A 288,358-nucleotide genomic window follows, 5' to 3' on the forward strand; every position below is an offset into this window, starting at 1 on the left:
ATTGAACTTGGAACTATCTGGTGGACTCTATATTTGCCCACATAAAGACCACTACTGAAAATTTAGCTGAAAGAAAGAGAGGAATTATAGTATTATATAACTCATCATTTAAAAATTTTAGTCAACAGAACTATTTAAGAAATTGTTTAAAACCTTAAATTCACTTCTGTTTTAAAATCTTACTTTCACTTTTGTCTTGCTCGGTTATTCCAGGATATCTGTCATTCAAACCTCCAGCCATTGGATGACTCCTTTACTCTGATATTGATAATGTATATTGTAAATCAGAGTACGGGATTGAATCACCCCCTCTACCACCACCACAAATGACACTGGTTAAGTCACTTGAAACTGTAAACCTCAGATTATGATAATTCATTGGGCACCCATGAGGCTCAATGAATAACTTGAAGAAGCTCCATAGGAAACTGTGAGTGCATCCACCCTCTACTCTGGGAACCCTCATTCTACTACAGTACGTTCAATATACTTATAATGGGTTACTTGCATTTATTTATCTGTTGCTTTAAAACAGTCTTACATAAATGAGATGAAGTGTGAGAAAAAATTTATTAAGTTATAAAAGCTAAAAACTTACCATGTAAGAGATAACTATACTGTATTTTCAAAATTAATGTGCTAGGGAGGGTTCATTATTTAAGATAAGGAATATTCTGGAAAGAGCCTGTGTTTTGGATCTGATCATCCTATGGGCAAATCTGGGTTCTGCCATTTCCTAAATGTGACCTTGATCAAATTTATTTGGTCTCTCTGAATTTCAGTCTTCCTAGCTATAAAATGGGGGTCATAATATGAAGGTTTGCTATGATAATGTATTTGGAGTGCTCAAAAATGGTGACCATTATTACTTTACAGTTTTTCTGATTTTATAGCAGTCATATGTTCATGAGGCTACCTTTATTTTCTCTCGGATATCATATACCAATAGTTGTCACATTTTGTATTTAAAAATGAAGTTGCTGAAACCACTATCCCTTCCATCTGAGCTAGGTATCATTTTTGTGTTCTCAGAACTTAACAAATGTGAAACAATTTACTCTGTAGTGCCACTTGGTGCATCACTTCTTCACTTTCAGGGTATTTTTCAGTCTTGTGGATGAGAGGTCTTGACAATAGTCATTAAAGATATGATAGCACTTTCACAAGAACAAGGACAGGTGCCTTATGTCTTTGCTGAGCTTTCGTCTAGGTGGACTACTTTTAACATTTTTCTAGATCTACACTAAGATTTCACTAGAAGTTGCTATCTGCCTAGATTGGATCTGACTAGGTAAATACATAATTTTGAACTTGTAAAGGCCTCAGTTATACTATCTGGTTAATGGGAGGACGTGATGTTGCACAGTTAAAGGTGGATGGAATAGAAGTCAGCTGATTGAGGTTTGCTGCCTGGTGACAGTGGTTACGTCACTTGAAACTGTAAACCTCAGATTATGATAATCTAGTGGAGACACTACATGTTTGTTTAGCTTACTTAAATTAAACCAAACATCACTTTAAAAGTGTGTGTATGAGAGAGAGAATATGAATGAATGAATGAATGAATGAATGAATGATTGAAAAAACATTTAAATGTAAAGTTGCCCTGAATTTCACTCAATGGGCATGAGACACAGAGAAATGAAGCAAAAGTGGCACCAAGTTAGCTATTTCACAGTTACTCTCAGTTCCTTTATGCCTTTTACAGTGTGAGCATCTTGCTATAGAAAATGGGATGGGATCTCAGTCTTTAAATACAACACCCTTATTTTTTGTACAACATGGTGCCTAAATGCAAGCCAGCAATCACATCTAGAGCTGAACCAAAGAGGCATTGACCAGTTTCAACAATGGAGGAAAAGCTGGCTGATAGATTAACAATAGATGCTTGTATATTATAAGGGCAAATTGAAGGGATTTTGTGACTAATTTTTATTATATTTGATTTTTTACCTTACATGTTACTTAAGAATCTAACTGCTGCACAGATGCAATACCCTACTCAAAAAAAAAAAAGAAAAAAAAAAGCAATTCCCATTAACATCTGCCTTACCAGAGTTGTTCTTGGAATCAAATGAGATAATATATGTTAAAGTGTTTTACAAAAAATTCATGGTATTATAAAATGTTTCTGTCCTCTGGACAAGACTTGGCTGCGAATCCATTTAAATGGTTTTACTCTGTGTTTTCACACCGAAAGTGAATTGTAGCTGAGTACTGAACAATAATCACAACAATAGTAATAAGGATAGGAGCTAAGAAGATTAATTGACCACTTACCACATGTCAGGAAATGTGTTTAGTGCTTTAAGTGGATTATCTCAATCAGATACTGCTTTGGGAGGCGTTCTTCCTCTTAGATTTCTATCCTCTAGGCTCTCCTAGGGTTATGTCAGTTTTAAATATTATATATGCTTCCTGGGAAGCCTTCACATTGTGTGTGTGTGTGTGTGTGTGTGTGTGTGTGTGTGTGTGTGTATGTGTAGTCATTTTTTTTCTTATACAGCTGAATTTAATAAGAAGTGCTAGGTGAGAAAATACTTTTTTTCTACCCAACATGTTTCTATGGGGAGGAATTTTCATTGGAGGACTTGTGAACCTTTCTCTTCTACTTCCTCTCCCCTGAGAGAGAGAGAGAGGATGATTTATCCGATTGGTGAGTCTGGAAGAAGAAATGGGGCATGGTTTGGACCTGCCTTTTTGCAGAGAGGATGTATTTTGGTTTTAAGCCTCTGCCATGCCATGACATTAGCAGAACATGATCTGTACTTGTGGTTGAGGTCTGCAACTGTTTATTGCTGCCTGGGACTGGGTAGGTAAGTCTGACTAGTTCAGCAACTATTGGGTGCACATCATTTAATTTGGCTTTCATTAGCCATAAAGCTAATATTGCTTCTATCTGACTCCTGTGTCTACTTCTTAATTGGTTCTAAAGTTAGATGAGAAAGAGAAGGGTTATGAATTAACTACTTAAAACTCTGACAAGAGACAGTATAAAAGAATGGTAAACAGTACTGTTGTGGAAAGGAGATTGTCTAATTTCAAATTCTGGCTGCGTCCCTTATCAGCTGTGTTACCTTATGTAAGTTACTTAAACTCTCTGTGTTTTAGTTACCATGTTTGTAAAATGGGGACAATAATAGTACCTACCTTTGTAGACCTGGTAAGAAGATTAAATGAGTTAATACATGTAAAGTGTTTAAAGTAGTCTTGGGTATATAATAAGTATTCAACAAATGTTACCTTTTCTTATATTAATACTAATCACTCAAGGATACAATCTAAATATTTGCAAATAATTTGCATTCAGCTCCTAACTGCCCTCCTTAAAAATGTTGATTCATTGACTATCAGCGCAGGAAACTTCTACTGTGCTAAGCATAGTAATTTAGTCTTTTTTCTCCCCTTTTCTCTACTTGCAACTATCAATAGGAAAGGGACTCACAGTGACATTCTTTGGGGAGACTTTTACACTTCTTCCATGAGTTTTTTAGGTCAGTCCACTGTAATCACTCTTATTTAAGAATCCCATAGCATTTTGCCTATGCTATACAATTTAGCAAATAAATATGTGCTGTCATATGTAATGGGGTGCTGAATAGGGCAAAATTATTTTTAAAAGATAGAATCACAGAATCACCTGAATGGCTCTCCTTAGGGTGCGAATATGTTGCAGTAATATTTGGGAGACATTTTATTATGAGACATTTCATGCAGAAAAACTGAAAGAATTTTGCAACCAATGCTTGCATTCTCACCAATCTACTATTAATACTTTAGTACACTTGCTTAATCACATATTTGACCCAGCTATCCATCCTCTGATCTATCCGTTTTATCTTATTTTTCTGATGCGTTTCAAAGCAGAGTGTTGCAGTAATCTTTTGAAATGCCACCCTTTGCTTCTTTCCTTGGAATCTCCTGCAACTCCTTTACTTCCTCTCAGAGGCAGAAGCAGTGTGGCCTGGTGAAGAGGGTCTGGAGCCTGACTTCAGGACTGGAAATCCAACCCTGCCATTTACCCGCGATGTGACCTGTGTAACCTTACTGTTATTTAGTGTCCTCATCCGTAACCAGAGGATAATAATAGTACCTACCTCATGGAGTTGTGGGAATGCCTGTAAAGTGCTTACAACAGAGCTTGGGCAGCAAATAATTGTAGAGTACTAACTGGCATTAGGCAATTAATACCTATGAACTCATTTAACTCTCACCAAAATCCCATGAGGTACTACCATTATTATAAAATATAATGTATTCTAGCTGTTATTATTTCTTATAGCCGAAGTTCATAGTGAAAAAAAAAATCTCTGCTTAGTTTTCAGGTTTTAAAACAGACCTTTTGAAGTTCATAGCAAAGAGAATACTTTGGGAAGGAAGGCTGTTTGAAAGAAATTGGGCTCTTTGCCTGTGAAAAGCCTAAGTATTTTGGGGAAAGTTGATGTCATTAACGATTGATTTTGGAACAACCAATGAAGAGTCTCACTTGGCCAAATTCTGGAAAGTCTCCTAGCCTTGGGTAGGGAGAGGAGAAGCCACCAGGGAGAAACTGATGAGGGCATCTGGAGCCCGCCCGAAGCCAGGCTGATTCCCAGAGGTGGGGTAAATGTTCCTCTGGATGGATTTGGGGATTTGAAAGCAGAGAACTGTGCTTCCTGTGAATATTTGTTGTGTTCTTCAATACAATCTTTTATTTGCCCACAAATGGGCACAGTCGCCCAAGCTTTCTTACCCCATCCTGCTTACACGAAGGCACCCGACAACTGAGCAGAACGACCAGGTAGAAAAAGGATCTGACTTCTTGGGCCAGCCCTGCCCCTCATCCACTGAGTGATTTGGGGCAAGTCTTTTAACCTCTTCATGCCTCAGTTTTCTCAGTATAAAATGAGGTGTAGGAGATTAACATATATTTCTTTTGTATAATTGGGTTGAGTTACATGTTTGAATCGGTGCCAGGGCTGAGATGAAGGAGAAGCGACAATATAGAGCAAAGACTGAGAACTTACAAGACAAAGTAGTTGGAGCCAGAAGCAACTGCCATTGAATCTAAGCCCCTAGGTCTTTCCAGAGATGTTGGGAAGGGCACTGGATTTTCCACAGGAGGTGGAGTGAGAGTTTGAGTCACTTTCACTAGGTCTTAAGAGGCAGGGAGTCCTAGCTGCCATCTGGATTACGAAGAGGTTTTGACTAGATGCTCTCAAAATTCTCTTCCAGCTCTTGGATTCTATGACTTATTGACTATAGAGGGTGAGGAAAGGAGCAAAGGGGGCAGCTGAGGACTCACTTATGCTAAAAAATGAAATGAAATACATAATTGGACACCATGTTCCCCTTCATTCCTGCAAGCCACATGGGTCCGTCTTCCTTCTTTCGTGTGTGTATTTCTCTACTTGCCCTTGATATTCATTTTAACTTGATTGGAGTATCTTGTCTGGGTCCTTAGTATTCCCTCAAGTAGACCAGGCTCTATAGGACACTCGAGGCAATGCTATCTCCTTTCACCTTATCTGTCATTCACACTTGCAGGGTGTGTATTAGATTAGGACTAGGCCTCTCAGGCAAACCTTGGATTCAAGCTCTGCCATCCACTACCATGTGCCTTTGAGCAATTTACTTAAGCATTCAATGCTGCCATTTAATTTTTTAAATCTATTAGGTTAAATGAAATACATACCTAATATGTCTGTTGAGAGGATTATATGAGATAGTACTTGTAAACTCCCTCCAAACTTTAAGAACAAGGACCATATCTTTCTTGTTCTCATGCTTAGCATGTAATAGGTGCTCAGGAACTGTTTTTTTGAATGAATAAAAATTGCTTAGCCTGGTGTCTGCAACATAGTAAGTGCTCAAGAAAAGAAAACTCTCTAGTGGTTTTCAGTGGTTTGTTTTTGGCTGCCCCACATCCAGTTCCTCAGGTTTCCTTTGCAAAACTTCCCTCATTCTCCCTTCTCGTGGTTCTGGTGGTGCTGACCCCATAGCTCTCTGTTCCACAAATTGGGATGTGGCCCAGTCTTGGCCCAATTTAGGCCAATGAGAGTCAGGCCAGGTCTTTTTCTGGACCTAAAGAAGAGAGATACTCTCTTTCCATCTAAGTTGCCAAGTTGGTAAAAGGTAAGCCTGAAGCTACTGGTGGCCTTCTTAGTCCATGTGGGAAGAATACACCCAGAAATAAAGCCAACAGGAAGCAAAGCAGACCTGAGGGATGGAGGGAGACTGATCCCTAATGATGTCCGTTAGCATGTGGATCTAGCCAAAAGTAAGGCAAACACAGTCTCTGTCTTGGAGGACCTTGCAAAAGGGAAGAAGACAATATTATTGGGAGGGTCAGGCTGCCACGGAAACACCAAGGCAGGAAACACTAACCAGAATTTTGGTGAGCAGGTTGGTCAAGGAAGACTGCTAGACAGGCAGGGAGAGACAGCTAAGAAAAGATCGAAATACTGAATATGAGTTAGCCAGGTGAGTGGGATTGGCATAGGAGTTGGTGCGTGTGAGAGAGAGTAGAAAGGAAAGGGTGTAGGAAGGAAAAAACGAGGGCTCAAGGACGAATCAGTGTCATGCTTTCAGAGAATTCATTGTGACTGAAGCATACAAAGCACTTTCCCAAACACCGTATCACTTAATCCAACGCGTTAAACCTTGCACAATGAAAGCAATGTACCAGTTAGAATGTGTTCAGCTGCAAGGAAAGGAAAACCTGACTTAAGCGATGAAGACATTTAATTATGTAGAGGCAGGCAATCGAGGGATGGTCCTGTGGCAATGGAATGTCATCAAGTATTTGGGCTCGTCCCATAATTCTGTTTCACCGTCCTCAGCTTTGGGGCATTATGTGTATTATTTTGGTAGAGAGAATAAAGGCCCCTCAAAGAAATTCACATCCAAATCTCAGAACCTATGAATATCTTACCTCACATGGCAAAAGGGGTTTTGTAGACATGATTTAGTTGAGGATTTTGTTTATTTTTAAGTTGAGGTTCTTGAGATGGGGAGATTACCCTGATTTATCCAGGTGGGCATAATGTAATCACAGCATCCTTATAAGGGAGGAAGGAGGCTTAGAGTCAGAGAAGGAAATGCGTTGACAGAAGCAGGGGGTCATAGAAACAGAGATGTGAAGATATGATGCTGCTGGTTTTGAAGAAAAAGCGGCCATAAATGAGGCAGACCTTCAAAGCTGGAAAAGTTCTGACCTTTATTAAAATAAATTTGTTCTTTAAGCCACTAAGTTTGGGGTAATATGGCAATAGGAAACTAATACATCACCCAGGGTTGTAAGATGGCAGTCAGAGCTCCAGGTATTACTTTTATACTTAAAGCTGGAAGAAGGGAGATAGGTTAGAATAGCAGAACATGCTGCATCTATTCTTTTTGTCAAGAAAACAAACTTTCACCGGGGCCCTACCAGTTGATTTTCCCCTACGTATCATATCGTTCACCAGAACTTTGACACAATGGACTCTTCTAGCTGCAAGGGAGGGCAGGAAACGATCTCACTTTCATTTCATTTGTTTTGTAGATAGGTTCCATTCATCATTAATGAACATAAGGGGGTTCATGGCTGAGGTGTAGAACCAGGAGTGTGCGACTAAAGGTGCCTTTTGTCTGGGAGAAAGTTCCATGGGAAAGTCTTGGTCCTGTGTGCTGGTCCTGTCATGCCTGAGGCAGAGTGTTTGCATACCCCGGAAACTGGGCTTCTCATGATCGGGGGTTCAGGTATTTGGGGCAAGTTAGGCTGCATATCCTTTTCTAAAAAGAGCATTTGAGAGACTTTGGACAGGTAGTGCTGGTGTGCGTCTCAAACCAGAGTCTAGGAGGCTTGTGTTCCCTGGAGGTCTACTCCTCCCGTCAGGCATTTGCGGAGAGGGTCAAGCCTGCTCCCAAACTGTGAGGAGTGAAGGCTGGACAATTACACAGAATGGAAGCTGGAGAGTACAAAAGAGGGTGAGTGGAAATGTAATGGCTGTGTGCGATGTCAGAGGGGTAGTAGATGGGGGGAGGGGGTTATCACTGTGCAAGGGATATAAATGATAAATGTCTAACTATTACGTTGTTTTGTACACCTGAAACTAATAACAAAATAATAACCTGGAAAGCACACCAAAAAACATACACAGGGGCCGGCCCAGTGGCTCAGGCGGTTGCTCCTAACTCCGAATGTTGCCGGTTCGATTCCCACATGGGCCAGTGGGCTCTCAACCACAAGGTTGCCAGTTCAATTCCTCGAGTCCCACAAGGGATGGTGGGCTCTGTCCCCTGCAACTAAGATTGAACATGGTACCTTGAGCTGAGCTGCCTCCCTGATGGCTCAGTTGTTGGTTGGAGTGCATCCTCTCAACCACAAGGTTGCCAGCTCGATTCCTCGACTCCTGCAAGGGATGGTGGGCTGCGCCTCCTGCAACTAGCAACGGCAACTGGACCTGGAGCTGAGCTGCGCCCTCCACAACTAAGACTGAAAGGACAACAACTTGACTTGGAAAAAAGTCCTAGAAGTACACGCTGTTCCACAATAAAGTCCTGTTTCCCTTCCCCAATAAAATCTAAAAAAACCCAAAAAAACAAAACAAAAGAGGGTGAGCTGGAGTGGAGGGGAAACAGAAGCGAGTATACTATTAGGGATATAATGCAGAAAAAGATAGGCATTGTTATTATTATTATTATTAATTATTATCAACGTTCACCTGTGTGGTAGCTCTTACCAGGGCCAGGCTTTCCTCTGGGAGAGGCAGCAGGAGATTGGTGATCATAGAAAGTTTGGGTAGATGTCTGGGCCAAGAATACGGCAACAGTAGCTTTTGGCAAGAGCAGCAGCCTGCTGTAGTGTACCAGGAGGAACACACAGCACTGAGCACAGCAAAGAGGGCCTTTGGCAGGGAGATGAAAGTTAAAAACTAAGTTGCCTTCAGTAGGGGTCACTGTCACTGGCATTGGCCGACCCATAGGACTGCCCGGCTAATTCTGCCCACTGGGTAGAAGCTTGTTTTGGGAGTGGACTCTCCACAGATCTGAGTGGGGTTGGGAAGCACCATGCTTGAGGCTCATCCCCACCTCCTATAGATATACTGACATATGTGCATAGATGTCTATGTGCAAGGATGATCACTGCATCAATGTTTGTAAGTAACAAAAAAGCAGAAAGTGCCTAAATGTCCACTGCAAGGGGCCTGGTTAAATACATTGTGCTATATTTATATTATGGAATGCTCCAAGGCCACTGGGTGCTGTTGTCTCTGAGGATGGGGACTGAGGTTTTGAGAGGAAAGAAGATATATTTTTGCTTGTTTGGATTTTATATATTTTTTAACTAGATGTATTATGCCGGTTATTTATTGCTATCTAACAAATCACCTCAAAACTTAGTGGCTAAACAACTATTTTATTTGGTCATAAATTCTAAGGGTCAGCAATTAGGGCTGGGCTTAGCCTGGCAGTTCTCCTGGTCTTCTGTTGGTCATGTGGCTGCAGTCGTCTGGTGACTGGACAAGAGCTGGATGATCTAAGATCACTTTAGTGTCTGGCTGCTGAGGCTGGCTGTCGTCTGAGCCTTCTGTCTCCAGCAGGTGAACCTCAGCTTCTTGATACGAAGCCTGTCTGTGTTCACAGAGAGTGAGAACTGAAGCTGCAAGGCCTCCTGAGGCCTAGACTCTGGAGGAACGCACACACCAACACTTCTGCTGCATTCTGTTAGTCAAAGAAAGTCACAAGGGCAGCCCAGATCCAAGGACCCAGGAAATAGACTCCACCTCTTACTGGGAAGAGCTGCAAAGAATGTGTGGCCATTTTGAATCGACCACATGCATACATTATGTCTTTCCAATAAAAGTCTACTTAATTAAAAAGTAAGTATTAATGCTATTTGTAATACATTTATTGGATTTTAAGAATTGGTAGGACTTTGGAGATTATCTAGTATAAACCCCTCTAGTTTTGTAAGTAAGGAAGCTGAGGTCAGAAGGTAAAGTGTTTTAGAGAAAGTGACACAGTCAGGTCGTAGTAGTAGCACCAGGATTAGAACCAGATGTTCAGACATCTAGTCTTGTGCTCTTAATTCCACAGTAGGATTTCCTTTCGCAGACAAAGCTGATTAGTGCTCTTGGATCAAGAGGACTTGACTTTGTAGTCCGTCTGCCCCTGTAGTTAAGAACTTTAAAGGTTACATCTCAACCAAGCAAAGGAAAAGACTAAAAAAAGAATCCAAGCAATTCTGAGAAAAGTAAAATGGGGATTTGAATTATCTGGTATATCTAGTCTCAGTGCTCCATTTTTAAAAAAAAGAAACCTAGGCTTAGTATGTCTGTGGAATAAAAAATTTACCAAGTCATAAATAACTTAGTTAAAATTGCTTTATAAAATGTTCAGATGGGTCTAGGAGGTTTTTTTCTTTTGGGATATTTTTAAAACCAAATGTACTGTAAGTATATTCAAATTATCCTTTTTGGTATTTGGAAATACTGGGAGTTTAGGAGCACTCTAACAACAACTCTACTTAGTCTATAATAAACATAATCTTGATATTAATTGATTGGTTGATTAATTTCTAAATCAATTCAGCAAATATTTGTTGTGAATCCACTGGTTCAAAGTATGGTGCTGAAAATTGTAAAGAATACAGAAAAGGATAAGGCATTCACTTTCTGATTAAGAAGCTTAACATCTAGCTGCAAGCAAACATGAATATAACTAACTATGACACAAGGAGAAACAATTAGATGCGATAAGGGAGGTATTAGCAAAGTGGAATGAGAGTGTAGAAGAATGATTATAGTAATGCCGAGAGGGCAGAGGGGGACAGGCTATATCCTTATTTGTGGCAGAAAGGAAGAACCAAAGGAGATTTTTTTCTATAGTTAGAGTGGTTAGTAGAATTTCCTCACAGAAAATTAAAGTTGGGGAATTTAAAAGGCTTAAATGCTTAGGACACATGTCCGGGCTATTGGGACGCCTCAGAAGAGCTGGTCTGTTTTCCTCACCTAAGGGGATCGTTTGGTACATATAGTTCTGAATTAAAGAATCCTTTTTAATTGCTACTGTGCACGGATCTGGATCAGATGAGGTCTGCATTAAAATCAAAGTTCCAGTATACCAAGTGATCAAATACATGTAAGTAGTCCCACTAACAGAATTTTCCTTTAACAGACTTACTTCTTTTTGGGTTTGCTAACACAGTACAATAGATTATACCTCTGATGAAAGAGAGGGAGATGCAGAAAAATGATTTCTTGATTTATGTAAGTATATTTATTTTTTAAATTAAAGATATAGCTCAGGTTCATTCATTGACCTTTTCTTTGGTGTTAAAAAACCACCTTTATAAAAAGATGTCCTTAAAAAACAACAATAATTGCTGAAGTTGGCCCAAATTGCAATGAGAATAAATGGTAAAATATCTGTTCTGTTCTTTAGAACACAGGCCTATAAACCGCTCCTTTCAGAGCCTTGAAACCCTGAGGACAGGATGAGTTGATACGAGGATGGAGTTTTAACCAGCTACTGTTGCTCTTTTTGGTTTGAATAAGACTTGAAATATCATTTTATGAGTGCCTGTTATTTTTTCAGCATCTGGTCACCTTATGATATGCAGGTACCGATAGAGCACAGGATGTATACCACTGGATAAATATGAACACTGTATTTTTCTTAAGGGACAACACATATTCTTGGGACTTTTATTAAGTTACGTTTTACTAGTCCTAAAATATTTAGAGTTATGTACTTAAAAGATACAGAGCATAGGTATTACATCCACAGAAAGTATTTTAGTCAGTGAATGTTCAATGTAGCAGGTAGAGATGAACTTAGCACGTCTTGTAGACTGAACTGGGAACAGACTCTTCAGCCATAAAATGCACTTAACAGTCTATTTAATAGTGGTGAGGTCCTTGAAAATGCAATATCCATGCTAATCTTGCCTTTTTCTAAATCACAGATGAAAAATAGGTCAGTTAGGTAGAACCTTCACTTTCTATTTAAAGTGTGACATTTAATCTATTTAAACAACTACCAAAACTTTATTAATTTAATGTAAGATAGGCATGATGAGAAAGTAGAGAACTTTATTGAGAACACAAGGTTTTTCTAAAATTTCATATAGATGCTTTAGATCTCAGGACTCAAGAAAAAATCTCTTCTTGGGGATTTCCATTAAATTAGTAACACTAAGGAAGGACCAGAAAAAAAGCAACTCAGAATGTAATTAAATCCCATACTGTGAAATGGCTTAAAGGACCTGAGTATTTTAGAAAAGGAGCCTCCAGAGAAAGGTTTATCCACTTCCCTGATGCCTCTAGGGAACATTCACTTGGGAAGAGAAGTACATACAGACAGAAAGCTTCCAACAGAGAACAAACCAAGGAGTTACATTAGGACTTAATGTAATTTGGATACCAGTTTTGGTGCGTTTTATTTAAACCACAATGTTCTGTAGAATTCTTTTTTCTTTTTTTTTCTCTAATGTTCTGTAGAATTCTTTGGAGAGGAAAATGCAGGGTACCTGATACATTGTAATTGCATTTCACTGGGGTCTGTTTTAGAGAATAACTGTTCACACTTTCTTTTTGCAGCCCCTTTCATTTATTTGAATAGAATTTAGTAGTTTCTGGCCCCACCCTCACAATCAGCTCACATGTATACCTAGGGTAATGCAATAGTTCCAATCTTTCCCAAGAACAATTATAAAGAACAAGAGCTCCAGTATTTGAAAAGTAAACACAATGATACTCCACTACAGCTTTGGGTAGGGGTTTTGAAGACACTTTAATTTTTTAATTTCTCCTTATCATACATTCTTGGGTTGCAGATTTGGGTGTCATAATTGAAGGGATAAGATGCTTTCCTCCCCTCGCTGTCATCTCTAGATCCTGAAAGAAATCCTGGAGGAGAAAGGGCACCTAGAGGGTATTTCTCCTGCTTAACTGACCACTATGGATTCAAAAACAGTTTACTTCTGTTCAGTCCAGCTCTTAACTCTGGAAAACTCACCCAATCAATTATAGAAAATAACTTTTATAGATAGAGTTTTTTTCCCCAAACCTGTCTTCACTGCATATCCAGGAAGGATTATTTTCCTTTACACCATCAAAGCATCTAAGTTCTTTCCTTCATTTTATGAGAATCATTCAGGTGATATGTAGTAGCTACTACTATTGGGCATATGTGGTATCTCATTTAGATTTTTAAATCCATGTTCCTAGAAGCAGAGTGTTGTTGACAGTATCTGCCATCTCCTTTCTCATTAAAACCAAACCCCAACTCACTGTAAAACAAAATGGTGATAAAACATATTTTTTAGTTTGTGTCCCACCCTCTCGTCAGTGCTTGTTTTTAGTTTGATAATCTTTAAAAAAAATAATAAATTGGTGAGCAAAAGCAAAAAGCCAAGTAGGAAGCAAAGGTATTATTTTGTAACTTACCCTGTTTCTCTGCTATGGAGTTTCATTCTTTACTGTAAATAAAAATTTATTTAAAAATTTGACTTTAAATCTTGATGTATTTACTGTAAAATTTATAAGTTGGAACCTCCTACCATCTTGATTTATATGATTTTAAAATGGAGTTCTTATCATTCTCCTCAGGGAGACTTTTTGGTTTGAATAGTTCTTCCTGGCAGGTTGCCTCCTTTATATTTAGCCCAAATTTTCATTTTCAAAGACCGTTTTAGACAAGTACCATGATAGCTCTAGCCAATGGATCTGTGTGCCACATAATAGAGTGTGACAATCCACTGAGTTGTGAAAGATACTGGAGATAAAGTAATAAAGTAGCATTTGTATTATCACATTGGCTTTACAAATCTACTTAAACACTTACCCAACAGTGTTACTCATTATTGGAAATTATAGATGTTTATAATTCTCCAAAATGTGTTGGGCTAAGTTATATCATATATTGTATATTTAAATTTAAATTCTAAACCCTGGGCTGAGAGAGATGTAGATTTGTTACACTCCTTGGAGGTTTGGGGACCATGAACCAATGAATATATTACATTGACACATTAAAGAACTCGTTTTATCTCTAAAGCTATAAGCACCATCCTATATTTTAATAACTTTTAAAAACAGAGTTTTAAAATCTTATGATTTTTATAGAACTTAGACTTCCACACCAAATTATATCTGTGGACCTTTATAGGTTTACATTATGTCTTATTTGCATCTAGACATAAAAATATAAAAATATGAACGTGTATTCTTAGAATTGTTCCTAGATTCTATTACAATAACACTGTTTGAACTATGTGGCAGGAGTATGTATTATTTCTTTTATGGTCCACATTGACAAAATTATTTTTATATGTATATTATATACATATATATAGTTGAAAAACATGTATTTGTATGAGAGTAATTCCAAGTGACATCTGAAATGACAGAAAAATAACAATGATTTATATTCTCCTTGGCTGTATATGATATTGGTCTAAGAACTTTTTTAGGGCAGGCTATGTATTCCATAAATATTTGTTGAATAAATGAGTATATCCATAGGTAATTATAAATTAACTTGATTAGCTCCATTTAAGCAGTACAGAAATTTAAATCACTCTACTCAGTGATTCTACTCAGAATCACAGTAGGTAACAATGCAGTTTAGGTTGATTTCACTTTGGTCCCATTCAAATATGAGGTTAGTTGCTGAAGTCTCAAAAGCAATTTATCTCATCTATAAGGTTGTTTGGTGGTTTGAAATAAGGACAACTCTGTGTGTGTGTGTGTGTGTGTGTGTGTGTGTGTGTGTGTGTATGTGTATAAAAGAGAGGGAGAGGAAAGGTAAGGGAAAGAGGAAAGCTGAGGGGGAGAGAGAAGGGAAGGGTAGCTGAAATACTCTATAAAGAGAATCCCATATCAACTATATTTGTCCACCCAGTGGAATGATTTATATAACAAAGCAGAATAATCACTTGATTCTTTTTCTTTATTTACCAATTTTCAAAATAATGAATGGTTTACTAGCTTCCTCCATTGATGACCTTTCCTTTTTTTGAAAGTACCTTCATGAGCTAGTGGAGAACACAACAGACAATTCTACAATTTACATTTGATGTGTTTCAATCCACGGTAGTTAATACGCTTACTTATGCTCAATGTGTCCCATTAATGGTCAGCGGGAGTCTCTTCAAGTTGGCTCCTGAGTTGTTTTGACATTGATTCTAGTAGTCTTTGATAGTTTCCTTGATATCTGGTATAACACAATGTTCCAGATTTTTTTTTGTGTGTTTCTTTTCCAAACCTGTAATTAGCTATTTCTACAAGCATCCTTTGTTCCTTTTAATAAGAATGGTATTTCAAGACCACAATCTGTGTGCTAAGGATGCTTATTGTTATTGAGTTGGTCTTTGTTTTTAGTTCTTTCAGTAAAGAGCTAAAATATGTTTTCTTTCTATTCCCTTCCTTCTTTCCTTCCTTCCTTCCTTCCTTCCTTCCTTCCTTCCTTCCTTCCTTCCTTCCTTCCTTCCTTCCTTCTTCTCTTCCTCTCTCTCTCCCTCTTTCCCTCCCTCCCCTTTTCTCTTCCTCACTCCCTTCCATTCAAAAATTCAATAAAATAAATCATGAGTTCATACTGATAGTTAACTTCTGTCTTACACCTCTAACTCATTTTCCCCACACCAAGAATCCTGGTATCAAAACACCAGGTATGACAAAATTTGAATATCACATAAATCTTCATTTTCTTTATCCCACTTTACACATACAGTAGTCTTAGAACAACAACACTAATTTTTTTTTTTAACTGCTTCCATTCCCCCCCTTTCTTCTGCCTCTCCCCCGCCTCCTCCCCGCCTCCAGTTCAAGCTGTTGTTTCTCAGTGTAGTTGTGTAATACAGCTTCCTGGCCTATGCTGGTGTTATGAGCTTTGTGCTCAACAACAATAATCTTAATACCAACATTATGATTACTATTATTTTGTTTTTGTTTAACAGATCTTTTTTCTTAGGGTATACTGCATTAGGAATCTACCATCAAATCACTCTTTTAAAGTTACTTGGAACAGTTATTCTCTGTACATTGAGCCACCAACTGGATACACATTTAAGTCATTTTGTTCCTCTTTATTTCTGATGTTTAGGGATTGATTTTCTCCATTTGATTTTGTTTTTATAATTAACCTACTTTTCAAAATTCATAGTCATACTAAGGACAGTCATGTCAATGTTTTGTATTTCTTGTATGTGCAATTTCTGCACTTTTGAGCTTTTATATATAACTGAAAATGAATGAAAGTAACTAAGATCTGTGTTTAATCATAGTTCTGACATTTGCTGTATCTCTTAGAGAAATTATGCAATGTTTCAAACCAGCATTTCCAATAGTGTGTTTCATGGACCACACTGTACAATGGGAAGTGGGGTGTGTTGTGAGGATAAGATTTCATGGATAAATAAGCCTAAAATTTTATGCAGTTGACCCTTGAACAACATTGGGGTTAGGGGCACCGACCTCCAGACAGGCGAAAATCTGCCCATAACTTTTGACTCCCTAAAAACTTAGTTGCCTCTAAGTTTCCATGGGGGATTGGTTCCAGCTCCCCGCCCCCATACGCAAAATCCCAGCATGCTCAAGTCTTCTATATAAAATGGTGTAGAATACAGAAGGCCCTCTGCATCCATGAACTCCCAACCACAGATTGAAAACAGTATGGATATTTATTGAAAAACAATCCATATATATTTGTAAGTGGACCTGCACAATTCAAACCCACGTTGTTCAAGGGTCCACTGTATTCTCTTGGAGACTTATGATGTATATAACAAATAAAAGGCTTTGAGAAGACCTGGAGTAAAGAATCCTTTTTAGATTTGTATAACCCATTGTTTTCAAATTTATTTGTCTCTGCATCAAGAGACTGTCCTCATATATATTACTGGAGATGCCAAAACAATATATACACATGATTTGTATTCATCTCTTGTTATTGGTATATATTGAGTAGTACAATTTTAATACAGTTTTTTCCTTTCTTAAAATGTGTATACATTTTTTTGGTACCCTTTGTATATACAGTAGTTATTGCCCTGGTAGAGAGTTCTGTGGAACATGCTTTGGAAAACATTCTCAAGTTTTTTTGTATGTCAGAAGGAGATAACAATACCTCCTCTACCATTCTCTCAGAGTTGTTGTGAGGACCAAGTGAATTGGATATGAAAGACTTTTAGTATATAAAAGAGACTACTATTTTGCGAATGGCTATATTGAAACTTGTAAATGTGGAGGTTACCTCTAACTCTATGCTACTTAGGTGGACTTATTCTCTGGGGCAAAGGTATGATGAAACTTGGAGATTTCAGAAGAATGGAAAATGACATACAAGGATCAGTTGAAGAAGACGTACAGACAGGAAAAAGGATTCTATTTCAAAGAACAGCTATGATCAGATAAATGGTTTTCACCTAGATTCAGAGACGTCCTGGGCCTTATATAGAAAAGGGCTTGTTTTCCTGGTGGGTGGAAGTGAACTAGGAAAGGGAGTAGCAACGACTATAAAAGCATGATTTGTGTGAAGAAGTTTGCCTAGCACATTGAGTATTGACAGTAAAGTACTTTTGATAAGATATATATTTGTTAGGGTTGCCATGCAAAACACCACAGACGAAGTGGCTTAAACAACAGAAATTTATCTTCTCACATAGGTGGAGGCTAGAAGTCTGAGATCAAGGTGTCAACAGGGTTAGTTTCTTCTGCGACCTCTCTTCTTGGCTTGAAGATGGCTGTCTGTGTTTTCTTCATATGGTCTTTCCTCTGTGCATGGGCAGGTCTGTGTACAAGTTTCCTCTTCTTATAAGGAGATGAGTCATATTAGATTAGAGACCACCCTAACGACCTCAATCAAAATGCACTTACTGAGTGTTATGCATAGGTACTAGATGTTCAGAGGTGAGAATACCGACTTGAAGAAAAAGCAGGAGTAAGTATGTGGATGCAGTGGTAGGAGCAGTTCAAGTATTGGTTAGAGGCATTGAAATACCTTCTATTATCTATTCAATGAACATTTTAAGCACCAACTTTGTTCTTAATACTGTGCTGGAAGGGAGAGATGGATACCAACTTTCACCATTTGAAGATGTATATTTTCTTATATATTAATGTTTCTGAAATTATATGTGTTCATAACTAATTTAAGTGGTAACATTGTTTTCTTTCTTAGTGGTACATCAAATAATGGTGCTTCTTGCAATTGACAGGGCCAATTTGATTCAATAAAACATGATTTTTGGTTTGCCAAACATGGGTCTTGTTCACAAAATGCTTAATATGCATGATCTTGCAATAGAACTGGAAATCCTCCTATGATTGTAACCATGTAACACCCTTGACCAACTTGCTCTTTTCCTTTTGGCCTTAAATATGTGTTTACTCAAGTATGGTTGTCTATTTTCCCATTGTACTCTCACCCTCATTCTTCAGCCAAATGGAAGACTTTCATATCTGTTTCAGTCCCAACTTCTTTCTTAGGCTCTGATTCATAACTGGCACCTAAATAGTACTACTTTGTTGTCTTGATGTCACCTCAAACTCAATACAATGCATCATTTTCCCCTCTAAGCCAACTTTCCTTCTAGGCTTCCCTAGAATTTTCAGACCTAGTAAGTCAGACTTGAAATGTTGGGAGCTATCCTTGATTTTTCCCTCTTTTGTTCCACTTTTTCTACATATCTAGCATGTCACCAAGACTTATACATTCTTCTCGCACTGATCTCTTCTTTTCCAGTTCCATGATTACCCTCGCAGTCCAGGCCCTTTCCTAACCATGCAAGGACTATAATGATTTCTACCTCTTCCTCTGATTCATCTTATCTATTATCATCTCTTTAAATTTTCTCTAACACTGTACTATACACTTGTTAAAAGTCATTTAATGGCCCCTTACTAATCATTAAATAAATTCCAAACACCAGAGCCTGGTATTCAAGGTTCTCCACAATTATTCCTTTCCAGCTTCATCACCCACCATCTAAACTGGAGGAAGTGTTCTGCACTTTTCAGCTGCCACAAGTGTGGCTTGAACCATTTCCTTTGTCTACAGTCCTATTCCCATACTCTTGGTTTATGTAAGCCCAGGCTTTCCTTCAAAGCTCAGCTGACTCCTCCAGGGAGAGCATTTCCTGATAGTTTTTAGTTCACAGTGAACCCTATTCTCTGAAGTCCTATAGTGCTTAATGCATATACCAACAATCTGCATTTAGCATGTGCTCCCTTCTGTTCCTTTTATGCATGAAAACATCTTCTCAATAAGAATTAAATTTCTGGAGGGCAGGGACTTGGCCATATTTCTCCACGTTTCCAGTACCAATGGTTTTTAAAAATATAGAATAAAATTTTAGATCTGGAAGTTTACCTAGCCCCATTCACTCATTTCACAGATGAAGAAACCAAGATCCAGAGAGTTCAGAACCGCTTAGTATAAAACGATAGCCAAAGCTTTGCTGAAACTTATGGATTATAAATCAGAGGAGTGGGCTTATACAGAATGGCAGGATTTAGAAGGTAGGAAGGAGAGCATTCCCTGAACACAGGAGGGAATGTAGTTATTTTGGCAGGCAGGTTTGGGACTAGGTGATCCAAGCTGCCTGGTGGGGAACGTGCAGTGGCTACTAGCGGCTGCTTTTCTGCATAACCCACAGGCTCTCAAAAATGTCAGACGTTCGACAACGTTTCTTACATGAACTGACTTCTTAGCCTTAATACATTCTTCTTCGTAGGCATGCAGCTTGAAGAAAGCGAAGCATGTTGCCTTTTTGACTCCTTGAGGGCACAGGCCCAGAGGAAGCCCTACTGCCTGGTGGTGGGAACCAGCCAAGGGCTCTCCACTCTGTGCAGCGAGCCAGGACGCGCCCCTGGCAGGAATTTGTAGACTAGGCAGCAGCTCAGGCCTTGGCCACGATCCCGGGAAAGAAGAGCAAGGGGCTTTCCACCTGCCCCAAGCCTAACCCGGGCCGGAGGCCTCTCGGGTTCCAGCCGCTCCTGCCACGCCTCCCGAGTCGGCCGCCTCCTCTGTGCGCTCTCCCCGCCCCTCCCCTCACGCTCGACGGGCTCGCTCCCGCGCCGGGCTCGCGGGCGGCGCGCGAGCGTGTGAAGGCGGAAGACGGGGCGGGAGGGGGCGCTCTGCCGCGTGGGCGCGCGCGCAGGCGCCTTTCTGGGACCCGCTGCCGGCGCGAATCTCAATGTGCTGCAGGCCGCGGGGTAAGAGGCCGCGGTGCTGGGGTTCGGGACCGCTCCGCCACGGTGGGGAGGGGCTGGGGACTTCCGAGCCTGCGCGCAGCTGGTGAATGGGCTCCCGGGATCGGGTTCACTCCTAGGGCGGCCTCGAGGCCTCCACAGTCTGGCCTGCAGGCTCGCTTGGGGGTCGGGTGCAGGACGCGGTGGTGGTGGTGGGCCCCTTGGCAGGAGCGACTTGTTACCCTGTTCCTGTGATCCTGAGGGTCTGGCCTGCTGGAGAAAGTGGGGAGGAAGGTCGGGAGAGATCCCTTTTGCAAGACGTGCTCCCCTGGGACAGCAGCACTCCCTGGGTATGGTGTCCACCTTGGGGGAAGGACCTTTCGGACTAAAAGGAACAAATTACGCCCTGGGAAGTGGACGGCCGACTTTTCTTTTGCTGAATCGCACCCTGAGGGAGAAGTAGGACGGAAAACTGTGGCAACTTCCTGGCCCAGTCGATGGGTTAGAAAGTTACTGTATTTTGCTTTACAGATGGAAAAAATAATAACCCTTTTTACTGTTCAAGGAGAAGAGATAGGTTAAAAAGTCTTACATAATATCTTTAACCACAAAGAATTTGGTAAAATTAGGTACCATCCCTCTTCACACACGGAGATCTCCATTCAGCATACACTGATGCTCATCGACTTGGGATGCGGTTATACATCCAGATAAAACCCATCCTAAGGTGAAAATATCCTAAGTTGAAAATGCGTGTAATGCGCCTAACCTACCCAACATCATAGCTTAGCTTAGTCTACCTTAAACGTGCTCAGAACACTTACATTAGCCTGCAATTAATTGGGCAATGACTCTTGAGTTTCATCTCAAGAGTCATTGCCTTCCCCTTCCTCTCACCAGAAGCAAGAGACAGGCATTTTGTAGACAGAATGGGATGTGAAAACACAATATCCAAAAGAATGCTGGCAACAGTACACTGTAGAGTCTGGGTTGTTTGTTTACCTTTGTGATTCTGTGACTGACAGAGCTGTGGGCTGGCTGGTACCACTGCCCAGCATCAGGACAATCGTAGGGCACGTGGCGAGCCTAGGAAAAGATCAAAATTCGAACTATGGTTTCTACTGAATTCGTATCGATTTTGCACCATCGCAAAGTTGAAAATCCTAGGTCAAACCACGGTAAGTCGGGTTGGTCGGTACTTTATGAATACTTACTGTCAGCATTTTTCCTACGTGCAGAGAACAAAGTAACAGCTAAGACAGGAGGATGCCTGCTTGCAAGGAGCTTTATAGTCTAGTTCACAAATAAATGTAATTTCCTTTTATACTTTTTTATTGGAATATAACATGTACAGTGTAATACTGTACACAAATCATAAGTTGTAACCTGTTGATTTAGCATAAACACATCTTTTATCCACCACTCAAATCAAGAAACAATATTCACAGCACCTTTTCAGAAGGCTTGCCCTGGAGACCTCTCCCAATCGCCATCCCCTCTATCCTCCCCAAAGGTAATCTCCTGATTTCTACTTCCATAGATTAGTTTTGCCTATTTATGAGACTTTCATAAATGGAACCACATGTATTCTTTGGTGTCTAGCTTTTCTTACTTAAAATTGTTTGTGAGATTGCTCCATTATACTTGCTCCATTATACTTGTTTGTGAGATTGCACCAAAGAATACATATAATTTCTGATTAGTGAAAAGAATTAGGAAGAAAAATTACAGAAGTGTTACAGTAAGAGACAGAAACCTTAGTAGGGTGGTCAGGGATGATCTTTCTGAGAGGATGACTTGAAATATAATATGAAGGGTGAAAGATTGGCTAATGAGCTGTGTTAAGAGCGTTGGAAGCAGAGGGAATAGAAGTGAAAAGGAACTGAGGTATGAATGAACCTGACAGTTTCTAGGAAGAGGGGTAAGAACTTGTGGGAAAGTGGGAGGAGATGAAATTGGAGAGATAGGCAGGGTCAGATCAGAGGGTCTTATGGTTGGGGTATTTGGATTTTGTTCTAAATTTAATAGATGTCAGGAAGAGATGTTTTTGATGTCCTTTAGTTTCTAACGTGAGCCACTTGTGGAGGTTGGGAAGGGGAAGGCCTATCCATTTTACTCATTAAAGAAGCCCGAAAAATGTTGCAATACTGGGCAACTACTGGAAATTAGGGGAAACATTAACCAGTTGGGAGACCAAATCTTCTTTTGAATTGTCAGGATTTATATTCAGGCACATAATATGCTTCCAAAATCACATTTAATAGGCACTTTATAAGTTAGTTACCTGTTCTACACTCTATAAAATGATTCTTGTCAAGTAGTTGCTCAGCTTCTGTTGAAACTGTTAAAGAGGAACTCCTTTCTCATGAAGCTCATTTTATTTTTGGAAAGCTCTAAATTGTTAGAGAAATGTTCCTAATAATCAAAATACCTGTAACATTAGTTATCAGTTCTGGGTCCATACAGTACTAATGATTACCATCTGTTATCTACTGACCCCCCCTATCAATACACACATAGTTCAGTTTTTGGTTTGTTTTCTCACGTTTAAGTGCAGGACTTTGAATTTATCCCTGTCATGATTTCTGGAGTTATATTTGGTTCATTATAGATGTTATCCATCTCTTTTTGGATATGATTATTTAATCCATCAGTTAGCTATCCCTTTTACCACTTAAACTTGATCAACATGATACTAGGTAAGCATTATGTTCTTTTTAAGTGCATCATGATTATTAAGTGTAATTGGTAGTTTATTTTTTTTGTTACTTAAGGTTCTTGGGGAAGTACTTAAATATGATTATCTGGAACTGTGGATAATTAACTTGGTCATGTAAGTGATTTAAATTTCCAAGACAATATTGGTTAAGCTATATTTTTAAATCCAGGGATTAGCATTTGTGAAATTAATTTTAAACATGATGTCTCAGCAGAAAGTAGAGTGTTATTTTGCCATTTTGCAATATATAGTGCAGCATGTTGATAAAAGGGGCTTTTCAGGTTAGACTTTGAGAATTTGAATAGTTTATAATGGCTTATAACCTTGTCAAACCCAGACTCAACATCAGAAAGTGATTTAATATTAATTTTTCCTCTTTGCCTCTGTAATAGAACTTCTAGTGAACAATAAAATGATCAAAGGTAGATGCAGTAGGAAGGAGGAAAGAGGGAATTTATATAATCCAAATTTGAATAATGAAGTTACATAGCCTGATTAAATACTTTGTGTCATTCTACCTGATTGTGATGCTAGACTTCATTAGTTTTAGAGTTGGCCTTTGCTATTTTTATTTTAAATAAGAAAATAATTTTTGCCCAATAGGTGTAATTTGCCAGATTCCCTCTAAATTTTTCAGTTAATTTACTAATTTTATTTTTCTGAATATACTTAAAATATAATGTTAAAATGGCCTAGAATTCTTCAAAGCTTTATCCTTTTAAACTCCTCAACCCAAGGGAAAATGTGAAAAAAATGAAACATGTAACTGGTTAATTGAATTTTGTTCCTTCTTGTATTTTCTCTTAAAAGTTGGGGTTATTCTTATTGAATCTTGCAAAAAGGTTCATTCTTTAAGATGGAAAGTTGATGCAAGTATATTTTGGAAGGAAAGACATAAAAAAATCAAACTACATCAGTTACATTAGTGGAAAACTTTCTCAAACTAAATAGAAAGATAAAATTCCTCTTTCTCTTTGTACCAAAGATAAATCACCCCTTTGTTTACCTTCTGGTCTTATTTTTACCTGTGGGTGAACATGCTCTAGGTAGATTGACTCTTCTACTATCTGTATACCTCTGTTTTTCTTCAGATACGTTCCCTTGTTAGAGCAGATCCTTTTTCTATCTTTAGATATCCTGAGTCCCATTTAATAGGGAGATCGACCTCTCAAGGTGTATTTTCCAACTAGAGGACTAGAGCGTAAAGAACTTAAAACTAACCCCTTTCTATCTTTCTACTTGGTTTAATGGGTTTGTTGTTATAGGTACTATTGTCAGCTAAATATTGGTATCTTTCCTTTCTCTCCTCCAGGCCACTTCTTCATAGACTTGAAAATCAGTATTTAACTGTTTGGAAACGAAGCATCACTTAAAAATCCTCTCAAACTCCTAATTCCAAAGAATCGATAACATTCTCTGATCAAGAAAAGAAGTGACTAGGTGTTAAAAGTATTCTGGCACTGGTCCTGTTTTTTTCCCTCCCTAAACTTGAAGAAGAAATATGGAGAAGTGGTACTTGATGACAACTGTGGTCTTAATAGGACTAACAGTACGGTGGACAGTTTCTCTCAATTCTTATTCAGGTAACACATGTTTATTGTTTAAAAGATAGGTAAATATTCCTTTGAATAGTTTTTGTTTGTTTGCTTTTGGTAATAGTTTACAGTTTTCTGAACAGGACAGAAGAATTTCAGGCTTATTTTCTTATATGTATATAAGAAAATACATATAAACATCTAATTCTAACAAAATGCATTTGTATAAGAGCCCAGAATAGTTAAGACACTCCCAAAGCGGAACTACCAGTTGGGAGGACATGCCTCACAACATATCAAGACTTAATGTAAAATTATAGTAATAAAACATGGCAGTATCGAACCAGTGGTTCAAAATGGAGAAACAGAAACAGACCCATGCATATGTGAAAACCCAGTATAGACAGAGCTGGTAATGCAGATTAATGCAATAAATGAAGTAAAACAACTAATTATCCATATGAAAAAATTTTTAAAGTGGAACTCTATCTCACATGTTACACACAAAATTCAATTCTAAGGTGATAAGGACTTAAAAAGGAAAGATAAATCTTTAAATTTTTTAGAAGAAAATTTTAGGAAAATATCTTTGTGATATTTTTCTAGGAGTAGGGAAGGATTTCTTAAGATATAAAAAGCACAAATCATAAAGGAAAAAGATTGATAAATTTCATGACCTTAAAACAAAAAACTTCTGTATAGCATAGGGAATGTAGTCAATGATACTGTAATAACTATGTATGATGCCAGGTGGGTACTAGAATTATCGGGGGGATCACTTTGTAACTTATATAAATCACTGTGCTGTATACCTGGAGCTAATATTATATTGAATGTAAACTGTAATTAAAAAATTAAAAAATAAAAACATCAAAAACCTAAAAAATCAAAAATCAAAAACTCCTGTTCCTCAAAAGACACCTTAAAGTGTGAAAAGATAGGTCAGACACTAGAAGATATTTGCAACTTGTACAAAGGTTAGCTTCCAGAGTATACAAAACATAAGGAAAAAAAACCACACACAACAAAATACAGAATACATAAGAAAAAACCCTATAGAATTATACAAATGATTAAGCAAATATCACAGAAAAGGAAACAAATGGTCAATAAACACAAAAAATATGCTCAATCTTTTAGAAATGAATGAAATTCTAGTTAAATGAATTTAGCAATGAAGGAAATTCAAATTAAAACTACAATGAAATATCATTTCACAGATTCCAGCCTGGCGCAAATTCAAAAGTTTAACATGACCAAATGTTGTGAAGGGTGCAAGTAACTGGAACCCTCCCACTTGGGAACTGCCTCAATATTAGAAAGGCTTAGCATGGATGACCTTGATAAAATTTGCTCCAGGAATTGGCATAAATATTTTCTAGTTCATCTGTTGCCCTTGCTTTGTTCTACATCTGAGGTTCAGTGTGGGCTTAGAAATTGGACACAATAACAAGGACTTGACACTGTTGCTGGTTTGACAATGGAGAGGGCCATGTGAGAAGGAACACGAGTGGCCTCTAGTTGCAGAGAGTACCCCTAGCTGACAGTCATCAGAGAAACCTTGTACCTGTAGCTGAAAGGAACTGAATTGTGCCAATAGCCTGAATAAGCTTGGAAATGGATTGTTTCCCTGTCCCTCCAGATAAGAGTCCAGACAGGCTGATACGTTATTTTGGCCTTGTGATCCCCTGCGCAGAGAACCTATTATAGTTAAGCCCACACAGACTTCTGGACTACAGACTGTGAGATTGTAAAAGAATGTTGTCTGAAGCTACTAAGTTTGTATTAATTGTTAATACAGCAATAGAAAACTAATATACACATATATGTCTTTTTAAAATATCAGATTGTCAAAGTCCAGTGAAAAACCTTGTTGGGATTTTGATTGGAATTAGACATTCTTCAATACTGTTGATTAACTTTGGGGGGAATTGGCAATCATTAACATAGTGGGGCTTCTAATTCGCTAGTTAAGATGGTATGTTTTTCCATTTATTTAAGTCTTCTTTAATGTCTTAACAGAATTTTATAATTTTCTACATAAAAGTCTTACACATCCATTCTTAGATGTATTCTAAGGTATCTTAAATATTTTTTTCCCTACCATTGTGGATGGTATCTTTTTAAAATTTGCTTTTCTAAATGCTTGTTGTTGGGGTATAAAAATATGGCTCATTTTTTCTATTTGACAACCTTTCTAAACTCTTATAATTCTAATAACATATCTGAAGGGTCTTTTTGATTTTCTGTGTAAAAAAAAACGAAATGGTCTGGGACTAATGATATTTTTATTTCTTCCTTTCTACTGCTTACACTTTTAATTTCTTTCTTTTCTTTTTATTGCTGGGACCTATTTCAGTGTTGAATAGATGTGGTGATTCAGGCATCTTTATCTTGTTCCTAATTTTAACTTTTAATTCACAATTGAGTATGTTTTTGTTCTTTCTAGCATTGAGTCAACCTTGCATTCCTAGAATAACCCTATTTGTACATTAGTACCTGTTTTCACTATCTGAAAGAAACCTGAAGATTTTTGCTTTTACAAAAAAAAGCCATTTACTGTACTAATGTAGGTCTTTTGTAAAAGGGGGATACTCTTCACTTTATGCCATTTTAGCTTAGGAAAGTTTTCATAGGAATGATTTGCTTTCAGATAGCAGAGGAAACCAGTGTTATTTATTTATTTATTTATTTATTTATTTATTTATTTATTTAAAATATATTGCTAGATTTGCCTTAATAATATTTAAGATTTTAGCATCTACACTCTTAAATGGTCCCATAAGAAAGTCAACAGAACAAGATTACTTTTGGATTACTATATAAGAAAAGCATTGTTATTATATGTTAGAATATTTGTAGACATCTTTTGTAGGTAGTGATTCTGTCAGAATTCTCAACTCCATCATAAAGAATGTAACACTTAGCATTCACATGTGAAGAACTTCTGTATCATGGGAGGCCGAGAGAATTAATGAATAAATACATCTGTGTTTCCAGTAAGATTTTTTATCTCTATGAATTCAAATACTTTTTTTTTGTTATAATTTGTTTTTAACATTCTTATTTCAGTTTGCTTTTTGTTTTATTTTTGTTTGAAGATTGTGGTTAGGAAGCACAAGAATGAGGAAGTTTAGGTGAGCTTGGTCAGTATTGATCCATTATTTCTTCTTTGGAAATGCATATATTGGATAGGTAAACTCCTTATGTATATTATATTTTAAATTTTTCTCAAATTTATACCCCTTACATATACCCCTTACATAAAAGTGCTGCTTATATAATTATTTTTTTATAGATCTAAGAATATTGACTAAATATTGTTTGTTGCTTTTAAACAAGCCATGGAGAAGAAACAAATTCTGATTTTAGTATTGTTTATCGAATCTTGTAGAGATTCACAGTTCCTCTATACTTGATCCAAAGTGTTACCAATGTTTTTAGAGCAAATAGCAACACTTGAACCAATTTTAATAATCTTTTTTTCTAAGCTGTGTTCGCTGTTTAGGAGGAGAAAGTCATAGAAACTCAGTTTTTGTAACATAGTGTTAAAGTATGACTTGTATTTAGTTGGTTAGTTTCTCTCAGGTTACCTATTACTGTTTGTAATGTTTCTTCTTACCGGTATCATATAAAAGGGGGATTTTATTCTTGAAAATTTTAGCCAAATTAATTTCTCTTAGAATGTTTAAATGTAAAGGCAAGTAGTGTGTATTGTTTTCAAAGAAACTATGTGCTTTTTAAATTCTAATATAATTCTGAATAGTTTAGCCGTTACTAAAATGAATATTTAAGTGGTGCTTAAGCTTATTTTCCTGAGAATGAGACAAAATTGAAGGTTTGTAAATCTACATTAGTGTGTTTTCTTTATGTAATTCTGAATCTCATGTAAATGAATTTGTAGAATTAATCAGTGGAAGGAATCCTTTTTGTCCTTCCCAAGTGAAGCTCCCATAGGTACAGTTGCGCTGTCCTTCTGGGTTGCTTTAAGGGCACTTTAGCAGTTTTAAAAACTTAAGTACTAATTTCATAGCCAGTGTCAGCTGAATTTATTGAAGTAGGTCAGACTCTGGATAGAAACTTGTTTCTCAACCCTAAAGAGAGTCATTATCCATTCTTCTATTTGTTAGAGAATGGTAATAAATTCTTCCATACTGACCACAGTCTAGAGCAATTTCAGAAAATCTAGATAGCCGGATTTTTTTTCAGGTATAGGAAATTACTAAGATCCTCTCTGACTTTTATTGTCCCAGTGGACCAAAAACAAACAAACAAAAACAAAGCGAAGAAAAAATAAAATCAACTCCATTCCCCCTATAGACAATAGTTGTATTTCTAAAAACAGAAACACACACATCTATAAAATGCAGTTATGCATCTATACACATGCAACAATGCGGTTAATTCAATGAGGAATTATTTTCCCTTTTTTTATTGTAGATTATTCTCCCCCTCTTGTTCTGTTCATTGAGGAACTTTTTAATGAAAGCATGTACTATCTTCCTAGCAATATGTTTCTTTTGAACTCTGGAAAATCATAGGAACTAAAATTCTTATTTGGGTAGCAGTTAGGAAATTGTATAGTCATGTGAAAATGTAAGTATTGTGAGAAGTCAATAATTAATGATCAGTATGTTTTTAATTTATAAGGGAAGATGATTCTTGAACGTTGGATATAAGTTGACAGAAGAGATGTATGAATAGCGAGCAGGCAGCATGAACAGAGGCTTGGAATTTTAAAGTGTAAGACAGCAACTTAAAGATGTTTTTGGGCAAGAACCAATATATGGGCATTGTGTTAAAAGTAGCCTTGGCACAATTAATTGGTCTGTCATCACAAATTGCTTAATGTCGCACATTCAGTAAGGGGAAAATCAGGGATTCAAATCTTTTGAACTTAAAATCCTTGCTTTATCACACTGATTATATCAACATCCTTGTTATATCATCATTCACTGAGAATCTACTAGGTGCCATTTCATCCTGAGAATACAAAACTGAACCAGATACGGTACTTTCTGAGAGTGAGACAGAGGTGTGTGTGTGTGTACATGTACTATGGGTAATTCCTTGTGATAATCACGCAGTTCGTATGCTTCAGTGATGTTAATCTGCTTTCCCCATGATTTATCTCATAGTGGGAGTATCTCTTTGGATGGGGATTCTAGCATTTAAAGAATATTGTTATAATATAGCTGTTAAATGCGAAAAAGTCTACTTTGTAGTGTTTCAAAGCTGGACAAAACCTGGGTTGGATTTCAATGAGTGATACTATGTCATTCTCCAATATGGCCACACCTTCCCTAGGGATTAATGAGTATATTGGACTAGATGTGATTTTCTTTTTTTTTAATTATTTTTTTCAGTTACAGTTGACATTCAGTATTATTTTATATTAGTTTCGTGTGTTTAGACATTTATATAATTTATATAGTGACCCCCCCACCCATTAGTCTAGCACCCACCTGGCACTATCCATAGTTGTTGCAACATTACTGATTATATTCCCTATGCTGTTCTTTACATCCCCGTGACTGTTTTGTAACTGCCAATTTGTATTTCTTAATCCCTTCACCTTTTTACCCAGCTCCCTGACCGCCATCCTCTCTGGCAATCATCAGTTTGTTCTCTCTGTCTATGAGTCTATTTCTGTTTTGTTTGTTCATTTATTTTGTTCTTTAGATGGACTATATATGATTTTCATTTGCTGATTAAAAACCTGTGACTGTACTATACCTCTCTGGGCCTTGTCACAATTTTGTAGTCAACTGCTAGTTAAATAGTGGACTTTTACCGATTACTAAATGGAATTACTTTTATGTCATTTTTAAATGATTTAAGGTTAATAACCTACTTAACCAAATTGTGAAGCAATACAGAGTGGGGGCTAAGAGCATGGTTTATGGAGCCAGTCTGCCTGGGTTCAGATCCAGACTCTGCTACTTATTACCTGGGTGACCATTGCCTCCATTTTTCCAGCTGTAAAGTGGGGATGATAATAATGTGTACTTCATTGTTGTGTTTGGCATGTAGTAGGCACTACCAATTGTTAGTTATTAAAGATCCATTATCACTTTATTTGCAATTTTGAAATTAAAAGGAGTATAAATTGCCAGTTTTTTATATAACTCATTTGGCAGCAAAGCCTGACTTAACTGTCTTTGTAATATATAGTTTGTTTTTGGTTCTATACTTGACCTTAAGTTATTTATGTTCGTTTATAAAAACCCCTTTTCAAATACAGATTTGTTATTATTATGGTTTTATGATACTTATTGGACAGTATAGTGTTGTTGTTTTTTAATTGGGGAAGGGGAACAGGACTTTATTGGGGAACAGTGTGTACTTCCAGGACTTTTTCCCAAGTCAAGTTGTTTGTTGTCCTTTCAATCTTAGTTGTGGAGGGTGCCGTTCAGCTTCAAGTTATTGTCCTTTCAGTCTTAGTTGTGGAGGGTGCAGCTCAGCTCCAGGTCCAGTTGCTGTTGCTAGTTGCAGGGGGCGCAGCCCACCATCCCTGGTGGGAGTCGAACTGGCAACCTTGTGGTTGAGAGCCCGCATTCCAACCAACTGAGCCATCCAGGAGGCAGCTCAGCTCAAGGTGCTGTGTTCAATCTTAGTTGCAGGGGGCAGAGCCCACCATCCCTTGCGGGGCTTGAGGAATTGAACTGGCAACCTTGTGGTTGAGAGCCCACTCGCCCATGTGGGAATCGAACCTGCTGCCTTAGGAGCATGGAGCTCTAACCGCCTGAGCCACCGGGCCGGCCCTGGACAATATAGTTGACAGTCTCATGAAATAAAAATAAATTTGGATATCTTATAATTAGTATTTCCAACTAATTAATAACTAACATTAGTAACTAATTAATGTTAACAATATTTATTGAATGTTTACTGTGTGCCAGGTACTAACTATACTGTGCATTTTATATCCATTATCTTCTTTATTCCAATAGTCCTCTGGGTAAGTAGTATCGTTCCTGTTTTTAATGCGCTGACTTAGGGAGGTTAAGTGTCGCCTAAGGTCACACAGTCACTAAGTGTACTAGCTGTGCTAGGATTTACACCTTATTTCTGATTTTTTTGGTAACTTTTGTGTTTTTCTTCCCCTACAACACTTTCCCTACCTCTATAATTTAGGTAATTTTCATAAGGAAATAAAAATCCCTGATACACTAAAGTACTGTTTTTTTGCCATTTTTACTTTTCATCTTAGGTGCTGGGAAACCCCCTATGTTTGGTGATTATGAAGCTCAGAGACACTGGCAAGAAATTACTTTTAATTTACCAATCAAACAATGGTATGGATAATTTTAACTTGATTTTATTGTTTATCATAGTCAATTAATATAGATTTGAAGATATTTAAAAGGAAATAATGCTTTTTCTTTTCATGTTAAGCATCCTCATCTTTCTGTATACTGATGTCATGTACATTAATTACCTTGCATATTGTAGGCCCGTATTGAAATTTCATACTCCTGAAAGTTACCCCTATGCTCATTTACCAGCTGGAATATGGCCCTGAACTAGAACTTTGATTATAGAACACTAAATGCCTTAGAAGCTCCTCTGGACATAAATTGTGGAAGTTTATAGGCTAAACATATTTCCTCGGGAGGTTTTGCAAAGTTTCTCTGTTAGGGACGTATGAAATGTCAGAAAGGGTTAGCTGAGTGGTGAAGAGTATAGGTGCTAGAGTCAGACTGCCTGCATTCAGTTCCTGGCTCTACTATTTATTTACTAGCGATATGACCTTTGGCAGCTTATTTAACTTTCTCTGTTACAGTTTTATCACTTGTAGAATGGAAATAATAGAAAAACATATTTCACTGGGTTATTATGAGGATTGAATAAAATAATACATGTAAAGCACTTAGACCAGCGCCTGCAATGTAATGAGCTCTCAATAAATGTTAGCTATGGTTATGTCTTCACAGAAATTCATTCTTGTGTCATGTTTTTGAACATGTTCTGATAATAATTGATGACATTATTTATGGCCTTTACTGGATGCCTGCTAGATTACTTTATTAGAGATTGCCTATACAAAGTCTTCCTATTCTGTTGATTGCTTTGTTCACTGCTTTATATATAACTCCTTTATGAGAGAGTTTCATAGAACTTCATGTAATGAAGTTAACCCTCTGTTAATGGGTTGGCTTACCCTAGTCAGAGTTTGGAGCATTTAAAATAGAGATTGGCTAAATATTTGGCACTAGCCTTTGTTCTATTTTGAGTATCTTTCAGATCCTCAGACATTGATTTAACCAGTGAATAGTACAGTTCAGATTATTAGTATATTCTTAATGTTTTTGTCTAGCTTGATTGGTAGAATAGGGTAATATTTGCTCAGGTAAACCAGACCACTGCTTTTGAGCTTTATAATTCTTTTCTATTCTTTTGTAAATATTACACAGATAAGATAATTGTGTTTTTAGCTGTTATTTGGTAAGCAGTTTATTCTCAACAAAGATGTTAATAGAAATTAAATGTAATTATTAAGTATTGAAAGGTTAGAGAAAATTGATAAATTGCAGCTTTTTGCTTAGTACTAGGTGGCAATAGCACTGATTCCAGTAGTAAGAATATAATCTTAATCCAGTAAAGTCAGCCTATAAATACTGATCTACCTTAGTTTTCAGTTTTTGGTGCCATTGGCCTCCTACTTTGGCCCAAATAATCAAGAACGGACTATATGTATACATTTTCATTCTTTTGCTTTATTATAATAACTCAGAGAATAATTGTATGATTAGGTTTCTACTATGGTCTATGAGTTTTTAAAAATTATGCAATGCCTGAAATAATCTTGGTGCTAAGTTTCAAAGTGTTGAAAAAAATCAAGGTTGTATAGCATGAGAATTCTGAGTGTCTTTATCCTCCATCATGACAATGCTCCATGTCACACATGGCTTCTAGTACCGCAATTTCTGTCTAAGAAAAATATTATGGTGTGTCCTCATGCACCTTATTCACCGGATCTGGCATCGTGCGATTTCTGGCTCTTCCCCAAAGTCAAAATCACCATGAAAAGAAAACATTTTGAATCAATTCAGGTCATCGAGGCAGCCACGACAGCACAACTAAAGACACTCATAAAAGAGGACTTCCAGAACTGCTTCAGAAAGTGGCAAGAACGATGGGATAAGTGTGTTCGAAGTGGGGGGAGTGTTTTGAGGGGGATTAATGGTAATGTGTCTTTGCCTGACATTAAGAAAATGAATGTGAATAATAGATCACGATGAATGCTAACTTAAAATCTTTTTAAAATTCCATAGAGATTGTGATGCTGAGAAATTGTTACCTATTTCAAAAGGCTTATGAATGATCATTATTTGTGAGTTATAAAGCTTGGTCTCCATTATTGTAAATTCTTCTTAGGACCGAGAAAATAAATGGGTAGAAAAAACTGACTAGTTACAAAAGACATAATTTAGAAACCTGTTTACATAAATTTAATTTTAATTTCTTGAATCATAGTAATTGTCTATAGTTTCTTCCCATTCTGGCCAAATTGAGGATCCTATTAGTTTATGAATATTATATCTAGTTTTCTTCCTTAATTCACAGAATCTTGCAAAGAATAGGCTCTCATCACGTTTGTTGACTTGTTTTCAGTCTTATTAAGTCTGTTTCATGAAATATTTCTTTCCATAAACCTAATCTTTATGTGTTCTTTGATATTCATTTTTTACTTTTTAAGATTTTGATTTCATACTGTTTATCTAATTTGTTAGACTGTCAGAAGCAAATTGTCTTTTTTGTTACATATTTTCTTTTGTATAAGTGTTAGTCATCAATTAAGTCTACTAACAGAGTGATAATAAACTCCAGTTTGCCTTGGACAATCGTTATTTGCATCCGTTGTTGTGGTTAACTATGAATACCTTTCTCTTTCACTCTCAAGAGTACCTTGGTTTAGTCAATAAATTATTTAGGCACTCTACTCAATCACAACTTTTAATTGGGAGTTCACAAAAATTGTTAGAAGAAGGGGAAAAGACAAAAAAGTTTAGATGAACTTTTAAAATTTATCTAACATTTTACAGTTTGCATTTCAAGTCAGTTAAATGAGATGTTAAATAAAAGTCTGTTTCCAGAATATTGATTAATGGAATGGTACTTTATTTCTTTTTCAGGTATTTTAACAGCAGTGATAATGATTTACTGTATTGGGGATTGGATTATCCACCTCTTACAGCTTATCATAGTCTTTTATGTGCATATGTGTAAGTTTTTCTTCTTTAATGTAACTCTAAATATTTATGCTCTTAGCAGATATAGTAAGAAACAGTGTGACCTGACATTGTTGAATAGAGGAGAGATTGTTTGTATCTACTATTGTATTATGGTTTGCAAAGAAAGCACTATACCTTTACAATTGGGTTATAAGAAAGTTAACTATCAGAGTTTGAAATTTCCATAATTCCTTTGGAGGATAGGCCAAACATGCAAAAATCTAGCTTTGTTTTGAAGCAGAATTGTTACCAGTTGTGCATAGATGACTGAGAAATATATGTAAAATGGTTAGTTGTGCATAGGAAAGCTTTTTTCTGGAATGGCCCAGAATGGCCCAAAGTAAATGAAAAACGTAGGTCCAAATGGTATTCTGACTAATCTGTCAAGTTAGAAATTAGAATTACTGTAGTGTTTCACTTATGCTTTAAGATCAGGATTGGAATTCCTTCTTTTACAGAAATGGAACGCTCTGTAGAAGATTAGGAACTTCTATTTGGTAAAAACCCATGTCTACTCTGTTGTAGTATTCCATTGCAGTGGTATTTCCATGTCAGGAGAAATTTGGGGAACTTCTTCACAGTATCTTCTGAACTCATCTTATTTGTTTTATTATTTCATATTTCATAAAAATTAGCTTCCTGGATTTGAAACGTATCCCTAAACTTCATTATCAGTTATACTTTGCAGCATTAAGAGTAATGTAATATGATTGAAAACTTAATTTATCTTTTTTTAATAACAATTATGGTTAGCTTTATGCAGTGATTTATGATTAATAGCTACTTATTTTAGCTGATTATTATGATAACTGAAAAGATTATAAATTATAAAACATGATCCTCTGGTCAATACTAGCATATTGTTCTTTATAAACTGATATATTTAATAAATGAAATGTGATACATCAGATTGTTTTTAACGCTGGAAGAATTGTGAAGGTAGGGCAGTTAGTAACATGTTACATGATTTTGTTGGAAGATGAGCAAGGCAGACTCTTTTATAGCTTAAGTCAGTTTCACATAATTAAATAAAAAGACTAAGCCTTGGCTCTATCGCTTTATAAGAGCAACGGCTACTTCTTAAAATAGAATCAGATGTCCTCAGATGTCCTTATTGCTAAAAGTGATGGGGAATAAAGTGCATGTATATATGCTTTGATTTGCAGGGCGAAGTTTATAAATCCAGACTGGATTGCTCTCCATACATCACGTGGATACGAGAGTCAGGCACATAAGCTCTTTATGCGTACAACAGGTAAAAAAAACAATAGGTATTGAGTGCGAAATTTGATTTTGAAAAAAATTTTGAAAAAACTGGCAAAAGATTCTATTGTTGCTATTGACTTTGAAAATTGTACAACTATACATATACACGTATATGTAGAATGCATGACAAAAATGTATTTGTAAACTCAAATGTATTTGTATCTCACTTGAGGTCAAGTAGCTATAAATTGAAGTTTTAGTTGTTTAGACTGTTGCTTTAATATACCAATTCCAAATCCCTTTCACCTTTTAAACTTTACAGTTGTATCTCATTCATTGTACTGCTCTAGTTGTGGCTCATTCATTGTATTGCTGTGCATTGTAGCTAAATTAAATAATCCACTCAACAAATGTTTATTGAGCATTTATTGTGTGATCAAAGAGTTGAAAGTAATAACCTTAGATTTCTTTAAAAGCTTTACATGACATAGACTTTAATGCTAGCCCCTGCCTTTTCCTTAATTAGTCTAAATTTAGTAGAGTTTGTTCTCTTCACTATTCATCCAGTCATGGAATCTCAGGCCCAAGAGATAATAATCTGTCTGGTCTGTCTTTCCCCCGGTGCTTTAATCCTCTCTGAGCTGCATACGCACCACATGTTTAGCTTCTGAGCCAATACCTATATCTGCGGGGAACTCAAAATCTTTAGAGACAGTCTACTCTATTTTTAGAGAGCCCAATCATTAAAAATTTCCTTCTTGTATTGAACCACCACTAGTTATTTTAGGTTCTGTTTCCTTGGGCTACACAGAATAAGTCTGATCCTTTATATACCTAACACCCTACAGACATTTGAAGTCACCTCTTCCCCAGATTAATAGCTCTGAGTATTTAGCTATTTCTTAGGTGACCAGTTTGTTGAATGGTTTTGAGGTCTCCTTTGAATATGTTTCAGTTCTTCAGTGTCATCTTAAATGTGGCATCTGGAGCTGAAAACAGATAGCATGCATCTAACACTCACAGTTTGCTATCATTTATCTTATTCTAGACACTATGTTTAGTGTAGTACAAGTATTTGTTTTTCTTTTTTCTAAAAAGATTGAACATTCAGAATTATGAATTTTTTTTTTTTAACTTTTTTCAGTTTCCTCCTCACCTGGGTCTCAAGTTCTTTATATGCATTAATTAACAAAAGTTTATGTATTTTAAAATAAATATTAACATTTAAAAAAGATTCTCCTTTGCATCGATCAGCACATTTGAGGTATTCGTCACACCAGAAAAATTGGAGTGTACACTTATTTAAAAATAAAAAAAGTCTTTGCTTTGAGTATTTTTATTTTTAAGTCCAAGTCAGAGCAAAGAGAGAATTAATTTTGGATACATCTAATTGATTTCATGTGTGAATTTGTTAGAGAAAATTAAGAGACTCTGTAGTACCGTATCAATTGAAATTTGGCAGAGGTGAAGGGCCTAGAAAGGGTTCACATGTAAAGAACTTGTCCAGAGTGGGTAGGAAGCTTGTGTTAATAGAATTCCGATTCAAGGTTGGAGGAAGGGAGGCAGTTAATAGGTTATTGCAGATCCTGATGGTCTCACACTTAAAATCATTTGCTTGTTTTTTCAGTGTTAGTTGCTGATTTGCTCATTTACATACCTGCAGTGGTTTTGTACTGCTGTTGTTTAAAAGAAATGTCAACTAAGAAAAAGGTAAGTTTTAAAGCAACCTGACATTTCTTCTCTGAAATGTTTTATTAGCTTAACTATTAAACGTAGTGCTTAAGGAAGCCATGCTTTTGGGAACAGATACTAATAGGGAACAGTATATCTCTGTTACTTTTCATTTAGAAAACATCAAGTTACCTTAATTATTTTAATGCCCAACTATAGTAATAAGATGCACCGAATTTTAGAAGTTATGTACTGCTGAATTACACAGCATGTTGAATTTATTGCTTAACTAGTAGATCTGAATTTTGAGTTGGCTTGTGAGAATGACTAAACTAAAAGGCATTTTGAAAAATTGCTATATATTCTCATAGTCACAGTTAACAAATACTCTTTTTGGTGATTTTATGTTGGTTAATCTTTAGATTAACTTATCTGATTTTTGTATCTAAAAATGCTTTCTCTGACAAATATCTTTTAATGATTTTTCCCTTTTTAATAAAGTATCCTATGTCACCTCCATGAAAACTTTAGTGTTTAAAGAGCTGTTTTATAAAAATTGTATTTTTGATAAGTAGAAGATAAGGGGGGAACATTTTCTACTGTGTTAAATGAAACTACACTTCTACGCTGATTGATTCAAGTAACAGATTGCTTTCTTATTTCACAATATTTTTCTTTACAGATTGCTAATGCATTATGCATATTGCTGTATCCAGGCCTTATTCTTATCGACTATGGACATTTCCAGTATCCTTTACTAATTTAGAAATGAAGTCTGATGCATATTATAAAATCTAGGCTTAATTTGTATAATGTTGACATCTAGTAATCTCTTATTTGATAGGGTACTTGCTTATATAAACTATTTTCACAATGATATGTAAGACTCTCTCCACAAAGCTTTTACTTGAAGGGTAAAGTACAGATTTATTAAAAGTAGAATTGCTTTTTCACACCGGTTTGGCTTGATAACTGATTCTCTTCCAGAGAGTTGGAAAAAGAATGCCAAGTATGATTATGCTCTCCTAATTTGAAAAAGGTGTGACATATCTTCTATCTTTTGTAAATGTTATCTGACACTGACAAAGGAAAAACAATCTTAGATTTTTTGTATTTTAAAACAAGATGTTTCTCTAACAAATAGTGGTAACTGAAAGCTTCAGGAAACTGAAACTGAATAATTAAGATTTACTATGTGTATTTTATGTGTGTAATTTTTGATACCGAAAACAAGGAACATTCAAATAAACAAATCTTAGAGGAAAGTTGATAAAATCTGTACATGACTCTCCAATTTGTCTTCTAATGTATTAAATGTTACTATCTGTTCTCATCTTTCTCAAAGGAAACAAAAGACATAATTCACAGCAACATGATTGCTCAATTAATATCTTTGCCTTTTGATGCCAATCTGTTTTAGTTATAATAAAATCAATATGTGCATCTGTCAAAGGAAGATATTCAAATTTGTCGTTTTTATTATCATATATTTTTAGTCTGTCCACTTTCCTAATTGAGCTCTTTTTTACTTTATTATTTTGGCATTGTGAGATCAGGGCTGTCAGATACTCTGGTAATATCAAAACCACTGATATAAAGAAATGAAAAAAAAAGTTGTTTATAAGATTTAAAAAACTGTATTTACTTCAAAATATATAACAACTATACAGAAAAGTGCACAAAATGTAAATGTGAACCTCAGTGAATTGGCAAGCTTTTACCATGTCAAGAAATAGAACATTGCCAGTATACAAAACTATACTTGCATACTTCTAAGTATTTCTCCGTCCTCCCTTCCCAAAGGTAGCACATACTAAGTGGTAATACTGTAGTTTAGTTTCCCCCTTTTTGAACTTAATGTGAAAGAGACAACACAGTAGGTATTCCTTTGTGTCTTGTGTTTTTGGTTCAACATTTGTTTGTGAGTTACTCATGTAGTTGTATGTAGCTATAGTTTGTTCACTTACATTGCTTCACAATATTCCATTGCACGAATACACATAATTCTATTACTGATAGACATTTGGGTTGCTTCCAGGTTTTGGCTCTGATGAATATGGTACTATGAACATTCTTGTAAATGTCTCATTGTACACATGTAAATATATTTCTTATGAGTGGAACTGCTGAGTTAGAGGTGTGCACATGTTTAATTTTAGATATCTCAAAGGCTTTTAAGCATGGTATACCAATTAGCACTCCCATTAGCAATGGTGTAAAAGTTCTAGGTGCTCATCTTCACCAACTGTCAGTTATTTTTCATTTTAACCTTCTGGTATATTTGTAGTGGTATCGCCTCTGTAATTTGAATCAAATTCTTGAAGCTTTTGGGTTTATGTCATTTATGGGGACACATTTTCTAACCACTAGGTACTTTCCTTTCCTCATTTGTGAAAAGGGGATAATGATAACCCATACTTTGTAGACTTTTTGGAAATGAAATGAGTATTTGTAAAGCACATGAAGCAGTACCTGGGAGATACTAAGCACTGTGTAAGTATTTATTGTTATTATCTGTTACTGCTGCTGCTGCTATTATTACTATTTTTTACTTTTTAGGCTCTGAAATTTTATAATGATTTGTTCAGGTACAGGTGTTTTTGACAATTGTTTTGGACATTCTATGGGTAATTCAGTTTGAAGGCTCATGTTCTTCAGTTCTGGGAAATTCTCTTATTTCTTTGATAATTTTCTCACTTCATTCTTTCTTGAACTTATTAGACAGATGTTAGATCTTTCATCTCCATTTTGGGCATCTTTGTCTTTTTATGGTTTGGAAGATTATCTTGATTTTAACATTTCTATTAAATTTCATTTGTTTTGTTCAGCATATCTTAAATTTCAACTTACTTTTCTTTCCTTATTTCCATTCTTCTTGGGTCAGTATTTTTCCCTGTTTCATTTTGGTCCTTTTTCTGTCTTAGGTTTTTCCTTCAGTGTCTATTTGATACGAGTATATCTAGACCGTATGATCCCATTTATATAATATGTCCAAAAGAGGCAATTCTATAGAAACAGTGTAGATTCATGGCTGCCTGGAACTGGGAGAACGGGGAGTTTAGGGATTGATATCTAATTGATATTTCTTTTTGAGGTGATAAAAATGTTCCAAAATTGATTGTAGTAATGGTTGTGTAATTCTGTGAATATGCTAAAAACCATTAAATTATACACTTTAAATGGGTGTATTTTATGATATGTATTTTATCTCAATAAAACTGTTTAAAAAAAAGAATAAGGGAGAAGAAAAAACTGCATGTGAGCTTTTTTTTTTTTTTTTTTTTTTTGTCTGCTATAGAGTCAGTGGGCAGGGAGCTGGCCAGTACACTTTGGGATCCTTCAATTTCAGAATGTAGAAGGCTTTAGACTATAATGTTAACTTGTACACTAGCTGCCCTTATAGTTTTATTCCAGTTCTTTGGAGAAATATTCCTTCTTTGTTGCCTGGGGGGTAAATGTTTTGGCTGCCAGATAATCTTTGCACAGGAGGGAGGTGGGATTTGACTTCTTCATCTAGGGATTTTCAGTTAATCCTCTTGTTTTCTTTTCAACATGACTAAAGCACTCTAACCGACTTGCTGTTTCCTGAGTTCCCTTGGAGCTTGCTGCGTAAATTGGCCCCTGGCTTGCAGAGGCTTCCTCTAGCCCTGTGTCTTCCATCCTATTTTACTTGTGACCACTTTTCTGTCCTCTTCTGTCTTCTAGAAATGTGTTGAAATCTTTAGATATTGTAACCCATCTTCCTGTTCTCTTTATGGCTGTGAATTTATACTTCTAAAAATTCCCTATCATTTTAAGGGGGTCTCGGGAAGGAGAGGAGGTAAACTCGAGTGCTCAGCTTACCATTTTGAACAGAAAATTTAGTTGTGATGTTGTTATAATAACAATGTTATTAGTTTCTAATCAAGTACATAATTTATATTGATGCATATTATAGAAATTTTGTGGTTTTTTTTTTTTTAACTTTTGAAGCTTTGTCTTATTCTCTAGATTTTGGTATGTTATAATAATAATACTGTGAAATAGTCTAGCAGAAACAAAGCTACGTGTTATCTATTTAGAGCTCTTTTAAACCTAAACAAATCAGTTGCTCTGTTTAATAGTAGATTTAATATATTCGAAGTCATTATATATAATTTGAAATATTTATCACTTCAATTTTTTCAATTTCTATTTAGAAATAGCTTCCATTATATATGTTATTTTAAAATCGTATAATATCTTTATAGTAAAATGCAAGATCTAGCTCTTTTAATTATTGAGATAATTTCCTTAACACAGGAACATATATAATTCTGTGAGTCTTGGCTTTGCTTTGTGGGGTGTTCTTGGAGTATCTTATGACTGGGACCTGCTAGGGTCCCTGGCGTTTTGCTTAGCTATAAATTATAAACAGATGGAACTTTACCACTCCTTGCCTTTTTTTTGCTTTTTACTTGGCAAGTGTTTTAAAAAAGGCCTCAAAGGAAAGGGGTGAGTAACTTCTAAACACCAGAATTAAAAAAATTACTTTAGAGAATTTATTTGGCATACTTACCTGGAGGAAGGTGGTCTTTCCCTTTGCTTTTTGGTGATTTATTATTAATGTGTTGTCCATGGGGTGAGGGGGAAGAGAGATTAAGTCACGTTCATGTTCTATATTCTTTAATTTTAAATCTTCCTTACTAGAAAAATATTTTGATCAATGTACATTTACTGGAGGTAATGTGGGTTGACTTGTTAGAATATTGCTATAGGATGTCATCCTTTTAAGAGCATATTATATACTTATTAGAAATATATCCCAATTTGACGCTTTTCTTCATGGCTACATGGGAATGACATCTAAGTTAAATGTTAATTAGGATGGTGATACCGTGTTTCCCCAAAAATAAGACCGGGTCTTATATTAAGTTTTACTCCAAAAGATGCATTAGGGCTTATGCTCAGGGCTTCTTTTCCAGTTAGTTCTTATTTTCGGGGAAACACGGTAGTCTTTTTGTTGGAGAAGTGCACATCTTAATGGTTGTGAATTTCTTAACTCTGATTTGAGTACACTCCCATTGTAAACCTATATTGGCAGCATAGATTTATCATTATTTTACATTTGCATTTATTATATTTAGTGAGACACAGATTAATTTCCCAGAAGTATTAGCCTCTCCCTGTCTTACTGGTTCCCTTTGTTTCGTTCTAGGTTTATACTGTTAATCAAGCTGGCTTGTACTGTGGTGGCTTCCTTCATTCTCTGCTGGCTGCCATTCTTTACAGAAAGGGAACAAACCCTGCAAGTTCTAAGAAGACTGTTCCCAGTCGATCGTGGATTATTTGAGGCATGTTTAAAAACTCTTTGTCCTTTCTGTTACAATACTTTTCCTGTGATCTCTGGGGATTTCCTGTAGACTACACACAAAGAATAGTAACTTCAGCTGCTCTCCTCTTGCAATCATCCTGCCTTGCCAATTATTTAATCCAGTATATAACCTCTCCTCAGCTGGCGTTTTCTAGTACATTACATGCATAGGTAATATTTATGCCATCATGAGATCCATAATTCAGTTATACACTTTTCTAATGAAGTAGTGTCCTTAATGAAAGACAGCATGAGAAGTTGTAGCTACAAAGTTAACAGCTCTGTAATTTTTTGGTTTAGATTCTCTTTTTAGTCTTAGGAAATTATTTATTAAACTAATAATGATGTTTGCGTCAGAAAGAGCTCATAATTCCTTGAGATATATAACCTTCATCCATAGTAATTTTTAATGAGAATCTTTCATTTCATTTCATTTAATGCTAGCTTAATCACTCTTGTTAAACTTTTATTAAATGGATAATTTGATGATTTAGATTTAGTAATTAAACCATTTTTCTGAAACAAAAAGGCCTTTTAATAAAGTTAGACAGAGACAACATATTTATAGATAATTTGCTTTTGAATAAACATTTCTTTTAAAAAGAATTAGAAAAGCATATATATCTTTCTAAGTTGTGAATATATAAATTGCTATAGAGTGTCTTTCAATGGACCTTTAAGGGGATGGAACCAGCATTTTGAAAGAGACTAAGAGAACTTGGTAATTTGAAGGAACAGGAATGTGTAGCTTGTGATGTCGATGGAGATGCTGCTGCTGCTGCTGCTACTGATAATCATAAATAATCACTATTGTCACCACCACTTACTCACTAGGTACCAGGTACATCACATGTGATTTTATTTGATCCTTACAATAGCTCTGAGGTAGCTGCTATATCCACTTTACAGATCAGAAAACTGAGGTCATATAGCTAGTGCGTGGCAAAGCTGTGATCTGAACTTTGAAAATTGTGCTCCTCACTTCTTTGTTTCCTCTAACCTTAATACTTACCTAAAGAAGAGTTTGACTTTTCCATGTAAGCTGCCTGGTTATTTGCCTTGTCTTCCATTTCAGAAATGGTATTTACCATGATGATTATAAAAAGGAGTATCAGACATGTTTGATGGTGTTGCTGGTCACCTCCATTCACTTGCCCTCAAAATCTGAAGGGCATGTTCTTTGATCTGACAGAGGGAAGTAGGATGGTACAGCTGTCAGTGATAGTTACTCTCTTGATGTTATGCCTACACAGCTGTGAATCCAGCAGCTGTGCAGAGGATGGGTTTCATGAGCAGAGAGCTGTAGTTACAAATTTAATTTTGAAAGTGATCCTAGCACAACTGCTAATGTCTTTAAATTTCTTGATTTATTAGCAATTAATATTGTCATTGCTAGTAGCTTGTCGGTTACACTAGATAATTTCAGATGCAGGATAAAAATGGGTTAAATAATATGTGTTCTACAAATGAGGAAAACAAAAGATTTCTAGAAAAATTTCCAAAGGTGAATAACTTCATTAGTTAGGGATACTGTGCTATTCTTTGAAAAATATTAAGTATTTCTTGGGAATGTCTAGATTATGATTGACTAGTGATTTAGATCAACTCCCATTGCAAAAAATGAAAAGTGTGTGTGTATGTGTGTGTGTGTGTGTGTACTTGGAGAGTTTGATCGACTAAGTTATAAAATTGTGAATAAAAGCTTCACGCCTCAAAAATTTATTTAGAACTTGTGGGTTGTACTTCGTGGAGTTTGATATTTTTTTTCAATTGTATCAGAATATAAAACTAAGAAATCTCTTTTAAGGATAAAGTCGCCAATGTTTGGTGCAGCTTCAGTATCTTTCTGAAAATCAAGGATATTTTGCCACATCACATCCAGATAATAATCAGGTAAGAGACACAAAGTTTGTATATAGTGTTTTATGTGCTTTTCTCTAACAGTGCTGTGGTAATGTCTCATTTACCTGGCATCATTAGGGAAAGGGGTGTTTTTAATGAATTTTCCATGTAACATAAACCTGTCCATCTATACAACAAAACTCTTTTATCTGAAATATTTTATGTGAAAATCTTCCTGAATTGTTACCTTCCTCCTCCTTAAACAGAGAGTATACTAAACATGATTTAACATTATCTTGAAGAGTCATGATTTTCAGTGCTGTATCAGTCAGGGTTCAACTAGAGAAGAAGGAGTAGGAGAAGGGTGTGTGTATATGGATGTGTGATGAGGAATTGGCTTAAACAGTTGTGGGGACGGGCTAAGCAAACTGGAAATCCACAAGGCTGGCATTCAGGAAGGAATAACGAGGGGGAAGGAAGAGCAATTCAGACCCAGCTGCTGTGAAGCATCTCTGAGCTTAGGGAAGACCTGAGCCTTCTTTTAAAGGGCTTCCAACTGATGAAGTCAGGCCCACCCAAGCCTATGTTCCTGTAGATTAACTTAAAATTAACTGTTGAACAGGGACTTTTGTTAGATCTGCAAAATCTCTTCCGAGAGGCACCAAAATTGGTGTGTGAATAACTGAGAGAAGGTGGGTGTGTGTGCGCTACAAAATGGGTACTGCTTGTCTTTGTCCTTGGTTCTTTTGTGACTAGCCCTTACAGCCACCGTGACAAGGAGCTGTAGTTCAGCCGAGCCAAGTTGACACACAAGTGGAAAGACAGTTATTGTATTGCCTTCTATTTGTTCGCAGGGCTTTCAAAACCTGTTTGCCATGGTACTAAATGGCTGCCTGCTCATCAGCCATCACTAGGAGAAGCTCTAGCAGCTTCCTGCTCCCTTTCTAACTTGTTCTGGTTGGTTTACCATGGGATGGAAAATCAGATAATCAACTTTTGTGAAATGAGGGCCAGAGATTCTCTTATGAGTACATTTTAAGAATGCTTGTGTTACAAATAGAGCATTGCCTCTTCATACCTGGTTATATTTTATTTTGAGTGTTTGATAATTAACTTTTAGCTATCTATCTTGGTACCGTTTCTATAAATGATACTCAATAGTAAAATAACATAAGCAACATTTAGTACTATAATGTTTTGTTCTGTATTATATAATCATATTAACGAGTATATATATTTCAATGTATGGATTTTATTGATTAGGTTGGTGCAAAAGTAATTGTGATTTTTGCAATTGGTTTTAACCTGTTAAACCACAATTACTTTTGCACTAGCCTAATGTTATTTGGTCTTTAATTTAAAAAATAACTTTAATTTGAAATCAACTTAAATTGATAAGTAATGTGATCCTTAATTTTTAAAAATGTCTTTAGCGATATACCTCTACAAAGAAAACAAATATTTTATTTTTATTCATTTTTTTAGCTTTTGTTTTACATTTTTGAGCCTGCTTCCTGCATGTATAAAATTAATACTTCAGCCCTCTCCCAAAGCATTCAAATTTACTCTGGTAAGTTTCTCATTACTTTAGACACTTAATTCTTGCTGCAGCTGATCTTTTAAAAATAGAGATAATTATTTTCTTGCTCTGAACAGGATACATTAGATTGTGAAATAAGACATTTATTTGGCAAACATTTATTGAGTGTCTGACATACTTAGTTGCTGTGTTGGGTACTAGGTTGAGCAATCAGAATCTTTCAGTTTAATTCAACAACTGTTTAAGTTCTGCTTTGTATTAGTCAATGGGGGAATACAAAGAAGAAAACAGCGATAATAAGCATATGCCTAAATAATTATGTGATAAAGCAGGTGGTACTAAATTTTATCAGGTACAAATTAAGTGCTATGGTAGTGTGGGAAAAGCAGATATTACCTGGGGGTCAGATATTAGACAGCTTCTCAGAGCAAGTAGGACTGGAGTCAAATTTGTAAAGCTGGGAAAGATCTGGAATAGAAGGTTATATAGCAGGAGAGAATTCAAGATGGAGGAAGGGCTTGAAGGTGCAGAAGTAGGAAAGGATAGGGAATGTCTATTCAACACTGACATTGTGTGACCTGTGTGTGTATGTGTAGAGAGGATATAGTGAGAGGTAAGTCAAAAAGTAGCAAATTGTATAAGAGCTTGAACGTAGCGTTGAACACGTTGGAGTTTGATTTGTGTGCAAGAGGAGCCCAAAGATTTTTGAGAAGGGGAGGGGACAGATCTCTGTCATAGGAAGATGATTTGTCAGTTTGAAGACGGATTGGTTCTGTTTCCTCCAGTTTAGGGTTTCTTTGAGTGAGTTTACAAATTCCTCCTGATTGTACTTCTGTGATACTTAAAATTTTATTCCTGTGTGCCTTGGCCTATAAAATGACATTTAAAATATCTTTAAATATGTGAAGAAAATTTAGTTTACAAAAACAGTAAATCAGTGGACTTTATAAGGGGACATTTTAGAAATTAGGGTTTCATTTCTGGGACTGCCACTTATTTACACTGCATTCTAAACACAAGCCAGAACGTAGCATGATGGTGCAAGATTTCAAAAGTGCATATCAGTACCACAATGCAAAAAAGATAGTTTCATGTTCTTTTCTTTTTTATTACCTTTTTATTGACGATTTCTGTTGTTTCATTCTGTGAATGAACTCGGAGCATACTAAGTCATCTGTGGTTAATATTCTATAGGGCTTTTAGAATAGGAGGGATATGGTTATTAATGCTCTGATGGCTTCAATAGGCCTAACTTGAACCATTTGCAAGCTTGTGTAAGAAGATGTTATTTTTCAGGAAGTAGCATGCTAAATAAAGGTATATTTCAAAGATAATGGAATGGAATTTCAGAGTTTGAGTAACTGGCAGTGCTAGAGACGATTACTTTTAGGATTAGAAGCCAGAAAAAACATTTTCTTTCTCTGAATTTTACTAATTTTATTCTGTTTGCTACGTTTTAATGTAAGCCACCGTGTTTAAAAAAACTTAAAAAACTTATATTAATGACTTTTGTTATTTTACTTTTGTTGATAATGTTTTGAATTCTTATTGAATACTTCTGAGAGCTTTAAAAACATTTCCCATTGTAATTATTTTACAGTGTTTTCTTTTCAATGAAGATTGAATTATTCAGTTCAATTTTCAGTATGTCTATAATTGAGGTAATTGGTAGTATGAATACTAATATACCTATAGCAGCAAAATGATTTCTATTTAATTTATTCAAGTAGTATTTACTGAGTGCTCTCTAATGTGCCAGGTTCTTTTCTAGGTACTGGCATGTAAGTGAATGACAACTAACATTCCTGCTTTCTTAATTGGGGTCTTTCATGCTAGTGGCAGAAGAGGTTATTAGAAAACAAAACAAAATAAATCAGGTAACAAGAAAATATCTGGGAATATTGAGGGCTGTAAAGAAAATAGTGTTATGTGGAAAGATTGCGGGGAGGCTTTGGGTAGGGGTACTGCTTTAGACTGAGTCAGGGACGGCCTTACTAGGAAAGTGACATTTGAGCCTAGAACTGAATGGCTGACCAGAAAGAGCCATTTACAAGAAGATCTGGGCTCTGGCTTGAGAAAAGCACGTTTTTGCTTAAGGTAGGAACACGGTTGGCATGTCCAGGGCACAAAGGGACAGGTATAAGGTGGTGAGTGGGAAGGAATGAGGGAGACAATAACTGATTGGGAGAGGAAGGCAGGGCCCAGATAACGCAGGAGTGTGGATTTTATTCTAAGTGTAATAAGAAGCTATTGGAGGAATTTAAACTGGGAAATTTAGCTGACTGACAGGGTGGCTGAGTGGAGAGGGGACTGTAGGATGTAAGAGTGGTACCAGTTAGGAGGTTACTGCAGTAATCCAAGGGAAAGATTGGGTGGCTCCGACCACCCTTCTGCCATCACAGAGGGGAACGGAGAGAAGTGGGTGGATACTGTATTTAGGAGATGGTGTGGTAGGTAGGCTTTGCTGATGGATTGGATGTGTAGCATGTACAAGGTAGTGATCCAGGCTTTCTGCCTTCACAACTACATTGGACGTATAGATAGCTGTCTCATATGCAGAGTATAAACTTGTGAAAATAGATCTAAGGTATTCAAAACCCCAAATAACAAATAATTATAAAACATTTAATATCTTTCATTGAAATGCACATTTTATTTCTTTCAAAATTAAATTTATTGAGGTAACATTGGTTAATAACACTGTATAAATTTCAGATGTACAAGATTATGATTCGCCTTCTGTGTACTCTATGGCATGCTCACCACCCAACGTCTAGTTTCCTTCTGTCACCCTCTATTTGACCGTCTTTTCCCACTTTTCCCTCCCCCGCCCCCTGGCCCCGCCCCCCCAGTAATCACCATTCTGTTGTCTGTCTATGAGCTTGTTTTGTTAGTTCGTTTGTTACTTTTTGTTTTATATTCCACATGAGTCATATGGATTATAGTCTACATATGAGTGAAATGATTTATAAAACATTTAATATCTTTTAATTGAAGTGCACATTTAAAAACTTAGATTGGTTTTGCCAGGCTTAGATTTTGACCTTGTCCTTCACGCTTTTTAATTTAAACTGTCAGACTTCCAGGTGAGGATGGAGGCATGATTGTTGTGTCTGAAGTATTCAGCAGTTTTGTTTATTAATACCTGAGTCTCAGTGAACTTGTTTTAGATGGTTAAGTACAGTTTTATAATCATTGTTTTTCAAAAAACATTTTGATTAAATTTGAATGAAATATGCATATTAGTGTTGTGTATATATTTTCCTTCTAGATATGTCACATTAACTTTAAAGTTTTACTTGAAATTATTTTTATTCAGATTCATAATTAAATTGCTATTATATTTTGCAAGTTGTTACATCTCATTTTCCCCCCTTTTTCTTTAAAGGTTACTTGTGCACTGTCATTCTTTTTATTTTCTTTCCAAGTACATGAAAAGTCCATTCTCTTGGTATCATTGTAAGTAAAAAAGTGCTTTATTTATTTATTATTATGTGTTTATGATATAAATTTATTACTTACCTATAATCAGCTAAGTGCAAAACAATACTATACAAATGTTATATAGTTGCATATTATTTCATAAATCATACTTTTTTTTCAGAATGATCTTTTACAATTTTACTTCTTTATATTTTAAACTGAAAAAATTTCATAGATTACTGACATGCTTATTTCTTCTGTTTCTTCATATACATTTTCTATATGCTAATTAAAAATGTCTTCCAAAGAGGCTTTCCTCAAATTGTAACCTGTTTTTCATCTTTGCCTTTTTAATTTCTTTCATTTCCATATCTATTCAATAGCTGTGTTCTCTCCACTCACCTCTTTAGAGGCTGTCATGTGTTGCCTTCTATTTCTTTGGTCACAACCTTTGGTTAGCCTGTTGGCAATCTCTAACCAGACTACTTTGTTTTAGGAGCATTACAATTTTTTCCTGGTCTTCACTGAAATTGGGTGACATTTTGGGGTATCTTATCCCAATATTAAAATAGTGTTTACCCAGAACACCTTGGAATACTCGAATCCTGCCTTAGATCAGTCCCAACCCACAACCACTCTACCCTCACCTTGTTTGCTGGGCTCCTGTGGAAGATACATGTACAGAATGACCAATGATGAAGGAAGTAGTGCTTTTATTAAGTGGAGCTTTGCATAGCCTCATAGTAAGCTGGGCGGGCCTATGTGGAAGGCTTCGTTGTCCTAAACAAAATGGTCTCATATCACTGCAGACTGGGAGGACACCTTGATTTCATCCCCCAAAGTCTAAACCTGAGTTACCACTGTTATGTGAGGCTAGGTGGACCAGATGTGAATCCCTAGTGCCAGGGGATAGACCTATGGAGAGGTACTGCTTTCAAACCTGTGTATTCTGCCCAGAATTTCTACCCCATAGAAAGGCAGCCCATTCCATGACCTGTAATCTGACCATTCAGAGTAGCTCTTGGGTCCTGAATTTCTGGGAGTTCATACTCTACAATGGTACCTAGATTATTTATAACCGTGCATGACTTTAACATAATTTTGGTCAAATATTTAAAGTTGGCATTAAAAGTTCCTCCTGACCTGGTCTCAGCTAATCTATCATTAAACTAACATTTCATTCAATAAATGTTTACTGAGTACTGACTATTTGCCAGGTACTGTTCTGAGCACGTGGGACATGTCCGCAAACAAAACAGACAGAAACTCCTACTTTCTTAGTTTTCACTCTAAAGGACAGACACTAATTAGTAAATAAAAATAAGAAGTTAAATAGTGTTTTACAAGGTAATAAAGACCATGAGGGAGAAATAAAACAGGGTAGGGGAAGATGGGGGTACTGGGGGTGGGGGCACAGGAGCAAGTGCAGGTTGCAGTTTTAAATATGGGTGTCAAGGTAGGGCTCACTGAGGAGATGAACTTGAGTGGACTGGAGGAGGTGAGGATGTTAGCTGTGTGGATATCGGGGAGAATAACAGTCTAGACAGAGGGAACAGCCAGGGCCAAGGCCTAAGATGGGACTATGGCTGGTATTGGGAACAAAAGAATGGTCAGTGCGGCCAGCATGGAGTGGGGAGTAATAGGAGGTGAAGTTAAAGAGGTAACGGGTACAAATTATATAGGACTTTGCATGCCATATTAGGAACTTCAGCTTTTATTCTGAAGGAAACGAGTCATGGAAGAGTTTTGAGGAATCTAACTTAAAGACACTCATAGAAACAACTCAGAAACGGAGTAGATTGGTGGTTGCCAGATGTAGGTGGAGAACACGGGTGAAGGTGGTCATCCAGTTATAAGACAAAAAAGTTCTGGGGATCTAATGTACAGCACGTGGTGGCTATAATTAACAATAGTTAACAGGTATTGTATACTTGAAAGTTGCTAAGAGAGTAGATCTTAACAGTTCTCAACACACACACAAAAGGTTAACTGTGAGTTGATGGATGTGTTAATTAATCTTGTGATCATTTCACAGTACATACCTATATCAAATCATCACATTGTACACTTTAAAGTTACACAATATTATAGGTCAATTATATCTTAATAAATCGGGGGGGGAAGGACATGAGGTGATCTGCTGTATTAGATGCTGCTAATAGCTCAAGAGGAGGGCTGAGAATAGACTATTTGCCTTAGGAAAACGGAAGTCACTGGTGACTTGACAAGGTTAGTGTCAGTGGAATGATGCATGGAAAAGCCTTATTAGGGTGGGTTTAAGAAATAATGAGAGACCTGAAGTATAGATAATTCTTTTTTTTTTAAAAAAGAAATTACATATATACGAGGTGTGATCAAACAATATGGTGAATGTTTAAACAAAAAGAATTTATTACAGTAAAAGACACATTGTCATTAATCCCTCTCGCTTTGAACACTTATCCCATCATTCTTGCCACTTTCTGAAGCAGTTCTGGAAGTCCTCTTTTGTGAGTGTCTTTATTTTTTATTTTATTTATTTTATTTTTTATTTTTTTTGGGGGTAGGGGAACAGGACTTTATTGGGGAACAGTGTGTTCCCCAGGACTTTTTCCAAGTCAAGTTGCCGTCCCTTCAGTCTTAGTTGTGGAGGGCACAGCTCAGCTCCAGGTCCAGTTGCTGTTGTTAGTTGCAGGGGGCGCAGCCCACCATCCCTAGCGGGAATCAAACCGGCAACCTTGTGGTTGAGAGGACACCCTCCAACCAACTGAGCCATCCGGGAGGCAGCTCAGCTCAAGGTGCCATGTTCAGTCTTAGTTGCAGGGGGCAGAGCCCACCATCCCTTCCGGGAGTCAAAGAGTTGAACCAGTAACCTTGTGGTTGAGAGCCCACTGGCCCATGTGGGAATCGAACCGGCAGCCTTCGGAGTTAGAAGCACAGAGCTCCCACTGCCTGAGCCACCGGGCCGGACCCTTGTGAGTGTCTTTCGTTGCACTGTCGTGGCTGCCTCGATGTCCTGAATCATTTTGACTTTGGGGAAGCGTCAGAAATCGCACAGTGCCAGATCTGGTGAATAAAGTAGATGAGGACACACCGTAATGTTTTTGACAGAAATTGTCATGTCACAAGTGATGTGTGGCACGGAGCGTTGTCATGATGGAGGATGAAGTAAAGACATGAAGGAGGACTTCCAGAACTGCTTCAGAAAGTGGCAAGAACGATGGGATAAGTGTGTTCGAGCGAGGGGGAGTATTTTGAGGGGAATTAATGGCAGTGTGTCTTACTGTAATACATTTTTTTATTTAAACATTCACCATATTGTTTGATCACACCTTGGTCAGATATATGTATCTTTTAAATTGTAGTAAAATACATCACTAATACATTCATAATGTTGTGTAGTCATCATCGTCTGCTTTCAGAACGTTTCATTATGCAAAAGGAAACCCCATGCCTGTTAAGCAGTCACTCTGGATTCTCCCCTCCTCCAGTCCTTGTGTTAGGCTGCTGCAGAAGTAACTGCGGTTTTTGCAATTATTTTTAACCTTTTAAACCACAATTACTTTTGCACCAACCTAATAACTACTAACCTACCTTCTATCTCTGGATTTGCCTATTCTGGATATTTCATATAAATGCAGTCACACAGTATGTGGCCCTTTGTGCCTGACCTTTCATTTAGCATATTTTCAAGGTTCACACAGGTTGTAGCACGTATCTGTACTTCATTTTTATACCTAAATAATATTGCATTGTATGGGTATACTACATTTTGCTTATCCAGGCATCAGCTGATGGACATTTGGGTTGTTTCCACCTTTTGGCTATTGTGAATAGTGCCACTAGGAACATTCATGTATAAGTTTTTGTTGGAACACTTGTTTTCAATTCTCTTGGGCCTACCGTTTCCCTGAAAATAAGACCTAGCTGGACCATCAGCTCTAATGCGTCTTTTGGAGCAAAAATTAATATAAGACCCGGTCTTATTTTAATATAATTATTTTAATATAATAAGACCAGGTCTTATATAAGACCAGGTATAAGACTGGGTCTTAAATTAATTTTTGCTCCAAAAGATGCATTAGAGCTGATGGTCTGGCTAGGTCTTATTTTCGGGAAAACACGGTATATACCCAGGAGTGGAACTTCTGGGTTATATAGTAATTCTGTATATAACTTATTGAGGAACTGTCAAATTGTTTTCCAGTGCAACTATATCATTTTACATTCCTACCAGTAATGTATGAGGGTTCCAATTTCTCCACATCCTTGCCAGCACTTACATTTTTTTTTTAGTCATCTTAGGGGGTATGAAGTGGTATCTCATTGTGTTTCTCATTTGCATTTCCCAAATGACTAATGATATTGATAATCTTATGTCCTTTGACAATATGTGTATCTTTTTTTTTGGAGAAATGCCTATTGAAATCCTTAGCCCAATTTTTAAGTGGTTGTTTGTGTTTTTGTTGTTCTTTATATATTCTGGATATTAAATCTTTATGAGATGTATGATTTGCAAATATTTTCTCCCATTCTTTGGGTTTTCACCTTCTTGATAGTGTTCTTTGATGCACAAATGTCTTAATTTTGATGAAATCCAATTTATCCTTTCTTTCGTTGCTTGTGCTTTTCGTGTCATATCTAACAAACTATTGCCAAATCCAAGGTAATAAAGATTTACCCTTATGTTTCATCTAAGAATTTGATAGATTGAACTCTTACAGTTAGGTCTTTGATCCATTTTAATTTTTGTATATGGTGTGTGAGAGGCAGATAATTCTTTAGCAGACTTTTGCTGAAAAGGGGAGCAGAGAAATAGGGCAATAATTGGTAGAGAAAGTGGGGTGAAGAGAGGTTTGTTGTTTAAGAGAAGTAATGGCATGGGAGCAGGAGAGAGGAAACATGGATGACATAGGAGAGAGGTAAGAGTTGCTGGAGCAGTGTCCTTCACACAGGGAGATGGGGTAGCATCTAGAGCACAAACGGAAAACTGGCTTGGGACTGGTGCATGAACAGCTCATATTAATAAAAAGAGGGAACAGGCTCTATCAGTACAGATGCCGGGAAGAGAGTAGATGTGATGGTGGCATCTGTGAGAGTTCTCGTTTAATTGCTTCAGTTTTCTTACTGAAGTGGAAGGCAAGGTCATTAAGAAAGAGTGGGTTGGAGCTGTTGGGAATAAGAAAGGAGAAGGTGTGAATTATTTTTCTAAGGTGACGAGTGTGAGCAAGTTAGGGAAACACATGTAATCGGTGGACAATTGAATATCATGATCATGTATTATTTAAAGAGATCAGTTAGTGTGGGTAAAGGTTTTTCTCCAGAGCGGGCACTTAGCATGGTTGCAGGGGTCGAGTTGGGTGTTTCCAGGCTTATGGTTTTGTTTAGTGAGGATCACTCACTGGCTCAGGGCTTGACGCTTGAGAATGAATGCATGGGGGTGATTATAATGATTGACCTTAGAGTTTGAGCTGGATAAGAAGGGAAAAGGACACTAAAGCAGTGGGGGAAATTGAAAGAGTGTCAGGAACAACGGATTGAAGGTCTTGGTGGGGTTAAAAGATTGTTGGGATACCAAAAAGGTAGGAAAAGTGTTCAGAATGCAGTTGATGAGTTGTGATTATGGAGGGGTGTGCCCTCCGTAATCTAGCGTGTGACCTAAGGCGGAGGATTGGTGATGAGATCAGGAGAGAGGAGTTCTAGCAAATGAGAGGTCAGGGTGTTCGAGGATCATCTATGTATGTATTAAAATTGCAGAATGAAGACACAGGGCTGTAGAGTGACAGAAAGGAGTTGAAGTCATTGAGTAATGAGGGAAGTGACCCTTGTGGCTGGTGGATGATAAAGATGAGGAGTAATAGGGGACAGAGCCTGAGGACCTGAGATTCAGAGCTGGAGGCTGTGAGGCCAGGCAGGGCGCCCTGGTGGAAGTTGTGATGAAGAGCAAGGTTATCTCCCGCCTACAGGCCAAGCTATTAGGTTGGCGCAAAAGTAGTTGCAGTTTAAAAGGTTAAAAATAATTGCAAAAAACGCAATTACTTTTGCACCAACCTAATATTTGAAGGCTATGGAAACTACAACAGCGACAAAACAGGCACAGCTGAGAGGGCAGAGGGGCAGCATGTTCCTGAGAGAGAGAAAGCCAGGGTTTGTTTTGAACGAGGTGGTGAAGGGAAAGGTTCAGAGAAGAGGTTGATGATGTAGGGGATTCGGGTGCTTGGTTATAAATATTTATCTTTGTATACTTTTTAGAGCAGTTCTTTTACATGGTAAGTTTTCAGTAAATGCTTGTGTTCAGTAAATGAACACTGAATGAATAAATGAGAAAGAATGAAGTCCCAGAGATAGGTGTGCTTGTTATTAACATGAATACGTTCTGATATAAAAAGCATCTAGCAATGAAATTGCAAGTCCTCTAGTATTTTTCTTTTAGTGCAGCTTTCAGTTTATAATCCCAGGCCCCATATCCCAAATGCTCGTTTACAAGGGGAAAAGTCATCCTTCCAAGAAAGGAGGATAATGCTCAGACCTTTTAAAGTAAGGAGACCTAAAGTAATAATAACAATAAAAATCAATTAACAACCACCATCATTATTAAATATTTCAGTTATTTTTATTTAAAAAAAATTAGAAAAAAAATGTTGGATAATACTTGTAAAAGAGTTTTTCCAATTACTTAACAAAGAAGGTGTTATTATTTACATTTACATGTAAGAAGTTCAAGGCAATCATTTGTTCAAGGTCATACAGTAAGTAGCAGAGACGGGACTAACACTCAGGAGTTCTGACTGCCCCCCCCCCCCACCCCCTTGAGCATTGCCACAGTTGAATCCAGAAGGTAATGGGATTAAGGGTTGGTGAAGGTCACGGAGTTTGCACTTATGACCTTAACCAGCTGTTTGGTGAAGCCAAGGGCTCCATTATTGACTTTACTCTTCCTGTTCCTATGCTAGTGCTCTTCCTATCGGTGTTTCCTCTTTCCTTTTATTCTACCATCATTAACTTGTTTCCTTTCATGATTCTTCTTTGCCTCTCTTGTGCTCTCTTCGGTGACAGATGATAATCCTGTCTGTTATAACTTTAGTTTTTAATTTAGCTGAATAATATGTAACATGGAGGATCATAAAAAAGAAGTTTGAAAACCACTGTGCCGGGAATTCATTTCATATTTATCAAGTAGGATGAAACATGTGAAAAAGCTCTTTCTCTGAGTGTTCAGATTTGTTTATCTGATCCTTTCTGTAAGCTGCTGTTTGTATGACAGAGAAAAAAATATTCCATCAATGGAATACTGGAAAAAGCACTTTTCCAGTTATTATGAGGAGTTAGTTGACACCTTCTCTGTGTTTAGACTCATTTAGTTTGGATTGATAGTTATAAAAAAATGAATCAATAGTCCACACGGAGACCTTACTGGCTGTTTTTTTGTTTTGTTTTTTTTTAGCTACACTGAAAATCAGATAAAATGTGTTTATAATTTTTTACAAGAGTTGAAATTATATTCTGTAAGATTCAAATATTTTTTTCTTTATCATTTTAGACCTGTCTGCTTAGTTTTAAGTGAAATTCCTTTAATGTCAACTTGGTTTTTACTTGTATCAACATTTAGGTGAGTAAAACCAACTTCCACATAATGTTTTCAGTATAGTTCTTATACTCATTTGAAACGTTTTTACAAAGTGATTATGGTTGGAATTGACAGTTCTCTTTTGATATTTTTTCCTACTTACCCTTATAGTATGCTGCCTCTTCTATTGAAGGATGAACTCCTAATGCCCTCAGTTGTGACAATGGTGGCATTTTTTATAGCCTGTGCAACTTCCTTTTCAATATTTGAAAAGACTTCGGAAGAAGAACTGCAGTTGAAATCCTTTTCCATTTCTGTTAGGAAATACCTTCCATATTTTACATTTCTTCCCAGGATTATACAACATTTGGTAAGTTGTTCAGTTTTTAAGGAATGGCATTTGGCATGGCACTATTAAAAAAATTATTGTAGCATCTTTTTTCTTTTATAATTCTTTTGTGATATAATTCACATAAACCCATCCATAAATTCTACCCATTTAAAGTGTGTAATTCAATGGTTTTAAGTATGTACACAGAGTTTACAACTATCCCCATAATCAAACTTTAGATTATTTTCATCACCCTCCAAAAAAACTCCGTACTCATTAGCAGTCATTTCCCATTCTACCCTCACTCCTAACCACCAGCCTTGGACAGCCACTAATCTACTTCCTGTCTCTAGATGTGCCTATTTGGACATTTCATATAAATGAATGCATCAGTCCACTAGGGCTGCCTTAGCAAAATACCACAGACCAGGTGGCTCAAGCAACAGAAATTTACTCTCAGTCTGGAGGATAGAAGTCCAAGATCAAGGTGCCATCAGTGTTGGTTTCTGGTGAGGCCTCTTTTCCTTGTAGGCGATATATCCTTGATATGGCCTCTTTGTGTGCGTGTATTTGGTGTTGCTTCTTCTTCTAAGGACACCAGCCTTACCTTATTAGGGCCCCACCCTTAATTTAACCTCCCTAAAGTTCTGATCTCCAAATGTAGTCATATTTGGGATTAGAGCTTCAACATGTGAATTTTGTGGGGACACAATTCAGTCCAAAACATGGGCTCTAACAAAATGTGGTCTTTTGTGAGTAGCTTCTTTCACTTAGCATGTTTTTGAAGTTCCTTTGTGTTGTAGCATGTATGAATACTTCATTCCTTTTTATTGCCAAACCACATTTTGTTTATCCATTCATCAGTTGATGGACGTTAGGTTGCTTCCACTTTCTGGTTGTTATGAATATGCTGCTGAGATTTATGTAAAAGTTCATCAGTGCATATGTTTTCATTTCCCTTGGGTATATACCTAGGCATGGTAATTCTATGTTGAGCGTTTTGAGAAACTGCCAGACTGTTTTCCAAAGTGCTGCATGATTCTGTGTTCACACCAGCAATATATGAGGGTTCTAATTTGTCCACATCCTTCAGAGCACTTGTTATTGTCTTTTTTATTATGGCTATTCTAGTGGGTATGAAATGGTATTTCATTGTGGCTTTGATTTGCATCTGCTACTTACTAAGCTGTTGAGCATCTTTTTGTGTGCTTTGTGACCATTTGCATATCTTCTTTGGAGAAAAAGCCTTTTCAAATCCTTTGCCCATTTTAAATTGGGTTGTCTTCTTATTTTTGAGTTGTAAGAGTTCTTTATACATTTTCAATATGGGTCCCTTACTAGATGTGTGACTTGCAAATATATTCTTTCATTCTCTGGGTTGCTATTTCATTTCATGATGGTATCATTTGCAGCTCAGAGTTTTGATTTTTGTTAAGTCTAATATATCTCTCTTTCCTTTTGTGGTTTGTGCTCTTGGTGGCATATCTAAGAGAACATATGTAACCAAAGGTCATGAAGATTTCTTTTTATGTTTTCTTTTAGTTGAGAGTTTTGTAGTTTTAATTCCTATCTTTAGGTCATTGACTCATTTTGAGTTAATTTTTGTGTATGGTGTGAGGTAGGAATCCAACTTTATTCAGTTGGTCCAGCACCAATGAATTATGTTGGCACCCTTGTTGAAAATCAACTGATCCTAAATATAAGGATTTATTTCTGGACTCTGAATTCTGTTCCACTGATCTATGTCTAAGCTTATGCTGGTACCACACTGTCTCGATTACTGTAGCTTTCTTTGTAGTTAGTTTTGAAATTGGAAATATGAGTCTCCAACTTTGTTCTTTTTCACGATTGTTTTAGCTATTCTTTGTCCGTTTCCATATTATTTTTAGGATCAGCTAGTTACTGTCTCTAAAAATCCAGCTGAGATTTTGATAGGGATTGCTTTGAATCTATGTATCAGTTTGTGGAGTATTACCACTTTAAGATTTTGTCATCCAAACCCAGGAACACAGGATGTATTTCCACTTATTTAATTTCCTTCAACAATGTTCTCTAGTTTTGAGTCTACAAGCCATGCACTTCTTTTGTTAGATTTATTTCTAAATATTTTATTCTTGATGATGCATTTATAAATGAATTATTTTCTTAATTTCATTTTCATAATGTTCATTGCTGCTGTATACAAATATAACAGATTTTTTAATATTAAACTTGTATTCTGTGCTATAAGTTTTTAGTGGTTTTTTATATACAAGATCATGTCATTTGCAAATCATGAATTTTATTTCTTCTTTCCCAATATGCATGCTTTTTATTTTCATTGACTGATTACTCTGGCTAGAATCTCTAGTACAAAGTAGCAAGAGTGGACATTTTCTCCTTGATTTTTGGGGGAAAGCCTCCAGTCTTTCACTATTAACTGTGATGTTAGCTGTGGGTTTTTTATAGATGGCCTCTATTTGGTTAGAAGTTCTATTCCTAGTTTATCTAGTGTTTTTATCATGGAAGGGTGTTGGATGTTGTCAAATGCTTTTCAAATATCTAACAATATGGTCATGTGGTTTTCCCCCCCTTTATTTTATTAATATGGTATATTACATTGATTGCTTTTTGTATGTTGAACTAACCTTGCATGCTTGGGATATCGCACTCGATCATGTGTAATCCTTTTTATATGCCACTGGTTTGAGTTTGCCAACATTTTGTAGACTTTTGCCATCTATATTTATAAGGGATATTGGTCTGTGGTTTTCTTTTCTTGTGATATTTGTCTGGTTTGGTGTAAGGGTTAATACTTGGCATCATGGAAGGAGTTGGGAAGTGTTCCATTTCTACTTTTTGGAATAGTTTCTGAAGGATTGGTATTAATTCTTCTATAAACATTTGGTATAATTCACCCGTCGAGCCATCTGTGCTTGGGCCTTTCTTTGTGAGACTTTCAAAATGATTAATTTAGTCTATTTACTTGTTATAGGTCTGTTCAGAGTTTCTGTGTATCTTGAGAGAGTTTCAGTGTGTCTTTCTAAGAATTTGTCCATTTCATCTGTTATCTAATTTGTTGCTTACAGTTGTTCATAATAGTCTTTTATTCTTTTTGATTTTTATGAATGGTAAAGAATGATGTCCATTATTCATTCCTGATTTTGGTATTTGTATCTTCTCTTTTTTCCTTGGCTAGCTAAAGTTTTTTGGTTTCACTGATCTTTTTACAGAATCAACTTTTGGTCATTGATTTTCTCTATTTTTCTATGTCATTGGTTTTGGTTCTAATTTTATTATACCCTTTCTCATACTTGCTTTGGATTTGGTTTACTCTTCTTTATTTAGTATCTTAACAGGTGATTGATTTTGAGACCTTTCTTCCATTTTTATATAGACATTCAAACCTATAAATTCCCCCATGCCATTCCATACATTATGATATATATGTGTGTGTGTGTGTGTATATATATATATATATATATATATATATATATTCTAGTTTAATTTTGATGTATTTGGAGAACATACTTTGTATTATTTCAGTATTTCCAAGTGTATTGACTGTTTTGTGTTAATGTCTCCTTCATTTTTGAAGGGTATTTTTGCAAGGAATGGAATGATTCTTTTTTTTTTAGAAATTTGAATGACACCCATCCCATTGCCTTGGGACCTCCATGTTTTCTGATGAGAAGTCAGCTTTTAATCTTTTTGAAGATAGTTTATAAGTGTATTTTTAGTTTGAGATGCTTATTAGCTATCCAAATGGAGATATTAAGGAGCACTTAGATACATGCATCTGGAGTTTAGGGGAATGGTCTAGGTTGGAGACAGCAATGTGAGTCATTGGCATATAGATAATAATTAAAGTCATATCACTCAATGAGCTCACCAAAAGATGAGTATAGATTAAGAAGACCAAGTACTGAGCCCTGGGATACTGCAATGATAAAGGTGGGGACATGAGAAGGAACCAGCAAAGTTGTCTGAGGAGTTGCTGTGGAAAGAAACCATTAATATGGTGTCATGGAAGCCAAGTGAAGGAAGTGTTTCAAGGAGATGGGAACGTTGTGCTATTTCAGATGCTGCAGAGAGATCAAATAAGGCACTAAGAATTGAATATTGGATTTATTACAGTAGAGGTTATTGTGGATCTTTGACCAGGGCAGTTTCATTATAGTGATTGGGGTGAAAGCCTAATTGGTGTGTGTTCACTAGTGAATGGGGGGAGAATTGGATGCAGCAAGTTATAGGCAACTCTTTTGGGGGAACTTTGCTGTGAGATAGGAGCAGACAATGGGCTAATAGCTGGAAGAGTTTGTTAAAATGGGAGGGATTTTAGCATGTCTTTTAACACTGGTTCAGGATCACAGTATCGTGACATTTCAACCATTCCTGTATTTCTTAATTTGATGATTTCACTTCAGAAATTTTCCCTCCCCACTAAGGTTGACTCAGGGATTTTCCCTTTGGAGGAGACTTGCAGCCTGTTTATACCTATTTATAAGCCTTTTTTGGCTCTTCCCACTCTTCCATCTGGAATGATCACTACATTACTTTCTATTCAGGTCTTACAATCCTGTCATAATATAGCCATTAAAGCATCTTTCAGGGTTCCATTTATGTCTCATTTCCTTCATGAAAGCTACTTACTACCTATTTCTTACTGTATGCTTTCTACACTTAAGCAGCTTCTGTGTACTTATGTGCTATGCTAGGGATAAAATAAATAAGATCTGGCTGGTCCTTGTCTTAAAGGAGTTCAGTGTAGAGCTAAACTGTCCATTAGGCACATGTGGAAATTTAAACTTAGTAAAATTAAATACAATAAAAAATAGCTCCTCACTTGCAGTAGGCACATTTCAAATGCTCAGTAGCCACATGTGGTCAGCACCTACTTGTCTGGAGTACACATTTCCATCTCTGCAGAAAGGTCTGTTGTATACTGCACTGAAACTGACTGCTACAGTTACAATAAATGCAATAATTATTTTTACTCCTCATTTTGGCATTTAATAAAATGTGACCCTATGATTTTATTTAACTAGTTTATGCATTCCCCTAATTAAATAAAAAACTCTTTGAGGCCAGAGGACATTTTCTTTCATATGCCCCACCATGCTTTACTGCAGCACTAACTCACTGAAAGTGTACAGTGAACATGAAATATGATTTCCCATTTGTCACGGATAACTTTTCCATAGATGGACTCAGGGCTCTGGAGCATGCTGTGGATTTAACCCCGATGAATAATATTATCTGTTCCAGATAACTTTCTTCAGTGCCTTGGTGGTATGAAGTGTAAGATGGGGGTTCTCAGGCTTTCGTTATGCATGGGAATCATTTGGAGAACTTTAACACTGAGGCCTACCCAGAAACTCTGATTTAATCACCCTTGGCTATGGCATGGGCATATTTAGAACCTCCCAGCCAATTCTAACTGCAGCCTACATTGAGATCCACCAACAGAAGAGACTGTACCCACAACCCTCACCTTCAGTTCTGCTCATTGACAGCTATAAATCAGTGTTACTAGTACATTAAATTTTCTTTTATGTTACTTAATAATACTTCTTTTTCCTCCTTACAGTTTCTTATCTCAATAATTATGATGGTCCTTCTGACACTGATGACTGTCACACTGGATCCTCCTCAGAAATTACCGGACCTGTTTTCTGTATTGGTGTGTTTTGTATCCTGCTTGAACTTCTTGTTCTTCTTGATTTACTTTAACATTATAATCATGTGGGATTCCAAAAGTAGAAGAAGTCAGAAGAAAATCAGCTAGCTATATCCCCAAACGTGAAAATGTTAACAGTGCTAAAAGATTTTGTGAATTTTTTGCTATGTATAAATAAAATTATCATTTTGAGAATTACGGAATTACAGGAAAGGAAATGGTGAAGTCATTGTTCTCTACACAAATGAATGTCTATGGGGACCAAAAGCTTTTATTTTCTAATTATTGAGTGGCCAAGACTTATTGTAGTTTTATTAATATTCAGGTATTCAAGCAGGAAAATAAGAAAATTGTCCTTAATCCCAGTGTTTACTTAGGAAATCTATAATTTGTTGTCTTGAAAACAATCTGCAAATACAGTGAGCTTAATGGGAGAATTTATCCCCTTCTTTTTAAAAGAAATTACTAATTTTGGTATTTAAATGTAGTGTTCCTAACTAACATTTTAGAATGCAGTAATGTGTACTTCATTCTTTAGAAATTATATCTCAGGGATTAAATTTGTGATAATCTTTTAAATTACTACAAGAAGGCAATTTAAACTGCTTGAAGTTTGAACATGCCTTATTACATATACAAACTTGAAATTTCTTTTTAACAGGGCATAGAGATTAAACCATATTCTTATTTATTTCCAAGAATGCTGATTTACTTGAATGTAATTAAACAATGATTTTTCCTGAATTTAAATCTAAGTGGTTTGAGTGAAGTCTTTTTATTACTCATGATCACTAGGTTGTAAACTTCCAGGATCATTTTGTTTAAGTTAAATGGCTTAATGAAGGATTTCTTCCTTCTGTTCTTTTCTGTGAGGACATGGTTCAAGGTAAGCACTGCCCTAAAGCATTGACTCCTATCATGCTTCATGTTAACTTGGCCCTGTTAATACTGTATCACTATATTAGCAGAAGCCCATCTTTACTATAGTATGCAATTGGTAAAAAGAATGTATTCTAGCCAAGTTGCAGTTTCTCATGTAAAGATGTATTCTCTTTAGTTTCTGTGATAAACATAAAACCATTCTTGTCCCATCAACATATATTTTTCATGCATATATTTCGTAAGACAACTATTAAAGCACACTAAGTGACGGTATATTTTTAAAACAATGCAAGCCAAACACATATACAGAGAAAATCTCGTTCTAGACATGGACAACCACAGGCTGATGCAAGACGTTATGTATTTCTCAGTCTGATAAAGGAAGTGGGTTTGGACAAAGCGAAAATCAAGAAGTATTTCTTTCTCACAGTAAATGTGCATAAAGACTCAAAGGGCAGGGCAGCAGAGAAAAGCAGCCTTGAATCACTGCCGAATCAGCAGGAACATTGCTTTCCACGGCCACCATCTGTAATCAGCGCACCCACATGTCAGCATCTTGGCTGGCGAGTGGAGCCTTATTTTTTGTAATAGCATACTTGTGTTTAACACAGGGTGTTGATTTAAACCAGTGATGAGGAAATTCTAATTACTGAACAATTGGAATAGACAAATGTTATTACTTGAAAAGTATTATATAAACATCAGTAAAATAGAATGCACCCATATTCAAGGTAGCTTATAGGTAAATTCCATAAATACATATTTTCTAGATGATTTAATCTAATCTTACTGAGTTATAGTGTAGTTTTTATGGAGTCTTGTAGCAATTATAAGTCAAGTATCTCATATCTATTATAGAAACCAGTTTAAGAAGAGTCCATTTTGAACTTTGAGGGATTAAGTGCCAAAATACCAAAAATGCCCAGTGATGAATTAAGATCACAGAAATAGGCAATTCTAAAGCTCTTCTCTCAGCGACACCCAGGATTATAGGGAGGTTTTAATATAAAGATATCAGGTTATGCAAAAATATTAATTTCTTACTTTCTTTACTAATATACGTGTCAAAAACAACCCTTCTGGGGCGGCCCAATGGCTCAGTGGGTTAGAGCGCGAGCTCTTAACAACAAGGTTGCTGGTTCAATTCCCACATGGGCCAGTGAGCTACACCCCCTGCAACTAAAGACTGGAAATGGCAACTGGACTTGGAGCTGAGCTGCGTCCTCCACAACTAGATTGAAGGACGACTTGGAGCTGATGGGCCCTGGAGAAACACACTGTTCCCCAATATTCCCCAATAAAAATTTTTTTTAAAAAATGTCCCTTCTAAGTTATTTTCAAGTTCACTTTAGAGGGAAGGGCCCTTTCTGAGAAATGCCATTTTCTCTGTTGCCAATAAACTTAGGTTTGCTTCTTAAAATGAAGAGAATAGGGTGTATGTTCATGTATCAAATATGAGACACGCAGAAGTCATTTTCCCTTGAGGTCTGAGGGAGGGGAGAAAAATCCCCGATGTAGCATTCTGTCCAAATGATAAACCACAACTAACTGAGTGAAACATTTACAAAAGTCAAGGCAGCCAAAGGAGCCTCTCTGTTCAATAGAAAGAGTAAGAGATGGATCGGATGTAACTAAAAAATGGTCGTCGTAACACAATGGTTTCAAGTCTCAATTGGTCTCCTGTTATGTTCATTGGAAAATCAGGGCCAAGTGTATCCCCCACCCCGCCCCCATATAAACATTAGTTTTGTGTGTGGATCTTTCTGCTTTGTCCTTCATGTGGCCTCCAAGGGTGATAAAGCGAGAGTCATCTGATCTACAATGAAGAGAACTGAGAAATGATTCTTAGCAGACCCAGCTGTTCTGAAAGGCAAAAGCTTAGTATATATCTAGAGGTCAAATATACAGTAACTGATTTAATAGCAGTAAGCACATACCTACATAACTTGGGTTACATATGAAACCAATCTCCTCCTTGACCCTTTATTTCCTTATTAATACAGGTTTCTTTGTATGTTTTGCCTTATATTCTAAGGTTTTCAATGCTAGAACACAAAGGAATTATCCTTTTTGATATATTTTAGGTAATGTCCTATTATAAGGGCTGTATCACAGTGTTCTTAATATTTACCAGACAGATTATATCTTAAAAACCTTATTTATATAGTACCAATAAAATCATTAGTGAAGGCAATTAGTTTTAATAAGTTAATTGGGCTACTGTTTAGTATCTGTGTCATTTAAATTAAGTTTTTAAATAACTCATTTTCATCTTAGGTAAACCTGAATTTTTCTAAATGGCAAATTAGTTACTTCCAACCTTAATTAAATTTTGTTTCAGATTTTCATATAGTATTTTTATTTTCATGATACACTGAATTAAATAACATGATTAAGTCTTAGGGCAAGTGCCAAGGAATAGCATTTTTTACCCTGCAGAAATGGTCAAAGTGTAGAAGTTTAAAAAAATCATGTTACTAAGTTATAACACATTCTGTCATTCCCTCTTCCCCTTTATTTTGTGACGATGATGATACAAAACACCACCATAGAAATTTAAATTAATGTTTCAAAATAATTTGGAGGGAATCACATATTGCCCCGAAGAAAGCTTTTCTTTAAATTTAGTAGTCTGTATAGTTCAGTTGAAAAACAACTTCATATTTAAATGTCTACTGAAAAGTGCACTCCAGTATTTTATAAAAGGTGTGAAAATTTTAAAACTTTGAAAATACTTTTTTTCTCTACAAGAATAAGAATAATGAGTATAATAAAAATTCATCCCTGAGATAGTGGCTAGCTATAGAATAAATTTGTACATAAATTTTTAAGGTTTTAAAAGGGATCTAATTATTAATACACCTATGGGGCTTTATGGGAAAGCCCCTGATACCTAATTCCACTCACCATTAGACTTACTCTGAGTTTTAAAATATATAGCTCTACCAAAGGTGCCATTTTCGTAAGTGCTTTATTAAGTTTGTCTACAAATGCAACACGTATATAGAAGTGTACATGATACAGAATATAAGTCAAGATCCTCGTCTACATGTTGGCTGACTCATTAAAGGGTCAAGAAGAAATGTATTATTTACATTGAGATTATGTACTGGTGTGTGTAGAAAGTTTAAATTAGCCGCAAGAAATTTTATCTAGACACGCACCTGCTGAGTGCTATGATCTGGTATTTACTGGGCAGATTAATTACAAACGTGTCTTCTGTTCCTTTAAATATGACCAGGCAGATGCAGAACTTGGTGTTCATAGTGAGTGCATTTCTTCTAAATGCCTGCAGGATATAAAGGGTGATTACTATCAAATCATCAAGAATTACTTTCCAAATTAACATGCATCTCATGCATGACATAAATGATTTAAACACCCACTTACCACCATGTTACTTCATCCCTAGTTTAGTTAGGTATTGGTAATCTCTCAATTGCTTATTTTTGAGTGTTCGAAGCAAGATTCACCTTCACAGATATTTGTCAACATGACTACTCTGACGTCGCACTCTGCACTTTATGTGAATATGGATTATGACGTACTTCTGAGAGGGTTCTAAAACTCCAACATGACCCACTGAAAACACCAAAATCTACATGCCTTTTGTCTGTAAGCCTTAAGGGCCTTTCAGCAGGTGTTTCCTCCAACAGCTGCCCCCCCAGAAAAAGACAGTATTTACAGACATTCCTATCCATAGTGTGTCCCTCTGGGGACTCCTAGTGGTGGTTAGCAGTTCTTGTCTATTTGGCCTTAGGACCCTTGTATGAAAGGAAGCCTTTGAAGAAAGCAGCCATTGGCAATTGATGGAATATATTCCCATAGGGCACGTGGACCATTCACTCCCGAAATACCCCTTCTTTCATAACATCTGTAGCTATGAAGTAATGCATGGTAGGCTACTATTCTTCAGAGTGCACATATGTTCTTATTGTCCTATAAGAGGACAGGTTGACAATGCTGGCAACCGACTTTTGCCAACTCTTGCTTAATTAAATCTGGTCTTTATTCTATAGCTTTTAAGCTATCTAGTGTTCACTTAATATCCTTATAGGTTATTGATACACAATTATGAGAACTAATGATAATACTAGAGGAAAGGAAGACTATCATTTATTAAATAGTTACCATAGGGGAGGTACTAATTAAGCTAATTATTTTGTACAATCTCACAGGCAAATGTTATCAGTCCTATATTATAATTAAGATTTAGGGGAACCAAGTTATCTGGTTTAAGGCCACACAGCTAAGCAGGAAACAGAACTGGTGCTAAACATCTAATCCAAATCCTCTTCTCTATTACAATGCCAAGCCCTGCAAAGACATTTCATCAATTGATCATGGTTGCTAGGAGACTTGTGTTGATAAAGATTCTGAGGCCAAATTCAGGACCCGGCAAAATGCTTTGATCAATAGTCTGGTTAGAGATTGCCAACGTGCTATGAGGTGTCTAGCACGAGAGCAGGGACTAACAGTATGTTTGTTATCTCTACACTGCCATACTGGTTCTGGAGATAATAGAACACAAATGAAAAGCAATTTAGATACAATGATGCAGTTTATGAGCAGCATTTCGACAGGACTCATCCTTCATGCAGTAATTATATTCTTTCTAAAATATATTTTGGAGTTTTACTTCTCTAATAATCTTCATGGTCTACTTCTGCCTAATGAATGAAGTCTGAACTTAGTGGCCTGGAGATCACAACTGTCAATGATGGGGCTGGAATCTACTGTTCAATCAGTCTGCTTCTCTGCCTTTTTTTGTTCATGTTCTCTGCCTAGTATGTTTATACAGCCCATTAAAACCACCCATTTTTCAAATTCCAGCTTCCCAGTAAAGTACAAAGTTTCCTATACTACGGTCTGGATGGCCCTCTGTCAGAAATAATGTAGAGTGGAATAACTGGAGCTGATTTTAAAATCATAAACCCTTAAGTAATGACCTAATCACCCTAGAGGTGATCTACGTCTGTTGTGTATTCCTATACTGACTACTCCTTGTTCTTCATTTGGTACTTAGAGAGGAATGTTTATATTCCTCAGGCTGAAGAGGAAGGAACTTCTGTCAACTCTCTTGCTCGCTATACCCTATGGAAGAGTGACACATTTGACTGGTCTACACCTTACTACTATGACATGTCACTACTCTTACATAACACTCTTCCCCACAATTCAGTTTGCCGTTCACTATCTACTCTCAAGACCAACGGGTGTTTGTGCTTCCTAATTTCATACTGTAAGGAGACCAGCCCATCCTGTCTCCCATCTATATCCAAGCACAGAAGACAGGCCCGTGGTCTTCACTGGTGTAGAGGCACATGGATGTGGGGGTCTATTTCAAAGATCCAGCTTTCTCCTCAGATTCAGGACAGCACACAGGGCTCAGATTTAGATTTCACTTCTGCCTTGGCCACAAATCCACATTAGTTACCCCACGCTTCTACCAGAGGGCCTGCCGTATTAGAGGGTATCAATTCCTCCACTAATCAAGTTGATCCTCTGATCCTCTTTGGACTCAATCCTTTTTTGTATCTGCTATTGCCCAGAACCCTGGAAAGAAGGGTCTGAACGTGTATCACTAATCATAGCTGGCCTTATATTATTAGTTCATGTATATAATATAAATCTTGTATCCTGAGCTTGATTACGAGGTTTCAGAAAGTTGGTATTACACAGTGCTGTGTTAACACTAAGCCTCATACTTTTGTTAATCAAGTGATCTATCCACATTGTTTCTAGGTAAAGTATCTCAGTATCCCCTGTTAACATTAACCAGAACCATGCATTTTCTCCCTCCCCACCCACTCTTTTGCTTGTCTTTGTACTACCTGTGGCCTATGGGTTCCTGATCCCCTTACAGTCTCCCTTATTCTAACATTATTTTATAAAGCCGCCTTTTTTTAAAGGCGCTGGGCGTGAACTGGTACGGGGGTGGTTCTCCTGACGGAACAACAGAGGTCAGCAGGAATAATCGCTAAGTGTGGGTGAGGGCAGGAGCAGATGTGCAGACAGGGAAGCTGGCCACAGTGGTGTCGAGAGTCCATGACCGTTTCTGGGCACAGGACAAAACCAGGGAGTCTGATACCCTCCCTCAGTTATGTCAATTGGGCAGCTATGACAAATGCACAAAAGAACAACAATGAGAAAACATGGAAGAGAGGAAACGGAGGTAGCCTACCATAAGGTGAGCTATCAACAGGTTTTGAAAGATGGGCAAAATTTTGACAATGATGGGGGAGAATGTACGCCAAGCAGAGGAGACAAAAACAAAGGTAAAGAAATGAGACAGGCACTGTCTGAGGAATGTGTCTGGAGAAGGGTAATTTGGGGTGACTGAGATACAGGGACAAATTGGAAAGGAAAACTGGTCAGATCAGGAAGGGTTCTAAAGATCAGTATAAATTTGGATTTTACTATGAATATGGTGGAGTAATACCTTCTAAAGCATACTTTGTCCAGAAGCAGGACAGGCTGTAGAGGAAGGGACGAAAGGGGAGAGAGGTAGGTTACGACGGGCGATGATGATAACCTAGATGACAGGTAATGAAGGAATAAACGAGTGCAGTGGGCATGGAAAGGAGAAGTAAACATTTTTGGAAGTGATATGACCCAGCAGGAGTTTGTATGTGGGGACAAAAAGAGAGACACAATTTTGCGGTTTTGAGCCTTATTATTAGATAAACGTAATCCCCAGAAAGGCAGAATGAAGAACAATTGGGGGGGGGGGGGGATGATGAAATCAGCATACTTGCGGGGACAATGTATAGCAGCTGAGATGTGGGTTTACAACTCAGGAGGGTCACGGATAGATTTGGAAACAATATACACTAAGGTGAGAGCTCAAGTGAAGCGAATGGATGAGATCATGAAGAAATTGCCCAAAGTGAGAAAACAGTCAAAAGAACCCAGGGAAATACCTCATAGGTAAATCAAGTTTCATTTCAGTGCTATTTCTCTCTGTTGCTTCCCACTAAAAGGGAAGTCGACTGGTAGGTTAACCTTAATTCTTTAAAGCTTTCAAGCTTTTTGAAAGTACTACTCAAAGACTCAGAAGAACACCCCTAACATGTGATCTTTGCTAGAATTGATGAACACAGAGCTCCTCTCAGTACTCTTAAGTTTCCCCAAAAGTTCACTAATGAGACTGTCGTATACTAAATGTGGACTTTCATTTGCCCAATGTGTAACTGTGAATATGTATTTATGATCACCATCTAATAGTTCTTTGTTGGATTTTCATGGGTCAGAAATTTTATAAAATACTTAACCCAAAACGAATGAATATGTAGATACATGTGTAAACATACTATATCCTACCTAGTTCATAGGATCTAAAACCCGTGACCAGTAGGGAAACCTGACATTCATAGATTACTGCTATGTAGAGGGCAAGAGCACAGACTCTGGCACCAAGCTACTCAGGTTAGTATCCTGGCTATCTCTTAGGTGATTCTGGAATAAGGTACTTAATCTCTTTGTGCCTCATTTTCCTTACCTATAAAGATAACAACTATACCTATTTCACATAAGTGGTTGTGAAGGTTAAATGGCTTGTGTATAAAGTGCTTATAGCAGTACCTGGCACATTGAAAGTGCTCAATAGATGTTAGCTACCAGGATAAGCTATTATTTGTTGTGTGCAGCAGAATGAACATTTTAATGAATGAAAGTGACAATTTTCTATATAAGATACTTTGCAAATATTTTAAGAAGAGCTGGTTTGTTAGAAAGCTAATATTAACCACTTGAGATACCATTTTCAAAGAACCCTATTTTCAGGATAGAAGTCTTTCATTTTGCATTAATTTTTTCCTAAGAGATAGCAGGCAGCATCTGGTTAGCTTCTAATAAAATTAGTACTGATACCACTAAGTCTGGGATAAAGCTAGTTCTTAATGTGAACCTTCAGTTACAGGTATACTAAACACTAGTATCATATGACTCATTGCTTTTAGCTAAGTTATAATAAGCTATTTATAAATAAATCTTTTTTTTGCCTGTATTGTTGAATCCACAGGAACTGTTCTGAAGAAAAGGTACAACTAATTAACATGTAATTATTTAATCAATGCACCACATTTCCATCATAGACTTGTTATACCTTGTTCAGTCAGGCATGCCCTATAGAAACTATAATCCACCTGTCAGTATCTAGTCAGCTATTTATACTAAAGGTGCTCAATTATGGGCCCTCTTTATACTCACTTAAAAATATGCCCTCTCGGGGGGGCCCAGGTGGTTGGAGCGCTGTGCTCCTAATGCCGAGATTGCCGGTTCGATTCCCACATGGGCCAGTGAGCTGCGCCTTCTACAGCTAAGATTGTGAACAACGATGCGACATTGAGCTGGGCTGTGGAAAGCGGCTCACCAACTGCTTCAGCCAGATGGAGCACAAGGCTCATAATACCAACATGGGCCAGGGAGCTGCGTCCTACACATCTAGACTGAGAAACAACGGCTTGAACTGGTGTGTGTGTGTGTGTGTGTGTGTGTGTGTGTAGACTATTGAATAAACTTTAAAACCAACAACAAGCTCCCCCCGCCCCAAAAATATGCCCTCTCTGACTTTTAACGCTAGCCTAGACAGCTCAACAGCGCTCTTTTCCAATCAGCCTCTAATTGTCATATCTTGTCACACTGCCCTCCTATTGTTTGTTTATAAAAATAGATTACATACAATTTCAAATAAAGCTCCAAAGCACATGGCCCTATTTTCTTTGTGGGCAGACAGTACCAAATTTGATAATATAAATAAAATGTTTCCACCTGAACAAAACAGAGAACTTCAACAAGGCTAAACGTAATTAGAAAGGTGAAACAGTACCTCAATTTAGAATGGCTTTAAGGAATTCATAGCTGTCGAGATGATGTAACTCTATACAAAAGAAAAAAATATATATTTTTTCAGAAAACAGTTCAAAGTAAGTTGTCACAGTATATGACGCAGAATAGTGAATTAAAATGAAATTAAAGAACCCAAACATAAAGTTTTATTTTACATTATAAATAGCAGCTTTGGGGGCTATAAAGTCTCATTTCAACATCCTACTGATTTGCCTGATTCTGTTTCAGAATGTACATTTAAACAATTAGGATAAGAAATGTATTACTATAATGTATGCTTATGGTTTATTATGATTACTTGTCTCTTGTGCTGGATTCTATAATCCAGAGGATAGGGTCGTGTCCGTCTTGTTCATTAGTGTATCCCCAATGCTAGAACAGTGCCTGGCTCATAGTAGGTATTCAATAAATATTAAGTGAATGAGGCCTGGAAGGAGATAGCAATTTGTAAGTATTTGACAATATTAAGATAACTCCTTTAAAATATTCTGAGAGTGGACATTTGTTTTTATTCATTTACTGAGCATGCATTGTGGACGTTCTATTTGAGTTCTACACAAGGCTCTGGGGTTCCAGCACAGAGATAGGACTTTTATTTGCCTGGGAGGAGCCCAGAAAGAGCCCTGTACCCAGACAATCACAATACACTACAACATGATACATTTATAAACATTCAGACAAGTGTTGTAGAAGCCTAGAAGATGAAGCAATTTAGCTTTACTTAGGCGAGCTGGGGAGAGCTTCACAGAGGATGTGACCTCTGAGGCTGACCTTAAAAAACGAGAAGTTTGCCAGACAGAGAAGAAAGAAAGAACAATCCAGGTAGAGAGAAGCAGTACAGAGGCCTGGAGTCCCAAAAGAGAGAAATTCTAGAGGGCTAAAACATATGGTACAAATGGTGTGAATTAAAATGACTATTTTCCCCCTATGTGAGGTCTGAACTGGAGGAAAAAATCACCTAACATTTACTTATTACACAAGTCCTGCTTTAAACTATGCAATTAGCTATATAACACTATAAATATCTACTTTATTATTACAGATATGTGTTTAAAATACATAAACCACTTATAGAATTTATCTAACTCTTTTTTGAGGAGCTTTTCTGACTGCTGTAAGTTAACATGAAAAAAAAAAATTCACCTGTCAGGTGACATAAAACCAATTTCTACTAAATGTGCCAGAATAATTTTTCTCCACCTCAAGAACAGTTATCTTCAGTCTGTTCATTACTGTCTTTTTATAGTATTTTTATTTAATAAAACCTATTAAGACTACCATACAAATCTCTTTACTTATGCTTTTATCTTTTAGCTGATCAATTTTTATATTGCTGACATCCCTTCTTCACCATTTGCTCATTTAAAAATTCATAGTATGTGTGATATGTCTCTGGAGAAAATGTCTATAAAATTTGTTACAGCTGGCAAATGTGTATGAGTCAGTGATAGCACATGACTAAATGCTTCACAGAAAATAAAATTTGTTTCTGTAGTAAGCAGAACTGTTTAAATGTTATTTATTTTTATGTTTCGAAGAAAATATATTGTGAAGTGCTGCATTGATTTAATACGCAACTATGTCTGTGTACACGCTGTAGAAGGAAAATTTATGAAACCTTTGCACAACTCCTTTAATTGAATTTTCCAAATCTCTCACCACACACAAATAATCAATATCTTCTGCAGAGAAAACCAGTCAGAATTATTACAGTCTTTCGTTTCAATTTTGTTGTCATCAGCACATACAGAGCACCTGGATATTTGTAATGTCGGATAGCAAGTTATTTATACCTCTTAAACACATAATTGCTATTAAATGAGTTCAAATCTATAGTTTTAAATTTTTTTCCTGACTACTTAAAAAATAAAAATTATCATACTTCTAATAAAGTGTAAGACAATTTAAATCATGGACAAAATTATTTAAAAGGCTTTGAAAAGCAATAAAGCAGTTTGTTTTCCCTTAAATCCTAGACAAATCTCAAGTGAGCAGTTGAAATGTGTCCCCAAACCAGTGATGGATGATGTAAAACAACAGCATTAACATTATTGACAGGAAAGGTATGAGCCACGTACAGCAGCCATGACAGCTGAATCCTTATCAAGAGCTGATGACTACAGTTGTACATGAATGCATATTTGTGTCACCCAAACTAATATCTCCATTATTTATCTCCAGATAAACTAAGAATGTTAAAGCATTGGGAGAATTTTTGTTGTTTCTCCTAAAACTCATCATGTCTAAACTTCAAACCTCAGTGCTTTTAAAACCGAAGTATTTGTTTGAAAAAAGATACTGTTTAATGTTAAGATAGAATAGAAAAAAAATAAAACAGTAGTCTTCTAGGAGTAAAATTATTTAGCTGATATGATGAATACTTTTTCAAGACTGAGTGGGGGAAAGAACAACATATTTTTAAGTTGAAAAATACTTCAGTGGGTGGTAAGAATGAAAAGGCAGTGTCAAACTATTTTATTGTCTTAGAACAGAAGTTTAAAATTTGTCCTGTAGTCCAAAAATTTGAAAACTTTAAAATCTTACAACCAAGATGAATTTTACAATGTTAGAAGATAGTATGTTAGCTAAGGAAAACAGAAATATTATAGTCTGTGCCTTTCTTTTTAAGGCTAGAGCTAGAAATTCTGAAATATTTTGTATTACAAACAGCTGAAACAATCAACTTTTTTTGAACAATGTAAAGTTCAGATGGTTAACATTTCACTTAAAATATGCATACTACAACCTACACAATTATTCTCAAAAATGATAAAATATGTTTTGGACTGAAGCTAAATGTCTAGATTTCACATCTTGGCAACTGCTCTACAACTTGCTTATTCTTTCCAAAAACATTTTGTTTACTGAAAGTACTAGTCACAGACAAACAATGATGGTATTTTCTAATAGCTCTAGAAAAAATGAAAATACTAAGTACTAGATAATGCCATCTATTGACTTAGGAATATTTGTATCAAGTTGTTTTAAGTTGAGGTTCATTATGTAAAGTAAATAAATTTCATGCCTTACCATGTGATGATAATGTGACATTCCATTTGTATCAACCCATTAAATGGTCATATGTTTCAAATCTTCAGCATAACAAATTAAAGATAATTTTGAAAATTCACATCCAAGTGTAATAGAAAAAGAACCTTTCATTGCATTACTTTTCTAATAGTCATGAAGCCAATATTATTAAGGAAAGTGAAGTTAGGCTTACTTCCTAAGTAACTGAAAAAGAAAGAAGCCTTCCTTTGTTTAAGAAATTTGTATTTAGCAGAGGAGATCCTCTTTTATTTATATACTCTATCAAGGCATTCCCTGATTTCTAAGCTCTGGTTCTTCTGAAAACTATGAAAATCTCAGTGTACCTTTCAATGTTATTGTATATGTTTTAATTAAAAAAAAAATAAGTTATATAAAGCTTTATGTCAGATATCTTTATTTAAAATAATGGAGTGTTATTTTTACAATTATACTCCTCTGTCTATAATAAAAACTGCAACTGATACTAAACAAACTAGCACTGAAACACAGAAAAATAAATAGAACTAAGAGACCAATTTGAAGGGACAATGACAGCGTAAATGTTGGACTTCTCCTGGTATTGTTTACTTTAACTATTCTAGGAAAAATTTATAAGAATCTGAAGGACATTCTTTTGATAGTAAAACAAGTAGTTTGTTTATCCTCATTTTCATATTTACCTAATAAAACAAATCCAATACATAGTATAGGGATGATTTTATATTACATAATTTCTAACTATATAATTTCTAATATTATGAAGATTCTAAAACATTTTAAAATTTAGCCAATTCTTGGTAATAGCATAGTAAAAGAAGAGTCAACTAGAAATTTCTACATAAAGTTGAAGGCTATATCCCCAAATAAAAAGTTGAGGACTACAGTAACATGAAAGGAACATATAAAGCAAATTAGTTTGAGGTGTTAAAAAAAAACTAATGAAGTCCTCTTTAAAGGAATGTATGAATAGAAGGGGATGAAAGTTATTAACTTAGTAAAACAATTTACATACATATGTGCATGTGTTGAACATTATCTTTAACCAAAAAACAAACAAAACAAAAAAACCCCACCAATATAAAAAATACACATATTAGGAACCAGAGAAAGAGGAGGGAAAAGCACTCAGTAAAAATATATAACTCAAACAAATATATATTATAAAGAAAATAAGCTTCAATCTATTTTCAGGCATTACTTCAAAACAGTTAAAAAGCTAATGAAGATTTGAATACCTCAGGAAATATGAGAGCTAAATGTAGCTCTTGCCAGGACACAGAAATGGAAGATGGCTTATATATTCTAATATATACTATATACTTACATATAATATATTATATATCTTAACTCAGTGTTCATTTAAACCACAACAAATAATCAATGCTTATTAGAAATTTTAAAACACGATTTAGTGATACAATCCTCCTGAACAAAAATACTCAGTCCTTAGGGAAAACCTGGTAATGGGCAAGTCAGTTTTGATGCCTAAAATATTAGAAAACAGTTTTAAGGCTGATCATGCATAAACACACAAAGAATCAGTACATACTGGGTAACTGAGAGAACTGTTTTAACACATGGAAATAACCTTAATGTCTTAATGCATGTTTAGCGAAGGAAATAATACCTTTGGAAAAATTTTTCCCATTAAGTTTTAACAATAAGAATTCTCTTATTTGTTCTACAATTTTTCCTTCCTCATTTTTCAAAACATAGTTTTGAAAATAGCCTACTATGTAAAACCTAATTATCATGTTTTAGGAAATTACAGATTAAAAAAAAAAATTCACACAATTGTCATAGAATATATAGACTCAAGATTTTCTCTAACTGGTTAATAATAAACATTCCAATTTCCCATCATGATCCTCTAAAACTTGTCAAGTTAGGAGAGATGAAAACCGCTGAAACTCAGTTATGCATTATAATTAAGTTATACAGCATGGGAAAGATCTCAAAAACCTTTTCTAAGAAAGAGCCCACCTTTATGTTCTTAAATTCTTGGGATCACAATGGAAGTTAGCTGTTCAACTAAATGGCTCAGGAAGCCTGCTCAGCTCCCTTTCCACATGAGTTTTGGTCTTGCTATGGATGCTGACTTGCCATGAACTGGTTGGCTTTGAGAACTGACCAGCAGGGGATCTCAGCACTTTCCACTGCAAACTCATCACCAGCTTGTTAAAGAACCTAACCAGTCTAACATACTAGATTGGTTGAACCAGTTTCAGTTATGCCTCATGTTTTAATATGAAAGCTGGAATGACTGGAAGATTATTTATTTTAGGATGAGGCAACATGGAATACTGAAAAGACGATGCTTTTTGAGGCCATACTGGTCTTTAGTTGGAATCCCTGCTGTAACTCTTAAATAGAGTGTCTTTGGCAACTTATGTAAGATTTTCCCTGTCATTGTTTCTTATCTATAATGACAATCATAATAGCTATCTGGCAGGATTGCTGTAAAGATCTGCTGATCCTAGTGTTGGGAACATCGTAATTATTGGTCCTCAATAAGTGGTAGTCATTGGTACTCAAAAATGATAGACTAAAAACATGGCTTCCCATTTCAAGGACAACCTCTGTAGAGACTGCTAAAGGGCATTCATGTCAGTAATATTTAAATGATCCCTCTTAAGTTGGTCTAAAGGTTTTAATATTTTACAATCCATGATTATTTCACTTACTGAAGTGTGGATGTGTATGTGTTATGGGAACTTAAAACCTGCTTATTTAGTTTCCCATGCTGTGAAATGCTCAGAGGCATAAGAGTTAACAGTAGATCAAATGTCATTAATGATCTGAAAGTTTTTAGAAAACTGGTTACAAAGTAACTTTTTATGCTTCGTGTATCCTTCTAATTCACCATTAAGAGCTGCTGTATATTAACTCATTGTTGTCCCATTTGTCTGTATTCTCAAAAAGAACTTTTAATAAAAATGAAAAATTTAAATCTTAAACTGAAACATTTTTCAAAAGATATTTAAAAAGTTCAATCATCAGAGAAGTTGATCTCATCAGACACGGTCTGCTAAATGCCATATAAGGTTTTTCAAATGAGATTTGTGTTCTCTTAGAAGAGTACACTAAAAGACCATGAGGACTGATTTTAACTGATGAGATGAAAGGATCTCTTTATGTTATAAATTAAAAGACAACTTTTTACCTTTGCTAGGAAGTCTTGAACTCTTCTTTTCAAACAGTTTTTGTTTTGTTACTTTTGTCACTAGAAGAGAAAAGAATGCCTTGTTAAGAATTAACATGGAATATGAGTAATTTCTCATCTTGGAAGAAACTTCATTAAAAAAATTTGCGTTAATATATATGTATAGGTATCAAGTACAAAATGCAGTACCTTATCATACCTTATTTAAAGAATGAGCACTACATAAAAAAAAGCCTAATACCAGTCTCCAAGGTACATTCTTTCCCTTCATATTTAAGACCAATCCTTGAAATAACATATCCCAGTAAAAGATATGTGGCTTATTTTTAAAATAGTATTTCTATCATATGTCCAGCCGGTAGTAATATATATAAAGAACTCTATCAAATTTAAATTTGGGAAAAATGAATAGGTTTATGTCTGCAATTGAAAATATTAAAATACATATCTAAGTGTGCAAATAAGGAATGTTGAGACACCATTGTAAACTCATAAAATTTTCTTACTTAGTTCTTTCGTTTTCTGCATTTCTCTTTTTAAGAAACATGATGCACAGGAAACACCAATGAGATTTTCAAGCTCTCTACTGCCCTCCAAAGCCTAAAAGAAAGTCATTTGAAATGAATTAAGTTAGTTCTCCTCAAAGATAACATTACTGACAATTCTAGTGAAAATACAGCATACTGCTTCCTTCATCTGAAAAACTTAAATTCTATGGTGGGAAACTTAACATTTTCTGGCAGATCAACCATTACAAGTCTTAAATGCCTGTATGAAAACAATTTATTAACTAAAAAGACTAAACATAATTTACAAATTTACTTTTAAATGTGAACAAGCTATTATGGTTAATTAATGTTAATGTAAGAAAAGAAATTCCCATAAAAAGTAAATAAACATATCTCCTGCAAACTCTTTCCTGGATTGGATTCTCCAACCTGGGGCTTCTCTCCTATTCTCCTTTCTCAAATGAGGTAGTAGAAATATGAAATTACATTAAAAAAAAAAAGAAGAAAAAAAAAAAGGCGAACCTGTACAATACTTAAACTTTGCATTATTTCCATGATTTCTTCTGACGATTTCTCAACTTTAGACAGCAACACCATGAATCTACGAATAATAAAAAAATATTTAGCAAGATCAAGCATTTATTCACAAGTCATTTTCAGAGCTTTAAATCTCTATAAATGGTCCCCCTCCATTCTTTCATTCCTTTACAAACAAAATATGTATTCTCAACCATCCTGTCCTTTGGAGTTTCACTTTCTCTCATTCCCATTGAGCAGTGGGAGAGAAGATTATAGATGTAAATGTCCAAATCTGTGGAGAAGTTTATGAGTTCATTTGAGCCAAAATGACCAGATTTGGGGAAGCATGATCCCAGATGCTCCGGGGAGAATAACAGTTTTTGCAGCTTCTTTTAGACGTTTGGAATTAAGGAGGAGGGAATGTAAGGAAGATTACATGAAGGTGGGAGAAAGCAAAATACAGAACAGTTAACAAGATTATGTGCTTGCTTCCAGGGGTCTGGAAAAGAGGATTATTTTTGGCAGTTCAAAGGTTTGTTAACCTAGATGCACAACAATAATGGACAGGGTCAGCCTAAAAACCTCTTACTAAACAAGTTATAGGCCTGAGGTGTGACAACCCACCATGATCTGCCCAGTTAGGAATTTATGATCAGATCACCCTTGAGGTTACTTGCAGTCAGATTTAGTACAGAGTACTTTTCGTTGACAAGATGTAGTTGGCTTATTCCTTTCTCCACCATATCACTTTGCGAACACTAATAGACCACCATGTCCTTATTTACTTACGTAGATTTAAGTCTATGAATCAGTGTTACCCAGTGAGTTTTCTTTAAATAAAATAATAGGTTTTATGGCTTTAATATATTTATGTGAAAAAGATGCAAAGTCACACTCTTAAATTTGAAAACAAAACTTCAGTTGTAATCTTACCTCCTGAACATACTTCTACTTAGCATTCTGGAAAAATTATTTTTTTTAACATTTCTCTAACTTTATATCATACTTTCTTTCCCTGGTATAACATTACATATATTCTGGAGGGCTTCATTGTCCATGTCTGTAATTTCAAGGCTGCACAATACTGTACCTAGTAAACATAGCAATTTCAAATGAATAACTCATTCTTCAAGTGAAGAACTAGACCAAGCACTTTTTAAAAAAATTTTTAATTATTATTTTTTTAAGGAGGGCGCAGCTCACCGTGGCCCATGCGGGGATCGAACTGGCAGCCTAGGTGTTATTAACACCTCGCTCTAGCCAACTGAGTTAACTGGCCACCCCTAGCCCAAGCACTGTTGAACACGAGAATCGGATTACATACCTTCAAAATAAAGACAAAAATAAGAATGCAAAGAAATCTTGAATGCTTTGCAGGTTTGTTTTTAGCAGTGTCATGAGTGCAGGAATTCCAAAACTATTTTGTATTTGTTGTAGGATTAAGCAAATGTGTAAACATATTGCTGCTGTTGGGAGCAAGAGAGATCTACTGCTTGAGAAAGGGAGCAAATATGGAAAGGGGGAAGATAAAAAAAAAAATCCTGTATCACTATGAACTCATTAGTTTAAAAAAGCCAATTAATAGAAGGAATGATGGAATTAGAAAATTACCACTGTGAAACCATCTTAGCAGTAACTGACTCAGTAAAGTAGACTACTCTCCCCCTGTGGGTGGGCACCATCCGATCCATTGAGGGTCTGAATAGAACAAAAAGCAGAGGGACGATTGGTTCCCTGTCTGCATGTTTGAGTAGAGACATCACTCCTTTCTTGCCCTGGAATTGGGATTTACACCATCAGCTCCCATGGTTGTCAGGCCTTTGGACTTGAACTGGAATTATACTTCTGACTTTCCTGGGTCTCCAATTTGCAGATGGGACTTAGCTTCCATAAATGCATAAGCCAGTTCCTCATAATAAATCTATCTATATATGTAGTTATATATACTTTATTATTAATCCACTATTAATTATTACATCAATATTTTATTATCACTAAATATATTAATAATACTTAAACTTTATATGTATATATATACCTTGAGGGTGACAAAGAAATGTATACACATGAATAATATACCGATAACAAAAGATGAATACAAGTCACGTTTGACTTCTGCAATTACAAGAGGTGCTCAAAGTAGTTACCATCAGCGTACAGACACTTCTGACTATGGCCGACTACTGCTTGAGCAATGCTGACCAAAAGCGTCCACTTGTATACATTTTTTTGGCACCCCTGGTATATGCATGCTATTGGTTCTGCTTCTTTGGAGAACCCTAACTTAAACAATTGCCAAACAAAACAAAAAATGTTATAATCATTTCTAATTGATCTATAAATGAGAAATGTCCAGTTTAATTTCAGATTTTTAAAATCCAAGTCTTTAGAATGGTTTCACAAAATAATAAAAGAAATCTAAACAAGTGGAATAAATGAAGAACCCATTACTACAGCTAATAAGTGGTTTTATTGACTAGGATTGAGTAATTTTATAATGAGTGGGAAAAACAATTAGAAACACATAATTTTTATATACTGTAAAATATCTTGGCTGTGCTTAAATTCACTAATTCTAATACCAAGTCACAGAGTGATAGACATAAATAACAGAGACTTTTAGAAACAAATATTGAGAGAAATGAAATAAACATAGGTAAATTCTTAAGTGACCTGTAAGAAAGGTTTTGGCTCCTCCCTTGCTACTTGAGAGCTCACTGTTAAAAAATCTGAAGCTGTAAGCAAATTGATGGGTTTGAAAGAAGAAAGAAGGGAAGAAACCATAAAAAGTTAGAAGAGCTTAAGGGCAGCTGATGCAGAGGGAAAGCACTAAGTAGGTGTGGTTTGCTTATTACATGGTACCACTGTTGTCCAAAAACATTTCCTTCTTCACTGCCTACTTTTACTTCTAAGTTTGTTATATGTCATATAATTGTATCAGACATTCATTTGGGTTAGCAGGTATCTGCTTTCAAATACAAGATTATATGATTCAAAAATTGTTATTTGCCACTTGTTTCTACTGTATGTCCTTTTGTACAATTTGAGTTTTGTTTTTTTTTTACTATGTACATATATTGCTTTTATTTTCAAATAAGTTAAACAAAAAAATGCTTTCCTCTTAATACCTAGTTGAGATTGGTTTCTTTGAGGAAATGAGAATTTTGATTAGGGGAAGAAGGAGTAGTAATTCACAACAAAGGTATTTTGGGATAAGGCATATGAAAATAGGGCTGGGGGAGCATGGCTAGGGAAAGCAGATAAAGGGGTACAGCAATAGATGTAGGAGATGCCAAACAAGGAGACTTCTCTGACAAACTCTTCCCTGTGTCCCTATTGTACTCTAAACGGCACCATTTTCTATATCTTTTAAGGCAGATGACTACTGATTTAATACTATAGCTCCACTTCATTATGAAAAAAATTGACTTGTGGCCCTCACTTGGGGTTATAACCACATGTTACAACAGTACTTGCATGGAAAATTCATTCTGAGTTCCACTCAAATGACTTAAAAACATTTTGAAACATTACCCACACCCATTTCTAAGTTGGGGAAAGTGTATTAACTTACAACATGGGACCATAAGCTCCCAATGGGTAGAAACTTCATTTTCCCCGTCTCTATCCACCCATCATATTGTGTGGCACAGAAGATACACCTGAAGGGGTAAATAAGCTCAACATATGAACTACTTTGAAATTTTACCCCCTGTTCTAATTCAATTTTTCCCATCTCAGTGGATAGATATAAATTTTCTTTCTAGAGTACATACGCAGTAGCTTTCTGCACATAATGACTTGATTCAGGGCACCATGGGCAGGCCGATATGAAAATGGGTGGTTGCTGGCAGGTAAGCCTTCTAGGTTCCTTTAGATCTGCTGGCTTCACTGTGTTCCTAGCTCTTGGACCAGCTACCTGTTAAGCATTATGCTCCCAGACAATGTATTACTTCTCCATCCATGCAAATATGAAAAAGAGTGTTTCCCTCAATTTGATCCAAAGTTGATCTCTTATGTGTAGGTTGGGAAACCTAGCTCAATGAGTATTAAAATTAAGGTGTCATTTATCACCATCATATGAACACTGCAAAATACATCACAAATAAACTAACGTCTTTAAGAAAGAATACTTCACCTGAAACTAATATAAAATAATACTGAATATCAACTATACTTAAAAGAATAGCCAGAGAATGTGAAGTACAGGGAATATAGTCAATGATATTGTAATAGCTATGTATGGTGTGAGATGGGTAGTAGACTTGTTGGGGTTGTCACTTTGTGAGGGGTGTAAATGTCTAATCACTATATTGTTTTGTACACCTGAAACTAATAATAAAAAAAGAAAAAATACTTCAACTCAGTTATAACTATTAATTTCTGGAAAGATATTTCTGTTAATCACTTTAACAAATATGACCTGTTTCTTTCAAGATACATGTATGTTATTTCAAAAACAAACTTACTCATCGTCTTCTGTTCTGGATTCCTTTTTTCTGGTTAAACTGAGATGATTCAACTTTTTTCTGTTTCCTATATATGTGCAATAAAAAGAACACAAGGGAAAACTTGTCAAATTTTACATAGAATTTAGATCACCAAATTTTAAATAGAAAATAGAAGTGTAGACAAATGGAAGAAAAAGTATCATGAAATTTGCTATGGGAAAAAAATTTCGTTATTATGAATAACTTTTCAATAGGTATTGGTTTTTTAATTTTTTTCCATTTGCTATCCTCCTATTTTTTATTCATGATCACATTATATAGAAGAGAACAATTGGAAAAAATTTCATTGCAGCTTAATATATTAAAGAGAAAACTAGAGAAACTAAGTTATCCTTCAAATGTGTGCCGAGTTGAAATGTAAGTTTGATTTTATAGATTTTATAGCTCTAGTAGAACATGATTTTTGAACTTAGTAAACAATTGTTTTATGAGCTAACCATGTACGTGTTTGTTCTACAATACTTTATGGTACAATATACACTATACACTTTAAACATATTTGATGTATAAGTATTTGAGGACATATTAACATATGTGGCCTTACAAGTCATGATAAGGTTTTGAGTTATATTCTAAGTGTGATGGGAAGTGGGTAGTACCTAAAATGACTTTGAAAATGTTAGATAAAAGTGCTTATTTAAATTGTACCTTATATATTTGTATAATATTTAAAAAATGAGGATTGTTAATAGCCATTATGACTTCATTTGGAACTTAAGTTACTTCAGAAGAAGTAATTTAAGAAGTCTGATTCATGAAAGTCAGGCTTTTTTATTTCTAAAACATGTATAAGATGACACAATCTGACATAAGAGCCAAGACAGAATTCTCCTACCTTGAGACTTCTGTATATGAGATATATATATCGAAAAGTATATAAAACACATATGTACAGTTTAATTACAGAGTGAACCAGTGTAACTACAATATAGGCTAAGAAATAGAATATTACCAACTCCCGAGGAGCTCTTGCTATATGACTTTTTAAAAAAGAGCTTACTTAGTACTATAATCTGTGATAATTATCCACTTAAATGTCAACTGGAATCACGTGCCTAATCTTTTTATGGGCAAAAGGAATGGTCCCTTAAGTCCATATTTAATTTCAGTATGGAAATTGAGTACATATCCACTTAAAATCTATTCACATTTCAATTTAGATATGGTCCACCTCTAAGGTACTAATTTTTAATTTTAAACAAAATACATATCAAGTGTATAAAAAACAGAACTATAGAACTTGAAGAAAATGTATACCTTTTCATATATTTTTGTAAAAGCAAACCTAACAGTGATAGCTTTAAGATAAAAGGCATTTCATTAAAGCAAAATAAAAGTCATTCAAAAGTTTAAGATCTCATTACGGGTTTCATTACAACAAATTAGGTAAAATGAGAAGACTTCTTTGTTTCTGTGTAGCTTCTAGTATATGCTGAGCACTCAATATATTAACGTGAAACAATAAAATATGAATTAGGCTAATCATAGCATATCTAAAATATATTTTATTAAATTTGAGCCTACTTAAAATTTTATATTATAGAACCTTGACATGTCACTGATTCATAACCTTTTCCAATATTAAAAATTAAACCAATGAAATCTAGATTTCTGTATTGTTTAAATAAATATCTTAGCAACAAACTACTAGAGAACAAGAAATATATATGGTCAAATTTAAACTAACAATGTTTTTAAAATAAATAATTTCTTATTAAAATTAGGTTATTCTCTTTTGGAAAGTTCTACAAACCCTTCGCAAATGCATTTAAAATAGTAAAGAAAAAGAAAGGATTGAAATATAATAAATAGAAGCAGCTATTAAAGATACACAAAGTGTGGATAAAATTAAATGGACAACATGTATAAAAATAACATTTAGAAGTATCATTCTTAAACTGTAGTGCAGTGGTACCTGAATTATGTGCCTTTTAATTTATGCACATGATGGATAGCTTGTTAAGAGGCATATCTGTAACCATTATAATTGATAGTAGCTGAAGGCAGTCAGGTCATAATTTCTGTTTAATGGATGGCACAGTAAGAGAACAAAATCTGTAGTAGCTTTTTAAAATAAGTGCCTAGAAAGTTTACATTTATGTCCAAAGTAATATGTATATTCTAGCCATTTCTATGTTGAATTCTTTAAGAAAGACAAAAATCAGCTACATCAAGATCCATATATTATCAAATCAAAATCTTGATTTAACTAACAACTAGAAAAATATTATGGTAAATGGAAAGAAATGTTCAACTAACCTTTTGATGGTCCATTTTTGAGCACTTGTTCGTTTAAACTTGTGGGAGAAACATATGGGCTCATTCGACAAGTTCCAGTTGTTGGGGAATAATTTGTAATACTTTTCTTCCTTGTAATTTCTGAAGGATCTGATAACTGGAAATAAATGTTATCTTAGGACAAAAATACTTGTTTCGTTATACATCTTTGAAAATACCTTTGAAAACACACAAAATTCAACCAATACTCTTTTCCTTGATCTTTCTTTCAGATTTTAAATATACTCAATTATCACCTTTAAAGTGAACATTATTTTTTTAAGTTATGTACATATTTCAGTTGTCCACAGTAATTAGGACATCTCAATTTGGTATTTATGGAATTTTAACATTAAAGGGTTACTACGTTCTGAGGTGGTTATTTCCAAACAGGTACGGATGACTGACTCTCCCAATTAAATCCTGAATTTTGCTGTCAGCTGAACACGAAGAATCATTATGGGGCTGAGCAAGGAAAACTCTCAGACTGTCTCTTATCAAAACCCATAAAGAAATCCTAGGGAGGATCAGTACTGTCCTAAACATTCACCAAGTTTCTTTGTCACAGTGTCTTATCTTATAGATAACCAAAATACTCAAACAATTGAGTATGGAATTTAAGGTCTTGGAGAATTTGGCGTATCCTGTACAAATCCTCTCTGTAGCTTCCTCCTCTGTGTTCCCACAGATCTTGTGCATATCGCCTACTGCAGTTAACAAATTTTTTACATTTCTGTCTACCCTACTAGAATTTGAGTTCCTGCAAATAAATATCATTTCTTCATCTTAGTACCCTACAACTCAAAAATGTGATAAATGACGTAAAAGGAACAGTCCAACATACTTGGCCAAGCCACTCTACATAGAATATATTCATTTGTTCATTAATTCATTCATCCATTACATGGCACCCGTATTCCCAGTCATGAGGCTATACCCATTTGAGCCTTAGCCCTCTGTTTCTTATCGTCCCTGGGACCTAGTCTTTCTTTTTTGTTTTTTTCAGTTTTTTTAATTAAAGTTTATTGGGGTGACAATTGTTAGTAAAGTTACATAGGTTTCAGGTGTACAATTCTGTATTACATCATCTATAAATCCCATTGTTTGTTCACCACCCAGAGTCAGTTCTCCTTCCATCACCATATATTTGATCCCCCTTACCCTCATCTCCCACTCCCCACCCCCCTTACCCTCTGGTAACCACTAAACTGTTGTCTGTGTCTATGAGTTCTTTTTCACATTTGTTTGTCTTGTTCTTTTTTTGTTTTTGGGGACCTAGTCTTTCTAGATCCCTATTAATGATCCACTTCCTCCAAATACCCATTTTCACACTATTGATTGTTTGTTTGCGTTTCTGAATTTCCTTTAAACTTGTTTTCTATAATGCTTACTAATAACCCAACATTTGCTAACTAATGTCTACAAAGAAACTGAACAAATTGTTCTGGCCTCATAGACAACAGAGAAGAGGTCTAAGGGTAGTATGTGCTAAAGAAATTAAGAGAGGGAAAATCAAAGTGGGCTGCAGTAGTCTCACAGAAAGATTCTTGTGAGGGGGCGGGGGAGGCTAAGATAAGTGAAAACAAAAGGTATGAAAAACCTGACCTCTAGATGTAAAACAGACATCATAGGGTGGATTTGGAGGCTAAAGGAAAGGTCTGAAGGTTTGTGATGTGTTGCCAATATTGTAGAACTGAACTTTAGCTTGGTAGCTGTCTTGAAATAGTTATATAATTCTCCATTGTCAACTATTCTTTATTTTTAAGACACCATGGCAGAAATAGTGGCTGTTTCACATTTTTCAATAATCTTGATATTAATTCCAGAATCTACAGCATCAAGTTTTTTTACAGTTAAGATTTTTAAATGACAAATACTTCTTTGTATTGAGGGAACAAAAAGCATTCCATTCTTTATTTTATGTACCCACAGTAGCCACAAATGTAACCAATATCTTAAGAAAAAAAATCAAACTATAATATCAAGTTATAACTCTAAAGCAATCTTTTTTGTAGGGTGAAAGGGTTTTAAGTCTCTTTATCAGGTGGTTATTATTACCTCTCCATCTTGAGTTTTCACCTGTTTATATGTATTCAGTCATAAACTATGACATTTATCCAATCCTACCCTACTTTTCCAAGAATTTATTGCCCAGAACTATTTTACTGTGTATGTACAAGAAATGAAAGTCACTACCCTAATGCACATTTATGTCAATCTGTTTTCCTATTTTCACCAAAAAATTATTTTTTCCAATTGCCAAATATCTAAACATTGTAACTGTAGATCATACATTTCTCCTTGAAAACAATTTTCTAGCTTTCATAAAATAAGTCTTTGTGTGTGCACGAGTGTGGGTGTCTGTGCATTTTTTTCTTCCCTCACCTTAAAAATACTGAGGCTTCTCTTTTGATTTCTTTTGTTTGGTCATCTGTGTTGGTTAAAAGGAAAAGTTTGTCTACAATTATCATACATAGAGGGAAAAAGAAAACCTACTATCCCACTAAATATTCCTCAGTAAATAACATTTTTATCATAATATCTGTCTACTAATATATACAAAGGCATAATCTTATTTCTCTAAGATTTCCCTGCCCATCAAAGTTTTAAGAAGATCTTCTAACTTTTAAACCTTGAAGATGCTCAAAAGTGACCGTAGAATCCATCTAAATATTTCCGTTCTGCCATCCCCCAAATGTGGAAGGACTTGGCCTACTGATTAATCTCCCACAACGGGAAGAGTTAAGAAGACGGATTTGAGAGAAGACTGAGCTACTACTTGAGAAGTCTGGCATTCTTTCCATTCAGCAGTGATGAGTGCTACCTACCAAATGCTTTAGAAAAAGAGGAAGAAAATGAGAATAGATTTGGGGAGAGAAGGGAAAGAATTCAGGATGTAAACAAAATGTAAGAAAACAGAAATCAGATAAATCACAGCTACTTCTCTAATAATTTACAACTGCTTGTAACATTTACTGACTGACTCCTTATAGATATTCACTACCACTACTAAAAAAAATTCTATGATCAGCCCAAATGCCACTATACTTTTTGTAAGGAGGTCAAACCTTGTACATTAGCGAAACTAAGGTTTGGGAATTGATTTTTCTGCCTAAAAAAAAAGAAATGAATCTTCTCCTTATAATTTCAAATATATATGACATTCTCCTTCAATATCTTTCACAAATTGTAGCTTGCTCCGTCACTTTGTTTAAAGCATATTCTACCAAAAAGATGCCTGAATTTATTGATTTTTTACCTATTATAAACAGTCTAGAAAGTACTAACTAAAGGTTCTTTCAGTATTAAATATGAGATATAAAGGATCTGCTATTATTATGAACTACTAGCCTATGCTATCACTGAAATATTTAAAACACAGGTACTATAGGTATTTGGACAACCAGAAACAAAAGAAAACTTAAGTCAGTCAAAGGGACAGAATTTTTTATAAACTTATACTGGCTAATTAGGTTATTAGAATATCTCACCTAAGATATTAATTATTAGTACTAATTATGGAATTTACATGAGAAAATCCTAGATTCAGAGGGTGCCAAAAAAAATGTATACCCATTTTAAGAAAGGTAAACTGTATTAAAGTTGTAATACTCAATATATACCGACAACAAAAGATGAATACAAGTCATGTTTGACTTCTGCAATTACAAGAGGTGCTCAAAGTGGTTACCATCAGCGTCCAGACACTTCTGATTACGGCAATCTACTGCTTGAGCAACCTTGACCAAAGTGTCTACTTATATACATTTTTTTGGCACCCCCAGAATTAGCTGTCTCAGAAACTTTTCATAATATGGGCCTAGAGTTCCTAGAAGAGTCCTAGATACCTAGTACTAACTTCTGATCAGCTGCAACAATTATCCTTAATGGTCCTAATAATGTTGGGGTTTTTGTGGTTGTTTTTAATGATAATTATGGAAAACAAAAGCATTTTTCATTCAGTGATCTTAAAGGGACAGCAGGAAAAGAATGTAAGCAATATATTAGATCTGTGGTGATAGAAATGTTCTATTTCTTGATTGGGTGTTTGATACACAGGAGTATGCATCTGTTAAAACTCACTGAGTTGTACACTAAAGATCTGTGAATTTCACGATATATAAGTGTTACTTTGATAAAAAAATTTTAACAGGAAAAACTTTAAAAATTGGCTAAAAAGTTGATACACTAGTGTTTTGATTTGTGCTCATTGTTCAATATTTTAAGAAACTAAAATACTAATTTTAATATTAATGATATTGCTATTCTGTTATTCTCTTCCACTGTAATCTTTTTAATGAAATAAGAAGTTTTTATTGAAAGTTTTTAATGAAATATTTTCATGGTTGTTTCCCATCATTCCTTCATATATCCTCATGTTTCAAACTACAAAGTGAATTCCACCTCAAATATATTTCTGTTTATTGAAGCATGATTTACATACAATAAAATGCACAGATCTTACGTGTTGGGCTTCATGAGTTGACAATTGTATACACTGATGCAACTACCACCCAAGACATAGAACATTTCAATCATCCTAGAAAGTTCCATTGTACCCTGTGTACCCAATTTCCAGCCCAGAGGCAGCCAGTCTCTAATTCCTATAACCACAGACAGTTTTGCCTATTCTTGAACTTTACATAAATTAAGTATGTAACTTTTGTGTATTTGGCTTCTTTTGTTCAACATGTTTCTGAGATCCTCTATGCTGTTGCATGTGGTAGTAATGTGTTTTTTAAATTGTTGAGTACTATTCCTCTGTATAAATATACCACAGTTTGTCTTTCTACTCTCCTCGAAGGACATTTGGGGTATTTTCAGTTTGGAAATTATTCACTTATTATAAATTAAGTTCACTTATTATTATGAATTAAATTACTAAGAACATTCTTGTACATGTCTTTTTGTGGATATACTATTTTATTTCTTTGCGAAAGCTAGGAATGAAACTGCTAAGTTATAGGATGGATATAGATTTATTTTCTAGATATAAAATAAAAGCTAAACAGTTCTCCAAAGTGCTTGCATCATTTTAAATTCCCATCAATAAATGAGTCTTAGGTGTGCTCCATCTACATCCTCACCAACCTAGTGTTGTTTTAGTCATTCTAGTGTTTTTTTTTTAAAAAAGCCATCTGTTTGGTTGTTATTTAGCTATTCTAGTGGGTGGAAATAGTATCCGATTGTGGTTTTAATTTGTATTTCCAATGATTAATGATGAACACTTTTTCATGTTCTAATTATCCATTTAAATATTTTTGTGAAATGTCTGTTTAAGTTTGTACATTTTTATTGCAATCTTTTTGTTGTTGTTTATACATGTCTTTTGTCAGAGATATGCACGACAAATACTTCTTCTCAATCCATGGCTTGCCCAATTGTTATCTTAATGGTGTCTTTAAGGAGCAGAAATTTCTGATTTTGATAAAGTCTAATGTATCAACTTACTCTGGTTAGTAGTTTTGTGTTGTATGAAATTTTGTTTAAGGTCTGAAAGATATGTTTCTTTCCAGAAGCTTTATGCTTTTGGCTTTTATCTTATTTATACCTATGATAGTATAAGGAATGGAAAATCAGAATACATTAATAGCAAGAAAAGAGATTAGATCAATAGTCAAAAACATTTTAACAAAGAAAAGCCAGGACCAGAGGCTTCACTGGTGAATTCTACCAATCTTTAAAGAAGAATTGACACCAATCCTTCTCAAACTCTCTAAAAAAAAATAGGGAACACTTCCTAACTCATACTAGGAGGCCAGCATTATTCCGATACCAGGACTAGATAAATAAATCACACAAAAAAGTACAGACCTGTATCCTTTATGAATATATATGTGGAAATCCTCAACATATTGGCAAACCAAAACAAAAGGAAAATAAAGAGGATTATACATTATGACCAAGTGGGATTTATCCGGTGAATGCAAGGTTGGTTCAACATATAAACCCAATCAATGTAATACATAGTATTAAGAGAATGAAGAAAAACACACATGATCATCTCAGTAGATGCAAAAAAAGCATTTGGCAAAAATCCAACATCCTTTTATGATAAAAATACTCAACAAATTAGGAGTAAGAGGGAACTTTCTCAGTCTGATAAAGGGCATCTAGCAAAAACCCACAGCTAACATTACTGGTAAAGACTGGATACTTTTCCAGTCAGATCAGGAACAAGACAATGATGTTTATTCTTGCTACTTCTACTGAACAATGTTCTGGAGGTTTTAGCCAGGGCAATAAGAAGAAAAAAAAAGGCACCTGATTGGAAAGAAGGAAGTAAAACGGCCTATATTTGCAGATGACATGATCTGATGTATAGAATACCCTAAATAATCTGTGAAAAAAATTAGAGTTACTGAGTTCATTGAAGTTGTGCAATATATGCTCAATATAAAAGAATTAGTTACATTTTTATATACTAGCAATGACCAATCTAAAGTGAAATTACAAAAACATTTACATTAACATCAAAAAGAAAATATTTAGGAATAAATTTAACCAAAAGAGTATAAGACTTGTATACTGAAATCTACAAAACATTGTTAAAAAAACACACAAAGACAATAAAAATAAATAGAGATACATTATATTTTCATGGTTTGGAAGAATTACTAATGTGAAGATGGCAAATTCCCCAAATTAATCTGCAGATTCAGTGGAATCCCTATCAAAATTCCAAATGCCTGTTTTTCAGAAATTGATAAGGTGATCCTCAAATTCATATGGAATTGCACAGGATACAGAACAGCAGAAGCAATCTTGAAAAAAAAGAAATTGGAGAACTCACACTCCCAGATTTCAAATTTACAGTAGTTAGAACATTTTGTTTACTTTGAAAACGTACAGTAATTAAGATAATGTGGTAGTGGCATAAAGACAGATATATAGACTAAAAGAACAGATCTGAGAGTCCATATATTATAATTATAGTCAACTGATTATCAACAAGGGTGCCAAGGTTATTCAATGCGGAAAACAGGAGCTTTCAACAAATAGTACCAGGACAACTGAATATATACATGGAAAAATAAGTGAATCTGGACTTCTATTCTCAAACTATGTACAAAATTTAGTTCAATTAGGTCTTTGACCTAAATATAAGAGCCAAAACTATATAACTCTTAGAAAGAAACACAGTAAAAATTTGCATTATCATGCATTTAGCAACAGTTTAAGCTAGAATCCCCCAAAGTACAAGCAAAGGAAAAATAAACTGTATTTCATCAAAATTTAAAACTTGTGAATCAAAGGACACTATCAAGAAAGTGAAAAGATAACCCACAGAACTAGTGAAAATATTTGCAAATCATACATCTGATAAGGGTATAGTATTAAGAATGCATAAAGAATTCTTACAACTTAACATTAAAAAGACATATAACCCAATTAAAAAATGGGCAAAAGATTTGAATTGATATTTCTCCAAAGAAAATATATAGATAGCCAATAAGCACATGAAAAGATGCTCAGCATCATGAAGAAAATGGAAATTAAAACTACAGTGAGATACCACTTCACACTCAGCAGGATGGCTAGAGTCAAAGTCAGATAAAAACAAGTGATGAGAATTTGGAGAACTTAGAAAAGAGTTTGCACAGTCACTGTAGAAAAGAGTTTGCAAGTTTCTCAAAAAGTTAAAGATATGACCCAGCAATTTCACTCCTAGGGGTATAATTAGTACTTACAGGGGATGAGGAAATTGGGACTAACTGCTAATAGCTATGGGGTTTCTCTCTGGGGTGTTGAATATGTTCTGGAATTAAGATAGTGGTGAGAGTTGCACAACCTAGTGTGTATACTAAAAACCCTGGTATACACTTTAAAATGATTAATTTTTTGTTATAGAAATTATATCTCAAAAAACATCCTATAGTTGAGAAAAGAGAACAAACAACTGTGAAAAAGTATATGAAGCATTGCAGAATGTGAACAAAGATTGTCCATTGATGATTAAAGAATTAACTGTTAATTTTGAGAGATATGATCATACCATTATATTTTTAAAAAATATCTTTTAGAAATAACTATTGAAATATTTATGGATGATATGGCTAATGTTTGAGATCTGTTTCAAAACAATGTAGTATGGGGGTACTGAAGTACATGTGGGAGTATAAATGAAATAAGATTAACCTTGTGTTGATAATTACTGAAGCTGGGTAATGGCAACATGTTATCTTTGTCTCTATGTTTGAAATTCTTCATAATCAAATGGAGAAAAAAAGAAATCACTATTTTATAACTGTAGTGAAATAAGGGATCTACGAAATAAACATAAATGAATTCTAAAAACCATTAGGGGAAAGACTAATAGGGAATTTTATTATGGAGGAATCAGGAGGATAACACCTGAGGCCAATAATCAGTAACCAGGCCACTTGGTGTGCTTCTATAGGTGATGCAGTAGAAACTACAGACTATCCATGAGGCATTCTTATAAAAAATTCAAACCAGAATCTAATCCAGCTTTAACTAACAGTTTTAAAGCTTTTCTAATCCTCCAGCTTTAACTAACAGTTTTATAGGAAATAAGAATAGGCAAATCATTTAAAGGATACCACAAGAAAATAATCAACCAAACCCAGAATGTGGAAGATGCTTATAGAGCAAATGTCCCAGTTTTTTAAAAAAAATAAACTACGAAAAAAAATAGTGAAATTTAAAAAGATTTAAAAAGACAAGATAGCTAAGAACCATCACAATGTGTAAACCTCATTGGGATCCTGTTTTTAATATGCCAACTATAAAAGGACATTTTGAAACAACCATGGAAATAGGAATATAAACTGGGTGAAAGGTATTATCAAGAAATCACTGTTAATTTTGCAAGGTCTGATAATGGCACTGTCTTTATGAAAGAAAAAATTACCTATCAGAAATCCATATACGTACTAAAGAATACTCTGATGAAATGACATGTCTGGGACTTATAAAATATTCCTGGAAAAATATAGACAAACAGACACACAGAGTATGTGCCACTTAATGATGGGGATACGTTCTGAGAAATGCGTTGTTAGGTGATTGTCTTTGGGCAAATATGATAGAGCGTATTTACACAAAACTATATGGTCGAGCCTACTACACACCTAGGTGACATGGTATAGTCTACTGCTACTAGGCTACAAGCCTGTACAGCACATTACTGCACAAAACAACATGAGATCAAATCAAATGCAAGAAAAAAAATTGTGCAATCAAGAGACAAGGTAAACACAAGACGTATGAGGCTGCTGCTGGCGTAACATGGCATACTCTTACAGCAATTTTTTTCATAAGTAGAAAGAGTACAGTCTTTTAAAATATCGATAATAGTAAATAAACCAGTAACATAGCCATTTATTACTATGGATTATGTACTGTACACAATGGTATGTGCAGAGCAGGTTTGTTTACACCAGCATCACCACATACACAGGAGTAATGTATTGTGCTATGATGGCTACAGTATCACTAGGTGATAAGGATTTCTCAGCTCCATTATAATCTTATGGAACCACCATTGTATATAAGGCCCGTTGTTGACAGAAACGTTCGTTGTTATGTGGTGCTTGACTGTACATATATATACAAATATATGTGCAGATATATACATAAATAAATGAAGCAAAATGTGAGTAATTGTTGAAGCTGGGTGATGACAATGTGGAGGTATTATTTTCTCTGCTTTTCTATATGTTTGAAAATTTCCATAAGAAAAAGGTAAGGAAGAAGGGAAGGAGACTGAGGGAGGGAGAGAAAAAAGGAGTAGCTTTGAGCCAGATTAGTAAGTAAACCTGCTGAGTGTGAGCTATAAAATTTCCTAATGGCCAGAAGCTGTGTCTCAGAGAGATTAAGACAAGCTTAGGCCATGGAAATAATCAGACTTAGAAATGTCCTACTGATAGTAATGGAGTAACCTACGTCCAAATCAGCGCACCTCCCCCAAAACCCTAACTGCAATTCTTTCTAGCAGCATGCCTGTTGAGTTTGCCTTAGTAGGAACTGTGCTCCTTCCCTTCCCATCTGTAGCTTCTGCTTCTTTCATTCCTTCTCTGAGATGGCTTGAAAGAGATTGGGTCAAGCTGGCTAGGTTTATGACCAGGTTGCCAATTGTCCCTATAATACATTCATCTGGACTGCTATTGGCAGCAGTTTGTAATAAATCATCTCTGCTCCTGAAAATTCACCAAGAAACAGTGTTTGGAGGGCAATAACTTGAGTAGCCCAAATACTGTAGTTGATGATAAATTGAAACCTTCATCATTCCTTACTAACCCCCAACAATTTGGAAGGTTCAGCAAGTGGTGGTACTTGCAGTGTACATTCCATATATTAAAGGAAGGTCACAGGAGATGATCCATATCTCTGCTTCTCCCAATAGGAGAATCATAAAAAAACGACTTTTGCAGACTTGCCCTAACATCCTGGAGGGTTAGTCTCCATGAAGGTCTATAGCTGTATTGGGAACATGGGGATATGGGAGTTCAATGTCTCTGAGAGAGGAAATAGCAGATTAGGATGAACAGGCTCCAGTTCAACCAACTGGCATATGAAAGCCATCCTCTTTCCTTGGACACCAAAGTCTTCTTCCTTCAGCATCATACTGGTAAGGCAAAATGACCAGATAGTTACTACTAGTTCCTCTGTAGCTTCATAGCAATTAGGTACTCTTAGAAATATAGCTGTATCTTTTGAATGTCTGATTTTCCTTTGCCTGGGCTAAGCAAGTCTCAATGGGATCACTGGCATGGGGGTCGATTCTTAGGAGCCTGGCTGCTTCAGGGCTAAGTTGTCACTGCAGTAGAAGGAAGTATAAATGTAGCTGAGGAGAGAAGCCTAGACTTAGCACCAGCGCAAAAGCTGTCAGATCTAAGATGTGAATATAGAACTGCAAACATGATGAGACAGAAAACAAAGGCTGAAAACACCAGAAATAGATCAGAAAATAGAAATGTTGAAGGCCCAGGCTAGGATGCTGAGAACTGCAGTTTAGCAGGTGGTGGCCATGTGGTACCAAGCTAAGCCAATTGGTTTAAAGGTACAGAATTGGGCCAAACATAACAATGTATTTATCTAATACAGGATATTAGCTGTGGCACTGGCTAGCTTGACACAGCCTAAACTGCAAAAAAAAAAAAAAAAAAGAAAAGAAAAGAAAGGATAGAAAGTCTGCCATGATGACAACTGTACTTCACGAAGAGGATGAATTCCTACATGGCCATTCTTTTCCATTCAAATAATGTTACCACCTCCCAAAGAACAGTTTGAGGGCAGGAAAGAACACTATTTCATTTCAAGCTGGACTACTCATCTACCAAAATACCATTTTGACCAAAGAAACAGATGCAGAATTACCGTCACAGCTGCATTCTGTGTAGAACAAGTTGGATAATGGTACTCTAAATTGCTAATTACACTGCTAATGATTTTTTTAGTAGCATTGCAGTATTTTGCCACCTTTGTTTAAATTTTTTTAAAAAGCACCTAGGAAGTTTTTAAAATGGTAAATTGTTAAATACCGGTGAGTCTTCCAAAAAAGAACTCCATATAAAATCATTTCTTGAAATGGCATTCTCGTATGGGATTTTGTAGGAGCTTACTTATTGACTAGCTACTTGTTTTAATTTACTTTCTCACCAATTTACTTGCACTTAAGATTACTGAGGCCATAAGTATCTCAGTATTAGTGTTTGTATCTAGATCCATATTGGTATGAAAAGATAATAAACTAACATATGTCATGATATGCTGGCATTGGGAATGTGCTATGACTAGATTTACAAAAAAGTAACAGCAACAGTACAATTTTATTTTTATTGTGACAACCATGGTGAAATTTATTAGTGTTAGTATTTTATTGTTTAATCATGTCAGCATAGCTGAGGGAAGGTAATTACGTTTTTGATATAAAAATGCTGTTAATGCTTTTATTTCAATTTAGCAGATTACAGAATGCAGACTAAAGCACTGCCATTGTCCCATATTGTTTCTTGTGCATTTAAGTGGCAGAATATTATTTTCTACAAATAGAGAATTAATTTCTAAATTATTTCATTAAGGTTTCTAAATAATTTGCCTCTTAAATGAAAACCTCAAACTGGCCAAAGACTTCCATACATTAGATTCACAAAAATATATGCAGAAAATGGTGTACCAATCACAATTATGTCACAATTATTTTTGTAGTTAGTATGGTAAATCAGCTGTTAAAAATATTAAGATCACAATCTTATTATGCAGTTACAAACTCATAAGCAAATACTTACATTTGCTTCTGACAGACCATCCAATTTCAGTGATCTTCTAACACTGCAAACAAAACATTTTGAGAAGTCTTAGATTTGATATGCTTTAAGTAGCCAAATATTCAAGAGTAATATATATAAACAAAGATTCTAAGTACTTTCTCCAAGTACAGTAGAATATCATATGAAGAAAGCTGCTTTTTAAAAAGAGCACATTTCAAGATGGAATAATAAATATTTAAGCGGATCTTTTTATGCATATGTGGTTTTATATATGTGCACTATCACACAATTCAATCATTAAAGTCATATAAAATGATCTTCATAAAAATTACTCTATTTGTGTGTTTTAAAATACCACTAATGGTAAATTATACATCAGAACAAAATCATTTACATACCTTTAGTGGAGATGTTGAAAGTATATTATTTGCACAAATAATGCACTAAGTATTAAAGGTATGAGGAGCAAGGTGAAAAAAGTTTTGCACATTATTCTAGCTTTAAACATGATTCAGTGCTACCAGACTATGACTTAACCGAGGAACAGATGCTCTATGTCTTTATAAGTCCCCAATCCATATGAAACTATTTTTTGTCTCCTTCACTAAACTGATTCAGGAACATGCCAGGCTCTCTCTGTGAAAAATCTGTTCTGCTAAACTGGATGCCCAGCTGTTGGTGACAATGCTTAGAAAGGAAAGCTGAATATTTATAATACTTTATTTCATAGAGCTGTCTTCTAAAGAGCAGTCATCAACATTTTATTGAATGCAGACTAAATGCTCAAAGGAGAAAAAGGTCAATATAAATTAAAACTAGTTTTCCCAGTGACAAATACAGCATTTAAAAGTACTTTCTCGATCCCCGAGAAACAGAAATTGTTATTTAAAATATTAGAGAATTTGAGCATTAGGTAAAAAAAAAAAAGAAAAAAATGTATTATAAAGGTTGTGGTATAGAAAACAAACAAAACTTAAACATCCTAGAAATGACTATTCATAAAAACTGAATATTGACTTTCACACAGTAACAGGAGTAAGAAAAAAGTGAAACAGATATATAATTTATAAAAATTACCGAGCAGTAAATATTAAATACAAAAATTTAATCTATCTAAAAAGGTTTCAGTTAATTTTGCTATTATGTCTACATTAGCCTATCACATTATTTCTTGAGATTAATTAAACCGATTTAAAGAATTAGTTTTATCTTTTAGAAGTCCACTTGAAATAAATTTAATGTGAATTCTCAATGAGGCAATAAAAGAATAGAGGTATGAACACATAAAAATGACAATAAATCCCCCCAAAGTATTTATATTTAGCTATGGATATATATTACCCTATTTAGATGTGTAAGATGTTTTGGCATTTTTAAAAACTCTAAAAGTAGAAATCAAAAACTAAAAGTACACAGTATGGTATTTTTGTATCCTTTGTTTTCATTCAAATGCTGTTAAGATGCTATATGACCTTTCAGAAGGAAACAAGCGCTACCCTGTTACTAACTGTTCAAAATATTTTTGCTTTATTATTGATAGCTAATTCCTAGAGAAAAAAAAACAAATGTCAGACTTAAAGGTTTCCAGTTTAGGTCCTAGGTTGATCTAAGAAGCCCAAGGAAATATGTAAAAATAAACAAGAAAGTAAGCAGAGTTAGACTGTTACCTCCCAGTTTAACCGTTTAGTGAGACTCTAAACACATGATGTATTATGGGAAATGTGGTTTTCAGATAATTCAGGCATCTAATAACCAAAAGCTAACATTTACAAGAATCATAAAAAATTTTAATACACTAGATTAGGAGAAATCTAAGAAATCACTTAGTTTACCCAGTAGGGATGAGTTGGTGTGACTTGTCTACTGTCACACAGCTTAAGTAAGAGAAGCTTAGATCTCAGGTCCTGTGCATAATAACTCTTGGTTGAATTGAGGGAGAGGCTAAAGAAGAGGTAATAAAGAGCAAAAACCTACTAGAGGAATTTATGACCATCTATTTTTACCATTCTATTAGAACTGGGCCCATTGAGCACCTACTATATGCTTTTACCTTTTTTTTTTTAAACTCACTTTACTCAGGTACAACTGCAATACAAGCATGAGATGATGTCAAGCAGATTAGGAGGACGTTAACAGGAAGAGAGAGGAAGAGATGGACAAAACATATTCTAAAGGAAGAACAGGCAGAACTTGATTAGATACCTGGGATATTTTCCTAAAGTATTTATTCACTTGCTACCAGTACTAGTTAGCAATTAAAAGTGATATATCCCTGGTAGTTCCATAAAATCATAAGCAGCTCCTGTGGTTACTACCTTGGTTTACAAACATTGGGCCCTTAAAAATAGGCAAAGAACTCAAATAGAAATTTCTCCAAAGACATGCAAACGGCCAATAAACACATGAAAAGATGCTCAACATCACTAATATTAAGAGCAGCACTAATATTAAGGGAATTCAAATCAGAACTACAATTAGATACCACTTTACAACCATTAGGGTGGCTACTATCAAAAAAACAGAAAATAAGTGTTGGCCAGCATGTGGAGAAACTGGAACTCTTGTGCACTGCTGGTGGGAATGAAAACTGGTATAGCTGCTGTGTAAAACAGTTGGGCAGTTCCTCAAAAAAATTAAACACAGAAATACCATATAATCCAGCAATTCCACTTCTGGAAAACAGGGACATGAACAGATATTTGTACACCCATGTTCACAGCGGTATTATTCACAATAGGCAAAAAGTGGAAGTAGCCATCAACAGATGAATAAATAAACAAAATGTGGTATACACACATGCGCACATATACACACATACAATGGAATATTATGCAGCCTTAAAACGAAACGAAATCCCAACACATGCTACAACACAGACGAACCTTGAAGACATTATGCTAAGTAAAACAAGCCAATCACAAAAGGACAAATACGAGATGATTCTACTCAATGAGGTAAAGTAGTCAAATTCATAATGACAAAAATAGAATGGTGGTTGCCAGGGGATGGAAGGGGTGAATAGGGAGTTACTGTTTAATGGGCACAAAGGTTCAGTTTTGCAAGATGAAAAAGAGAAAGTTCTGGACATGAACAATGGTGATCTCGTACAACAAAGTGAATGTACGTAATGCCACAGAACTGTACACTTAAAAATAGTTAAAATGGTAAATTTTATGTTACATATATTTTAACACAAAAGAAATTATTTAAAAAAAGGTGAACTATCATTTGATTCCTAATTAAAAACCAGGAACGACACCTCAAAAACTCATGAAATTACATGAGTTGAGGTTCTCTTACAAGACTTCTAAAACATTGGATTAAATATAATTTTGAATAGCTGAGCTGAGGGTAAGAGTGTGTGTGGAGGGAGGAAGATAAACTTAGTGACGCAGGTAAGACTCAGGGAGCCTTGATGCTATGCCAAATTCTTTCCTTATGGTTGGGCAAATCACATAATCTCACTAAGCTTCCTCAAGTTAAAACTGGCCTATAAACTAGTAGGAAATTTCTGAATAGAAAATAAAAATATCACTTAGCACGGCAGTGCTTCCATTTACTCCTCACTATAATGGAGATGGTAATATTGCCAGTCACAATTTCACAAGAGCGTTTAGAATTAGTGAGTATACTTATGAGATATTTAGAAATCCTTTGATGAAGGCAATGGCCAAGTTCACTCCTTAGGTATAAACTGAGATATCGAAAATGATTTTCCCCCATTCTATGCATAGGAACGAGCAAAAAAGGGAGAAGAATCTCCTATGTCCTCTTTGCATTCTTTCATTCAAGCCTACGCTCTTTTATGTTCAACATTCGTAACTGTTACACAATAATTTACTATCACAGAATGGGTGAGTGGGAACATCACTGCATAAAAAATATGGTCACCATATGAAAGCACATAAATGATTAAACCTCTGTTATTCTTCTTGACCAAACTGGTCAAAACCTTAACCAGTTATTGGGCAACATCTGATGGCATCAAAAGCTTCTTTATTGAAAGATTAATAAAGAATTAGCTAAAGAATTCTTACAGAAGCAAAGGGGATAAACTTGGCAATAATGACGCCAGAAGATAAACAGATGGAGGTAAGATATTCTTTTTTTTTTTTTTTTTTTTTTTTGAGGTAAGATAGTCTTTGTGTTGAATAAAATGAGAAATACCATAGGATCATGTCACTCTTACATGGGTACTCTGAAAATGAACATTAATAAAATATTCATTACTATTACCTTCTATTACCTTATATGTTTCTGTGAGAAACATATAAACATGTGTATATCATCACACATACATATACATAAAAAACATAAGTCCTTTAAAAGAGTCTACTGAAAGGGGCCACATAGGTTTATCAGAATTAAATATGGTAGATGAATAATATTTTACATACTTTCCTATATTTTACAACATGAAAATAATAAACTAATATTGATACTAAGCTTACCTTGAGATTCTAGCACAATCGTTTCTAAGAAGTCTTCTCTGAAAATGTCCAGTTCGCACTAAGGATCTTTTAACTCTATACCTATAGCACTTATACATGTCTCTCTCATTAACCCTATTCTGTTGAACTGGTCTATTTATAAGTTAGTCTTTCCTCCCTAGACTAAAATATTTATATCACTCGCACCTTGTCTGTTAACTGGTAGGTTCTGAGTTCTAAAAACGCTTGTTGAACAATCCTTCCCACTAAAATAGAAACTCCTAGAGAGGTATAGTATCTGTTCACATTTGAATCCCCAAAGCCTGACACGATGATAGGCACAAAGGTGTTATACAAATTAATGATTTATTTAATTGTATTTATTTTTAATTTAAAACCTCAGTCTCATATCCAAGAATATATTTAATTCTTTTAATTTTTATGATCCTCCAATCCTATTTAAGGCAGTTTAAATGTAGGTCCCAAAAGATGTCATATTAACACAGTCTTATTTCAGAAATAGTCTCTTATGTGGATTTGTGTCTTATCAGTTCTGGAAAAATCTAAGCCATAATCTCTTTGACTCACCTTCATTCTACCTTTCTAGAGACTTCATCTAGAAGTAATTTTGGACTTTCTAGTTCATGTTCCATTATCTCTAAACTCCGATTTCTTATTATTGGTCTCTATGCTGCATTTTTGGCAATTTCAGCTCTATCTATCAGTTGTCTAATTCTTTCATCAACTGTGTTTAATGTACTGCTTAAGCCATCATTAGTACTTTTTGTTAAAAAAACAATTGGATGAGTTTATTTGTAACTTAATTTTAAACATAAGTAAAGTTCTAGGAGTAAGAGTCCTTGTTATCCTTTTATCCAGACTTACCACTTGTTTACATTTTGACCCATTTGCTTTGTCATTCTCTTACTATATAAATACACATATACCAAGGGTGCCAAAAAATGTATACAAGTGGACACTTTGGTCAACGATGCTCAGGGAGTAGTTCATCATAATCACAAGTGTCTGGATGCTGATGGTAACCACTTTGAGCATCTCTTGTAATTGCAAAAGTCAAACATGACTTATATTCATCTTTTGTTATCAGTACAGTATATTGAATTTACAATTTTAATAGTTTTTTCCTTCCTTAAAATTTGTACACATTTTTTGGCACCCTCTGTATATATATTTTATATGCATAATCTTTTTTTGAGAAACTCAGAAGATGGTGACATCGTATACCTTTACCCATAAATATTTATGTTTTTTTTAGAACGACATTCTCTTATATAATCACAATACAATGATCAAAATCAGGAAAACATTTTTTGACATATAACATTCATTTCAGGTGCACAACATAATTATTTGACATGTGTGTTGTGAAATAATCATCAGTTAGTCTAGTTCAGATCACAACAGTTACAAATTCTTTTCTTGTGATGAGAACTATTAAGATCTACTCTCTCAGCAACTTTCGAATATACAATACAGTAACATTTCCTGGTGTACATTACAGCCTGGTGAGTATACATTCCATTCCCAGGACTTATTTATAAATGGAAGTTTGTATCTTTTGACCATCTTCACTCATTTTGCCCACCCCAATCCTTCACCCCCTGCTCCTCACAAACTCTGGCAACCATCAATCTATACTCTGTATCTATGAGCTTGTGTTTTTGTTCTTAGCGTCCATGCATAAGCGAGATAATACAGTATTTGTCTTTCTCTGTGTGACTTATTTCACCTACCATAATGCCTTACAGGTCCATCAGTGTTGTCACAAATGGCAGGATTTCCTTCTTTTTTATGGCTGAATATTCTACTGTCCACATTTTCTTTACCTCTTTTTCCATTGGTGGATACTTAGGTTGTTTCCATGTTTTGGCTATTGTAAATAATGCTGCATTGCACATGGAGGTGGGTGCAGATCTCTTCATCAGTTAGTATTTTTGTTTCCTTTGGATAAATACCCAGAAGTGGAATTGCTGGATCATATGGTAGTTTTATTTTCAAATTTTTGAGGAAAGGTCATACTGTTTTCCATAGTGGCTACACCAATTTACATTCCCACCAACAGTGCACAAAGTTTCCCTTTCTCCGCATCCTTACCTGTACTTGTAATAAATAAGAAATCTTATGTGTAAATATCGTTTCGTATCAAATTTTCTCCCAATACTTTTAAAGAGCCACTGATGATTTTCAAATTCTATCATTCTTTTGTATTTATTAGTTAGCATTCTACTCCAAGAAAGAGCTTTCCTTTCTCCTCTCTATTTATTCACTTATTTATATCACTATGGAATCATGGAATTTTATTTTACCCAATGGATTATAATCAATTCCTATCACTTATTTTGATGTTTAATTGTCTGATTTGGCTATGGGACATTTCCCCTTTCACACTGCCTCCAATGTACCTTATGTACGTGTAATTCTTTGACTATTTCTTACTTTCCAGCAAACACAAAAAAATGTTCTCTGTCCCAGCCCTTGAATTTAGCTTTTGTTTCAACAAAACTTGTTGCTTTTTTTTTTTTTTTTTTTTGGTGGACAATGATATTTAGAAATCAAGATCTAGGCATTAGATGTGTTCACTGCTACCTACTTATGTGATTGTTTATAGGCAATGGACAGAGGTAAAACAGAAAACACACACTTCTATCTACTTGTATCTTCATATGTACCTAAAAAAATCCATGATTTCATAATGATACTTCCAATACTAAGCCAAAATATTTTAAATTTCTCTATCCAACAGTGAAAACCTAGTCCCATTATCTTCAATACACTTATTACTTAACACAGAAACTAGTTTTGTAAGTGCTAACCCATATCTCTATTTACTGAGAGTCAATATTCACCTAGTATTCTTAAAAAGGAAATGCATATACAGTCATTCTACAGGGTGTTAAATAATATTTCAATAATATAATTTTAATTTTCATTTCCCTGATGTCTAACAAAGTACTTATTTCCATTCTTATAACTTTTTATTAGGTATTGGTTCAAGTCTTTAAGCCATTATTTTAATAAGGCTTTTGTACTTTTACTGCTGAGTTGTAAGAGTTCTTTATATATTCTAAATATAAATCCTATGTTGGATATATGCCTTGTGATGTCATCCTCAACTTTAAGGCCATGCATTTGTCAGAATACATTGACTGCAGTCTCTCCTAATATAACATGTACATGTTAATATGTTAAGAAAACAGTTGTACAAAAGTTCCACTTTTAATATTTTTTTGGTTCCCTACTACCTGTAACAGAACAGAATCATAGCTCCGGAAGTATCACCACTTACTAAGCAAATACATGCCAGTTTCCAATGTCTTTCTACTTATCAGGGAGTTTGCTACATTATCCTTGCAGCTTCACAAAAGTGCTAACTGGGTTTTTTTCTAGTGCAGCAGTTGGGAGACACGTCTTTTTGCTTAATTCTGGGGAAAGGAAAACCTCTTTAATAATCCGTAACTTTTTAAGTAAAACACATTGATTGATACCTGTGGATAGGACATTATGTAAAGTGCTGAGTTTCTTTATCTGGAAAGTAGAGATAATAGCAGCCTCTAACCTCTTAAAGCCCTTTTTAAGGATTCAACGAGAAAATGTAGGTAAAATGCTCATCACAGTACCCAAACCATAAAGAGTCAATAAATGTAGGTTATTATTCTTCATATCTTTCCACTTTCATGTCAATTTCTACTTGATACTAATATTTCCCCCGCTGTGTTACTTCGTATTTTTGAAAACAACTGAGAAATTCGCGTGTCTCTAGAGGTGCACAGGACGTGGTACTTAAGTCAACCTGGGACAAGGGACAGCCAGAGAATTTCACGTGTTAAGATATTAATCTCCCGGCCCCAAAGAAAAACTTCTTTACTGAACTTAAATTTTCTATATGGCAGCAACATGAAAACGGAAGCCCAGATTGGCTACACTTTCTTGTTTGAGAGCTGGAATCCAGGTATGAGCCAGTCCTTGAGCTGTCCCAGAAGTTTATACGAACCACATTAATGTAGCCACTAAAGGGCTTTATTAAATTATACAGGGTGTTTCAATCTACTCTGCATCATTCTCGGCATGTTAACCATATTTGAAATTATTTCAAGCACTGAACACATCCCTAAATACAGCCCACAGCATATAAAATCTGTCAAAAACTTTGGAGAATCAGAATTAAAGTGAACAAAGACCGCATAACTCCGGCTGCAAGGTGAGTTGAGGGTACCAAGTACCAGGAACTATCGAAGGAGGAGAAAAGTTTATACTCAGAAAAGTAGAAAAACAAAAGATTATTGGACCACTTGATATCTACTCTTCTTGCTCACAGGGGAGCCCGTCAAACAGCAATACCTGGGGAGGAGATACCTACGGCATTTCGCCATTCAGGGAAGCACCACCGCCGCGGGATAAAATGAACTGAGCAACCTCTTCCGATGACAACCTTCCCAGGGAAACGCAAAAGCCTGAAAAGCGCGGGCCTGTGGGTGCTCAACGCTGTGTCACACTCAATGACGCCCACCGGAAACATCGTCTCCGCGACAAGGGATCCGAGTGCATGCGGGGAGAGGAGAAAGGGAGTCTCTATCTGGAACGGCATCATGTCCTTACTAGTGCAACACAGGACCCTCTCTCACGACTCTCGCCATAACAACCCCCGAAAGAGGAGCGATAGAACCGTCTCTGTTCCCTGTGGATTAACCATCCGTATATTTCTAGCCGGACCATTTAGGGAGGTGCTCTGTATCTTATTTCCGGTGGCAGTGAAGGGCAGTTGCCATGGTAATTAAAGAAAGGATGAGGTCCGCCTGGCTGCGGTGAGCGGACTGTGGAATCCGTGCAGAGAACTGGCTTCGCTTCCTCGTTTGTGAGCTGGAATTAGGTAGCAATCAGTTCTCTGTCTCTCTTTGCCCGTTCCGTCCCTTTCTGTTCGGCTTCCATTTCTCCCACCTGCTTCTTTTACTTCTCTGTCATAGTAACACTTGGTCCATGTAGGTACTTAAAATGTGCATATAAATGCAGTTTTATGCCCAGAGAACTAAAAAAATGGAGAGATGTTGCCGGAGATCAGCTGTGAACATATTTCACTGTATGGGGACGGTGACGGGCTGGCTGGCTAGCTGCTTTCACTTGGCCCTTTAAAAGCCCTAGGCGCTTGTTAGTTTATTTTTCTTGCTATTGTGTGGCTGGTTATTTATGGAGCCGTTTGCTGCAATATACTCTCTAGGCCCCTGTCTGAGTCTCGGGCTGGAGTTTTAAATGAAGGAGGTTTCCAAGCCTGAGGGGGTACAATTATATATTTATTTAAGCTTCAGTTTAGTCTCTCGTCATAGAAAGGAAAAGAATAGAATTCTGGAACATTTCTGCCTTGGGATTTTCACGGGAGAGAGTCACCTTATTTGGAAAGAGTATTTGAAGACGACCCCCCCCCCAAAAAAAAAAAAAAAACTTACATTTTAAAAATGCTTGCTGCAAAATGTACATTCATTCTCTCTTTCTATTGGAACGGTTTTCTTTCACATTTTTGAGGAGATGCTTGCACGCATATGTGTTTAAAACTCTGACGCTTAATTATAGTGACACCAATTTGCAGTAACCAGACTGTGACTCCGCATCCCTATGGGGGTCCTTCTAAATCTGGTGTAATATGAAAGTGTCAGGCAGGCGGTCTGTGTATTATAAATAGGGTACTTCATCCATGATAAGCGATTATTATCTTTCTTTCCCAAGTGTAAAAGACCTATATAATTCAAGAAGGTGCAAGTGATTTAGGCCTCTTGAGTAAGAATCCAATGAGTCCTGAAGGGGACCCTACCTGTGTCGTCTTATTGTTGAACTTGAAATATTAAATTTATTAGGCTGGAATGTATTTTTAAAAGTCAAAGCTGGGTAAAATGTTGGACGCCTTTAGACCACCAGCACAATTTAGTGCCTCATTGTAACTATTGTACAAGAAGCCTTCATTCACATTAATAAAGAAGAAACTGCTGTCTAAATTTACTGCCTTTTGCTACTTTCTGTTAGCTTGGCAACACCGTCCTTCAACTTCCTCATCTGTAAAATGGACAAAAAAAAAGATAGTAAGGATAAATCATGAAGTATGACAGTTCTTTAAGCTCTTATGAGCAGAGGTGCTATATAAACCCAAAACATTATTATTAGTCATGGAACACAATAAAATCTCATGATAATGGTATAAATGGGATTTTAAAAATTCGATCATTTAAAATGTGGGGCTGCATTAGTGAGATGTTAATGAAATGACCTGGTTGATGCTGCTGTGGAGATGGATGCCAACTGCCAATCCCATTGTATCCACGTTCTTATTAACATGGAGTTTCACGCTATCTACAGTTTATTTACCACTTAATTTGTGTCAAGTGCTGTTCTACATGCGTCACATGTATTAACTTATTTAATCCTCATGACAACTCTATGAAGAGTCTTGCTGACTGGCCTCTTATTTTGAGAATAAATGTGTGTTTCTCCTTTGCTCTATGATTCTTCTTTTGTATTTCTGTTATATCTTTGTTTTGGCTTTTTCTTTTGGCATCTATATGTATATATATGTGTGTGTGTGTATATATACACATATGTGTATGTGTGTGTATATAGACACATATTTGTAGATATGTGTATATATGTGTATATATATTTATATTTAGAAATCAACTGTCAAAGACTTGTTCTAGTTTAACATACAATACAACCTTATGCATATTATAATGTTCATCTTTTTTTATTCACATATAAAACTTTAATGTCTTGGTTTCCACCCCATTCATGTGAAAGGCAGTGTGATATTTGCATTTTAGGGGATTGACACTGACTAAACTAATTATTTTTAAAATTACTTTCTGATAGAATGGCCATCAGTCCCGGAAGTGATGCAGCTTTCTCCAGTCAGAAATCAACGCTTTCAGAGAGTCCTCGAACAAAGAAATTTACACTAACTGAAGAGGAGGTATTTTATAGGAATTGTAGAGCTGCCTACTTAACTGTTTTCAAAAGCAGCTTAGAAAACATTAGTTCTAAAGATCAACTTTATTTAGGTAAAAATCTTCTTTAAATTTAAGTATTTTGCCTTATTTGTTGAAAGTTAATAGATCAGAAAGACTGGAATTAGAATTACATAGTTGAATCATCCCAATTTTAGTGAAGTTTGAGAAATAGAGCTACTACATTATGCCATTGCGCCATTTTATATAGTTATACATTGTAAGACCTTCAAAATAAAACTTTCAATGTTTATACAGACTAGAATCATATTTTAAAAGCTTCTATCAATTACTTGCTTAAAAATATTTTTTCCAGTTCTCATTTTGGTACTTTAAGATTTATAATAATAGAATTAAAATACTTTGGCCATCTGATTCACTACTTGGCATTTGACCTATACTAAAGAAAATGTAAAGGATATATAAAAATGGGGTGAATGATTGTAAAAGAAAAGTATTAGGAAATAAGTGAACTTTTAAAAGAAAATTAAGAGTTCCGGGTTTTGTTTTGGTTTTGTTTTGTTTTGGTTTTGGTGCCTGTGTGTGTGTGGGAGGGTTGATCTCTTTTTACTTCTCTCCCCTATCATATCTTAAATTCCTGTGGTTGCAAATATCCCCCAAACCAATGAATTCGGTCTTTGCCAGGTGAATCAAATGACTTGGAGGTCTTCAGTCTCTAGAGAATGGTAAACAACAATTCCAGATAACACTGAATACTCATGTTATTTTCATCAAGGCTAATAACTATATAGGTAGAGAAACAGTTATTTTGCCAACGTTAGAAGTAGTTTCTTTAAATAAAAAATCTGGCATATTTTTGCAATGTCTTGGGTTTGTATGTAATACGACCTCTGTTTGAGGAAATACATTTTGGGAAATATAAAAATTGAAAAGATTAAGATTTGTATTTTACTATAAACTATAGTTTTAGTTTTTTTCTCTTTATTCTTCTGAAAATAGACTGGATCACAAATCTACTAAGTTTAAAAGTTGAACATGCCTTCTGCTACTATGGCATTTAGTTTGTGAATCAATGAGTATGTATTACTAAGGTGCTATCAGTTTTACAGAATTATCATGGAGGATAATGCATTGTTTGTTTCTTCAGTGCTATATACACTTTTGGCTTTATGGTGGAAAACTCTGTAACATTGTAATGACTAATTTCAGATAATCTAGATTTTTAAAAAAGCGGTAGTATAAACCAGTCACATCTCTTTCTTGCTATGTCTTTCATCTATATCCTTCTGCCACTTATGCGCAGAACATGTGCTTTGACATTCCATTTCAAAGTCCAAGAGCAGTACCATTACCAGAACTTTAGAGTTCCTTCTTTTCCCCAACTTATGAATAATACAGGTATTATACACTCACGTCAAAGCTTAAAGTAAACCCTGGCAAAAGATCAGTATCTTGGTGTAAACCTTGAAGCATCTACTGTTACGTGATGTTTTCACTGTTACCAGACTTAACAATGGGCTCCAACTAATTTTTAAACTAGAGATTAAAGTTAGGTTAGTAGTTACTAAATTATACCTACTTCTTAGATATGGGAATGTTTACTTTCTGAGTACATGTTGTGGCATAATTAGTTTTATTCTGAGAAAGTTGTTCTGTAATTAACAATATATTTTAAAAATAATTTTGTTATTGAAAATAGCAACAAGCATATGCTGAGCTGCCACTTGGGGAAAAGAGTCATATATCTATTTTCTCACAGTTGGCTGAAATACCATTTTCTTTTACATGGACTTTTGACTTCAAATCACGCCTTCATTTAGGTCCTACTTGTATTCCCAGCTTTTCAAGGGTGGAGGTTGGCTGGGGATGGAATGGTAAAAGACGTATTCCTTTTTCCTGATTCTCTTGATAGATGAATAAAGGAATTGTCCATTAATACACAAGGCAAAATGCTTATCTTTTTTTCCTAGGGCAGCATGGTAATCAGGGCTTTTTTCTATAACCAGAATAAACCTCTGGAAATAAAAAAATTATATTATCCCCACTGTTACAAATTTCCACAAAGGCTTTCTAGGTGAATGGGGGATGGCGCTTACTACAGCTACAACTTTTGTTAGCTTTGGAGGAGCTAATCTGGAGGATGGGAGCATTTCTCTCAGTCTATGGACTTCTAATAATGTTATTAACCATTAGTCACCACCACAGGCAACAATTTAACACTTCAGTTATGGAATTTCTGTTTATATTATAAAACTTTTTAGGAGCCAAGAAGCTTGTATCTCTGGAAAAAAAAAGTTGTCCTGTGTTGTGCTTGTGCACAAAGCTTCAATATAAGGGACTCAAAAATGTCTATATTTATTACCCTGACCCGATTTCTATTTCTTTGAGATTATTTCTTTAATTAATTTGTTTTATATACATTAGTTCTTATTACATTAAATTGTAGAATATCCAGATTATAATTTTTTTAGTGCTGACTGACAATGTATGGATTTTGTGAAATCTCACCTAAGATACCGTGTTTCCCCGAAAATAAAACCTAGCCGAACAATCAGCTCTGATGCATCCTTTGGAGCAAAAATTAATATAAGACCCTGTCTTATTTTACTATAAGACTGGGTATAATATAATATAATACCAAGTCTTATATTAATTTTTGCTCCAAAAGACGCATTAGAGCTGATTGTCTGGCTAGGTCTTATTTTCAAGGAAACAGAGTAGTTGGAAATATCCAGTATAACTTTTTGTAATAGGAGTTGGTAGCACAATTCAGGACAGTTGACCCTTTTAAAATTCTGTTATTTCCTTTTATAGTGCTTAGGAAACTTATCATTGGTTCATTTTAGATAGCGTTAAGTCTTAATATGCAGAGATTTGTTTATTTGAAAATTACTGTTACTGCTATTCAACTGTGCAAAATAACTAGTTTTTTTGACACCATTATATTTTAGTGTGATATGACATAATGCAAACAAACAAAGCCTTCCTCACATCACAATTCTTTGCCTTTCATAGCTATGTGGGCATGGCTTTTAAAATAGGAACATCTCATGAATAATTCGTTATAGGACTACTTTTAAGTGTTCTGGTTAAAAATGAAAAGTAATTTGACTATTTGCATCTCTACAATAGTCTTCTCTCAAAGTATGTTGACATTCTTGATTTTTAGCAGGGCTATAACTTCAAGTAGATACATTTTGTGCATATATTTAATATTTGGGACACAATTAATGTTCTTGAAACTGTAATATCTAGCAATGATGAGCATTTTAGCTATCATGCCTTGGTGACAGTAACACTCTCAAACTAATTATTTCTTCATTTTATTAAAATATCTGTTGAGCCAGGAAAAGTAATAATTTATGATTTGGGGGGTTATTCTTACACCTTCAAAACAATATGGATGGTTGTTTTTAAACTTTTTTTTTTTCCTTGAGGCACTCTTTATGAAGTAAATCAGATGGTGTCAATTAAACTGTGTAGGTTGACAACCAACTGTCAGAATAGGAGAAAAAAAAATATATGTATATACATATATATAAAATATATATATTTGTTTGTTTTTGAAAGTAAGGCATACATTGATATCACTCGATTATCAACACCAAACATAATATATTGGTATGTATATATTTTTATATAATATTATAATATATAATGATTTAAAGAAAAAATACATTTAAATACCAATTCCAAATGTTACTATAAAAAATAATACTTGTTTTATTGGGCAGCTCTTCAACATGCAGGAAGAAATCCATCCCAAAAGACTGTTAATAAGTATTGGACTCCTCAAACTGCCAAATTGAATTTCGATGATTTTTGTATAATTTTAAGAAAGGAAAAACCAACTTCAAAAGCAGAACTGCTAAAATCATTTAAGCAATTAGATATAAATGATGATGGCTATATTTTACACACTGACCTTTATAAACTTCTAACAAAGGTAAGATCTGTAAAACAGTTTTGTAATATGCATATTTTGCAAGACAACTTGGAATCTACCTTTGGCAACCATAGTCCCCATTAAACATAACTATTTCATTGGCAGATGAAATGAATCACATATATATTGTTTATAAAGTATGTAAGGATCCTCTTGGATGGAAGGTGCTTTGTAAATAAAAGATAAAGTATAAAATTGAGCCCATGCTGCAATCCCCTTGTGCTTTGCAATTCTTTCCTGTTCAGAACTGTATAAATCAGTGATTCATATGTGATGAGTAAAAGAGAAACAAAGTATAAATGGGATTTGGAATCCATTCTGTTTCTTGGTACAATGTGAGAAAATCTCATTACTTTAAATTTAACAGTAGTTATTACTGGATCTATGTTACATATTGTTGAGATTTAGTAAACTGAAATTCAGCACACTTTTATAAAATTTAATAAAATTGTGAAATTTTACATAACAGTTTCATTCTTGCTTGACACAATACTTATTCTGAGATTTAAAATGAAACCATATATTCAAACTTACTTGTAGAAAAGATTAAAATGAATTTCTACTCTCCCCACGCATAACAAAGTGATAGTCATGTTGCTTTAAAAGAAATCTTGTTTTTTCAGAGAGGTGAGAAGATGACTCGAGAAGAAGTAAATGCCATAATAAATTTGGCTGATGTAAATGCTGATGGCAAATTTGACTACATCAAGGTACATAAGCTCATATTGATGTCAATTTGTTTACTGTGTACGAGAAGTATTTTTAAAGGGGCACATCTTTTTAATATTGGCAATGACATGCTCCTATACTGTGTACTAATTGTACTGAATCTTAAGCTCTCCAGTCCCACAATTATAATCTGATGGCTACATTAAAAATGTTATAACTAGGTTAAAATACATGTGCTCACACACATACACACAGACACGCGCGCACACACACACACAAGCATGAGACTCTCCTCAGAAATATGCCTTTTCTGCGGTGGAAGAATCATAAAAATTACTTAGAACAAATGCAAGCGTATACATGTCTTGTAAAAAAATAATACATCACCTCTCTTTGTGTAACGTTTTATTTTCAAGTATGACCTCCTCTTTGAATCATGGCTGTATTTCACTAGGTCACTTGAGGGTGGTCAGCGTGATTCAAGAAAATAAAATGAGTCACCTAGTTCAATAGGAAATATATTCCATCTATCAGCCTATTCCTTGCCTACTAATGTGCATTTGCCTTCTCCTCCCAAATGTATGATTGAATGTTTTACCCACTGGACCACTTTTTTATTTCCTGTAGTTTTGTAAATTATATATGACAACCAATGAGGAATGTCTCAAAATGACTCTAGAAAAACTGGAGGTTGACAGTAAACTGAAGCGTCAACAGTTTGGAAGCCACATCGAAGGGTCCCCTGAAAGGGACCCATCAGCAGCACCAAAACCATCACCTAGAATCATGAGAAAAACTGATCAGGAAACATTCTCAAATAAAGGTACTTACTTTTTGACACCGAGAATTCCTTGATCAAGAATGGATGGTTATATTCTGATAAACTTTTCCTTCCACCTTAACTTATCAGTGCTAAAACAAATGAGAATCCAACTTTTGTTAGCTACCGTTTCTAGACTCTCTTAGTTGTAAAAATCTATTGAAGTAAATTTTTTATTACGGTAGTTGACTTGGCTATGCTCATTATATTATTAAAACTAAAATTTCAGATTAAAATGTGACATGTTGAAATAAAGAATCTTATTGGTAGCCCGTAAATTAGGGATAAATATAAATGTATAAAACTTCTGACTATTTCAATAGGAAGAATAAAGAGAACAAAATTAATACCCAGACCTTTTATACTCATTGTGTTTAGAAACAAACTTTCTATTGACAGCTTTTCATAATGTGAGACTAAATCACTATTACTTGTTACAGGTGACACCAGGAGTTCTTTACTGGCAACAACCAGAAAGTTCAAAACATCTGTTTCTGTCACAATTACCATGGGGGTTAATAGCAACCGAAACTCAAAGTTAACGGAGCCAAACTCAATAAAGGTATAGTATTTTAGATTAATATATATGACTTTTTCTGAAAAAAATTGACATTAAACTTACTAATAACTATTTGGTATCTACAGAGAACTGGTAAAGTTTACGAAGTAATTCTTTGAGGTTTTTCTGTAGTTGCAGCATTTCTACCTATAAGCCAGTTCTAATACTTTTAAAGAGAAAATGATGCATAAGAATATTATTAAGAACTCTTCAGTTTGAAAATGACGATTCTTCAGTTTTTGAGCTTGATAAACAGATTATCTAATTATGTACTTTGCCGTGTGATTTTTTGTTTTGTTTCTTATAAATAAATCATTCATTCAATATCAATTCCTATGAGAGAAAGACAACAAAGTCACTTTGCTAAGTCAATATTTGTAGAGTGTTAATATTGATCTTCTTCCTTTGTTTTCCCTTTCTAGACTCAACCTTTACTAGTTTTCTTTCAACAGAAAATAATAGCTACAGAAATATAAAACATTAACTGGAAAGTGCTAGGATACATTAAAAATGTGTACCTAGAGACCTGTGTAAAAGGGGGAAAAATGGTTATGACCACACACTATAACTGCTGTTAGAAAACTGAACTGATTGTTCTCAAGAGCTACATTTTTGTTTCAAATAACAACTCTGTATTTGTTATTGAACTCTGAAGTCCCTTATATCTTTAAATTGCTAGACAGTGACATTTGTTCTATATTAAAATTTTAAAACATTATCTCCAAGGAATTTTGTTCAGACTATTTAGGAATCTATACACCCTAAGCAATTTGGTGTGCATGTCCAACATGTTCACACACAATATTTCGTGTTCCAGCAATATGATTTTCCACTAATGGAAGCTTTCTGTGTTTTGCAACTAAATTAAATGTTGATAGAATTAATGTACATAATTGTGGTTTACCTGATTCAAAGTGTAAATAAGTATGTTTAGCTAGTGTAAAGAGAAATGTAAATAAATACTAATATGGATCATATTAAAGTGATCAGAAGACTTTTTCTCTGTGCCATGCTCTTCTTGGGTCCGTACCAATACAATTCCTTTAATTTAGTTTTACTCAACGGATACTACGAAAAAGGTAATGCATACCAGCTAGTTTGCTAAGTTTTAAAATTTGTGCTTTGAATGAAAAAGTTAAGATTTTCATTTGATTATTACTATACCAAGATAGTATAGCATATTAATAGTATTTCATTTATTCATTCGCTTAACAACTATGTATTTAGTGACTACTCTGTGCCAAGCCCTGTTGCGAGTGCTGATTAAGAGCTTTGGATAGAAACAGACCTGTGCTTGAATCTTAGCTTGGTTACTGAATAACTGTGTGACCTTTGGGAATGTAGTCAGCAGCCTTTCTGAGTCTCAGTTTCCTAATCTGTAAACTGGGGATAATTCTATGTAGTGTGTTTTTGAAAGATTAAGTCATATAACATATAAAAGCATTTAGCACAGTACCAGGGACATAGTGTTCACTTTAATAAATAATAGTGTTGTTACTATTATTATACAACTAAGAAATGACGGTAGGTATTTATATGGGAATGACACGATGAAATTAAAATTTAAGAAAAATTATTCTATTGTTTATCGTGTGCAGAGACCTCAGATTAGGGAGACTGAGAGGCTGGTAGAGTTATCCACCTATACAGTAATGATTGCTAGGCCTAGGGAAATACCTGAACTTAGTAAGGAAGGGACAAACCTAACAGACAATGCGGAAGTTACTCTGTAGGCCGTAGTGACTGTATAACAAATGACTACTTAAGTTTTGTCTTCATGACATCAATAGCACGGAATGGTGCTGATCATAATGGCAATTAGTAAAAGGTACTAGGAGACTTTCATGATTAAAAGAAGATGGCACACTGTCAACTTTTAAATTTGGGACTTTCATATAAAATTTAATGTCTTTTGGAAATTCTTCATAGCCTTCGTATTACTTACCTGACTTTTTATAACTTATTTCTGATCTTGATATTGCCCACTGTTGCTTACTATCTGGTATTTCCTAGATGAGCTAAACTGATTTAAAAAAAATAAATCTGTGACCCTTTTGTTATTCAGCAGGATTCAGTTCTTTGTATTTTATTTTGAAATTACTTCATAAATTTTATATTTTAAGTTTCAGAACAACTCTGAGAAGTGTTTGGTTATAAGTATAGTTATTGTATAATTTGTTTTAATTGAGATTGATAGAAGAAATTACTAAAATAATTGTTAAACTAATTTTCTTCAAATACTTCAAATCTATTTTAAACAAATTTGGGTACCTCAGTTTCATGTGGAGTAGAGAAGTATGGAATTGGGAAGAGAAGCGTCTTTTCAGAAATTAGAAAATTGTTGTAATGGGGTCGGTATAAGCCAGATTTTAAATTATAACTCCACACAATTGGTAAAGGACCTGAATTACAGGAGGAAAATAACACCCTTATAGGGACTATACATTACATGTATTACTTTCTATAGACCGTATGTAGGTACTGTATCACTATTCTTGTTTTAATCCTGTATTCTATCATTTGCTTAGGTTTTATAATATGCAAGGAGTGTCAGGAATTTTTCTTTGAGAGAGAAATAGCTTGAATTACCAGTCATGACTAGAATTAGAGAAAGCCCTAAACCATGAGTTGTAAACTCCAGAGATGTAATATTTCCCATATCCAGACCCCTCATTAGAGTGTGACTACATATGTGTGTGTAAGTATGTACATATATGTATCTGTTGTATAACATATGTTATATATATGCCTGTATATAACAATAGAAATATAAAAATTTTAAACTTGAAATGGTTAGCTAACTTTTTACCTAATTTTGTGAAGTCTCCAAATAATAATTTTGTTACGAAAGTTTCTCATATTTTCAAAATGTTGATCAATATACCTTGTCAGTTAGGTGGCAATCCATATCAATTTTCCCTTCCTAAATCTAGTTAACCTTTTGTTTTTAAGTATGTATAGTTTATAATTGTTTAATAACAAAAAGTTCAATAACTATTTACCTACTTGTCTTAATGAAAAGCAAATAGCTTCCTAATAAGTATGTGACTTAGGGTATCTTTATGAAAACCAACAGTGATGATGATGATGATGATGATGATGACAGATACGATCCTCCTCTAAGCCTGCAGCAGATCTACTGCTTAATAATTCTACCTTATTTAAAACTTTAATAATAATAAAGAATTTTATGTTAAAACAAATCATGTTCTCTAAGGTGTTCTAAGAAAAATGTAACTTTACTGATATATTTGAGTTTTTTCATAGCTAGAATTTTCAACTTTACTATTTTTAATTTGTGCTCTTTAACATTTGCTTATACATTGTTAATGAAAATAAGTAAAATCTGTATACGAGGAATAAATGAATTAATAGTTCTTTTTTCCTTTTATAAGAATTTATCAGAATTGGTAGAATATAGCACCACCTTATGCCCTATATAAGGATTACAAGCTAGTGTTTTATTTTTGCTTTATGTTTTCAAAAAATTATACATGGAATTTCTTACTGTCATTTTGAAATATTTTTTAACTCAGACCTCTTCCATTTTTATCATAACACTCAAACTGCCAACTTAATCCATAATCCTTTCAAATTGATTTATTTGAATGAGCCAGCTAATTTGTCAGTACTTTTTTTTCTTTTAATTGATAACATTTTAGTCTAGATCCTAGAGAAAAAATTTTGTCTGATTGAAAATCTGTTTGTTTTAAAGGAAATTTAGTTTGAATAAGCATTGTGTGTTTAAAAACTCTTGTAGATCTTAAGAATTTGAATGCTTCTTTTTAAACAGGAGAGCTACAAATTCTCCTAGTAATGTTTTTTAGTATTCACAATAATCTGATTATTACTTAAAGTTTGGTTGATATAAATAATGTGGTATTTGTCTTACTTCTATTTTATAATAGCTGGTGACCTACCATTTCCCAGGCTTATTAACCAGGTATTGTAGTGTGCAGTTTGACTGTCTTTCCAAAGAAACTTATAAATTTCTTTCTACCTGTACCTTTTTCAGAATTGGAACTTAGGAAAGACCTCTAATAAAAATGTTTAACTCACTTCCCAGCTAAATTTTATGAAGGCTTCTCCTGTCAGTTCATAGCACTGCCCCCAGAAGGACCATAAGCACATGGAAAAATTCTTCCATCTTTGAGTTTCCCAAATGCCACGAATTATGTTCACTACCAGTGTACCTGGCAAAGTACATTAATTTTCAGTTTCATTTAAACATTTTTAATGGGGGTGGGGGAAGGCTGCTACACCATGATTATAATACAAATTTAAGAAATTTTCCAACTACTGAAACCTACATTTTTAAAGTAAGGAAACCAAATAATTTATCTTAATGCTTCAATATTTGGCTGATTCCAAATGATAATGCTTTATCATACTTTATTATAATAATTCATAGACATGAAGTTTCCTTTACTAGCTTTTTAAAAAATCATGGCTGATATTTAAGTATCAGAAAGAACAGAATTTTGAATATAGTTTGTAGTTTGGATAGACAGTAGGGAGTCCTTGGGTTCAGCTCTTGTTCTGTAGTCAACGAGAATTGTAACTAGAGCATATCACTTTATTTTTCACTATCATCAATCAAAAGATAAATCTGGACCAGATTGCTTCTAGACTTCTTCTACCTTTAATATTCCGTAATTCTCAACTAGTATCCCTTACCATTCCAGATGGGTAAATATAAAAAATATATTCATAAAGTACACTAGATGAAATTCCATTTGATAACGCTGTAGTCAAAATTGATTGAAAGGAAAACATTTTAAATGTCAGAATCTTAGTTCAAGCTGTGTCAAAGGGTAACTTACCTAAATACAATATGAGTCTATCTTTCCTTGTCTGTAGGAGTCTTCGCCATCCAAGATCATGTTGATTATATTCAGGCCAATTGGCTTTGCGGTAATGTCAGCATCTGTTGTTAGTCCATAATATATTCCCATCCAAAAGATTTACAGGGAGGCTAAATGAAAGTCTTACATACTCTTACTCATCATTAATAGTTGAACTTGAACTTTTGGCTCAAGCTCAAGTTTGAGCCTCATTGTGTTATAAAAATTTTGAATTTAGTATACTGAGCATATTTTCTTTTGGAAGCATGATCTAATGGTAAAAACATTCATCCAGAAGTTTTAGACTCTAGACCTGATATATCTACAATCTCCTTGTAAAAGTCTGAATCAGTATAACCTCTGGGTACCTCAAGTTCTCTGTTTATTAAAATGACTAATTTATATCTAGCCCATATTGCCTTATAGGGATGTTGTTAAAATATCATATATAATGATTTGTTTCTGTCATGAGCAATATACTTATGAAGATGAATTCCAATAATTTAAGGTCATATTTTAATTTCTCAGAATTAAAAGTACACATATCTTTTATACCCCAAAGGTGTGACAGTGCATGTCATTAATGACTGACTGAAAGCTTGAGTAATAGTTCAGCAATAATGGTAATTTCTTAAAATTCAGTGTAAGAAGAAATCTCGAAAGAAGAGATGAATATAAAAATTGAAAACTTACATAAGTTGAAAGATAATCAAAACTCAAACAAAAGAAAATAGAGAAAAATAAATGCATCAAAGCTTACAAAGGGAGGTTAGTACCTAAAATAGTCAAAAGAATTATTAAATATGTAAGAAAAATGTCTTCTTCAATAGAGCTATGAGAATAGGGGATGGATAAGAGGTTCACACAAAAAGACACAATAATAAGCACATGAGGAAATGTTCAGCCTTGCTACTAACCAGAGAAATTCAAATTAATGCAAAAAATTATTACAATACCATTTTATTATATCATTTTATTGCATTAATATAGTTTAATGCAAAAATCATTACAATACCATATAGTATAAAAATATATGGAATACTCTAATGAATATTTTATGTACTCACACCTTGCTTAAGAAATCACCCCCTCGACCACCGAACTTTGTAAATAACACTACTGACCAAGTTATGGTAATGACAAAATTATTACATTATACACCATTGGTTATATAAAATTAGCATCACTCTTTTACAAAGCAATATGGGAACACATGTCATTAGACTTAAAAATATACATACCTTTTGCCTACACGTGCTTCTGAAGGATATTATTCATTAGAAGAAAAACATTTAGGTAAAGTAGTATTCATTTTATCATTATCTATACTGATGAGAAATTGGAAATTACCTAAATGCCCAACGTTCTAGAAATAGTTAAGAAGATAATGGTATACCAACTCAATGGGTAATTATAGAACCAGTAAAATTGAAATGCTGAACAAATTTTTTTATTGTAAGATATACATAGCATAAAATTTACCATTTTAGCCATTTCTAGGTATACAATTCTGTGGTATTAAATGTATTCACATTGTTATGTGACCATCACCACCATCCATCTCCAGAACTTTTTCATCTTCCCCACTGAAGCTCGACCCATTAAACAATAACTGCCCATATCGTCCTCCCCTCAGCTTCTGGCAGCCACCATCCTACTTGCTGTCTCTGAATTTAACTACTCCATCTCATAAAATGTAATCATACCATGTTTGTCCTTTTGTGTCTGACTTATTTCACTTAGCATGATGTCCACAAGGTTCATCCAAGTGCCACATGTGTCAGAATTTCCTTCCTTTTTAAGGCTGAATAATATTTTGTATGTTTTCACCACATTTTGTTTATCCATCAATGGACATTTGGAGTCTTTTTACCTTTTGGGTGTTGTGAGCAATGCTGCTATGAAGAAGATGTACAAATCTGTTTGAGCCTCTGCTTTCAGTTCTTTTGGGAATATACCCAGAAGTGGCATTGTTGGATCATATGGTAATTCTATGTTTAATCTTGTAGGGAACTGCTAAACTTTTTTTTACAGTGGCTTCACCAACTTACTTTCCCGCCAGCAATGCACAGGGTTCTAGTTTCTCCTTGTTAGCATTTGTTAATTTCTGGTTTTGTTTTTGTTTTTATTATAGCCATACTAGTGTGTAGGAAGTGGTATCTCACTGTGGTTCTGAGTTGCATTACCCTAATGATGTAATGTTGAGCATCTTTCCAAAATGTGGATATTGACCACCTATGTATCCTCTTTGAAGAAATGTCTATTCAAGTCCCATGGCCATTTTTTTAGATTGGGTTTGTGTTGTTGTTGAGTTGTAGGAGTTTTTAATATGTTTTGGGTATTAAGCCATTTTCAGATATATGATTTGCAAATATATCCTCCTTTTTTGTAGTTTGCCTTTTGCTACGTTGATTGTATCCTTTGATGCACAAAAGTTTTTAATTTTAATGAAATTCAGTTTATATTTTCTTTTGTTGCCTGTGCTTTTGGTGTGACATCATTGCCAAATTAACATCATAAAGCTTTTCCCCTATGTTTTCTTCTCAGATTTTTATAGTTTTAATACTTACATTTAGGTCTTTGATTTATTTTTTGTTAATTTTTATATACGGTGTAAGGTAAGGGTCCAAATTAATTATTTTGTATGCGGATATCCAATTTTTCTGCCCCGTATGTTGAAAAGACTGTCCTTTTCCTATTGAATGGTCTTCGTACCCTGGTTGAAAATCATTTGGCCAAAAATGTGAGAGTTTATTTCTGGGCTTTCCATTCTATTCTATTGGTCTGTATATTTGTCTTTATGCCAGCACCACACTGTTTTGATTACTGTAGCTTTGTAGTAGGTATTGAAATCAGGATTTGTGAGTCCTCCAACTTTGTACCACTTTTTCAATAGCAAAATGTTTTGGATATAACATTAAATGAAAAAGGCAGAGCATAAAATAATATTAATTAGAATGTGAAAAATAGTTTTTTATATAAGGCCAGCACTAGGAAACATTACATAAAAATCAAACTAGGTTGGTAGAACTATGAGGATTTTTTCCTATTTTTAAATTTCGAACTTTAAATTGTATTTGGTGCTATGAAAATAATTATGATTTATGTAATAGAAAAATGATGTGTAAGTACACATTATGATATTTTAGGCTTTAAAAATGTGAATGAGAAATTAATCTCAATGTAAATTATGTTCTTATCTTTTCAGTGCTATATAAATCAATAATGGATTAAGAATATCTTTGATATTATTGTTATACAGCAAGTGCAGACCTTTTCAGTAATTATCTTAATATTATCAAAGCCTTGAACTTATTATTTAAATGTCCTTACAGATAATTTTCCAAAATCATTCTTTGTAAAGTAACTTTGAATCCTTATTAATATTTTTGGAAGTCATTAGGAGTAGACTAGAAATATATGTTATGTTATAGGTTGGCAAGCCTACTAATGATAAAGTGAAAAGCATTTTTGCACACATCTATGGTAATGGCACAATTCCTCATACCTTCCATAGAGAATTCTTTACTTTCTACATAAAGTACCATCTTTAAGTTGTACTTAATTCTAGTTATAAGATCCCATATAGACATAGTAGTTTGGACTAGGAGAAGGAATTTGGCTAGACCAAGAGATAGTAGAACCAACCTTATAGAAAGGTCTTCCTCAAAACTGATATTTATCATCATTTTGCTATAGCTGTGAAACTTACTCAGTTCTTTTAGTTACCTAAACTTGAAACAATTATGGCTGACACGTACTTTATCTTTTAAATACAAAGCCATATCACGTTTTCTTTGAACATATCAGTTTTAGCAGTCCTTACTTCTTCATTTTTACTATGCTCCAAGCACTAATCTCACCCTGATTATTGCAACAGCACATTTTTTTATCACTTTCTTTTCAATACTTTTCCCACGCTTATGAATTTTATTTTTCTTATTTCTTCATTATGTTTTTTTCCTAAAGTTTCACTATCTAAATTCTGTTGATTCTTCAAGATACAGTTCCTGGATTACCCTCTCAGTTTATATTGATCCTCCCCGCACACACACCTATCAGTCAGACAAACATTTATTGAGCACCTACATTGTGCCAGGCACTATTTTAGGAACTGGAATTATAATATTACTTTACATATACAATTCTTTTTCTGTTCTAATCATATACTACTATCAGTTAATTGAATTGTGTCATGTCTGTTTTTTAACTCTCAATAACATTGCAAAGTCCTGGAGGTCAACGACTCTATTTGACATTTCTAATATATCCTCCTCATGTTTCTCCTCATTGCTATGTGTGCTGGAAACATTTAATAAACATTGTTTGAAACAAAATTTTTTTCTTTATTTCAGGAATGGCAATGCGTCCAATCAAAAGGTTGCTTTTTCTTAGAAGAAGATGGTGAAATCATTAGTCATCAATACAGGATGCAAATAGCTCAGAGATCCATGGTTTATCTAACAATTAAGCCATTAAACCTGAGTCAAGTTGAAGGCAAGTTTAAATTTTCTGTTTATTTTTAAAGATATCAATTTGTGCTGTCTTTGAAAATACTTATGTATTTGATAGTCCTATTTACTGAAGAAAATAATCTGCCTAAGAAGCGTGGTTACATGTGTTTAAAGAAAGTGTTAGCTTATACATTGACCGTATTATCATATTTTGCAAAGCAACTAAGTTGCTTTTTGTATATGTTTAAAGCGTTTTATTTTAATTCATTTAAAACAAAGACAAAATGTTCCCTGGTTTCCTTATGACATAAAATTAACTTCTCATTTGCTAATTAATCCTTAGCTTTCGTCATTTATCAATTTTTAAAATTAATATATTTAAGAGAAGTTCTATAGGAACATAATTTAAGACAATATGAACTGCAAGTATTTTTGAATACCTTCAAGTCCTATGTCATATGACTTAGACAATTCTCACTAAGAATCTTTGCATTCATGGTAATATTCTTTTTTTGTACACAAATGCTAGATGAAAATTAATGATTTCCTAGTATCTAAAATTGTTATTCAGTAATTTTTAATTAATAAAAAATGTCTATAAGAGTGCTTTTCCTAAATATCCTTTTAATGTTGACTGTTTTAAATATTAATCTTTATTTTATTATGTTTACATATAAACATTTCCTTACTAGAGGTTTCTTCCCCATTCCCAGTTATTTTCCTCCTAAAGTAGAGATTCTGAAAGTTTTCACTGTATGTCTTGTAGGATACTTACAACATTTGGTAGTTGATACTTTCAAATAACAATAGCCGTTTTTCAGATAAAGGTATCAAGATAGGTCTGCAAATTCAATGTAGTCTCTGTATTTTTACAAAAAAGATGACCATTTATCAAATATTTATTGAGGTCCTTATATACTGTCATTGTAGGTGCTTAGGATACATCAGAGTATAAAAGAGACAAAAATCCCTACCCTTATGAATTTACATTCTAGTAGGAGAAATAAACAATAAATAATAAACATGATAGACAGTAAATTACATGGTATGTTAGCAGGTGGTTAATGCTATGGGAAAAACATAGATGGAAAGGGGCATTGTGACTGCTGAGGGAGTAAGTGTTGCCACTGAAATGGAATGGTTAGTGTGTGGTTGATTAAGAAATTGGCATTTGAGCAAAGACTTTGAAAGAGGTGTATCAATTATCAGTTGTTACATAACAAGCTACCCCATACTCAGTGGCTTAAAACAAACATTTATTGGCTCATGAGCTGGCCTGCTGGACAGTTCTCGTGGCCTCAAATGGGCTTGATTTTTCTTTGTTGGGCTCACCCATGTATCTGCAGTCAGCGACAAGTCAGCTGGAGCCTGGCTTCACTGAGTTTGGCTGGGCTCTCTACTCTGTCTGGGGTCTCAGCTGGGACGTCTTGACTTTGCTAGATATACTCTCTTCTCCTCTAGTAAATTAGCGGGGATATGTTCTCATGGTGTAACAGGGATCTGAGTGAGAAAGCAGAAGCACCAGAGGGCCTCCTGGGCCTGGGCTCAGAGCTGGCACGTTACGTCTGTTACATTTCGTTGTTCACAGCAAGTCACAAGAGAAGTCCAAACGTATAAGGTGAAGAAAGAGACTTGACCGCTTTATGGAGGAGCTGCAGAGTCACATAGCAAAGGGCTGTGGATACAGACAGAGACAGACATTTTGACTGTTTTCTGCAGAAGACAGAGGATTGAGCTTTGTGGATGTAGGGGGGTGGAAGGGTGAAGAGTGAAGGAGATGAGAGTGTGCCAGGTGTTAAACAGCAAGGCGGTTAGAGTGCTAGAGCGGCTAGAATGAAGTAAAGAGAGAGTAGTCGATGAAGACAGAGGATTAAGGACAAAGTCAGGCAGAGTTGTTTGTTGTTTGTTTGTTTTAACCATAATGAAGACTTGGGCTTTTCCTCTGAGAGAAATGAGGCACCCTTACGAGGATTTCCCATGGCTGCCATCAAGGTTCTACCTTTGATTTTCAACAGTTTGACTATGTGTTTATGTGTTATTTTTTTGTTAATACTATTTGTTTTGTTTTTTGGGTTTTATCCTGCTTGGACCTCTCTGAGCTTCTTGGAAATATGGCTTGTTGTCTTTAGTTATTTTTAGAAAACTTTCTACCTTTATTCAAATATTTACCTGCCCTCTGTCTTCTTTTTCCACTTGGATGGCGCCTCACATCTTGTCCTCCTGTGATTTACCACAGATAAGCCAGTGCTTGCATCTCATCTCTCTTTGGAAGGGTCTGTCTTTCCATGGATTTCAGGATACTTGGTTGCCCTGTGACCTCAGCTCTGATGGGTTCAAGAAAAGTTATGATTTTGTAGTTTATGCACTTTCTTATTGTTAGGGTGGAAGCAACTTTTTTCAAACTCTCGACTCCATGAGAAGATTTTGAGGAGAGACATAATTTTAACCAGAGCAGTCTGGTTGCTGTATTGAAAGTAGACGGAAGGGCGCCCAGGAGAAAGGAAGGAGACCAGCTAGGACACTATTGCAGAATTCCAGAAGGGGACTGACAATCCTTTGAATTGGAATAGAGAGAGGATAAGAAGAGATTCTGGATAAAAACTGAAGGTCGCAACATAGGATTTCCTGAGGATTAGTTGTGATATGTGAGAGAAGAAAAAAGTTAAAGATGATTCCAAGATTTTTGGCTTTAGCAACCGAAAGGAATGAGTTACTATTAACTGAGGTTGAGTATAGATGGACAATTTTTTGTTTTTGTTTTTTAAAGATACGGGGAAAAGTCAGTTTTAGACATAGAAATCCAAGTGGCAATGTCAAATAGGCGGTTGGTGATGTGGGTCTAATATTCAAAGGAAAGGCTCTAGCTGGTGAGACAATTTTGGAGTTGTCGGCACACAGGTGGTGTCGGACATCACCTCCCTGCTGCGCCTCCACACGTAAGCCAGTGCTGGTGTTCCATCTCTTCGTAAAAGGTTTTGTTTTCCCTTGGATTTCAGGCTACTTGTTTGCCCTGCAACTTCAGCTCTCTGATGAGTTGAAGAAAAGTTAACAATTTTTAGAAAGTGTGTATATAGAGAATGTTTCTAACAAGGTGACTGTATATAAGTACGTACCTTATTGCAAATGCTATGATGTTTACATATAAAAATAGTATGTGTATTTCTTAAAAAAAAAAAATCCAAAGGGTGAAGAAACCACTAACTTCTTTTTTAGATAGGAAAGAGTAAGTAGTGATGGCTTATTTTAAGATTTTGGGTTTTTTGTTTCTAGGAAAACCATCCCCGTGGTTATCAGTTGATACTGCCTTGTATATTCTTAAGGAAAATGAGAGTCAAGCAAATCTACAGCTCCTGTGTTTTACTGAACTACGAAATAGAGAAGTATATATATTTGTTTTCTAATGTCTAATTTAAAAATATACTATGAACTCAAGTTTGGGGAAAATAATCGTTTTCCTATATTTTATTTTTTGTTAACTTTTTCATCTCCCTTTGCAGTTAAGGTATATACAATACTTAAAAACTAGGCATATTATGTATGTTTTATTAATTGTGAAGGACTTCTCTTGTTTTCTAAGTTTTAAGAATTGAGGATTGATTGGCAGTCTTAGTTTCTTAACTTGTAAGTTGTGTGACATTGTACTTCACTCTCTTCTTCTCCAAATGCCCTGATCCCTCACATGTGAACATTTTTTGTTGTACTCAGGAAAAAATGGTTGATGCCAGTGGACTTTTTCCCTCTAACTACAAGCAGCTCAGGACTTTGGAAAAGTTGCTTTAGGTGTTTGTCTTACTTATACTACTACTGCAAAAAAGAAAAACTTCAAGATTACTATCCTCAGGCATGACTCACAGCGTTCAAAAATAGATTGATCTGAAGAAACGCTTTGGAATGATTTTATGTGTTGTCCATGGGGTTGCTCTGATCTTTTCTAATTACGTATTTACTCAGAGGCCAAATATATGAAGCAGATACATAAATGTGGCTATTTATTTTATGAGGACTACAAAATACATCTGCTACACAATAACAGGAATAATACTATTCAAGGGCTTACTGCAATATCATATTTAATCTTTATATAGGTCCAACGACAGACAAACATTTCCCTGATGGAATGTTATATAAAAGTCTTTATTGTAGGCTTCCTAACAGACAAGAATAGTTATAGGCAAGAAACAAATAAAATGACAGAACTTAATGTTTTGACTCAACTCTTCTTCAGAGCTGACTACAAAGTTAAGTTCAAGATAAAGCATTGTCGAAAACAATATCTTTTCCCATTTTGTTTTGGATAAAATTACTTTCTTATGAGATTGCATGTGTAAAAATCTTAGTACATAGTAAGCCTGTAATAAAGTTTGAATGAGTTTCTATTTACTTCTGTACTATATAGACTTCTGGTTATCTGTAGTATGTCATATTTACAAAGGATTTTTTTATTTTTAGTTTTAGTTTCTCAATTATTTTCTTTAAGAAGAGTTTTGTGCCCGTGAAAGTCTTTCCCTTGTCATATGTGGAGATAAGGGAGGTTCAAGGGATAACATATATTAGGAAGCTGCAAAAACGACTTTTCATTCCTGGGTATCAGTCTACAACTGGCCAATCTAAAAAATTATGCTTCCAAAGGATGGGTTTGGTCAATCTTTAGTCTTCAAAATAACCCTCAGTTTTATTGGATTGCTTCTTATATCAAAATAGCACATAGTTACTTTAAGAGGATATGGTTCCTCTGATTTCTGAGGGCAGAAATAGGACTGAACCCAGAATTCAGATGAGCAACTTTATTTTGTATATGAGTACCCAGGATGACCTAAAATATACCTGGGTTTTGAAAGTTTTTGGACACAATACCACACAGAAATTGCTACGGCTATTCTTTGATGAAGGGCAAATAGCTGTTTGCTTAGCTATTATACATGACTAGAAAATGCTTAGATTTAATATATTTTACAAAGACAACCCTTAGGTTTTATAGGAAGCATTGGGCTTTAGAAAGTACCTAGAAGGTCCGCAGAAAGGTACCATTTTGCTTTCTTTTATAGAACAGGAGAATAAATGTCCTATACAAATGTCCTGGCACTCATTATAAATATCCTGTTATGGAAAAGAATTTTGTATAAGGTAGATTTATTTGGGATTCTGCCATCTTGTTTTATAGTCCATATTACGTAAGTAATAGTAAAATTCCTGTCCTTTTTTCAAATCCATAAATGGATTCTTACAAACATGGCTAATTTATACAAATGGTGAACTCTTTTATTTTGTGTCATTGAAATCTGATTTTAAAATCATATTTTTATATTTGAATCAAATTAGGGAATCATAACCTGAAAAAAATATTCTAAGATCTATGTCTTTGCTTCCTGTTGAAGATATTTGCAACACAAACATTTTCGGAGATTATTGGGGAAGATTTAGAAATTATATAACTTCTTATTTGTTAGAGTTTTGGGCACTTAAAAAAAATAGATAGAGAACTACATCTAATGGTCTTGTACTAAGGTTAGCATTGAAAAAAGATTTTGAAGCCTGTGAAAGATTGATAGAAACATAATAGAACTGGTGAATATTGATTTAAAAAATTATTTCTAATGCTTCCCTTTCAGAAGGAAGATTAAAAGTCATTAAGCTCAACTGTAATTGAAAAAAAGTCATTAAGCTCAGTAGTTTTGTTTGTTTGTTTGCTTAATTCTTTTGAGAAAAGGTTTCTGGATGGACTGGTGAACTAGGACCTGGAATTTATTGGTTAATTCCTTCCACAACTGGTTGTAGGCTGAGGAAAGAAATAAAACCAATAACAGAAGAAGCCCAGCTTGTGTATAGAGATGAAGCAGGGGAATTATTTCTTACAAAGGAATTTAGGTAAGTTCTGTTTTTTTAAGGTTAGAACTATAAAATCAAGACTGGATATATATTCTAATAACCTTGTCTTCAATCCTTTCTCTTGGCCAGCCGCCACTCCATCTCAAGATTCCAATTAAATAATTCAGCTCTTTCATTAGGTATCTGAAAGTGACCTTCCATTCACAGGTCTGGGATTGCCATTCATTTCTGGGTTCTACACATTTAGCAAGTCAACTTGAGTCATACATCTACCGATTTCTCCTCCAGTAGGCACTACCTTACAAATGGGTCTCGCTAGTTGCACTATTGACTTAGATAACTGTCAGACATGAAATCCAAGCACTTAAGTAGTTCTCCCATGCCCTAGATATACACAAGAAAATCTGGTGGAGAGAAAGAAGTTAGTAGATTGGAGAAAGGAGAAAAGACGGGAACCACTCTTCATTAAGGTCCAACTATGTGTTGAGATATACTATGGTTGCTTTAGCAGCTTCTTTATCTCATGTAATACTTGACTGAGTAAAAAATATTTGGATTACATTTGAATTACATACATTACATACATTTACTTTATAGTTCACGAAAACTGTTCAATGCCTTGACATTACTTCCGTTTGCAAGTTATCTTCATAGAAACCTTCTTCGTCTAGTTGCCTTGGAGACAAATAATCTGTTATTTTTGTAATTTTAGGTCAACTCTATCAGATATATTTGATGTAATTGACTTAGATGGAAATGGTCTTCTTAGCCTTGAAGAATATAATTATTTTGAATTGAGGACCAGTGGTGAGAAATGTGATGAAGGTGCTTGGGCTGTCTGCAGGGGTGAGCACTTTCCTTTTTCTGGATAGATTTTCAGAGGGTGCCAAAAAAACGTGTACACATTTTAAGAAAGGAAAAAACTATTAAAATTGTAATACTCAATATATACCGAGAACAGAAGATGAATACAAGTCACGTTTGATTTCTGCAATTACAAGAGATGCTCAAAGTGGTTACCATCAGCATCCAGACACTTCTGATTATGGCAAACTACTGCTTGACCAACATTGACCAAAGTGTCCACTTGCATACATTTTTTTGGCACCCCGCTATGTGAAAAAATATATAGCTTCCTTTCATCCTTAAGAAGTAAAATGTCAAACTTCATCATCGAATATTATTATAGCAATTAGGACAGGTTAAAAGTAGTAGCATTGTTTGTAGGCCATAAAAACTTAAACAGTTGTTTTCCTTAAATCGATAGTTGGTGTAGTACTCAAGTTAAAAGACAGTATGAGTTTCAGTACTTAATTATAATTTCATTTTCAGTTTATGCTCTTTGGAGCTTAGAATGTAAAACACTTTGTTCTACCTCTTGATACCAATCTGATTGAAGTGGTCAAGAGCCCCCAACTGTGCCCACGAGAGGGCAGCAAAGAGCTAATAGGCTAGAGTTTTACTAAAAATTAAGAAGTTCCCAGGAAGTTGTTTATACCTATTAAGAATTTAGTTTTTTTGTATTTGAGTTGGATTAAGAAATTCCATTCATGGAGGTATGGAAGCCAAAAATACCAAGATGGGCAAAGAAAAATACTGAGAATGAGGCAAAAGCATTTGTCACTTAGGAGGAGTCTGGGAATAAGGTAAGCCTTTGTGTTTAAGCCAAGGACACAAAGGTTATAGGGGAAAACCAAAAAGCCACAGCCAACTATAGGTCACAGAACAAGAAGTCTGAGGAGGCCAGAATGCAGCCGAGAGAGATGAACTCACATGGTACTTTAACTGGGGTAGTACTGTGCCCTACTCTGGTTATTAAAATGGTCTAAGCTTGACACCGTTAGTGAGCCAGGTGGTAGTCTGATAAATATGTTTCTCTAAACGAGTAAGGTAGAAATATTAATAGGAAAAATTTTAAAAACATCTTTTTTTAACTGTAAGTTTATATAGTATAATCAATAATAAGAAATGTGTATTGACTTATAATATTAAACTTTGAGTAACAAGATTGATAATACACATAATAGAGTATTATTTTTAGGAAGATATAATCATCATATAACCTTTTGTTTTTTTCAATTAAAGTTTATTGGGGTGACAAAAGTTAGTAAAGTTACAAAGATTTCAGGTGTACAATTCTGTATTACATCACCTATAAATCACATTGTGTGTTTACCACCCAGAGTCAGCTCTCCTTCCATCACCATATATTTGACCCCTTTACCCTCATCTACCACCCCCTCCCCACTTACCCTCTGGTAACCACTAAACTATTGTCTGTCTATGAGTTTTTGTTTCTCATTTGTTTGTCTTGTTCTTTTGTTGTTTTTGGTTTATATATCACATATCAGTGAAGTCATATGGTTCTTGACATTTTCTGTCTGACATATTTCGCTTAGCATTATAATCTCAAGATCCATCCATGTTGTCACAAATGGTCCTATTTCATCTTTTCTTACCGCTGAATAGTATTCCATTGTGTATATATACCACAGCTTCTTTATCCATTCTTCTATCAAAGGACATTTTGGTTGTTTCCATGTCTTGGCCATCGTAAATAAAGCTGCAATGAACATTGGAGCACACGTGTCTTTATGTATAAATATTTTCAGATTTTTTGGGTAGATACCCAGAAGAGAGATTGCTGAGTCATATGGTAAGTCTATTCTTAATTTTTTGAGGAACCTCCACACTGCCTTCCATAACGGCTGCACCAGTCTGCATTCCCACCAACAGTGTATGAGGCTTCCTTTTTCTCCACAGCCTCTCCAACACTTGTTACTACTTGTTTTGTTGATGATAGCCATTCTGACTGGGGTGAGGTGATAGCTCATTGTGGTTTTTATTTGCATTTCTCTGATGACTAGTGATGTTGAGCATTTTTTCATATGTCTATTTGCCATTTGTATGTCCTCCTTGGGGAAATGTCTCTTCAGGTCCTCTGCCCATTTTTCAATTGGGTTGTTTGTTTTTCTGTTGTTGAGTTGCATGAGTTTCTTGTATATTTTGGATATTAGCCCCTTATCAGAGGCACTGTTTTCAAAAATCTTCTCCCATTCAGTTCGTTGCCTCTTTATTTTGTCGATGGTTTCTTTTGCTGTGCAGAAGCTTTTGAATTTGATATAGTCCCATTCATTTATTTTAGCTTTCACTTCCTTTGCCTTTGAAGTCAAATTCATAAAATGCTCTTTGAACCCAAGGTCTATAAGTTTAGTACCTATGTTTTCTTCTATGCAGTTTATTGTTTCAAGTCTTATGCTTAAGTCTTTGATCCATTTTGAATTAATTTTGGTACATGGTGACAGATACCAGCCCAGTTTCATTCTTTTGCATGTGGCTTTCCAATTCTGCCAGCACCATTTATTGGAGAGACTGTCTTTTCTCCATTGTATGTTTTTTGCTTCTTTGTCAAAAATTGTCTGTCCATATTTATGGGGGTTTATTTCTGGGTTCTCAATTCGATTCCATTGGTCTACGTGTCTGTTTTTCTGCCAATATCGTACTGTTTTGATTATTGTTGCCCTGTAGTACAAGCTAAAGTCAGGGAGTGTGATACCTCCAGCATTGTTCTTTTTTCTTAAGACTGCTTTGGCTATTCGGGGTCTTGTGTGGTTCCAAACAAATCTGATGCTTTTTGGTCTGTTTCTTTAAAACATGCCATTGGGATTTCGATGGGGATTGCATTAAATCTGTATATTGCTTTGGGTAATATGGCCATTTTAACTATGTTGATTCTTCCAATCCATGAGCATGGAATGCTTTTTCACTTCTTTGTGTCTTCTTCAATTTCTTTTAAAAATGTCTTATAGTTTTCAGCATATAGGTCTTTCACATCCTTGGTTAAGTTTATTCCTAGGTATTTTATTCTTTTTGCTGCAATTGCAAAAGGAATTTTTTTTATTTATTTCTTTTTCTGATATTTCATTGTTAGTATATAGGAATGCAATGGACTTTTGTACGTTGATTTTGTAGCCGGATAATTTACTGTATTCGTTGATTGTTTCTAATAGCTTTTTGGTGGAGTCTTTAGGGTTTTCTATATATAGCATCATGTCATCTGCAAAGAGTGATAATCTAACTTCTTCATTCCCAATTTGGATGCCTTTTATTTCTTTCTCTTGCCTGATTGCGCTGGCGAGGACTTCCAACACTATGTTGAAAAGCAGAGGTGATAGGGGACAGCCCTGTCGTGTTCCTGAACGTAGAGCAAAGGACTTCAGTTTTTCACCATTAATTATGAGATTAGCTGAGGGTCATATATTTATTATGTTAATGTATTTTCCTTCTATACCTATTTTATTAAGTGTTTTAATCATAAATGGATATTGTATCTTGTCACATGCTTTTTCTGCAATCAATTGATATAATCATATGATTTTTGTCCTTTATTTTGTTTATGTGATGTATCACATTGATGGATTTGCGGATGTTGAACTATCCTTGTGCCCCGGGGATGAACCCCACTTGGTCGTGATGAATAATCTTTTTAATGCATTGTTGCATTCAATTTGCTAGAATTTTGTTTCAGATTTTTGCATCTGTATTCATCAGAGATATATTGGTCTGTAGTTCTCTTTTTTGTGTTATCTTTACCAGGTTTTGGTATCAGAGAAATGTTGGCCTCATAAAATGAGTTAGGGAGAACTGTCTCTTCTTCAGTTTTTTGGAAGAGTTTGAGCAGAACTGGTATTAGATTCTCTTTGAAGGTTTGGTAGAAGCCATCTGGTCCCGGACTTTTGCTTTTGGGAAGGTTTTGGATGACTGACTCAATTTCGTTACTGGTGATCGGTCTATTTAGATTTTCCAATTCTTCATGGTTCAGCCTAGGAAGGCTGTATGTTTTTAAGAAGTTATCCATTTCGTCTAGGTTATTGAATTTGGTGGCACATAGTCCTTCATAGTATTCTTGGATGATCCTTTGTATTTCTGTGGCATCTGTGATAACTTCCCCTCTTTCATTTCTGATTTTATTTATTAGTGTCTTTTCTCTTTTTATCTTAGTCAGTCTAGCCAAGGGTTTGTCAATTTTGTTAATGTTTTTAAAGAACTTTGTCACATTATTTTTTTCTATTGTCTTTTTGTTCTCTGTTTTATTTAGTTCTGCTCTGATTTTTGTTATTTCCTTTCTTCTGCTGACCTTAGGTTTCATTTGTTCTTATTTTTCTAGTTCTTTAAGGTGTAATGTAAGGGTGTTTATTTGGGATTTTTCTTGTTTCTTGAGATAGGCCTGTAATGATATAAATTTCCCTCTTAAAACTGCTTTCGCTGCATCCCAAAAATTTTGGTAGAATGTATTTTCATTCTCATTTGTTTCTTTATATCTTTTGATCTCTCCTCTAATTTCTTCTTTGACCCAGTCATTCTTTAAAAGTGTGTTGTTTAATCTCCATGTATTTGTGTTTTTTCCCACTTTCTTTTTGCAGTTGATATCCAATTTCAAAGCCTTGTGATCAGAGAATATGCTTGGTATGATTTCAATCTTCTTAAATTTGCTGAGGCTAGTTTTATGCCCCAATATATGGTTTATCCTTGAGAATGTTCCATGTACACTAGAAAAAAATGTATAGTCTGATGTTGTAGGATGAAGTGCTCTATAAATGTCAATTATGTCCATTTCATCTAATGTGTCATTTAGGGCTGCTATTTCTTTATTTATTTTCTGTTTGGATGATCTATCCATAGCTGTCAATGATGTAGTTAGGCCCGATAGTATAATTGTGTTTTGGTCAATTTCTCCCTTTAGTTCTGTTAGTTCTGTTAGTAGTTGTTTGGTATATTTCGGTGCTCCCTGATTGGGGGCATAAATATTGATGACTGTTATGTCTTCTTGTTACATAGTCCCCTTTACCATTATGAAATCTTTGTCTCTTGTTACCCTTTTCACCCTGAAGTCTGTTTCATCTGATATCATTATGAATATATCTGATTTTCTCTGGATACCATTTGCTTGGAGTGTCAATTTCCACCCTTTTAGTTTGAGTCTATGTTTGTCCTTGTAGCTGAGATGTGTCTCTTGGAGACAGCATATGGTTGGGTTTAGTTTTTTTATCCAATCTGCTACTCTGTGCCTTTTTATTGGTGAGTTCAGTCCATTTACATTTAGGGTGATTATTGATATGTGAGGATTTCCTGTCATTCTATCTTTAGTTTTCTGGTAAGACTGTGTTTCCATTGTTTCTTTGCTTTTTTTGTTGTTGTTGTCTATTATTTCTGTGTGGTGGTATTCCATGATTTTTCCCTCTGTTTCTTCTTTTATTACAGTATATATTTCAGCTCTGGATTTTTTTTGAGCAGTTACCATTAAGTTTATATAAAAGGAAGTTTGATATTTAGAGTATTCCTTTTTCTTCAGCATACGTACTTTCTCCATTCCCATATTCCGGTTCAGGCCTTTATTCTCCCTGTTTTTATGTTTTGGTTGCCACAAATTGTCCCTATTGATGGTGGTCGAATAGCCTCCTTTAGTATTTTTTGTAGTGCAGGTCGTGTGTTAGAAAATTTCCTCAGCTTCCGTATGTCTGTAAAGGTCTTTATTCCTCCTTCATATCTAAAGGATATCTTTGCTAGGTATATATTTTTGGCCCATAATTTCTCTCTTTCAATAGTTTGAATATTTGGTTCCATTCCCTCCTGGCTTGTAAAGTTTCTGCTGAAAAATCTGATGATATTCAAATGGGCTTTCCTTTGTAGGTTACTGTCTTATTTTCCCTGGCTGCCTTCAGGATTCTTTCTTTGTTGTTGATTTTTGACAGCTTCAATACAATGTGCCTTGGAGAAGGCCTGTTGGGGTTGAAGTAACTAGGTGTTCTATTTGCTTCTTGGATTCAAGGATACAGTTCTTTCCATAAGTTTGGGAAGTTCTCACCGACTATTTGTTTGAATATACTCTCTGTTCCCTTCTCTCTTTCTGGTATGCCCATTATTCTTATATTGCTCTTTCTGATGGAGTCAGAAAGTTCTTGAGGAGTTCTTTCATTTCTTTTCAGTCTCAAGTCTCTTTCTTCTTCCATCCCTGTCATTTCCAGGTTTCTATCTTCGATGTCACTGATTCTTTCCTCCATCTGGTCAACTCTACTACCTAAGCTGGCTATTTCAGTCTTCATTTCTTCTATTGAGTTCCTAATCTGCAGAAATTCTATTTGGTTCTTTTCTAAAATTTCAATCTCTGTGGTAAAATGTTCATTTTGTTCTTTGATTGTGTTTCTGAGTTCGTTAAACTGCTTGTCTGTGTTTTCTTGCATCTCGTTGAAATTTTTTTTCAGAACTGCAATCTTGAATTCTCTGTCATTTAAGTCACATATTTCCATATCTTTAAGTTCGTTTTCTGTAGATTTCTCATTTTCTATCTGAGCTGTCTTGTTACCATGGTTATTCATGGCAATTAATGATTTATTATTTCTCTTCCTAGACATCTACAGGAGTGGGTTCTGCAACAGGTTGATAGGAAGAGGTCTTTCTTTTGTTTTCCAGTAAATGTTGGTAGAATGTTTTATTTTCTCTCTGACTGTAGCCTTTTATTGTTTCTCACATTGTAGTGTTATGTTTTCTCTGCACTATTCCAGCTTCTCACACAATGGGGGAATTCCCTGGAAGGTGGGCTTCTCCTTTATGAACAGTTCACCTGGGTCATAGGACACCGAGTCTGTGTGGGGATACAGAGAGCTTTTGAAGTTCCAAAGCTCTTCCTGCACCAGATTCAGAGATCGTGTGTTTCATCAGTTCTGTTTACTCCTGCAGGTATTCACCCAGATAGGTGGGGACAAGGGTAGAGTGGGTTGTGAGAGGTGGCCCAGAACAATGGCGACGACGACCACCACAGCCAGTCCTGCATCCATGGCTCCCTCCTCTATGCTGGAACTAGTTGGGCTGTGAATCTGTGTCTGGGGACCACAGTTCTCAGAACTGCAAATATTCTGTTATTTTGATCTGACACTGCTACTGGGCAGGTGGGGGCGGGTCGAGCTCTGGGAAGATAGGGAGGGGGTGGCTAGGCTCAGTGCCTAGGGCTTCCATTCTCTGCTCGGCAGTGATGTCTTAAACCACCGTTTTCAGCCTTCTTCCCTCAGTCTTTTCTCCGAGGTCTCTGCCGTAAGCGTTGGGTTCAACCGTGTTATATGCTGTCCCCTCAGCCCTGTGGGCCATAAATGGAGCCCCAGCAGTCCGAGTTCTTCCCTCTCCTGCAGCTGTGGTAGTTCCGGGAAGCAGCGAGATCGGAGCATTGAGCTAGGTCTGCGTCCTGCGCTGCACAGCCCCGTCTCAGCACTTCTCCTTTTCCTCCTCCCCCACTCGCACAATTTGCCCACATTTAGGTGATTTCAGTAGTGAGCCTCTTAGTCTTGCCTGTCTGCTGTGCAGGGAGTCCTTTGTGGAGTTATAGTTGTTCAATGTGTTGTAAATTCCAAGGGAGATTTCAAGAGGCTCTTCTCACGCCGCCATTTTTATGACATCACTCTAATCATCATATAACTTTAATGATATAGTCTTTTGATTCTCTGTTGTTAGCACTAGAGCACATTCCATAAGAGGGAATCATAACTAGGATTTTCTTATGGTAAAGCTGTTGATAAATAAAATTTTAGTTTAATAATTTGATTGGTAGAATTGATAGTTAACATTTTTTGAGAATTTACCATGTTCCAGGTGGAAGCACTCTACACATCAACTCTCTAAGTTATGTGCTATTATTCTCATTTTACAAATAATGAAACACAATCAAAGAGGATAAGTCACTTGACCGAGGTTAGGCAGCAGGAAATTTCACAGTTGAGTTTCAAAGCTAGGCAGTCAGGGTCCAGAAGCTTAAGCACCATGATATAAAAAATCTCTGAGAATGGTCATCTTAAAAAATAATTGGGGCATAATGTCTCCTTCACCAACATTAATAATGCTGCAAAGAAATGGGCTTTTTCGTTTCTGAAGTGTTTATCTTTATAATCATATATAACATTAATTTTATTCATTCTCCTCCTCGATACTAAAAAAACATTATTTATCTGAAGGATCATTTTAATAAACTGTTTTCAGACTTAAAGGTGCCTTTATTTTTATTAATAGACTTTCATAGACTTTATTTTTAGAGTAGTTTTAGGTTTACAGCAAAGATTGAGTAGATCTCCCATATATCCTTTCTCTCCCCTCTATCAACTCCCCCTAATATAAACATCTTGCATTAGTATGGTGCATTTGTTAAAATTGATGGACAAGTACTAATACATTATTATTAACTAAAATATTAGTTAATGAAATATTCATATTAGGGTTATATTGTGCTGTATAGTTTTGTGAGTTCTGACAAATATATAATTTTATATATCTGCCATTACAGTATCATGTAGAATCACTTCATTGCCCTAAAAATCCCCTTTGCTCCACCTATCTACCTGTTCATCCGTTCAAACCTTTGGTAATCAGATCTTTTTACTGTCTCTATAGTTTTGTATCTTCTAGAGTATTAAATTGTTGAATAGCACACAATGCATAGCTTATTCAGACTGGCTTCTTTCACTTAGCCATATGCATTTAAGTTTCCTCCATGTCTTTTTGTGGCTTGATAACTCATTTCTTTTTAGTGCTGAGTAATATATTGTATCAGATGAAGGTACCATGGTTTGTTTATCTATTCACCTATTAAAGGACATCTTGATTGTTTCCAATTTTTGGCAATTATGAATATAGCTGTTATAAACACTCATGTGCAGATTTTTGTGGGTACATAGTTGTCAACTCATTTCAATCATTTCAATTAATTGATTGCTGGATGGTACAGCAAAACTATGTTTAACTTTGAAAGAACTGCCAGATTGTCTTCCAAAGTGGCAGTATCGTTCTGCATTCCCACCAGCAATGGACGAGGATTCCTAATGCTCCACATCCTCGTCATCATTTGGTATTTTCAGTGTTTTGGATTTTAGCCATTCTGATAGGTGTGTAGTGGTATCTCATTGTTGTTTTATTTTGCCATTCCTTAATGATATTTGACATCGAACATCTTTTGATTTGCTTATTTACCATCCGTATATCTTCTTTGGTAAAGAGTCTGTTCAGATCTTTTGCCCATTTTTTGATTAAGATGTTTGTTTTCTTATTGTTGAGTTCTTTGCATATATTAGATACAAGTCTTTACAGGTATGTGTTTTATAAGTATTTTCTCCCAGCCTGTAGCTTGTCTTTTCATTCTGTTAATATTGTCTTTCACAGAGCAGAAATTTTTAATTTTAATGAAGTCCCACTTATCAATTTTTTCTTTCATGGATCATGCATTTGGTGTTGTTTAAAAACTTATACACAAGGTCACCCAGATTTTCTCCTGTAATCTTGAAGTTTTATAGATTTGTGTTTTGGCTCTATGACCAATTTGGTCTCTTCCCATTTTGTTCTATGAACCATTTGAGTTAATTTTTGTGAAAGATGTAAGGTCCTTGTCTAGATTTATTTGCATGTGGACGCAAAAAATATTTGCAATATTACAGTTGTTTCAGCACCATTTGTTGAGAAGACTATCCTTTCTCCATTGAATTGACTTTGCTCCTTTGTCAAATATGATTTGAATATATTTGTATGGGTCTATTTTGAGCTTTCTATTCTATGCACTGATCTATTAGTCTAATCTTTTGACAATACCACACTTTGTTAATTACTATAGCTTTATAATAAGTCTTGAACTTGGGTATTAATAAACTTTTAAAAAATTAATGGAGGATTGATAATTTTAAGTTTTAAAGTAGATTAGTTATTGATAGTCTCTATAGTGCAGTATCTAGATACATTTCCTTGAAAGTAATAATTTCTTTGTATTATGTATGAAATATTAATTTCTTTCATTTTGCTTTTCTACAAAGTAACTCCAGCCTCCATTTTAGTGGTTACCATTTCTCTGATCTAATTTAATCTTCATTTACTTTGTTTCCCTTGTAAAAGTTATGAGTCACTTTCCAAACTCTAAATATTTTAAACTACGTGTATCAATCAGTCAACCAGTTTTCAACAGTTCTGTCTCTGCTGTTTTTCTCACAGTAATGCATACAAAAGAGATATCTCAAATTAGAGTACCCATTTCCCTAGGGTATATTACAGATGGGAGTTGGAACATGCAATCTTTCATGCTGTAGGGCAGTTAACAGAATATAATCCATAATAAGCAGCTGTTTATTATCTATATTATAGACAAATTCAGGAATTACACATATCTAGATACTTCTAGGTGAATTTATTTTTGCTTACAAATAATATTGAAATGGACGTACTTGGGTTTGTCTGGGACATTCATGAACTCCAAAGTGTTTCCTATTATCTAACAGTTTTTAAGGACCAGAGGACAGTTTGATTAAAATTAGAATAATTAGAGATATAGCAGTCTTCTTAAATCTGGCACCATCCCCATTTCCATTTTTGAAACACTAGTAGTTTGGGGGGTATTATATGAAATTTATCCAGGTTCTGCTGGTTTTAAGTGGCAAATGTATATGAAGCAGTTTAATTTTTTGAAATATATATTAGTATCTACTCTTCATAAACAGGCAGGTTGAAATTTACCCAGAAAAATTACAGTTTCCTCTAATTTTGGAATGTATTTGCATTACTTATAACTTTAGACTTTGTTGAAAAACTAAATCATGCTCTGTGATAATTATTATGCTGCATTGTGGGACATTAGAATGGTATCTCTCAGGCATATTTTGAGCCATTCTTATTCCACTTTTACATGGCTCACAGATTCATAAGGCCTCCGTTCAGATAAACATTTATGAGTAATACATAATAGACATTTTATTAAGTGTATGAATTTTAAAATTATATAAAAAAGAACTTTTGGTTGTTTTCACAGAGAATTTTGATACAAAGAAGAATGAACTAACAAGACAGGGCTTTATGGATCTGAACCTAATGGAAGCCAATGACCGCGAAGGAGATCCTCGTGACCTTTGGGTCACTCTGCACTCGATGGGCTACAATAAAGCTCTGGAGCTGACAGAGGTAAAGCAATCTGAAAGTTTGAGAGTGGGTGTATTGTACAGAATGTTTTACCCCACGAACATTTTCCAGACACACGACTTTTGAATTGGGCATTCAAATTCTTGAACTTCAGTATGTAAATGAATCCTGGGTGCAATAGTGTGTGTTTATACAAGTTCCTATTTTTAGCTGAAATTTAGAAACTACCAGCATTGAAATAATTCAGGAACAAAGGTATTTAAACATATGATCTACAGAAAAATGATTGTAATTTAAAACAACATATTTCTTAATTGGTGGTTGCTGTTTGTGTTGCCAGTCTCTTTTCTGTAGGGAAGCTCTTCGTCCTAACAGAAGAAAGCCTGTCTTAGAATAAGGGGAATGTGTCTACATGAGAACTGGAATTCTGATCTTTTGACAAAGGATAGTCCTTGGGTTAATATTTGTAAAACACTGGGGACAGTTCTTGGCTCATGGCACTGTGTATGTATTAGCTATTAACATTATTATTTATAAACATGATAGGTATAGAAGTTGAATAAACCAGAGGAATAATAAACATTAGGCCTCCTTAAATTCTGTATTTTTGTGTCAGATTTAAAATAAAGAACTGAAGAGTTTCAGGCTACATATTAGAGAATAGTTCATTTGTTTTTACATTTAAAATTAAAAAATAGTATCTTTCCTTTCTATGAATAAAACAACTTAGGAGGGTAACACCAGCACCAACAAATTTTAAGTTTTGGGTATATTGCAACTTTGGTTTAATTCCTAGTTTTGCCATCATTCAAAATCCTTCATAAGCCTGTTTTCTGAAAAGTGTTCTATAATTTTGTTTGCCATTATTAGTAAAGGAGATGAAAAATTACATTAACTTTTAATATCCTACTTTAATCTAACATTCAATAAAACCCACATTTTAACCATGGTACAGAATCAGCATCTAATCTATGAATAATATTGTCTGTTACACATGTTTTCACTTAATAGAGAATTTAGTTAAGAGCAATTTAAAATATTTTATAGTATTTACTGATGCCATTGACCTTAGAAACCATAGGCAAAAAGGATTTTTGAGATAAAACTTTTTAAATTTAAAGTTTATTTATTCATTTACTGAATATGTAATATATTCACACCATTGAAAATTCAAAAGGTAAAATAATATCTACTGTGAAATTGTCAAGGATGCTGAGACCACTGCTCAATAACTGAAATAAAAAGACAAAACTGAATTGATTGCTTACTGTAAAGGAGCGCTGTGCTGGTTAGTTACATTATCTCCATGCAGAGCAGAATACTCATTTTATTTACATAGGATTTGGGGGAAACCTGGTTATTCTGGTGACACTTGATTGGTGCTCAGCAGTGTATTTATTGACATGACTCTGTTCCTGACTTTCCAAAGTGAAGAGCTGACACTGGTTCATTGAGATGAGCTGTTGTATATCATTTGAACAGGTTTAAAGCAGTTCTGATGACTACTTGTTCCCAAGACAACAGAAGGTTTGGTATTTTTCATAAGTTTGTGGGAACTGTTTTGTTCCCAGCCTCCCCTCTTGATTTTCATCTCGCTAAAGCTATAGAAGAAACAATCAAATTCACTCACCACTGTCGTTGATTCTCTTTGAAGAAGAGGTTTCATCAGTGGAGATATGATTTTCAGTTTGTGCGTTCATGATTTCATGATTTCATCCTGTTTTTGTCTTTAAGTCATCTGTTGGGACAGAGACTGTTCAGAAGCATTTTGAGATTCTGGACAACATTTAAACTCTGAGACAAACAAGTATAACTAGAAGTATTATAAGAAGGAACTGACTGGCGGGCACTCCAGAATCATGGCCCTCGGTTTTTTTCCAAGCTTGGCCAAGAAAAGCCCCAAGGATTCCCAAAGTCTTCCTTATAGAACCTTTTGTAGTTAGCTCTTTGAATTAATTGAAGGTGGTTTTATTTGTAGTGTTAATCCTGTACAAGCTGTAGTGTTAGCATTGGTACAGATTCCATCCTGGTTGGTCAAAAGAAAATCAAGACTTTTTTATTATCTGTAACTGCTTGAATTAAGGAATTTAAACTGGTTTGTTGTGCCCCCAGGACTTAGGCTATATTAATTACTATGTCAGCCAATGTGAAGGAACAGTTTTTTTTATGACTAGCTAGAGTGTGACTGTTATGAATGTAATCACTATCTTCAGGAATCTTTTTCTAGCAAAGATGACTTATGCTTTTGGAGTGTATTTCAGGAAATATAACCCACCGAGGGTGTTGAGGAGTCATATCCTTGGAGTGGCCTGACTAATAGCTGTACAAAGTCATTGACCTTAGTTCTGGTTTGGCATTAAATAGTCCGATTTTCACAGAGGCGCTGCACAAGAGATGTAATTATCCTTAGAGGAACCGTAGATGTATTGTTTCTTGGTGTTATAACAAATAGTAGATGTTACATTGTATATTTCTCATAGTTTAAATACATTTTCTTAAAACTTAGACTTGGGCAAGTTATTGTTACTAATAAGGAGAACCTGGTAGGCCAAGTCAGCCATGTAAACCCTTAAATCAGTGAAGAGGAAAGCTTTGAATAAACATGAGTGTGCAAAGAAGAGTGTAACCTATAGAAAAATCTTGCTCCAGTGGTCTTGAGAGGAAGCTGCTTACTTCATATGCCCATGTGCTTGTTCAAAAGTTCTCGTTAATTCTGCAGGCTGTCTGCTTCTGGAGGTTCTCTGGAGAACCTTAATTTAAGATCTTTAAAGGATATACCTTTCCAGTTCTGTCAAGGCACTTTTCATTTTTTTCCAGAGGTTTGGGAAGGATAAAGACAAAATATTTTTGAGTAAGGAGCAAACCCTTAAGTAATAAAAATTCATGAATAATTGTTCCAGTTAAATGTGTCAGAATCAATAATCTGGAATGTCCTAGGCCGTGATGATGATTGTGGCGTTTCAATAGGGAAATATTTTGACCCATCCTGAAAATAGATGTATTCTTATTAGTAGTACATATTCATAAACCATAGAGGAAGAGTCAACTGTATAAAACCAATTTGGAAGTGCTCAGAGAGTCTTTTAGAACATATTCTCAGTTCATGTACCACAATTTTTCCAGGTTAATCTAGTTACAGATAAAGCATGGACTGACCACATCCTTCATTATTCTAGGAAAGTCTTCCTCGGTGTTTAATATTATAGCCAATTTATCTCTATAGCAATGAGTTGTTTCATAGAGGATCTTATCTAGTGTCCGGGTGCCAGATGTTATCCCCATGGGTCTTCAAATCTGATCGTCTCAGTGTTTCTTTTCAGAATTTGGCAGGCCAGATTTTGTGTATCTACAATGGCATTCTTGACCTTCTCCATGGATTTGTTTTATTGTTGTTTTATGTAAGGAGTTTAGTCAGAATCTTTGGCTTAGTATTATCGATGAAAGAACGTCCAGCCTATAGAAAAGTCTTACAAGAGTTTAGTTGAACCAAATTTTGAGGCCATGCCTGGAAGCAGAATCTCAAGAGATTGAAAAAATGCTCCGGAGAATGGCAGTTTGCAGCTTATTTATAGCTTAGAATCAAAGGAGAAGATGTAAGGAGGGTTACGTGAAATCCATTGGTGGTAGATTAAGGGGGTGGGAGAAAGCAAAGTGGGGAAATCTCTAGGATTGGATAAAAAGCAGAAAAGAGAAACATATGCTTCTTTTACTTTGATAGCTAGGATATAGTTAACAATTAACATTTATAGCACAGAGAGATGGTGTTTGGGAAACAAGGCAATAATGGGGTTCTGTGATCGTGTGCTCTGGTGCCTGTGGTTTTACCTTTGAGGGGACTAGAAAAGAGAATTGCTCTGACATTTCACAAGTATGTTTCTCTAGACTCATAAGAACAGTGGACATGGCTTGCTTAAGGTAAAGACTGACCTTGGCCAAGGAAGCTACAGGCCTGGAACGTGACTGCCCACCATAACCTGCCCAGGTAGAAAATTGTGATCAGACCATCATGTGTGGTTACTTCTGGTCACTGAACTTGTCAGGTCTGCCATGTACCCCCCACCTCCCCGGACTTGTGAGGTTTATTTCATACCCCTTTTTCGTTCATAGTATAATGATCTGTTAAAAGTACTTTTATGGTATTTCTAAAGTGCTTTTATAATATTTCTCATATAGCACTTTCAAAGTATTTCTACAGTATCTATAATATAGTACATCAGCTTCTACTGGACTTCTTTTACTTTGTTGCATGCTTCCTATATTAGCTTAGTAGGATAAAGAAAATAGATAAATAAAAGATAAAGCCCATGAACAGAAAAAATAATAGGGCAGCTTTTTTTTTTTTTTTTTTGACCAGCGAAGGTTTATTCAGCAAGGGAAGAGTTGCAATGTGGGAAATCGGAGGAAAAAGTTCAACAAAAGAGATGAACGTTAGGGGGGAGAAAGGAAGTGGGAGACATTGTTTGAGGAAGTGAGAATTCAGGGTGATAACTTTCTCATGGGGTGAGGGGCTGGAGTGAAAAAGTGGAAACAAGCCCAATGTCTTCTATTAATGCATTTGAATGTAAACACATTGTGGATAGCCACAGAACAGAATACTCAGCAATAAAAGGAATGAAATATTTAACGTAAGTGACACCTGTGAACCTCAAAGTTATTATGCAGCATGAAGGAAGGAAACCATAATATAAAACATAGAAATTACATAAAGAAAGAAAAACTAAGTCAGTCTAGTTGCCATGAAGGCAGTTTTTAGCATGAGTCCATAAGTGGTTATGATTTTGACTGTTTGTTTCAATGGGTGCAGGCGCACCTTCTGTCAAAAATAATCAGCTTAAACATGTGCAGTTCCCATAACATGTCTATGTAACAATCGTTCAAACAAAAGTCTGGATTCTCCCACTTTTTTTCCCCAACCAGAGGCTGAGAAATGTTGACTGATGCTTTGGGAAGTGCAGCCCTGCACAGTGGCGGGAAAAACACTCAGAAATTATCTTAATTGTTTGTCACTATTTCCTGCCACTTTAGTCTGCGGAGTCACAAAAGCTACACCCTGGGCTCTTCCTCCTGTTTTCACTTTCTAGCCTCTGCAGCAATATATGTATGTTCAGGTGATCAGTGCAGAGGCCACAGTAACAGCCAAAGCTTTGTTTGCTCCTACAGCCCAGATGCGCTGTCATCCCACACAACCAGTCAGTGGAACATCCGTGGGGCACCTCTAGAACAGGGACGGCCTCTCAGTCTGCCACCCAGTGTTTCTGTACAAATTATTATTTGAGACTGGCCCCTGTAGTCTTGCAACCACTCACACCAGACAAGCCAAGTCTAGACATGAAGGCACATGATTCCTTTTGTAGTAGCTGTGAAAGAGTATCCCCACAGTAGTGCTCACCATGGTGTGACATCCTGGGGACAGGGGACCGATATAAATGTTTCAGAGAAGCATGCACCGGAGGCTGCCACGACAGTCTACACTCCTGTGGGCTGACGTCCAGGCTGTAGGGCAGCTTTTTTAGAGTAGATATGATTTTATTTTAAAAATTTTAGAAAACATGTCTTTAACAAAGACCTTTTAAGATTCTTACTTTCAGCAAATCTTTAAATATTGATACTCTTCGGTTGACTAAAACTGATAACCAAGACATTAAAAATGGCAAAATAATACCAGAATCTATTTAATACTGAAAAAGTCCACAATCATTCTTTTAATTTTTATAAATAATCTTTTTTTTTTTTAGAATTCAACATAATGGGATATTTTCACACAGTCACCTATTAGATAGTTCTAACAACCTTTGGCAGAATACGTATTATTTAATCCCACTTTTTCGGTAAAGAAACTAAGCCTCATAGAAGTTAAGTGACTTCCCCAAGTCATGTACCTATTAAACGGCAAAATCCAATTACAAACCCGGATCTTCTGCTTTCTAATCCAATGATTTTCATTCTTCTCTTTCTTTAAAAAGGTGAGTTTATTATTGCCAAAGGTTGGAGTCATTAAAATATTTTTTAAAATTTTTAAATAAAAATGTGTATTGATGTTCTACTAACTTTAGACCTTTATCTTTTCTCCCCCAAATAAAAGAGTGTGTAAATTCACTTATTTATTCAACAAATATTTATTGGATGCCTACCATGTGGTAAGCTTGTAATAAAGAGGCACTGAGGATACAACGATGAATAAAAATAGTCAAAATTTCTGCCCTCATGGAATTTACATTCCATGAAGGAGAATGATTAATTAATTAAATGAAAAGTAAATAAAATCATTTCAACAGTGTTTTGAAAGAAACAAGCCAGAGGCCAAAATAGAGAACAGTAGGGGAATGAAGGAAATTGGGAGACCAGAGCCGGTCTCTCTGCAGATGTGAAAAAATGTTTCACACAGAGCGAGCACTCCAGGTGAAGCCTCAGACATAGGGAAAAGCTTCATTTGTTCTAGGATCTGAACGATCAGAGTAGCTGGGGCACCAGTAGCGAAGCACGAAACCGGGTTGGATGGAGAGGTGAAGACTAGTGTGTGTGGCATCTTGTAGGTTGTGGTAAGGACGAAAAGGTAGACAGTAGAAAAATCCATTTCCAAATGCGCAGTCCTTTTAGATCTGAGATTTCAAAGATGCTTTTACACTAACTATGAACTGTGAATTCATTTTTATACATTTAGTTCTTTTCGGTGCTCTAAATTCATCCATTAATTTTCATTTGTAAACATAGTAATTCATTTAGAGCCTTTTGATGAGTTCTTTCTGTAGCCTTAAAGTTAGAAAAGGAAATTAAATAACTAAGATGACATGAGTTCGCCTTCAGCCAAACGGAGGGGTGGTACAATGGCTTAAAGGCGGTATTACTGATTTGCTAGAGGTTATAGTTTTCTTTTCTGTGAATATTATCAGTTAATATGCTAAACAAAAATCAGAATGTCGTGCTTTTTTATTACTTAATTCGTTGTACTAAAATTCTCCTCTGAAAGTGTATCAGACGGACAAGCTAGAAGGTGCAGTGCATCTTCTTAAATCATCTGATATACGTATTAATGATAAATAATTTATTTTAAATTCTGTCAAAAGGCTGTAACAAGGTTTGCTTTTTCTTTCATATTAGGCGTGCCCATTTGTCATCGATATCTATGCAGACAAATGCAAGCCAAGACTTAAAGCTGTCCAGATGGAGGCATGCAGCGGGCAACTTGAGAAGGCCATTTGTACATCTGTCCTTCACAAAGGCGATGCCAAAGTAATGGATGGCTATGACAATATCATTGTACATACCTACAAGTATGACACCTGGATAACTTCAGTTATTGAAAATAAGGTATCCGTTAAGAGGCGGTTCTCATAACTTGCAAAGTTTACTAATGTGTTCCATCTTCTTTCTTACTCTCTTCTTGCATAGTAATTAAATACCCCATTACATTAACAATATTTATAATAAGCAATTATTCTTTCTCCTCAGATTTCTAAGTCACACTGGGCATGATAATTTTTATGTATTATTTTAAAGGCTTGAGATAATTGTTTTTTTCCCCTCTTAAAATACTATGAAATTAAATATTTGGAGATCTGAGGAGATGGAGCATGATCTGGGTACAAAGTATTTTATTTAGTTTGTTACTAAAAGTCGTCACACAGACATGACTATTTAAAATAATAAACATCATGTTTTAAAAAACTATAAAAAAAATTTAGCCCAATGTTTTCCATGAAGTTTATAATATTGGAAATCTTACAGACTATCATCTTATCTAATTAAAATATATTCCACTGTCCAGGACCTACTTTTATTAAGCCAGTTATTTCTAGATTTGGCCATCCTCCCTGCTACTATTGATACTGCAGAGAATACATGCATAAATTCTTAAAGGTAGAGATACCCAGTTTTCTAGAAATTATGACTTTTCATAAAACCTTACTCAACATAGGTAGGTTTTTTAGAACTGTTGGCTTATTTCTTTTAGTTCCTGGATAAGCTTTTCATTATTTTTATGCCTGCCTTAAATTTCTTAGGGTGCTTAAGATTTGCCTTAGTATTGAGTCATTGTGAGTATTCATTATGGAACTAACCCTCTTAGTCACAGTAAGGGCTACCAGAAAGTGTAACATCATATCTGCTTTCAAGGAGTTTATGGACTAGTGGGAAAGACAAAATTAATACTCTCAAGAAAGATCAGAGAATAATTAAATGTTAAACATACACAATTTTTGTGTGTGCAATAGTTTCATTGTATTTGTGTCTCTTATAGTTGATGTTAATTTGGACTACAGAAATTGGGGAGAGATTTGTGGTGAGAGGGAAGGGGACTGTGATGTGGGATTTGAGCATGTGTGGGATTTGAAGGACAGCAGGCTTTAGATGCACAGAAAGACAGTCCTTAGAAGTAGAGGAAACATTGTAAGGAGAAACATGAAAAAGGGTTAATATGAGGTATAGAGGAAAGAGGGAGACTATCTTCTTTGCAGAAACAGAGAGCTTTGTTTGGAAGAATATCAGGAAGATAAATAACAAAGGTAGAATTGGTCCAGATTATATACGTTACCATGAAAAAAAGATAAATTTGGAGTTGATGAAATAAGCTAGGGTCCCCAGCTAATAGATTGCAATCTTCAAATGGATTATAAAACTTTGAAGGGTGAGTCCTAAAACCCAGCATGTTTCTCTTACTGCCCTCTATTTTTTATTAGGACTATAAGGGTAGAAGGGGGCTCTACTGTATCATTTTTCAACCCCCCACCTCCTTCATTTCCCTCAAGGAAAATTAAACTTCCTTCACCAAAATGAAGTGATAACATTTTAGGTCTTACAATGTGCCAGGCACGTTACATATATTAACACATTTACTTCTCACAACAACCCAATGAGGTAAATAGTATCCCCCTTTTACACACAAGGACACTGAAGCACAGGAATGTTAACTTGTGAAAGGTGACACAGCTAAGTAGCAGAAGAGCTGAAATGAATTTGGGTACTCTAATGTTAAACTGCCCCCTCTGTTGGCACTAGGAAGTTACTGCAGGTTCTTTCGCAAGGGAGTACATTGACTTGCATTTCTATCATTTTCAGCTTCATTCTGCTTTCTCTTGCTTCCTATCCATCCTAGAGGCTAGTGTCTATGATCTATTATCTCAAGTATCACTTCTTCCATACGGTCTTCCTTGATACCCCAGTCTCAGCCAATGTTTCTGTATTTTTATACTGTTTTCTGTGTTCCTATAGAACCCTGTGAATACCTGTCACAAGACTTACAAAGGGTTTAATAATTATCATTGTATTTGTCTGTATTTATTAAGGAAAGGACTATCAACTTATAAAATCTTTTTTTACAGACAGATAACAAAGTGATTATTCACATCAACAATGAGCTAAGTAGAAACTGCATAAATAACAGAGGACTCAACATATTTGCAGTAGAAGTGGCACCAAAGTCTACAATGGTAATGTACTGTTTTCTAATGAAAGCTTTTGTTTTATCAATTTGAAAAAACATTTTTGCTGTTAATGCTATGAATCAATGTATATATGAGATAAAGTGGAAAAATATTTTACATATGATATTCGTATTAGTATCATCTCATTCTAGGAGATAGGACACTTTGGTTCTAATCCAGTTCTCACTATTTGGTTCAGTGATTATGGGGCATTCACTTAACCTCTGTTCCAATCTCTTTAAGTGTAAAATTAATATAATATCACCAGCTTCAGGTACTTCACAAGGTTAATGTAAAGATAAAATGATGTACATGAAAGCACTTTTGAACATCATATAGAAATACAAAATGGTGTTAATAGCAATAGGAATTTTGATCATCGAAAATACTTTTATGTACATTATTTAGATTTTCTAAGATAACCTGAAAGAGAAAATGCTTCTGACTTTTAGATAACTAACTAAGTCAAGAAAGAGCCAGGAACAGCTGTAGTTCTGGTGTTAGCAGAACTCTGAGTTTAATCAGGAGTTCAAAGGCAGGGACAGATAGTAGACTCTGAAATCAGTCTAGTGAAGGGAAAAAAGGAAACACCCTTCTCTCTCCATACTATCCCTGAAATCCTAAAACATCTAGAACGGGATAAAGAGAGATGATCTTTTCTGTTGTCCCAATGAAGGTTTTTAAAAATATTCTCGGTAGTAAGGAAAAGATATTTACTCCCCTTCCTACTACCCCTTTTTACCCACATTCACAAACACCAACTATCAACTATTATATTAGTGTAGAATTTAGGCTGGATTATCCTGTTAGACATCAGATCATAGGTTGCAGGTCCCTGCTAAGGACACATGTTATAGAATTTTATATGCACAGGGATATTTTTTACATAGGGTCTAGAAATATTGTCCTATTGAAAAGTTAGCCAAAAATAACACTATATATAAAAAAAGTAAAAGCATTCTGTTTTTATATACAGGTTTGTCAACATGTAATGCCTCTGAATGAACGACAAGAATGGATATATTATTGTGTGTATTCCCTTATGTCGTAAATATTGTTTTTAGGAAATAATTCTACGTGAGACTATCAAACTAAGAAGAATTATTTCAGGTTTAGTCTGTTATTTGTTGATCAACTAAATGCTAATCAACTTAACTGATGTACATAAATAATCTAATTTGTATGCATTTACATTTCATGCTATATTATATACTTTATTATTAAATATAAATCATTTTTTAATGCGTGGCCTTACTTAGGAAATCTGCCCACATTTTATTTATGAATAGCAAATCAAAATAAAATTACAGGTAAGCTTTTAATAAGCAATACTCAATGAATTCTACAAAAGCCTATACACTTTTTTTTAAAAGTAAATATCAGCTTTTAATATTCCATATAAACAAAAAGCTCTGTGGGCTCCTTTTTACCCCCAGAGTAAAGGGGTCTTGACACCAATAAGTGAGAAAATCATGTGGCTTATGCCCAGCTGTGATTGTTCATATCTTACTCTGACCTTGTGATGGAATTACAAAAAATCCTATATAAGGTTCTGGCTGGGCTGAGGTTTTGTCCTTTAATAGCCCAGGAAGCTGATTTGTGGTGACCTGTTGGACTTCGACCAGTTAGCTTGTTTTCTCCTTTTTTTCTCTTTTTTTCTTTTGTTTAGTTAATTTTTTCTTTTGTCTTTACACTTTTTCTTATTTTCTTTATAACTTTCCATTTTCTTATTTTTCTTTGTCCTCTTTTCTCAGTTTTATTTTTTCCTTTTCTTATCTTTGTTCTTTTCTCATTTTTCTCTATTTTTTATTTTCCTCGTTCTTTTCCTTTAAAAGTTTTTTAAGTTAGTATAGTTAGCATGTTAGTACATTTAGTACAGTTAACATTGTTTACTATTACTTATTAGCATCGTTAGTAAGCCTAGTTCGCATTGTTAGTATCAGCATAGTATAGTTAGTATCATTTATTGGCATCATTAGTAAGCACAGATTAGCATTGTTACAACTAATTAACATACTGAGCATAGTTAGTACTGTTTGTTAGCATAGTTAGCATTGACAGCTAGTATTATGTGTTAGTGTAGTTAGCGGGTCACCATGTCACATGACCTTGCAGCCATCTCTACTGACAAGGAGCCCAGTATTGACCACTACAAGCTCCTGAACACCATAGGCCAGGGAAGCTTTGGCAAGGTGACGTTGGCCTGGCATATTTTGACAGGGGCAGAGGTGGCTGTCAAAGCCATTCACCAGCAGGGCTTGTTAGAAGTTCATTGTCTGAGGGTACTGTACTGAGCCACCCAAACGTTGTGAAGTTAGTTGAGATCATTGAGACGAAGCACAGACCATTCCTGATTATGGAGCTTGTGCGTGGAGTGGACATACACCGTTGTCTGAAACACCATGACCGCCTGAGTGAGAGCGAGGCCTGCCGCATGTTCCGGCAGCTGGTATCTGCCCTGCAATACTGCCACCAGCAGGACGTCGTGCACAGGGACCTGAAACCAGAGAATGTGCTTCTAGATTCAGAAATGAATGTAATTATAGGCTTTGGCCTCAACAAGAAATTCACTGGCCGTAAGCCAAGCATGGTCTGCGGCAACTTCTCTTCCTGGGCCAAAACTGTGACAGCCCCGGGATAGACGTGTGGAGCTGGGAGTGGTGCTCTATAAGATGACCAGTGGGACTGCGCCGTTCACACGAAGATGCTTCGTTATGCTCCGGCAGCGGGTTCTGAGAGGGTGCATCCATGTCCCTCTTACATGTCCTACGAGTGCCTCAGAATCTTAAAGAAGTTAATGACTGTCCACCCCTAGCGACAGAGCCATGCTAGAAAACCCGATGAAGGAGCGATGGCTAAACTTGAGCCAAAAGGAGGAACTCAGACCTTACACTGAGCCACCCTGTGACAACATGGACCCCTGGGTGACCCACAGGATGATGAAGACGGGGTTTGAGCAGGAGCATATTGAGTCAGTGACACGCAGGAGTTACAACAGACTGATGGGCATATACCTGATCCTCAGCACAAAGAACCCCAGGTAAAGGTTTGCACCATCAAAGTTAAGCCCTTCTGTTACTCAGATTTGAACAGCCCCAGGCCTTCCCCAACCAGCAAGGTTAAGCCACCAGGCCAGAAGGCCAAAGAGCCTGCCAGTTCTCTAGTCAGCCTGCTGTTGAGGACCAGCACTTCCCAACCCAGGCCAGAATCGGGGACCAGCACTCCCCAACCCAGCCCAGAATCGGGGACCAGCACTCTCCAACCCAGCCCGGAGTTGACCAGAACAGACATCAAAGATTTACTCTATGCTGGACGTCCTGATGGTGTGACCCCAGCCTCTGCCGTGGGCCACAGCCAAGGCTCTCAGCGGGTGGCTAGGAGGTTCTTAACCCTTATTTTAAGCCACTTGTGCTACTGGTCATCCACCAAGAAGCAACGTAAAGCCTAAGTAATGCTTAAATGGTAGACGACCAAGACAGGGCCACAGTCAGATCCTCTAGGAAGGTCAAGCCCATTAACACAAACCCAATGGTGTTAAAAAGGGACTTATTATGACTAACAAGAAACTCATTTCACCTTGATAGCTCTGAAGTGATTTCAGGAACTGAGGACAAGAGACCAAATATAAAAAACAATGTTCCCATTGCTCAAATCGCTCAGGAAATTCCAAGGGTGCTGTGAGCCAAGAACCCCTGATGAAGACCAAACGTACATGAGAAATATATTTTTGTCACCTGAATGACTTAACATCAAGTTAGAACTCTCTTATGTGAATTTATACCAGTTTAACTTCTAGAACATATGAAAACTGCTTCTTCACAGCTCAGACCCACCCTGCTATTGATGTCACCAAATTACATCTTTATGCATTGTGTGTCCCAAAACATAGACTGATAATTGTTTTTTTATACATGAGTCTTTTAAGTCAAGTAGAAAACACAAAGGAGAACTACAGACCAATGTTGCAATAGTAGCAGCTTTTATAATCATTCATGCACTGCCTTAGAGCAGAAATCTTCATTTCTTCATAAGACTTTGAGTTACGGCCCAGTGTCCTTTCATTCCAAGCTGAAGAATGCCCTTCATGCAGGGCAGGTCTAGTGGTAAAGAACTCTCTCAGCTGTGGATTATCTGGGAATGTCCAAGTGTCCCCCTCATTTTTAAAGGACAGTTTTGCCAGATACAGGATTCTTAGTTGATAGTTCTTTTCCTTCAATACTTTGAATACATCAATCCACTGCCCTCTGGTCTCCATGGTTTCTGATGAGAAATCTGCTCATGAACTTACAGGATGAAAGATACGTCCTCTTGGCTTTATAGATATTAATAATGTACCTTATCTGATCCCATGTAACACAACGTTTTCGTATAATATTGTGACATCAGTTAAGTTGTAGCATCGCTTTGAGACCAACCAGAATTTAAGAAAAAGGAATATTTCAAGTGTCGACACTATAAGGTCTTTAAAAGACAAAAATTATGACAGATTTTCAAATTATAAATGAAAAATTCACTAAAGCACCCTACAAATTTTAATTTCAAATAAAGTAAGTATTAGCCTTTAATATTCCACATAAACAAAAAGCTCTTTGGGGTCCCTTTTTTTTAATGGTATGAGAATATCTAGAAAAATTTAATTCAAGTCCCGAAATACTTGATCATAGGTTGACAGTAATTCTTTATCTAACCAAATATAATTGCTTAACACATAAGTATGTTTTCTTTAAATTCAAGAGGTGCTCTCCTTTTTCAGGGTAATTTCACACAGATTAATCATATTATTTTCAAAGGTAAATTTGCATGTGGCTTAATTTAAAAAGTACAAAGATGCAGCTTACCAAAAGACATCTGGATGCTCCCAGTTTTTCTGTTCTAGGTCCCATCCCTGCCTGTCTCTTTAGTGTCCACATTAAAGCTTCCTATGAATGAGTTTTATCTACAAACATTCCCTCTATGGTGGCTTTTTTCAACTGTTATTTCATCTATTCTAGACTCTTTAAGAAACCTTACATTCCCCATCTCTCTTTATCATTATTTCTGTTGTCCACATTTGCCATGCACACTTTCTTGACTCCCATTCATTCTTTCCAGTTAATTCAACTAGTAGTTTTTCCCCCTTAGGCATTGATAACTTCCTTGTCATTAAATCCAGAGGGTACTTGAACGTCTTCTCTCCAGTGTTGGACACTGTTGATCTTTCTGAGACACTGTATTCTTCAGATTTTCTTCCACGTCCGACAGTTCTGTTCAGACTTCTTTTCCATCATAGTTCTGTAGCTTCTCCCAATTTCCACATTTTGTCTCATCTCAGGTCCTTTGGATGTAATGTTTCCTACTTGCCTGTTGAAGATGTCTTCCTTCCTCCTTCTCTCTTCTTGCTTCACATCTCAGCGAATACATTCCTTTTTCTAGAATTCTTTCCTGATTACTCACCAAACCAAGACTACTTTCATGGCCCTAATACTTTGTGTTCACTCTTTGTTGTCACATTCTTTACTCTGTACTGAAATTACTGTTTATCTGTACCCTTCACTAGGCTAGAAGCAGGGACAGTTATAATTCTAGCATATGCCATAAAAACCATAGTAGATAAGCAATAAATATTTGTTGGATGGTTGAATAAAGTGGACAGAAAATTAAATTTATACGAGGTATGTATTTTTTCTAATTCTTAGGGCTATTTGTAAATTGAAAATAGAAACATAAGAAAAAGGTCTCATTGCTATTTAATACCATGTATTCAGACTTTGTTTTTCATGTCTTTTATTAACAGATTAAAAACAACTAAAACAAAATGAAATAAAAATTTAATTTTTTCACTGATTATGTGTGCAGTTTTAAATGGGAGGGGAATAGACTAAATAATTAGTAATTCCTACCTACTTTAAAATTCTACAGTTCTAATATTTTAAAACCAAATTAGTGTTAAGTATCAAATGCTGTCAGAAGCAATTCTTAAATTGTTTAATAATTTTGTTGACTTTCCATTAGATACTGTAGTAGACCTGTTTTGTTTCATTTTGTTTTTTAAACCAGTGGCCTTCTTTTAGGTCTATTTTTGGTGTAGGTTACATATGAAGCAGAAACTTAATACACCACACTAATCATATTTTGGATGTAAACCAGGAAAATGGAAGTATATTTCTGATTTTGGCCACCAGAGGGTGAGCTTATTATTTTATTCATTAGGGAGACAGAGACAGAGAGAATAACGATTCTCAGCTCTGGGTTAAGTCCTTTATAACTTTTAAGATTGCTTTGGTGAAATATATTGTATATTGCGGATATATCCGCAGAGGCATGTATACCTCTTCTTATTAGAGAATTATTTCTAAATTGTAAAGTGGATACTAAGTCGTCTGCTCTTAAAAGGTACTGACTTTCACTTTGTTAAAAAAAAAAAAAGAGACCAGCCTTGAAAATTCCCTGAGCAGACAAAACCAGTTTAGCCATAGAAATAAACCTTAATTTAGCTTGCTTTGCAACACTAGATTGACCTCGGCCATTTCTTGCTTATGCCTCTGGAAATCGTAAGCAAAACTTGAACTGTTTCCCAAGGTTGATAGGACGTAACCACTGAAAATTCTAATATTATAACCAATAACTGTGAAGAATAAGCAGTCACTGTTTTCCCACTATGTAAGTAAGCTGCCTTATAACAATATACCCCTGAGCCTCACTCCATGTTTTGGTTTGAGCACCCCAGGTTTGCAAACTGCCTTTTTGGTGAGTGCACAGTAAACTTTTAGTGATCACGACTTCGGTGATTCATTGGTTTTACTTCTCTTATATCTGAACCTTTGACAACTTCTTCATGAAATTACAAATACAAGGGCATATAGAGCTAGCCCTGCTAGCCTATGTTTGCTACTCAGCCTAACTTAATTTCTTAAACAAACAAACTACATGATGACATGCGGAGAAGTAAGGCACATAGTGGAACTGATTTAGGGAAAGTAGATGAGATTCATGTGTAGAGACAATTTAGGGGTCAGGAAGTAGGAATGGTTGCTGACAGTGTTAAGGGATAAAGGATTTTGGTTACTTTGAAGTGTCTGTGCTTATGAACTATGGCTAGTATTGTCAAAGGAATACAAAGAATAGGCATTCTCAACTGTCATAAATAATACTAGGGGCCTGTGTTTGTGATATTTGTCCACAGTGAATTTGTATGTTAAACATAGGTACTCTATTTTTTACATAATACATTTCTAAAGATATATATGAATGTTAAAAAGAAGACCTACGTATTATAAAGTGGTTAGAGGTACAGTTCCATTCCCCAAAGATTTTTATATATATATATATATATATATATGTATATTATATGTTGTATAATACATATTATAGTTGTATATAATTTTATAATATATTATAGATTAATATATAATATACAATATACAATATATATTAATTAATATATTAATACACATCATATATGAATATATATAATTATATATTAATACACAATTAATATATAATTATATAATTAATACATATATATATATATATTTCTAATTCTTTTAGACACAATTGGTAAATATCCAACATATTATACATATTCTTAATTTTATTCCTTACAACTTAATACAAAATCAACCAACTTAAGTTCAAGGGCAGCTTAAATTCAATCATGTGACTAAGGCTAATGTCAACATATAATGCAAATGCAATAGAGCCAGTTACAGAATACTAGCATTATAAGCTTTCTGGCAATTTCAGATATGAATATGCAAAATGACTGAAAAGTGAATTTCTCTTTTTAAACATCTGTGCCTTTTTAAAACATCTGTTGCAAAAATTTCTGGATTTAGCCTTTGAAAGAATTGTTTTCTTAGCAGAGCAGCAACAATTTTAGGAGTAGGCTGGTGAATGATAAATAGGGACATACAATTAGCAATTATCTATTATACGTGGTGTGACAATTAAGTTTGCGAACTTGTTGCAATGATGTTGCTAACCTTTATTGATATCAGAGGGATTATTCATTATGAATTTGTACCAACTGGACAGACAGTTAACCAAGTTTACTATTTGGAAGTGCTGAAAAGGCTGCATGAAAACGTTAGATGACCTGAACTTTTCACCAACAATTCATGGCTCTTCCATCACGACAATGCACCAGTTCACACGGCACTGTCTGTGAGGGAGTTTTTAGCCAGTAAACAAATAACTGTGTTGAAACACCCGCCCTACTCACCTGATCTGGCCCCAAATGACTTCTTTCTTTACCCAAAGATAAAGGAAATATTGAAGGGCAGACATTTTGATGACATTAAGGACCTCAAGTGTAATAACAACAGGTATGATGGCCATTCCAGAAGGAGTTCCAAAATTGCTTTGAAGGGTGGACTAGGTGCTGGTATTGGTGCATAGCTTCCCAAGGGGAGTACTTCGAAGGTGACTGTAGTGATATTCAGTAATGAGGTGTGTAGCACTTTTTCTAGGATGAGTTCATGACTTTTGTCTAACCTTCATATATCACATGAGTTATAATAGAGAAGTAGTAGACCTGATCTCTGTCCTTAAGAAAAGAGATGATCAAATGAGTTACATGTTAGCCTATTAAGGAATAATAATAAGTCTCAAGTTAGTAAACATTGATCATTAAGCATAAACCAGTGATGAGGTTATGGGAACAGAAGAGGAAGGGAAGGCTTGTCCAATTTGGGGGAGGGGTAGGGAGATAAGATTCTCTTGGAAGACTGAAGAAATGAAAGAGGTGTAGTTTGAAACTAAGTAGAGCTTTGATTTGTTTTTAGTTATGCAATACATTGTAGTTTAAAATTTAAATATAAAAGAGGCGCCTTGTAGTAACTATTAAAGGAAATGATTCATGGGCTTTAAACTACTGAGAAGTACTACTCTAAAATATTAGATTAAGTTTGATAGAACAAGTTTGGACAAGTTGGAAAGACTAGTGTGGGATGGAAGAATCAGGGGGACAACTTAGAACTTTAACTGATCTTAAGGGATAAGAGAGATTTAAAAGGGGGGTAAGGGAAAGAAAATTTCAAGCACTTTTTTCATGTTTTTCACGTTTGCTAGAATTTCCTGTATTGTATATCTGCCTATTAATATCACAGGCAATAGGCCAATTGATCATATACTTACATATATATACATACATACATATATATGTATATAAGTGTAGAGCACTGCTTTAGTTACTGCATATACAGAGGTTAACAAGTTAGACATTGTTCCTGCTCTCATTTTATATATAGTCTATCAAAAAAGATAGGCTGTGAACAAGTATTACACACTGAACCTTTAACATACATTTTTTAAATGCCTCCATCCTTCATGGAGCCTTTAATCCTTTCCCTAGTCCAGGAAAAAAATGATTCTACTTCTTAAGCTCTATTTTAAAACTAATACTTTCTTTTCTGTGAGTTTTAAATTTTACATTAAAAATTATCACACAATAAATTTGACCTTATCTTGGGAGGGGGACAAGGTTGTATAATTCTATTTACACATGTATAGATCAATTTAAACACCATTACAATCAGATCAGTTCTATCACCAAAAAACTCCTTTGTACTATACCTTACAGTCACATCCTCCTCCTCTTACCCTCCAACACACACACACACACACACACTCTCTGTCTCCTAGCCCCTGGCAATCACTGAGCTGTGTTCCATCACTATGGATTTTGCTTTTCGAGGATGTCATAGAGGGATCACGCAGTATGTAACCTTTTGAGATTGAGTTCTTTCACTCAGTATGTCTTTGAGAATCATCCAGGTTCTATCAATAATTTGTTCCTTTTATTCCTGGGTAGTATTTCATTATATGGGTGTATCACAATTTGTTTATTCATTCATCTGTTAGGTTGTTTCCAATTTGGGGCAGATTAAAAGAGCTGCTCTAAACATTCACGTACAGATTCTTATGTGAACATACGTTTGCATTTCTCTAGAGTAGATACCCAAAGGTTGCTGGGTTATATGGTTAGTATATGTTTAGTATATGTTTGACTTTTAAAAAAAAACACCTGCCAAAGTATTTTCCATGATGGCTGTACCATTTTGCATTTCTATCCAGCAATGTATGAGAGTTCCAGTTGTTCTGCATCCTCATTAACACCTAGTGTCAGCAGTACTTTTTGTTTTAGCCATTCTAATAGATGTGCAGTGGTATTGTTGCAGAAAAACGGCAAGGACCGAGAAACTCAAGCAGCACGCAGAGATCAGGGAGAACACAGCTTTATTACGCAGGTGGGCTCAGCGGGATCCTTCCCAAAAGACTGAGCCCCTAATAAGGTTTTGAGCAGGTTTTTATGGGTTGGGGACTTCCTTGAGTCGGGGAAGGGGTAGGTGTCGTCTGGTGATTGGCTCAAGGTGTGGCTTGGCGGGGGTTATGCGGAATTGGGCTGGTGCTTAGGCTGGGGACTTTTCTCTCCGCTGGGACCACCATTTTAGCTCAGTTCCACGTGGCAGGGAACCATTTTAAGGTCAGTTTCCCCAACAGTATCTCATAGTTGTTTTAATTTGCATCCCTAAGGACTAATAATGTTGAGCAACTTTTCACATGGTTTCTTTGCCCTCTGTATATAACCTCCTCAGTGAGGTATCTCTTCAAGTCTTTAGACCATTTTAAATTGGGTTGTTTGTTTTCTTACTGTTGAGTTTTGAGGGTTCTTTATAAATTCTCTATATATCTTTTGTTGGATATGTGATTTGCAAATATCTTCTACTAGCCTGTAACTTTTTTTCTCTCTGAACTGTATCTATGGAGAGCAAAAGTTTTTTTAATTTTGATGAAGTCCAACTTATCAGTTTTTCCTTTACAGTGTTTGGTGTCAAGCCTAAGAAGTTATTGCCTAATCTCAGGTCACAAAGATTTTCTCCTGTTTTCTTCTAAAAGTTGTATAGTTAATTTTATCTGGTACATTTATACCTATGATCTATTTTGAGTTAATTTTTGTCAGTTATGAGGTGTAGGTTGAGGTTCACTTTTTTTTCAATATGATATCAAGTATTCCAGCACTATTTGCTGAAAAGATTATCCTTTCTACATTAATTTGCTCTCGTGCCTTTGTTGATAATCAGCTAACCATATAGTTGCATATATTTGTGTGGGTCTGTTTCTGGACTATTATTTTGTTCCATTGATCTATATATCTTTACTTTAACAAATAATACACTGTCTTGATTACTGTAGCTTTAAATGTGGTAAGTCTTATAATCAGGTAATATGATTCCTCTAATTTCATTGTTCGTTTTCAAAACCATTCTAGCTATTCTAGTTTCTTTACCTTTCCAAGTAAATTTTAGAAATGGCTTGTTTATATCTGCAAAAACTCTTGCTAGGATTTTGATTCATATTGTGTTAAATGTATTGATCATTTGGGGGCAACTGACATGTTTATTGTGTTGATGCTTCCAATCCATGAACATGGTGTGTCTCTCCATTTATCATTTGCATTTTTTTTTATTTCAACAGCATTTTATAGTTTTTAGCAAACAATTTTTATATATCCTTTATTAGGTTTATATCTAAATATTTTATGAGCTATTATAATTGTAATGTGTTATTTTTACATATTGCGGATTCAATTGACATTGTTGAGCATTTTTTGTGACTATGTATATAAAGGATATTGATCTGCTGTTTTATTGATTTCTAACGTCTTTGTCTGGTTTGGGTATCAGGACAATGCTGGCCTCATAAAATTAGTCAGAAATGTTTCCTCCTTTTGTTTTCTGGAAGAAGTTGTATAGAATTGGTGTTATTTCTTCTTTAGATAATTGCTTGAATTTGCCATTGAAACAGTCTGGGTGTGGAAATGTTTTGGATGTTTTTAAGTACTGATTCAATTTCTTTAACAGTTATGGGACCGTTCAATTTATTTCATCTTGTGGGGGTGGTAGTTTGCAGTTTTGGGAGAGTTGGTCCACTTAATGTAAGTTATCAAATTGATGTGCATAGATTTTAAAAATTGTTCATAGGATCTGTAGTGATATTCTCCTTTTTATTTCTGATATTAGTAAAATGTATCTTCTCTTTTTTCCTTTGTCAGTATTGCTGGAGGTTTATCAATTTTATTGATCTTTTCAAAGAACCAACTTTTAGTTTCATTGACTTTTCTCTATTTCTATGTTTTTAATTTCATTGATTTCTGATTTTATCTTTATTCTTGTTTCTTCTTGCCTTGCATTTATTTGTTCTTTTTCTAGCTTGTTAAGGGAGAAACTTAGATTATTGATTTGGGACCTTGTTAATACTAGCTTTAAATATAAATAACTTTTTGTGGCTTATCTTTTGTTTCTTATATTTTATTAATTTGTATACATGTCTGAACTCTTCTATTTTAAACTCCTTAAGTACAGGTATCTTAGGTAATTAATCTGAACTTACCTAAGTATCTTGTACTGTGTGCTTAGTGAGAATTTCATAGATGGTTTGAATGGAATGATGGATGGATGAAAGGAAAGTAAGTGAAGGCCATGAATATAAATTATTGCAAAAATATCTTCAAAATAAAGAAAAATATATAACAGGAACTACAAGAGTCGGTAATGTCAAGGGAAGGAAACAAAATAATTCACTCGTGAGGAAAAATTGCTAACACTAGTCTCACCTACTGCTGATAGGGAGTATACAGAATCTCAAGGTGCTATACAGAACACTCACACTGTGTTGCGTCTAATACTTCCTTGTGGATGAAACAGAGAATTCTGTTTCCTAGACAAGTCAAGGGAAAAAAATTAATTTGTTCAGATAATGTAAGCAAAATAATAATTTAGAGTGAAAAGGAGTGGTGTCTCCTAGTAATCTGGGACTGGGACTATCATAAGAAGTGTAAGGGTGGAGGGTAATGTGGTATGAACCACGAATTAATTCTCTTCTGGGCATGTAAAGTTTGAGGTACCTGTCTTGCATCCAAGAGGAGGTACAGAATAAGGTATTAGACATAGCAGACTAGAGCTTAGAAAACAGACCTGGCCAAGAGATATGAATTTATAATCATTGGCATAGAGAGAGCATTTGAAAACATGAGAGTGAATGAGATCACCTAGAAAGAGAATATAGAGTACGGGGGGGAAAAAAGTCCAACACCAAGTTCTGAGAAACCAACATATAAAGGCCAGGAACTGCAGTGGGAAAAAGTTAGTCTTTTCTACTCTGGTAGGAGAATTTCCTTAGGAATATCAATCCAGCAGGAAGATTTAAATGTGTTTCCTCTATACGCCACCCAGCCTTCCATAAACCTGAGTTCAAATCTATTAGGATACATTCAAAGGCAAGAAAAATTTAGTTCTTAAGCAAGTTATTAACATGCAGTTTAGGAGCCTTCCTGTAAGCCAAATCATTCAGAGTTTTGTTAGGTTTGATCTAGGTCAAGGAACAAGCAGTTGGCAATTCTGTGAAAGGCTTGAATGATTTCTCTGCTTTCGTATACAAATGTGTATAAATGGGAGGTCGATTAAATCCGGGCTAGATAAATATACAATGATGGATCAAATCCCATTTCCAAATACAGTGCTCATTAAAGACAGCTTTACTTTTGCATTTAATCTATCAGCAAGTGCTGTTGACTCTACTTTCTGAAAATATCTTGAGTCTGTTACTTCTGTCCATCTCCCTTGACTTCAGCCTAGTACAATGCACCAATTTTCCACCTGCCCATCTGGTTTCACTTCACCCACTTTTACCCTTTCATTCATTGACATAGCAGCCAGAGTGATCTTTTAAAAAAAAAGCTATTATGAGCACAGTACGCGTATTCCTCTTCCTAAAAGCCTTTTGGCATGCTACAAGGATGAACCTTAAAGACAGGTGAAACAGCCAGACACAAAAGGACAAATATTGTATGATTCCACTTATGTGACACTAGAAAAGTCAAATTCATAGAAAAAGAAAGAATGGTGGTTTCCAAGGGCCGAGGGAAGGAGGAATGGAGGTTTACTGCACAGTTTCAGTTTGGGATGATGCAAGTTCTGCAGATAGTGGTAATGGTTGCACAACAATGTGAATGCACTTAGCAACTGAATGTGTATTTAAAATGGTTAAAGTGGTCATTTTGTGTTATGTATGTTTTAGTACAACAAATAAACACCTTTTGGTTGTTCATTATTGTTATGATAAAGATAGATTCCAAAGCTTGACACCATCTAGAAGGCCTGATGGAATCAGGCTCCACTCTACCCCTTAGTGTCCATGCTCCAGTTACACTGGCTCCCCTTTTAAATCCTTGACGATACTAGATTTCCTTCTTACTTCAAAGCTTCTCCCTTAATATTTCCTCTCCTGGAATGGTGTTGCCACACAGCAGCCTACCTGTCTGTCTCCTTGTACTTGCCCCCAAAGAAAGGAGAGTCTGCGAGACGGATCCTTTCTGGGACTTTGCTTAACCTTTGTGTTTGCACCTTATGTCCTCCTGTTTGGCCCCAAAGATGACTGGACAGTCAATGACGGGTACGACTTTCCACGTGGAAAGCAACCGAAGACAGGCGCAGTCGAGTGGGGACCCACTGGAGAACCCACGGGTTTCATAGAGGTGGGCACAGCCCCCACCTTCCCCAGGCTAAGGAAAGCCTCTGCCTCTGTGGCTGCATTCCTTCCCAAAACCTGCAAGGGAAGTGATTCAATGATGTGCTCTCCATCTATTCATATGCATATAGGTATTGTCCCTTGGGGAAGTTGAGATTTACAGTGCAGCTGCCTGCGGGCAAGGGTGATTGGCTTGAATCAGTTTCCTATTATGGTGTATGGAATTCACAGATCTTGAGATTGACAAGCTTTCTCCTTTACTTCCCCACCTAACTAATAAAAACTGATGCTAGGCCCGATTTGGGGCATCCAGTCCTTGAGACTGGGGGTCCCTTGGTCTGCTTAAACTCTATTTATGACTATTGTCTTTTCTTAACCCTGCGCCGCCCTCCTCGCTCCCCACAACTCTCGTCGCGTGGGACGTGACAATGGAATACTTTTCCTTTTCACCTGGCCAACTCCTACTCATCCTTCTAGTCCTCCACTTATGCATGATTTCCTCCAGGATATTTTCCGACGCCCTCCAACGATAGACCCTCCTAGTTAGTCTTACAGCACCCATGCTTCTTTGCAGCACTTAGCACAGTTGTTATTCAGTATCTGTCTCCTCTAACATAATGCAAGCTCGGTGAGACCAAAGACCACTCTGACTTGGTCACCTAACACCTTTCAAAGCGCCAGTGCTTAGTAGAAGTTCAGAACGTATTTGTAGAGTGAATGTGAATGAATCAATACATGAATGAATGAATACTATCTAAAGGATAAAGAACAACTTGTTAATGAAATTAGAATTACCACTTAAAAGAAGTATTAAAAAGGAAAAACAATTTTATATAAGACAATACAAATTCCCTACACAACACATAGAAAATCCAGGTAAAGCACAAAGGAAATAAAAGTTACCCTATTTCACAACCCAGAGATAATAATTGTTACATATCTTGATATATTTCCTTATAGTCCTTTGTGTGTATGTGTTTCATAAGGAAATAAAACACTCAAGTGGGATAACACTGTATTTCCAATTTTGCTTTATTTATGTTATTTACTTAGACCCATGTTATAGGTAATTCTGAGTGTCGTTTGATAAATCTTTGCATCTTGGATTTTTATTAGGATTAATTAGATATACACTATGAACATGAAAAAATATGAATCACAAAACAGATGAAAAGGTTACACATCTCACCATAATTTATCTGTGCAAGAAAGACAACTGACTTTTTCTATAGCAGCTTAATGTTTTCAAAACTTCATGCTGTTCTGGTGGCAGAGACTTAGATTTCTGTGAACAGATATACATCTCTCAGTCCATATTTAGGTGTTCAGGACATAATATTTATTTTTCTAGAATTCATCTTGATTTCTATTTCATTTAGCTGAGAGAGCCCATCTGGGGCTACCATGAAGTAGTTAGTTCATACAGTGCCAAAGCGTTGGAGAAAAAGAATACCTGGCCTGATACCAGCTGTCTGTGGAGGCTCACAATCATCCTGTCTGATTCTTGTCCTTGGTCTGCATTGTCAGGAATTCTCATTTGTTTCTATGGGCTCTTCAGGTCAAATGGATTCTTTTCCTACTGTAGTACCATATGTGAAGTCAGTTTTGAATGCAGGTAGAACCTATGACTATGATGCGATTTCACTTCCCATGATTGTTACATTGCATGGCAAAGGGAGATTCTTCATCTATGTCTAATCTAACTACACAAGGGTTTTCTCTGGATGGTGGCAGAAAAGAGTCAGAGATTGCAGTCATGAGACGGACTGGATGCAGGGGGCTTCTAGAAGAGTGAACCCTGGATGACAGCCAGCAAGGAAACAAGGACTTCAGACCTTCAACTGCAAGGAAATGGATCCTGCCAACAACCTGAATAAATTTGGGAGCAGATGCTTCCCAGAGCCCAGCCTCCCCAACACCTTGATTTCAGCCTTCACAAACACACACACACACACACACACACACACACACACACACACCCCGAGTATTCAACCCATCCAAACACCCAGACTTCTGACCTACAGAACTGTGATAATAAGTGGGCATTATTTCAAGCCGTTGAGTCTGTGATAACTTGTTACATAGCAAGAAAAGTAATACAAGGAGATTACATAAAGGCATGGTTACCAAGAGACCAGGCTCATGGGACCACCTGCCACAGGAGCCCAGCCAAGGTCGGCTGTCTTGCCCAAATGAGCAGACCCGCCCAGTTAACTCATAATTTCATGAGCAATAATAATAAGAGTGATTGTCATCAGCCACTAAGTTTTAGAGTGTCTTGTTATGTAGTTAAAGCTGTTACAACTTCTGAGGTGAGAGAAGTATGGAACAATTCCTCTTAAATGAAAAGCCCCATCCTACTGAAGAATACAGAATGAACATGGGTTCTGAACTTGAACCTGCCACTTTATAATAATGAGTTATCATCCACTTTATGAGTTACCATTTGAGCACTTCCTAGTACTGTGCTAGGAGCTCTATATTCAGTATCTGATTTAATCCATACAACTCCATGAGGTAGGTATTTCTAAGACTCAGTGATTCTATGCTATATTTTCATTTTGTGGAGTTAGGTAACTTTGATTACATTCGCCATTATATCAATTCTCTGGCCTATAAAATGGGGTTGATTATACTACTTGATTCACAAGATGATACTATTCTATAAGCTTTGTGAATTTCTGTGTAAATATTACAAATCCTTACCTGGATTCAGTTTTCACATGTTATTTGCTCCTGAAACTCATCTATTGTGACTATTATCAAAAACCATATTTATACTGACATAACACCTATATTAACATGTATATCAACACTTGATTTCTGAGTCAGCATTCATATGCATCTGTCACGCTCCCAGCTTGATCAAGATATACACTAACCATTAAAAGGGCAGGAAAGAAAAAGGGGGCATGAATATAATCAAATTCGCAGATTAAGGATAAATTCTGGTTTTGGATTTGGGGAAGGGGAGCTAATATTTTTTGAGGACCTCTGTTTCAGGCACCATACTAGGTGATTTACTTACATCAGATGATTATAATTGAATGTGTTTGGAGGATGAGTAGTTTCATGCGTATCAGGTGACTCTACTGTGCATCCACGGTTGAGAACTACTGACATACAAAACCCCCAAAATTCTTGCAGAAATTCTCTAAGATAGGTTTTATGTCCATTTTATACAAAAGAAATGTATGCCCACAGATATTAACTAACTTTCCCCAGGTCACATATATTGTTAAGTGGGAGGAAAAAGCCAGTTTTTCCCCACTTCACCGAAGTGACACAATTCTTGGCCAGAGGAGACAATCACTCTCACCAAATCAAGGGAGATGCTAAACTCAAGATTCCTACTAAATAATCGCGTCCCTTTCATTGACTGTATCCTCCCTGATTTGCCTGCGGTGTCACCAGAACCTCCATGTATCCTCCATGAACCCAGTCCTTCTTGATCTCATCACCAAATTTCTATTACCTGAATAACTGGCATGTTCTGATGGTCACCATATTCCATCTTACCTTATATTTGCACCTATATTTACCAAGGCCTCCCTGGACATTTATTTCCTAGTTGTCAAATCTGGTGACACCGCAGGCAAATCAGGGTAAGAGCCCTGGTTTTGGAGCCACACTCTCATGAGTTGGCGTCCTGCATGTACTTATCTCTATGGACTTGACCAGCCATTCTATTTTTTGAATCTCAGTTTCCTAAGCATAAAATGGGGTGGGGGGAAACCTTATGCTTTAGCAAGGATTAGAAACATTATATTCAGTACACCTTAGATATTAGTACACCCACCCTAACCAATGGAAGCGTGTGGTCCATCAGTAAAGACAGTAGGTCGAATTAGACCTTTAGAGTTGACTTCTTTTTCTAACACAAATACCCTAATGTTTGGAAAGAATGAGGAGTCATAAAATCTAGCTAAGGGTGGCACTTCTACCCCTTCAGGTTTCCAAAATTTATTTACACATGATACTCTAGCCAAACCACAGGAAATCGTTATACTTTGTATTTTTCCCACCCTCTCTCAAGTTCTTGCCCTACACCAACCTCTACCCTTCCATTTAGGGGTGGAGTTACGGATTTCATTTTATAGTGGTTTGGTTTGGTTTGGGGGGGGGGGGGCGGGGAGGGTACATCAGAAAGGCTCCACCCATTTCTCCTGAGGCCTGGAGGTGTATGCTCCTCTCTACCCCTCCCTCTCATATATGCCAGGAGGTGGACTGGAGGCTGGGGGAGGGTTGTCCCCTGTCCCTTTAAGGGCCGAACGCAACCGGGAGCCGGCGTTACCCCTACCCCGCCCGCACCCTCGCCCCACAGCAGCTGCAGGCACTGCTCCGCCGCCCCTCGGTTAACAGAGTCCGCTCCCTCCGTAGGAAGCAAGTCGCCACCATGGTGAAGATCGTGACCGTTAAGACCCAGGCGTACCCGGACCAGAAGCCGGGCACGAGCGGGTTGCGGAAGAGGGTAAAAGTATTCCAGAGCAGCCCCAACTACGCGGAGAACTTCATCCAGAGTATCATCTCCACGGTGGAGCCTGCGCAGCGGCAGGAGGCCACCCTGGTGGTGGGCGGGGACGGCAGGTTCTACATGAAGGAGGCGATCCATCTCATCGTCCGCATCGCCGCAGCCAACGGGGTAAGGGACGCGCCGGTGCCTCTGCGGCGAGTGCCCGGGCGCGCGGCCGTGCGCTACGTGCGGCCGGTGTCGCCCGCCCTCCTTGCCTCGCTTAGGCCGGGCCATTTCCGTGGGTGGCGGCTTCAGTCTCCACCCCTTGCTCCTCTGCGCTCGCTCCGGCTGGCCCGAAGGCCCGGAGGAGGTCGCCGTGTGCCCCAAAGTGGCCACTTGGCCGTGGAGAGCCCCGGTTCCGACTCCCTGGGGGCGGCGAGGCGCGAGCGGGGGAGCAGGGCTTGACCTTGGGGAGCCCGCCTCCGCCTCCTGCCCCTCCCTCCTCTCCTCGTCCCTTCCTCCCTTCCTCTTTCCCTCCCCGGGCTTCTGACATTTACGTTAACCTTTCCTGCGGCTGAAGATACTGTTACAGAGCGGAGTGCAGTCGCCTTAACCCAGAAAGGTTAGAGGCCGCCGCCTACTTCTGAATCCCCTCGCAACTCGCTGGGGTTGCCTACTATTCTGGTCTGGGACTGGTGCTTCCCCCTGGCTCCCAGCCCGACGCTGCTCGGCAGGGGTGGAGGATGCACCCGCCCCCTGGTGCGTCAGGCCTGCAGATGCGAAGAGGTGGTTGCAAAGTCTCGCTCTCCACCCCCTAGTTTGCATTGGGACTGAGCTACTGCCCTTGCGAAGCCAGGTTGCTGCGGCTCAGGCTTTTGAAAAGGATAACTAGTCTTTGCCCAGTGGTGTTTCAGGATTCGTTCCACCGAGGAGACTGGGGCTGCATATTCATTAGAAGAGAAACTACAGACCCATGGGCGCTCTTGTGCAAGCAGTCGTGGCAGGCCAGGAAATGAATGCACCACCTTCCCTCGCCCCTCCTCCACCGCTAAGGCACGTTAACTGACTTAATTGGGCAGATTCACTCGGATATAGAGTGAATCTTCGAAATAGATTTTGCAGTAAACGATATATGGAACGGTGGATTTATAAAATAGATAAATCGGGGCTGATCACTCACTTTCCCTAAAGAACAAGTTTTGTTTCTAGATTTAAAATAAATTTTGCCTGATACCCAACTCTTCCGAAACTTATTCGCTTTAATAATATTTTTATTCATTTTAGTAGTAGTTTGTCTTATTTTAGTAACGTATTGAGTGCCGTTTTGCCGAGCTTCATGAGGTGTCTTGGGGTATCTCATTTATGCTACTGCAGCTCTATGAGGTAGATGCTATTATGGGAATCTGGACGTTGCCAATGAGGAAACAGAAGCTTAGGCAGGTTAAATAGTTTACAGGAACTGTAATGGCAGCACTGAGAATCCCGTACAGAACTTCAGCAGCTTCTGGGAATGAAGGAACACTTAAATCTAAAGATCTGTTTTCCATTAGTCTCCACTATCTGAACGGGACCCAATCCACATCTGCCTACCTGGGTCAAACATTTATAAGTATCAATGAGAGAAGATTGTCTGCATTTGTTTCCTTCATGCTCCTGAGTTTTCAGACCACCACAGCTTCCCTTGAAAGAACAACCCTAGCTGTATCCCAATGGATCCCTTCATTTCCTTGTTATCACCTGTGTTGAATTTGCATTTCATTCATTTCTTCATCAGACGCTGAGCCATGTATAGAGAAATGTGTGGAATGAAAAGACAATTCAGACACAAGACTTGTCCTTAAGGAACTTATAGCAAAGTGAGACTTGTAGGGATTCACCTGGAAAATAGTCCATTTGAGAGTTGTGTGGGGTAGGAAGAAATGAATCAGTTAAGACTTAAAAAAATACATTCTTAACACCTTATCACCTTTTAGCTACTGTCCTATTGCGTCCTCCCCTTTAGGCCAATCTTTGTAAAAGTTGTCTGCACTCATCATCACTTGACTGCTCACCTCCTATTCACTCCCCACCTCACTGCAGTCTGGCTTCTGCTTCCTCGGTCATTCCATTAAAATTCCTGTTGGCAAAGTTACTACTGACTTTCTGATTGCTAAATCCTTTGAACACTTTTTAGGACTTAATGTTCTTTGACCTTCCTGTTGCATTCGGCACTGCAGATTTTGTACTTATGATGGGGGTGAGCCAGGCAGGCTATGAGAGTAGAAAAGAGATGCACCTGATTCAGGCATAGGGAGCTGGGAAGTGACAACTACACCTAGACCTGAAGGTGAAGAGGTAAGAAGAATGTTCTAGATGGAACCAGATGTGAAAGAGCATAACATGTTGAAGAGGTAGGTTGGAGGTTCCCTTACCCCCCAACTCTATATTTTTGTTTCATACTCAAAAAAAGTAACTGCTAAAAACATATTTTACAAGATACGTCCACATGCATTGCTTCATTTCCTCTCTACAGCAAACATTTAGGGTATTACATGTCCACAATCACAGAGTCAGGAAAATAGACTGGGAACTGTCTCCTCTGTTCCTAGAATGAGAGAAATGTCACAGTAGGAAACACAGACACCCCAGGACCTTGCTTCAAATACCAGGTTCCCACTAGGAGTGGCTGAGGACACTGCCAGTCTGGGTGAAGTTTTAAGTAAATGAGCATTTGGAGAGAAGTGTGCAGACCTGGCTGCTTGGGTTGAAGTTACTTTCTCACTATTAGATTGAACTGAAACCAGCTGATGGAATCACAGTATAAAGGAAGAGGCAAAATCCACATCAAGGCATGACTTTCTTTGACAATTCACACAAAAAAATGAAAACTGAGCCAGTAGAATATAATTCTAGGACCAGCTGGCCTTTCCAGGGTCAATGGGGACAAATCATTAACTATCATCTAATTAATACCTTACATTGTACGGGAAGTCACGTTTTACCATGGGATGGGTTCTTGATTTACAGTGGAAGATGAAGCTTTGGCATAGGCAATATCATTCCTAAAATGCCTTAGAAAACTACCATATTGGAAAACAAAATGTGTAACACAATATGTATATCTTTAAATGCCAGAATAACACTCAGCAGAAGATGCTCATCCTTTGAGAGGCATGTGGGGACTAAGATTGAGTGAGGGCATGTGGTCATTGCATGAGATTGTGACAGAATTGCCCATGCTATTTAAATCTCACTCTACCCCCTTTTCTCTCCCTGTCTGTTATTTACAGTTAAATTTGTGCAAGATAAGTACATGTGCGATGTGACTACACTGCAAATTATTGGAGCTGCTCAGAACTGTACCTATGAGAAGCATAGCAGTCATAATTCAGCATATGCAGTTTGGATTATGCCCTGTGGCTTTCTATTTGGCTTATATTTGAAATTTCTGTTAAGGTTCCCTGTCAAGGCCTGGCTTTCCATTGTAGCTCAATTTTGGCTGCTCTGGGAGATGACACTCTAAGATGCCTCCCAAAGTGAATTTGATGTACACCCAGCAGCCTGCATTTTAAGTCAAATAATTTGTACAATTGCATAGTTTCAAGTGTTGTAACAGAGACTCAACAGAGATTAAACAGGATAGAAGTGTTTCTCTGTCTTGTGGGGTAGTCTGGATGTAAGCAGGCCAGGACTAGTATGGTAGATCCACAGTGTTAGGCCCCGGCCTCCTTCAGTCTTGTGGCTCTGCCATCTTGAAGGTGTTGTTCTTGCCGCTACCTCCACATTTCAGCTCGTGGGCATGGGAAAAAGATGGAGCCAAGTGCTTTATTCCTTTAAACAATCTGGAAATCGCGTACCTCTGTCCTGCTCACAGTCCATTAGATTAGATCTTCCATGCAGGCCACACTTACCTGCAAGAAGGGCTGAAACATGTAGACTTTATATTGGGAGGCACATGGCCAGTTAAAAATGGGTGGTTTTCTTGCCTTAAGAAATAGAGGGGCAGCTAGAAATTTCTGCCATGGGCCATCTCTTTGGTCATGCAGGTAACCATGACCACTCTTCCCACCCATAAAACACATCATCATTCTTCCCCAGGGGAGGTGCCCCAAATTCCCTCCAATAAATATGTATAGTTATAAGTGGAGCAGTCACCAGCCATAGTGCTCACCCTCTTTTGCTGATGGGGATGCAGGCTCTCTGCTCTGGCAATGGAGTAGGTCCACAGGGAGCCCCGGTTTGGCCCTCCAGGAGGAGCTCTTCTCTATCCTCCGAGCTCACTTAGTACTGGGCATTGGAGAGCAGGTGCTAAGAGCGCGTTTGGGAGCTGCACACTTACGCGTCCTGCTTCCTGCTGGTGAAAGTCGCGGGGGTAGGAGGGCAGGGGTTGCTTTTGCAGACCAAGTTTGTGGTTCTTTCACTATATAGTTACTTCAAAAGCATATTAGGCATCTGGCCTATTCTGATCAGTTCCATGTACTGATAACCACAGTGAAAGGTCTCACCTACATAGAGTTTTGAAGCCTGAAAACTTCAACTTTTATTTTCTGGCCTCTATGCTCTGTCCCTCCCTGATTTTTCCATCACTGACAGCCACCTTGAGACAGTCGGAAGAGCTAGGCTGGGTAAGAAAGCAGTACCCTTAGTGGATCTTTGCTGGTGGGTTAGTTGTCACTGTCTTACAGAGAATCCTGGTAAAGGTTTGAGGCCACAGCCTTTCCTGCTATACCTGCTGCTTCAGGTATAGCTGCTTTAGCTTGGGTGCACAATTGGCGTCATCTCAGCTCTGCAGTTCCACAGATTACTGGACTTGGGTAACACAGATTGCAAGTGACAAAGAAAACCTGCTTTAGAAGAGCCATAACCTCTCTATCTGCCTGCAGACTGGCTCGTCCTTGCCTGAGCTCCTTTCTGTAGTGTGGCAAGAAGCAGACAACACACATTGCTGTTCTGATTTCTCCCGACCATTTCCCTAGAGCTACAGGTTTGGCTGGCCAATGATCTACCTTCCAAGGTAGCAGCAGTAACACTTTTGCCATGGCATAAAAAGTGTGCCGATGCCACATATTTTAGATGCGGTTTTCTAACAGTATAATGCATTTTTTATTATTAGTTAAAATGTAGGTATGGCTGCTGTAACAGTTTCAAAGTAAGTTACTTAACCAACATAAAAGTTGATAGTAATGGAGCCCTTTCTGTAACAGACTGGGTATGGACAGTCCAGGGCTGGTATGTGGTTCTCTTGTGTAAGGGGACCCATGTCTTTGGTTGCTCAGCTTTCCCAAGCAAGTGGCTCTTACCTGCATGTCCAAGTCAGCTGCCTGTCACCATATAGTCATTCCAGCCAACAGGAAGGGGCGAAAGAGGAAGGAAGGCACTCCCTTCTCAGAGACTACACATAATCAATTCCATTCATGTTGCATTGGCCAAAACTTAGTCTAAGACCTCCGCCAGCAGCAAGGGAAGCTGGGAAATATCAGTGTGATTCTGGGGGCTATGTGTCAGGTTAAACGTTGGGATATTCAGCTAAATGAAAGGGACCATTGATGTTGGGGAACACCCAACAGTCCTTACTATCCTAAACACGTTGTCCAAATTCGGTGAAAACCACTCAGTCATTTTCAGGTGATAGAGTTACAGAGAGAAAACAGAAGCTTAATTTTATATAGGTAACTAGATTTTTGGAAGAGACCTTGACCATCAGTTCTTCTAACCACCACCTTAGAAAGGATCCGAAGGCATAAACGTTTCCATTCTGTAGTACTTTTAAGTAAACTACTGTATTGAGATAGAATTTGCATACCACACAAGTCACCCATTTAAAGTATGCAATTCAATATTTTTTGGTGTATTCACAGAGTTGTGCAATCATCTCCACAGTCTAATTTTAGAATATTTCTGTGACCCTAAAAGAAGCCCCATATATTAGCAGCCAATCCCTCTTGCTCCCCTATACCTTTGGCCCCTAAGCAACCACTAGTCTACCTTAGGTCTCTATAACTGCATGTGGGTGGATTTTACATAGACTGAATGTCCAGTTTGGGTTACCAGGCAGAAGAAGTTACTTTCAGCAAGCAAAAAACCCCAGGAGTACGAGAAGCAAAGGTAGCGGGTTTGTGTCAAGAACAGGTTTTACTTCTGTGTGTACTATCCTGAGCAATGGAGACACAGAGTTAAAGAAGTCCCTGTTCTCAAGGAGACTCGAGTTGGAGGAAGATTGACATGCAAATAAGCAATCACTGGGTATTATAAGAACTAATACTTAAAGCAAAAGAGATGGCTGTGGCGTCTCAGGGCCGGGCACCTGTCCCAGCCTGGGGTGGGACTGTTGGTGGGAAGGCGTAGTCTGGCCAGTGAAGGCTTTCTACAGGAGATGAGTCTGTTTTTCTCAGCTGGCTCCTTGTCCAGAGTAGACCAGGCTGTCAAAAAAAAAAGGAGGCAAAATTTCTCCCGGAGAATAGCTTCTTCATTTTCATGAGTGTAAGCAATCCGATTTCCTTTTTTACAAACATATTTGAACTTATATATCCACATTAGTGTTGTACCTGCCAAATCACCACTCTGGGACCCGTACACTTATTCCGGTGATGCGTCTAGTGCTCAAAGCATTTGAAACTCCTCTATGGGAATTATTTCTCGGGCAGTCGGTTTATGGGTCACCTAGGAAAACCAGTCACATTATTTTATAGTCATGCCTCATTTTTCACCTAAAACGATGTAACAAGATTTGATCACCCACTTTATTCATTAGACATGGCTCCAACCAATTTTTGTCTCTTTCCAAAGTTCAAGTCTATTCTCAAAGGATGACATTTGTTATGATTGAAGACTTTCAAAGAAAGTGCCACAGATTGTAAAGACAGTTGCCCGAAAAAGAGTTCTAGAAATGTTAGTGTGATGTCAGCATTGTTTGAATAAATATGTTCCAATCCCAAGGATTGTTTTGAAGGAGATAAGATTAATTTAGATGAAAATACCCCGGTGTAACTGTTTAAAATGACTTAACCATATTTTATACTGTTCAAGCACACTGCCCTGTCAAGAGGGTCTTAGAAGGGGGTTCATGCTGAGGGAGATTCTGGCATCTTGCTTTTCCTTTTGTAGCCTTCCACGGTGGCCTGGGGGCCTTGTGCTCTTCCATTCTGGTAAACATCGAAAATACTTTGGTTAGGCATTTAGAAATTGTACACAATGGGAAGGTTTGTTAAAACAGAAGTAGAGAAAATGGCCCTGACCCAGGATGAGAGAGTCCTGTCATCTCTAAGCTGCAGAATCCAGAAACCTAGCTGTTAAGCCTGTGCCCACTTGACACTGAGAGATCGTCCCATGGTTGCAAACAGGCCAGAAAATGGAGCTGGGATGGTGTAACTGGGTGGGGCTGGGGAAAAACCTTTTGCTTAGCAATAAAACTATTATGTTATACCACCTCAACAGGACTTTGAGAAACGCATTCTGTGGAGCAAAATGAAATCCATTTAAAAATGAAGCAGAAGGGAAATAAGTGAAGGAGACTCAGGTGGAATCGGGAGTAAGGTTGGCACTTATCACGAAAGACGAACTGCCTCCCTGGGTTGGGCCACACAGCTGGCGCCAAGCCTTCTGTAGTCAAATCCATGAGAAAAGTTACACACAACTCACTAGCCAGTTCCCCCACATGCAGATTTGGTGTAAAAAGACTCATAATATCTGCCTTGAAAGATTCATGTAAGGATGAAGTAAAATTTCTAAGTACTTATAGAGCCTGACATTGTAAATGCTTAGTAAACAGAAGATTCTGATGATTCTAATGATTATTATGATTATTCCAAATGCTGAGGCCATTAAAGGGCAAAGGGGAGGGTCTTCTGTGTCTGCCACCTCTCCCACCACCTACATGTCCTATCCTGTCTTGGTCCATACAGTATCCCTTGACTTTGATCTGGGAAGCAGAGGTTCACAGTTGCTCTAAGTCTCAGTCACGGACCCATTGATCTGAGGCCTTCACCTCGGTGGTCTCATCAGCTAGCGGTGGATAGCGGAAGATAGCTATTTTAGGACGGGTCTTTGGAAGGGTTACTTGACACGGGCCAATGTCATGCTCTTAATGGGAAGCTGCAAGAAATGTATGCTGGCGTTGCCGGAAACCTGGACTGCACGGATTTGTTCATTCGGCGAGCATTGTTGAGCACTCTTTATGTGCCAGGCACTGTGTGAAATGGTTGAGTGTACAAAGGTGAGTAAGACAGAGTCTTTGTTTTCAGGATGCTCATGCTAGTAGAGGAGTTAGAGGTAGTTATAGTTAATATGGTGTGAATACTAGTATATTAGTTTCCTCTGGCTGCTGTGACAAATGACTGAAAACTGGGTGGCTTAAGACTACAGAAATTTATTTTCTCAGAGTTGTGGAGACCAGAAGTCTGAAATCAAGGGGTTGGCAGTGCTGCACTCCCTCTGAAGTTTCCAGGGGAGAATTCTTCCTTGCCTCTTTTAGCTTTTGGTGGCTCCAGGTGTGCTCCAATCTCCTCCTCTGCCTTCTCATGGCCTTTTCTGTATGTCTGTCTTTTCCTCTTCTGTCTCTTTTAGGGACACTTGTTAATTGGATTTAGAGACCACTTGGGTAATCCAGGATGGTCTCGTCTTGAGATCCTTAACTTAGTTACATTTGCGAAGACCTTTTTATTATTAATAAATAAGTTTACATTCTCAAGTTCTGGGTGGACATATATCTTTGGGTCAGTGGGTAGGGGTGGCTATCAATTCAACCCACTACAACTATATGAGAGGAGATGTTCAGGGAATCATGGGAACACAGAGGAGATCCAACCACCTCTACTTTGAGGGGGAAGAGAAGAATAAGGATGTCTTCTCTTCCAAAACAAGGTGATTTTTAAGGTAAGTGCAGAATGCTAAAGACGCATCAGGGAAACCCTCACCGAGAGATGAAGTGAGAGGAGGCTAGGCACAGTCCCTAGTTTAATGCATATAGGTAATGCCTTTGTTGTCCTTTTTAAAAGTATACTAAAGGTAACCATTGACAAGAAGATTCTAGAACTCTCTATATAATCCACAGTGCTTCTGTAGATTCTTGACATAATGCCAGATGGAAGACAGGCCACTTGGTGGCTGTCTCAGTCTTACCAAATTACTTTAGTTCATGGTGATGGATTGGAATTGAAGGGTTCAAATCTCAGTTGTACAATTTACTGTGCAATATCAGTAATCTGCCTAATTGATCTAAAGCTCAGTATTCTCACTTGTAAAATCGGATTAATTCCAATATCTGCCCTACCAGAGAGTTTTCTGAGAATTAAATAAATGGCATGGAATGGTTTGGGGAACTCGAACGTGCATCCCAAAGGGGAGTTGTGAGGGTTGTTTTGAAATTCCACTGTTGCTTCAGGAAAGTCACCCCACTGGAGTAATTTAAGCCTCCTGCCAAAACAAATCTCAACATGCCGTTTTATCTGGCATCTCTCAAAGTTCAAAACCCAGATGGCTAAAGAATAACCCAAAAGTAAAGATATCATGCCATTTTGAAGATCTTAGTGGGATTTCAAAATCACTTCTTTTACATTAGAATTTTGTTGTAGTATAACTTTTGGTGTCTGACAGACTTGAGTTTGATTCCTGGATATGCTATTTATTAGCTGTTTAATCTTAGGCAAACTGAACTCTTCTTTTTCCTTACTTATTTGTAAAGTTAAAATAACATCACAGAGGAAATAATAAGGTAAGTATAGGAAGTTCCCTAGCATAATGCCTCACACAGAGTCATAATAAGCAGGCTGCTACATGGGGCAGTGGGGATTGTGATAGGAGAAATACAGGCACTTTTAAACTTCTCTTTGCTAATAGTCCCCTGGCCACCTCCCACCTTCTTCATTTCACTTTTCTTCTTAGCTTTGTCAATGACCTATCGAGATTCTCCACCGCTGTTGGCCTATAAATTTCAGAACAGAAATGCCTGTCTTACAGAGAGTGTTTCATGCCCAAGGTGGGGTGGGGAGCTGTTCTACATAACTGTAGATTTTCAGTAATACGTTATCAGACTGAGACTCAGTTATCTCATCTCAAAAGAACACAGCGGCCAGGTCCAAAATAAGCAGAATTGTCCCTGAGTAGCTTAAGCACGAGACGGAGTGTTTGGTATTTGCATACTAGGTCTACCCACTGGGGCATTAGGCTCCTGGTTCTAGTACATAGTTGGGTCTGCTTGCTGCAGCCACTTCTCCTGAACAATATTTGAAGGAGTGTTTTCCATCCCTCAAACATTTATTGAGCATTTCCTCATTGCTCAGGATTATGCTATGCATTTGGGGGGTACACAGTGCATAAGTCAGTCTCCAGCTCCCTGTGGAGCTTGTCGTCCAGTGGGCATTACAATATAGTGTGACAAGTGCTTTGGGTGTCACTGGGAGCCCCAGGGAGGGACGCATGGACAGGTTGTCAGGGATGATGTATTTGAGCCAAGTTCTGAAGGATAATGAAAAGGAAGCCAGGAGAAAGAGACATTCTACACAGAGAGAGCGGCACAGGCAAAACAAGGAGGCCATTGTATTAGGTTGGTGCAAAAGTAATGGCAGTTTAAAAGGTTAAAAGTAATTGCAAAAACCGCCATTCTTTTTACACCAGCCTAATAGAAGGTAGGCTCATAGGCTTAGGACATTAAAATAGAACTCATCTTCGCCCCTGCACTGCAGGAAGGGAGGAGGGCGGCAAGGCAGTCAGTGATGAGTTATCACCACACAGGTCCTTAACGCCTGAGGCTTTTTCTTTTATACACAGGCCAACCTACGACCCAGTCTGAGAATTATCTTATGACCCCAGTGGGAAGGGAGAATCTTGGAGACTTAGGTTAGCAAACCTAAAAAGCTATTTATAAGGGGGAACTGGTCACAGTATTTGTCCATTAACACATTAGGGCTCTATCAGTTTGCTGAGACTGTCTTTTTTTTTTTTCTTCAATGTATTGGGGATAACATTGGTTAATGACATTATATAAATTTCAGATGTACATCTTTATAATACAGCATCGGTATACTTTTGTGTGCTTACCACCTAGTCTGGTCTCTTTCCGTCACTGTATGTTTGACCCCCTTTGCCTTCTTTGTCCTCCCGCACCTTCTTCCCCTTGGTAACCATGATTCTGTTGTCTGTATCTATGAGTTTGTGTTTTTGTTTGTATGTTTGTTTTGTTTGCTAAGACCCTGTCTTTAACCAGCAGATTTCATGACATAAAACAGTCTATATATGATCTGGTGTTTTCATCAGGGCAAGTCTTTTCAACTTGCGTTGGTTGATCTAAATCCATATTGTAGAATGAATGATGCCCAGTTCACTAAATTAAGTAACACACTTACAAACATTTACCCCAAAAATGGACGTACAGTGTGGCTATAACTGTTGCCTATAGATCTCACTCTAATATCAGTGAAGGGGCTGGGATACTGGGTCAGCCATGATCCACTTTTTCCTCTTGTTAGCTTTAGTCTGTCTGTCTCTCTCTCATCACTTTTCGACCCCACACTGAAGTTCACTTTCTGGAATGAGCACCACGAATTCCTCTGTCTCTCTGCCTGCACTTATCCAGTGCCCCGCCGGAAGCGGCACACAGGCTGACCAGCTCAACTTCCTTCTCTATTGCAACTTCTGGTTCTGTTCCTCATTCTTATTGCACAAGTCCTTGTGCTGTAGAAACGTCTACGATGTTCTCAGGTGGAGGGCACTTTGTTGTAGATGCCTTGTGCTTTGGGAAGGCATCTGTGCTGATGGGAGTAATTTCACAGTTGAGGTTGATCTCAGGAGGGGAGCCTACTTACTTGACTACTGCCTGGAAAAGCTCACCTCCGTTTATCAGAAATGCTCATCACAGAGGTCATTTAACGCTCTTACTTCAACAGTATAGCTGGCCACTCAACCATTTGTTGGCCTTCCACTATACTCAGTTCCAGGTGCCAAGGTTACAAAATGAGTAAGGTGCTCTTTCTCCTCACTACTGAACAAGGGAGGAGACTTGTACATACCAAGGCATGGCACGTACTGGGTTATCTAGTGACCAAACCAAACACTCTGGGGCAAAGGAAAGACTGGTCTACCTGAGGGCCAGTCACTCAGACCAGCCACCCTGCTGCAAAGGGATCAGCTGTCTCTGGAATTGACCCTATTTTACAAGAAAACTGAGGCCAGAAAGGCCATATACAGCCAGAAGGTGGCAAAGGCAGGATTCACATGCAGGCCTGTCTGACTCTAAAGCCCTCTGCTTCCATCAGGGACTGTAGTCCCTCCTCCACCGTTTCCCTGTCTGGCCCGTTGTAAATATTTAATCCACTGCACAGACTGAGCCATATCTCTGATTCTCTTGTGCCTGGGCTCCCCTGCTTTAGTGATCAGCCCTTATCAATATCTCTTTCTATTTTGGGGAGTCTTGAAGAAGATGTCCCCCTCTTTAAAGATGGCCATCTTCATTCACTTCCTTTACAGCTGGACATCCTAGTTTGGCCAGGCCATGCTGTTGGGAAAATCCTTAATGATGAGACAGAGAATAACCTTACCGTTCCTCTCTTCTTAAAAGTTCAGAAATCTCACCGCATATTAATTATTTGTTAGAGGGCCAACCACTGTCTGCCACAAAACTCCAGGGTGCGTGATTCCCACTGTATCCCAGGTGAATGGGACTCCCCTAGAGTTGTGCGGTGCCACTGGAGCCAGTTACTGCGCCCTCTTGTGAGGCTGTGGGAAGTCTTGCTTGTTTTTCCGTTTTCCACCACAAGAGGGAAACATACAACCATGAATGACTGGGAAATAAAGCAATTCTTTAGCTCTCTTTTTACTGGAGGATTTTAACACATTGTTTCTGGTAATAGCCAGAATATGGGAAAATATTCTGTTCGTTCCAAATTAATATTCTTAAAGGATGTAGATTAATATTTTCTTGACGATGCTCCAGAAAGGAAATAAGATAAAAGATACATACGTATACAATTTTTATGTGAACCATACAAATTGCTGTTTTTATAGGTCAAAATGGTTGACTATGAGTAATTTCTAATAAAACAGGAGTCTTCCTCACATGTGCATTAGGTATGAAAGCGATTGCTAAACCCTACCTATATTTAAATTGGGGAGCTTGTTTTCAGATTTAACCATAAAATTAAGAATGGCATTTTTGGACGTGGGGAATACCTTCCTTAACTTCTCTCTCTCTCCGCCGAGCGCTCATAGTTCCCTTGCAAGCTCCCAGGTTAGTACTTTTTACTCCATTTTTAAAAAACGATTTGTTGGCTTACCTATCTCTCCTTTTGGACCAAAAGTTTCTTGACAACTTGAGTCTGTCATCTTTCCATGATGCACAGTGCCTGGTGAAATGAATGTAGTAAGTCAATTTGTACAGTAAGTGTTGGGTACATGGATGGGTAAACAGATGGACGACAGACTGATGGATGCTAGAGGACGTACATACACACTCCGAGGCAGCTGTTTGGTTTTTAACTTCAGAATACACTTCCGGAGTCTTATTGAATCTGGGAATTTTGTACAGCTCTAAGCCATCTGGCCCTGGTAATTGTTCTGCCCTCTCCTTTTCTTTAAAGAGCATTTCCTAACTATTAAAATGCATATGCCCATAAATAGGTATGAAACACAGCTACATATTTTCACACCGATTCAGGGCAGGAATAAAAGCTAATGCTTATGTAGGGTTTGCAAGTCACTAGCACCAGCCATTGTGAAACCACGTTTATTAACTCATCATATCTTTATACAACGAACCTATGCAGTAGGTACTATTTTCTTTTTTATTACCCTCTTTAAGAAATGCATTTTAAAAAATTGAGGCATAATTGACATGCAACATCATATTAGTTTCAAATGTACAACATAATGATTCAAAGTATTTGTATGTATTGTGAAAGGGTCACTACAATAAGTCCGAGTAGGGACTTTTCAAAATGGGGGCCTTGAAAGGTTAAGTAGTTTGCCCAAGGGCACCCAACTAGTAAATGCTATTCTTGCCTGTCTCCTTGCTGTTGACTGAGGTTGCTCAGAGGGGAAGGGGACAGGGGGTCTCCTCATTCTTCTTGCCTGGGTGGGACAGCATGTGGAGCCTGACTCAGAGCTGGGGGGGGGGGGGGAACCAGGCACTACAGAGCCCCACTCAACACAAGGAAGAGCTGTAGGGTGTGCAAGTGACAGAAACGCAGTCAGACTGCAGAGAGCCGCTAAGAGGACTACGTCATAGGGCCGTATCAAGAGGGGTTCTCTTGAAAGCCAAGGGTGGGGTGCGCAATGGGGCCTCACAAGAGCCTGGGACAGGGGGAACCAAGCAAGGCAGCTCCTCTGTCTCTCATGTCTGTTTATCTCAGCACATCTGCTTCATTTCTCTCTCTCTGCTGACTCACTTGTTAATACAACTTGGGGTGTGTGTGTGTGTGTGTGTGTGTGTGTGTGTGTCCGTCCCCCGTTATAAACTCATTTACTGAAACTCGGATGAATAGTTCAAGTTTATAAATCTAATGTTTATTTACTTTTTAAGTTTTTTGTCTAACAAGCAAAACTTTGACATTATTCAAGCTGTTTTCATATAATCTAATAATGATATCATTAGATACTTGTGTATGGTGTCCTACAGCAGCCCTGGTTTTAGAACTTTCTGTATATTATCTCATTCAATCATGAATGCAACAAGTGAGGTTGGGAGACTTTTTTTCTCCTTATTTTTATAGATGAGGCAGTAGAAGCACAGACAGGTTAAATAATTTGTCTGAGTTCACACAGCTAGTGATTGGCAGAGTTGGGCTTCCAAGCCTGTCAGTCTGGCCTTAGAGTCCATTCTCTGATGAACTATCTGCATCTGATGATTTAAACATAAATATGGTACAAAGTTTTCTTGAATGTTTGAATGTTTCTAATTTTTTTTCTTCTTTTTTTTGGCAGTGGGGAAGGGGAACAGGACTTTATTGGGGAACAGTGTGTACTTCCAGGACTTTTTTCTAAGTCAAGTTGTTGTCCTTTCAATCTTAGTTGTGGAGGGTGCCGTTCAGCTTCAAGTTGTTGTCCTTTCAGTCTTAGTTGTGGAGGGCGCAGCTCAGCTCCAGGTCTAGTTGCCATTGCTAGTTGTAAGGGGCGCAGCCCACCATCCCTTGCAGGAGTCGAACCAGCAACCTTGTGGTAGAGAGGACGCACACTCCAACCATCAGCCATCTGGGAGCTCAGCGGCAGCTCAGCTCAAGGTGCCATGTTCAATCTTAGTTGCAGGGGGCGCTGCCCCCATGCCTTGTGGGACTTGAGGAATCGAACTGGCAACCTTGTGGTTGAGAGCCCACTGGCCCATGTGGGAATCGAACCAGCAGCTTTCGGAGTTAGGAGCCCGGAGCTCCACCACCTGAGCCACCGGGCCAGCCCCTAAATGTTTCTAATTTTGATAAAATTCTCTTACTGCCTTAAACTTAAAATAAGTTACTCAATTACACATTATAAATTGGATTTACAAGGTTATCTGTTAGAGAAACTCATATCCCAGATTTTGTAACATACTTAAAATACCAAATATGCTTAGATTTTCTCCCAAACTTACTACAAAAATATTAATACTGTAAGTTCGATTAATTTATCTGTATACTATGAGTTTGATTTACTTTTTGTTTATACTTAATTCTGATTCTTTCTATATTTAAAAGTGCCCACTTCATAACCATTTTGTCACCCCAAGCAATTAGGAGTTACCTTTCCAATTGAACTGGGGGGGACATTGTCAGCTGGCCGAGGTTCACGTCTGGAACCACCCCCGTCCAGAACGCCAGTGCCAATTGGGAGTTTTAAGTGGCTTGTGTTCACAGACCACATTCCCAAATTCTCATGTCTCATGAATTTGCAACTTCTACCCTCTTGAGGAGATTCATTTAACTTATTTTCCTCTTGATTCTATTATGAATTCTTATCCAGTTCTACCTGTACATTAGGGCCACCAACTCTTAGAAATGTCTAAATGACCCAGAGTTGGATCCTTCATAGCTCTCATGTATTCCCATGTATCTCCTGGCCGTTAGTCACAATTCTGTGGGTATTCGCATGACACGACTGTCCCTGCCTAACAGTTCCCCGGTTTACCTGCTTTCCCAGTGAAAGGACTAACTGAATCTGACTAGTACACTTTTGAGTTCTAATTCTAGACTGCTAGGAGGGAAAATATGATTGCCCCAGCTTTGGTCAGGTGCCCATCCCTGGTGATCAGGGTCTGACGTCAGGGTCCTATCTATAGTAGCCCCATGGCCCCAGGAGTCCACTCTTGTTGGGTGGGGTAAGGGATAGTTTTCAGAGAAGAGAGGGAATGAGTGGAAGACACGATGTGGAGAAGGGGTCAGAGGAAAGAGAGATGTTTGGGTAGGGTCTTCCTGTTGGGAGAAAAAAACCCAACAGGTTTTTGGGAAAGTTTATATTCCTCCTGCTTAAAAATTTCCATAGCTTCTGGTGACTACAAAATAAACTTTAGTGTGGTTCATAAGACTATAATCTTGCCTCAACTATTTCTTGAGTCTCACCCCATTACTGCAATCTTTCGAGAGCCAAAGCTCTGTACATGTACCTCTGGGACAGCCCCAGCCACCTTGCTCCCTTCTGGTAGGAACTTCTTAAGAGCAAAGGTTCTCATCTACCTTTTTTTCTACTCCTCCCGCCCCCCAGAATGTGAAAACATTTGCATATCATTGCATCGTTTTGTAGTTTGCAGGGGCTTTCATAGGCATTCAGTGAGGCCATCTTCACAATAACCTGTGAGGCAGGTATTATTATCCCACTTTAGAGGTGAAGAAATGGAGAATCATATTTACTGATAATCTGCTGCATGCTGGACACAGTAGTAAGTGTTTTCATGTATTTTGCCTTATTCAATTCTCAGAAGAACCTTGAGAGCTATGTCCTTTTTACAGGCTCAGTTCAATTAAGTAACATGCACAAGATTGTACCTCTCATACATTTTAGAGTCAGAGTCAAGCCCTGGCTGCGTCTGGCTCCTAAAACTGTGGTCTTTGCATTATCCTGCAGTGCCTAGCCTGGGGCTGGCCTTTAACTCGTGCTTGCTTGCTGTTGGTTGGAGAAAGCAATGACCAGTTCCCACTTGTGTTTCCTGTCACTGGGGTCAAACACCCCAAGCAGTCAGGGGTAGGCATGTGGAGCTGTCATAAGCGCAGGGCCTCAGCCTTGGGGTCAGGGGGGTCTGATTCCTGCTGCTTTTAGCCCAGGTAGTAGCTTTCTTTTCAGTGCTTGCACCTAGAGACAGGGTTAGCAATTCCATCCCCTATGTCCATTCCTGTGGCATTTGCCAAAGAAGATCTCTTTGGTGTGAAGAGGTGAACCTGTTCAGGCCCTGGGTCCAGCCTTCGCTTGAACCCCGGGACATAGTCATTAGCTCCCCAATAAATATTGATTGATGGAAAGAAAGAAAGGTAGATGGAATGAATAAAGGCTTGGCAAGTCTACAGTTTCTGTTGTGTTCTACTGGGAAGGTATCATTGCTGATGAGAATAGGAGCTGGAGTCTTTGAGACCGGGAGTGAAGGGGTTCATAACTCTGCCCTAGTGAAATTGATTGGACCCAAGACCAGTATGAAAGTTCCTTGTCCGAAGGGAGTAATCCTTAAATCCCCCATATGGTTTAAATGTAATTTGTGTCATTGTGAAGGAGTACTGCCAATGCAGGCGAATTCATTAGGCCAAATTGGGTTCGCTATGCTCGACAGTAACGTTTCCGAAGATGAAGTTCAACCTTTGCTGGAGAGCTGAAACAAATGAGTTTCTTAATAGCTGCCCCACTTAGTCTGAGCGCCTTAGGAAGCTTAATGTTTTTAATGCCTCTTCCTTTTTACCACACTTCACAGCCCATCTAACATTGCTGCTTCTGGTAATATTTTTATATGGGGTTGAGTACCATAGTGTCCGTAAAATTATGACTCAGACCCATTTTTAGAATAGAAGCTTTTCTAGGGCAAGGATTATATCTTTTTGGTTTAGTTTTGCATATTGACAAACGCCATGCCAGATGTATGTAGTTGCTGGAAACATTACTCTCTGTTTTTGGGTACAGAACTCTTTTCTCTGGAGCCTTAGATTTGGTATGCACTTAAATTGCTGGGTGTCTTCGACATGTGCAAGAGCCATGAGAGCTAGGACTCTTTCCCAGTCCATGCCGAGCTGTAAAGCTGACTCAATGCGCAGAGAAATAAAAAGGTGTATATACCCACACAGATGTTGCCACCCTAGAGGGAGACACTAGTTTCACCTACTGAACTTATCCCACAGGTTAGACATGTTTCCGCACAGGTCATCCCATGTTTCCGCAGAAATAAGACCTAGTTGGACGATCAGCTCTAATGCATCTTTTGGAACAAAAATTAATATAAGGCTCAGTCTTATTTTACTATAAGACCTGGTATGATATGATATGATATGATATGATATGATATGATATGATATGATATGATATGATATGATATGATATAAATAATAATGTAGTACCAGGTCTTATATTAATTTTTGCTCCAAAAGACACATTAGAGTTGATTGTCCGGCTAGGTCTTATTTTCAGGGAAACATGGTATGACTTCTGGATGCTCAGATACTGCTGTCTAATTCTGTTTGCATTAAATAATTTTTTAAATATAAAGATGACCCACTGGGAAGGTACATTGAAAATGTCTTGAAATGAAGCAGCAAACAAATAATGAACTCCAAGATAGCATACCAAGTATTTGAAAAGTTAAGACTGGAAAAGGACCAGCTTTATTAAATTGGCAATAGCTACTTTAGAAACATGTTGCTTTAACCTTTAAGAATCAGAATAGTTCCATTTGGAAGACTTTCTGTATCAGTCGGTTTTTAGATAGTTAGAAACTGGTGCTAGGCCCAAACACAGGCTTAATTCTAGAAAAGTGCAGCTTTTACAACGGTTATAATAGAAAAAATATTTTTAGAAACAATTTGGTTCACAGGAACACCCACTGATAAGCTCAAGTGTTCTAGTATCTGATGTGGACAGTCTTCAAGGAAAAAAGCGAGCATTTGCCGTGCTGTGAAACAAAACCTGTTGGATCTCATTCTGTGAACGAGCCCACGTTTATGCTCGTATTTTTTGTGTTGAATATCTGTTTTGAATTTGTATACTTACACCTTGATTCTTCATAATTTCTCATTTTATGGAATGCATGAACCACAGCTTGTAAATAAAAGAAATAAGCGTGTGGGAAAGAAACCCAACAAAACGTGACTCTCCTAGTTCTAGCTTTAGAAGGAGCTTCCCTGGGAGAGGCAGACCACCATCAGAGAACGTGCTGGAGTGTGTTGGTGGAGAAGCTTTGGTTGGGAGTGTTGGAGCATCCTTGTGACAATGTGCCCCTGAATCTACGCTGGGATTTCAAGATCTCCTTAAGAAAACTAGCAATTATGTGGTTGGTTGCTCTGTTATTCCCAATGAAAAGATTGTTGGGTTGACATTGCATGAATCTGGATCTATTATTAAATATGTCAAAACATATATGCTGGCTTAATTTGCAAGCCTATCTAAAACTGGAGGAAACTTGGCAGCGGACTTAAAACACATGAGTTTAAAGAACACGCGTTGCAGTAATTTGAAAAATGGTGGGTGTGTAAACTACTGTTAGCAAAGCAAACTTACTTTGTAAATTAATTTCTAAGGAGTTTTAGTTTAAAAAACTAAGAAGTAAAAATAAGTCATACAAAGTAATTGTCTTTTGGCCAGCTAGTTTTCAATTGAATAGACATGTCTTGTGAATAGTCTGAATGTTATGTCTCGAGGTCTTCCCTGCACATGGTCCAGCCCCATTTATCATTGGAAGGGGAACAGGCACCCTTGCTAATGGCTGCTTTCTGCTCATGGGTGCATTGGTTTTGCTGGTCCTGCTCAGAACAGTCCCTGGACACAGGCATTTGTGCCTCAGAGAGGGCAGCCTGCTGTTCTCAGCACCTGTTTGCTTTCGGACCTTGCTGAAAATCTGAAAAAAAACCTCAGATTTTGTTTGTCAATGGATTATTCACTTTTCCCTTGAAAACGGTGACTCCTCAGTGCACTCAAAACTCTCCAAACATGCAGCGTTATTAGTCCCGGTTTACTTTCTAAGCATCCTTTACAAGTTCACCCAAACCTTGACAGTGGAGGTTCTTAATTGGCAACTTCTGCTGAACCAGGTAAAGAACACATGTGTATGCATTTAAGTAGATTACTAATAAAACCTCAGGGATCAAATGGCGTTGGGTATCAAATTCACTCAGGTAGACGATTTTTAAACATTTTAGGTTCTTCAAATGCGATGGACTTAAACTGCTTCACTAAAAATGTGTTCTCTAAAATCAAGTCTGTTTGAAACTGAGAAAATTAAAACACAAAATATAATCTTATGTTCAGAGTATCTTTTCAAATAATAACTTGATCAAACCTCATGCTTTAAAAAACATACTCTTCCCCCTTGTTCTGCTTACATCATCAAGGACTTGGTGCCTCTTCATCCCCACTTTTGTATCAGTTCAAGGGAATGACCAAGCTGTTGGTCTTTCAGGGCATATTTGTAGATATCTGTTCTTCTAGAACTGAATACTATTTTGTTAAGTCTTTGGTAGTCAATGAATAAATCTGTCCTGTGAGATAATTTTTTTTTTTTTTTTTTCTAACTGGGATTGCATGTGGGAAGTAAAAAATCACTTGGGTATCAAAATGACGGTGATGTAAGAAAGCCAGAGGTAACTGAGGGCCCTCACTTCCATTTTAAGATTGACCTTTAACTTGCTAGATGGCATGAACAACTTTAGCTGCAGATGGCCTTCTCAGTGAGGCTCAGACAGTCTCTGGTTTAAGGGGTGTCAGGAGCAGTGGGAACCACACCAGGGTGTCTTGTTCACGAACCTGCTTCTTGGGTCTGCACTTGCTCTGTCTTTGCCTGGGCTCGGAGAGTGGAGTCTGGCAGCCGTCTGGTGTTTGTAACTGAAGTCTGCCGCACGCAGCACCCTTCGGAGTTATCTCCACCCTAACAGGAACATGAGGCAAAAATAATTGAAAGGTATTTGGCTTGGTTATGTGGGCACAAGTGTCCTCATCAAAACAACTTTGAAGATCTGCTTTGGGTGTGGGCGTGGGTGGGTGTACGGCCCTTAACTTTTTCACCAGGGGCGACAACAACAAGGAATTAACTCAGCTTCCTCCTTGAGGGTGATCATCCAGACACAGCCTGTGTTTGAGTTATTCAGAGATACACCGTTGCAGCTTTAGGTTGGACAGACTGTTTTGTGGACCTTTGACTGCTTTCTGGATACCCTCACTGAACCAAGTGGTGGAAGTGAAAGATGAGTGATTTTAATGAATGGATTTCTGGGAAATACAGAAAAATGGAAGAAGGTCCTCTCCCTCTGTTGACTTTTGCTACAGCTCCCTACTATGACCAGAAACCAGGAACTAGTGGATTACGGAAGAAAACCTATTGTTTCGAGGCAAAGCCATGCTATCTGGAGAATTTTATCCAGAGTATATTCTTTTCCATAGACCTAAAAGATCGCCAGGGATCCTCACTGGTGGTTGGTGGAGATGGGCGGTATTTTAATAAATCGGCAGTAGAAACAATAGTGCAGATGGCGGCGGCCAATGGGGTTGGTATACGATAAGTATTGTTATGTTTTTGGCTCTCCACATAACCTCTTAAGTTTGCAGAAATATACAAAAGTACAAAGATTTGTATGTGGTATACAACTCAATTCTACTAACATCCAGTTAAGTTTCAGTGTGACTTCAGAGACTGAATATTGTGAAAATACTCCTGAAATTACATTAGTCACATTGAGATATAGGAATGTAAATTCAGGTTTTTGTGTGTTGTGCTCTGTGCCTATTGCTTGGACAAGTACCTGTTGCTTTTTAGACGATCAAAGTGCACCCCTAGCTTAAGCTGTCTTATCTACATTCTAACTAGTTTCGAGGGGCACTCGATCCTCTATAAGAAGGCTCTAATGAGTAGTGGAGAGGGGAGGATTTTGTTTTCTTTCAATGGCTTCCTTGTTGAAGTTCAGTCACTTGTCAAACAGGAAAACAAAAGCCAGGCCATGCTGTTGTTTATGAATCCTGGTAGTCATGCAGAAATGTTCGGAGGGGGTTGGAAAAAGTTAGGTGTGAGCCTTCCAAGAGGACCTGTTCCAGGGGAAACCTGCTTATAATGACCTTGGACACAAAGACGCCCTGTGTGTGGTGAATTTGTGCAGCAGGGTAGAGATAACAACTCCTGTAAAACCATAATGTAAGGAGGCTCTGCTAACGCTTTGCATCGTGAAAACTGTGTTGGCTGAATTAACCAAATCAGAATGAATCTTTCACCAGGAAGTGTTGATCTTGATAATTGAACAATTTGCACAGCCCCACTGATTTAAAGGAAGGCAGGCATCAGGGCATTGCTGTTTTTGCTCAACAAAAATTCCTCTATGGGACCAAAAATACATTTTTAGTGTTTTAGATTATACTTAGCAATAATTTGGAGCACACTGTCCTTCAGTCCTCATAAATTTAAAACATCTTTTGTATTTCCTTTCTGGAAGCAATTCTGATTCTGAGAATATGAAATATAGCATTGCCATCAAATGTGTGAGGCATTCATTTTTGGTCTATTTTAATCATATGCCAAGCAGTGATTACAGAACCCAAATTAAAAAAGAAAGAAAACACACTACCAAATTAAATTTAAAAATATTTGTAGATCCTATTGCTTGTAATGCGGAGTTTCCTTTATACCCTGTTTCAGAATCTGAATGCCTCTCATGTAAAAATTGCTGATAAAGCACTCAAATATGAAATTATTATGACGTATCCACATTTTTAAGATAAAATGTGACATGCTGTAAATTTCACCTTTGAGGAGAGCTGTAAAGGGAACCGTATTAAGACACTTTTAATCTTTTGAGAGAGAATGAATGGAACATTATTTCTCCGCATATATCTAGATTGTTGAATGCATCTGGTACACTGTCCCCTTTGCTGTGATATATTTGGTTTCATTTCATTTTAGTGTGGAGCTGAAGGATGTGGAAGAGGTGGCAGGAATGTGTAATTCAGGCAGACCCAATAGACTTTCTGAGATTTACAATCTGAAGGTTTGCTAAATAATACATTTAAGTGGTAATAATTGACTAAATGTGGTAACTGCCTATTTGTTAGAGCTGTGGCAGCACAGCAATATTTTCAAGTGTTTTCAAGGGCATTCTTTATTAAAAATAGTGTTGCATTTAAAGCAGTCATGCTACCCAACTGAATTACTTAAAACATTTAGTGGACCAGTAAAAGCACTTTAATCTGATAAAACCTGTGAAATCCTATACATAGAGTTTGATTTCTTCTTTTTCTAACATATCCTAAATTCTGACTATTTTAACATCTCTTTGATTGTGGGCAGAACTCCAGGGAGGAACTCTAAAGGAAAGATAATTTATTGCCACAGATTTTGGTAGAAGTCAGTGTTCCTTCTTTACTTTTGTCAGTACCCACTCCACCCATGAGCCAATTCTCAGAGGACTTCTCAGCCTAGTAGCTAAATGCAGATCCTTTCATTTTTCTCTCTTTAGTACACTTTTACCTGGTGCATTTATGGATTATAGAATATAATTTACCTTTGTTAGAAGTTTCCCATTGTTTTTGTTTGCTTAGAGCTGTCTGCATTTATAGGCCATTTTAATGTCCAAAATAAAACATTGGTGGGGCCCCATTTATAATACCGATATCTCACACAGTCCCCAGAGCTTTAAACTTAGAGATACGTTTAGAAATGAGAATAGTACCAGTGTCTATGACAAGCAGGGCAAAGAAAATGGAACTTGATTTTTGGGAAATGTAAGAAAATGCCAGGCCCTATTTTCAATTAAAAGGAAAATTTAAGTTGGCTGCCTGTCATGTTTGACGATGAAATGTTAGGTGAACAGTGAGGTGTATTCAGCTTGATAGTGTCGCCTGAGTCATGCAGAAGGGAGCATCAGGAGAGGAGGACGGGCGGGAAAGGCTATTTGATGAGGGACTCTCAGGGCCAGGCTGAGAGAGTTATCTCAAAGTTGGTAGACACTTGGGAGCCAGAGAAAGATTCTTCTTCTTCTTTTCTTAATTTTATTTATATTCTTGTGGTCAAGTATACATAACACAATTTAGCGTTGTAACCACTTTTAAGTGCACGATTCAGTGGTATTAATTACATTCACAATGTTCTGAAACCATCATCATTATCCCTTTCCAGAAATTTGTAATCATTCCATCTAAAACTCTATACCCAACTAAGCAATAACTTCCCATTCTCCCCTCCCCAAGCCCCTGGCAACCTCTGTTCTACTCTCTGTCTGTGAATTTGCCTATTCTATGTACCTCATATAAGTGGAATCATACAATACTTGCCCTTTTGTGTCTGGCTTATTTTACTTAATATAGTGTTTTTAAGGTTCATCCACATTGTAGCACGTATTAGAATTTCATTCCTTTTTAAGGCTGAGTAATGTTTCGTTGTATGTATATACTGCATTTTGTTTATCCATTCGTCTGTTGACAGACATTTGGGTTGTTTCCACCTTTGGCTATTGTGTATAATGCTATTATGAATATGGGTGTGTAAATTATCTGTTTCTCTGCTTTCTTTTGTGTCTATACCTAGAAGTGGAATTTCTGGATCATGTGGTACAGGGAAGATTTTTGAGTTGAGGAGGGACACAGTTAGAACTGCAGTTTAGAAAGATGAACTAGCTGTGCCTGAGGAGGTAGGATAGATTCAGCCATGGTAGAGCAAGGGAGGGAGAGGCAGGAGAGAAGCAGGGGACATTGAGTCAGAAGCTGTTACAATGCTCCAGACTTCTTTAAGGGAAGGAGGGAATAGAGTAATACCTCCCCAATATCAAGTTGAGGATTAGTATTCCTGAGGGTGATTCACAGGAAAGAGTCTGCTCTGGAAAGGGATATTTGGGCCAGCTGTACTTCCTCTTGGGCTCGAGAGAAAGAAGCTACCATGGACTTCCCTTGCTTCTATTTCTCAACTTTCTTTTTCACTCTTACCATTTGGTATAGTCCCCTCAGTCTTGGACCATTACCAACTGCAGGTGTCACCATAAGGGACGGTAGAATTAAGGGGTGACTTGGGTGGCATAGCTTGATATTCATTTGTAGTCTCCCTTCCCACACCAAATACATACAAAATCTAAGTAAAAGTTGGGATGCTTGATGTGCAAATACAGTTTCCAGATAACTCCACACAACCACCCTGGCTGATTAAATTGCCATCTCTAAGCCTTTTCTTTTGAAGTTATAGGACTCCTCAACCATAGGATTTTATTTTCATCAGAACCACACCTGGAAACTGTTAGAAGCATGATCCGTTGCCGTTCCCACTATATTTGAGTTAGAAAGTTTCAATGCTTTTCCCAGCTGTGGCCACTAGATGCCATGTGACCTTGTCATGTCATCTATCCCAAGGTCTACCATAGCACCTTTCCATAAATGCTGGTTATTATTGCTGTGAGAGGGATGTAAAAATGAAAAAATGGGCAGGATCATGACAACTCTTGACCTCAGCTTACTCATCTACACAATGGGAGGAGCAAATGTAAGAATGAATTAAAAGAGAAGGAATTGTGTAGATGAATAAGAGGGCTGTAGAAAGCTCTCTGCAGCTCAGTCATAATCATTAGTATTGATTTCATACCATCTGCAGGTTTCGCTAGTCCGTAAAGAAGCCTAGTTATAGCACCTTCCTTAGTTGTTACTACCTCGTCAGGGAAGCAAGATATAACAAAAATGTTAGTATAACAAATTGTTCAGAGACAGACATATGAGAGCCAAGAGGTAACTGAAATTGAACCAGCTGCTTCCTGGGAGGTGGTTGGTAGTGGTGGGGTTATAAGGCAGTCAAGCTTTTAGTGACCTATGGAAGGATGGCAAAGGTTAACAGTCCCAGAAAAACTTTCCCAGGGAATCCAGGTATCTCATTGGTATGTTCACTATTAGAAAAACATCTTCTATCAAGTCATTTCTTCAACCATATTTATCTTGGGTGGGGCCAAAACAAATAACAAATGGAAAATTTAAGAACATTCCCTTTCTTCTCTCAGCGGGGAGAATGGAGAGAGGGCACAAACTCCTCATTTTATAAATCTTTTTATGTAGCAGCCATATCTTCTCCAAGTATGTCAGAATAACTGACAGAGCCTCTTTTTTCTTTTCCAATTTGGGTCATGTTGAAACAGATATAAATTACTATCATTTTAGTCAAGGAAGAGTTAGGAGCTGTGCTGATACCATCTTTGAGAGATATGGGAAGGTGAGTTAAGAAAACAGAAATACTACCTGTAGCCTTTCATGTGAGCAGTTCTGACTGGTTTACCCAGTAGTAACTCCCAGCATTCCCTGCCTTAGGTACGGAGGTGACCCAGGTACACCCTAATCTGGGTGTGTCTTGTTTTGAGGAACCCTCTACATCAAAATCCAAGCTTGACTGGAAACATAAATTCATGAGATTTATTTCATAATGTTCTTCATATAAGTTTGCCCTTTTTGCATTTTCAAACATTTAATTTACAAAAGCCTTCTCTTTGGGTCAGAATTCCTTTAACTAGCTAAACTTATATCCTCTCTCCTAGTAGGGATTGAGAGTATGATTGAATTGGATAAATATGTGTGTTTTCTCACAATTTTTCAGTGTATCCAAATTATGAACCTGATCTGGAAAGCCTCTGTTTCGAATACTATTATGTTTTATTGCCAGAGTGTTTCTTACAGTACCCCCAGATCATACTCTATTTTAAAACTACAAAGTCCCCAAAAAACTATCTGAAGGAATGGCCTTGTTCAACAATAATGATTCTACTTCAATAATAGTATTATTCAACAACAACATTAATATTCTACTTCAAAATGGTAATGATAATAATAACAATGACCCAGGCTGTAAATATTCATTAAAGAACATCTTTCCTAGTCCAATAGAATATTTCTTTGTTCATCTGCCTGTCATACCAGTGTTTTTGTGCAGTGGCTCTGGACTTACTGATGTTCAATCTGGATTTCTTCTAGATTGGTCGCTTGGTTATTGGACAGAATGGAATCCTCTCCACCCCTGCTGTATCCTGCATCATTAGAAAGATCAAAGCCCTTGGTGGGATCATTCTGACGGCTAGCCACAACCCTGGAGGGCCCAATGGAGATTTTGGAATCAAATTCAATATTTCCAATGGAGGTGAGTTTTGAGGATGGTCAATTTGATGTTCAGTAGGATAAACCAACACCCAAGGCCTTGGGAGGCCTGGCTTCTGGTTCTGATCCTGAGCAAGGGGGTTCCGTGTTTGCTTTTGGTGCAAATAAAATGCTTCTCATTCTGCTGTACCTAAATATGAGGAGCCGTGAACAAATGATCATTAGCATGTTATTTGCCTTTAGAAAACCCTGCAGATGTCTAAATGAGGAAAATGCATGACAGACGTGCTAGTGTGGAAGAAGAATTGAGGAACTTTTTGTATTTACATGTCAGCTGCACAAAATGACCCACTGTTTGCTGTTGGATTTCTAGGTCCTGCTCCGGAAGCAGTCACTGATAAGATTTTCCAAATCAGCAAGACAATTGAAGAATATGCAATTTGCCCTGATCTGAAAGTAGACCTTGGAGTTCTGGGAAAGCAACAGTTTGACCTGGAAAACAAGTTCAAACCCTTCACAGGCATGTTGACTGCCCCCCTTCCTCCGCCCCTCCTGCCCACTCCTCGTTCCACCTTGAGTGATTCGCCTTTCCAGGTCTTAATAACATGGGTCTTCAGCTTCAGAAAGATTGTGGTCACTGAGCTTTGCGTGCCTTAATCAGCAGGTCTGGAACTGGGTCTGGGAGTTTAGAGACCTGGGCTCTCTAGGCTCTGCCAGTGATTAGCTGAGTGACTCTGAGTAAGTGATTTCCGAATCTCAAGGCCTCAGTTTCCATACCTGTAAAATGAATGGCCTCGACTACAAGTCCTATTGGTTACAGTCATAGCAACTTTATTGAGCTTTCATTATGTGCCAAGCTCTTAACATTTATTCCATTTTATTCTTTCAGTAGCCCTGTGAAGGCAGCTCTGTTGGTCTTCACTTTTTCTAGATGAGGAAACAAAGACTGAGAGAGCTTAAGTAACAGGCTCCAGGTCACATAGTGAGTGAGTGGTAAACCGGCATTCAAACTCAAGTGTGAATGATTCCATAACTTGGGCTTTGGTTTGTTTGTTTCGTTTTTCCCCCTTGTTTTTTGACATTCAGTAAACTCAAATTAGACCATTTTGGGGCCTAAATGGAAACTTCCTGCGTAGGCAGCTGTGGTAGACTTGTTGTTGAATGCCAAGGTACTATAATAATTGATGGAATAAATATTTATAAAATTATTCATATTAATAAAATGAGGATGAGATGGTTGGCATTGGGACTTGCATTTTGTCTTTGCTGTAACATGTATTCTTTCCTGTGGCCTGCAATTTATGGAGTGCATTTTTTTTTGTTTGAATCTACCCACCGAGAGCTGGCAATTGCATCCTAACAAAGAGAAAGTGGTGCTTTGGTACATCGTGAAGATATGCTTAGGGTTTAGAAAATAACACTAGAGAATTTCATAAATTCTTAAGGTTTTAAAAATGTTTAAACCCCTGAAAATCCAACAAAAAAAAATACTAACTTCTTATAATTTTATTTCTTTAGCAATACATGTGAAAAGTGATGCATTAAACATTTTTTTTCTGCTTTTCACCATTAAATCTTGATGGCAATGGGCCTAGAAAAGGAAAGGAAAGTAGGGGTTACGTTTTCTGTTATTTATGACACCAAAATACGCTTCTCATGGAGATGGATAGGGAATCAATGCAGCAGCAAAGCAGAGTTTACCGTCAGGCAAACCTCCGTCACAAATCCCGTGTGCCTCATCCCAGGTGTGGGGACAAGTGACTTAACCTTACAGGCCTTGAGCTTCCTCAGCTATAAAAGTAGGACTAATAACACTTACCTCTAAGGAAAATTGTTAGCATTGAATAAGAGATCATGTAACAGCTCTGGCATATTGGAGCTGCTGGATAATTTTCCTTTTAAAATAGCTATTGCTTGTTTACAGCAATGTAATCACTTCAGAAGATAACATTTCTAAATGTGTTTAGTTCTTCCATCTTTCAATGTTGCTTGTTCTCACAGTGGAAATTGTGGATTCGGTGGAAGCTTATGCTACAATGCTGAGGAACATCTTTGATTTCAATGCACTGAAAGAACTGCTTTCTGGTCCAAACCGACTAAAGATTCGCATAGATGCCATGCATGGAGGTATGGCGCCATTTCTCCTCCACTCCCTTCTTTCATGTATGAAACCGCTCTCTGTTATGTTCATCATGATGCTTTAACAAGGCTTTTCTTAAGACTGACTTTCCCCTCCCCTGTTTTTAATTTAACTGTATTGGGTAATTTTGGTTAATAACATTATATAAGTTTCAAGTTACAACTTTATAATACATCATCTGTATATTCCATTTTGTGCTTACCTCTCAAAGTCTAGTCTCCTTTGGTCACCATATATTTGACCCCCTTTACTCGCTATATCCTCCCCCTACCTCCTTCCCTTCTGTTCTGGTAATTGCCATACTGTTGTCTGTGTCTATTGGTTGGTTGCTTTGTTACTTTTTGTTTTATATCCCACATATGAGTAAAATTGTATTGTTCTTGTCCTTTTCCATCTCTGATGTTTTTTAAACACTTATTTTGCAACCATTTCAGCAATATCCACACAGATAAAAATCCAGTTGTCTGCAGCCACAATAGTAGAGACAGTCCTCAGGGTAAGGTAGTGTGAAAGGCAGTATTTCCACATGAAGCATCAGGTTTTGAGTAACATGCAGCTGTTTTTGTGGACGCTTCCTCCCCCTCAGAAAATGCCTTACATTCTCCTAAACGCCCCCATCAATTTCCGAGAGGGTCATCATTTGCTAGATGTGGTAAACATGCTCCCGAGCCCCACACCCCCACTCTCCTGCTCCCACATGTGCCTTTTCTTAGAAGAGGATAACAGCAAGCTGAATATTAGATTCAGGAACAACAGGATGTGTGTCTGTCCCTCTTCTTCCTCTGTGGGCTGTGTGGCCAGGTCAGTAGAGACGGCGGCCACCATTGTGCACAAGACCATGATGTTTTCTTGCACGTAGGAATTTGGGGATTCCTGAGCACTTATGTTGTTTATTGGTTTTGTAATGATTGAGAATTTTAGAATCTTTGAGTGGCAGGATATTCCCTGGTGTTAGAACCCAGCTGCCTGTCTGGTTGGGAAAGACTTTCTGCCCATGTGTGAACCCTTTTGATGACACTATTCAGGGCCTCCTGTTAATACTGCAAAACCACAGTTAGAAAACCGTCTCCTGGAGGGCTGAAATCTTCCATCCCTGGAACTCCTCCCCTGGGGTCCTACTTGCCTCTGGAGACCCACAGAATGGATCTACTTCTTCATTCACACAAAAGCTATTCTGTCTTTTCAAACCATTCGAAAGATAGGTATGTGTGTTTGGAGGGCAGGTAACTTCCTTCAAAGAGCTTGCGATGCTTAGGGAGATGAGGTAAGTAAAAAACTGACACTGCCAGGCCAATAAGATGAGGGTTAGATAGCATTTCAAGTATTCTCTTTGGGATATGGAAGAAGGCATATTTTGACGAGGGGACATTTAAGAAAGTTTTCTTGGAAGAAGTGACAACCAACATAGCTTTTATGAAAGAAAGATCTAGGGTGGTAGAAAAATCAAATGATGTTCATTTCCAGCTGAGGCAATGGCTGTAACAAATGCATGACGTCTTAAAATTAGATACCACTTTAGAAGAATGAAGAGAAGCCTGGGTTAGCTCGGCAATGGGGCTTATGATGGAGTATTTGTGGGGAGAAGCTGGTCATGAAGTAGACTTCTTTATCCAGGTCTTTCAGTTGTTCCTCTAATGCCTCAGTTCCTATATCCCTCACAACCCTGGCTGCCTTCACCTCATTCTGTGGTGTGTCAATAGCCCCCTTAACAAGTGACCCCTAATGGGAGACACATACTCCATTCTGTTCTGATCTCTGTGACATATATTGGTGTCATTACCTTCCTTGATGAAAACACGTTCTCAGCATTTTAGAGATGAATGTTTTAGGTAGTTATACTAAATGTCACCATAAAGTATGTGACTGGTTTTTCTTGTTTGTTGTTGTTAACTTTTGTTTATTTGCATTCTTTTCATCAGTTTGTCTGGTAGACTGATAGAGTAGAAAGATTAGGGCTTTGACTCCCAGTTCCTACTCCTACTAGCTGGGCAAGTTTAGGCAAATAGCTTCATCTCAGAACCTCAGTTTTCTTATCTGTAAATTGGAGGTGATAGTCATAATGCAAATGTTTACGACATGTGCCCGTACTGTTTTAAGTGCTTTCTATCCATTAACTCATTTAATCCTCACATCAACCCTATTAGGTAGCTACTATTATTATATGCATTTTGCAGATAGGGTAGACAAAGACACAGAGAGCTTAAATAATCTTCCCAGAATTGTACATCCAATAATTGGCAGAGCTGGGATTTGAACCCAGGCACTCTGATTCCAGAGTCCAGGCTCTTAAACACTAAACTGTGCCACCTTGTGGACCTTTTGGAAGGACCGAGTGAGAAAACGGTTGAGAAGCACCTGGCACAGGTGTGTAGTAGGGCCTCCAAAATGATTTGCTCCCTTCCCTCCCCTCCATGCTTTCCTTCATCAGCTGTCCCCACCCTTTCCAACCTAATCTCTCATTACTCCTTTTCTCCGAACCCTCTACTCCAGTCAGGCTGATGTCTCCACTAGCCCCTGAATAAAGTTTGCATGTTCTCACTGTTGTTCCTGCCATTATCCCTGGAATGCCTCCACCTCGTCCCCCAATCCTCACAGACTTTGGTAAGTTTTATTTTCTGACTCTTCCTTTCATGCTTTACTAGTCGTGGGACCGTATGTAAAGAAGATCCTCTGCGAAGAACTTGGTGCCCCTGCAAACTCAGCAGTCAACTGCATTCCTCTGGAGGACTTTGGAGGTCACCACCCTGATCCCAACCTCACCTACGCGGCTGACCTGGTGGAAACCATGAAGACAGGAGAACATGATTTTGGGGCTGCCTTTGATGGAGATGGGGTGGGTATAAGTGCATTTAAGTGAACTCTGATGGAGGCCAGGCCTGATCCTTCAAAAGGGGAAAAAGTGGGCTGCACTTCCAGCCCCTGAGGGCCTAGTGAGTGACAGTCACAGAGCTCTCATTGCACCTGCAGTGAGGGCTGAATTAGGCGAAGACCATCTTGAGCAGAAATAAGAGTTCCTGAATGTATTCCATATGTTTAATTTCAGACCTTCATGTTTGCTAAAAGTGGCAAGGTGGTTAGGGCCTGGTTATGATCTAATGACTAGTGATTCATGAGCTGATTGGGTTCTAGATACCCATCTTCAGGTAGGTTTCTACTTTAGCAGGTAGCTACTTATTCAGTCTCTGGAAAGGGTTTTAGACTTGTAACATAGCCATTCATTCATTAGCTGAATGATGGAACTATAATGCGAGAACTAACCTTTTATTTCTTCTTTACAATCAATATTTTTAATAAACAGGCCGTTTTATTTACCTGGGTGCATATGTAACAGACAAGGAGGAGATGTGTTTTAGGTTTGTATCCTTGATATCTCAGGGATAGTAGGGACTACATGTTTACTTCATTGAAAACATATATTTTTGTTGTTGCTATTGTTTTTTAACATCAGCTACATTTTACTATTTCCTAAAAAAATGGGTTTCCCAGTGTCAAAATATGGGGAAATTAAAGGGTTCCCTAGCAGACATTATTTTGCAATGCATCTTTCTGAATGCAGTGCATGATGGGAATTTCCTTCATATTCTGAGTTACTTGAGTACTTCCTGTATACTAGGCACCAAGAAAGCAGTGAAGGTGGCAGCATGTTTTTTGGGTCCTGCACCAAATGGACAGGCCATGATTTAGAAGCTCTTCCTTGAAGAAACCTGCTTTGTTCCTTGAAGGATGCCTGATAAACCTACCGAACTGTGTAAACAGCCAACATCTCCTCTTGTTTCCATCTCCCCTCTCCTTTGGGAGAGAGTTTGAAAAAGGTCTGGGAGGTTAAAGTCAGCTGGCCTCTGGAGGGAGAACAGAGTATTCAATTGAGAAGGAGTTTGTGTTTTTACTTTAATTGAAAACAGTTTTAGCTCTTTGGCATGGAGGTATTGCACAGACCCATTAGAAACAAAATCCAGTGTTTAGAACCCAGTATGAATAAATGTAGCAGTTTTAAGTTTTATCATTTAAAATTTGACACCCCCACTGCCCCAACGCCATGTAAGATAGTTTGGTTTCTTCCGCAGTTTGACTAAAAGATCTTCCTTTGAATCTCCTTTCTCCCAAAGGATCGAAACATGATTCTGGGCAAACATGGGTTCTTTGTGAACCCTTCAGACTCCGTGGCTGTCATTGCTGCCAACATCTCCAGCATTCCCTATTTCCAGCAAACCGGGGTCCGCGGCTTTGCACGCAGCATGCCCACCAGTGGTGCCTTGGACCGGTAGGTCTCTCCATTCCCTTGGCCCACACCAGGTCCTTCTCTGTGCATAGAACATTCTTCCTCCTGTTTTAGCTAGAGCATCAGATGCATGATATGTGCTACATAAGTGTTTTTTTTTGGAAGAAATGGGGAAAGTTTTTTCTGGATTAGATATACCCACTCTGTGATCCCTTAGCACCCTGCACTTCTTCCATCCCATAATTTACCACACAGTGTTCTGATAGCTGGTGTACTTGCCCTTCCATATTGCAAACTTCAACAGAGAAAAGACTGACTTATTCACCATCTTAAACTTTGCCTACCGTAATGTGCCTGGCACATAAATAATAGGGGGTACACACACGCTATTTAAAAAAAATGAATGATTGAGTGTTAATGAATAAATGAATGGATGGCATTTCTACTCTAGTCAGGACATCATTCTAGAGAACCACTTTCCTTTAGCCATGTGCACAGTTTGGGTGAAAGAGCAGTTTGAAGTAAGATCAGTATTTCAGAGGAACTTTCAAAGAAGCATTCCTTACCCATCTCTCATTGGCTACCCATGCACACGCAGACACGGTAAATGTTCATTTATCCAAAATACAAATACACTGAAAGCTCAAATAGTTGAATCACATTCCATTTTTATGAGAAAGGACCCAATGACAATAAACAGTCGATCTCTCTGATTTGCTTATTTGTTTATTTATTATGTATCACCTCATTTACACAGGCTTTAAGGTGGCTTATGAGATCACATCTAAAACAATTGAAAAATGTAAGTAATAAATAATAAATGAGGACCAACCAGGAAGAATATTAATTAGAACATGCTAGGTGCCCAGTAAATGTTTGCTAAATGAATGGATAAAGAACAAGTGATTGAATAAAAGATCGAGGCCAGGTAGGAAGGCAGAATGTACATAGCTAGGCTCTTATAATAATAATAACTAATATTTATTGAACATTGCCTTGTGCTAGACAGTAAGGACTTTATGTTTTAAATCATGTAATTACCCCCTGGGGTAAATGCTACACATAACCCCACTTTATAGGTAGGAAAACAAAAGGGACAAAGAAGTTAAGTAAATTGCCCAAAGTCACCCAGCTAGTAAATGGCTGAGTCAGGATTTTAACCTAGAACCTTTGCTCCTAACCACTGGGCTATGTCGTAGTTTCCTCTGTGTGTGTGTGTGTGTGTGTGTGTGTGTGTGTGTGTGTGACAGAATTAGCACTGACCTTACTTCAGCTAACAAGAAAATAATGACTAATATTCATACAGTGGTTTGTAGGTTACATGGTGCTTTTTTACATTCACCATCTCAATTGGTCCTCACAACAATCCTTATTTTAAGGAAGAGGAAACAAAAAGACAAGTTAGTAGTCTTGTTCAGGACCCCACTGCTAAATCAGAGCTAGAATTAGAACCCGGGGCTTCTGCATCTATATCCTCCATTGGAATTCAGAGCTGGTGTGAGGCCACACTATTGTATATTAGACCTGTCAGATCCTGAAATACCTTCTGTGTCATCCAAGAACAGTTGAATTCCAGCTTTTGGAAAAATTGATAATCCACATATAGAATCACAATGGAAATACCTCATTACCCAAATGAAAGTTTTTTTGTACTGTTACAGTTTTCAAAATCCTAGCTATAATTTCCCTCATATTAGAACTTGAACATGACATTGTTTTGACAGTAAGAAGGCAAGCATTCTGGAAAGCATATCTTAGTCAGTGAATGAAATATAGTAACTTTTCCTGTTCAAAGGGAAAGGGATCTGAAAAAGAATGCACTCAAAGGTTTTCAGTAGTCTAAAGATACACAGATAGAAGTAAAAATTGTGTTGGAGGGGCAAGGGACCAAGAATCACTGTGGATGAAGCTGGTGCAAATGACCACTGGGCATGGTCCTTGCGGGGTCTTCTGCTGACATGAAAGGAGCATTGACTGGGCAGCTGAACAGTAGACAGTCATCCTGGCTGTGTGACCTTGGGTTGATCACATAATGTTCTGGGCCCTGTTTTTTTCTCTGCAAACTGCTCACCCCATATTCTATGATTTTGTGATTATAAGTGCATCAGAACATCATTCTTTTATTCTTCCTAGAATGGTTATAGATGCAACACGTATCCAAAACACATGGATTTAAATAGCCCAAAAAACAACCTTGTACATTTTGCTACTGTGGCTTCTTCTAAAGTACTAAACTCCCGTGATTTGAATTAATTCTTTCTTCTTCCTCCTCTACCCCCTCCTTTGACTCCACATATAATAGCCCATTGTGCACAAGTTTTCTCTTATGATTTTCCACCAATCTTAGAATTATGTATACCTCTGAGCAATGCTAAATGGGACCCTTGATTACAATAACGGTTGCTATTTTTCCATCCCTCACATGGCTATGCTAACAGTCCTGCTGTGATGTAACTTTGATTTCATGCCTTTGAAGGGTGGCTAATGCTACAAAGATTGCTTTGTATGAGACCCCAACTGGTTGGAAGTTTTTTGGGAATTTGATGGATGCAGGCAAACTGTCCCTTTGTGGGGAGGAGAGCTTCGGGACGGGTAAGTGCGCAGTCCTGCGCGACCATTTTCTTTCCTATAAACACTACCTGCACTGAAGGCTTAGACTGCTAAGGCCGCACTGAAATAGCAACGGTAGCTGATGTGTCCTAAATCAAGGTCCAATTTATTTATAACAACCCTGATGAAGTGTACACATTTGAAATGCAGTGAGCACATTTAGCCAAGGAGGGCTAATTTTACTTTCAGAGGATCACATCGACCGACACAGGAAGTTTGGGGGCCTCCCGGCAGCCTGGTCATTGAGTCTTTGGGGATTAAACAGAGTGATAAACATATTTTTCTTCCCTCAGTGGTTAAGGAAACCTTTATAAATGTTTTCATTTCTGGGAAGAAATATGGTGGAGTGAGTCAGTTTTTCGTTTTTATTTAAGAGAAGGTTTCAGCACAGCATTAAATCTTTCTCTTTAATAGGCCCGGGTTTTCTTTAGCAACAAGTTGTGATTTATGGAGGTTAAATGAAAGGAGACCATTAGGGTGAACTAAGTTGCTAGGTGATCAAGAAATTAAAAATATGTTCTAGACCATGAAGATGTATGTGTAAATTGTGGTGCGATGAAAGAGTGGAATGTGGTATGCTTTTGGGGATGTCCCAACAACCTTAGACCTCATTTTCTGTGATCTCCCTCCCCCTCTATGCCTGTCCAGTATTAACCTGAAGTCTCCCCTATGGCCTTCCCTACCGCCCTGCCCTACTTACATCAATCTCTTTTTTTCCAAACATCCATCCAGGTGTGTGGACCTTTCCCACACGTTAGTTCTCCAGCTAGGTTGCAAGGTGCTTCAGTGACCATATTTCTTCTCCTCCTATTCTCTCTACCCTATATTTCCCTCTCCCCAGAAGTAAAAGGACCAATCTTCTTGGTCCTTCAGTACCCTATTGCATCTTTTAGCAAAGAAAAGATCAAAATCTAGCCTTCTATCAGTCTTGCCATTGAGTTGCACTTCATGCTAGGTTAAATAGAATAGAATGCTGATTTAATTCCTTTTCCTGCAAGTCCTGGGGTAGGATAGGTAGAGTGAGCTGGAAAATGAGACATCTATTTGCAAAGTTCTAAGCAATTTAATAACCTTGAGGGAGTGACAATACTTCCTGGGAATGAATTGGCTTGATAGCCTCGGAGGGGATTGAGAAAGATGGATGAGCTGTGGGGCTGGGCAGTGTCCACAAAGAGGCTAAATGATTTCCCAACCTCCTAGGTCTTTGGTCAGAGACTACAAGGCCACTGCTTAGTCCTTTCCTACCTCCTAAAGTGTGCATGGTGCTATGTGACTCCACAGGATACTAAATGAATATGTGATGGACCTCTGAGGTGGTCTTCTCCCATGAAATTCCCCCAATGTTAACCAGTGCAAGTTTGGTAGTAATCGTTTCTTCTGTATAGAAGAAACTTTCTTTGAAGACAGACGCCATGTCTAAAAACCCCATTTTCAAATGCTGAACCTAGTGAAAAGAAAAATGTCTAGAACCAGGTTTCCCAGGGTGTTTGGAAGGACATTTGTTCCATGAGAGGGTTCTGAGTTCAATGAGGATTGAGAAACTTGGAATACACCTCTGTCTTAGCTATTCACAATGATATTAGCATTTGAAGATTCCAAAACATTCTACTGTAAGGAATCCTGTTTGTATAGTTTTACCTAAACGTAGTTAACTGCCTGTCTCTTATTTTTGTGGTATATCTAGTAATATCTTGCTCCACAGACCCATGTGGGAAGCACTGGTCAAGGTAGGTCAGAGTCCTGGAGACAACTAGGCGACCCTGGTGATTGGCTGGGCACAGGCCTGAAGACAGGACAGCACAAGCTGCTCCTCTCTCATATGACAGGCCTTCAAATACTGGAAGGCAGCCCTTAGGCCCTCTCTTCTCCAGGCCACTCTAACTTCACATTATTTATGAGGTCCGACGATTAAGTTCACGAACTCATCCTAGAAAAACTGTTACACACCTCATTGCTGAATATCACTATGGTCACCTTCAAAATACTCCCTTTGGGAAGCTATGCGCTGACGCCAGTGCCTAGTCCACCCTTCAAAGCAATTTTGGAACTCTTTTTCTAGAATGGCTATCAGAGCTGTTGTCGTATTACCCTTGATGTGCTGAGTGTCATCAAAATGTCTTCCTTTCAATATTTCCTTTATCTTCAGGTAAAGAAAGAAGTCACTGGGGGCCAGATCAGCTGAGTAGGGAGGGTGTTCCAATACAGTTATTTGTTTACTGGCTAAAAATTCCCTCACAGACAGTGCCGTGTGAGCTGGTGCATTGTCGTGATGCAAGAGCTGGTGCATTGTCACGATGCAAAAGCCATGAATTGTTGGCAAAAAGTTCAGGTCGTCTGACTTTTCCCTGCAGCCTTTTCAGCACTTCCAAATAGTAAACTTGGTTAACTGTTTGTCCAGTTGGTACAAATTCATAATAAATAATCCTTCTGATATCAGAAAAGGTTAGCAACATCATTGCAACAAGTTCGTGAATTTAATTGTCAGACCTCTTATGTACCCAGTACCAGTCAGTTTCCAGATGCTTCCGAATTCACCAATGCTTCTCTTATAAAATCATGTCCAGAACTGCGCCCAAATCCTCCAGGGTTGACCTGACGAGTGAAGAGTAGAGTGAGATGATTATTTCTAGAGAACTTGGCCCTGTACTTTTCATTTATGTTAGCTTTTAGGACATTTCTTTCTTTTTTTTTGTTTAAATTTATTGGGGTGACAATTGTTAGTAAAATTACATAGATTTCAGGTGTACAATTCTGTATTACATCATCTATAAATCATCATATATACATCATCTATAAATATTGTGTGTTCACCACCCAGAGTCAGTTCTCCTTCCATCACCATATATTTGAGCTTTTAGGACATTTCATAATACTGTTTGACCCATGTAATGTCATAGATAATTAAATCCCATTAAGTTTTTATTTAGGAACATTTACTAAGAAAAGTCCCCCATGTTACATTTATGGGATAGATTTTTTTTTGTACCCAAGTATTAGACTTTAAATTATTCCTTGTTAAAGTTTGTTCTTGTTTTTTTCTTTATCAACCCATTCAACAAATACTACATAAGTACCAACCATGGTTCCATCTTCCCTTTGATATCTTTTTTATTCAAGAGAAAAAACATGAGAGTAACTCACAAACTCTTTCTCTCTTTGAAAAAAAAAGGAAAATTGTTCTGTAATACTTCTGAGATAAATATTTTAGAAATCAGGCCGCATTGCCACGGGTCCCCACTGCTGTGAATGGGTACAGCTGAACTTATTTAACTGAACTTTTGATCTCTTAATTTATAGAGGAGTTAATTTCTACCTACTACATCCCTAGATGGGGAATGTTTCTAGCAGTTCCTTTTCAGTTTCTCAGGGTTGACATCAGTGAGTCTAAAAGCTTTGAAATATTTGAATTCTGTAGCTTAACTGGGGACAGGGTCATTTATTTCTGTTTTTCCAGGCTAGAGCAGAGGCAGTTTCTTAGGAAAGCCTCCATAACTGTCCAGAGTGGGTCAAATCCCTTTATTACTGGTTATTATGGTACCACACACTTCTCCTTTGTTGCACATAGTGCAGCTATGATTTTACAGTTATTTATGATGACTTGATTAATGTTTGTTGTCTCTACTAGACTGTAAGTTCATGAGGACAAGAGTCACATCTGTCTTATTTGCCACCATGTCCCCAGAGTCTTTTGTAAAGCCCAGCACATAATAGGTGCTCAGAAAACACTTGTTGAAAGAATGAGAGAACACACTATTCACTTGGCACCCTCCATTCAGACAAACAGAATCATGGTGTTGGAAAGGCAAGGGCTTTAAAAGTCACCCCATGTAATTTCCCGTGTGTTGCTCAAATCATACGTGACCAGTCAGTGCTCTGCTGCTTAAACACCCACCTCAGTGGAGAATCCCCACCTCATCTCTTGCAGCAGTCTGCAACTCTTGTCGGGACTCGCCACTACTGACACTCCATAGTCCAGAGTTGGGGACGCAAAGTCTTTGTGAGAAGAGATGAGCTAAACAGAAAAGTTGACCTGCAAAGAGGTGCAAAGGGAAGTCAGACTTCAGAAGAACTGGCTCATCGGATAAAACAAACATCTAGCATTTAAAAGCCCAAGTCGTGACTATTAGTAATGTTACCAACTATCCACTAGTCTGTTTGTGGTGGAGAAACAGTAGCTGTCTCACATAATTATCGCAGCCACAGAGGCTGGGACACCTCCTCCGACATTATTGTTACAAACGCCAGGGATAAAGGTGTTTTTATTAAGGACTCAGAAATGGGCCCCGGAACTAGACAGTGTGAACCTTTTATTTTTGGTTGATCTCATGGTACAGAGTTATTTTTTCCCCTAACTGTGGATAATGATATACATATGTATACACAATGGCAGAGATGGCAAAGTGGCAAGTTCTGTCCCATCTTGAACTTGTCAGGAAATTGGGATGGTAATAGGAAATCACTGAATAGAATAGAATGTCACTGCCTTTGAAACTCTTCCTCAGGAAAATGGGGTGTGTGGGAAAGAAGACTAGGAAACCAGGTAGAAGATCAACTTGATATCTTGTGTGGAAATATGCCAGTAAATGGTGATCTGGTCAGGTCCAGAGTTTAGCCATATTTATTCCCTGTCCCATCTTTAAAAGATTCTAGTGATGATGTATCATGCAGGAGTGATAACTTGAGGAAATGCATCATTCATGCTTTGTAATTTTAATATCTTATGAAATTTTAATTTTAATATCTTATGAAAAGCCCTTCATGTTTGTACTTCTTTTTATCAGTTCATTCCTCAAATGTTTATTGAGCTTTGACTGTATCCCAGATGCTGGGCTAGGCTCTGGGAGCACAGTGCTGTCCTTGTGGAGGGCTCTGTGGAGTCCACGTTTGGGGAAGAAAGTCAGAGCCTGGCCAGGTCATTACAAGTGTGTAAAGGGATAGATGGTGAAGTACAGCGTGCTCTGGGAGCTTTATAGGCAGGGCACCAGCTTGGTTCTGTGGTGCAGAGGATCGGATTTTCTGTCTAGTTCTCTACTACCCATTCTAATTGGCATGGCTCCTGGGTGCATTTTCCTGTAGGAAAAGCCCCCATAGGAAGGTTAGAACATCCCATCCCTGGAGATTTCCCAAACAGAATACCCCAGTAGAACTAGGCTGATCCCCTAGTTATAACTAACTCAGTTAAACTGTTACCTGCATGTGTGCTTCCCTCACCTGGATGTCTGTGCTCATCGGTGAGGACAGGAACATGTCTTATTCATCTTAGTATTTTTCATGTACTTGGAACATGGAGGCCACTAATTTCATACCTATTGAGTATAAAATGGAGTTTGGGTTAAGACACAGTTCCTCATCATGTGCTTACTACCTTTCTCCAAGGGAAACAGTTCCAGGGGCAGTCAGGGGGCAGTTGTAGGATGAATTGCTAAATGGAAAGTTGGGGGATTGCTGAGGTAGAGCCCCCCTGAGGGCTGGTGTGATCTGGAAAAAGCTTCCTAAGGAGCTTACCCATCCTTTCAGAGTGAAGTACTTTGTGCAGTGAAAGCTAAAGAGGACAGGACCATGGGCACAGCAGGTCTGCTGAACCTCCTAGCCAGTCACCTGGGGTCTGACCATTCTTTGGACAAAACCTTATTGAGAGCTGACTGTATGCCAGGCCCCAGCCAGGGACACAACTCAGAGTCTAGGGTGAGGTAAGAAGAGACAGACTATGATAGAATACAGATAAGCATGGAGGGCATACAGACAGACAAGGAGGGCATCCAGGATCCTAAAGTAAAGTTTAAAGTAATCGTAGGAGATAGCAGCCAGGCTAATGGGTATATACAGAGTGGAAATTTCCAGGCAGAGAAAACAGTATGTTTAGGAGCTGGGAGGGAGGGAGAGAGAGAGAGAGAGAGACAGAGAGAGAGAGACAGAGAGAGAGACTCTAGAGCTTTCAGAGATCTCTGTGTAGCTCTTTTTCAGCTGCTATGTCCCTCTTCTGCAGCCCTGCTGCCTGGCAGGGGCAGGAGCCCAGGCACTCCCGAGATGCCCAGACTGGTCAATGGAACCTAATCCCTAGACCGTTAGCTCTTGGCTCCCTCAGCAAGGATTGACATTTTTCTTGGCAGAGATCTAGCGTGTGCCCTGACTGGGCTGAGTTTGTACTTATCACAAGGTGCTGATTAGGCTGAAGTAAAGTGACAGGTGTTTGAAGATGCTGAAAGGGCAGAATTCCCATGGGCTCAGTTGGTCCCTGAGCTAAACCAAGTACGAAGAGATCTATGCAAAACTTGCTGCAACTTTGGTGTCAGATAGGACTCGTGGTGCTTGCTGACAGTGTTTTCTCTTTTCTTATAATTAAGTGAATGTGTCTTCTTTTATTTTTTTAAAAATAAATAAAAATGATCCCAGTAATTCACATTCATAATAGGAAAATTAGGTAAGAAGAGAAAACTATTGTAATCCCATTGCCCACAGAAAAAAGCATATTGGATTATATTCTTTTATTTTCTTCCCCAATATATACAGTTAAGGAACATTATTTTTGAAAACTTAATAAGGTAGTGGAAAACATTAATCATCCCTAAATGATTTTTATTATTCCCTGTTGATAATGGTATCTTGCATTTATGTAGTATTTAACAATTTGTGAAATACTCACTCTCATCACAGTCAAGTCTTACAATTATGTGAGAAAAGTGGCTTTATACCTATTTTACAGTCAAAGAAATTGAGGCTCAGAAAAGTTAAAGTGACTAGTCCAAATTTAAACAGCTGATAGGTAACAGAGTCTCAGCTACAGGTTTTCTGACTCTGCTGCAGTTGCAAAAACAAGAGCTTTGGCAACACAAACACACTAAAGAAAATGAAATTTACCCAGCCTTCTTGAGTATTAGTTAGAGTTGGAGTTTTGATACATCCAAGGTAATTAGTGAGATTAATCAGAATTTCCAGAGAGACTAGGGACTGTGCAAATGGAATAGAGTATTTGTTTATGTTATCCAAGACAGATATTTTGTTTATATTATTAGGTGTGTGATTTAGTTATCTCCCAGTAACTTGATCAGAGTTGGATAATATTTTTAGATTTTATTTTCATTTCCACATGAAAGAAAACCAAATTCTTTATTTAGAGCAGGAAAAGCATGAAAAGACATTGCAGACCTATGCTTTCAGTCTAGCATAAAAAAAAGAAAAGAAGAAGGAAGGAAGAAAAAACCCCAGTAGAGCACAGACAAATAATTCCAAGCTGTATATTTCTGTGATGAATTCTCAGTATATTGGGGAAGCTTCCAGGATCTTGCTTCTCAAGATGAACTATTGCCAAAACATATCATTTGCAAAAGCTGTAAGAGTCAGAGAGCTAACTTTTTGTTCCTTGAAATACCAGCAAAGGCAAATAAAAGTCCATAGATAATAAAATTAGGTAAACATTTCCAAAATATGTTATATAAAGCGCTTAAAGTTATACTTAGTTATACTTGCCAGCATCCAGGTTGTGAAAACTGTTATTCCTAAAAGTGGTAACTTATTGAAGAGAAAATCTTTTGAAAGAAAAAGTTGTGAGTTTTTGTGAACCAAAAGAAGAAAGAGAAAAGTAGATTAGTAAATTGATTAATTTATACACTTCTTCACAATTAGGTATTTACCATGTTCCATGTGATAGTTTAATCAGCAGACGTAGTTACAAGGATAAGAGATGCTTCAAAGAAATACATGGTTGGTTGGGTGAAGGCTCATAAATAGATGATTGAGGCTCAAGGAGGATGGTGCTGCACCAAATGTTTTGAGCAGTTTGCTGTAGGAGAAGAGAGAGAAAGCCCATAATTTCCAAGGGAAGCTGGGAACTAGTCTTAAAGAGGAGAGGCTATTTGAGCTGGGTCTAAAAGGATGAAGAGGAAGGAAAGAAATCTACTTCATGCTACCACATAGCCAGCATTATGCTAGGATACTCTGACAATTCTAAGAATAAGACCCAGTTGGGAGTCAAGAAGGGCAGACAGGCAGATAAAGAATTCAAGACATGGTAAGATGCAAAACACTATTAGAGAGAGATTGTACTGAGTCCTATTCAAAATCAGAAAGTAGTGCTCAACATTGCGTTTTTTTGTTTTGTTTGTTTGTTTTTAGAATAAGGAAATAATGCCAAAGAAATGAGAGTTCTCTTCCATGTCAGGCTCTTGGTAAAGGGTCTCCAAGCATATAAGCACAACCAAAGGAGTCAACTTGTTATTTCTGGTAAAGATTTTAGCAAAGACCTTAGCAGAATACAGATGTGCCATAGCTTACCTAACCAAATCCCTTTTAGTTAAAGAAAGATGTCTTAGAATTGGAGTTGCTGGATCCACAAGTAGGTCGATTTTAAAGGCTTTGATACTTTTTGCCAAATTGCTCTCTAGAGGACTATACCCCTCTCAACAGAAGCATGTTGCGATCCCATTTCCCTTATACTTCCACTGGTACTATGTGTTCTCATTTTTAAATCTGTGGACGTTTGTCAAGCAAGTAACAATTTCTTATTGTGGTTTTAACTTTAAATTGTCTTCTTAAAAACAATGTCAGCTTTTAAGTATATTAATTGGGCACCTGTATTTATTCTTTAGTGAATTGCCTGTGTATATCCTTGGCCTGTCTCTCCATTCAGGATTTACTTTTTTCTTGTTAATATATAAGACTTTTTTCTACACTGAGTATATCAAACATTTATTTTCCATTGCAAATGTGTTTTTTTAAAGTTTTCAAATGACCTTTAATTTTACCTATAGTAGTTTTGCTGCTAGAAATGCTCATTTTTAAGTAGACAAATACATCAAATTTTTTCCTTTATGAATTCTGAATTTACATGTAGTTGTCATCTCCAAGATATAAAAAAATTATATATTTTTCTAGTACTTAAAAGTTTCCAATTTTTACATTTGCATATATCACCATCTGAAATTCTTTTGGATATGGTGTTTTACAGGGAAAGAACCCTGAATTTTTTCCTATTTAACTAGTTTTCCTAATACTATTTAAAAAGTAATCCATTTTTTTCCTACAGCGTTGAAGGTGGTACCTTTATCATATACTCAAGTCTCATATAGGTTTAGGTCTCTTGATACATGCTTCATTTTGTTCCATCAAACTGCTAGGTTATTTTCATTATTGAAAATTTATAATGGTCATATTCTCTGCTATTTGTTTATTTAAGGTTCTCCCCCACACTCATAGTACTACTTTATAATTGATATATCAAGTCGCACCAAATTATTCCATTGACATCTTTATTGGCATTTGTCTTAAATTTCCAAATTACTCTTGGAAGCATCAATTTCTTTTCAGTCTTACGTTGCTTTATTCAATATGTGATTCCTTCCGTGTACTCAGGTTCCTCAGTTACATTTTATGACTTCTTTGGTTGCGTGTACATGCTTACTGTTGAGTTGATTTCTCAAGTAGTTTGGAGAAATCACCTTTCTCACAGTTGCTTGCTCTCCCCGCACCAGGTTCTGACCACATTCGTGAGAAAGATGGACTCTGGGCTGTCCTTGCGTGGCTCTCCATTCTAGCCACCCGCAAACAGAGTGTGGAGGACATTCTTAAAGACCACTGGCAAAAGTATGGCCGGAATTTCTTCACTAGGTAAGCCACAGCCTGGCTGGGGGAGAGGTGGGTGGCGAAGTGGGCGGAGAGAATTCTCGTGCATATAAATTCTTTGCTGTCTTAAGTGATAATAAAGCGAGTTCCTCTAGCCTTTACCAGTTGGGGATGTTTAAAATAATTTAGTCAGGATCAAGATGAAGTCATCTGTTACGTTTGCCATGAAAATCAAGGTTTACAAAATCTAGTTAGTATATTCAAAAAAATAAATGTTTTGTAAGCCTTTTAAATGTACCTGTCAGGTAGACATGATAATAGTGTTTGATTTAGATTCAGAAAAATGGATTCACATTTTATTTCTGTCCCTTAGTAAACTGGGAAGTCATTTAGTCTCTCTCTGTACTCAGTTTTCTCATTCGTAGATAGAAATGGGAATAACAGTCCAACCATTGAGTGAATTAAGTGAAATATGAGTATGAAAGTGTTTTATAAACTCTGGGGCACTAAAAGTATGGAAACTTTTTTCTGAAATTATGGAAATCATTATGCTTAGTGCAGATCAACTTTTCTGACTCATTAAAATAGGTCCCCAAAGGCTGTGTACTTGTCAGTACTTCATTCATTGAGTCAACAAATATTGACTGTATACCTACTTTCTGCCAGGCACTGGGGATTCAGCAGTGAATAAAATACTTAAAATACTTAGTAATCCGTCTCTACCATGCATACTTCTATTTTTTAAAAGCATTCACTTTTTTTTTTTTTATAACCAGTGGTGCATCCCATTAATTTCAATTTGCCTTTCCCCCAATAAGTGTAAAAATCTAACAAACTTTCTCCTGGACCTCATTATTCTAATTATGGAAGGGAGATATGAGAAAAAAGATATGAGATAAATTGTTTTTCTGTAAAAAAGGGTATAGTTGTAATTTCTCTGGACCTCAATTGCCTCTTCTACAAAATAGGTAAGTTAGACTAGAGAATTTAAAAAATATATCGCAGATTTAATAGTCCGTGATCTCTGGATTGTCAAGAAAGAATTCAACCTTAAGCCACTTGGCCTCCGTCATCAGAATTCTTTCATCAACTTTGCAAAAGTTCATTGTTCTCTTCCTCCCTCAAGTTATTCTTTTGTGAAAGGTATAAGTAATAGCTGCCACATGGTACTACACAGTAGCCCTGGGAACCAAGGCAAGAATCTCTCTATTCTCTAAAAGCCAGAAAAACCTGGTAATTCAGAACAGCAGTCATGAACTCTCTAGAGCCTAGATAGAGTATCATGAAAGCAGGACCATGTGTGTTTTTGTGCTCCATAGTATCACCAAATACTTAGCTCATGGTTAACACTGTAAGTTTGCTTTGGATAGATAAATGAAGGAAGGAAGCAAACGGTAGCCGGAGTGGGATAATGTTCGGAAAGGTTGTTCAGAGAAAGGCTCACCCTTGATGAGTTAAAAGTCTCCATCTAAAAACTATCTTAAATTTTTATTAATTTCAAATAACTGCTAACCAAGTATTACAATAAATATTGCAAATAAAGTCCATAGAACCTACATTTATTGTTAGTTAAGACTCCATTGTACCGCCTCTTTATTTAACAAAAGTGCTGGGCACTTTTGCACATTGTTTCATGTCAACCTCAAAACAGTTATTATCCAGGCAACTGAGATTCTAAGAGATGAAGCAACTTGCCCAGAGTTACAGTTAGTCACCCATAGAGGCTGGATTCATACATAGCTCGTTCTGTCTGATTCCAAAGCCCAGATTCTTTCCTTTATACCCCTCTGTGCCTAGGATTTATAGAACATTTCCCTCAAACACCCAAAGGTCGCAGATGTAAAACACAAACACCTGGTTGTAATTTCTTGCTGTTTATCATTTTAACTGGGGGAAAGAGCTGACTTCCAGATTAAGGGGACTGTTGTCCTTGATTCATAGAATCTTGGAGCCAGAATAAGTTGGCCTTAATTCCCTGGTATTTCTCATGTCTCAGAGGTGTCATCTTGCACATATCATATTTGTTTCACTATTGCAAATAAATATAGACTCTTGAGCCTCTACAAAATAACTCTCTCAAGAGGGTGTGTGCCACTAGGTCAGGAAAAGCCACCTGTAAGAGTCTTTAACCTCGTAAGAAAGAAGTCAAGAATAATTCTTGGAGGAAAAATAGTAGTCCTAGGATTTCATTCTTGGTGCTCTTTTTTTCCCCTTGGTCCTTTTTCCACACCAGGTCTCCTCTGTCAGGGTGAACCCAAAGCTCTTTGGACCAGAATCCCCTTTCATTGAAAGCACTGAGGCGTTTCAGATGTAAAGAGTTAGGGTTTGGCTCCTTCATCTGGTCAGTGAAAACTTGGCCTTATTTTAGGAAGCTCCTGTGGAGACTGGAACTCTCCTTAGCCAAAATCTCCGCCGCCTCAGGCAGGTCTCAGACTGGGAGTAGTGCCAGCACTTATCCCAAGGAAGCTCTAGCAGTTTTGAAAGAGAAGTTGCCTGAGTCATGTCCTGCTTGATGCAGAGTTCTCTAGAGATAACATTGCTTTTAATTCTACCTCCTCAGGATGTGATGGTTAAATGTTAGATAGTATCTCTCAAAAGCCTTTGAAGCTTCTTAGAGCTTATTCTGTAGAAAAGCCAAAATGGGAGTTTTCTGCTTATTCAGAAGCTCCTAACGCTTCCATGAAATACTCCAAACCTTTTCTTTCATCCCTGGCCTGCTCCATCCCCAGGGACTAACAGCTCATCTTTTTGCCAGCTTCTTCTGAAGTTAGATGGTTTGGGGGGAGGGCCAAACACATGATGAAGAAAGTGCTGATATGCGTCTGAAGTCAGCCCCCGGGCCTCAACTTCACCCCCTGGGCCTCAACTTCACGACTTCTTCCAGGTATGATTATGAGGAGGTGGAGGCCGAAGGCGCAAACAAAATGATGAAAGACTTGGAGGCCCTGATATCTGATCGCTCCTTTGTGGGGAAACAGTTGTCAGTGGGTGAGAAAGTTTACACCGTGGAAAAGGTCGATAACTTCGAGTACAGTGACCCGGTGGATGGAAGCATTTCAAGAAATCAGGTAGGAACAGATTTACATGTCTGTGGGAGAGAGGCCTCAGAGCTTCGTCTCTGAAATCTCACAAGAAACCAGAAAAAGGCCCCTTGGTCATTTCTTTTTTGCTGCCCTGTTTTTCTAGGGGAGCTATTCTCAACTGGTTTTCTGCTGAGTCGCACATGACTTACACATGCACTTGTGGGGAAAATGGTTTTTGCCCTGGTTGTTTGCACTCCGCTGTGCCCTCATTCTGGGATTCTGGGATTCCTAGCCTCGAGGGATGTATACACCCTCTAGAATCATATGCAAGATGTCATGTTGAGTGTATGTGCAGAAAGGAGCCCCAGAATCTAAAAAAAGTGGAGAACTGCCTTAGGTATCAATCCCCCTCTTTACTCTCATGAGATTATAGCAGAAAGCCAGAGTGTCATTATTATAGACTGATACATTCTAATTTCTAAAAAAGAAGAAAAAAATAGATAAGCCATTCACAGAGACATTATCTGTTATCTGCAGCACGTGACTTGCAGCCACCCCTAACACAGCTATTGGGTAGCACATGACAGTTGAGAACCTGGCCCATGTCTGGATGAGACAGAGCTGTTAGGGTTTCCCTCTTTAGGTGCCAGGGGTCAAGGCTGCAGGCTGGGTCCGCCCTTCTCCTGGCTTCTCAGGGCCCAGGGTCCTCTCTCTGGTTCTGTTGTCATCACAGAATGGACTCATCTCTAATAACTTAGAAACAGGGGTCATAAAGAGGAAGTTGAAGATTCTGTTACAGCTTTCCAGTTTGCTTTTTCCCGATAGATTCAGATTTTTGGCCTGGTCCTTCTCAAGGCATCTGACAGGCTTTGGAGGAAAAGGCATGTGAAGTTTATTTAAAATTTCTCTCTGGAGAGCAGGTAGTGCATGAACGACTGTCGGTGCCTGGGTGTTACCCTCCTCAAAATTCTAGCATGGTGGCTTTTCTTCCGTATGCCTTTTCACCATCCGTGAGAACTTTGGGTCCAGTATGGACGATTGTAAATTATGTGTGAGATATTCAGGAAAAGAGAAGCCTGGGGTGGAGGAGGGGGGTGGGTGTAGAAAAGGGAAGGGTAGGGCCCAAGGGATGGCAGAGCAGAACTGAGCAAAAGTTTTCGCAGTAAAGCCTTCAGAGAGAGAACAGATGTTTAGGAAAAGTAACCCCCTACCCTGCACTGCATCCAGACTCTGCTAGCAGGGAGGAGAGGAGCGGAGGTGTGAGAGGGTGTCGGCGTAAGCAGAGGTGCTGCTGTCTGCGCTCTGTGAGGAAGAAGGCAGCCGCTCCACATCCTATCTGAAGAAAGTCTAAGCATTTAGATGGAAGACCAGGTAGGAGGGAAAGTCTTCTGAAGTAGACATAGCATCTGCGATCTAGTGCAAAGAATTTAGAAGCTTCCATTTGAAACCGTGGGAGAAGGAGACCAATCCTGGAATGTTTGTAGGAAGCAAGACATGGTGAATGGGAATGAACTATATCTTCCCATGATGACTAACTGGGGAATGTTCTGTTTATCAGCTGTCTCCATTGCTAAATGGCAAACACTGGATGGGGTTTGGTGACACATAGCAGTGAGGAGTAGTGTAGTATCTTTCCTTCTGGTCGGCCTTTGGCTTTACACAAAGCTCTTCTCTTTACAGAAGAACTGACAGACTCATGAAGACGGAAGGGTCCCCAGATAACTGTCTTCCACAGTCTTCTTACCTCATGCCGCAGAATATCTACCCAGGAGCCCCTAGCCTTTTCCTCTGAAGCAAGATTATTGGGGATGAAACATGTTGCCAGGGAGGGAAAGGAGAGGGCAGCAGAGAGAGGGGGCGGGGCTTGGCATTGTACCCACACGGACCCACTTTGTGTCTTCAGGCATTGGTAATAGCCAGTCTCTGCCATTTGGGGCACTCTTAGGGGTTCTCTGTCAGTGTTTTGCAAAGAATTCTTTCTCTGATCTGCTTGAAACCTCTTCTGCTCCGATTTCAGCCCATTCTGTCCGTGTTTCCCTCCTGATCTGGGGATCGAATTTTTGCGTCGGGCAGCTTATTTATTTATTTACTTTATTAAGCTTCAAACAGGAGTGGGTAGTCCATAAATTATAGGGAAGCATGGAAGGGAGGGTGGGCCTGTTGTCACCTGGCCTCCCTGGGATCAGGTCTCCCGCCCGACCCTGTGAATGCTTCTCCCCCATGAGATCAGCCCCCATTGCGTGGATGCAGTGAGAGATTGACCAAGGGCAGACGCATGGGCCTCAGCTGCTTCCATTTATCAAGAATCGAATCCCCCTATGGATCAAGTATAGATGAAATTAGATCTCCAAATGGCCCCCTTATAATTTTCCAGCCTCTCTGATCTCCCAGCCTATGGGAGAAAAAAACAAAAAAAACAAATCTCTGCTTATCTTTCCCAGGGCTTGCGACTCATTTTTGCAGATGGTTCTCGCATCATCTTCCGACTGAGTGGCACCGGGAGTGCGGGCGCCACCATTCGGCTGTACATCGACAGCTATGAGAAGGACCTTGCCAAGATCCACCAGGACCCCCAGGTAAGGCCTAAGCCCTGAGCCCCGACTACTTCTTAGAGAGGATGGTAGTGGTTCCATGGAGCCTGTGTTATCACTGCCCACTTCTCAAATGATTGAACAAGAGTACTCCACTTCCGGCCTGTTTCCTTCAGTGTGTCATAACAGTAGTAATAGCGAACAGGTATCTGAGCATTTCTTATTTGCCAAGCTCTGTTCTAAACCTATTATACAGACATAGTCATTCCATTCTCCAATGAGATAGACTGTGTTATTATTCCTACCACAGGTAAGGGAACCGAAGCACAGAAAGGTTGAGCAGTAGGTTCACGTGCCTGGGAAGTGGCCGCGTCGGGATCAGTCATGTTTCCATCAGCCCCTCAGCTTGCGTTCCGGTCTGTCACTGATCATTTGCCACTTTGCTGGGTCTGATTGCCTGCCCTGGCAGAACACACACTAGTTCTAGGTTTGGTGGAGAGGGAGAGACAGTTTCATGACCCAGCAAGAAACATCTTTATGGAAGTCTGTGGACTTGCAGCCTGGTGGTTTGGGTTCCTAGTCCCACCTGAAGATTCTCTGGGAGTATGTCAGAATGAGCAGGGAGCAAAAGAGCCAGCGGTGACAGAGAACTTGGAGCATAGACACGCAAAAAGAGGAGCCAAGGGGAGGCAGCGACACACAGGGGAGAGTTTCCCCATGTGCGTTCCTTGTCCTGGCAGATGCTCCCCCATCAAAACACAATAGCCGACAATGTTTAGGAAGCATTGTGGTCCATTAGCCCCTACTTGTCAATTCACAACACACACCGCACCTTAAGGACTCTCAGAAGCCTTGTTTCAAGATTTCTGTTTAAATAGCGTTCACCAGGCTTATTTTTCCACAAAGCCTTTTTTCTTCTAACACATAGTTAAAATCCTGTGAAACTCACTTAGAAACCCCAGGCACAGTGGTTTTGAGCAGAGGTTTTGGAGTTAAAGAGATCTTGCTTTTTAATTCGGTTGCTTCCTCTTAGCTGTCAGTCCCTGGGCAAGTCGTTTCAATGTTCTGAGACTCGGTCTACGAGTCTGTGAAATGGCAGGATACTGCCTACTTCACCGAGCTGTTATGGGGATTTAAGGAGACAATGGATGCAAAATTCTAAAAACTGAGCCTGACACATAGAGTTTGCTTTTAGGAAAAGTGGCTATTATAGTTGTTTTTATTACAAAAATAGGGAGGTGAGAGGATACTTCACTTTAGCTTTTTTGCCAGGCTCCAGCTTCAGTCATTGCCAGACCTCTGTTGTGTTGCAGGCATCCTTAAAACTTAAACCAAAGGCAATGGTGTCTACATTGTAGACCCACAGAATAATAGAGAAAGAGGAAGGAATTGTGTTTCTTTTTCTTAATGCCTGGCATATGGTAAATGCAAAGAATGAATGAAAGATAAGTTTTTTCCGACCGTAGTCCTTACGAGATGGGAGAGCATTGAAGGGTGTTGGGTGCCCCCAGTGCCCAGGTGTGCACCATTCCAGCTGGAGAGACGCCACAGCCTCAGCACTTTGTTGGGACTGTTGGAGCCCCAAGGAGAAATGGCAAGTGGTGTAGTCAGCAAGTGGAGTGGGTCACCAGCTTTCATCCAGGTATCATGAGTTGGTGGAAATTTTGATGAGGAAAAGCAACAGAGGGCAGTAGAAACTGTACTACTCTTGGCTCTGCCCTTGCATCACTTGGTCACGTCACCTCTTTGGATGTCTGTTTCCTCATCTGTGAAATGGGCTGTTCAACTAGATAAGTAGTTTTCATTTTTTAAAAAGTATGAAATATATTTAAGCAATAGTAGAATTTGTGTGTGTGTTTTTTTAAGTGAGAGTTAGACGGGAGGGTGGTGGTGTTGCCTGTTGAAAAGATCTCTCTGGGAACAGTGGGAAACAAATTGGAGGATGCAAAAGTAGATTTGAAAGTACCCTTGTTCCAGGTAAGAGAGAGGACATTGGCTTAGCAAGTCGTATGGCACTGGGATGGAGAGAAACGGGAGCCATTGAGAGATACTTAGGAGATAAAAGAACCTTTGGCTGGTTGATAGATTGGACAAGAGGTAAAGTGTCAAGAATGACTCTTAGTTGTTCCTTTGCTTTCTGTGATAGACCTTGGTGTCGACTCACAGAAATAGAGAATGCTGGGACTAGGTTTTGGGGGAAAGGACATGTCTTTATTTTTAGGCTGGTAGGATTTGAGGAGCCTTTGGGATATCTGAGTAGGCAGTCAGACATATGGGTCAGGAGCTCAAAGGCAGAGTTAGGGCTAGCGCTGTGGATCTGTGTCTAGAGGAAGTGATGGAAAAGGTTCTCTCTGTGTCTCCCTCAGGTCATGTTGGGCCCACTGATTTCCATTGCTCTGAAGGTCTCCCAACTCCAGGAAAGGACGGGACGCACTGCACCCACCGTTATCACCTAAGATGACATCTTAGGCCAGATGCAGTACGTCTCTCCATCCCGGGACCCGCCAAGTCACCTGATTGAAGAGCATGGACAGAAACAATGTGTATTCACCCAGGCTTTTTAGGATTCAGTTTTTCCACTAACCAGTTGTTGATGAATGGTACGTTTGCAAAACACTGCCAATTGAGATGCTCATGGGAGCCTTGTGGGAAAGGGGAAAAAAGACCCAGGGGCTTATGCAAATGTCAGTCCCTTTCAAGTCCTTTCACACTGCTGCTGTGACGGTATTGTCTCCTTAGCACCAAGTTCTGTTTACACTACAATGTAAGATAAAGGTTGAGCATCAGCTAATGAGGCCATTTTTCATCCTTAGGATGTGCCAATGAAATGACAGTGCAAGTTCCTTTCTCCTTGGTGAACCTTTTCCCCCATTTATTGTTTACATGTAATCCAGCAAAATGCCACTTCTGGTGCCTTTTCTCCAATCAGTTCTTTCCTCAGAGTGAGACGTACTTGTCTACAGATTTCAGCCTTGTTTTGCAGCACAGTCCCATTCACACAAATATTTTGGGATATTAAAGCAAAATAAGCTACTATTTCTTGATGTGTTTTTTTTCCCTAACTATAAGATGCTTGTTTGATTTCAGAAAGAAAACAGATTTGTTTTTGAGGGGGAGGGGAAGGGTATTGTATTTTATTTGGACGTTCTCCCTAGGAAAACAACAAGTTCTCTGTGCTAGGTTTTAAAATCCTACACTCAAGACTGTAATTTCAGGTCTTAGCAGGGTCACCTGAGCCCTGGATCCTTCTGAAGTGGATAAGGTAAGCTTGACACGGTGAACTTGGAATGAGGAAAGGAAGATGATTTTCATGAGGTCTTAAATGGCAAAGCACTGCGTGTGTCTTGTGGTGCTGAGATGTCCCGATGCCTGTTGATGGGATGGAGGCAGAACTCAGAATCCTAGAGCAAGGTGACGAACACTTGCTTGGAGATCTGCAACCCACTGACATCATACTCATCTCAGAACGTGTGATCCGTGAGTAGATCACAGTGGTTAAAAGCGTAGGCTTGGGAGCCGACAGACCTGAGTTTGAATCCCATTTGAGACCTTGTATCACCTTTGAATATCATTCTCCTCATCTTTAAAATGAGAGTAAAAATAGTTTCAACTCTGTAGGTTTACTGAGAACATGGTGAGTAGACCTGTGAAAAGCAGTGGGCACAGTATCTAGTTCATGGTAGGTTGTCAAATAAGGGGGAACTAGGATTATGGTGACTATAATGTTATTTCTAGATTTTTAAGTACTGGAAAAACAAAAACTATACCACAAATATTTGCGTGCATTTTATGGTTTGCGAGGCACTTCCACAGTCACCTTGCCATATGGGCTATGCCAGAGATACAGCCCAGCTCTACGTCGCTCCGTCGCGGAGGAGAATCCCTATTCCCGGTGACAGGGTCTTTATCTGGGGTGAGCTTTCCAATGTTGCCATTTAACGAGAGAGCCCAGCCCAGCAAACACAGCATAAGCTTTGACAAATGATGAGATGAAGACGAGGACTTTTTGAATATTAAATGCCTGGCATTGTTCTAAGTGCTTTCCACACACTGTTTGAATATCCCAATAACTCTGTGAGGTAGGCTCTTAATATTTCCATATTGCAGATGAAGTCCAGTTACTTGCCCACAGTTATACCACTAGAGAGTGGTGGCATGTCCCCAGGCAGTGCAGCTCAGCTCTGCATGGTTTACCAGTACTTGGTATTGCCTCGTCTACTGACTGGCTACTTCTCGTAGGTAGAAGGAAGGTGTGCAAATGCCCCTGCATTTATTTTACTTATTAAAGGGTAATACTGTATTCCTTGGGTACCAGACACTCTGTTAGTTTTGGCATTGTTGTCTCTGCACACCCCCACCGGCCTGCCAAGATCTTGATATCTGGGCATATCAGTCAGCCAGGAAGCATGTATTGACCCACATTAAGTGTGAGATGCCATGGGAAGGAAAGAATGTGTAACACACAGTTGCTGCCCTCCAGCTGCCTGTAAGGCTAGCTAGGGGAATGAAGTCCAGCAGAAATAGGAGACTGTATAGGATAAGTACCTTATGATGTATGGGCAATACCTGTAGTTAGAATCCAAATTTCCCTGGCACCTATTCTGTTTTAGCTGTTGGGCCAGATGCTTTCCAGTAACCCTCTAAGTGAGGCATTATTATTCTCATTTTAGAGTTGAGGCAACTGAAGCACAACCGACTCAAGTGATTTGCCCCAGTTTCCCAGCTGTGGTGGAAGTAGAATTTTTGACCTGAATCTCACTCACCTCCCATGACCCTTCTCTGCCTCCCCATCTGTTGAATCAGCTGCAGACACTCCCAGGTCTGTGGTCCCTGGAATGGCTTCACAAATTTCCTACTCCTCCTTGATCATAATTCGCTGCTTTTCCTGATCCCACTTGCTACAGGTTTGGAAGCTAAAAGCTCAGGGTAGGAAGAGGGAGGTGGCTGGGGCATGGAGTGGTGGGGGTGGGCGTGGGTAAGGGCCACCTTCCCTCCCTTTGTGGCTTCCAGAGAGACACTCCGATACGTGTGTCCCCCCAGGAGTGCTGGGAGATGGAATCCTGAGAGGCTGGCCAACAGTGCACCGTCAAGCTCCCCGCCTTGCAGGACTGATGTGGTCTGTGAGTCAGGCCTGTTTTCTTTGAGCTGTGGTGAGGATTACAGTGAGAAAATTGGGTTGCAATTGTTGGGGATCCAACTCTAAAATTTTACTTTTCTCCTCCCTCTTGACATTCAGCTCTCATTTCAGAGAAGCAGATTCCTGTATAGAGATGTTCCCCAGGCCCAGAAAATGGTGAGGCTTCCTGGGGATGGGTCCTGAGACAGAGAAGGAAAGCAAAGGCTGAACTTGCTGTGGTGTGGGGGAGGTCAGGCTTTGGGGCGTGGGTCGCTCTGCCTCCTCGGCCCCCGAGTTCATCCATGCTGCTTTCTGCTGCATTTCTGGTTGACTCACTGGACAGAAATTGGCCTTACTATAGAAGAATCCTCCAGGAAACATTACCATGTGTAAGAGACACACCCCTTGTGTTTTCACGTTCTTAACCCCCAGCAGAAGGGGCTGGACCTGAGTGATAGAAGCCGTCGTGCACGGAGCCACTTCATCTAACCTGGCTTAGAGCAGAGGACTCCTCGTGGCCTCTGGCCTTCAATCTTGCCCCCTCTCATCCATTCTCCACGTCATCTGCTAAGTGCTCTTTCAAATGCTGAAGTCCAGATGGCTTTGTGTAGCCTACACGGCCATGCAGCCTGCCTGCCGCCTACCCCACCGACTCCCCTCCCTGTCTGCGCCTATAAGTCAGTGCTTCGGCCATGGGGAACCATCTGCAGTTCCTGTGAATCCTGTGCTCTCTGTCTCCAGGGCTTCGTTCCTGCTCTTCTGTCTGCCTGCGTCACCTTTCCCCTGCACCCTACCCTCCAGCGTATTTCTCAACTCTTACTTGTCCCTCGGGTCTCCACCTAAACATCTCTAAGAAGCTTTTCCTGAGCACCCTCTTCATGGCACTTGCACACTCTGTGTTAATAGCCTGTTTACCCATTTCTCTTATTGCCCTAGGCACTCAGAGAAAGCATTGAGGCCTTTTTCATCAGTGTTTACCCAGGATCTAGCTCCATGCCCGGCACATAGTAAAAGTTCAATAAACAATTTTTGAAAAGAGTAAATGAAATCTACTAGTTCCGTAGCAGAATGTTTCCTTATACTGTGAGCCCCGCCTCCAACCTATGAGGTGTGATTATCTTCATGTTATAGGTGACAGGTGAGTTCACCAACTTTCACGGCTAGTGAATACCTAACCAAGAATTGTTTTCATAAAGCTTTAGAGGTTGAAGATGAAAAAATACCCAGTAGAGAGGATCAGGGTGGATACTGGCAGCTGACGGGGGCTAAGTATCATGGTCACTTTGAATAAAACTTGACCTAAATATTAAAAAGTATTTAATTGGAGAATTTAATTGCAAAAGTTAATTGGAGAAGTTGTTTTTCTTCTGGGAGTAGAATCAGCAAAGCTAGGCCCAAAGCCGAAGCGCCCACTCTGAACAGATTCACGGAAGAGAAGCCATGGTGGGGCCAGGTTGGGACACCAGTTCTGGGCCTCATACAGGCAGGGCACACAGCACGTACTTCTGGGAGGCTGAGAGCTTTTAGGTTTCTATTATCAGCATGAAGCATTCCCACAACTTGGCATATCATTACACCAAAGAAGTGAGGTCACTGCCAGCCAGAGCATGTCTCCCATCTGTCTGCTTGTCCTATGGGAACTTTTGGAGGCTTTGGTTTGGTTTGCACCAAATGTGAAAGCTCTACCTAGATCCATTAAGTTGGATTTGTGGGTGTGGGCTAATAACTGTTTTCCAAAAAGCATGTCTTCTGTGATTCAGAGTGCTGCTCTCCAGGGGACAGAAAGGTTAGTTAGGAGTAGCAGTCTAGTTGCTTTTCATGACTGTTGTTTCATGAAAATTATGTCTCCATTGGTTTCTGACTTCATTTTTGTGCTATAATAGGAGGGCTTGAGTTTCTCACAGCATGGTGCTAGCTTCTAAGAGCAAGTGTGCCAAGAGAGCCAGGCAGAAGCTATATTTTTCTTTCCAACCTAACTTCAGCTGTCATGTAGCATCACTTCTGCTATATCTAATTGGTTATGACCAATTAGACTCAGTCAGACCAACCCAGATTCAACGGGAGGGGTATTAAACTCTAACTCCTCTTGGGTGGGGGTAGGAGTGGCAAGGTCGCATTGCAGAAACGCATGTGAGATGGGAGCTCCTATAGCCATCTTTGGAAAATACAATCTGTCATATTTCTCGAATTGGTATTTCCCCCAGTAAATGTACCACTCTGAGTTATGTGGACATGAGAATGAATTTAATTAGGAAATTCTTTTCACCAAGAGCATCCATTTGCCAATTATATAGGTATCAATATTTGCTATCATCTTACATTCCCATGACCATGACAGACATAAATATTCAATTGCCCCACTATTGCTCTTAAGCCCAGATAGGGCTTCAGAAACCTCAAGACAGTGCACTGGACAGGCATATTAATGTAGTGGGGATGTAAATGAAATCTGATTTGCTGCATCTGTGGGATATTCCTACTTTCTAACTTTCACAAATATTTAACTAATATTTGTGGGTGTGAAAGCCTATCTGAAAATAGACCAGTTTGTAAATTGATGAAAAAATATGTGCCCAATATGGGGAGAATTAGTGGTTACTGTTAAATGAATCACAATTGATTTCAGAAGTAGTACAAAGCATACAAATAAAATCATTTTAATGGTATTTTTAAACTCAGGAGTGAATTCAAGGTTGGTTACATTATTTTAAGGTCATGGCCCCAGCTTTTTCCTACACTTTGGCTCGTTCCGTCTGCCACTTTGTAGCCTCGGCTGTAACAATCCCCCCATATCTGACTTCCTAAAGCTTGTAAAGCACTTTTGAAAGCACTTCAACTCTCATTCTTTTATTTAATCTTCGCACCTATACTGTGAAATAGATAGATTGGCAGTAAACACATGACATTTAGCAATCAGATTATTTGCCCCAAATCATATAAGTCACTAATAATAATGTATACTGAGCACCTTTCGGGTACCAGATACCATTTAATCACTTTACATACACTGTCCTTTAATGCTTATCACAGCCCTAGAGGTGGTTATTAATAGTTCTATCTTACAGACGAAGTGGACAGTGTAAGAGATTAAGTCATTTGCCTAAAGGTTGAAATTACCAAGTGGTGGAACTGAGATTGGAAACTGAGTCAATCAGACTATAAAGTGTAAGTAAAATCTAGAACTAGAACCAAGGATTCAGTTACTTCCTTTGCAAAGGAAATATAATTTTATTCACATCTAATTTTTTAAAATGATTTTGGCAAGATGAACTAATGAAATATTTTTATGTAAAATTTAATAGTGTAATATGTTTTCAACTGATGGGTGGTGGTGGCAGGAAGATTATTTACACAACTGATACTTGGGGAGAGGTCAAGTCTAATTTAAAACAGAAGCTCAAGTTCAGGAGTCCCAAGTCATCAGTAGATAACCCCTTGCAATGTGGCTGATTTATGGAAAGGAGGAGAGACTTGGGGGTCTGCCCCATTTGTGCAGTTTCCCTGAACCAGTCTGGTCCTGGTGGTTCTTCTGGGTAAGTGCTCGGCATCCTAAGAACAGGTCATCTCAGACCCCGAAATTCATGTTTATGTTCCCATCTCCTTGCTTCAGGGAGATTTTCTTTTCTGCCATATAGTAATTTCCAGAGAATGAAAGATTACCTTCAAAATGTCTCTTTTGAGGTACAGGTGGGAAGGGGACCTCTGATAACAGTGACCAGGGATCCCCATTCCAGTTCCCAGTATGGTCCTGACTCAGACTGGGCCCACAGGGAGCATTTGTGGGGCAGTGACTCTTGCCACCATCACTCCTGCCCTAAAATGAAAGAATGTCCTGATTTCCAGAGCAAGGGGACAATGGCCACCCTAACTGGCTTCTCCCCAACCTCCCTTTCCAGCTTATCTCCAATCACAACCCAACTTCTCCACCCACTACCCCCACCGTTACCCAATATCGTGTACTTTTCTTCATTAGCTTGACTTTGCATATGCTGTTACATCTGTTAGAAATATTTTCCCTTCTGTACTAATGTCATGTTGTCTGTTCCACCCAATTCCCCTTCAAAGGGAAACTAGGTCCTGCCAGGGCATTGGGAGGGTATGGACATGCTTTGTACCACAAGCCACCATCACATTTCCTGGTCCAGCTGGTTGGACCAGGGGTGAGCACCTGACTCAAGAGCAGCCAATCCACTGGCCAGTCAACAACCTACTACTATGACCTGTGTCTTGGTTCAAAAAGACGAGCTAGAATAATCAGGCCCTCTCTTGAAGACAAGAACAAATTTGCTTGATCTACCTAGCCAGGAGTAAGACGGTCTCCTCTGGATGATCACAACACTTCATACCTCCTTACAGTAGTCACTGGAGGAGAAAAATGTCGACCAATATTAATTTTAGACTGTAATAAGGAATAAAAACATTTATTTGAGCAAAAGGAGCTGCAGCCTGGGAGACACTGACTCATGTAGCAATCTAAATTGTGCTCTGCTGAGACACTTTTCTTTTATAGAGAAACTTCCCACCCACAGTTCTCATTTTGGTCCATTTCATGCAAATGAGGCTTCAAAATAGTGTGGTTCTGATTGGCTGGGGCAGGTCACAGTCTATTGGCTGGATGGTGGTATGGCAACCAAGCTAGCATGGCTACTGAAGGAGGAACTTCCCTGCAGTGGGCAACTCAGAGGTCCACTCAGCTGCCATTAAGAGGCAGGACTGTGCAACAGGTTAGAAATTCAGTTTGTGGTTCCTGGGGTGCAAGGTTGGTGAAAGGCCCCTATCAGCAAATGGCAGCTAGGCTCTAGTTTAAATTTAGGCCCATTTAACCACAGGATGTCTTTTTTTTTTTTTTTAATTCAAGTTTATTAGGGTGGCAATTGTTAGTAATGTTACATAGATTTCAGGTGAACAATTCTGTATTACATCATCTATAAATCCCATTGTGTGTTCACCACCCAGAGTCAGTTCTCCTTCCTTCACCATATATTTGATCCCCTTTACCATCACCTACCACCCCCTTCCCCCCCTTATTTTGTTTTATTTTTTGACATCAATACTATATTAATTTCAGGTGTACAGCATAGTAGTTAGACATTTATATAATTTAAGAAGTGATCCCCCTGACTAGTCTAGTACTCACCTGGCAATATACATAGCTATTACCATGTCATTGACTATATTCCCTATGCTTTACTTTACATACCAATGACTATTTTGTAACTACCAATTTGTACTTCTTAATCCCTTCACCTTTTTAACCCTGCCCTCCAGCTCCCCTCCCATCTATCACCCTGATAAATCTAGTACCCATCTGATACCATACATAGTTATTACAATATTAGTGACTGTATTCCTTATGCTACACCCTACATTCCCACGACTACTGTGTAACAACTAATTTGTACTTCTTAATCCCTTCCCGCTTTTCACCAACCAACCCACCCAGGCCCCCTCCCATCTGGCAATCATCAAAATGATTTCTGTATCTATGAGTTTGTTTCTGTTTTGTTTGTTTATTTTGTTCTTTAGATTCCACATGTAAGCAAAATCACATTGCGTCTGTCATTCTCTGTCTTACACTCCACTCAGCACAGTACCCTCCAGGTCCATCCATGCTGCCGCAGATGGCAAGAACTCATTGCCTTCCATGGCTGAGCAATATTCCATTGTATATATGTACCACCTCCTCTCTATCTATTCATCTATCGATGGGCACCCCGGCTGTCTCCACATCTTGGTCATTATAAAAAGTGCTGCAATGAACATATGGATTATACATCCCCTCGAAGTAGCATTTTGGGTTTCTTTGAGTAAATGCCCAGAAGTGGGATTGCTGGGTCCTTCTTTGTCTCTTGTTATAGCCTTTGTTTTAAAGTCTATTTTGTCTGGTATAAGTATTGCTACCCCAGGTGTTTTTTTTTTCCCCATGAAATATCTTTTAACATCCCTTTACTGTGTTTCTTTTTCAATCTGAAGTGACATGTGGGAGAGGACACTCTGTGAACTGAGGATGGCTGCCACCAGTACTGGGCCTGGGGTAGCTCTGGAAAAAGCTGAGGCCTGCTGCTCCCTGATGGCTCCCTTAAGATCCAGCCACTGGTAAATCCTCATGTGGTACACTAGTTGAGTGAGGCGGGGTCTCAGGGAGTCAGCAGAGTTGAGCAGCAGAGCTCACCAGGCCAATCAGATTCAGATTTGTCCATATGGGGGTGGGCTTAAGATAGAAAAGATGGCTCCCGCCTGCCGGCTGCATGGGAGGACTCCTCACAGGGAAAAGGGTGACTGCCTCTCCAGTCCTCTCCCAGAAGGCACACAACTCAGTCTCTCCCCATATGTCTCCAACGGTCTCTATGTCACTGTCCCACCACCGGAGCTCAGGGTAAGTGCCTGCAAGCGAGTGAGTCTGTGTGCGTGGACCCTTAAAGAGGACGTCTGGGTTTCCCACAGCCTTCTGTCCCACCATAACGGTCAGAATCCCCACTGTTTTTCACAGCCAGATGCTGTTGGGCTTCTCTTTCTGGCACTGGTACTCTGGGCTGGGTAGTCTGGTGTGGGGGTGAGGTTTCTTGCTTGTCAGCGGAACTTCCATGGCCAAGATATCCCTCCGAGTCTCAACCACCACACACAGGTGTGGGACCAGCTGTTCCGCGTCTCCGCCCCTCCTACCAGTGGACATGGTATCTTCTTTATATCCTTAGTTATAAAACTTCTGTTAAGCTAGCATTCAGATGGTTCTCCAGATTGATGGTTCTCCAGGTAATATGTTCATGGTAGCAGGCAAACACAGCGTTTATCTATTTTGCCATCTTGTATCTCTCCCCACAAAGAGCTGGTCTTGATGAATAAATTCATTCTCAGTATTCACAGATATTTTGCATTGTATTCCTAGGGTCTAATTCAATGGCTGGCCCCTGGTAGAGGCTTGGTAAATGTGTCGTGAGTCCATAAACTCAGGCAAGAAAAATACACCTTTTTTAAAGGAAATTTAAATCTGGCCCTGACTCCCTTTCCACTAAGCTGTCAGGATTTCTTTTTTAATTGGATACTTTACATCACTCATTTAATGCTTATAACAGTAGAGGCAGTATTATTTTTATTCCCATTTTCTTGATGAAAAAGCAGAGGCTCAGAAAGTTTCAGTAACTTGCTTGAGGTCACAGTGGTAATAAGTGACAGGTTTCAGAAAAAATGTAAAAAATCAAGTCCTTGCTTTTCCTCAGTGCCTCTCAGATTTCATCTCAGTCATTGAGATGCACCAATGAATGAATGAGATGCTCTTCTGACGTACAACTCTTTTCTACCATTGGTTGGTCCTTCTCTTTCTCATTCTTTAGCTCTTTTTTTATTCGTATTTAATTTACCCACATCTTTGACAGTGAACTTCCTGTAGAGTGATAATTCAAGCTAACAATGCCAGGTACTGTTCCAGGGAATGTGGAAAAAAATTAACTAAATGGTTGAAAATTATATATTTTGAAATATTCAAATTGCTGTAGTTCTAGAAGGGATTCATTTTTAAAACCCAGATGCTTCCCTCCTTTTGAAAAAATTTAACTTTGGAGTAAAATTTTCCAGATCATTGAGTCAAGCCCTTGCACGCTTTCCTTTGGAAGTTAGAGTTTAAGTCATGGGGTGGGATAGCTTCCAAATTATCTGGATATTTTCTGTAGTTCCTGTGAAGTGTGATGTGACAAAACCTAAACAGTATATTTATAAAAGTTTTTTTTAATGGATCTTACTCTTTAACAGGCCTGCCTGGTAATATGGAATTATTTTGTGACACTGCAAATTAAAATCACACTGGTAAAGTCAGCATATTGAGTGAGCTGTTTTCCTCAGTGCTCCATGAGATGATGGTTATTATTTCCATTTTACTGATGAGGAAACCGAGACCGAGAGAAAGTGTAAACTATCCATCACATAGTTGTAAGTGGCAGTTAGACTCTAGAGTCTTGTTTTTTTAATTGAGATATAACTCACATACCAAGAAATTCACCCTTTTAAAGTATACAATTCCTTGGTTTCTAGTGTATTCACAAGGTTGTACAACCATCACCCCTATCCAATTCTAGAACATCTCCTGTGCCCCCCAAAAACCTGGTACCCATTAGCGGTCACTCCCTATTCCCCGCCTCTCCAGCCCCTGGTAGCCACAAGTCTTTCTATCTCTGTGGAATTGCCTGATCTGGACATTTCATAAATGGAATTGTAGGATGTGTGGCCTTTTGTGTCGGTCGAGCTCTTACTTTAACACAAAGCAAATGCCCCTAGACTGTGAGCTCCTCTAGCGTGAAAACTCTTCTGTTCGTCTTTGTCTTCACAGTGCTCTGAATTCACTGTGCTTATTAAATGAATGACTGAAGACACAGATGAATGATGAAGCAAATGTGTATAGACAGTAAACTACGAGTCTGATGTTTGCTGAGCCCCCACTACGGGCCTGGCATGGTGCTAAATGCTTTGCAAAGGTGACCTCACTTCACCATCATAATACCCTCATTAGATGAGCACTGTAATATATGCCCATTTTACAGATGGGAAACACAGGAAGTTTAAATAACTTGCTACACGTCCCAGATAGTGAGTGGTAGAACCAGACTTTGAACTCTGTTCCTGCTCTCTGAGTCTGCACTTCTAAATTGCATGCAAAAGAAAGTCCTTGCGCAATAAGACCCAACCTCTTCTGTCTGCAGGAAGAAGGTGGAGTTCCCTAATGCCCATACGATTTATATTTATTGAGTCCATACTATGTGCCAGCCACTGCGCTATGTGGAGGCCACGCTCTAGTCAGAACAAAAGTAATTAAACCACCAATGGCAATTCCCTGAGAAAGGCACTAGCGTGGAGGCTTGTGTGCATCCAGAGCTGTGGGAATGGTGGTTCCAAGGCACTAGCCCAGGGCACATGGGCCAGAGCCTGAGCCAATCTTTCTAGCCCCTGCTGTTAGCAAAACACATCTCGATGTGTGAGCTCATAGAGCTCATTGTCACCCTCCTCAGCACCCTGAGGGGCTGCTTTGGAAAGATGCCTGGACTTGGTTGTTTTCCTGGCCTGTCAGGGCACAGGTACAGGACCCTGCCCAGGCTAAGGCTGTCAGGATCCTGCCTTTGTCTCCCAGGAAAGCAGGCGGGAAGGCTGGCCTTTCCTTCTCTGCTGCAGGGCAGGGCAGAGCTGCCAGCCAACTCCCTTAGTGTTTCTTCTGGCCTGCTCATGGCTTTTCTCTTCTCACAAAGACTACTGTGTTGGATCTGTTTTTCTAAGTCAGATAGTTATTTGATTTTCACCTCAGAACTCAGTGCCAGCATTCCGTGCTGCCAGCCTTACCACACAGGGCTTGGTGTGTGAAGGAATCGGGTTTCTGGAGCACAGTCAGAGACTGCACTCCTCCATGCAGGTGGGTGGAGTTAGGAGAGGCTTCCCACACCCACTGTCCAACCTGTGCCCGACTGGGCCTGCTCAGCAAAAGGGCATAGGGACTCTAGTGTCAGGAGGGTCCCAGGGTCCACTGAGCCACATGACCCCCATGAGGTGCCACAGATTGGGATGGAGACCAAACCAGAGCTTGCTCCTGATGCCCTCCTCCTTTTCCCGTTCCCTCTCTCTTGGTCCAGTGTGCAGGGTCAGGGCAAACTGAGAGGAAATCCTGCGTGTGCGGTTACACCAGGATGTAAGATCCCAAGGCCAGGCTGGGCATAAGAGATGGAGAGAAATTGTCACTGGGGGCAGCCAGAGGTCTCATAACTAAAGAAAATCCCAGACTAAGTTGAGAGTGACAGAAGTCCCAAGCCAGAGAAATGATGCAAATATCAGCTCTAGATGGCTCAGTTCTGCTACAGGCAGGAGGAAGAATCATGAGGGCAGAAAGCAGGGAGGTCAGAAACAGGTTTGGAAGGAGTCAGGGATGCCCCAGTGGCCGGTAGCCCCTTACAGGTCCATGTGGTCATCACGGGAAGAGAGGTGGCTAGAAACTTCAGCACAGGATTGTGAACATACGTTCGGTGGATTTTTCTCAGAGTGTATCCTAGATTGAGGGTCTCCAGAAAAGTTTGGTGTTGGTACCCCCAGCATATAACTAGCTGAAACCCCTTTTAAAGTTGAAGATTTCAGGACCATGCAAGTGGAATGAATTTCAACCCCAAACCCATGAGAAGACTCAAGTTTATAAAGTCTCAAAGGAGAGGTTTTTTTTTCCACGAAGAGCCCACACCAAGTCAAATGCTTCCTTATTATCTCTCCATGGTAATGGGTACCTTTTTTTTCTGGTCCATTATCTCACCATTCACGGAAGTGCCCAGCTTTATGTGGGGTGTGGGTTGGGGAGAAAGGTCCTTTGATCTAATACCCATCTCATTTAGGCCTAATACCGCTCCATTTTTCGCACAGCTATTAAAATGTAAGTCTCTTGGTTACCTAAGATCAGAAGAACTTTCCAAGGGAACTGAAGCTTCAGCTACTCACTTGACCTGTTTTTCCTTCCTTTTCCTACCTGTCTTTGCCCCATGAGGATTTCTCATACTTTTGTAGAAGTTCTACTGTACATTTAAAAAGATCTTTCCTATGTTTTATTGAGCATTTCTAAATATTTTTTAGGTAGTCGGGAGGTCTTTCAGTTTGCCTAGAATCTGAAGTCCTTTTTGCTTCCACTCTTGCCCCTTCTGTTCCAGTCTTACAAGAGCCAGCGTGATCTTTTGAAAAATCATAAACCTTGTTTTGCAGTTGCACACAACCATTCAGTATCTCGTAGCTCTCTGCTGATTATGATATTGTTTTCTCAATGTTTTTGTATAACCCCCAATCTTTTCCATTTCTCTTTTATAATCAGCACCATTTTTCCTTGGGGGGAACTCCTCCCACGTTCCATGTGGCCCTGGAGCTGTCAGTAATGTCAGCGCCTCTTCTTTCTTCACCCTCCATCCCCATTCTAGCTACAGCAGTAGGAACATGGCCCAGGTTAGGCTAATCATTGTACCACACCCTGTGGACATAGTGATTGGTTTAATGAGTAGTCATGTGACTCAGGTTGGGCCAATCAGAGTATTTCCCTGATTTTGTTTCTAAATGGAGCTAGAGGGGTAACTTTCTCTTCCTTTCAGATCGTAGGTTGTAAAGATGTAGGTGTGGTGAATATCAGTTACTGTTTTCATATAGGATTGATAGAATCTGTGAGTGCAGGAGAAGATTGGGCTGACTAATAAGAGAAATGCAGAAATAAGCGGAGACAATTAGTGGAAAAGAAAATCTAAATGATACTATTTGAGCTCCTGGATCCAGCCATACCTGAAGACTTCCACATTATCTGAACAAATAAATTGCTTTTTCACTGAAACTAATTTGCATTAGGTCTTTTGTCATATGTAACAAAAAGAGACTTGACCAATATAGGGCCAAATCCTTAACATGGCATTCTAAGGCCTCCTGTGATGTGGTTGCCACCTATTTCTCCACCTCACACCACTCTCTTTTAATAGCCCCCACATACGGACCTTAGTTCAGTTCTTCAAATGTGCCAGGCTCCTTCCTATCTCAGGGTCTTCATACGAGTTGTTCTCCTAAATCACTTTGCTTGGCTAATTCCTATACGTCCTTCAGGTATCTGCATATACGAGTATGTCACATCCTTAGGGAAATCTTTCCTGATTGACTAGGCCCGAGTCCTTCTGCATTACGTACTCCTGCAGCACCCTGTGCTTTTCCTTCTGAACCGTCCTCACAGCAATAATAAACAACTTCCTTGTTTACAATGAGACAATTCCTTGTTTGTAGTCCAGCTTTTCTGTTGACCTATAAACCTCATGAAATCAGGAGACATTTGTCTTTTTTTTTTCCTGTTTTTTTATTAGTTTCAGGTGTACAAAACAACATAGTAAGTAGACATTTATATACGTCATAAAGTAATAACCCCAATAAGACTATTATCGATCTGACACTGTACCTAGTTATTAGAATATTATTGACTATATTCCTTATGCTGTATTATATATCCCCAGGACTATTTTTTAAAATTATGATTGACATTCAATATTATTTTATATTAGTTTCAGGTGTACAGCATAGCGGTTAGACATTTATATAGGTTATGAAGTGATCCGGGACCATTTGTTTTGCACATCATCATGTATTCAGTGCCTAGCCTAGGGCTTGCCACAAAATAGGTGCTCAGTAAATATTTGCCAAGTGAAAAAAAAAAAGGTTCAGTGTTTGATTGGGAAGCCCACAGTTTGATCTCCATGGGCTTTGTTAACTAATAAACACCTCCAGTCCTGATTCATGGGACTACAGAAGGCTCCCTGGGGGAAGCAGAGAACCTAACATGTAATTTAGTCAGGTATTCTGAGCTAGATTTCTGCCTGGTCAGGCCAGACTGGGCCTTGCTCCCAGGAGATGGCAGTGTTGTACAGCCTCTGACTCGCCAAGGCTCCCACACTCACTTCTCTGAGGCCCTGGAAGCTACCTGGCTGGACCTTGACCCCTCCCGTCCCAGAAGCCAAAGTCCATGGGCCTTTGAAAGGGCTGTGTGTTCAGAGCAGCTCAGAAGCAGAGCCTTTGTTTCAGAGACTGGCAGTCTTGCAATCCAAGATAAACAAACCCCTGATTGATCAGTTGATCTGGTTTGTCCTCTGTTTCAGAGCTCCATCTTTCTCAGGGTGGCTCCAAGGCTGCCTGTCAGCCTTTCTGCTCTACATTCTCCTAAGAGATAAGACTTATGGCCACTGCCATCGGTACCTCCTGGAACTGTGCAAGATTCTCCCCACTCATAATTTCTCTCAGATCCAGAGGCTGCTACTGAAAGTACAAAAGAGCACAACTCCTGCCATGGGCCCACAGAGGGATAGTCCCCTCTTCAAAGCCTGGCTTTACCACTTACCTGGGTGACCAAAGATAAATACCTTACTTTCCTTTCCCTCAATCAAAGAATAGTAATACAGCCTTTTCAGGCTTGTTCTTTGTGATAGAGCCAACAGTATGGAGACCACCTGTTGTCCTGCCTGGAGCATAGTATGTGCTTAGTAAACATCAATTCCCTTCCCTCACCCTCCCGTTCCCCCTCCCTTCCCCACCACTGTGGGGCCACATGCACAGGGAGAAAACGTGAGAAAGCCTGCTCAGTAGGTTTTTACTGGCAGACGTCTAAAAACAACAACCTTCTTCCCTTCCCCCAAGCACCTTCCTATCCCCAGTGTGACTGTAAAGCCAGATGTAAACGGGCCATAGTCATTGGCACACGCCCCAGTCAGATAATCCACATCACCAGTGCCGTCAGGTGAGCCTTGCTCCTGCTGCTTCTCTCCACGGTGGGGAACCAGGTGCTCCTGGGAATCCTGAGATCTACCCTGGCCCAGAGGCCTTGGCTGCTCTTCAGTTCCTTTCTTTCTTTTGTGGTGGAGCATCTGGGCCATAGCGCTGAAAGTGTTTTGGCCCTGGTGCGGGGGCCCTTATCTCCGGGCTGTGTGAGCCCCGTTCCTGCCATGTCAGAACCCATTAGAGGCCACTCTGCTGAGGCTTTTGAAGGAGTAATCGGTTTGTAGAGGGAAGGGGCCGTGCCAAGCCAGGCCAGATGGAGTAAGTAATGAAGGCCCCAGATTAATCTCACTTGTCTCTTTTTTCCAATATGAAGGCTCAACCCAAGGGCTTGGCAGTCTCAAGACAAATTATACTTGTCAGCTTCAAAGCACAAGTTCCCTTCCAAGTCAGCATGTTTGTGCTTTCTCTTTCTCTCTCCCTGTCTCCTTCTCCCTCTCTTGAAATTTAAAAAAAAAAAAAAAAAAAAAATCTGGAGTAAAAAATGGGGTGCATATGACATGTTGTGACAGTTTTGCATCATTGTAATAATAAGAGCTTCCATCAGGCATTTACTATGTACTAGGAAACATACTGAGTCCTCTACATGCGTTCAGCTCATTTATTTCTCACCATAACCCTGCGACAGGAATATACTAGGGTGCCCATTTTACAGATTGGGAAACGGACGTAAAGAGAGGATGACTGACTCAGGGTCACACAGTCAGGAAACTGGGGAGCAAGGACTGAAACTAGATTTATGTTACTCCAACCACACATTTCACACATCCTTTAATGTTCAGAGCTGTTGATCTCTCTGACTTAAGTCTTGGCCTAAAGGAAGAAGCCCATGCTGAAGCCAAGAACAGTTTCCCTGCTCTTTCCCATTGTTAAAAACTCCCCCTGGAGTCTTGGATTGAAAGCAAGGAATAAGGATTGGGTTCCCAGAGAAACATTTCCTGAGGTATACTGTATAAAATCCTAGCCTTTGAGATACATGGGACCAAAGATCCTGCGGTTAAATAAATTTGGGAAGTACTATATGTAATTGATCCCTCTAGAGTCGCAAGGGATGTGAGCAGGCAAGAAGTCCCGGAAGTAAAGAAACCCAAGAAGCTTTGTTTTACCCCGTTTTCCCACATTACTTGACCCAGTTATGTTGTTCAAGGCACACCTAGCAAAAGGGAGCCTCGTCCTCAGAAACCGTCTGCTCCAGAGCCTTGCTGCTTAAAGTACTGTGCTCAGACCAGCAAAGCAGCATCGCCTGGGTGCAAATTGGAAATGCAGACCTCAGGCCCTGCCCCATAGCCACTGAATTTCCAGGTGGTGTGAAGGTTCTAACATCTGGGAAGCCCTGCTCTCGCTTAGAGTCGAGCCAAGCCAAGGTCACTGGACAGGCCTCATCTAGCCGCCCAGTTTTTGAATGACGTTGACATGAGTGTTGTATGTTTGGAAAACTAAATTAGAAAGAAGGCCCAGTTTCTCCAAACAGCCCTAGTCCCACAATGAAACAGAAACATGACGTAGAGAGAGAGTGCTATAAAGCACCGGCCCACCTTCAAGTTTTTGGTAATTCTTCCTTAAGAAGAGTTAACTATAAATATTTGTTTTCTCCGTCATGTCATACTTGTTGCCTCAGAACTGCGTTCCTATCATTTTGGCTAAAAATTTCCAGACGTTTGTGCTGAACCAGATCTGGCAACCCCACCATCTGCCATACTCAGAGCCCTGCCCAAGTGAAAGTGCTCTGCCCATAACCCCCCCAGGGAGAGACGGTCCCCTGGGCCACAGCAACCCGTTGTCCATTCCTCCTAAAGCTTAGTCGTGCCAAGGGCAACTGAACCACAGATGGGCACAGTCAAGCAAACTGATGTGCCCTGGGGCAAAATGTGAGTTATGTAAGGCAGGAGGGGAAAGCAAAGGCTACCTAAACTAACAGTTCCAATGCAGAGAGAAGCGGCATGGACAAGCAAAGTGTAAGCCAGCGTTATGATGAAGCACAAACAACAAGCCGGGGCTATGAGGTAGAGAGAAGACACAGCAGAAGATGGGAACAAGACTGAGAGAACAGAGTAGGTGTGTGCCTGCTTGAGGGAGAGCAGTGGGCAATGAGTCATGCCCTGTATTGGTTGCCTGTGGCTGCTGTAACAAATGACAGCAACTTAGCTTAAAACAACAGAAATTTATTCTCTCACAGTCCTGGAGGGCAGAAGTCTGAATTCATGGTATCTTCAGGCCACACTCCCTCTAGAGCAGGGGTGTCCAAACTGTGGCCCGCAGGCCAACTGCGGCCCACAATCCATTTTTAATTGACCCACAGCAAATTCCAAAAATATATTTATTTTACTTAAATAAACCAGGTGAGGCAATACGTACTTCTCCTCGAGTGAGTGGCCCGGCTGTTTGTGTATTTTACTGCATATGGCCCTTGGTGAAAAACGTTGAAAACAGTTTGGACACCCCTGCTCTCGAGGCTCTAGGGAAGAATCCTTTCTAGCCTCTCCCATCTTCTGGTGGCTTCTGGGTTTACTCGGCTTGTGGCGGCGTCACTCCAATGTCTGCCTCTGTGGTCACGTTGCCTTCTCTGTGTCAAACATCCTTCTGTCTGTCTCGTAAAAGACACTTATAATGGCCTTTAGGGCCCCCTTGGAGAGTCCGGGTAACCTCCCATCTGAAGAGCCTTCATTTAGTCATATCTGCAAAGGCCTTTGACCAAATAAGGGAACCAGCTACGAACTGACTTTGTATCCCTCCCCGTCCCATTCTCCCATTCGTATGTTGAAGCCCTAACACTCACTGTGACTATATTTGGAGATAGAGCTTTTAGGAGGTTATTAAGGTTAAATGACGTCATATGGGTGGGGTCCTAATCCGATAGGTTCGGTGGCCTTAGAAGAAGAGCGATTACTCTCCGCACGCATGCACTGAGAAAAGGCCGTAAGAGGACACAGAGAGAAGGTGTCCGTCTGCAAGCAGGAAAAGGGCTCTCCAGGAACCACGCTGACCAGCACCTTGATCTTGGACTCTGCAGCTTCCAGAACTATGAGAAATTTCTATTGTTCAAGCCACCCAGTGTATGGTCTTTTGTTAAGGCAGTCTGAGCTGACTAATACAGTAATGCTTACAGGTTCCATTAGGACCTGATATTTGGGGGGGGGGGGGTGTCTTTAGCAGCCTACTACTCATGTCAAGCCCAGGATCCTTGCCTTGGGTCTACAGTGGCTTTCCAGTGTCTGTTCATGCTGGAGTCTGCGGTCAGCAATCCTTGTTTTCTTTTCGAGTTCTGACATGGGCATCATTTAGAGCAAGTTTCTCTTCTTTGTGATGCAAAGTCCAGCTGACCCAAAAGACTTACACATACGTCCATGATGTGTTACAAGGGACCAGCCGTCCTAAATCTCACCTCGACTCTAAAGTAAAATTCCAATATTTCACTCCTCTGTGATACACATCGCCCTCAGCCTACATTTTTCTTTTAAAATGATCATACCCCTGGGAAAGATAATAGATTAAGCCTATATTAGTCAGAGTCCAGTCAGGAAATAGAACTCAGAAGAGGGGATTTAATTCAGGGAATTTGTTACAGAGGTGTCTGAAGGGCTGAAAGTGCAACCAGAGGAAAGTGAGGTGACTCAGAAAAGAACGAGTTTAGGAGGAGATGGTATTACCAGAGCTAGGACCAGAGCTGCCTGCGGGGGGGTGGGGGGGGTGGGTTGAATCTTGGAGGAGGGGCTGTGTGAGGGGCCACAGGGCCTGGGTCATCAGGTAAGAGCCCACAGCAGGGCTGTCTGACAAATGCCAAGACCGTTGAAAGACGGGTGCTCAGTGGGAAGTAGAACCATAGAGGAGAGGCAGCTAGGGCTGGAGATGCCGCCTGGAGCTGAGAGAAAGGGAGGGAAACCCCCTGGCTTCTCCCCAGCCTGCGCCCTCCATGTCCCACGGTGCCTGCCTTTGGCTGACCCTGGCCAGAATCCTGTGGACAAAGGGGTTCAAGAAACATTTGCAAGGATGGCCATGAGATTCAGGATAGAGCAGGAGAAGGGTGGGAATGGAGCAGAGAGCAGCAGGCAAATCCCTGTTGCAAAGCCCTAGACACGCATGTGAATGGAGGCACCAGATATTTCTTTCCTTGAGAATGGGGGCTGCTGCAGGGAACAAAGGGAACCTGGTGGGGAGAGGACTAGAGAGGAACCACAGGTGAAGGGAGCAGCACCTGCTCTCCAGCGCTGCCTGGAGTTCAGCCTGACTCTTTTGTCTCTGACCTTTACGTGCTTCTAGTATATCCAACTACTGCACTGCCAGAAGCACAGTCAGCCCTGCTGTAGGCAGTCTCCACTCTCACTCAGACCACCTCGCTGCACTCACATCGACCCAGCCCAGCGCTTGACACCCACTGCAGGCCACTCTTGTTGGGGAGTTGAGGACACTCTCTTTGGTTCTGGCCCCGGCCCTCTCCTGGACCTGGTTCCGTTCCTCATTTCCCCAAAACCTGATGCAGAGATTCTGCCGAAAGGAGCATCACAATGGTTGATTCCCTGTAGGAAGACCTGTAAAATCATCCTAACCGGCAGGATGAAGTAACTAGTAATTATCGAGTGGCTACTGTATACTCTGCTGTATTTGGGTTTGGGAATGCATGCTTGTCCCATTTTCTAATTTTTTCTCAAAGATCACTGAGAAATTACCTCACTCCTTTCCTCTCTCTCTCCCTTCCATCCCTTTCTTCGTTTTTTTCTGTACATCATCAAATATTTATGTGCCAACCAGGAATGCAATGGTGAGCAAGGAAGGATATCATCTCTGTCCTTAAGGAATCTCCGTTTGGTGAAGTAGAAAAAAGTACAATTATAGTTTCATAAAAGAAGCCTGGGGGAAGGGAAAAGGGACTGTCAAGAAAAGAAGGAATGGAGGAATTGATTCCTGGGAGGGTTTAGTGCAAAAGCAAGAATTTGCAAGGTTCTAATAAGGTTGCCAGATTTAGCAAATAAAAATAGAGGATGACCAGTTAAACTTGAATTTTGAATTTTAGATAAGCAACACATTTTTTTTTTCAGTATAATTATGTTCCAGATATCACAAGGGACACACTTGTACTAAAAATGTATTCATTGTTTATCTGAAATTCAGATTCAACTGGGTGTCCTGCAGGTAACATTCCCCCACTCCCAGAGCTGTTAAGAGAAGTGGGCAAGGACTTCCAGGCAGAGGAGGAGGTTGTTAAATAACCGGGAGGTAAGCAGATCAGAGTGTGCCTTGGAACTAGGCAGTGCTGGGGAAGAGCTGCTTCTGCTCCTAACCTAGCACGAAGGGACCTAACAGCCTAAGCACAGAGCTCGAGCCTTGCTTTTTGTGAGTGTCTTCTTACAGCATCTAAGTGGATACGCGAGGACATAGGGAATCCTGCCCATGTCCACTGCTCTCATCTTCTTCAGGCCCTGCTCTGTTCATGTCTCCCAACTCCTCACTGGGCACCCAATTCCTGTCACAGAGGCTGAAGCTTCCAGAGTTATCTTATCACTGAAAACTAACATAGGATGGCCTTTTGTATCTTAAAGATGAGGCAAGAATGGTTCAAGTAAAGGAAGTAGATTGTGACACTCCGTGAGTTAGTGACAGAGCTCACATCTGTGACTCCATCCAGGGGTCTTTCTCCTGCACCCCCTCACCGGTATTCCTAAAGTCTGGCTTTGCCAACTTTGTCTAAATCTTTGTTATTTCTTCATTGTCTCAGGAGACATCAGACCATCTATCCAAACCTTATCCTATTAACTTTTTATTTTAGCTTCTTTTTTTACTGAGGTATCATTTACAGACAATAAATTGCACAGATATCAAATATTTGGCTCAACTAGTTTTGAAAAATGTTATACAACTGGTTCATAACTGCTCCAAAGAAAATATAAGATGTTGTCATCAACCTGGAAAATGTCCTTATGCCCCCTTTGAGTGAATACCCCCCACCTCAAATCAACCATTTTCTATCTTGTATCACCATAGGTTAACTTTGCCTTTTCTTGTGCTTTATATGCACGCAATCACACAGTATATCTGTGTGTGTGTGTGTGTGTGTGTGTGTGTGTGTGTGTGTGGTGGGGAGGATTCTTTTGCTCAACATAGTGTCTGTAGTGTCATCCATGTTGTTTATATCAGTCGTTTGTCCTTTTTTATTGCTAAATAGTACTTCACTGTATCCATTTATGTTCACTACTGATGATAGTGTTTTCTCACTGTGGGTAGTGTTTTCTCACTGTGGGTAGTTGCTAATTCTTGTATGTTAGCAAAGTTTGTATATTTGGTGCTTGACTCTTTAGCCTTCACATGAAAGCTTGGGAAGACTGGATGAGCTGGTGTCCAGCCTTGGGCCCCAGAGTTCAGAGGTCGGCACAGGATCCTCACCACAATGATCAAGAGGGCAAGTCACCGGCAGCAGGGCTGATCCAGAGTTCTGGGAGTTATCCAGGCACCGAACTGCAGAAACCACCTCAAGTGTGCCCTGAATAGGAGCAGGGGGGGTTAGAATCTGGGCAGAAGTGGAATATAATGGGGCAAATCCAGAGCAAAGAGATGAGGAAGCAGGGAGAGAGTGGTATCATAGGTGGAACTGTGTCCCCCGCCACCCCCTCAAAAAAGTTCACGACCTAACCCCCAGTACCTCAGAAGGCAACCTTATTCGGAAGTAGGATCTTGATGGAAGTAACCACATAAGAGGAGATTGTGAGCCCTAATCCCGCATGACGAGTGTCCTTGTGAAAAGGACTCTGTGGCCACGACACGACCCAGGGACGATGCCGTGTGAACGTGAAGGCACCCCGCAGGGTGCTGCACGTACCAGCCAGAGAATGCCCGCAATTTCCAGCGAGCCACCAGCAGCTAGGAGACAGGCGTGGAACAGATGCTCCTGCAGCCCTCAGGAGGAACCAACTCTTCTGACGCCTTCACCTCAGACTTCTGGCCTCCAGACTGAGACTACACACTTCTCTTGTTCTAAGCCACCGAGTCTTTGGGGCTTCGTTACAACAGCCCTAGGAAACTAATGTCCGTACGTGGCATACGTTGCAATGCCCCAGGGCTCCGTCATGGACCCATGCTCTTCTCTGACTAGGTGGCATCATCCACGGCCTTGGCTTCAAACTTTCTATAAGTCAATAAATTCCAAATGTGCATCTTCTGGCCTCTCCCCAGAACTTTGAGCTTCTATTCCTCACTGTCTATTTGTCCTTTATTTGGATGTCTTTCAGGCATGTCAAATTAATGTGCTTTAAACAGAAGTCTTGTCCTCTGCGCCAGTGTGACCATCTCGTTTCTTCCCTTGTGTGATGGTCAATTTTATGTGTCAACTTGACGGGGCCAAGGGGTGCCCTGATATTTGGTCAAACCTTAATTCTGGGTGTGTCCGTGAGAGTGTTTCTGGATGAGATGAACGTTTGAATCAGCAGGCTGAGGAAAGCCGCTTGCACTTCCCACTGTGGGTGTAGAAGGCCCGGCTAGAATAAAAGTCCGAGTAAAATAGAATTAGTTTTCTTTTGCTTTGTTGCGTCCTTGAAAGCAAGATGGGTCACCCATGGCTCTACTGGTGTCACCTGTGAAACCTCAGCTAGTGTTCTTGTTCTTGTCGTGTCTGCCCAGACTGACACGGTCAGATCCAAACACATGGCCTTACTGCGTGCTGCTCGTGTTTCCGTAAGTGTGGGAAGGATACAGGCGCCATGAAGTTGGACTGAGTGATCATCCTTTACTGGATCATCCAAGACTTCTATCCGATGAAAGGAACAATGCTAGCTCTCTGTACATTAAAAACAAAACACAAAGCAAAACAATTTGAAATAGTTCATTGGGTATAGAAATCTCCTTTTTAAAGTTGACTGTTATCTTCTCCATGTGTTCATCTTCAACATGTGAGGCTTATCTTCCCTCAGTTACATCAAAGTATTCATGCTGAAAAAAAGGGGTGGGTTCTTTCTTTCTGCCGAACTGTCTTCCAGCTGGGACATTGGTCCTCTCCCACCTTTGGACTTGGACTCAGTCTGGAACTATGCCATCGGTTCTCCTGGGTCTCCAGCTTGCCAGGTAAAGAGATTGGACTTCTCAGCTTCCACAGTCCACACTCCTTGTAGTAAAGCTCTTTATGTGTATATCTCTGTACATACATCCTATTGGTTCTGTTTCTCTGGAGAACCCCGACTACTACACTTGCTTTTCCCTATCTCAATAAATAATCCCAAGCATCCAGATGCTCAAGTCAAAAATCTAGGAGGTATCTTTCAATTCTTTCTATCCAGTGCATCAGAGTGGTATCAACGTAACCTCAGAAAAATATCCTAACCTCTCCACTTTTCTCTTCTGTTACCACCACAATCCAAGGCACCACCCCACCCAGACTATAGCAGAGGCTTCCGTTTAATAGTACTGCTACCTCTATTCCTGCCTGCCTCACCCCAATTCTCCACATAGAAGCCAAAGTGAACTCTTAAAAACAGAAGCACTATATGTCATTCCCCTGTTTAAGACCTTCTATGGCTTCACAACACACTTAGAATAAACTTCAAACATCTAGTCCTAGCTCATAAACCCCACGTGATCTCAATCTTGACTAATTCTTCAACCCCCCCCCCCCGCCTCTTTCTACGCCTTACACATTCCAATCTCCTTTCTGATTGACTCTTTGCACTCGCTGTTTCCTTCCAGAATGCCCTTCATCCCCAGCCTCCCTGCCAATATTCTCCTGAGGCTAATGCCTCCTCCTCAGAGAAGCTTTCCCTGACCAATCGTTCTGAGGTAGCTACTTAGTCATTATCGCATTATCATATTGCAATTGTCAGCATTAATAGCATTTATTATTAGTAAAAGCGTTTTACTGTTTGTTTTTTGTTCATTTGTTTCTTTCTTTGTTGTTTTCCCCTCACCAGAGCTTGCTACTCTGTATCTAATTCCTAAAACAATACTGTGGCCATCATGGGCACGCAACAGCATTTGTTGAATAGCTGATATGTGGCTTTGAGATGTTTGTTCATGCCTCTTTAGAGCATGTGGATGGATGGATGGATGGATGGATGGATGGATGGATGGATGGATGGATGGATGGATGAGTCTGATTTCAAATATATTGGGTTAGACAGACATTGGTTCCTGATACATAGTTGATATTGTAACAAGCACTTTTCGGTACGCGGTGCCACATCCCCTTAGTCCACTTCTGATTTCAGCTGCAGCTGTGGTGGGCAGTTCTGTCATGCTGATCACTAAGCTTTTCTTAGGGCTTTTGCAAAGAACAGGAAAGGGAAGGGAAGGGAAGAAAAAGAAAAGAAAGGGGAGGAATGGAGAGGAGAGGAAAAAGAGAAAGGTTCAGGTAGAGCCCAGAAGAGCTAGACATTTCATGCCCCTGGTGCAAATTTCAACACATGGGAAACAGGAGTTGATGGATAAAAAGGCTCCCACTGCTGTTCTGAGGAATATTCTCTACTCTTCCGCAGGAAGTCCCCAGCAGAAGGGAACTACAGCTGCCCGCAGTAGCAACTAGCTCACACCCACTGTGGCTTTTCTTTCTCCTCTATCTTATTCCCCACCTTTCCCACTGCTTCCTGCTTCCTTTCTTGCCCCCAGATACTAATAAATGACCTGCATCTAAATCCTTGTGCTGGGCTCTGCTTTCAGGGACACCCAAACTAAGAGAGTGCTTCAGGGTTCTGGAGTGCATGAATGACTCAACTGGGATAGACAGTTTCAAGGCAGCTAAGACCTACTCCTTACCAGGTTCTTGGACAATGTTACTACACGCTATTCTCAACTGCCTGCAGAGGCTATAGATTTATATGTTTTTGTTATGCTTCCCACCCCTTTTTGAAAAATAGATTCTCATTTGTATGGAAAATATCCATTTATAAAAGGATAACTTAGATTTGCCTACTTCAGTTTCCACGGTGCTTTCTCTCTCATGGAGCTTATTTGACTGTCAGATGACTCACTATTCCAGTCTGTGTGACCTTGACCAAAACACTTTAATTTTGGTCTCCCTGCATGTAAAATGAATAGGCTAGATAGACACTTTCTGATGTATCTTCTGTAAGTCTATATGCAAGACTAGATAGTATTTGCTGAGGATTAAAAAAAAAAAGGAGTCAGAAAGCTGCCCAGAAGTCCCCAAAGACCCTGCTGGGGATTGGGCTCCTACATGCCTGCTTGCTCCGAAGCCCCAGCAAGACTGTTCATGTCCTGGGCTTCTCTCCATCACTGTGGCTCTTGCCAGATTGTTCTGGCTGCAGTAGAGCTCCCACTCAGGGCCTGGGGAAGGGGTCAGTGTAGGATGAAGAGGACAGCAGCCGCAGAAGCCATGTCCTAAGTCTGAGGGACATGTAGGGCTCACCTTTGCATTGGCCCTAGAGCCTCAAAGCTCTTGCTGATCAGGCTGTCTTCATGCCACAGGGAGGGACACTGAAGGGGAGACAGTGCAGACTGAGCACCAGGGGGCAACCCAGGCAGTGGCTTGCCAGGATGGTGATCTATCCAAGGGACTAAGGTATCACTGGACTAAACGGGCAAAACATTAATTGTTCCTGCTCCTGCTGAGAGAGATGACACCTTTCACTGGGAATGAAAAATGCTCCTTGCTAGCCCTGGCCCATCTCTGTTGAGTTTTTATGAAACTCACAGTTGGTCACAATCAGACGACGTACGGAAACCCACAGAACGATTGCAGAGTTACTCCCGCTACCTGGGAACTTAGGACTTATTTCATCACCTAAACTTTAAAATCCTTTAAAGTGCCTTCTTCAGAAATCCACTTCAGGAAGTCAGCAAAGACAACGGAAGAGAGAACGAGAAATTCTGAAAGGGGGGACACTCTGTCAAATTTTTCGGAACGTTGATTCTGCTTCAGCAGGTAGACAAGACCTAGTAGTTAAGTTGTTTCTATAAATAGTATTTATTCGTAGGAAAGCATCACTTATTCATAATATTTATCCATAGACAATCCCAACCCTCACTTCATAACTGTTGAATAAATAATCAGAGAATAGTGATTTGAAGGTCCAGCAAATGACTGCTGCCTGAGTGTGCCCTCAAGGGCAGAGGTGCTTGTGCACAGCTTGCCATCATTGGGGTTCCCCCAGAGGCCGACTCCAAGGTGAGGAAAGTGAAGACAGTTTATTCAGGAGGTGACCCAGTACCAGTAGGGGAGTTGGGGAGACGAGACAGGGAAGGGAAGGCAGCAAAGGAAGGATGTGTTTTCAATCACCTTATCATGGTGGGAAACGGGAGCCTGGCCTCACGGGGGCACTCTGGGAGCCAGCATAGAAGACCTGCCTTAGAGTTAGCCTACACGAGGAGCCCAGGAGCTGGAGAGTTTTATACCAACTCCCACAAATCACACGGCAACGACTGCCCCAGGGGGCATTGATTCTAGGACTTGTCTGTCCTGTCTTGTATGCAAGCAGAGCAGGTTCCCACCTTTATACAAAGAAAGAAAAAATCCCTGAAGGCAAAGAGGTGCAGACGTTGAGTGTCTGTTGGGCCAGCTCACCCTGAAGTAGGAAGAAGGCCTGAAGGAACATAGGGGGCACCAGCAGTATCTGCTCCCGTGTGGTATTGCCAGCCCCTGGCACAGTGCCTGGCCACAGTGGCCACTCAGTATTTTTCCACTAAATGAATTAATCCATGACTGGATGCATTTTAGAAAGGCCACAGTAGAGGCTGAAGAGGTAACCCATGGGTGCAACATGCAATGGCAGCACACCCCAATGCAGCCATTATTCCATGTCCCAGGCTCTTGGATACAACTATAAGACAACTTTGACTAGGGGGGCTTAGAACTCCATTCTGATGGAGATGAACAAAGGACTTGGAAATCGTAAAACCAGCTGAAGCTAGAGAGGCAAAAAGATTCTCGCCAAGATTCACCCCGCTTTCCCAAGATCTCCAGGAAATGCACCAGCCTGATGCTGTGTTTGAGTCCAATACCGAGAATGGTACGTCGTCCCTGATGTAGGGACCTAGCCATTTGGTGTGGGAGGCAATATTCTATCACATGAGAATCGGATATCAGATGAGGGGAGGTGAGGGTGGGGCTAAACGAGGCAAAGAGATTGAGAAAGAGGGGAACCTGAGAGCTCTCGTGGCCCTAAGGAAAGCTGGCCGTCCACCTTGTTGGCGTAGCGTGGCACTTGATCACCGCTGGTTAACTCACCTTTCCTGAATTCTAAATCTAGTTTCATCATTGACTGGCTGTTGGCTTTGGATACTTAACTCGTAGCCTTAGTTCTCTCATTTAGACTTGGAGCTACATTCCATCTCGTGGTTTTGTGAGAATGAAACGAGAGAATGTGTGTAAGAGGCTTTCCACTGTGTCTGTATGTGATAGAGCTGAATATATGGCTGACGTTTTTCTGTCCCCGGGACCCTGTCTGTTAGGCTCTTCTCAGCGTCCCAGCATCCAGCACAGTGACTGGCACAGAGCAGGTCAACTTGAAATAATCGTTTGGATTCTCCCTGTGTCAGTTAACTGGTCACCCTATTCCCTTATGTCCAAGAATTATTGGAGTTTATATCCAATAATTGTGTGTGACACTGACATTGAAGGAAGTCTGCTAGAACTTAGACTGGGGACAGATTTATTGATCGTACCTTGTGCCAAGTGGTAAACACTTCCTATGGATAGTTTCATTTAATCCTAAAATCAAGTAGTAGGCTGTACCACGTGGAATCGTTATTTCTAGAGGTCAAAATGGTTAAATAGCAAAAATGTCAGATGCTTCTATCCTATGCATTAAGTTTGCTCTGATTATTGTTATTCTCGTCATACAGATGAAAAATCTGAGACTTGAGAAGGCAAGTGTCTTAACGGGGGGATCATAGAGCCATGCTTCTCAAACTGTATTGCACAAAGGAATCACTGGGACCTCGTGGAAGCGCAGGTTCTGATTCAGTAGGTCTGGAGAGGGGCTGAGTCTCCGCATTTCTACAAGTTCCCCGGTGATTCCCGCTGGTCTGTGGACCACACACTTGGAGTAGCAAGGAATAGTTAATAGCTGATTTGAGTTTACCTGACCCCTAGAGGACCCCTAGAGCTGAAATGCAGGTCACGTAAGAAGACTACCAAGCAAGCTTGTACTGTATTAATTTTTCCTAAAGGGACTTTCCTTTCATTCAACTTTATTGAGTGCCTACTATGCATTGAGCACATGCTAGGGACCCATTTGCCAACCAGAAGTGGACACTCCCTCTCCCCTCCTTCCCTCCTTCCTTCCTTCCTTCCTTCCTTCCTTCCTTCCTTCCTTCCTTCCTTCCTTCCTTTTTTGCTTTTGCTTTCTCTCTCTCACTCTTTCTCCTCCTCCTCCTCCTCCTTCTCTTTTCTCTTCAGCTGCTAATTGTATTAGTTAAATTTTTTTCAGATGCAAGTAACAGAAACTGACTCTGGTCTTGATGAGTCAAAGGGGAGTTGCTTGTAAGACTCTGAGGGCTCACAGAATGTCCAGAAAGTATAGAGGACCATGCTCAGAACAGACGCTAGAACCAAGACAGTTCCAGAAGGCCAAGAAGCCAGAAGCCCAACCCCTGTTGTCTACAGGGAGCTGCGGCTGAGACACTGCCTCCTGAGGCAAACATGGCCACTCCAGCCAAGATACCCCTCTTCCTTCCTAAATAGCTGCTACTATAAAATAATTTTTATGACTGTTCACTTTTCCGCCATCCCATCAGGAGTCCAAGTCCAGGGCAAGGGTGTTCAATTGGCTGATTGTGGGGACAGAGTCCCACAGAGCAGTTTCCACGCTCTTGGCCTCACGTGGAAAGGTGCTGGCTCAGTTATTAGGTGGCCATCAGCTGTAATCAGATGGCCATGTGCTGTGGCTGGGTGGCCATCATCTGTTACCAGTTAGCCATTGGCCACTAATATAACTGCCATGGCTACGCTAGGGGGTAGGTTGATTGGTTGGCAGAGAAGTGTGGGTTGCAGCCAGCAAGTGGGGTTTGTTGGTTGGCAGAGAAGTGGATGGCAGATTGCATATCGTGTGGAGCCTGCTTCCTGTGTCTCCAACCCAGCTGCCAGCGAGACTATAGTGGTATGACTCCCCTACCTATGGCTCCGTGGGTGTTCCTTTTTGGCCTCACCATACCCTGCTGGTTCTGGTGAGGGGAGCGGGACCAGAGACCCTGCATGACACTGATCTTGGGTTACGTGCCAGGACCATGGCTGTCAGGGGACCAAGAGGTGGCAAGTCACTGCTGTTCTCAGGCTACCCACAGGGAGCATTCCCCTAATAGAAAGGGGAACTGATGCTGGACAACCTGACCTACAGATGCTCACCACAGCTATGCTAGGTTCCTTTACTCAGCCTTCCAGAAAAGAGAAAATACCTCAGCTGCCCTATAATTACTAAGAACCTCAAGGGGGAAAAAAAAAAGAAAAGCACAGGCTGTGCAGCTGAGAGCTTAATGACCACAATTTAAACAGCACCAGGCTTTTATCTGCTCAGCTACAGGAGAAAGGGAGAAAGGAAAAAAAAGTTTTGACCCTGATTTTAGAATCTGCTGATGAAAGTTCTGAAGTACTTGTTGACTAAACGGTTCTGTAAACCAAATGTGGCCCTCTGTAGTTTGCCATGGGCTGAGGGGCTCACACAGAAAATATCTATTCTCCCTCCTTCTCTTCTTTCCTTCCTCCCTCCCTCCCTTCTTTTCATGTTTTCATTAATTTATGCATGTATGTCTTTAACAAACTTTTATTGAGTACCTACTATGTGTCAAGACCTGTGCTAGGTGCAGAGGAAACAAATATGAACAAAATAGAATTCCTTAGGAGGAGCTCTGAGAGAATGAGACTGTAGGATGGGTTAAAATGAAACGAAGAGCTATTGTACAGTCAGTCCTAGAAGGCTCTTGGAATTGCGGAGAATTTTTTATTTAGGTGAGTAAAACATGTCTACCTCTGGTTGGCAGTTTTGCTACTGAAAACAAAATGTCCTTAACTGCAAAAGCATCAGGCTATTTTCAAGGCAAGAAGCTCTCTTAATTTTACAGAGCAAGTCACCCTCCATTTGTCACCAGTAGGGGACGACAACATGATGGATTAAAGCTGGTCCTTGGAGAAGAAAACATACAGGAAACATCTAACCCCCTCATGTGGGAACTGGGAAAAGAAACTCTGGCCGTAAAAAATATATGTATCTTTTCTAAGAGAAAACTGTTACAAAACTTTACAGTCTCAGAGAGTAGATTCTTGTGTTAGTGAGGGAGGAAATTCACATAAAGAAATCAAGTCCAGGATAAAATCAGTGGGATTTAGACTATTATTACAAGAGTCTAGAGGACCAAAAACCTAACAAAAATATTCCTCAGCATTAAGATATAATGTGTCTTTACGGACCAATTGATCCAGAGAGCAATATGTTTATAGAGCAACTGTGTGGTGGTGTTCTAGGGACAGGGGTGGCATTCAGAGAAGGCAACTACCCTCAAAAGAAATATAAATAAAAAGTTTTGAAGTGAACACGTGACAATAAGATTAACATGTTTGTTCTGGGATCTACTTTATAAGGTACAAAAAACAAATGTAATCTTCAACGTAACTTTGGGTTGCTGGCTTCCACAAACCTCCCCATACTCCAGAAAGTGCAAGATTACTTTCATCATTGAGTTGTCTCATTAATCAATCAATTAGTCAATAGTGCATAAGCACCCATGTGTTCGTGGCACTTTATTGGGGTCCAGAGGGAGACTGAGATCTCAAAAGCATGTTCTCTGTCCAGAAGGCACTTGCAATCCAGCTAGAGAAGTAAAACACGGGAAAAAAACAAGCTATTTAATAACAATAGAAAGCCAGGTGGCTGGTTTGGATGAACAGGGTGATGGAGGACTATCTGGTACAGGGGACCAAGTGTGGACTTACAGGTGAGCTGACACCCTGGCTCTCCCTGTGGTGGAGGTGACCCCGGGAAAGTCCTCACTCTTACTAGGAAGCTAGTGGGACTCCAGAGAAACAACACTGGGTTTGATCTGGGAACCAGCCCCTCTTCTCTGTGGGAACTTGGGCAAGTTCAACTCTCAGAGCCTCGGTTTTCTTGTCAGTCAAGTGAAAATTACAGTAAGAGCACCAATTTAATGGGGTTGTGGAATGGATAATACAGGTAACCCATGCAAAGTGTTTAGCCCACTGTCTGGTGCATTGTCAGATTTTATTAGATTGATGGTGCCTCAGTTTCCTTTTCTGTAAACGAGGGATAACAATGGCCTACATTTCATAGGGCTGTTGTAGGGATTAAGTGTAGTGAAGGTTATAATTTGCCAAGCACAGTTCTTGGCACATAATATTCAAGAACTCCTGTGAGTGAAAGAGAATATCACTTTATTCCAGGGGCGTCAGGGAAGGCTTCTGGAGGAAAAGAGCCTCGAAGGACGGATAGTCTTTGGAAAGAATCCGGAAGGAGGCATTCTAGGCAAGTCATGGCTGTGGAAAGATGAAAGGTGTGTTCCATAGGGGTAGGGTCTCTGAATGGAGCACTTGATCAAATCAGAAACTTAGAAAGGCCATTAGATCCAAGGATTAGATTCAGTTTTGGCTGCCGCCAAAATTGTGGCTGGGTCACGAGACAAATAACTTCAACGAGCCACTTCCCTCTCTGGGCCTCAGCTTCTGGGCTGGAAGGGTCGGCCAGGAATGATTCCTCATCAGGGACTCCTCCAGTGCTAACATTCTCTACCCAAATCCAAGTTTGTTCCACAGTGGATTAAAATAAATATGTGAGCATACATGTTTATACCACTCCAGAGGACTTTGAAATTCACGTGCGAATGTCTCAGTATTTACACCAGGAGGCAAAGTTTCCTTGAAGTTTTTCACTCATTCTCTCCTTCCTCCATCCATCTATTCATCCATCACACGTTTACTGAGCACCTACTATGTGCAAAACACTGCTCTAGGTGCCCGGGCTTTCTTTCTAAAACCAAGATCTGACCACGTCACAGCACTTTTTCAATGACTTCTCATTGCTGGTGCAAACTCCAGGTCACACGCACCCTGTACTTGCCCACCTGCATACTTTTGTTTATGCAATTTCCCCTTTCTGGATGGTCCCTCCTAGTGATGAAATGCTTTTGAAATGTCCCTTCCTCTCTGAAGTTGTCAGTAAGCCTGCCTTGTGTCCCATCCCTACCCCACGCTGCCTCAACGCTCTCTCCTCTATGCTCACACTGCACTTTGTACCACTTCTGTTACAGCACCTGTCACTTTGATTTTAGTTCATTGTTTGTATGGCTTTCTGTCCCGCTGGATTTTCAATTCCGTGAGCCAGGAACAGTGTTTTATGCTGCTTAGTAACCTCAGCACCTAGCATCTTGCTTGACACATGAGAAACAATTAAATAGTTGATGAATTAGTTTGTTGAAACTTTGGAAGCGGATGAGAATGGTAATGTGAATAACAATGGCAATAAGAGTACTTTATAGCACGTATTTCTTATATGCTGAACTCTGAGCCAAGAAGTTTATGTCTGTGATCCCTTTATTTTTAAACCTCATGACCCCCTGGGAGGGAGGGGCCCAGAGGACTGGAGAGGGACACAGCGTTTGAATTCAGCTGCACAAGTACGTTGCACGCACCTGCATTTTGTGCCCTTCATACGAGGCCTTAACGTAGAGGGCAAGGAGAGTGAAATGCTCCCTCTGCTTGCCAAGCCAATAGTGCTAGACCTGCCTAAGGGAAGGGGTGCCTTTTCCAAATGTGGGTAAAAGGCACCCTATGGGCTAGCGCTGGCCTCATCTAGCTCCACCCCTTGCTAGCTGTGGTCTTGCACTAGTTCCTCAACCACTTTTTGCCTCGACTTCTTCACCTGTAGAATGGGGTTATAACACCACCACCCTCCGAGGGTTCTTGTTAGTGTGATATGCTTGCCCCTCTCTACCCTACGTACTCAGTAACTGTTAGCTCTTGTTAGTAGGAATAGTAATAGCCCTATTTGCCAAACAAGAGAATTTCAAGAGAAAAGAATTGGCAGAAAGCAGAACATGGGGGACATTCCTCTATGTAGGAGCATCAGAAAGAACCAGGAGAAGAAAGGCTGAAAATGTGGAGCAAGAGTGAGTTCGAGGAGAGGTTGGTCAGGCGTCCAGTGGTTCTGAGAGCGTCAGCTGGGAGAGGCTGAGAAAAACCCCCGGGCTTGACAGTGAGAGGTCACTAATGACCTTTGAATGAAAAATATCAGGAAAGCAGTAGGAGAGGAAACCAGATTGGAATGGATTGAGGAATCCATGAGTGACAAGGTAGCAACAGTAACTTGTCTATTCATCAGAAATTAGGTGGTGAAGGGTCCGAGGCAAATACGTCAGTTGCTTTAGGGCGATGCAGGATGGGTAAATAGCCCACTCCCACATGCTTTATTTAAAGAGATAGGTATCCCATTCAAAGGGCCAGATCAATAGATCTGTCAAGGAACATGGACACCCCCTCGCCCACCTGAGCCCTAAAAGTATTGGAGAATCAGACAATCTCTCCAGGCTCCTGGGGTGACAAGGAGAATGACTTGCCTCAACTACTCAGCTTTTAGATGGGACTCTTTAATTTGAAGAGAGAGAAGAGTTGATTGTATTTGATTTATTTATTTATTTATTTATTTTTAGGCAGAGGACAGTCAACAGAGTGTAAGAACAAAACAGATAAAGGGATGGGATCCAGCACCCAGGTGGATGGGTTAGTCCCGGGGTGGGTGGGGAGGGAGTAAAGAACGCAAGTCAAGGAAGTAGCAGAAGGAAGTTGGAGGAGTCTGGATGGCCTTTCTTAGAGCAGGAAGAGGCGAGTTCTGCTTAGAATGCAACTGAGGAATAGGTGAGGGGCCTTTGAATGACAATGTTGTGTTGCACGCATCCTCATTAGTTAGGATAAGTTAAATGCTGCAACGAACCACCCCTGACTTTCAGTGGTTTAGCACAACTTAAGTCTATTTCTCCTCACTTCAAGTCTGGCCAGCAGGTATCAGGGACTGAGGCGCCCTACATTTCACGGCTCCTGGAGGATCTCAGGGTCCTGTTCTGGACCTTCTGCATCTGCTAGCAAACAGGAAAAGAGAAGGCCTGGGGAGGATTGTGCAGGGCACTTTATAGGCCACTCTCGCGAGTGCTGCCCATTTTTGCCCACGTTCCATTGGCCAAACCTCAGTCACCTGGTCACTCCTAACTGCGAGGGCAGCTAGGAAATATCAGCAAACGGTGTGTACAATACTGCCGTGTCTGCATCCTCAGTGCCTAGCACAGCGTCTGGAGCAGAGTGGCTGCTCAGGAAGCGTCACTGAATAAATGCATAGAGGCACACCATCTCGTTTGCTCCTCACCACTGTTCCCTCTCCCTGCGCTCTACTTGAGGTTCAAAGATAATATAAGACCTAATGTCCTGGATGTGAGCTGAAGGTTGGGCTTGCACTTGAGCTGTTCTTCCTGTGATACTCATGTGCTGCAGGGATCCATTCATTCTCTCTGCACCTGGGGTTGTTCTGACGTCTGTGGCGAGTGAAGCTGGTGGAGGGATACTGACTTGCTGTCAGGGAGACAAAGATCAGAGTCTTTCTTCCAAAGACCAGTGTTATAATGAGTCAAACTAATTAGCCAGAAAAATGCATTAACCAACCCCTGAGTTGTAATTGCCAATCCACCTATAAGCTAACCAGCCCACGCTTTTGCTAACTATATTTCACCTGAACTATCCAGCCCCTTGCTAAACTAGCCAGTCCCAAGATGGACAGACGAGTCACTGAGTGAGCTGAACATCCCTCAGTGAAGCTAACTAGTTCGAGTCAAACTAATTGGCCACAAGTTACCACTGATCCAACTGGGTCCTACAGAGAATGATTAAAAGCCAGGACTGGGATTAATCTTCTCCATGACCTTTATAATGGCCCTTTTTATGGGTAACATGAACTCTAGAAAAGGAAAGAAAGCTGGTGATGTGAGTTGTAACTTCCCTAAAGGGCTCCTTATCAGGCTGGCAAAGCTCGCCTGCAAGCAGAGCCTGATGTGGAACCATGTCGGGCAGAGAATGCCAGGGATATTTTTATAAACAACTCCAGAGATATCAACAATGTGGGGCTGGTGCAGAGATTCCCATATTTGTAGATGCTATTTCATGAGCAAGGGTGCCCATGAATGAGAGTGAGTGCCAACAGGCCCAAGAAGGAAGAAGGAAGCCGAGGCAGATGGTTATACAACAAGTCACTGTTTCAGACCGGGAGACACGGAGGCTGGGGCTGACATCTCTGCGTCAGCCAGCTTGGTGAGGGCAGCAGAGGTGGGTCTGGGTAGCTGGGTGCTGGGTGGATGTGAAGGGGGACAGAGTGGTCAGGGCCAGAAGCCCCGCCCAGATCAAGGGGACCACAAAGATGAGGGCCCCGCTGGTGAGGAGATGGACAGCCCTTCAAAGGGTCAGATCAGTGGGGCCCTTGGGGAACACGGATCCCTCTCCCTAACCTGAACCCCAAAAGCGTCTTGAGAATTTGGCTATCTCTCCAGACCCCTGAGATGACCAGGAGGGTGACTTACCTCACGACCAGCTGCACGCAGGACTGTGTCGAGCTGCTTGTGATGCAGTAACTCATTTCAAAGCAGTAGTTGTGATGTCGTGGAAAGAGTCCAGGTTTGTTCACTGAAATCTAATCCCTCCAATTACCTCTTAAAAACTAGGGCAATTTGTCCAGCTTCTCTGGGCCTCAGTTTCTCTTCATTACAACAGTAATTATTTTGCAGGTTAGTGAGGAGTGAATGAGGTTGTGTATGAAAAAAGCCTGGCCTACTGCCTAGAAAGCAGTAGGTACTTAACATAAATGTTCCCTTCTGTACAAGCCCTCCTCAGTGTTCTCCTGGCCAGGCATCCACCTTTCCTCATCACAGTGGGCTGGCCTCTCCCATCGTTCCCACAGTGCCCACCCACACTGACCTGAGCTGGCCCACGTGGGCCTGTGATGACTCCAGCCTGCCTCGCAGAACTTCCCACTACTCCCAGGCTATGATCAAGACCCACGTCCAACATTCTCATTCTTCTCTGGTTCTTAACAAGTACAGGTAGGCAAGGTACCGGCATGTAAGGGATCAAGGGATCAAGGCGAGGAACCACTGCCAGGTTTCCCATCAAGAACCACAACCTGCCTCATGAATAAAGGGTTAGTGTGGCTGGGCTGCCTGGTCCTTTATATCTACATCTAACAATGTCCAAGGTAATGTCCAGTTCTGTAGATAAAATATTCTGAAACACAGTGGCCTGACCTATAGAAGGGCTGAAATTCAGGCGTATTTATACCATGTTATTTACATGAGCTGAGCTGGTATGAATGAGAACTTGTTCATGGGCAACCAGGGAGTGTTCTGCATTCTTGAGTCGGGTTGGGATGGTGTTGATGGTGGCCTAGAGAACCCTTTGCGCATGCAAGACTCCAAGCTGGTGCTTATTACAAGCGGGGAGGATCTCTGGATCACCTTTCCTGGCTCCTCCGGGGATGCGCGTTAAATTTTGGGAACCCCATCCTTTCTCCTTGACCCCTTCACCTGCCCTTCTCGACTCTCTCATTCTGCTCCAGCCATCCCTGCACTTCCTACCTGAACTCTCCGAGCATTACCACCTGGGGCCTTGTTCCCATTCCTCCTCCTGCCTGGGGCTCTTCTCTCACCTCCTTCTGGACTCACCTTATCAGAGAGCCTGATTAATCACTCTTTACAAAATGGCAGCCCTCTCTCGTCATCCTCTTATTTCCTTATCATGATGGGTTTTCTTCTTAGAACACAGCAGGAGACCTATTATTTATGTTGTGTTTATCATCTGTCTGCCCTTGACTGGGATACAAGCTACAGGAGGACAGGGTTTCCTTTTGTTCACTGCTGTCTTCTTGATTCCTAGAACAGCCAGGCCCCTAGTAGGCCCTTCGTAACTACTTGGTGGGTAGATATTGGACTTGACCTTCAATTTGGCCTGTTGTCAATATAGTGAATTACGTAGAAAGTTATCATTAGTCACATTCCACAGAGGGGGAACCTGAAGTTCAGAGGGGTTAAGTGACTTGCTCAGGGTCACCAACTATTTCGAGACAAAGTTAGAACCAGAAGCCAGATACCCTGAGTCTCCACCTGATGGACATGTTGAGGGCCACTTGTGTCTCCTTAATTTTTTAATCCATTTCCCAAAGGTGAGTAGATTGCATTGCCTTAAAGACCACCCTTAAATGGAGCACTGATTCCATTTAAACTTGACTGATTTTTCTCACAGACTTTTCAGAAATTGGAATCTAGAGGTAATAGGCAGACTAGGATTTTAAGTAAAAACCACTTTTCAGTTCACCCAGCCTTTACTCTGAACTCTGTTTATTCCAGGTCTCATGCAGAAAATATACGCACTAAAAAACAAATTTAAAATAAACGATAAGTGAGTTAGAAACTGCCCAGGGCTGTCACGAACTTATGCTCCATGCTATGTGGCTTTTAAGTAAATATTTGCTTTGCAAGCCAAGAAGCAAAATGTATTTACCGAGGCAATCTCTGGCTGAAAGGCACATATGCTACTTCTGGGATTTGGCTCAGTTTCTCCAGGGAAATATGCACACAGGCCGAAGTGCCATGGAGTTCTGAAAAGAAGAGAACTTGGCGTTGGGAGACCTGGGTTCTGGTTTGAGTTCTGCCCCATCTGGTTGGGTCAATTGGGCCAACTTATTGCCTTCTCTGGACCCTTAGCAGCATCCTGTGACTTCAAGAGGGAATATCAATAGTTTTCTGATCAGCAAAGGACTCAGATGAGAGAGAAATGTGTAATTTAGCTGTCTCTATTTCTGTCTTTTCTACTGAGTCAACTCTCAAGCATCTCTTTTTTCAAGATCCTGTAACCAATGCTAGAACCTTCTGAGAGCTTTTGCTCTGTTCTTCAACAAGAGCTAGTTCCCAGGACCATGGAGTAAATGATTGACTATGTTGTTCCTCTGTCTAAAAGCATCAATCATCAAATCCTACAATGGGAAAGACATTCACTGAACACACTCAGCGACTATTTACCAACCTTCTGCCACAGGGACACACTGGGGGACAAAGCTCAGTCTCCACTCTCACATGAAGCTTGAGGTCTGGTGATGGAGAGACAGTCAAGGAATGAGGCACGTTTCAGACACAACTACAGGGAGCTGTAGCCATAGGAAGCCTAACTAACTCATTCCTCAGTCTCGAGGAGGAAGGAAGGTTCAGGCAAACCTTCCCAAATTAAATGAGATCTAAACCAACATGTGAATTATTCAGGCAATAGTGAGAAGAAAGAAAGTGTTTGAGGCTGATGGTGTAAAAGCATGTGAATGCAGAGTTTAGGGTAAGTGTGTGTGTGTGTGTGTGTGTGTGTGTGTGTGTGTGTGGTGCGGGGAGTTGTATTCAAATAAGGCAGAAAGCCCAGTGGCTGGAGTATAGAGTGTGAGAGGAAGGGGCAGGAGATGAGGGCTGAGAGGAAGTGGGAGGAGGTAGGTCTTGCCTCAAGCCTGTGAGTCCCTTGAAAGAGTTTGGATTTTGTGCCCAGAGCAGTGGGGAGTTTGTGGAGCTGGGCAATGTCCACTCAGATTTGTATTTCAGCAAGACCACTGTCACTGCAGTGTGGCGCCCCTCGGGAGGGAGGCAAAGCTGCAGGACCAGAGACTGCGTGATTGGGTCAGAGGAGTAATAGTACAGAAGACTCTTTCGACACGAAGAGTAGGAGCAGGCTTTGGAACTTCTAGAACAAGTTTTGACCCCTGTCCTTTCTCATATCCCTATTGTTCTCTTTCTCTGTGCATCATAGAATTCTCAGATTTTATTTCAATGAGTTCTGAGGCTTTTGTCACATTAGAACAAGGGGCTCCAACCCCTTTGAACACGAAGACCCTTTATTAATATAAAAGACTTCACCCCCATGGCACAGACCTTGTGCTTTCAGTATCTGTTAATTTAGAAAATACCTAAAGAACAAAGCCTCTCGTCGATGTAAGCACACTTGAAAATTATGCCTACGTATATGTGGGAGCCAGTATTTAGCCAGTCTATTGACATGGTTGTTGTAACATATGGCTCCCCAGAGCCATCTGAAAGAAGTCTGCATCCCCCAAGGGGTTGGGAACCACTGCCCTGGAACATGTGTGGTAAGAAGCCACAGAGACATCTGTCCCCAGAGTGTAGTACATAGCTGCCTTCTCCATAAACCAAGGGGTGCATAAACTCAGCTGGTTCTAATTGCACAGGGCATGCCATATTGTTGCCCGATGCAATGTCAATTTTTATTTATTTGTGTTTGTGAAAAGCAGGGCTGATTAGACCACTTAAAACTACACAGGCTAGTTAGAGCCAGGCTGGCGTTAGTGATTTCAGCTGCCCTCCCTACAGTCGTCAGTGCTCCCAGCTCTCGGCCTCCCTCTGAGAATGTAAACTTGGGGCCTTGTGCTATCATGATTTCTATTTCATCCTGACTCTTATAAACTACCATATAAAAAGCAGCCGCTGAAGGTTTTTTTCTTTTTTCAATTTCATTTTGAGGCTTGGAAAATCACAAAATAAAAATAGCCCTGAGAGTGGAAAGTTTGGGGGAGTTTGTTTAGCTTTCTTTGAAATGCACTTTGTGAAGGAGTAAGTAAGTCATAAGATCCCTCTTTGTGGAGTGCTTTACAGGGTACGTAATTTTTTTCACATCCCTTTTCTCCTGTTTGATCCTCACGGAGACCCTGTGAGGTGTGGATTATTACTATCCTCATTTTACAAATGAGACAGAAGCTCTGGGACATTAAGACTGGCCTGGGCTAAGATCACATGACCAGGTAATGGCAGAGTCAGACCAGGTACAGCCTTAGCCCAAATCATGGCCTTCCCCTGCACTCCTTGGTCTCTCCTAGAGTCCCCTCACCCAGGCCAACTCTTGCCTTCCCTTTTCCTCAGGGTCATTCTCATGAAGGGAAGTGTCCAGGCCATGTCTGGCTCCATGCTGCTCACCCAGGGTCGCCCTCCCTATCAAGAAACCTACTTGGCCAGCCAGATGGCTCAGTTGGTTAGAGCGCAGGCTGTCAACAACAAGGTTGCTGGTTCAATTCCTGCATGGGATGGTGGGCTGCACCCCCTGCAACTAAGATTGAAAACAGCAAATGGACTTGGAGCTCAGCTGCGCCCTCCACAACTAGATTGAAGGACAACGACTTGGGGCTGGTGGGCCCTGGAGAAACACACTGTTTCCTAATATTTCCCAATAAAATTTTTTTTAAATGCAGAAAAAAAAAAAAAGAAACCTACTAATCAGTGTAATATTTACTTACAGACCTGTCCGAGTCCCGGTACCAGCTGCCAACTCCTGGAGAGGAGGGCCTTTTTGCTTTGTCATCTCTGTCCTTAGGGCCCAGAACAGCGGCTAGTACATACTAGACACTGTAATTGTTTTCCAAAATGAAACATCATTGAATAAGAAAGTTGATTTTTTTTAAAAATCATCCTTTGTTTCAGTCAGTTTCTGTCCTGATTTATGAATTGGGCGTTGGAAGACTGATGACAGTCTCGAGATTATTATCTGACTCATCATTTCCCAAACTGTGTTTTGAGGAGTATTCTGAGACATCGCAATAGATATTCCAGAAAAATTTAAAGTTCCATAGTCATATAAGTTTGGGAAATAGTGATTCAATAACTTCAACAGATTTTTTTTTTTTTTTAAGATTAAGACACTTTATTTATTTTTATTTTTTCACTTATCTTTAAGGAGGGTGCAGCTCACAGTGACCCATGTGGGGATCAAACAGGCAACCTTAGTGTTATTAGCACCACACTCTAACCAACTGAGCTAACCAGCCACCCCCTTCAACAGATGTTTTTTAATCACAAATTTTCTCAAAGCATAGATTCTCTTCCAGGTCTGGTTCTCTTCTAGATCTCCCCATCTGTGGAGTTGCAGGCATACCTCTCTGTTCTCACCATGCTTAATGAGTCACTTTTAAGCACATACATCTGCACTCTTACACAGAACTATTTTCCAGAATGGTCCAGAGTTTTCAGGGCTGCTTCTCTCATGGTGTCATCATTTTTTAGCAAAGGAAGGGGAGTACATGATCTTCTCCTTTTTAATCTTCTGTGCATTTTACCCATAGACTTCCTGATGGTTGAAAAACTCCCTTTCCTCCATATCCTTTCCTTTAGCCTAAAAAATGCTAATGTCTCTCATGTAAAGGAACCTTTCCTTGACCATATCATAGCCTCAAGCTGTGGTTCCATTTCTCTTCTTCTCCTTGACTTGAAACTTTGTGAACAGTTGCTGTCATCCAAGGTCATACCCCCTTCCCAAGGGCAGTCTGCATCCAGTGAGTAGCGAATGCATAGGAAGCAAGTGAGCCTCCTTTTCGCAATTCAGCATTACTCTGCAGGTCCATCCAAGCTCTATAGCTACACCTGGGAATGGCTGAGGACTTTGTTGTTGGTGCTTCAATACCCTAACTTCCTCCTCTGTTCAATTATGTCCCTTTCTGTCTTTCAAGGTGTTTATTCTGAGAGTATTACCCAATAAGTTTCCTATATGCTAATGTCTATCTCAGAATCTGCTTCCTGGGAAATCTGACCTGCAACATTTGGAGTGTTCCTGAAGTGTTCGAGAATGCATATGTTAACATGAAATTCTTGAGTTGGGCACTCATGATAAGAATGCCATCCCTAGTGATAGATGAAACACAGATGGCGCCTGGCACATTGCAGTTGTTGAGATTTTCACCATGGTGAACTAGAAAGATATACAAGTTCTATATTTCTATACAGTTGTGGGTCAGGTGTTTGGGTAAATTGGAGGAAATAAGCTATAAAGAGAATAGACTTGAATGGATGCGGGTGGGAGCAATTGATGTTTTAGAGAAAGATAATGAAAGTCTGAGTGTAAATATTTAGTAGTGTCCGCAGCGACGCTCACCTCCTGAAGTCTAGAAGAGAAAGAGCTGAGGATCGGGCCCAGGATTAAATTATAAGAGTAGCAGAGATTCCAAGCCCTGGCAAGGTTCCTTCACCAATGCTGAGCCCTGATTGGGAAGTAATGGGACCCTGAGATGTGGCAGGAGGACATCTGGGTTGATGCACTTGAAAATCTTGAGTCTCCAGATTTCCCTGAATCTTCTGAGTCTCCAGAAGTAGGCTCTATCACTTCCTGTTAAAGGCTAGTGCTTCCCCACTTGCAGACAATGCAGAGGACTTTGCCTTGAAAGATAAAACATGACACCCCTATTGGCCACCAGACCGAAAAAAAAAAAAAAAAAAAAGATTAAATCATAATATAACCTAGTTAGGGAAGTACCAGGCCTGGAAAAGGCAGAAAGAAACTATCTCCCAGAGGAGCAGCAGAAGAAAGCTAAGGTACCAACAGAAGCTGGGAGAGTGTTTGTGGAATTGGATTCTGAGAATCCTCGATCAAGTGGGAGTCGGGGGCAAGACTATAAAATTGGAGAAGGGAAAGTTTATAGGTATGATAGCACTTTCCCCTGATGAGGACCCCAGAAGACAGTGCTAACACATTTCCAGGGTGAGTCTTAAAAAGTTGGAGAGGGCTATAACCCACACTAAGTGATGTTGAAATATCATAGTTGCTACAGATGTTGGAAGGAAAGATCCAATGGCTCAGAGAAGTGTGCAAACTAGAATGAATAAACTACGTAAGGCTGGGAAATACACCAGAAGACTACAGTGTTTCCCTGAAAATAAGACCTAGCCAGACAATCAGCTCTAATGCGTCTTTTGGAGCAAAAATTAATATAAGACCTGGCCTTATTTTGCTATAATATAATTTAATATAATATAATCAGTAGAATAGAATAGAATAGAAAATATCGGGTCTTACATTAATTTTTGCTCCAAAAGACGCATTAGAGCCTATTATCCGGCTAGGCCTTATTTTCGGGGAAACACGGTATGTTGCATAAGTAAGCCCAGAAGACACTCCACTTGCCAAAGCAATAAGGAATACACTGACAAAAGGAAGACCAGCATCACCAAGCAGCTCAGTAACACCTTCCCTTTAGGCCAGAGCTGATGCTAGGAGAAATGGGCTTCTATTATAATAATACTACTAATAAAGATAATATCCCAAAAATGGAGGCCAGATTTCAACATTTAACTGTCAGAATCCAGGTAGTTGCCATTAGCATAAAGAGTGGCAAGACAGATGAGCCCAATTTGCAGAAAGTTATGGAGATGATGTGGTATCCCCAATAGGTGGGATGCATGGATCTGGAAACTAAAGTTTTATGTAGCAGTAGCCTCTTTACCATCATTCTCAATTACTCACTCAGGGAATTTTGCTTTATCCCCACCATTCTGGGCTCTATAGTTTTAAAGGTCTTAGCTTACAGAGGGGGAAATGCTTCTACCAAGGGTACAGCAAGAATCCCATTAAAATTCCAGCTACATCTTGCTCTCTCATCCCTCCAGGTTCCTGGCAGGGTAATTGATCCTGATTATCGGAAGAGGTAGAGCTGATGTTACACAAGAGGGGTGAGGAAGAGTATGTTTGGCATCAAGGTGATTCATGTGAGTGTTTCTTGGTACCGCTTTACCTAGTTTTGATGGTAAATCGATAAGTGCAGCAACCATTGTCTGAGATGGGCAGGGTGACCAAGATTTGAGATCTCTCAGGGATAAGAGTCTGGGTCACCCACCAGGTAAGCCACCTAAACCTGCAGAGGTGCTAGCTGAGGATGACAGGTCTGGATAGACGATGATCCTCAGCTAGCACCTCTGTAGGTGCTTTGTCTTTGAGACCAGACCAAGTGCAGCAGTCAGTGCAGTAGTTTATATGATTAACCTTCTTATTTTTAAGTTTCTTCAAAAAAAAAGAGGTCACTAGAATCCTGAAAGATCTGCTTCCAGGACATATACCAACAAGTGGATCTGGGCAACATGGGGATGGACGGTAGTGGATACCATGGTATACCAGTCAAATTCTGTCCTCTGTCACTGTCAGGATCAATCATTCCCTCAACCACAAAGAGTACTGGCAATTGCCAGGGTACAACTGTTGACCCCCAGCGATTTCCCTGGGCTGAAAATAATTGCTTTGCTCACTGTCACACACTTTGCTTTAGGGCAGCCCTGTCCGATAAGTCATTGCTATGTGGTAATAAAGACTCAGCCCCATTTTTCCAATTTGGGACAATGCTTCAGAGGCAACCAAGTGCCAGAGTTCCCAATGGGAAGGCTGAGGCCATTTTTGTGACTACATCACAACTCAACTTCGCCCTGTGCCCAATTCTATTCCTTTGTCCACAGGTCTTGATCCTGAGAGCACTCCTCAAGGGGCTTTCTGCATGCTATTCTTTTTCTCAGAGTCTATTGTCCAGAGAACAAGGCCTACAGCAGAAACCAATCCTCAGAACCAAAACAATAAACTTCAAGCTGGATATATGTATATCTTCTGTATCTCCAGCTTGGAGAAAAACTTAAGAAAATCAAAACTTCAGAAAATCAAAAATATATATGGAGGTAGGAAGAAAGAGTAGATAAGTCAAAAAATGTATGACTTTTCTCAAAGATCAGCAACATGTCTCACGGCTGACTTCTCTAGAGAAAGTATTGAAGCCAGAAAATAGTGAAAAGATATCTTCAATTGTTAAAATAAAATAACCTGTAATTCTTTATCCAGGAAAACTATCAGTGAAGAATAAGGATAAAATATGGAGTTTGTCAGAAAAACAAAAACTGAGAAAGTTTACTAACAGCTAACATTTATCAAGAAAAATTTTAAAGAATGTACTTGAGGCAGAATGGCTGGAATGTGCAAGGAGATATGGTAAGTAAAAATTTTGGTAAATTTATAGATAAAACTAAGAAATGTAATTTCTAAAATAATGATAATATCTAATGCCTGTTTGGTACAAAGAGCCTAGAACTAAAATATGGACAAAAATAGCATGTAAGTTTAGAGGAGAGGGTCATCAGAGTTGAGGCAGCCTAAGGTCGTGGTGTTCTTTTGGAAAAAAGGTTAAGATACTATTTAGACTTTGTTAAAAAGAATAAACATGAAGCATTTAATTTTTAACAACTAGATTTAATGAAGCATTTAATTTTAAACAAGTAGAGGGAGAAATGGGATGGGTAAGAGCAGTCAATCCAAAGGTAAGAAGGGTAGGTGTGAAACAGTGAAGATAGTATGAGCAGAAAAGACAAGAAGAAATAAATCCAAATCAATCACAGAACAAAATAAATGTAAATGGATTAAACTCTCCTGTTAAAACACAAAGACTCTTGGGCTATGCAAAAACAAAATTTAACTAAGTGATTTCTGTAAGAGATTCAACTCTAACATATGAACACGGAAAATTTTAAAGTCAAAGGCTAGGAAAAAATGTACCAAGAAAATAGTAACCAAAAGGAAGCAGGTATAGTTAAATCAATGCAAAACAAAATAGATTTTGAGGGGAAAAAAGCTTTAAAAAAAAGAGAATCACTGCATCATGCCAAGAGGTTCAGTTTATCAGGAAGATAACTATTGAAAATTTAAATTCACCTAATAGCATAGCTTCAAAATATATACACATTTTGTTAGATCTACAAAGACTTATTAAGCTCTTTATTACTTTAATACAGCTTTCTTGGTTATTGACACATCAAGTAGAAAACATTGGCAAGGGTAATTGAAATTTGAACAGCACAGTTTAAATGCTTGTGAGAAATTGCCTTGGTTTACCATCACCCTCCTTCTGCCCCACAGTTCTCTGCTTCAGCCCACATATACGCCCATTGCTCTTAGTCCTGACTTTTTCATTTGCACATCTCAGAGAAACTCTTGATTTGTGTTCTGTGCCTCAGTTTGAATGTTTGCCTCTGGTTTGCAGCTCTCCTTCTACCCTCAGTTTTGCTTCCCAGTTTCTTCAGCATGATCTCTCTCTTCCAGTTTCTTATTTGAGAGAAGCCCCCAGTAGGCAGGGCCAGACTTTAACCCCTTATCTTTCTCACATTACAAAGTAAATGGGGGATAGGTTCAGACACCACATGAATATCAGTGGTTGGCACATGTTAGGTAAGTGCTCATAAATGTATGTATAATAAAAACTATAAATATTAACTTATTTGAAGGGTTTTCTCCCAGCATTCTTTACCTCTAGACCAGGGGTGTCCAAACTTTTTTCAACATTTTTCACCAAGGGCCATATGCGGTAAAATACACAAACAGCCGGGCCACTCACTCGAGGTGAAGTACGTATTGCCTCACCTGGTTTATTTAAGTAAACTAAATATATTTTTGGAATTTGCTGTGGGCCAATTAAAAATGGATTGCGGGCCGCAGTTTGGACACCCCTGCAATAGACCAAAGTGCTTAATCATATCATAACTTAATCCCTAAATGCAGAGAGCTTTATCAACCTTCACTGTCCCCGCTCTGTAGCCCTATCCTTTCCAGATCCCTTTATTTCTTCTCTATTTAGTCCATATTTCCTACCACTTAGTGCCAATTGCAGGATGAGAGTCTGGGAATAGTTTCTCCAGTTGGGCTTGTGACGGGAACAGCAGTGGCAGACGGAAACCGCCCATAATATCTACCACATATGTAGGGCTCTCCCAGCTGACAGCCTTCTGAGAAAATGAGAATCCATCTGACAATAAATAACAAGGGCTACAAAGCTGTTCCTACTCTTTGGCTCAGTAATTCTTCTTCTGGGAATTTACTCCAAGGAAATAACTTGAGGGGGGAAACGTCATCTGTCTGAAGATGTCCATAGCAGTCCAATTCATAAGAAAGGAAAACTGGAAACAATCCAGATTCTCAACACTGGGGAAATGGCAGAGAAAATCACGCTATTTTCACCATGGAACATTCTATAGCTATTACAAATGACAAATGTACACACTAGGCCGATTCTTAGAAATGTACTTGTGAAGTAACATTCAGTGAAAAGCAGCAAACCAGGAAACATTTGTTGAGTGTCTATTGCATGTAAGACCCTCCAAATCTTGGAAAGTGATAGTAGGATCTTCTAGTTCTAAGGACGAAGAAACTGAGGCTCAAGGGGGTTAGTGCCCGGCCTCAAGAAGAACTGGAATTCAAGCCTTGATAACCCTGATCTCAAAGTCCACATCCTCCTATCGATGCAGCTCCCAGCTGTGTCTAATTTTCTAGAAAAGATGTAGAGATTAGAGTTTATTTTTAATTGTCTTGTTAATGAAAAATTGTTTAAATTTAAGTTAGAAAAAAAAAGAGAGACGAATAAAATAAGATCTGTCCCACAAAGACCAGGCCTGACCATCGCTTGACTGGCAGCCCCCTATTAGGATCCTTGTGGTGTAGAAACCCGCATTAATTATCTTCCCATGATGGAGCCAAATTATTCAAGGGGCTTGTTCAAGCTACACATGCCCTCTTCCCTCTGCCCCCACCCTGCACTGAAATTCTATGTCTGTCCCCTAGTGAGCTACAGCTTCTGGTGGAAGCATGAATATTTCTTTTTGGTTTGTTTGGAGCCGGAAACAAAGACAGAACATCCCTGGTTAGAGCACTATCTTCAAAAGGTTTCTATAAAATCCTAGGAGCTTGTATCTCAGATGGGAAAACAAGCATTTTCTTAATGTTAAACATATCACCCATGCAGGTGACATTTGTAAAATGGAGGATGCATGGTGTTTGTGTAGATCTTGGAATAAGGGTGATTTGGGTTCGAGTCTTGGCCCAACTGTCATTTTGGGTAAAACCTATTTTAAACACACACACACACACACACACACACACACACACACACACACACTCCCCTGGCTTATGCTTAGGAACTCTTTGAATGGCATGTTTGTCTTGCCCTTTACTCTAACAAAGTTGAATTTTGTAACCAAGAAAATGTCCTGGTTCTTGGGCTACAGATGTCTGAGCAAAAGATGAGGATTAGAGATACTTTATTCCTAAAAATCTTCTGTTCCTTGGCTGCTCTAGACTGAATATTTGTGTCCCTTCAAAATTCTTATGCTGAAACCTGATCCCCAATGTGATGGTAGTTAGAGGTGGGGCCTTTGGGAGGTGACTAGGTCAGGAGGGCTCTGAATGGGATTAGTGACCTTAGAAAAGAGATTCCAGAGAGCTCCTTTCCCCCCTTCATCCGTATGAGGACACAGTAAGAAGATGCCCATCTATGAGCCGGAAGTGAGCTCTCATCAGGCACTGAATCTGCCAGTACCTGTATCTTGGACTTCCCAGCCTCCAGAATTCTGAGAAATAAAACTTTGTAGTTATAAGCCACGCAGTCTCTGGTACTCAGTAACAGCATCCCAAATGGACTAAGATGTTGCCTGATGCTTGTGTTTTTACTCCTTATCTTCCCTTAGTGCACCCTCCAACCAAAGCTGCAGTGGCAGCAGTCCTTCTGACTTTTCCTGAGGCTACCCTGCATGTGCAGTCAAATGGGCTGACGTTACCACCTCCTCCTTAATTGCTCCTGACTGGTGAAGCAATTGGACCACATGCTTGAAGCAACTGGACCAACGCATACAGGGCAAGGGGGCCTTTTGAAGTAGAAACCTCCTGGTCCTAAAGAAACTATAAAACCAATCCAAGTAATAGGCCCAGAGGACACCTTGCCCTCAGAGCATAGGCTTCTGAATTGTTTTTCTTGGATGCCCTGCAGAGCCAGAGACTATTCCCTTACTCACTTTACAGAAGTAGCAAGACGAGATTGGTGGGAGAAGACAGAGACATGGGTTTGTGAGACTCTTGCAATCGGCTGATTTACCTGCTCTGCTTGCTTCCTGCTGCCATGACCACATCCTTTTAGTTAAAAGTAACATTTTTCTTTTTATTAAGTGGCAGGTGGTTGGGATTTTTACTTTGCTATTACAAACACACAGGAAGGAAATAACTGTCAGGGTGAGGAGCAGGCAGAATATCTCAAATATTAAAACCAGGAACTTGGTCACAGGATAGGAATTAGAAGAGGAGGCCTATGATCTACAGACCTCTAAGAGCCATCAGCAGATACAATGACTTACTCGCAGTGTGACTTTGGGCCAGGTACTGTTGACACCGAGAAGGAATATGTCTGCCAAAAAGGACTCCGTGTGGGTAACTGGGCCCAAATTCATAATCAGAGTCTAGCAGCCATTGTTTACGGAGGTGTCTCACACATACTACATATCAGGGAAAAGCCACAGACTGAGCTGCCAAGAAACCTGCACTGTGTTTGAACCTTGTAAAGTAGTTCCTGGAATCGTATTTTAACCCATGGGCTGAGACCTGCACCATCCAATTGGAGTTGTGCACTTATACCCTCATTTGTGTCTTTAGGGACCAATCAGAGTGACTCCATAAGGACCAATCCGAATTAACAATTCTGACCAATCAGGACAGTGCTATTTGGACCAATCAAACTGTGCAAATTTGGATTAATCCTTAGCATACAAGTTGACCAATCAGGGACCAGATGGTCATTTTTCTCTATATAAGGGCCTCCCATTTGTCTTGGTGAAGCACACATTCAATTTCTACCAGAGGCTGCATTTCCTACGTTGCAAACTGTTCGCCTGAGTAAAGTTTCTGCTTTTACCACATCCTGGACTGGGGACTCCTGTTGGCATTGGATTGGTGACAGCAACCTTTTGTTGACATCATTTAACATCTCTGATAGAGAGAAGTTTGATTTCACCCTACTGGAGAAACCATTCCCAGACTCATCCCGCAATTGGCACTAAGTGGTAGGAAATATGGACTAAATAGAGAAGAAAGATAAAGACCTGAAATATGTAGGGATGCAGGGCTGGGAGAGGGTTGATAATCCCCCTCTGATCTCGAGCCTCCTTAGCTGTAGAATGGGGCTAATTCTTCCCAGTTGCAGAATGTTTATAAAGAATAGAATGTGTTTAACATGTCTGGATATCCATAGTCAGTAAATGAATGAGATTTAATTTCATTGTTCTTGCGCATTTGTCTACTAGATTCTCTTTCTGTCTTTTTTGCTTCCAAAAGTGAACTGGCTGTGAATTAATGGGAAAACGGGCAGGACAAGTGTCACCAACTGTGATGGTTAATTTCATGTGTCAACTTGACTAAACCACATGGTGCCCAGACATTTAGTCAATTATTATTCTTGGTTTTTCTATGAAGGTGTTTCTAGATGAAGATTAACATTGAATAATTAGTAGACTGAGTAAAGCAGATTTTCCTCCCACATGTGGGGGGTTGGGGGGCTTCATCCAATAGAACCAAAAGGCTGAGTAAGAGGAAACTTCTGCTTGGCTACCTTGAACTGGGGCCTCAGTATTTTCTTGACCTTGGACTTGAACTAAAACATTTGCTCTTCTTGGGTCTCAAGCCTGTGGACTTTCAGACTGGACTTTACACCATTGTTTCTTCTGATTCTTAGGCTTTTGGACTCAGACTAGAACGACACCATTGGTGATCTTGGGTCTCCAACTTCTTGATTGCAGGTCTTAGGACTTCTCAGCCTCCATAATCACGTGAGCCAATTCCAATGAACAAACAAACAAACAAGCAGACAGACAAGAGCACAGGCCTAGGAGAGGACCTGCAGAGCTAGGGGCAGCCTTCCACACTGAGAAAGAGGAGTCAGCTTGCAGGAGTTAAGAGCAGGCGTGATAAGTAAAGAAGGGCAACTTTGTTCCCTTTCCTTGGTTGCCCGCTTTCACTGTCAGACAGTCTGACCTAGTTTGGCTCCTGTCAGTATTCTAGGAGCAGCCCCTGTTTGGCTGAGCCTAGAGCGACCTTAATGTGGAAAACAGGCAGAATAAAGTGTTCCACCCTCTGTGAGCCCTGAGCACTTTGTACCTATTAGAACTATGAACATGTACTATCCCAGTGTATTTTAATAACATGCCTGGCCCACTCACTGGTTTGTGAGCTCTGTGAGGTGAGAGACTGAGTCAGATTCATCCCTATTCCCTGAGGGCCTAGCTCAGGACCTGACACCACGCCTACTTAGAGTGGACACTTTTATACTTTGAAATTATAGATTAGTATTTGAGTGATAGAAACACCTCCTTCTTTCCCGTCTTTCCTGCCCATTTGCCTCATCTAGTTCTCAGATGTAAAAGGAATTTGAACTAAACAGGCTTTTTTTTTTTTTTTATCAGGTTGGGCTAGGCTGTGTTACAATAATAGCCCACTCCAAAATCTCAGTGACTTAATGCGAGTTTATTTCTGAGTCATGCAAAGTCCCCTGTGGTTATGGGCATCTCTCCAGGGCAGATGTTCTCCATACAGTGGCTCAGCAACCCCAGACTCCTTTGATTTGGTATCTCCATCATCTCAGCACAAGCAGGGCAAGAGCTTGTGGAGAAAACACACCCTCTCGGCCATGCTTCAGCCCAGAAATGCCATTCATCACTGCCCCTCAGAGCCCGTTGGCCAGACCTACTCACGTGGCCACACCTCACTACAAGATGGTTGGGATGAATAGTTTTCCGTGTTCTCTGGAAAGAAGGGAGAACTGGATATTGGGGTGTACTAATCATGCCTCCCACGAGGGTCCAAGCTGAAATGTAGGACAGCCCAAATTAAAAGTGGGAAAACTGCCAAAATGTGTTCTTGTTATGATACAGACATTTATGTGCTCATTAAAAATATTTATTGAACACTTACTAAGTGGCGAGCAGTATTCTAGGTACTAGGACATAGTAGTGAATAAAACAAAGTCTCTGATATACGAGCTTACATACCATTGGGGAGAGACATATAATAAACAGGTATATAAACTCCCAGAGGATTATTTGTGCTATGAAGGAAAATGAACGAGGGTAAAGGATGTACAGGGATAGAGGAAGTTGCTATTTTGGTGGTAGAAGAAGTCCTTGCTGATAAGATTTGGTGAAGTGAGGGAGATATATCAATATGTAGGGGGAGGGGAGGCAATATTGCAAGCAGAAGGAAGACTCAGTGTAATGGTCAATTCGTTTAGTTCATTCAGCAAACATTTATTGTACTCTTATCACTATGCCAGGCCATCTCTGTAAAGCGAGTGATACAAATATGGATGAAACCCAGGCAGTGGCCTCCCACAGTTCACATTCCAGAGGAGAGACAGATGTGCAAACAAATGTGTACAATGAGAAGAAAGGGGTCAGAGGGGAGAAAAGAGAACTGCGGTTTTGATTTGGGTGGAGAAGAGTCAAGGAAGATATTATACCAGAGGTGACTTGATGGCCTAAAGTGGAAATTAGAAAAATCAGCTATTAAAATAAAGGTGTTACATGCATTACCCACTCCTATGTAACAAAAGAACCCCAGATTATGGCTTAAAACCACAATTTATTGTTTCTCATGATTCTGTGACTTGACTGGGCTCTGTTGGCGAGTCCTTCTGATGCCTGTGGTACTGACCAGGTCACTCGCGTGGATGCACTCAGCTGGGAAGCCTGGCTTGTGCTGTGTAGCCGTGATGGCTTCATTCTATGTCGGGTGCTTCACTGAGGTGGCTGGAACATCTGGGGCTGACTGAGCTCCCCCTCCCCTGGGATCCCTCATCCAGTCTAACCTTAACTTTGTTATGTGCTGGCTGGATCCCAAGAGGGTAAACTGAGGCTGCAAGGCCTCTTAAGGACTAGAAGCCACAGTGTCATTTCCACTGCAATCTATTGGTCAAAACCAGTCAACAAGTCAGTGCAGATTCAAGGGGAAGGGAAAGAGACTCAACCTGCTTGCCTCTCCAGGGCTGGGAGGAATTGGTAGGGGCCATGGTTTCAGATACACAAGCACTGACAATGTAGTAAAGCAAATATGTCTGTGTTCCTACACTGCCCTCTCTCCACAACATGAGGGTGGGGACTGAGCCAGGAGAACAGTTTCCAGGCTCTCAACCTCACATGGAAAGGTGCTGGCTCGGGTAGTAGATGGCCATCAGCTGTAACTAGTCGGCCATCAGCTGTGGCCGGTTAGCCATTGGCCACTAATATAACTGCTGTGGCTACGCTACGGGGTTGGTTAGTTGGCAGAGAAGTGGACCCCAGATTGCGGCTCCTGCTTCCTGTGTCTCCAACCCAGTCGCCAGAGAGAATATAGTGGTATGAACCCCCTATCCAAGGCTCCGTGGGTGTTCCTTTTTGGCCTCATCATATTCTGTGTTCTTGTGTGGGGAGTGGGACCAGAGACCCTGCATGACAATGCGTCTCTGGCAAAAATCACCCGTTGCTCCCAGCACGCTTACCTGCCGAGCCTAGGATCTTCTCAAGTCAGCACCGAGGCAGATTGGTCATAGTCAGGGTAAGAGATGAGACCCATTTGCCATCCCAGCCATAAAGCAATATAGCAACTGCCAAAATTGTATCTATGATATGGTTATACTAACTCTGTAGCTATTTTGTCTGCAAATGAACGAGGAACGGGGACAAGTGGTAGGACTGCGGGTGGTGCTTTTTGTCATATTTTTGTGATACACAGACAGTTTTAAATGCCCAAGGGATGTAAAAATTAAAAAAGACTTATACTACAGACAAAATTTTAAAAAGAAGAAGAAAAGGATCTTGGGCTAAGAACACGCATGGCTGGCTTGGAGAGAGCGGAATTCAGAGGGGCTCAGGAAAGGAGGCAGGTGACAGACATTTCAAGGGGTTCTGGAGAGAAAAATTTTGGTCTGAACTCGAAAGACCAACTTGGTTTCCAGCCAGAATGAACTTGGCACTCCCCAGCATGGGGGCTTGTGGAAATCGTCTAGCTGGGTTTAGAGGTATAACAGGTTGGAATGCAAAGGCAGCTTTATGTGTTCAACTCTGCTCGTTGAATTCTACAATAAAGCTTGGTACCTGAATTTGACCTGCTTCCATGGGGTTTGGATCAATTCCCAAATGCACCATAATGTGTTAAAATCAATCTTGTGCTCTAAACTGCTGAGAATGTTATATTTCAGACACCTCGTCACAAAAGGTTGCAGAACAACAGGTCTGCTTTCATAAGGATAGGGCAAGAGAGGAGAAATCTATGTTATTGCCTTTGGTGGTGATGGTAGCTGAATTAACTAGGCACCAAAGTGAGGGGCCAAGGGGTTTCCTAAGAGATTATGTATTTATGGTGTCTCCTGACCCTTTAAATTATAAATATTTTAGCCCTATCCGTTTAGTAAAGCCAAATCCTGATGTGGGGGCTCTGTGTGTAGTTTAAGGCAAGAGCATCTTTCCCTTTCCCCCAGGCAGTGGTGATGTGGTGGGAAGCATGTTGACTCTGGAGTCAGGAGGGTTATTACCGAAGGGGTATCTGTAGTGCACAGTGGGTTTTGGCATCGTCTATGCTGGGACTTGAAAACAGACCCTGCCATTTCCCAGCCGACTGGCTGGCGTAGCTCAGTTGATGAGTTTGTATGGTGGTAACAATGATGCCTGCTTGTCAGAGTTGTTGTGAAGATATAAATATCTTCAAAGTGGTAAAGGAGTAATATCTGCAGAGTGCTTGTCCTCTACAGGCTCTCATCATTTTATTAGTGTGTATCAGCCTGCAGGCCTTCGAATGAATGAATTTCATGTTTAGCCAAAGAATCTGAATTCTGCTGCCACTTAGTTAGATGGAGCTAGTCCAGTTGCTGAGTGGTCCCAGATGTAGTGGTCCAGGACCCCCTCCCTAACAAGCATAAGGAGATCCTTTTGTGTTGAGGTTTCAAATGGACTATCTATGAGGGCAGATTACGATAGGTTCTGGAATTCAAGGAAAGACTTTTCCCCAGATAAAATAGAAAATTGCCTTTCCTGACATCTCAGCCACTGTCTGAGTTTCCTTCAACATCCGGTGTCATATTTTGGCTACCGTATCCTGTTAAAACATTTACCATAAGCTCTCCCCCAGGGTATTTCAAGGCCCTCGCCATAAAACTTCCTAGTCAGAAATATCCTTTGGGAATACAAGCGATGGTCATGGATTAGGACAGGATTGAAACACTTCAATTCATCACATAGAAAACAAGTGTATTTTATTGAGGGATTTCTTCTTTTGTTTTATTATAAGTATGATGTCATTTAAGTCCAAAATATTTCCGTGTTGCCATCTGCTGCCTTGTCAGGTCTGTCTGGCTGAGGGAGGCTCAAGGCTGAGTTCAGATTCTCTCCTAGACATTTTAGAAATGCTCCCTTTGTTTCTGGTTTCAAGACATTCGCACTGATTCTCCATCTTGTGTCCATTCACTGTGTTCTGGTGGCAAGGAGGACCTGGGAAGCGATCTGGTCATCAAACACATATTGAGTGTGTACTGTGAGCCAAGCACTCTGCTCGACAGAGGACGCAGAGAGCAGGGACATGGGTCTCAGCCTTCAAGGTGCTCACAGTCTAGTGAAGGCGGCGTCTCTGACCAAGGCCTTTCTTATCCTCAGAAAGGCTGATTAACCTACATGTACTCTATGGATTTATCGACTACCTGCAACGTAGGATGAGTTATGTCCCACAACAACTCAGAGCCTGGCACTTTGGCCTCATCTACCATATTGAGTTAAGGCCATGCAGATGCTATAACAAATAATGCCCCTCCCTCCCCCAACGTGTAATGGACCAAATAGCGTAGAAATCCATCTCTTGTTCACATCAAACCCAAGTGTTTGTTTCCATTTACCAAGCTCTTGTCCTAGAAGGGATGCAGGGACCCAGTGTCCTCAGGATACCCTGCTTGCCACTAGTCGATGGGAAAAGTGAGAGTAGAGAAGGCATGCCCACCCACTTCTTAAACACTCTGACCCAAAAGCAACATACATTACTTCTGTTCACATTCCATTGGTGGGAATGAGTCATGTGACCATGTCAAGATGCAAGGGGAAAGAGAGATCCTGGCTCAGCAGTCACTTTCCAGCAATATCTCTACACTATGGAAGGTGAACATGACACTTTGTGGGACAATTAGCTGTCTCAGTCACTTCTACCTTCCATTGGTAGGTTAAATAAAATTTTAATTACTGTCCCATTGGCTTGTCTCTCTCACTTCCTTCTATATGTTTGCTTTGTTCCTCCCTGCCTTTTACTCCAGGATTTTGTAATTCCCTTTCTAATGTGATGGGATTGAAAGAACTCTGAACTGGAACTCAGAAGATCTGGGTTCTAGAATTACGAATACTATCTCACATCCTGATCTTGATAAATTTTTATCAGCCTTTTTTTTTTTTTTTATGTGCCACTAACTTAACAGGGCTGAGTGGCAGAGTGGAAAGAGCATGGGCTTTGCAGTTTAACAGTTCTGGCTTCAAATCTGGGCTTGGCAGGGAAGCTTTAGGCACCTTATTCAACCCTCCCCAGCCTCAATTACCTCATCTGCAAAATGGGAAGGATAATCTTGCTACACGCCTTTCCTGTCTCCTTCCCTCACAGGGTTGTTGAGAGGCAGATTAGTATAAAGGTTGGGAGGTTAGACTCTGGAGGCAGACTCCCTGGGTTCGTGTGACTATTTGCAAGTTTATCCAACCTTTCTGTGATTCAGTTTTCCCATGTGTAAAATGAGGACAATAATACTTCCTACCATATATGCTTATTGTGAGGATTAACTGAGTTAATTTATATAAAATGTGTAAAGCAGTGCGTGGCACAAAATAAGCCATCAACTGCAATAAATAATAATTATTATTATCACTATTCTCAAGATAATTAAATTAATTTGGATTTGTTTGATAACTCTAAAGCCACAAATATTAGGTTTCGTTACTAAAGCAATAGGCTTTCCCTTGTCCCCAGCTAGGTCTATTTTCTGGCCTCTGGAATCATGGGTAATTTCTCAGCATAGAAGGGAGCACTTGCTTGACGTTCCTACTTCTGGTTCCTGTGGCCAAGGGCTGTTGGGCTTCTTCAAGGCACAGCCTGTATCCCGGTGCTTTTGCCTGTTGTATTTGGAATACACATTCCCTTCAGGGCAACCCCTAATTGTATTAACCAAAGCATTTCCCACCGTGTATTTACACTGTCTCTGGAGTGGAGGGAACTGGCTCCCGTCCAGCACCCCAGACTACAGATGAGGTGCTGCGGTGCCAGGACCTCTCTTAGTGTGAGCCATCTTCTTACACTCCACCCTAGGAAACAGGGTGGGACATGGAGCGAGTGGAGAGAAAGACCATACACCCGGAGGCTGACGGTGTCGGACTTGTGGTCCGACCAACCTGTGTTTGAATCTTAGTAGTTTTCCATTTCCACAGCTGTGTAACCTTGGTTCATTGACTTCGCTTATTTGAGCCTCAGTATGTTCATTTTAAACTGGAGACAATAATATCTACTCCATAGAGTTGTGGTGAGCCCTGGAGGTGATGGTACAACGTCTGGCACACAGCAAGCATTCAAAAGATGTAAACTAAAGCCAGCAGGCTAGGGGTCAGCAAAACTGGGTCCTGATAAAGCATCTGCTACAAATGTTCTGCAAGGCATTTAATTTCTCTGGGTCTTAATTTTCTTCATCTGTAAAGTGGGTGTGGTGACTTTATACCTTGTCAACTTAGCTAAGCTGGAATCACATTTCCCAGAATTCACTCCCCTGCGTGGGTCCCATTTAGAGTTGGCTACAAGACAAATCTGTGCTAGATTTGGAATGTGGAAATAAAGCAGGAACCTTTTTATACCAGAGGGCCCACAGCAACCTCAGATCTGCCTGTAGCTTTTTCAAGTCCTAAGCCAGAGTATGTGCAGCTACATGTGTGAGGCCCAGCTTTTCCTGTAGGTCATCCATGACACTGAGGTTGGAGTGGGTCGGAGATGGACCCAGGTGCCAGGTTATCTTCATGGGGTCCATATTTTCTATGCGGGCTCCAGTTGGTCTTTTTTTTTTTTTATCACTTCACATCTAGCTTTCCTTTCTGACTTCTAGTGCAGCTGGCCTGTGTCAACTTTAGACACAACACCCAACACAGACACTTCTCCAACAGCTCACATATTGCAGAAGGTCTAATGTCTATAATAAACTCCTGATTCTGTATCAACCATAGTGATTCCACTTCTCAAATCCTAACTGACACAATAGGGATAGGAGCTGTGACCTCACAAGGCTTCTTGAAGGAGCAAATGAAATAACAGATGAGGCATTGCTTTGAGAAGTACAATGTAAATCTTTTTTTTTTTTTTTTTTTTAAATCATTATGGAAAAATTTCTTTAAAAAGCTGGCAAGTACAATTCTTTCAAAATTTTTTTAAAGCAGAGCTCCTGGTCTCCCCAAAACCTGCTCCCCTGCCTTCTTTCCAGTGATTCAGGCCCTAAGCTTGATCATCCTTAATGTCATTCTCTCCTACACATCCTTTCTTATATCCACAGCCCAGTCACTTCTCGTCACCTCCGCCACTAACTCGCTGGTCGAAGCCACCATGCCTCTTGTCAGCTTATGGTCTCCTCGCTGGCCTCCCTGCTTCCACTCTTGCCCTGAAATGATCCAGGTAGAATCTGAGTTAGATTATATTATTCTAGCCAGCCCTCCCACGGCTTTCCCTCTCAGGACCTCAGAAGTCTGTCTCTTACTGCTCATTTCTTACCACCTTTTCCCTCACTTGCTCACTCTGCTCTAGCCATACTGGCTTCCTTGCCACTCTTCAAACATACCGAGTGTGTGCCCGTTTTAAAACAGGACAAAGTTTTTCATAGAGAAGGAATCAAATACAGGACGATGGCTCTCTGGTGTTACTGTTACCTCAGCACAGCTGGGGACGTTTCTTGCCACCCGTGCACAGGTACTTGCTAGTCAGTCTGTGACCACAGACCGAAGCTGGCGGTCACTCTGGAAAGTGCTTTTCACCACGGAATTAAACAAAAACTGAGGTTACTGTCAGTACTGTGGTTTAAAATGACAGCTTCGATTTTCGTTATTACAATCCATAATAGCTCATGTCTCAGTGGCTATCTGGGGCGTTCAGAGTGCTTTTATGTCCACTATTTTATTTAGGCCTCACAGCAACAGCACTAACCGTTGGTTATTATTCCCACCCCTTTTTTACAGAAAGGAAAACAGGCTCAGAGGAATCAACTGCCTCGCCCAGAATCAAAGAGCTTGCAGTTGACAGAGCTAAGTCTCAAAGGCAGTTCTGCTGATGCCAGGCCCAGTTCTCTTCTCTCTGTATTACAATTAGGAGCTACTGGTAAGGCCAACCTGCTGTATAAGTAGGATCAGGTGGGAGTGAAAAACAGTTTTTTCCATTGCTACCATCTATAATTCAAAATGTATATCCAAACTTTCCAAAAGTTTACAATTACTTTTTAATGCCAGTATCTCTGGCATTTGTGTAGAGAGTATTTCCACAGAGAAAAAGGAGGTTTTTTTTTGGTTGTTTTGTAGAAATTAGGAAGAGAGGGAACGGAGTGCTGTTGGGAAACATATTGTTTAGGTAAATTGAATAAGTATATTATGATCCTCATTTTATGAAAGGGCAATATGACTCAACGTGCTCAAAGTAGCAAGTGGGCAAGGAGAAAACCATAGCGTATCATGTCTCCCTTGTAAATGAGGGGTGTTGGGTTAAATATCGCTAAATTCTCTTCAAACACACCAGGGGCCCCACTTGCTGAACGTTTGCAGTCAAGTTGTGACAAGAGGGCTACAAAGAAGTGGGTTCTTCCTGAAAAATTAGAAAAGGTGCAAATTTCTCAGCACTGCAAGTATGCCCCATGAAAGCAAACAAGTGTTTTAAAAAACATGATTTTCTGTCACTGAAGCAAGAACCTTGATTACATTACTGGAACACTTGTCATGGCTCTGGAAGTGCCGTGTTCTTGGTACAGTGGAAAAGGCTCTGGCATTTGGAGCCAAGAAGCCCTCAGAGCACCTCATCATTCTGGTATTAATACTTATCATTTATTACTAATACATGTCGCCATTTATGGGACACTGGTACCAGGTATTGTGCTTTACCTGCATTACCTCACTCCACTCTCCAACCCCATTAGGGTGGTCTTAACACAAAGCTGCTATGTGGAAGAACTGAGATTAGAACAGAGGTTTATCTCACTCTAAAATCCATGTTATTTGCAATATGGCACATTAAGGTGGAAAGGAAAGGTCACAAAGCCAGAGGCGATGGTCTTCATTGAATTTAAAAGACTGTTGACAAAGTCTATCTGACTCTGGAAGGTTACTTACTACTATGAGATAGAGCCTCTCTCATGGTGTTGTTTCGGGATTAAAGAAACCGGTATAAAGGCCCCAGCACAATGCCAGGCACATAGTAGGTCTGAGTAAATGGCATGAGATGTGGTGTAGAACAATGGCTAGGAGCCTTGCTCTGGAGTGAGACTCCCTAAATCCTACCTCCTCCTCTTAGTAACTATGTGACCTTGGGCAAGTCACATAACCTCTCCAAGCCTAAATTTCCTCATGTATAAAATGGGGATAATAACTAACTTATATTATTCCAAGTATTAAATGAGGTGATCCACATAAAGGACCTAGTACAACACAAATGACCTGGCTTATTGTCATCATCAAGAAATTTTGACTGAAGTTATTATTAATATGATTATTTTTTCAGTCCTCCCAGGTGCTGCTTTTGCTCCAAGAATGGGAACCATGATAGGAATTGTGGTAAGAAACGAATGGGGAAGGAGGTAAATCCCCTCATTTCCTCGGGTCCCATCACGTTCAGTAAGCCCTTATGCATTATGAGGAGGCCTCCAAGAAGTCTGCTGGACCCAGCATGTCCCCATATTCTAAAGTCTGCTGGACCCACCATGTCCCCATATTCTATCAGCTCAAGTATCCTCATGTGGTTTTGGTGAGGTGAGCTGAGGAATGCATGCAAAGAGCCCCATAAGGCCCTGAAGTGAGGAAGGGGCGATGATGAGGAGGGAGGCAGGAAGAGAGTGTTGGGTTCTTGTGAAGTGGGGTGGAGACTGAGGCACCCAACACCGATTGTTGGACCCCAAGAAGATTGGTGGCTTCTGCATTTACATTCCCTTGTGGGAGGCACCGGGAGCCAAGGTCTTGAAGGGAGTGCAGCTCCAGGTTGTCTGTGATGGAGGGCTAGAGAGGCAAGCTGGGGGCTGCCATCTTATTTCATCCAGGGACCTGAGGGGCAGAACAGACTCTGAGAGGTTTTGTGCTCTTTCTTTGGGACAGAGCGTCCAAGGTGTCTGGGTTGCCCAAGCCCCAGGTTAGCAGAGGTGAGAAGGTGTGGGAGGTGTGGAGTGGAAAGGTCTGCTCCTGTTAGGGAGGACATTTCTCCTTCCCTGTGAAGGATGCATGGGTGACAAGGGCGGAGGGGCCTGCCCAGAGCTAAATGCTCTCTCAAAGAAGCTAAGGCAGCTCTCCCCCTTCCACCTCCCAACCTTACCCCCCACCCCCACCCCGGCACAAGTAAGTAAGAAACAACCAGACTTCAGACCCCGAGTTACTTCCTACTCTGAGGGTATCCCCAGGATGCTCTTGGGATATCACCTCAGGTTTCAAGGCTGGAGTTTAATTATGAAGGTTTTATGTTGCCTTTTTCTTTTCTAAAGCTAGAAATATAAGCTGTTTAATATTGGTCAGTGAAAATGAGGGAAAAGATAGTGTTTACCACAACCACTACAACAACAGAAAAGAATATAGCGTCCAATGCATAATATTAATAGTTGCTCAATAAATATTTGTTGAATGGATGAATGAAGCTCATACAGAGGGAAAAAAGACTTGCAGAAAAAAAACAAAAAAACCCAAACCTCTAAAATGTTGTTATTGGTTGGTAATAGGATTAGTGGTGATTTTTATATTTTCTCTATCCTCTGGAGTTTTGTATTGCGGTAATAAGATTATTATAATAACAGGTAATTATGACCAAAGGAAATTAGAGCCAAAATTAAGGGGTCATTTTCATATGAAGCAGAAGTCTGCTTGTAGATTCTGTAGTTCAGCGGTAGAACCAAGGCTTGTTGAGGAGGGATACATTTC

General features: G+C 38.7%; 4 protein-coding genes and 1 long non-coding RNA gene across 9 annotated transcripts; 4 read left to right on the top strand and 1 right to left on the bottom strand.

The window, feature by feature from the left end:
- Positions 1-20,044: 20,044 nt before the first annotated feature.
- ALG6 (ALG6 alpha-1,3-glucosyltransferase) lies at positions 20,045-63,401 on the top strand. The gene is made up of 15 exons (XM_074334840.2): positions 20,045-20,180; positions 24,188-24,458; positions 31,624-31,708; positions 34,550-34,639; positions 35,815-35,903; positions 37,482-37,564; positions 38,208-38,272; positions 41,807-41,998; positions 42,702-42,837; positions 44,665-44,750; positions 46,185-46,269; positions 49,628-49,698; positions 57,182-57,250; positions 57,380-57,578; positions 63,109-63,401. The coding sequence occupies exons 2-15, from the start codon at positions 24,377-24,379 to the stop codon at positions 63,304-63,306; spliced, it is 1,530 nt and encodes a 509-aa protein (XP_074190941.2). The 5' UTR covers positions 20,045-20,180; positions 24,188-24,376; the 3' UTR covers positions 63,307-63,401.
- A 3,633-nt stretch (positions 63,402-67,034) lies between these two features.
- Positions 67,035-108,117, bottom strand: ITGB3BP (integrin subunit beta 3 binding protein). 3 transcript variants are annotated; one of them, XM_019731515.3, is made up of 9 exons: positions 107,984-108,117; positions 99,194-99,236; positions 86,922-87,057; positions 84,621-84,687; positions 80,155-80,233; positions 79,630-79,723; positions 79,124-79,183; positions 72,911-72,961; positions 67,035-67,369 (listed from the first exon to the last, which is right to left on the bottom strand). In XM_019731515.3, the coding sequence occupies exons 1-8, from the start codon at positions 107,986-107,988 to the stop codon at positions 72,912-72,914; spliced, it is 534 nt and encodes a 177-aa protein (XP_019587074.3). In that variant the 5' UTR covers positions 107,989-108,117; the 3' UTR covers positions 67,035-67,369; position 72,911. The 3 variants fall into 3 exon arrangements, with proteins under 3 accessions (XP_019587074.3, XP_019587084.3, XP_019587063.3); XM_019731504.3 differs by having other exon boundaries at positions 67,233-67,369; positions 107,965-108,108; XM_019731525.3 differs by lacking the exon at positions 72,911-72,961 and having other exon boundaries at positions 67,227-67,369; positions 107,965-108,110.
- A 249-nt stretch (positions 108,118-108,366) lies between these two features.
- Positions 108,367-154,512, top strand: EFCAB7 (EF-hand calcium binding domain 7). 2 transcript variants are annotated; one of them, XM_019731483.3, is made up of 14 exons: positions 108,367-108,493; positions 110,476-110,663; positions 114,305-114,516; positions 115,140-115,226; positions 115,813-116,008; positions 116,446-116,567; positions 125,764-125,905; positions 129,133-129,242; positions 131,570-131,727; positions 132,401-132,534; positions 143,513-143,661; positions 150,718-150,927; positions 152,937-153,044; positions 154,015-154,512. In XM_019731483.3, exons 2-14 carry the CDS (start codon positions 110,477-110,479, stop codon positions 154,087-154,089), a joined length of 1,890 nt encoding a protein of 629 aa, XP_019587042.1. In that variant the 5' UTR covers positions 108,367-108,493; position 110,476; the 3' UTR covers positions 154,090-154,512. The 2 variants fall into 2 exon arrangements, with proteins under 2 accessions (XP_019587042.1, XP_019587049.1); XM_019731490.3 differs by lacking the exon at positions 114,305-114,516 and having other exon boundaries at positions 110,476-110,575; positions 154,015-154,280.
- A 17,199-nt stretch (positions 154,513-171,711) lies between these two features.
- PGM1 (phosphoglucomutase 1) lies at positions 171,712-226,263 on the top strand. 2 transcript variants are annotated; one of them, XM_019731548.3, is made up of 11 exons: positions 171,712-172,185; positions 199,027-199,189; positions 199,520-199,666; positions 201,148-201,273; positions 203,929-204,119; positions 205,393-205,547; positions 207,982-208,097; positions 217,583-217,718; positions 220,558-220,741; positions 223,138-223,272; positions 225,594-226,263. In XM_019731548.3, the coding sequence occupies exons 1-11, from the start codon at positions 171,940-171,942 to the stop codon at positions 225,681-225,683; spliced, it is 1,689 nt and encodes a 562-aa protein (XP_019587107.1). In that variant the 5' UTR covers positions 171,712-171,939; the 3' UTR covers positions 225,684-226,263. The 2 variants fall into 2 exon arrangements, with proteins under 2 accessions (XP_019587107.1, XP_019587098.1); XM_019731539.3 differs by lacking the exon at positions 171,712-172,185 and adding an exon at positions 193,279-193,595.
- Positions 226,264-269,972: 43,709 nt separating this feature from the next.
- LOC148755688 (uncharacterized) lies at positions 269,973-287,080 on the top strand. The gene is made up of 4 exons (XR_016018471.1): positions 269,973-270,112; positions 271,224-271,370; positions 285,437-285,575; positions 286,962-287,080. It is a non-coding gene; the product is annotated as an uncharacterized LOC148755688 (long non-coding RNA).
- The last annotated feature ends 1,278 nt before the right edge of the window (positions 287,081-288,358 follow it).

The sequence above is a fragment of the Rhinolophus sinicus genome, chromosome 14 (genome assembly GCF_057876585.1).
Source record: "Rhinolophus sinicus isolate RSI-liver-muscle chromosome 14, RSI-T2T, whole genome shotgun sequence".
Lineage (NCBI taxonomy): Eukaryota > Metazoa > Chordata > Mammalia > Chiroptera > Rhinolophidae > Rhinolophus > Rhinolophus sinicus.

Coding starts and splice junctions, on each gene's coding strand:
- ALG6 (XM_074334840.2), top strand. CDS start 24,377: ATGGAGAAGTGGTACTTGATGACAACTGTGGTCTTAATAGGACTAACA. Junction 34,640..35,814: donor AGTCTTTTATGTGCATATGT/GTAAGTTTTTCT, acceptor TTTGATTTGCAG/GGCGAAGTTTATAAATCCAG. Junction 41,999..42,701: donor AAAGGCCTCAAAGGAAAGGG/GTGAGTAACTTC, acceptor GTTTCGTTCTAG/GTTTATACTGTTAATCAAGC.
- ITGB3BP (XM_019731504.3), bottom strand. CDS start 107,996: ATGGCGAAATGCCGTAGGTATCTCCTCCCCAG. Junction 79,184..79,629: donor GCAGAAAACGAAAGAACTAA/GTAAGAAAATTT, acceptor TTTCTCTTCTAG/TGACAAAAGTAACAAAACAA. Junction 72,962..79,123: donor TTCAAGACTTCCTAGCAAAG/GTAAAAAGTTGT, acceptor TCTTTTGTATAG/AGTTACATCATCTCGACAGC.
- EFCAB7 (XM_019731483.3), top strand. CDS start 110,477: ATGGCCATCAGTCCCGGAAGTGATGCAGCTTTCTCCAGTCAGAAATCA. Junction 110,664..114,304: donor TAAAGATCAACTTTATTTAG/GTAAAAATCTTC, acceptor TTTATTGGGCAG/CTCTTCAACATGCAGGAAGA. Junction 114,517..115,139: donor TTTATAAACTTCTAACAAAG/GTAAGATCTGTA, acceptor TTGTTTTTTCAG/AGAGGTGAGAAGATGACTCG.
- PGM1 (XM_019731539.3), top strand. CDS start 193,296: ATGAGTGATTTTAATGAATGGATTTCTGGGAAATACAGAAAAATGGAA. Junction 199,667..201,147: donor CAAGTTCAAACCCTTCACAG/GCATGTTGACTG, acceptor TTGTTCTCACAG/TGGAAATTGTGGATTCGGTG. Junction 217,719..220,557: donor GGCCGGAATTTCTTCACTAG/GTAAGCCACAGC, acceptor GACTTCTTCCAG/GTATGATTATGAGGAGGTGG.